At 40.0% G+C, this 232501-nt stretch overlaps 2 protein-coding genes across 2 annotated transcripts; both read right to left on the reverse strand.

Moving 5' to 3' along the window:
• Positions 1–52480: 52480 nt before the first annotated feature.
• BCKDHB (branched chain keto acid dehydrogenase E1 subunit beta) lies at positions 52481–185972 on the reverse strand. Its single transcript, XM_064447743.1, has 11 exons — positions 185743–185972; positions 183063–183140; positions 180462–180530; positions 159017–159150; positions 158180–158335; positions 153974–154082; positions 144850–144947; positions 142105–142215; positions 107703–107789; positions 57885–58037; positions 52481–52821 (listed from the first exon to the last, which is right to left on the reverse strand). Exons 1-10 carry the CDS (start codon positions 185927–185929, stop codon positions 57897–57899), a joined length of 1170 nt encoding a protein of 389 aa, XP_064303813.1. The 5' UTR covers positions 185930–185972; the 3' UTR covers positions 52481–52821; positions 57885–57896.
• Positions 185973–203232: 17260 nt separating this feature from the next.
• LOC104046931 (nuclear receptor subfamily 0 group B member 2-like) lies at positions 203233–208429 on the reverse strand. The gene is made up of 2 exons (XM_009507171.2): positions 207822–208429; positions 203233–203584 (listed from the first exon to the last, which is right to left on the reverse strand). The coding sequence occupies exons 1-2, from the start codon at positions 208387–208389 to the stop codon at positions 203331–203333; spliced, it is 822 nt and encodes a 273-aa protein (XP_009505466.2). The 5' UTR covers positions 208390–208429; the 3' UTR covers positions 203233–203330.
• Positions 208430–232501: the final 24072 nt, after the last annotated feature.

The following is a 232501-nucleotide window of genomic DNA, read 5'->3' on the forward strand; positions in this document are numbered from 1 at the left end:
TAGTAACAACACAACTGAAGTTGACACAGGAAGAGATGGGCAGAAATACTGCTCTTACCACAACACATTATTGATGTTTCTGCACCAACTGTGATTCTTGGCAATCCAGTCTAGCCTTTCCCAGCTTTGGTCGATGAAGTCATACCCACGACATCAACAAAGAGAGATTCAACTTCTCACTCACATTAGGTGGGCTCTTCAATGTGCTCCTAAAAGAAGGTGATGCCTCCAGAAACCCTGTGAGAAACACCTTGAGATTATTTCCACGGTCGTTGCTAGCATCTGTGTGCCACGTGCTCCCTGAAGAGAAGGCAAATCATTGCTTGGGAACATGGGATCCCAAGGGTAAATGTGTTTTGCATTTCTCTAGTTCACTGAATGCCGCATGACTAGTGCCGATGGTTAGGTTTCTTGGGTAAGTGTGGGAAGCAGGGCTCAGTGCCTTTGTTACTTCCATCTGCTTTACCAGAAAAGCTAGGGGGGAGATGGCTGGGATTTCCATATTACAAGTTTGTCTTAAGCCTTTTAACACCTCAGTAAGTTTACTACAACAGCTGACGGTCATTGCAACACATAGCAAAGAAAAAAGTAATCACAAAATGTTCTTCTCTGTGTTTATTTTACATTCAACCTGCACGTACCGTCTGCATGTATGTTTGTCTGTCTGCTCAGGGACCCAGCAGCCCATTCTCCCCCCAGTCCAGTAGATTTGAAGCTGTTGAATGATATCAGTTAAATTTGACAGAAGACTGGAGGTCCCAACTCTCTCTCAAATGTTTCCGCAACACATAGGCTAAGCCCTGGTCCCTGGACCAAGTGGTACAGGATAACTCACATCTGCTCTTACTACAGGGCATGATCCTTAAGGCCACTTCCTCCCTTCAACATCTCAGTTTCTCCTACCCTCTTCATCCTGGACTGGATCCTGGTAGGTGGGTGCCCAGTTACTCAGTTCCTACCAGCTTCCCAGGAGGTGGAGAGCTGCAGCTGGTGTCCCCAGGGAGAGAAAGGCTGCAGGCAATCACACTTCTTCCTGTACCAGGGCACTCAGCTCTTCCAGCTCCAGGCTATCTGCTTCAGAGTCTATTCCTGTTGCCAGCTTCCCCTTACTTTCACTGATGGTCTCTGTCACTGTAAAATATTCATATGTATTCATTTCCCCTGCCTTTCTAAGACACACAGAAAAAAAGTGAGTCCCGCCTTAATGCTTTTTTAATGCTGTTGGGATTGTCACAGATCACAGCAGAACAACATTATGCTGTTATAGGTACGAACTTCCAGTGGTATTCAAAAAAAATTTTCACTCTTCCAGGAAAACCTGTATTTTTATCAAGTATGGAACATTTGGGAGTTGTGTTAACTTTGACAAGTTACAATGGGAGACAATAAAAATTAATAGTACCAACTTTTCTTTTCAGGTGTCAACAAAATTTATTTCATTACGGCAAAATTTTGCCTTTCAACAGTTTTTCCATTATTTCATTTTAACTTCTAGATCATAATTTTAGTATTATATTCTTATACATATTTCATTTTTTATATTGCAGTTTTGACATTATGCAAGTGAAATATTGCAATGGCTCTAAACATATCTTTTTCTAGAACAACAGGCTTATAACTCAGATTCTCTTTATAAACTACATTCTGTAGAGCTCAGCAAATAATAGAGTTTGTAGTCTGTGACTGAACCAAAAAAGTTAAAAAAGAAATTTCATTCAAGCCAAATTAAAACAGAAACTGACATTAAAAAAATAAATGAAAAATGGGGTAGGTTATTAGCAAAAATTAAGTTTTTTCTTTCCTTTTAAGATCATTAATGTCTCTGCCCTTAAATATCTTATTAGCCATTGATTTGCCATGTTCAGCCCAGGATTCAGCCCATAAATGGTTTCTGTCCATGTGAAACCTCATTTTTGGTGGGCATAATGGGAAGATACTTTCCTCACTCAGCTCTCTTCTCAGGAGAGGATTTGCCCTGTGCCTCCTTTACCAAGCAAGACCTTTGGTCTTCGGAGACAACCTAGCATGGGCTAAGATGCTCCTGGTTTTTGGGGTTTTTTTTTTAGATATTCCTCATGTTTAAAATTATCTGGGAGCACTGAGCAGCACCGGTTTCATGTAAGCTTCCAGCATGTGGCCACCTTCATTGCCAGCACCATCCTTGGCCAGAAAAGCCACATGTGCTTAACTTGAAATGACAGATTTTGTGAGTGGGAACACAAGGGGTGGTTATCACCCAACAGATCCTGTGAAAAAATAAGGTTTAGGAGCTCCCCATGTCCTAAAGCAACTTGCCCATCTCCAGAAATCCTTTTGGTCTCCGTAGAGATCAACATGGCAACTTGATCTAGTTACTAACATTGCTCTGACCAACTGAAGAGTGGGACTTGCTTTAAAACACAGTTCTGAAGGGAAGAATAAAAAACAGAGGCAAACATTAAAATGTAAAAGATTTGCCTTCACAGGACGATGTTGCCAGTACAACAAAAAGAACTAATTCCCTGGGCGCTGGTGCTAACAAACCCTAGTTTCCCATGTTCTTTTGTCTCAGGACTGAATTCTCTGGTGTCCCCCAAATTCTAAATGCCTCATTAAAATACTGTCCAGTTTGGGAGAGCTGTAATGCTACTTTCTTCTGTGGGACTCTGGTGTCTAATAAACACAGGGTGACAGGAATATCAAGGGCCCTTGCTCTCTTCTCCACCTGGCTGCTTATCTTTCAGAAGGTCACAGGAATCTTCCGGAGTTTCCATTACATTTTGTGAAACTAGCTAGGGAACTGAGCTAAAAACAGCAGCAGATACCAGAAGCCCTAATTCTGCCCTTTCCTCTGCTTCTATTGTTGGTTATGCTGCAACATAATACTAAGCAATACTAAGAAAGAGCTTGAACAACAACTGTCTGATTCAGGCAGCCCTTTTCTTGGTAGGTATGAAACCTAATCCTTTTGATGTTCTCCATTTCTGGCTTTTCTGGTTCAGATTCTCTGCTTTATACAGGATTGATCACCTTTCTTCCATTGACCTGCTCGCTGAGCTCCTCATAACTGAAAAGGCAGGCTTTCATATTTACCATTATCTTATGAGAGACTTTTGCTAAAACCAGGAAGAATTTGGTCTTTCCTGGGATGCTGAAATCAAGAGTTAGAGTCTATTTTTTGTAAGACATTTAGATTCAATTCAAATTTTCTTGAATACTCCCCTTTATCCTAAGACGCATCTGAACATTGCTCTGAAAAATACCTGCTTTAAACGGTCCTTAAAGTGAAAAAACAAGTTCACCATTGTGCTTCTCTAGCAACCAGGTTCTGCTCCCACCAAAATTATTGTAACTTTTTTTTGCTTATTTGACAATGCCCAGGAGGGAGCAAGGTGCTTTAAAACACAGATAAGAAAAGCCAGATTACTGCCTGCAGCAGTTTGCAAATGTGATGTGGTGTTGGGGATGACAATAGAATAGGGAAACTCAGTGGGAAGCAAAAATCAAATATGAATAGAGAGACTGTCTGCTGTTCCCTGAGATCTACTGTGCAGCATGAAGGGGTAGAAAATCAAGCACTTTTAAACAACTATGAAATATAGCACCCCATTTTCTTGGAAGCATCATCATAAAACCTTGATTTTTAAAGAAGTCTAAATAAAAAGAAAGCAAAGCTCTTGTCATCAGCTCAGAAAAGCATTTTGACTTACCATTTACTTCAGTGGCAGCTTGATCACATTAACTCTTTTACTTTTTTGCCAGAATGGGAATAAGTATGGAATAAAGTCTAAGCCAGTGACTACTCTGGAAATACTGACATCAGAAACATTTTATTTCTCAAGCATTTTGCCTTTTTGAAATTTAATTACAGCATTGAATTTCTAGAATGTGAATTAATTACTGAAGTTTTTCCTCCAATTAATTTTTATAAAGATATAATTTTCAAATGGAGCCATTGCTGCTTAGCGCACTGTGGACAGAACAAAATAAGAGCAACTTTTTGAAGAAAAATGTTGTGGTTTCAATAGATTTTAACATTATTCTACTAACAAAAGAAGTGTTTGACTGCAGAAGCTACTTTAGGCTGGTCATGCCCCTAGCTTGGCTTGGGAAAACAAATCTAGGAAGCTCTTTATTTTCATCTATTTTTCTAAGCGAAAACTGCACCATTGACTCCATAAGATTTAAAACTTGCTGTGGTGTGAGCCACAAGACTTTCTGCAGCTAGTTATAGTGTTATTTCAGTCTGAAACATCACCAAAAATAACTAGTATAAACTCATTATTTTTAAAGAAAACAAACTTATTTTTGTAGAAATTCAGAATACATACATTTTTGCTTGGACTTGTAATATCAGCTGAAGCCAGTGCTAAAAATTAAACATCCTTTAAAAATATATTCCTTATTCCTGTAAAGAACTTGATGAATCCATGCATCAAGCCAGCTTGGATTTCTCCAGAGAATAGCATTCTAATTGTTATTATTCATGTAGCAATAGCATCTAAATACTTCAATGATTTTCAAGCCTCAGGGTGTTAAGTAATGTGAAAGGGAGACAGACACTGCTCCAAAGCATTCATGTTTGAAATGAAAAAGCAGTACAAGGGATAGGTGGTGGGGAAAACAGAAGACAGAGGGAGAAGTGACCTACACAAGACATGTAACTGAGACAAAATGAAATTAAAATCCTAACCCTCACTGCAATCCCTTGTCCAAGCAGATGTACTGTCTGTATGGTGATGGCACAATAACAAGGCTGAAATCCTAGCCCAGTAAAATCAGTGGCAGAATTTCTCACCAGTTTCAAACTAAGAATTAAAATCTCTCATGAGACCACACCTGGAGTACTGCGTTCTGCTTTGGGGCCGACCCAGCATAAACAGGACACGGACCTGCTCAAACAGGTCCAGAGGAGGGCCATGAAGATGCTCAGGGGACTAGAGTACCTCCCCTATGAGGACAGGATGACAGAGTTAGGTTTGTTTAGCCTAGAGAAGGCTGTGGGGAGACCTTATTGAGGCCTTCCAGTACTTAAAGGGGGCCCACAGGAAAGATGGGGAGGGACTCTTTAACAGGGAGTGTAGTGATAGGACAAGGGCTAATAGTTTTAAAATGAAAAAGGGCAGATTTAGATGATATATTAGGAAAAAATTCTTTACTGTGAGGGTGGTGAGGCATTGGAACAGGTTGCCCAGAGAAGTTGTGAATGCCTCATCCCTGGAAGTGTTCAAGGCCAGCTTCGATGGGGCTTTGAGCAACCTGGTCTAGAGGAAGGTGTCCTTGACCATGGTGGGAGGGTTGGATGTAGATGATCTTTAAGGTCCCTTCCAACCCAAACCATTCTATGATTCTATGATTCTAAAAGGAATTTTAAGACTATGACACTTCATCCATCAAAGTCATTGTCAAAGTTCCTATTGACTGAGTGACTGAAGTCTTGTATTTCAACTCTATGCAGCATGCACCGGCTCCCAGCACTCATTTAATAACTCTTTTTGCAGTTTTTTTCTAAACAGTTACTGAAGAACTTTTATCAATACTCAGTGAGTCCCTCTAATCGCTCAAGCTTTCGGCATTTGGAGTTATTGAAATTTTTAAAAACAAAGGATGAAAGCTGATAAGATGTATACCTACGCAGGCTTTCCTAAATATTGAGTTCCTGTGAATTCAGCTTCTAAATTTATTACACACATTAGTGTGTACAATTATGTTTCACTATCCTAAACTGTTTATTCTATTCTGAAGTCTGTGAGATATATTATAAACACACCAACACAAATTTTCTAATTCTTTTTAGTGATGCACTCTTTGTGAATACAATATATAACAGAACCTAAACACAAGTTTAAAATCTCTTGGCAGAGACTGCCTTCAGATTCCATATTCAGGGAGATGGAGATTCCAGCAGAGCGAAAAGCTTGTTATAACCAGAAGTATGTTAAATTTTGACTGATTCAATTATTCATTTGAAATAATATTGATTGCATATGTAATTATTTCTTTTCACTTTGAACAGCTTATGGACTAATGGACTAGCTCATTATTAAATTGTTTTTTAATCATAAATATTCATAGCGTAATCAAGATAATCTTCAGATTCAGAATGTTCACCAGATGTTCACTCTGACCACTTTTCGTTGTTATTTGTGCTGTGTGATTGGCCACTCAAACCGTATGGGATTGTTTCTAATCCCTGAATCAATGACAAAGGCTTAAATCTGGATACTGATGAAAAACAAAAGTTCACTTCTATTATGAAGCTTCAAATGAAAAAATCATGTCCCAAAAAAATCTTTCCTTTTTCATGAGTTATGAATGTTTTCACCCACTCCATGCAGACATCCAAATAATGATGAATAACATAACACATAATCCTAGGGCATTGCTTTTTCTCACAGTTTGCACAGGCCAGTCTTCTCTCATTTGACAAGCTCTGACTTTTCCCCAGGGTCTAAATATTAATGACAGCTTTGGACTTTTGTTGCTATAATCATCATCATCATTATTATTAGCCTTTGAACTTGCATTTCTTCAATTAATTCAATGTATTGATTCAATCAACATATTTACTTTTCACAACATGCTTTCAAATAAATATTTCTGGGCAAGGCAGACATATTGGCTCTTTGCTTTAAAGAAAATAAATACCATTTTAGGAATATTAGGGGAAAGGACATATAAATTGGAACTTTTCTTAAAGATTTCTGCACATAGCAGCACATTTTTTCAGTTATATAAAAGTCAACTTTACTTGAACATTTCTGAGAAAACTAACAGTTTTCTTCAATATTTGGAAATGATTCCTACGTAAAACAGCACGTCTTAAACTTCCAAAGTTAAGACTATTAAAAACATTGTCCACATGGCATATTTCATAATGCTAGGGTATTCTATTCATACCCTTCCATCAGTCATCACCTTGGTATCTGAATGCACAAAGTTAAAAAATATGTTTTCCCTATTAAAAAAAATTTAAAACTGCCTTCTCAGAGATCACAGAAAGTTACTCCAGACAATGACCAAGAATTTGCTCTAGTCTCAGCTTTAATCTGTATCTTTAAATATGAACTGAGAGAAAACAGAAAAATATGGCTACTGTTTAAATTTATAATTTTGCTATCTGCAAAATAACAAATAATTTGGGGGACACAAGAGTTAGATCAATTTGGTTCAAAACACACTTTAACCCAGACAAATGAAGGTGATATGTGCAGGAAGAATGACACAATTCACAGTAATCAAATGAGAGCTGTTTCCCTGAAAATCAGTGACAGGTAGGGTCTTAGGGTATATGACATGGAAGAGCTGATTAATGGTCATGGTTGTCCCTTGTTTACATAAAATTCTGTGAAGCTGCAAAATGCAGGAGATCCAGTCTGTACACCAAACAGCAACAAAATCTGGAGCTTGACCAGCCCTTTTGCAGGCGGTAGATTTCTGACATTATTCATTCATCAAAAGCTCAGCCTTTTTCTTCCATCATTCCAGTGTTTCATCACCAAGATGACATTTCGTCATGAGTAACATTTCTGAACAGAAATAGTATAAGGGAGTCCTGCCCTTCAGCAGTATTTTTCCTTCTTGAATTGAATTAAGACCTTGATACTATGCTGTAGTCATGTATTTAGAAGGGTTGCATTAGCTACAGTAACTGAGGACTACCTCAGGAATTATCTGCTGTGACTGACAAATCTCAGACCATGTTTTGCATGCATGGCCTCTAGAAAATAAAGCAGGCAGTTTCACATCCTTCTGTTCCGTGTTTTCCAGGATCATGAAGAATATCATACCACTTAATTAGGTTTCTATTATATCACTAAGTGGTGCATTTGTGTAACAACTATGCACAGGCAGTCTGACATATCCCACCTAAACTGGATTTACTGGGCATGAACAATACATGCTGACCCATGCGTGCATTATGAATCTAACTATGGTTTCTACATATACAGCAGCCAGGCTGGAGCTACTTTACCTGCACAGCAGTATCCAACCTGCTAGAAGCTACCAAACATCCAGAGGATCCTAGGCAAGAGTAAAGTATCTTCAAAATTCACTTAGAACTTCTGAGTGGAAAAAAAGGATTCAGCTAGGAAAAACAGACATATAGTACCTCTAATGTAGAATGCATATTTTGCTGAATTAAGGCCTTCATGCCTTTAAGAGAAGTGATTCATTCCTAAGAGAAGAAAGAGAATACAGCTCCCATTCTTCCTCTGCTTGTGGGAACAACATTTTAATCATGCATTAGTTTAAGTGTGGAAACAACAACTGGAAGAATAATGTAGAGATGCCCCCTGCTCCACGTGGTTATTCACATATAACAGGAAACACCTCAGGCAAGAAAGGAAATTATTGAGTTCTGGGCAAGGTGGTCCCTGCTAACTTCTGTGAAGAAAAGGTATAGAAAGGGATCTGATTTGGGCCTCTGAGGCAGCTGGAGGTATTTCCTTAGCACATCCTTTTGAAAGCTCAGCTCTTTCATCAGCTTCAGCCAGCTCTTCACCGGCTATGAACAGTCCTACACTCAACCGTGGACATTTGGGATCATGTTTACTCTTCTCAGTGGTTTCTCTCAAACATTGGATAGGGAGTCTTAATTCCTCGCTGGCAGTCCTGAATTTGACTCCAAGGATCAGCTCCCCATGAGTTATGCAAAGTTAATGCAATCTCTGCATGCCTCCTCTCCCCCCAGCCCCAAAAATATTGCAAATATATAGGATTGGGCACCTTAATGTATAGGAGACACTGATACTCTGACCTTTCAGAAAACTTTCTAGTCTGCCAAATTTCAGAAAACTTTCTAGTCTGCCAACATTAAGGAGAAAAAAAAGAAAAGAAATTAAATCCTAGTCCTGCATCATAAAACAGAATGGGTGAAAATGGATGATGACATTGTTCATTTGGAAGAACTGTTTCTCATTAGATCCCAGAGCATTTCTCCTACCACTTCCAATGCTGATTCAACCTGGTCATTTCACTCTGGAGAGAACCATATGTTTCAGATAAAAATCTGCAGTGGTCTTACTGTGGTTTTCACCACTTCTGCAGTACTCCAGTTATTTGTTTGTGTTCTCATTTAACTGGTTTCATTCTTCTAGGCCCACTGAGTGCTGCTATAAACCTTTGTTGCATTTAAAATGTATTGAATACTTCAAATAAATGAAGAGACTGAGATGAGACAGTCCGACCTGTCTGTCAATAGTGTGAAATAAACTCAGTCCCACTTCTGGCTCTCTCCTTGTCTTCCATCTCTTCCAGCCTTTGAGCAGGATATTAATCATACACCTCCTGACTGATCACCATCCAAATTCAGCCCTTGTGGAAACTCAAGTTTTTATGAAATTGCACCAGAGGATGAAGCTGGCCTGCTGTGCAGAGAGCATAGAACGAATGAAGCCAAGAAAAAAACTGGTAAAGAAATGTAATGTAAGAAAAAATTCCTTGGTGTATACAGTAACATCCACAACTTCATTTCCTATTAGGGTAACGGACATATATACTACAGAAGGATAGTTATTCTCCATTTCTATCAACAGCAATTTTCATGCTACTACATTTGCAGTGGCACCAGCTATAACCAGACAGGAGAATATTCAGGTCTCATAGCGACAGCCAGGAGGAAGAGCCAGGGGATGTACATACATATGTATCTGCACAATTGAACTAAAGTAAGCAATGGTACAGGAGGCCTAGATGGGTTATTAGGAATACTAGATATGAATACTCTGCTGAAGATGAAAGGTGGTATTTTTAATTCCAAACCTGATGATTCCTAATGACATGCCTCATTCTTAGATGAAGCTGGAGGGCTTCTGTATATGATCTGAATTTCACCCACAAGATCTGTTTTAAACTAAGAGAGTAGAAGGGATATACTTTTCTTATTTTATGTGTGCCTCTAAACTCAGCTTTAGATGGGAACGAAAATACTCATAAATAAATAACTGTAATTTATTTGAATTTGTGTTGCATCATAGAGTTTTTTAGGAATCACTATCTCATCACTATCTAGTTATACAGATTTCTAAGAGAGGAAACTTCTTAGACCAAGGCAACCTACATTCCAGGTTGGAGGGAGGCAGGGGGTGGGGGGTCAGGCAGAGTTGACATCCTCATCTATTAGAAAATTCTTTAATTTGTAGAAAGATCTCTAAATAATATTTTATGAAATATTGTTGGTTTTTAAAAGGTTTTTTATTATTTTAATGGTAATCCATTTATTGATTGGTTTTATTTTCTGCAGGGCTCCATGTCAATGACTGGACACAACAAGAAAAATACACCAACACAGCTACACAAATTTCAGGCAGATAGCTAGAAATGCCTTAAAACCATTTTAGAGGTTTGACTTCATTTCTATCCTTTGGGATTCTCAGCTACCATTGTACATTTTGATAAATCAAATTAGCAACTGGAACCCAGCCCTTCCATCTCTGTTTATACACTTCAAAAAACAAGAGCAACAAAATTTGAAAAGGATGGAGAGGGAAAAGGAAAATTACATAAATGAGACCGAAGGGAATAACAAAACAAAATCAAACATATCAGAAAAAATGAAGAGCAGAAGGCCAAGCTTATGTCTTCAGCTTTGCAAAGGATTATTTCCTAATGCATATTTTCCCACAGAGGTGATTTAGAAAAATAAAAATACCCAGGGTAGTCATTCAGTTCTGTAATGTAATATTAAAAAGCCACCATGTGTTTCTATCTTTACAAGATAAAGAATTTTCTATTTGTTGAAGGTGCAAACCAAAAAATTTGAAACTCTGAAAAGTTTCAAGTGAAAATAATTATTTCTTGCAGCCTTTTTTAAAACAGATGTCAGCTTGAAACAAGGTTCAGTTTACTTGTCTCTTCTTCAAAGGTCTCACTGTTTTGTTGCCAGAAAACATCTTCTCATTTTTATTTTGCGGCCATTCATAATGAAGAATTCCACCCTAACACACTTCGATGGCATATCATAGAAAAGGTGTAAGCTGGTCCATACCAACAACCAACAACAGCACAACAGCAGCAAAACGCCTGGCTGGCAGTAACAAGGAACTTGAAGACAACTTGAAGACATTGGGAGATGTTGTCCCTATGGGGCAGGCTCAGGCAGACTCACAGAACAGCAATGAGACTCCCTATGTCCATCAGTCAGCATGCAAGCCAACCCTGAACATAAGAAGACAGGACTGGTAATCCAGATTATAACATTTATTCTGATCGAAGGGAGAAGATATGTTCCTCCCATCTGTTTACATTATGCAGGACAAAGCTGTACTGACTGCTCTGGGGTGGTTTCAGTTCAGAAAGAAAGCTCATGTTGCACCCAAACTAAGGCAATCTCCACAGTCTCACAACATGTCTTTCTTAAAAGACAATATCCTTTGAATATTTGTGACAGTTAAAAGTAAGTTTTCCTTCTTAAAAATGAACTCATGGAATACCTGTATTCAACATGTGCACAAATGCAGAGACACGGACAGTCTCATACCTACAACACTGTGCCTGGTACACAGCAAGGTTTGCTGCAGGGCACTGTTATTTTTTCCACTAAATTACCGAAGCACAACTAGTTTTGTGACAGTTTGGTAAACTTGGTGATGTGGGATATTTAGGCAAGACTTGGAATTTTCTGTTGGACATTTCATACTGTATTGCTATTATTGGCATATTTGGTGTTTAGACATTTTTTACAGCCTTCTGTAAACCAGTAAGTCTAAATAATTTAATTTTCTGCTGGAATTTTATTTCCAGTGAAAATGACCCATGTGTACTCCATCTGATTAAAAAAAAAAAATAAACCAACAACAACAAACAACAACCCACAAGTTTTTAACAAAAATGAAGCACCCGACTTAAAAGAGGAGAAAAATTGCTGGCTGTTTTCCTGCTTTGAGGTCTAGTCTGTCTCATGCAAACCCCTTTTCTTCCTTCCTTTTCTGCCTTCCCCACCAAAGAAAGATTTGGACTTTTTTTCCCCTTTGAATTCTTCTTAAGTACTTGGAGATTATTCATTGGAAAACTATCCTGAGAAGTGGACTGCCTTATCTTCCTCTCACACTTTTCACAGCATGTAACCCCTGAGAACAGACTCAGTGACCTGGGAAACAGAGCAGAGCTCAGGGTCTAACCCCAATCCATTACAGTCAACAAGCTATGAGCCTGGTCAAAACCCAGATTACTACAGAATCAGTCATCAACCACTGCATAAGTGAAAGACAGACCAGTTTTTATCAAAAACCGGTCCTCTTAAGTCAGGAATCCCTCTGCTGAAACACTGATTGCTAACCACAATGTCTGGAACACAGTCTCTGATTTTAGGAAAGCTCTGGGCAAAACAAAGACATTTGCCTTCCAGACACCGGACAACCCAAACCACTAGAATGAAGCAGTACTGTGGTTTCATGTTGCATGCTTGTAATTAGAGCTCAGATTGATAGTTACTTCATTATCATCCTTCAAATCCTTCCTTAAGCTGTCTTTTGTCAAGACAAAAAGAAGTGGCAATGCTATTATGACTGCTTATAAAGCTAAGGCATATCTTCTCATTCCTGCTCAGTCTGTATCCATCTATTGCCTCATACTTAGAAGCTCTTTATTCTATATTTGTAAAGTGCCTATTAAAATGGGATCCAGTCCCATGACTGGCTATCCTGAGCATCACAACAAGATGAAGACAAGTCAGCATTGGGCTTCCCAGGCTCAAAAGGATTATAATCTGAATGCATTTTTTAAGTTTATCTTAAGAAGTAACCCAACTGAGCTTACAAAATAAGTGGTTTTACATTCTCATGGAATAAAGAGTGTGTCATCCACTGTATTGTTTTTGATGCACTCAGCAAACCAAATTCATTATCGCAAATGTGTGATACAGTGTCATCATCCATGTCAGGGCTGTCTGTGTTAGCAGGTTCTGCCATACATATGTTCCCCCTCTTTGCTAGTACTACCACACCTGTGATGAAAGCAGGCAGTCGGAGTACCTCAGGTGGCCATCAGCTGGGACAAGGTAACGGCAGTCAGTGGAACAAGACCTTCTCAGGTCTGCAACAAAAGTGGCCCTGAAAACCTCCAGATAGACCACCACCATTTTCCCTGTCAGCAGCATTTTACCCACATCAGGAGGAGGAAGAAGAACCTGAGCCCAGGTTTTGCCCATATAATTAGCAAAAATTGAGGCAAATTTGCTGAAGTAAAGGATTTAGTGCCCAAGCAGTGCTAAGGAGGCTCATGGGATGATTTTCTGTGATTTTTGTTAATAGGAAAAAGTTTATCAGTAATGCTATTAGGAGTAGGAAAGCCTACCCTATGCTGCTGGTAGTCATCCTAAGTTTGCCTTTCACACCCACTGGAGGTAAAAGAGGATGCTCTGGACCTGGTGCCACTGACACATCATTATTAGCCCTTCCCGATAGGAAGCAAGCCTTTAGCAATGTCTGAAAGTGGGAATGCTCTGCGTTATTATACTGTGCTTCCCTAACAAACATACTGCTCTGAGAAACTAATTTTCCTCAGTCTCCACAGCTTTCTTCTCCCTGGGACACGTGGATTTGTGACTGGCCACAGGAGGAGCTATTGCGGTCAGTGGAACGCCATGTTCCCAAGGTCCAGACCAGCATAACTCAGTGAAAAACAACCCAGTGCCTGGGAAGGGTCTTCCTCTTTCTTCCAGTGCTGGCTCTTCATTCCATTTGATTCTTTTCTTGAAACCACGGTCTCTCATATATTTTTAAGTCCCAGGGAAAACCAATCCAGCTTGTTCCTGAAATAACTTGAGCTCTATTATGGCAAGGCAAGAAGTCAGGGATTTGTTTTTCTTTCTCTCCTGGTTTAGTGTTTAGTGCTTTTTATGAGACATGCAGGTGGCAAACATTAAATTAAAATATAATCAGTCTTGACACTACATTGAGAATGAAGACAACGCTTTCCTTCATACTCATTTGAAAAGTGCTTATGTCTATAACAATATATGTCTGTCACCTCACTGCATGCAGATCCACATGCACTGTGTTTTAAAATGTACAGGGAAGGGAATAAAACACTTGTGATCAAGCTTAGTTTCCTCCAAAACTGAAAAATAACATTGGAACAGATGTAACTGTGTATTCAGATGCAGATGTATACAATTAAGCACTAAAAGAATATTTTAATGAAAAAAGTTGTGGTTGAATCCAACAACAAAAATTTGGAAAACAGTGAGGTCACTCATAACGGATTTATTGGAAATGGTATCTATACCTGAATTACTCTGCAAAAATTTACTCCTTTGTTGAAAAGTTCAAGCTTTGCCTCCCATCCTTGTATCAAAGGCTTGAAATTTGGTGGAAAGACTGCACTAACATTGGGCAGGAATGTTATGCCTGAGAAAAGCTGCCCAAATCTGGCTAAGGTTCTGAAGAAAAAAAAATTAAAATTCAAATATTTGTTAGCGTTTGGCAGCAAATCTATCCCAAAATGTATTTTACTGAGCATGCTCCACTGTGGATTGATGGGGCTTGGTCAGGACTTTACCCGTAATTGCTTTTACCTCTTGCTGGAGGCCACCATGGGAACAGACACAAGGAATGACCAGAGGGAGTTTGCTCCCTCCTGTTTTCTCTCTGGACACTTATTTTTCCCCTCATCATGCCATTCAGATTTGTTCAATAAACTAAAACATCCAAATAACCTGAGCTCTGTTCCACCCTACAAGAGCCTTAGCTTTCCAGCAAGTAGAAGAAACTTCTATTGACTATATTCTGGTAAGAACATGGTTTCAAGTAACCTAACCCCAAATGACAAAGATATTACCTCTACAACCCATTCTTCTAACAGAAATTTTATTTGGCTAATGACTCACTGTAAAACCCTCTTTATTTACAAAACACATTCCTGAAGTAAGAATATCATTTTGCACTCCTTGAAACACAAAACATGACTTTTAGGGAGGTTTTGTCCATGGTATAAAAGATTAAAAAAAAAAGTTATGGTGTTCTGAATCCTTCAAAATTTGACTTTAGCATAGAAAGTCTGGAAAGATAACTTGCACAAATTAATTTAGCTTTCATTTAAATACTTTTACCTTCTTTTTTTTGTTTTTTGATGCTAGCTAAATGAAAGCTTGCACAGTGCAAACAGTAAAGATACATATTTGCTTTACCTCTTGAAATAGCAAGGGAAATTTCTATTTCTTGAAGATGGTAGCCAAGCTGAGAAATGGCATTTCCTAAGAGCTGATCTGCCGCTGAAGACCAGAGCTACGCTCTGTTCTGGTTCGAGGAAGGATGAGATTGGAATCAGAGCAAATATGTTAGAGCTTTTTTGGACTTTCTTAGTCAGAGCAAGTACCTGGCAAGATTATTCATTTTATTTCAATTTATTATTAAAAACACTCTTTAATTTTTCAAGATTCTATGAGGCAATTTCAACTCATCCAGGGCAGATGGAATATTATTGATAAGGAGATGAAGGGGAATGTATGCCAAGCTTCTTCACATAAGCTGGTCCCCAGTTATTTTTCCCAGTAAAGATGAGTCAGTTATTTTATATTAAAGGCAGAGAAAATTATGCACAGGTGCTATACTGCAGATGACATGCACTGAAATCCCACATTGTCATACCCCAGGGTAATGCACCTGTAATCCCAAAACTCACATACACAAGAGCCTCCTGAGCTGTGTGGGTTGCTGCAGTTCAGGGAAAGCCCCCAGAAGAACAATAACTGACCAGAGACAAATTTCTGTCTCTTCTTCTTCCTTCCTTTGCAGCCTGTAGGAACGTGTTTGTTTTCCTTGCCCCAGGCACCTACATTTCCTTAAACCAGCTCCCCTGGATGACAGAGAGTAATCCAAATGGCAACGCTAAAGAATAAGCATTCCTGTTACCAACTGATGAAAACATCTGTGTAGGAAGTTAATAATGAAACCAGAATAATAGAAGCATACTGTGTTAAATCTGAAGTGCCCCCACCTTTGGATTTCTTAAGATGCTGCCAAACACAGCTGGGCAGCATTTATTAGCTGATGAGAGATTAGCCAGTGCAGCTTCAGATGGTTTCAGAAGTGAAATTGATTGTCCTAATTATTTTTTTAGCCACACAGTACCTATCAATATTTATAAGTGGCAGGAAAGTAAAGCCGACTTACTTTTAAATAAATTAGAGAAGCACTAATCTAGAGCAGTTACATAATTCAGAAATAACCTGCTTAACCTTTACTTACATTTCCCAAACCACTTCCCCAGAGTGAGTAGCCTCTACAAAGAAAGGAAAAGAGGCAGACCTGTAGTACAGTGTACTTTTCCATTACACGTAAGTAATATAATATAAAATACTAGTTTAAACTGAACAAAAGAGTGTAACCCATATGAGCTCATGGTCATTTCATATAATAAATTAACTTGAGTCCAAAATGCAATCTAAATTGCTGTGTCTTATACCCCCTTTGCACACAGTACATTTCAGCAGGAGATGTGATGAAGCAGGGTGAAAGGATCAAACAACAGCCAAGTTTGCTGCCCGCAGACCCCCAGCCCGTAGGCACACTGGGTGAGGTTCAACAGACACTGACTGTAAACAAAATAACTGAGACGTGTCTGTGGTGGAAATCATCTCAATGACTTCTTGACATCTGAACATTCTTAAGATGCCCTCATGCTTCTGGGAAGGTTGCTGAAACTAATATTATTATCAAAAAGTTAGTACAACAGAATGTTAACAACTCTTTTACGTTTAAACCTTCTCAATAGTTGCTGATTATTCTTTACACACTTGATAAATTTTTCACCATCTCTTCCTATACATGAACTGAGGAACATCAGATGAGAGGAGAAAGGGGCAGGCTGAAGCTAAAGAAAAGAAAATATTTCTTTGCAAAACAGGTTATTCAGCTGCAGAAGTCCCTTCTGCAATAATGTTGAGCATGCTGAAGCGCATGTGAGCTTGACCATGCTGGGCCAGACCAAGGGTCTATATGGTGCAGTACCCTGTCTTCAGCCTTAGAAAGGAGTCAGACCCAATATGGCTGTTCTTACCTTGTTACACAACCCTTCCCTGCTGGCCTGAATCCTTTTAGGTGGACGCTTTCATTGAAAATATCTCCAAAGGAGACTTCAGTATGATCTTCTCTATATGCATCAGGCAGACAGCAAAGCCAACAGGATTTGCTGCACAGTCTCAGGGGATTCATGAATCCTGCCTGGCAGCCAGACCTTGGTACTCTGGGGAAACATACAATAGAACAAGAAAACAAAAAACGTCAACAAAGAGAGAACATGTCAACACAGACAGAGCTTCTTGGAGAAAGGCTCTTCTTTAACCTGTTTAAGAAGACCTAAAACTGCAACTTTTCTCCTCAGCACTATCGAAGTTTGACCTGTGAAACAGTTTTTGCTTGACCACCTGCAATAAACGGCTCCAAACATTATGACCACAGACATGTCACATTTCTGAAACCAAGGAAAACCCTCTCTCACCCTGGATTACATACTCAAGACTTGTTATCATTCTCCAGCAAAAGCCAACGTAACAGACTTTTTAATATTTGTCCGATTTAAACTTTGCACAACATATGCTCAATCCTTCAGTCCTAACAGATGGTGGGAAAGGAATATTCCAGATGCTATGGTTTAAGCCCCATTGAACCAAGAAAAAATCACCTTTTGTTTATTTTTTGGGACCTGGCTTGGAAACTTGGTTATGTTAAATCAATGCAAACACTGCCTTTGACTTGAGAGAAGTTAGCATCTATGAATATAATATTCAAAGCTGGAGTTGGGGAAAAAATCTGTAAAACACAGGCAGCAAGTGGCTCTTCAGTATAACTGGACCTGGTCCTCCTAGAGAAAACAAGTACATATTCCACAGCCTCATAGGATCCATGAGACCAGAGTTCACCAAAGTGCTTAGGCCTTGCTCCTTACTGCAGCCCGGAGCCAGATCTCAGTCCTCCTCCTCCCAGCCCCTGGCTGTCTCTTGCCCTTCCTGTACCATCTCTCACCCAGCCTGTACCACTGCCACCATCCCAAAAGGTACAGCCCTCATTCAAGGGAAAGGGCACAACATTTCACCCCCCACATCCCACTGGTAAATAAGTATATTTTCCTCTAGCTTCCTTCCTGGAAAAAATTGCCCGGGAATCATGTCAAATTGCTGAAATTTCCAGTTCTTCCTTCAACTTCCTGTAAAAACAGACAAAGAGAAAAACCCCAAACCAAAAAGCTTGAGGTCAATGCCCAGGATGGCAAATTTCAGACCAAATGGTTAAAATCTATAAAAACTATTGGTGCCCAAGAATAGGACCTTGTAAGAGAGAGTACTAAGGAGCCTCACACACCACTGAAGTGTGTCCAGGTTTGAGCTGCACTGGAAAAGTCGTTTTGAATTGCCAGTACTATGCAAAGGCTTGTAAAGCAAAGGAAGAAAGATGTGAAACTGCCCTATTGGGATTAGCCTCTGTTTGGCAGGGGACAGCCATGAAACGCCTGACCTTGCCAGAAATGTGGTGACATAACTGGAGCCAGGTTCAAACACTCTTCCAGGAGACAAGGGGAATATCAGCTGCGTAAGGGACCTTGGCTTGGATCAAGCTTTTATTGACCAATCATCAAAAAGTCCTGCTGAGATTTACAGAGGCTGCTGAATTGATTCATTGCCGGCTGGGCAGGAGTATGACACTCTTCAATCTGGCAACCACCTTCAGCACTTCAGCACTTCGGCACTTCAGCACACTGACTTGTGTGATTGGTGGTATTTTGGCATAATTTGGGAGGCAACTGGTATCTGGGCAAAGACCTGAGCAGTTTTCACACCTGCTAGTGGTCAATGATGGCTTTTCTCCATACCTCTTGCCTTGACACACACATGCAGAGAAAGAGTACTTGGTTTCACCTGTGTGTCTTTTATACTGTTATCTGCACTTTAAAACACATTCAAGTGAAAGAAATAATGCAAAGCCCACATAAGACACTACACAATACATCTCCTGTGTAACAAATGCATCCAGACCGCATAAAATATCTTCTGCCATCAAGCCTTTTCAGTGTTCTTAGAAATTTTAAAAAGGCATCTGTGCAACAGTAGAATAACAAATACAGCCCATTTTATTACATAGCAGAAAATAACAAACTTCCAGACACACATAAGTCAGGAGCACAGAGGATTTTTCTTTTTAAAGAAGGACATTTTCACTTTAAAATTCAGGATAAAAAAGTTCTTCAGAGCATCAACATAATACAGCTTTCTTATCTCAGATTAAGAAAAATATTATCTTCTGGGCAATTATTGATAAATATGCATTTTGGCACCCACTTCTGCAGCTACCAAGCCTACCTAGATAGCTTAGAATCATAGAATCATAGAATCATTAAGGTTGGAAAAGATCTCTAGGATCATCAAGTCCAACCATCAACCCAACACTACCATGTCTCCTAAACCATGCCCTGAAGTGCACGTTTACACGTCTTTTAAATACCTCCATGGATGGCAACTCTACCACCTCGCTGGGCAGCCTGTTCCAATGCCTGACCACTCTTTCAGTAAAGACATTTTTCCTAATATCCAACCTAAACCTCCCCTGAGGCAGCTTGAAGCCATTTCCTCTCATTCTATTGCTAGTGACCTGGGAGAAGAGACCAACACCCACCTCACTGCAACCTCCTTTCAGATAGTTGTAGAGAGCAATGAGGTCTCCCCTCAGCCTCCTCTTCTACAGACTAAACAACTCCAGCTACCTCAACCTATCCTCAGAAGACCTGCTCTCCAGACCCTTCACCAACTTTGTTGCCCTTCTCTGGACACGCTCCAGCACCTCAATGTCTGCCTTGTAGTGAGGGGCCCAAAACTGAGCACAGGATTCAAGCTGCAGCCTCACCAGTGCTGAGTACAGGGGCACGATCACCTCCCTACTCCTGCTGGCCACACTATTTCTGATACAAGCCAGGATGCTGTTGGCCTTCTTGGCCACCTGGGCACACTGCTGGCTCACGTTCAGCTGGCTGTCAACCAACACCCCCAGATCCTTCTCCACCGGGCAGCTTTCCAGCCACTCTCCCCAAGCCCGTAACATTGCATGGGGTTTTTGTGACCCAAGTGCAGGACCCAGCACTTGGCCTTGTTGAAGCTCATACAATTGACCTTGGCCCATCGATCCAGCCTGTCCAAGTCCCTCTGTAGAGCCTTCCTACCCTTGAGCAGATCAACACTCCCACCCAACGTGGTGTCAACTGCAAACTAACTAAGGATGCACTCGATCCCCTCATCCAGATCACTGATAAAGATATTGAACAAGACTGGCCCCAACACTGAGGCCTGGGGAACACCGCTCATGACCAGCTGCCAACTGGATTTAGCTCCGTTCACCACAAGTCTCTGGTCCCAGCCATCCAGACAGTTTTTTACCCAATGAAGAGTACACCCATCCAAGCCATGAGCCGCCAGCTTCTCTAGAAAGATAATGTGGGAGACAGTATCAACGGCTTTACTAAAGTCCAGGTAGATAACATCCACAGCCTTTCCCTCATCCACTAGGCAGGTCACCCTGTCATAAAAGGAGATCAGGTTGGTCAGGCAGGACCTGTCTTTCATGAAGCCATGCTGGCTGTCCTGCACATGCCTGGTGACGTCACTCAAAATGAACTACTCCATAACCTTCCCCAGCATCAAGGTCAGGCTGACTGGCCTGTAGTTCCCAGGACCCTCCTTCCAACCCTTCTTGTAGATGGGCAGCACAATGGCAAGCATCCAGTCATGTGGGACCTCCCCTGTTAACCAGGACTGCTGGTAAATGATGGAGAGTGGCTTGGCAAGCTCCTCTGCCAGCTCCCTTAGTACTCTTGGGTGGATTCCATCCGGCCCCATAGACTTGTGAGTGTCCAGGGGGCACAGCAGGTCATAAACTGCTTTCTCCTGGATTATGGGGGGTTTATTCTGTCATCTGTCCCTGCCTTCCAGCTCAGGGGGTGAATACCCTTGGGGTAACTGGTCTGAGTGTTAAAGGCTGAGGCAAAGAAGGCATTTAGTACCTCAGCCTTTTCCTCATCCTCAGTTGCAATGTTCCCCATCACATCCAATAGAGGATGGAGATTCTCTTTGATTCTCTTTTTGTTGTTAATATATTTGTAAAAACAATATTTGTTATCCCTTACAGCAGTGGCCAGGTTGAGTTCTAGCTGGGCTTTTGCTTGCCTAATTTTCTCCCTGCAAGACCTTACGAGGTCTCTGTACTCTTCATGTGTTACCTGCCCCTTCTTCCGGAAGCGCTAGACTCTCCTTTTTTTCCTGAGTGTCAGCAGAAGCTCCCTGTTCAGCCAGGCAGGTCGTCTTCCCCGTCAGTGTATCTTGCAGCACTTGGGGACAGCCTGCTCCTGTGCCTTCAAGACTTCCTTCTGGAAGAAAGCCCAGCCTTCCTGGACTTCTTTTCCCTTCAGGACTTCCTTCCAAGGGACTCTCCAAACCAGTGCCCTGGACAGGACAAAGTCTGCCCTCCAGAAGTCCATGGTAGTGGTTCTGCTGACCCCTCTTTTTACTTCGCCAAGAATCGAGAACTCAATTATATCATAGTCGCTAAGTCCAAGACGGCCTCCGACCACCACATCTCCCACTTGTCTTTCTCTGTTTGTGAACAGGAGGTCAAATAAGGCATCTACCCTGGTAGGTTCACTTACCAGCTGTGTGAGGAAGTTATCTTCCACACACTCCAGGAACCTCCTAGACTGTTTCTTCTCTGCTGTGTTGTATTTCCAGCAGACATCTGGTAAATTGAAGTCCCCCGTGAGAACAAGGGCAACTGATTGTGATACTTCCACCAGCTGTTTGTAGAACACTTCATCTACCTCTTCATCCTGGTTAGGTGGTCTATAACAGACCCCCTGCAGGATATCTGCCTTGTTGGCCTTCCCCCTCATCCTTACCCATAAACACTTGACCTTATCATCAAAGTCACTAAGCTCTACATAATCAAAGCACTCCCTAACACACAGAGTCACCCCACCACCTCTCCTTCCTTGCCTATCCCTTCTGAAGAGCTTATAGCCATCCATTGCAGCACTCAAGTCATAAAAGTCATCCCACCACGTCTCTGTGATGGCAACTAAGACATAGATATCCTGCTGCACAATGGCTTCCAGCTCCTCCTGTTTGTTGCCCATGCTGCATGCATTGGCATAGACGCACTTGAGCTGGGCTGTTGGTTTCACCTCCAACCCTGGCATGCCACCCCTAGGCTCTTCTCTGGTGGGCCTGGCTACATCCCCTTCCCCCTTCAAACCTAGTTTAAAGCCCTCTTGATGAGCCCTGCCAACTCATTTGTAAGAATCCTTTTCCTCCTTTGAGACAGGTGAACTCCATCTGCCACCAGCAGACTTGGTGCCACATAAACCTTCCCACGATCAAAAAAACCAAAATTCCACCAATGGCACCAGCCTCTGAGCCACGTGTTAATCAGATGAGTCTTCCTGTTCCTTTCAGTATTGTTTTTCCCTGCCACTGACAGGATTGAGGAAAACACTACCTGCCCTCCCGATCCTTCAACCAGTCACCCCAGTACCCTGAAGTCCTTTTTGATTGCTCTTGGGCTTCTCTCCATAACCTCATCACTGCCCACCTGCACAATCAATAGCAGGTAGTAATCAGAGGGCCATATCAGACCAGGGAATTTCCTAGTAACATCTCTGACCCAAGCCCCAGGGAGGCAGCAGACTTCCCTGTGGGATGGGTCTGGTTGGCATACTGGGCCCTCTGTACCCCTCAGAAGGGAATCGCTTACAACCATTACCTTCCTTTTCATCTTAACAAAGGTGGTCATAATGCATGGGGCTGACCAACTCTCCCTAGGCAACTCCCCGGATCGACCTTCACCTACATCCTCATCTGCCTGACCCTCAAGATCCAGAGCCCTGTACCTGTTGTGTAGGGGCAGCTGGGAAGGTAAGGGAGGCTGGGAGGGGATTTGCTTGCTGCCCCAAGCAGGGACCTGTTTCCATTCCCCCCCATCTTTTAGGTTCCATCCTTCTGCTTCTGATGGTGGAAAGGGCTTGTTTCCACATGGAAATGTCTCTTGCTCATTCCAGACATGAGTCAGAGGTTGAACTATGAGCCAGTTTGAGCACCCCAATTCCTGGCAGCCCAGACGAAAAGTGAGGATGTAAAGGACTCGGAGACAAACCATGATCCTATCTTGGTCATGATTTGCTCAGATCAGTCAGACGTGAAACCAAGTTCAGTGCACAAGTGACTTCTCCAATGTGACCAGTTGTGCCCTCAGAGGTCTCAGACACATTGAGGCCCAGCTTTGCTTGTAGCACTTTTCTTTTCCAGTGTGTCCTCCTCCTCTTCCCTGGCTCTGGGATGCCAGAACTTACCTCCTCAGAATAGGAGAGCAAGGATAGACAGGGAGAGGAGTGGTGGGGCACCACAACCAAGGCCTGTGCTGGAAGGACAGCTTTGGTGAGCATTGCACCCAAAGGGAAAAGCCTGGGCTTCAAGGGGCAGGGAAGCTCTGTTTGCTGGTGCTGTCACCCCCTGCCCCTGCTGGAGCTGGAGCTGGGATGGGGGTAGAGGCAGTGAACGCTGTCTGGAAGTATTTTAATTTGCTGTCAGACAGCAACAAGCCAGCTGCTGCTGAGGATAGAACATCATCTGCCACTTGGAAAGAATTAATGTGCAGTAAGACGCGGGCTCTGGACGCAAACCTGCGGTGCCTGACCTCAAGCCAAGGCAGAGCCTGGGCTTCATCGGTTATAGGCATGTCTGTGTGGACAGAACAACGATAGGTGAGCCGCTGGCTGCAGTCAGTGCAGCAGTCCCTATGGCCCTGTGTTTTCCTAGCTAATATTTAGTTGAGAGGCCTCCAAGGAAAACCCATGGGATGCTGGTGCTGGTGATTCAATAAGTGTCATTCTTCCCTCTGACTCAGTGCGCAACCATTTCCCATAAACAGGGTTAACAAGTAGTCGATGGCCAGAGTTGTCTTTTCGGCCAGACATAAAAAACAGAAGTCCTGAACAGTAGTGTGAAAAACATTTGTAACTACAGCAAACTAAAGGGATTTTCCTAGCTCAGTATAAACAAATGGGTTCACTTCTGCACATTTTGTTATAGTAGGATAAGGCCCATTTTCCACTGGGGGCATGCCAGCTTTAGAGCAAAGCTAGTCCTGGTTTAGGGTGAAAATTACTTTTTTATTATGTATGAACAAGGTGATATTTTTGTCTGGGTTTTGTCCTGCTGTGAGGGATGTAAGGTCAGGCAGCAAAGAGGAGCTGCTGCACCCAGAGCATGAAGGAAGTGATGGAGAGCAGGAAGGATCATGGTGGTGGAGCTCCATCCAGCAGGGTGCCTTAGCCTGGCGTTTACCAGGCAGATGTTTGAAATGATGCCCTGATAAATGCCACTGGTGCCTTCATCCATCGCCAAGCTGAGCAGTGGTGCTGAGCCAGTGTGCTGATGTTCCTGGCGGCCGGGGACATGCACAGCTGCACCAGGCTGCCCCTGCAGAGCTGTGCGTTGCTGGCAATAATCAGAGCTCACATGCAGCCCTGGAGTTTCCTATTCTTACATATGCAGATTCTTCCTTCTGGCAAAAAATATATATAGTTATAAGGCAGGGTTTAGTTACAAAAAAAAGAGTAATTTGGGTTATATGGGATGCAGAGAAGGCAGAGTTACTGAATGCCTTCTTTGCTTCAGTGTTTACTGCTCAGGCTGGCCCTCAGGCATCCCAGCCCCCAGAGGAGAGAGGAAAACTGGAGAAAAGAACGTTTCCCCTTGGTTGGGGGGGATTGGGTTAGAGATCATTTAGGCAAAATGGATCCTCACAAATCCATGGGCCCCAATAGGATGCACCCGGGAGTGCTGAGGGAGCTGGTGGATGCTTTCGCTAAGCCACTCTCCATCATCTTTGAAAGGTCATGGAGGACAGGAGAGGTGCCTGAGGACTGGAGGGTAGCCAGTGCCACTTCAGTCTTCAAGAAGGGCAAGAAGGAGGACCCAGGAAACTACAGACCAGTCAGCCTCACCTCTATCCCTGGAAAGGTGATGGAGCAGTTAATTCTGGAGGTCATCTCCAGGCATGTAGAGGAAAAGAAGGTTATCAGTTGTCAACATGGATTCACCAAGGGAAGATCATGCTTGACCAACCTGATAGCCTTCTATGATGGCATGACTGGTTGGGTAGGTGAAGGGAGAGCAGTGGATGCTGCTTACCCTGACTTCAGCAAGGCTTTTGTCACTGTCTCCCATAACATCCTCACAGGCAAGCTTAGGAAGTCTGGGTAGATGAGTGGGCAGTGAGGTGGATGGAGAACTGGCAGAAGGGCAGAGCTCAGAGGGCTGTGATCAAGGGCGCAGAGTCAGGATGGAGGCCTGTCACTAGTGGTGTTCCCCAGGGGTCTGTGCTGGGTCCAGTCCTGTTCAATATATTCATCAATGACCTGGACGAAGGGACAGAGCGTACCCTCAGCAAGTTTGCTGATGATACCCAGCTGGGAGGAGTGGCTGGTACACCAGAAAGCCATGCTGCCATCCATCGAGACCTGGACAGGCTGGAGAGCTGGGCTGAGGGGAACCTCATGGAATTCAACAAAAGCAAGTGCAAGGTCCTGCACCTGGGGAGGAACAACCCCATGCACCTGTACAGGCTGGGGGCTGAACTACTGGAAAACAGCTCTGCTGAGAAGGACCTGGGAGTGCTGGTGGGCAACAAGCTGACCATGAGCCAGCAATGTGTCCTTGTGGCCAAGAAGGCCAGTAGTATCCTGGGGTGCATTAAAAGGAGTGTGGCCAGCAGGTCGAAGGAGGTTATCCTCCCCCTCTATTCTACCCTAGTGAGACCTCATCTGGAGTACTGTGTCCGGTTCTGGGCTCCCCAGGTCAAGGAAGACAGGGAGCTACTGGAGGCAGTCCAGTGGAGAGCTACCAAGATGATCAGGGGACTGGAGCATTTCTTACGAGGAAAGGCTGAGAGACCTGTGTTTGTTTAACATGGAAAAGACTGAGGGGGGGATCTTGTCAATGCTTATAAATATCTGAAGGTTGGGTGTCAAGAGGATGGGGCCAGATGCTTTTCAGTGGTGCCCAATGACAGGACAAGGGGCAATGGCCACAAGTTGGAACACAGGAAGTTCCACCTAAATATGAGAAAAAACTTCCTTCCAGTGAGGGCAACAGAGCAGTGGCACAGGCTGCCCAGTGAGGCTGTGGAGTCTCCTTCCCTAGAAACTTTCAAAACATGCCTGGACACAGTTTTGTGCAGCCTGTTCTAGGTGTACCTGCTCAAGCAGCAGGGTTGGACAAGATGATCTCCAGAGGTCCCTCCAAACCCCTACCATACTGCCATTCTGTGATTCTGTATCTAGATCAGAAAGCTATAGTGAAGACATCTCATAAAAAACAAGTTAAAGGCAGGTACAAGCTGTGTTGTGCAGTGCTGGCCAGGACTCAGGCACTCACCACATCGCACATGGGGGAACAGTCATTTACATCGTCTCCAGTACTCAGGCCACATAGGTGAAATGGATACCTTGCATGGCACAAAACTACAAAGCCAGGAGGTGTGGAAGTTCCTGAAGGCGGTACAAGGTGCTGTGTGGAGGAGGGCTGTCGGCCATGAGCAACGGAGGAGATCTCCACTGAAGGGGTTAATCACAGTAGCATTCACTGCTGCCAGGAGTGGAGGGACAAGGACACTCTCCACACCTGCCCAAACCAAGTAACTCATCCTTCCCTGCTGTTTCTCTGCTCTTCCGTGTGCCATGTGCAATTTCAGTATAAGGTCTTCAAAAACACAGCTCATCATTTCACTTTTATTGGCATGGGTGGCTATGGCTATTACTGTATGTTTAAGGATCTTAAACATGCAATGATTAGAAAATGGACAGCTAATGCATATCTATCATAAGCCAGAACTTGTCCCAGTCCCACATGATGTCATGCTCAGCACATAAAGCTGGGGGAAGAAGAAGGAAGGGGGTGTTGTTTGGAGTGATGGCGTTTGTCTTCTCAAATAACTGTTAGATGTGATGGAGCCCTACTTTCCTGGAGGTGGCTGAACACCTGCCTGTCAATGAGAAGCAGTGAATGAATTCCTTGTTTTGCTTTGCTTGTGTGCACGGCTTTTGCTTTACCTGTTAAACCGTCTTTATCTCAACCCACGAGTCTTCTCACTTTTACTCTTCCGATTCTCTCCCCCATCCCACCAAGGAGGGGAGTGAGCGAGCAGCTGGGTGGTGCTTAGTTGCTGGCTGGTGTTAAACCACAACATAATTACCATCTAGTAATCTGCTAGCAGGCTATGCAAAAACATGACTGTTATCCACTATCCACTGGACTTCACATGGCACAGAAACAACAGCTCTGGAGAGAGGCAAACTCTCCATCCACGTGTGGCTTCAGTCAAAATCAGTGCAAGTGCCCAGTGCTGCTGGAAAGCCAGTACTTTGTTTTCTCCTTGCAACCTGAAAGCCACCATTCCCATCTTCTAATCTCATGTTGTGTATCAGTTTAGGAACCCCCACTGGCTTTTTTCAAAACGTTTAGAGGTTCTTTATTTCTGTTCTCACTTCTCGTGAAGGGAGCCTTGGACAGACACACTGTTGGAAAGGAACTTGTCTGCTCAGGGAGGTTAAATTACTTGGTTACAGGCAGTCATTAGAAGTCAATCATCACGATTATTTCTTCCTGTTGGGCTTTATTTAATTGGTATTTTATTTCACCCCTGGGTGAGCTCAAAGGTGTTTTAAAGGGACTGGGAAAAAAGTCTCATTTGCAAGAAGCCATTGTTTCTCCTACAGAGAATACTTAGGCCTGGATGCAATTCAAGGTTAAGACACCTAAATTTAAGTGCCTCCTTGTGAAGTAGGTGCCTGAAATCCAGTTAGAGATGGAGCTTGGAGGGTGACTCAGCTTACTGTGAACATCCTGCAACTGCGCAGCTGAATCACTGCGCAGCCTCTGCCAACACTTAGAACAGGGTACAGAGCGTAGTTTTTTGGTGCTTTGGCATTTCCCCTTTGCCCACTTGCTGCTCCTGAAGAGATGATCGCCTGCCCTGCACACTGAGCATGACTGGTGGGACTGCAGGAAGCAAGGAGGGGAGACCTGTCCCCAGGCACCCACATCTCCACCCGTGTACCCTGGTTCCTGGGCCTTGCTGCCATAAAACTGCCTTCACCATTCAGTAGCAGTACTTTTGGCACCAGCTTTTGGAAAGCCCAGAGTTTATCATCTGAGACCTGTAAAAGCATCTGACACTTTCAGATACCAATGATTTACTATTTTTATTATTTATGCACAGATAACCATGACTTATTATTTTCAGATATGAGCTCTTTACCATTTTGTCAAGAAAATGTTCCCATTGATGCATTTTGTTTCTCTCTTTCCCTTTTTGTGTGGTGACACAGCCACCCCTTTGCTCTGCCATCCATTAGCACCTCATTGGAGCACTGATGGGACTGGGTGTGTGGGACAACACATTTTTGATTTGCTTGCCGCTTCCAAATGGGAGCTCATTTCCTAGTTTAACCAGTGCTGTACAGAGGGGTTTTGTTGATCTTAGGGCAATTGGGAGGTTAAGTTTACTCAGCGCTACAGCCTTTTGCACATATTTCACAGCTACCTAAGCGCTGTTTCTGTTCTTTCCCACTTCTGCCTGTGCTGATGGCTGCGGCCCCTCGGGTACAGCCACACGATGCACACACACAAACTGTGTTGCAATCCCCATGTGTTTTTAGGAAAGGCGGTTTTCGCTGAAGGCATAAATGCTTCACCGGGTAATGCAGATTGCTTCTGAACAACAGACATACTAATGAGGAGCTGCTGATAGGTCTCCCCCTTCCATGCCTGGTGTTTCTCTTCCAACAAAACTATGAAAGCCATCAAAGGTGAATGTCTGATGTCTCTGGGAAGGAGTGAACAACAGCCCACATCCAAACATTCACACTAATAAGCACGTTCTCAGAATTTCCTGATTAAAACTTTTTTTTTTCCCCTTAATTACGTGCTCAAAATGCTTCAGGCTGAAATTGAAAATATAGCAGGGATCCAAATGAGAGAGATGGCAAGGCCATGGAAGCACATTGGAAATAAGCAGCTTGAGAGAGGGCAATGCCAAGAGCCATCCTCCCTCCTGTTTTGCTGAACTCCGCCTTTCCCATTACACTGTGGAGCAGGTCTGCTCCGCAATGGCAGCCCTGTGCTGAGTCTCATGAGACTGGCTCCACCTTGGAGCCACAAGCAGGCATGCTGGGAAGGTGTCCCTGCATCCTTCGGCACTGGGCAATTGTTATAAAAGCCCTTTGTCCCAGGTGGGCTTCATCCATCCCTCCACCCCTCCCCAAAGTGCAGCCCACAGCAGCCCCAGGGACAGGGGCACAGTCAGCCTTTCCGCAGATGGAGATTTTTAATATCAGGTGACTCTCTGGACTGTGTTCGTAAATGTACATTCATACATCCAAAACCATTTCATTAGATTCCAGGCTCATCAGACCTAGAATTAAAGCTTAGTTTTATAAGAATGTTTCATTGTTACACATTTAACTAAGCAGTAATAGTACCTACAGTTGAAGACTACTGAAATCAGAGGTGCCAGCGAGAAGCATAAGCACAAAGAAATCATCAGGGGAAAGAAAGGATATTTCTGCGGTATCACTCTGACAGCAGTAAAATGTCCATAAATGTAATTGAAGTTTAGCAGGCTACTGTTTCCCAGATCTTACACACAAATGCCACCGAAGCTCGCAGTCTACAGTTAGGCTTTATACCCATTCCTCCCAGCTGTGGCAAAGCAGAGCCCCAGAAACTCCAATCCAATAAAGTAACCCCACATGCGTCGCACACAGGGGCTCACTTTCAGCCAGCCTCATAAACAACAGGCAGAGGAACGTATTTATGAGCAAGAGGAACATATGAAAAGTGCTACAGCAGCTGAGTGCATGTAGATAAAACAGTGACAACCATGTAAATAGCCATTACCTTTGACATTTGGCTCCATAAAGACCTTCCTAAATAGCCAGTAGCTCCGCTTTAACTAAAAACAGCAAACAAGGCTGCGTGCTGATGATATCTGTCCATAAAGGATATTTATTTAGTTCATGCCTCAGGTAACTTGCAGAACATCCCTCATTTTAATCTAGCAAATAAGCCAGCACAGTTAAAACATTTCCATTTTGCAACACCATAGTCATGATTGTTTAATAGGAAGCAATGGGATATTTTGCTTTGCAACACAACATAGCCAGCACTGATTTTATAACACACTTACTTCAGGTATTCTTTTCTTGTTTAGAGAAGGGGAAAAAAAAAGACTGAATCTAGCTTGAAGTCTGCATTAGCTCCTTGACTTGGAAAAATGCCTAAGAGAAACTCAGCAGAGATTACCAGTCCATTGCCATTTGTGGCACTATACAAACATGGTTCTCAATCCAGATCTGACAATCTCACAGTTATCACTGAAACGCTGACAGTCTGCCCTGGGGCTAGGCGTTCAGCCCAGGGTGACAATGCTATCATGGTAATCACAGTGACGCATGCATACAATACTTTGCCATGTCCTCTTTTCATCCTGAAAAATACTTGGACTTGCAGCAGCTCCTTAGAGCACCAGCGCAGCCAGATGTTTTGATTTAACCCTCAGTGCCCAAAACAGTGCCAACTCCACAAAAGGTCTACTGACTTCAACAAGCTCCTTTTACTTAAAAACAGAAATGAAACAAAAGTTAAATGGTTAATTACCTACACTATCCCTTATCAAAATGAAATACAGTAAATAGTCCCCCAATTTCAGAAAGCCCACTAGGGTAAGGAGTCTACGTCCTAACTCATGAAGACAGGGTGTGTAAATGTGCAAGGAATTCGGCTGTGATAAACGCCTCCCAAAAAGGCACCTCTGGAAATGACACTTGCAGCATCCCTTCCACTGACAGGCAGGCTCCTGGGGAATGAGGGACAGGGATTGGGGACAGCGGATGAAACATGCTCCTCTTCCATCGTACCAGAAGCATTTAAATCCACAGGGACATCTCCCACAACAAACCTACCTTTTATTGACCATATTCACTAAGGGTAGGGTTAGAAAAATCAGTAAGTTAATAAGATGACATATTTCTCTGATGGCAACGACAGTACTAAGGCATCACTGGAGCTGATCGGACTCTGTGACTGTTCAGCACATACTGAAACCACACTAAACTTCCTTAAATCATCAGGCACCCAAGCTCCACTGCTGTTGAGTTTCCTGTTGATGCAGAAGTTATAGATCTCTCTTGCTGCCTACAGTAACTGTAACTTTCTCTTTTAAGCATGCAGAAAAGAGAGTCATAACTCTTTTTGTGAAATCATCTCAGTTACAGCGCTTACAATGCTGCTACAACCTTTAGCATAATTTATGTAACATCATCATGAAGCCTGACGGATAGATAGCGGACAACTCTGGAAAAGAAAAGGTAACCAGGATACCGATCATGACATGTTTAAAACATATACTTGATGTGTCGTCAACAACTTGAAGCTGGAGCTGAAAGTCATAAATGTGTCGTGGGGTACCTCAAGTCAGCATTATTTTCTGATGATATCTGTAAACGAAAGATAAAGTATGTTTTATTACCACGTGAGTACAATCTTTTAAAATGCCCCAGTTCAATAATAAATTATGAATTATATTTGTAGGTAAAGAATTGCATGAACATGTAGAAATCTCAGGGGAAAAAATGTTTCCATAATAAATAATGTTTTGCAGCTCTTCATTTAGCTATAGAATGTTTTCCAATTTTTAAAAAATTAAAATCATGTCTAAACTACATTTTTAGACAATACAAGTTATACACCACTGTTCCTACAGAGTTAATTCAAAAACGTAGATTTTAATTATTTGAAAAAATATATGCCTTTCTTTTAGCTACACCTGCAAGAAATAAAATATTGACCAATTTTTTTTTATTATTTTATAGTTTTTGGGGGGAGCTTCAGCAGGAGAAACTGTACTTACATTATGAGTAAAGTAATTTAGTGATTTTTCTATTGGCAAAAACAATAAGGAACAAGCCAATTAGTGCATCATTAAAATTTCATGGAGGAAATCATGCTATGTCACAAGTTACTTTGCAAAAGAAAAGCTAAGAAATGCCACGTAAGCTCTGTGACCCGTATGGCTACACCCAGTGCAATGTATGATGACCCCAGTTCATTAGAGAACAGAAGCGGATGGTAAAGTCCTTCCACTTAAAGAAGAATTTAGCACATGTGTAAAATCCCGGAATCATAAGGGTCATATGGATAAGGGTCATATCAAACATGCTGAGGTCATGCTTATTACCTCGGCACGTTTCACAGAATAGGACTTGTCAGCAGCTTCACTTCCAGCGGGGGTAGGTAGGTGCTGGCGGTGCACGAGAAATGTGGGTGGCCGTGGAGAGGTCAAGTCCTGGGAACCGCTTTTGTTTTGTTTTCAGCAGAGCTGTTTGGGCCTCGTGACTCACTTAAGGACTATTTTACATCGTGATGCTTTTCCACATTTCTTAAGTAAATTCTACATTAAACGTGAACTAAAACAGACAGAGAAGCAACTTACCATAGAAATGGTGAGGGCTGCAAGCTGAAAGTAGAAGAGAAGTATTATTTTTAATCATTCCAAATCCTGCCTACAGCTCTGGAGTTTACCTGAGTTCAAGCTAAAATGAGGCTCGCAAACCACCGCTGAGGAATAAAAAACATTACAGGAAAAAAAGCCTTCTACATGGACTTTTTTAACATTTCCACAGGGACAGGTTTCTTAGGTGTTAATTCGGGGCCTGGGAAGGGGCCAGAGCAACAGTCCCTTACAAACGAAATTGTGGGAAGGGTTTAGATAGGCACCAGAAGCTCTGGGGAGAGAGATGAGAAGGCAGAAGCAGGAATCTCGGGTAAGGAGGAGATGCCCATGAGGGCAGGAACACGTTGGGCAACCAGGAGCCAGGCAGGGTGGGGATGTGCTCAGAAATCTTTGGCTGGGCTGGTTTCATCGCGAGGGCACTGTGTACTGTCACGTCAGACTGAGATGAAATGAGACTTAATTAACAGCCCTACAAAACCACAGTTTCATTGAAACATGCATCAAAAGGTGAGATTAATGTTTCTTATAGCTAAAATCAGTGCTGTTGCTTGCCTTGGTTTTTTTTTCACACAGTTTAGGAAAAGCTAGAGAGCATGGTCTCCAGAAAAGAGATTAGGGACAATCACTGGACAACTAGCTGTTTAAACATGGTTTTATATCATATTGCGTTTTTATACATTCTTTAAGCATTTCTTCACCATGCTGATCAATGCGCTACCATGATGTATTGGTTACAAAAATCATATCCACCAATATGACTATGACACAATAACCAAGACAACAAGATACAGTTACAGTTAGCTTTGAGTCTCATAACTAATTAAAAATAATTAATCAGGCACTATCGACATTCTGACTTAAAAAGAAAACAAAAAACAACTTTGTTATCCTTGCCATCCAGTTCAGAGGGTCCCAGAAGCTGATGAAGGGAATGAAGTACAACCTACTAGTTGTCTCCTCCAAATATTAGTCCAAAGTGCCCTCAAAAGGAAGCAAAAAGGTCTTGGGCTGTTGAATGCCCTGGGACGGGAAGAAGCCAGAGCTGCCTGAGAACAGCTTGTATCTTCTGCAGGACATTTGTTGCAGCCCCATGTGACTTGCTCTCTGGGTATTCATAAACTGCTCATTTTATCTAGTTTTATTCAAATATGAGCCTGTGGCTCCTTCTCAGGGAACCAATTGTTTTGCTGTTTCTGAGGCTCTATCAGGAATGAAATCTGACCACTGGTCTCCGTCATCCAGACTGTGAGACCGTGTTACATCCAATGCGACTGCAATGAAAAAGCGCGGCAGAGTTGTGGGATCTGAGTTACAGCTTTGGGAGAGGTGTGTGTCATTGTGGGGGAGTAAGGGAGGCTCTTATATTTCCCAGCAGATAACTGGGGTCCATGGGGCAAGAGGGCAATTTGTTCTTGCATTTGAAAGCCCTCATCAGGGAGTAATGGCATGTGGTTGATGTGTGCGCAAATAAATACACATTTTACATTGCTGTTGTGATCCCAGGAAATGAGGGAAAGGTGAATCCTGCAGCTGATGTGTTCTTTGCTCATGTCCAAGACAAAGTGAATGGGAGTTTAATCTACAGATTCTCTTAGAAGTGATCAAGGAAGTAATTGAATTGAGCAGACAAACAGCAACAACAATCCCCTAAGCCCAAACCTGATCGAAGAGCAAGTGCTGATAATGCATGAGCTGTGATAAAACTGATTAGGCTGCTGACTGGGAAAAATTGGTCTTTTTTTGTTGCTGTTATATTGACCAGATCCTCTATTAATTCCTTAAAGCTGTGCTTGGGTAACACTTAGAGCACCACAGAACCTATTCTTTGAGAAATAACCTCAGTAAAGCCACAGATGCAACACACGCAGAGATAAATGAAACAGGAATCAGAGCTACACAAGTGGGCTATGATTCTTTTATCAAAAGGGAGGTAAAAATCATTAACTAGTTCTCAGAGAGAAACTTAAACAGAAAGCCCAAGGGGGTGGGTAGGGAAAGCGGTGTTCTTTCTAGGCTCGTTCACTCATATCCAGAGATAAGAGAGAGTTTCAGATGGCTGAAGACCCATCCTAGATAGTTTGCTCTGTTTTTCATTTGGGAATGATTTAGTTTTCATCTTTTGCTTTCCTTTTCTGGTGTTTCCAGAACCACCACCGAATATGAGTTGCAATCAGTGTAATCTCCACATAGGTGTTTGACAGAAACATGCAGGTTACATCCTGAAGATTGTCACCAGATTGAAGCAATCATTATCCCACTCCTGCCCACCTGTAGTTCTTTAGTAGTCCTCAGGAGTTCTGCAAACAATATCCAAACTACACAAATGCCGTGTCACTTTTCCTTCCTGTTTACATAAAAGTATACATTTGTACAGATAAACTTAGACCAGCTGATTACTGTGGGCTGACCTCCAGCCAGAGGGAGGGAACATCTGGAGGATAATAATTTTAGCCTCAGCTGCTTTCGCTGGGCATGGGAAGAGGCTTTAATGCACTCTTCCAAAAGGCAGAGGACAGAAAGTAGCTTTGTTTTGCACACATCAGCTTTCTAAGCAGCGTGCACTGCAAGCAGCTCTGCAAGACCATGGGCAAATGAAAATCTGAGCAGAAGTGGTTGGATGATGAAGGGCAGATCAAGGGTTTTTAGTATACAGCAGACCAATGTAGAAATGTGGGAGAACAGCTCAGTGCAGGCTAACCACAGGCCAGGTACTGTATCCCCTACTATCTTCTTCCAGCTAAACTTGCAGAGGAGCAGTTGCAAAAAAACGGGTTTTCTTTGCCATTAGAGTGAAGGATTTTCAAAAGTTCCCCAGGGATTCAGGTACAGAGCTGTCACTGGCTTTCAGCAGAATTTCCTCCAAGCTTTTGAAATCCCAGCCTGCTTGCCTCCTGTACTCACATGACCTTCATGACTGCTGCATCTGGGCACCTCACCATCTTTCACGCGTTAATCTTCCCAGCACCTCTGCTAGGCAGCCCAGCTGTAACAGCTCTGGTTTATAGCAAGCGGTGAATGGCAGTACAGAGACCAAAGGTTAGAGCCACAAAAAGACTCCTTGCCCAGCACTATGAAGTGTAGTATGGGTCTGGCAGTGCGTACAGCCCGAGGCCAAGTGCTTTTACAGGATACAGAGAGGTTCAGGGGTGCTCAGGGACAAGCAACTGCCCGTCCAGTGCCCCACAGGGACTGCAATCCATGGGGCAGCAGGAGGCACAGTCACTGCACCAGCAGAGCTCAAGGACATCTGAGGGCGTGAAGGCTCATCCCCAGTGTCACGCAAACCTTTCCATACACACAGCGAGGTCCTTCTGAAACCATCTCAACTCACTGCTCCGTTTTGTTAGAAAGTTCCTTCCAGATGCTCTTTCTTGGGCAACCGGATAATTTCTGAACTAATTTTCTTCATCATCAATTTTTTTCTACTGTCAGCATTGCCATTTAACATAAATAGTTCTTTTCTCTCCCTATGATTTCACATCATAATTTTTTAATAAAGGTCCTGCTTTCTTCGTATCATTAAACGAAACAAGTCACTCTCAGTCTCCACATGGAAGACAGAGTTCCCATTGCCTTGATCACCCTTAGAGCCTTCCACCACATCTGTTCCAGTTTATCTTTTTTTAAAACACAGCTGACCAGGGACGGAAACAGTTTTCTAAACAAAATCATACATAAAGCCTTGCACAGCAGTGCTAATGCTTCCAATTTCTACTGGGATGATGTTGCCTGTCTCATCCTAAAACTTGACTAGATTGGTTTAGCCCACATTTTGTCTGCAGCTGGTAACTCTCCTCCAGCTGGGCTCAGCTGCAGTGGCTGCTTGAGAGGAACAAGGAGTCCAGCCCGCCTCACACCTCGCTTCATGTTGTGTGTTCAGCAGCCCTGTGATGAGCACCTACTTCATACTTAACTTTTGGGGCGTTACCACTGGGGTCTTTTGTGAAAAGTGTCCATGGGCACTATGGGAAGCAAATGGAGGGAAAGCCACCCTCTCTTTTTTGGCTATTTCGCCCATCACCGAGATCCCAAAATAGTGAAGAGGCTCAAACCTGACTCCCCCAAGTCAGAAGCTTTTGCTTGCAGGCACTTTTCCTTTCCAAAGGCACAAAAGATTTTCTGAAGTCTCAGGGACATCAGAGCTACGTTGCTGCTCCATGAGACCCCATCCCCTCTCCCCTGTCCTCACTTGGTAAGGAAGGTGCTGGGAGGGAATATGTGCTTGGCCTTTCTGATTCACCGGACCATGGTGCTGAAACTAGTGCCTCTCCATATTTTGGGCAGGTTCCACTGAAGGAGGCAAGACAGCCAAGACAGCCAGCCGCATTTGCTTTTTTTTTTCTTAACCAGTGTTATCAGAGCTTTCTGACTAATTAGCAAATAGCAAAGGACAGTCTTGGGCTTTTGAAATGCATATGGTCTGACGCTCAGAGCAATTTCTAGGGCGTAGAGGCAATAAAAAACAGCTCCCCAGAGCTCCCCGTTGCCTGCTGCATCCACCTGGCTGGGTACTTAGTCTCTTTTTTCATTAATATCATTCTCTATAGGAGCCCATAATCAGTTTTAAATACCTGCCATAACCTTCTGGAATATGTACCCAAACACTTTATGAAACTTAAAAAAACTAAGAAAAGGGCTGCATTACAACAGGAATACTGAAGCTGCTGTGGTGCCTGATGCCAGCCTTCCCGTGCTTCTGAGGTTAAAAGAAAATGAACAAAAAGTAAACACAGCAGAGAGAGCACAAAGTAAAAATTAATGAACATACTGAGGTACAGTTTGATAGAGGTATCAAGCAAGGACGCTGTAATTGTTTGGCTTAGTTCTTAATGCAAGAATCTTCTAACACTGAGAGGTGTCTTTGATCTGAACAAGGGAACTAGTGTCTTTGATATAGCGAAAAATAAGTGTGCTTGGAGAGAGACATATCCTGTGCCTCTTGCATAATTACGAAAATGTAACCGTTCGCTTTGGTGAGCTACAGGCATCTTTGATGGGATTTGCACAAGGAAGTGACTGGACAGACTCTGGGAAGTTGTGGGTTGGGAGCTTACTGCACATGTGAAGAGATGTACTGTGGTCTCCAAAATGTGGCCATTTTTGGGGGGGGTGGGGGTGGTGGAATTAAAAAAAGGTCTAGGTCTAAGTAGAGATGTTTATGCAGAAAACACATTTAGAACTTATTTTGAAGTCAGTCCAATTTTTATATCATAGCATTTCTCAACCACATTCCTAGCATTGCTTTGGAATGACAAATGAAAAGGAAACTACCTTTTCTAGTGAAAAGCCAAACTTCTGTTCAGTTGAACTATTTGAAATGACCTGTGAAGGAGCCACGTGCCTTATATTTCGGGGACTGCAGTAACCAGGAACATCCCATGACCAACTGCATCAAAGTTTCATTCAGGATAAAAAAGATCTGACCTCTTCCTATAGGTAAAAGATGTTCTGACAAGACTTTCAGTTCTGTCTGCTGGGTGAAATCCTGAATTTGTCAACTAGAGCTGTAGAAACTGAGCCCAGGTAGATCACCATTACAGTTTCTTCTTCCACTGGTCTTCCTATGTGTACCCTAAGCTTACTGTGGTTGTTGCTGTTATTAGAAATTACAATCACAAGATGTGATATGCCACTATTTACACAAACAGGAGGAAAACACTAGCACATCACAGACTTTCCCGTTTAAGTCAGTGAGCATCAGGACCAATGGAAGACACCAGATCTATCAGTCAGACTGGCGTCCCTATCCACTAGGCACCACGAGGCTGTTAGTGACTGAGAAAGAGTCAGTGTCACATACATAAACTACTTCCATCCCACTCTGTTACAGATACAGATGCAGCCATACACACACATCTGGCCATGAGTGCGTGACACCTGTCGCCTCTCCAGCTATTGCCCTGGGACAGAAAGCTCTGCACCGCAGCGTGCATGAGTCAGTGGCTTCATGGGAAAGGAAAGTAGCGGGAGCTATAAGGCCGTGGGATCCAGCAAAAGCAATCTGGTGTTGTAATGCTCATCACCACTTCCAGTGTTGCACCATAAACATAGTAAATAGATGAAATGAAAGCAAGGGAACAGCCTGAGGTTCCCATGTACACTTAAAATCGCTGGCCACCAGATTCACAGGAGCAGCGATACAAGTGGTATGAATTAAGCTCACAAGCGTTACTAATTTTTCTGGGTGTAAAAGGTCCTATTTTTTAAATTCAGATAAGGAGGGAATCAGCAATACAGTACATGCAAAATAAATTAGTCGTTCATCTGCAGGCCCAGCAGGTCATAACTGGGACTGCCCATTTCTTGTTCCTATCTGGTTTTGGTCTCCATGACTCATAAACCCAGCAGATGATTTCTCCAAAACCGCAGCCATTGGCCCTTTCATCGTCTTCTTTCCAGCTGATCTTCAGCTCATTTAGGTCTTCATTAATGTTTTGTTGACACAATGCTCTTGGTCATCCATGGCCTCTCTTCCCAAACATTTTCTGGACACGTGTTGGCCACAGGACCCTGCCAGCTTTCCACTTCACTATGTGCCTGACCTCACCAATGTTGCTATCATAGCTTACTGGCCACGGCCAGCTATCTCAGGCATTTCCAGACCCATAACTCAGCATGTTCTCTCAGCTCTTATCCTCTGTCAACATTATGAGACAAAGTGAACAGTTTTAACTCTTACCATCCATATTTATTTCCACCAGAAAGCACAGTGTTGGTACTTCACTGCTTCAATGTTTTACCTGTTGAAGGGTTTTCACCAGCTTCTCTCCCTGACCTTTCCTTTGGCTTTTCCATTGCTGCTGTACCAGTACAGGGGCACCAAGGAAACAAAATTCCTCAGCACTACTGACCTTTACTGCCTTTTGTTGAGCTGCATCTGCTGTTCTCCTCCAGTGAAAAGCAAACAAATCTTATCCAGGCCTCCTTCCTGTGTCAGACACTGCTTGGTACTTTTGCTTCCATGCTAGGAGTAGGTGCTGCAAGGCATCTGCTCACCTGCACAGCCAGGGCTCCTGCCATCAGCCGACACCACCCCAGCATTGCTACCTGAGGCATCTCTTAGCCCGCCTGAAAAGGAAGATGCAATTTTCATCACCTTTGCCCAATTTCTGTCGTTACCTTAAACCAACCTGCTGGTTTGGGGATGGGGTTTTGCATGACGTTCACTGTTGGTGTAGAGTTGCAATTTTGTTTTTCTATTTCTTCTGACATCTCCCAGGTGCTACAACCTTCCCTGGGCTCTTTCCAAACCACCACACCTATGAGAAGACCATTGCCAAGGCAATACGGCTCGTGGTTGGCCCTGGCTCTCCAGTTCATTTTCTGGAGTCTCTGCCAGCGCCTATGTTTGCTCTGTACATGACGTCCCATCTCTGAAGCCTTCTCATCTACCCCTATTGGCAGCCACCGTCTCTTCCTATAGAACTAAGCTTGTCTTGCTGGTGGGAGATCTCACTGGAATTAAGCATGTAACCAAGGCATTCCCAGTTATTATTATTGCAGTTAGCACATGTGCCCCTGGCCTGGGCAAGCCACACTGCCCTCCACCGCCGAAGACACCCCTCTGGGACCAACTATTGTTCTCTTGTTAACTTGCGCCACATTCCCACGAACACTATTTTGCCCATAGGAGGCCTCAAGAGCAAAAGCTGGTATGTTTTGTACAGGACAGCTCACCTCGACAAACATTTGCGGTGAGGATCACGCCTGGAGCACCAGTTTGTATCAAAATGTGAAGCGGGATTGTGGGAGAACATGGTGAAAAATAATACTTCAAAAAAATATCAGCCTGAAAAGGTTGCTACATGTTTCTGGCACAGGGATCTGAATTAGAAAACTTTAAATATGTAAAACAACCCCAAAATGCTACACAAGATCAGTCCAATCATATCTGCCACATGACTGACTTTATTATAACTGGAAGCCATACAGGTACCGAACTTGGAATTTTTTAATACTTTGAGATATTTTGTGAGCTTCAGAATGGAATGCTTGGCATAAATATTGCTTGCAAAAGGGCTTTTCAGCAAATGTATTAATCTTATGGGATCTGTCAAAGTGAAAAATCCATCTATTTTTCCATGGATTTCCTGTATCTTTTGGCATGTGTATGGATTGGAAAAAATTTGGGGTTTTTTAATTATGATTATTATTTTGGAAGCTCATTAGTGCTCTTGAGACTTTAATCCTGGTAGCCGAACTGTGCAGCGTAACTACTGACCTGTGTACTAGTTGAAAACTAGAAAACTTATAAAGGGCTTGATAAAAGTTATTTCTCTCTGCAAACCCCTAAAGGTGCCAGTAGGTTTGGGTCCAGGTGCCAGCCCACGGCTTCCCCTTGAGGACATGGAAAACAAGGAACCAGCTCTGATTTTCACACTGGGACCCCTGCTGCGCCGGGAGCCACAGTCGGGGCAGCGGCGGGCTGAGACTCCCTCGGCATCAAGCGAGGGGCAAGCTCCCCTGCGTCGAGCATTCCTGTAGGATCCCATCCCATCCCCACCACTGCTTCCAGAGCCCACACGGTGCAAACCCCCTTGGCTGGTCTCATGGCACTGGTTTCCTCTGGTGTGCGAGAGGCGACGTCTGAAGCTTTGTTTCTCAGCAGGCCCCGCTCAGTTCAGTGGTAATAACATGTTTGCTGCTGGATGTAAAAATAGAAATGTATGGATATGGTAATCCCTCCCTGAAAGCCCGGCCAGTGTTGCTTAGGGAAGGGCTAAATGTGCAAGCTAAGCCCCATCACAGTCTCTTGCATGTTCTTCATCGTCTTTAGCTGTACGTATGCTGCAGGCTGAGGGTGGCCAAACCTGAGAGGCAGTGGCAAGAAAAAAAATAAATCAAGGACTTTGTTTAAACAGGCTTTTCTGTTAAAGAAAGTGTGTCAATATGGAAATCTTACATCCACATGAAAGTACTTTTAGCTGTCACTGCTACTAGCCCTGCCTTAAGTCTCTGGAGCTAAAACCAGATCCCAGCAAACAAACCAAAGTGTAATCCTTCTCTTCCAATGCACTTACCTGGGTGAATCTCTGGCATTTGGCACGCTGGCAGAAACTCAGCACTTTTCTCTCAGGTGTATTTTCTTCATGCAAGTAAAAGGAAGAGAACAACAAAAAAAACCATTTACAAAAGCAAAAAGGAAAAAACCCTGATGGTGAAAAAAATGGTTTGGGGTGTTCAGGCTGATATAGGAGGACTTAAACCAACTTCATTCTTTTAAACACACATCTGGGTGTCAAGTTCACATCAAAGAATTAATTTAGTTCATTGCTGGCCAGATTTTTAGATGTTCTCCACATAAATCACTGGAGAAGTCTCTTGGTCATTTTTTCGCTTCCAACAATGACATAACAAGGAAGGAAAGGGGAAGCAAAGGAATTAAGCTGAACCTTGGTAATACATGCAGACTCCAACCGGGCAAAAAAATACAGTGAGTCGGCTAGTATATACCAGGCTGAGTATATATAATATGGACACATATCAGCACACAATGTTTACTGACAATACCATGGTAAGCTTGAACTAGAAATGCAAGTGATGAGGTAGTTTTTAAGGTGATCATGCTGACAGCACTGAGGGAGAAGCTCCTTAGCTCTTCCCTGATGTACCTGTGCCTCCCCCTGTGACAGACGCTGGCTGTGAGGGTCGGTGAGGATCTCATCCTGCTCACTCCATGTTCTGCAACGTTTCCAGTGGCCTTGCATAAGTAACAGCAAGTATCACAGGGACTGAAGTTTGGGCTGGATAACGTCTTTTTGTTCCCAGCCCTGTGGCAGAGCAGGGCTGCTGCCTGCTTTTGGCACTGCGGCACAGCGTTGCCTGCCCTGCCCGTCAGCCATGCAAACAAGACCTGCTGCAGGCACCGGCATGTCCATGTCACCCTTCCCAAAACATGCTCCCTGTGTGCCAGCAACACTCTGGGCAAGCTGACAGTGCCTTGGTCACAGCCCTCCGTATCCCCGAGCACCCCACCACCGCCCTCGGGGAGGTTTGTGCTCTTTCATGGGCTGGCAGCTCTGCTGGGGTGCGTGTGGGAACTGGGGTCCCTGTGCCCCTGTGGCATGCTCATGGCCAGTTTATTTCCATGTTTAACAACCCAGCCCTGTGAGGTCCTACACCAAACCCCAACATTTCTCCAGTCCAGGAGAAGCCAGACACACAGCCCCATGGTCCGTCTGTCTATCTCATGGCTGCCATCACCGGGGTCCCCCTGGTTTGCAGATAACAGCCAGGACAACAAAAAAGGGTTTCCAGGACTTTCTCCTCCTGTTTATACTGCTTGGATCAACGTTTTTCTCATAGAAATGTGACACTGCCAGACCTCAGCAGTCAAAAGGCAGAGCTGCAGTTACGCTGGGGGCAAGAGGAGCAAAACAAAGAGGAAAACAGAGCAGCCTTGAAAACAGGAGCCCAGAAGGAAGACGGGGCACCGGGCAGGTGGCAGCTTGCTCAGGGATCTTCCCCCACGCGCCTGCATCCGCTGCGCTGCGAATGCCTCCCTGCCTGGGGTTGGCTCTGACGGCACTCAGACAGGCAACGGAGGGAGCCGTGACTGGCACTTTGGAGTAGGATAATTATAATCTGGGCTCTGCAAGTGTGGGTTAGCTTTCACTGAAATAAACTGCTCAAATCTATGATGAATATCAACATTGTAGGCACAAGGGGCAAGGCAGTAAATTGTAGTAGGATGAAATACCTACATTTAATTATGTCAAATTATATAGAATTTGAGAGAGTTTTTCTGATGCATGCTATTTAAAGTTACGCCTAAGTGCACTTCCTTGCCTGAATAAAGCAGCTCTTGTTGCAAGATGTGGGCTTGCTTTGTAGTTTATGATTTATAGTCTTCACCACATTTTGTCACTTTCTTGTTTCTTGACTGAGATGTTTCTGAACATCTCATTTCAGATAATGGGATGCAGCTAGAGTGGTGTACTATATACAGCCTCTTAAAAATGTATGAGCAGTGTTTTGGTTTTTTTCTTTTTTTTTCTCCAAGATACTCAAGTATCTTGAGTATGCTCTTCACCAGAGTGTATATACAACACTTGCACATGCAGCCAGTAGTTATTGCTTCACCAGCCTAAAATTGACGCGTTTCTACAGCAGCTGGATGGGAACAGCACCACCAATCTCCATCGCTGACAATTTTTGATCAAGTCGATCAGGAGAGTATAAATGGCCCCAGACCAGACCAGCTGAGCTCACCCTTCGGCTCCACATCACTAGCAGCCTTCAGGGTCGAGCGCTGCTTTGGGATGTGCCTTGGGAGCCCTGTGCCCTGTGGCTGGGCTTGGCCCACTCCTGTCATTGTGGGACTGGCAAATTACAAAGCAAAGAGCGTCCGTCTCAGGGCAGAGGGACACCTAATCGTTTCCACTGTGGGCAGAGGAAACGACCAGCTGGTGAAGCCGAAAGGGTTGCCACCCACACAGTTCAATGGCCCTGGAAAGAAAAGAGGGTTTATGTACAAATGAGAGCCTGAAATCTTCCTGCCCGACGGGCTCGGCGTGCAGGACCATGCAGAGAGCGAGCCTGCAGCTGTGTGCTGCACGGCCATGTTGGCAGAGCACCTGAAATTTTGTTCAGCCTTGGTAAGCACAACATTTAGCTGGCGGTGATGGCCCGGACCTGAACCACTTATTCGCATGCAAACATGCATGGGAACATTTCTGATTTGGTGCTCCTGCCAGCACGTAGCCCTTGGCACCCTCCCCGAGCCAGAGGGATGCGCTGAGGGGTGGCCGGTCCTGCACAAGCCTTGTCGCTGTCTCAGCTGGCACAGCCGGGGCCTGGTGATGGTGTTTTCCATCTAATGTTTTCCAGGTGTACAGGACCCAGGACAATAAAGTCATGGCTTTATTTCTCAGACACAGTGTCAGGTCTCTAAGTTCCCTGGCAGTGAACGGGGAGTGTTTGTTTGCAGCCATAACTCTCCTCGGTGCAAGGGACTGTGGTGAGGCCTGCCTAGCAGATTTCTCAGCATAGCATCAGAGCTAATGAAAGGATTAGAGAGCTTCATAAATAAGTAATAAAATAATAAAGCCTACATGAATTTAACTATTTCCCCTGGTTGAAAAGTAAGCAAATAAATCCAAAGAACCTGCTTAGAAAATGGCCCCATATTTCATACCTAGATGAAGGACCATAAGGTTTCATCTATGGATATGGACAGATGTTACCAACACAGTGGAAGGAAATGACTTAAAGCCAAGGATTGTTCATCCTTAAAAATAAAATTAATCAAACTTGTTGGGAAAAATACTTTAAACTTCAGCCTCAGGGAGCCAAATTCATTCAAGAGCAGCCTCACCCATTTCCCTGAGTGTGTCTAGATACAGACACACACAAATATCAGTTTGCTTTTGCAGCTATGCTCCACCGAGATCATTTTAACCATATCAATAATGTGAACAACCTTCTCCGCAAAACAGCAGGCTGAACACAGGCAGTTCCTGTGCTGCCACAAAACGGCTTTGCAAGAGCAGAGGTAGCATCAACCTGAGGAGAATGAGCAACAGCAGAAACCCAGACAGATTTGCCCCGGGTTTCCCTTAACCCCGCACTATGGTAACTAAGGGCTCCGTTAGCGAAGCCGACAGCAAAACACTCGGCAATTTCACTGCTCATAACACAAGATGAATCACAGGTTCTCTGCTGAGAGCTGATTAGGTAAAGCGCCATCTCCCAAAGGCTCATGCTGTGCGTATGACAACACCCCTATCACAGCCCGAGTGGGTGTTTCAGCCTCTTGATGGTCCTGAGCAGTGAATAGCTGTAAGTCACCAAAACTGCCTCCACCGGGGGAGGAGGAACAAGACCGAATGACAAGGGGTGGGAGGTGGTAGCAGGTAGCACACTGCAGTATCTAACAGCTGCACAGTCCACGATGGCCAAGCTGGTTCCCTCTCCTGAAGGGTGGGGGCTGAGATTGGCAGCAGAGGGGAAGCCTGGGGAAGCTGGGATCACTGGCTGGAGGTGGGCAGGGCTCTGACCCTGCTACAACATGTTAGTGCCCACCTCGCACCTCTTTGCCCTCTCACTGTCATTGCCCGGCAACGATGGTACCCACTCCACTGCCTCCCCCAGCCCAGCCCTGGCCCCCGCCTGGGGCAGCAAATTCTCCCCACACCTAGGGAAGCTGTGGGTTGTTTGTGGCATGGGGCAAAGCCAGGAAGGAAAGGACTGAGGGAGAAGGCAAGGGCTTCAGACCATCTCTGCTCCGCAAGGCAGTTCAACACCCACTTGCCATTGCTTCAGCCACCTCTAACTCAAGGGTAACAAACACCAAATGAGGAACAGCTCAGTAATACTTTGGTTTTATTACAAGCAAGACAAAAGTCACTTTAAAAGTTTAAAAGTGTTGTAGCTGAAAAAGTAGTTAGGTTGTTGGCAAAAAGGCAGGGGGAAAACTTCACTCAAGAGATGGGGGTGTTTCAAGAAAAAAATCATCGGAAAGGAACAAGTTATGGTTACTCTAACCTTGTCCTTACTTCTTTTTGTTCTCCATGTATTAACATGTGGATGGCAACCTGTTCACACTTTCCTTCCCAAGTTGAATTCTGTTTTGTGAATAAAACACAGGACCAGTGGGTTACAACATGAGATGCCATGAAGCCATTGGAGCTGCACTGGAACTGCACTGGAACAAGGCTACGCTTTGCTCCTCCAGTGCCTCACTGCTCTCTCAAGAGGCATCTTTGAAAATCCCTGAGGTCAAGCCAGTAGGCATTAGAGCTTTATCGTCACAGCAGACATGATCTGCCTGGTTTTTTTATGAGATAAATAATTACCCAAACCCACTCTAATAAGTGACACATACCTCTCAAGCATCATCTGCTTTGACTTGAGGCACTGCCCTGCACCAGGCGGGGTGGTAGAGGAAAGCCTACAGTTGCGGCTGTGGGTCCTGCTGGAGGCATATTCCCCCCGTCTTCTGCACAAACCAGCCCAAAATTTTGAATGTATCTAGGTTGGCTCCTTCCTGCAAAACCCTGGATTAGCAAATAAAGAGTGTGAGAGAGCTGAGCTACCCGAGCAGAAAGCTGAGGTGCTACACTGCAAATGCAAATACAAAGGCAAAAGCAAATGTAAATATAAATGCAAATGCAACTCCAAAGTCACACAGTGCCTGTCGGGTCCCGGGTCAGGTCCCAGGTTGTCAGCAAACAACAATCTCTCTCTAATGTCTCTTCTGTGCAACTCCACTGAGACCTACTGCCTGGATCTGCTGCTCTACCTCAGCCAGACCCAGTCCTCCACATTGCAGGGATGAGCCGGCTCATCCATTTGTCTCCTGTCATGGCTTATTTCCTACCTGTCAGGTACCAAACTGCTCTGACTCAGCTGCTGGAGGGAGGCACCGCGGGGTCTGCGTGGTGGCTGCTGTCTGCGTTGCCATGTCTGCCCTCGCACAGGTTGCTTCTGCAACCCCTTGAAGGTCACAGTCCCTGCGTTGCCCACGCGGTCCCGCTGCTGCAGCTCAGACAGAGGCAGCGTTCGTGCGAGCACTCCTGCCCTCGCCTCAGGCCAAACCAAAGGTACTTGGGATCCTGGCATTGCTCCACACAACCCTGGTGTCCTCCACCAGTCGCACCTTGGCAAGGGCTGCCTCAAGGTCCTCAGCACAGCCTAAACTTGCAGGGCAGCAGAGGGGAAGCGGTGTATCAGCTTTACTAGCCGTGTGGCTTACGCCAGAGCCTGGGGAAGACAAGCAAACCGTGTTTGTATGCAGGGGGCTCTCACTGACCCACACGTGTGGGGGTGGAGGCGGCAGCAGGGACTGCTCTCCCTGCCAGCCCCCCGCCAGCCACTGGAGCAGCCCTGCACCTCCATCATCTCCCTTGCCCTCCAGGTTTCCACCTGGAAAAAGCAGGACAAGTCCAGGTCAGGCATGAGTGGCCCAAATTCAGAGTGGGAGCCAACCAGAGAGTCTTTGTCCAGAGGGGAAACAACTGTGCTCGTCTGCGCTGCTTCATTGCCCAGGCTAAGGCGGGTGCCAGCAAGGGCTGTGGTGGAAAGACTGAAAAGAAACCATCTGCCTGCAGCCTGGGTCACTTACCTCAAAACTGCCCAAGACCACACAAAACTGGAACCAGCAGCGGCTCAGGCATGGCAGAGCTCACAAACACTGCAAGGAAAGTGCAGCCACAAGCATCATAAATTTAGACAATTTCTGTTTTCAGCAAGTACTCAGCTGCAAGTAAACAGAGTGCAAGTAAACAGGAATTATTTAATTATCATATAAAAGTAATTAAGTAGATGCAGGAATCAACAGGGAGTCCTCTCAAACACTGGTGGCACATCGCTGTCAGCAGTAGGATAGTTATCCACAGACCTACATGAGCAAGAACAGACACTAGTTTCTACTCTTAATGTAGTACAATTATTTTGGCTTTTTTTTCCCCCTCTAAGACAGACAAAAATAGGCTTTAAAAATGTAACCAAAGGCCATAAAACAATTTCAAAGCAAGTAACATAAACCCAAAGCTGGGGTTGATTCAGTGTTGCACTTGTAATGTGAAATAGGTTAATGATCAAGTTAATCAGTATTGTTAATCAGGAGCCTTAGAGGGCTGGGGACAACTATCGTGATGTTAAGTACCAGTTAGGCCATTGCTGTTTGTAGTGGCTGGACTGAGGGACAGACCATCTTCCCCCAACTTCTTGCACCAGTTGGTGTGTAGCCCCAGCATCCACCTAAGACTTTGTCTGCTGCTTCTCCGCTCTCTTTCCCTTCTGTCAAGAGCATGGAATGGGCGATTTCATCCGAAGTTAAGCATCTAACATCCGCATTTGGGCTGTGATCCCATGGCAGCCACGGCCACTGAGAATCAGAACCTGTTGCCCACACAAGCATTTAGCAATGATGCCCGATATGACTTAGGGCATGAACTAGCAGGTATGACTGAGGACTGATGGGAGATCCAAGCACTTCAAGACTAGCCACCAAAGGGCAGGCAGGATACCTTACAGTATCTCTGTGGCACTATGCATAGACAACCGAGGCAGGCAGTTCAGCCCACAGAATGACTGCCTAAAGGCACTTGATAGCTAGCCCAACTGCTCTGCTCGGGCATACACACCTGTACCTCGACACTTAAATTTAGGTGGCTTAACCCTGAGTTGAATCCCACACAGAGCTCCTGCAGGAAGCAGGGGGACCGCAGCTCCCTCATCTCCCATTAACTCACCCCTCTTGCTCATGGCTTTGCTGAACTTGAACCAGGTCCTGTCCATGTTATCTTCAGATACTCATCAGAAACCTTGTGAGTTACGGCAACCGACTCCAGCAAGGGGACATTTATAAGGCTGGGAATTTGCTCTAAGTTAATTCACCTCAATGAACTAACTGCCCAGTGCAATATCAGCCCGTCACCCAGGAGACAATCTTTTCTTTAACACGCACAACACGTCATGTATCCCACCTTAAGTACTTACTGGGGTTTTGAGCAATTTATTTTGAAAATTGAGGCACGCACCAATCTCAGTGCTAGCTTTTTATGCAAGCTCACAGAAAAATAGTCAGACATCAGCCATCCAAGCCCCAGAAAACAAAGGGCTCCATTTAGATGCCTGAACGCAGGCATCTAGTGCCACTTGAGATGCCCAAAGGCACCCAAGATACACACGGGGTTGGCAGATATCACATAGGACCTATGGAAGCAGCAGCTGGAGACATGGAGACCGTGCAGGGTACCCCAGGGTGTCTCAAAGGGTACTTGATGCCAAAGCATAAGCGACCAAACAAAGTTCTAAAAATCTTGTTTATACTGAAGTCAGATGTACATCTCCCACACCTAACAAACACGTACCTTGCAGAGCAGCTAAGCAGCAAGAGAGCTACAAAAGAATTGCATCCTTATTTCAGGTCTACTGAAATCTGGCAGAGCTTGCAGGCTGTGTCAGCTTATTTTGTTATGAATATATAATGCTCACTGAACCCCATGAGCTGCTGTGATAACAATCTCTGCCAGCTTGCTGAATGGATTCCTTTCAGTTGCTGCCTCTGAAGTTCTATGGCTAGAGCAGAGCTTCTGCAACATACCAGTGCATCAGGAACGCTGTTTTTTAGCTATGGGAGCAAGAGAGCTGTCTCAAGAGATTCATGAGCTCAGAACTGATTATCAGACTGTAGGAGTGGAAGGTCACGGTGTCAAGGCTCCTGGCTACTGCAGTGAGAACGTACTACTGGCTAATCCTCTTATAAACACATGCACTTCCATGAGGGAGAATACTTCTAATGATTTAAATCCAATTTTTATTAATGGCACTGTTTATTACGATGAGATTCTTATGGCACTACAGTCCTAACTGAGCTAGGTGACAGAAGAAGACTATACAAGTCTTTCATTTGCAGTTAATAAATGTGGAATCTCAGGAAGGCTGTGTACGTCTTTCTTGAATTCCAGTCTCAGGATCCAGCATTAAACTATGTACCATAAGTATTTCCAGCAATTAGAGTTAAATGAGCATGACTAGGTAAGATTACTAGTTTTCTGGACTATCAGCAAGGAGTACTGACACAGTTTTTGCTTTAGAAAGAGTGAGTTAGAGTGAAACAGTCACTGCCCAGGGTAAATCTGAGAATATTCCTCCACACATTTTTTGCATTATCTGATTAATCTAATTAAGGACCTAAGTTGTTAAAAACCAGAAAATATGACTTGTCTTTCGATTTTATTATTAAAGAACTTAATGTGAAACAGTTACTTGTATGTAACACCATACACCTTCCTGTCCAATTTAGAACTATATGTCATTTTCCGTAACACGCACTTTAAACAGCTGCCGTCCTTGAGCACAGGTTGCATGAGTGGATACTGCCATCTAGGCAGGCTTTTGGGAGCAGCACCTATTTTAGAACATTAATTGTCTTAGCCAGGGAAAAATACTCTATTATCCAAAATGGGGAGAAAGGAACAGCCTTTACACTATGAAAAAATGACACATCACCACTCACTGAAAATACAAAACCTGCCCCTCAAACAGATTGTAGTAGTCCACATTAAGAGCAAATATTTTCTATGTATTTATTAAGAAATACATTATTCTGTATTTCCATACACGCAACTTGAACTTAAGCTCTGCACTAAATTACAAACTGCTTTTATCTACAAAAACCGCAAATACAAAGTATATAGTATTGAGGCTATTAATTATGAAAGCATTTTTTACTATGGCAGTACCATAATTGTATCTATTTTATATGCTTTGAAATAAAGTATCAGTACATATTTAGAAGACAGTTACTAAAATATCTATTGATTTTCTACAAAGAGAGAAATAATTTTTAAAACTGTTTTTCTTCATAAAAAGAAAACAATTCCCGTCCAGCACAAAAAATATAAAATACATAATGCATCTATCTTATTTAAAACAATAAACTAACTTTATACATGGCATTTACAGGAGACTTACAGACAGAAGACTTAACTAATAATGTGATTTTCATTAGAAACATTAAATACCTTCATCATCAGTTGTGAGATTCTGTAGGGAATGTATGAACGCAGAACCTTACAAAAAATGGTAGCAGGATCTGAAAAGATCATCATTTAGCACCTTCCATTTGTACAAGTCCTTTGAACGTGGCTTTTTTAATTGATTTCTACAGGAGGGCAAGCATCACCCCACGTTGCAAACCAGGAACCACGCTACAAGCTTGCTCCTGAGGTTTGGGACAGTGAGGTGAGGGTTGCCTAAGAGCCCTGAGAAGCACATCACTTCGAGATGCGGGTGCATAATCAAGGACGTTGCCTCAAAGGCCAGCTTTCCCTCGGATTTCAGTGGATCTGCTCGATTAACAACCTCCCAGATCATCTGAATGGGTGACAGAGGGGCATGGCAGGGAATATCCACTGACGTTCAGAGTGAACTTACCCTCCTGAGCTTCCTCCCCGGCATGTTTCAGCCGCCACCTTGAGGACTGCCCTGAGCAGGTTTGTGTACAAAGGTATTCTTCTTTGTCCCTGAAAGATCCCCCTGAATAATAATGGAAATGTGGTTATCTGGCTACTGGCACATATCTTCCCAACCCCCCCTCTCCTTCCCCATATAATAAGAAGTAACACAGCATGAGATTGATTCGTACAGAGAGCAAAGCAACCAAAAAGACTAGGAACTGTTGAATTCACACTTCATTTACGTGGTGGAAAAATGAGCAGACCGGGTACCAAAGGAATTCAGTAATAAGCTTTGAAACTACTGTGCTGGAAGAAGATCTGCTGCCCTTTGAGCAGTCCCGGAATGTAGGACAAGAGAGGATAATTCTCAACATCTTTGCTGTGTCCTTGGCTTGCCATATGGAAAAGGGCATTATTAAAAATTAAGCAAACCTCCACTGAGCTCAGAAGCTCTCAGTCTGAAAGGCTGGACTCCTTTTTGCACTGAGGGATGTTTAGTGCCCTTTGTATTAGCACAGGAAAAACAAACATTCAAGTTTAATTTTGTAGTAAAATCTTTTTGGCAGTTTCATATTTCTGTGTCCTCACCACCAGAAAATGGTACGTGCTGCCTCTTCCCCCACCAGTGGCATGAATATGTCAGGGTGCTGTTACTTTTTCTCAACAAATTGGCACATTTTGCACAACTGCTTAGAAGCAGACACATTCCGTATCTAGAGGAAAACTAATGAAACAAAGATATAGCAGCAAAGATGTACCAATGGAGCCTCTCATTTATAGCAACAAAGCAAAAAATCTCTCCTCCCTTCTCAAGAAAAATGGGGTTTTCATCTCCCTTGCAGAAAGGAAAATCAGTATTTGGGACTATTTCACATGAAGTCACCCAACTGAAAGACAGCTCATGACACTGGTTAAAGGAGGTCTCCATCAGACCGGACAAATGAGCTGGTCTGGCTGTCTAAGGTTTTTTTGGTTAAAAATACAGTCACATTCAAATAACCTCTTTGTGTTTTCCCAAAACAATAATAAAACCAAGAGACAACATGTGCATAATATGTTTTATTGAATAAAATCCTGCTTCTAATATTTACACAGTGAAGTTTAAAGATGTAACCTAGTGAAGCATGGCGACGTGTAACATTCGTATGACATCTGGAATATCTTTAAAGACATCTGAAACTACTTATTATAGCAATCACCTGCCCATCACTGATTTCATAATTAGGGAAGATTTGAACTTTCTGAAGAATAGCCAAGATGAATATCAAGGATAGCTGAGTTTAGAGAAAACAGTCTGCTCTGTGAGTTCCAAACCCGAAAGCTCTGAGTAAAGTGTCGAGAGTTTTGAAGGCAGCTTCTACATTTCCCTGTTGTTGTTCTCATCTCTGCGGAAGAAGATGACAAAATAAATTACAAATCTTAAGGCTGAAATTAATGTCCACAACTTGAACACACAGCACCCTCCATGGTAATCTTACTTTTTAAATTTCTGATGTTGTCTTAACATCAAGGTGTGTAAAATATAACAAAATACTTATTATGTCTACAAAGATTATATTAATTTTTTTAAGCTGCCAAGGTAGACGTGCAGAAATTGCAAACGTTGCAACTGATATCTAGTGTCAGGACAACACTAATTACCACCAAAAAGTAAAATAAAAAAAGGTTTATGCAAAAACTTTATGATTAGATGTCTTCCATCCCACTCCAGCATGTTAAGCAAAGTGTTAATGTGTTGTTTTTTTAAAGCCCATCTAGTAAGAAGTACTATCGTTCTGCCATTACAATGAAGAAAGGTCTTGTAAAAAGCCTATAGTCAATACCTTTCCTATTTATAGGTTTTTTGAAAGATAATTTCATTATTCCTGATCTTGCACGAATTCTCAGCAAGGTCTGAATGCAAGTATAGACTTGCAACAGCCGTACTAACAGACTAACTCATAGCACTAGGAGACTGCTATTTTATATTTGGACTACTCACTGGTTGTGAATAAGACATGATTCACTAGCCATTTGCATGATTTTTGCCATCCAGCAGGAAAACATTATCAGCCAGGAATGTTGCATCCTACTCAAGCCTCTGGAGGTTGTTTATTCTATCAGGTTACAGACAGCGCATTATAAAAGGCAGGCAGTCTAGCCTGCCACATTTGGGATTCTCTGTTGAAAAGAACCTGGTAGTTAGGTTAAAAAGAAATGATTATGCACTGTCTCTCATATTTTATTTACCAAACAGAGAGAGGAATTATATTTTTTCCTGTGCTTCAGGTTAACCTGTAGGAAGCACTGCCTAGTAACTGGGAGGGCAAAGGACAGACAATTACTAACCACAATATCTACCAGGTCTCTTCCTCTTTCCCAGCACAACTTACTGGTTGAGAAAGGGAAAGCACTGCTGTCATTTGCAACTCTCTCCCAACTGGAGCACTGGTTCTGAGCAAACAGTATTCAGTGTTGAAATACAACTTCAAATACATGCTTAGAAAGAAAAATAAATTTAAATCAATGCCCCCATCATCCCCTCACCTCACCTTTAAGCACCAAGATTAAACTTTCCATAAAACAGTTCCATAATGAAGTTCAGTGTGATAACTTTGTATTGTTATAGACTAGATTTGTAACAGTAACGGTGTCTCTACATACACACACTCCCACTCTCATGGAGGGAAGCTGTCACCTGTCAGGGACAGCTTAAAATTCAGAATTTGACAAGAAAACAGAATATGCAGATGTGGTAGAAGAAGCTGCAAAAGGTAACAGAAAAGCACTTGGATATTTGCCACTTCTATGCTACAGCCACCTCTCCATATATTTGTGTATCGCAAGAGTATATTTTATAAAATTTGTGGCTGTTTTCTTCTGTTTCTTCTTCTATTTTTTCCCCCTCCCCAAATGAACCGCCAGACCCAGTTCCATCTATGCAGGAAATTATATCTACCCTAATCTCACTGCTTCTTTTCTCTTTCTTTTTTCCAACTACAAAGAGTTATCTGGAACACAGCTGCCTACCTGGAAGCTATTTCTCTTATAGCTAACAAACCTATAAATTTTAATAACTAAGAAGCTGCTGAAGGATACAGATTTTGCTCTTGCCTGTCTCATTGGTAAGGTATACAGTATGCATTGTCAAACGCTCTCTTTGAGCAGGTAAACCATCTGTACTGTCAATCTCAAGACAAGCCACTATGCATGTGAGATACTGTCAACACAGACTGAATAAAATCAAATGTACATTAAGCTAATAAGCCTAAGTTTAGAAATGATTGACTGTAGCATCCAGCTTGAGACCCCGCGTTAGCCTCAGACACAAAGTAGTAAGTTAATTCAGGCGCCTGAGAGGAACCTTTCTGGGTGTAAGGTACATTTGTACACATAGCCAAACATATTTCAGAGAGGGGTTTGTTTCTTTTTTTTAAAGAAGATGCAGATTTATTCTTTAAGTGAGAAATACTTGCTTGGTGAATAAGGACAGAAAGATTTTGACACCCCATAACGTAAAGAAAAGTATACTGTAACTGGTAAAAATAAGTTTGGAGTTAGCAAAACCATGCTTTAACATAGAACCTCTTTCCAGGTCTGAAGAGGACTTTTAAACAGTGGTAGACCATGAAACATTATACAACTTGGTGTTACCCAGCAACTAGGAGAGGGAACCGTATTGCTGCAGACTTTATGAAATGAAGTTGCAGGTAGCTTCTCACTCAAACTACAGAGCTTTCAGGCCATGTTAGAAAGGACAATCTGATATACACCATTGATATATTTGATAATTACCTTTTTTTTTCCCCACAGCCTGCCTGAAAGCAACAGATGAAGCAACTTCTAGTAAGTTATTGATTAGGAGGGGAAAAGAAGGTGGTAGCCAGCCATGCCACCAGGCAGTATCTAACAGAAATTACTTGAAACATAAGCCAAGCAACAATTTATCCAGCTTGGCCATTTCTGTAACTCAGTAGCCAACCCTACATCCCTCTTCACCACACGGAACAGCTAGCTCCTCTGTCTCTCCAGCAGCAGGACAAGAAGGGGCTCAAATTTTCTAACATCCAGAAGACTATGGCTGTGCTTGAATCCATACAAACCGTAACACCATTTCTTAGAAAAGATATCCCTGTTTGCCTACACGTGAGGTGGTTTGGAGCACATTAAGCTCATCAGTCCAGACTGATGGCAAGCCACTACTAAATGTTACACTGAGTACAAAAAGAAGCAGATGTAAAGCAATCCTTCCATTTCTCAGAAACATAAGCATGCTACCTTATATGCAAACTCTGAGGTACTCCAGGAGGCAGGCTGGAGATCTACTATAACTGCTGTCAAGCACATAAGACCAACTACCTACTACAGCACACAGTAAAATAAGGGAATACTCCCCTGAAGTGTGCCCTAAACAAGGCACGTTAAGGTTCTCTCTCAGAGAACCTCTGAGCAGCTCATTCTGTAACACTAATAGCTAGTCACACCAACCAAACGATGTGGTGTTATGAACCCCACCATCCGGATGTTTTCCTAGACAAACCAGAAAGCAGAGTTTTCTGTGTCTTTACACTGTTTTCCAGACAGCCCCTAATAAACCTGCTTCTTGATACACTAAATCCACGTTTTCAGCTGACCAATAACCTCCTCTGATATTTGTGTGTGGTGCAGCCCACAGGATAAATGTAAATATGAATGCAGATAACTTTTTCCACATTTTAGTCCTTATTACCTTCACAGAAAGATTTAGTGTGGACTTCCAATGTGGAAACTGGATTGTGTGCAAATTCAATACAATCTCAGAACTCACTTTATCATCCTATGGAGGAATGGGGCTTAAACTAAGTCTCTGAATCACCAAATGTCCTCGGTTTTTCTCCCTTTCCTTACACAGATATAAGAATCATTGGTCCTTTGGTTTCCTTTGCAAAGGAACAGATTAGAGGCTACCTAGCATGGCCCAGTAACTTGCCTCAAAAAGCAGATACAACCCATTCTCTTTAGGAGAGCTTCACTGACTTCATTACAGAGGCGCCAAACAAACAAGAATGTAAGTCTTTAATAAGTCTACTTCAACTCAGATAAAAGGAAAGGACAACTGTCATAAAAAAGTGAGCATTTACCACGTACTCTACAAAAAAGATCACAACATTCTTCAGTTTTAATACTAAGGAAATGCTCTAGTATGTCAATAACAGGTGATTTTGGAGAAATATTATAAGTGGAACTACATTATTTTTTGGATACACTGCCTCACTGGTAGTGTTCCCATTTCACATAGAGGCCCTCCACTATCAGCTACCGAGGAAAACAAAGGCAGTGAAATGCAGAAAGTCATCCTGAAAGTATGCATATAAACGAGATTAACATTAACGTATTGACAACCTTCTGTCCCTGGCCCTAAATTTAATTCACAGCTTAACATACAGGCAAGCTGGACACAAGAGGGCGCCCCTAATATAGGGCCCACCTTGGCCCTTCCATTTGTGGTGTCAACAGCTAAAATTCCCCTGACTGCCTATTACGGGGTCTCCTTACTCCAAAGGAAAACAGGCCTGTTGGTTTCTTCTTTTCTTTTTAGTTCAGACGTACAAGACCCATCAAGACTCAATATCAAACACTAGGCTACTTGATTCACTTAATTAAAGGAAGTAGAGAATACAATGTGTTGATGCATTTCCAAACTATTAAACTTTGGTCATTAAACACCAGATCTCCCACAGCAATGCACAACACTAAGTCCCGGTTGACCACTGCACAGTCTAATGCTGCTTAGTACTATATTACAATGAAACAAAGACAAAAGATGTTTCAGACTGTGATTAATAGACATGTAATAGAAATATACATTACTTCACTGACTTGGTGCCTGAAGGGCTCTGCATACAGAAATCTTCAAGCATGATCAAATTACATAAATGTTAGAAAGAAAAATTATTCTTAGAATAAATACTAAATATATGCCTTATAATTATATTTGAACAGAACCACAAGATACTAAAGATACTTCATATATTTTCAATGCTCTGTGTATGTTTGCAATGCAGCGCCTATATTCAGTGTAAACTGGGCCTTATTAGTACCTCACAGGATTACAGGCCACCCCAAAGAATGAAAAATTTTAAAATTTAACACTATGGTTTGCCTCTGAAATAACTGTAAGTCTTCTAATATAGGTGAAAATATACTCTGTGCATTACTATTGCTTTCACCTTTCACATTATATTCTTTTAACTTCCCGGGATACAAGACATTTAATTTTCAGTTTGATTAAGCAAGGTAATTAATTTTAAACACTGACTTCAATGGCACTACTTAAAAATATTCAGAAGCCCTTAAGACTGGAGACCCAAAGCCGTAAGAGGCAATTTTTAACTAACTAACTAAAGAGTAGTACTTTATCCCCAAACCTTGCAATCACTCTGTCAGAATCCTTGCAGGCAAACTGTCAGTATAAGACATTCTTTCTCACCTGTACTACTGCTCAGTAGTTAATCATTTTTCGAAGAGCATCATAGCATTTCCACTTGTCTGGGATGTAGAAAGGCTCAAAGATGTGAGGGAACGGAGTGTCATAGCCACATACTCTTGAAATAGGAGCTTCTAAATTCAAAAAGCATTCCTCCTATTAACAGAAATACAGAATAAATGTTAGTGAGGCCATTATTTTTAGGAGTCTTGCATCACAAATTGAGGTCGAATGAACTTTGCCAGACTGACAGTCCTGGAAACTCAAACCTTCTATTTATATCACAGCAGAAGTAGTCCAGACCAGAACAGTGCTTCCTTTTGCCCAAAGGTCCATATAAAAATAACAGCTTGTATTAATGTTATTTTCATTTTCTACATGTGTGCTGCATTAAATCATAGGCAGGTTATATTTAGTATGTCTGCTATACATCCAGACAAGTGCTGCCAAGAAACAAATATTTTAGGAACAAAGGAGTAAGAGTTTGTTTCCTGTGCCACTTTTAAATGTATAAAAAAAATTACATAATCTAAGGGTGTGTATTATTTGTTGCATAAATGAACATCACACTCTTAACTTCTCTGAACACTTAGAATATTAAGACTCTGAGTACACAGTTATGGAAATTATTAATTTGAACTCAAGTAGATTTGCATATCTCCAACCCTTGAGTCAAATCCACGCTCTGCACAAAACCCCACAACTAGTGTTCTATTTGGAGATCAGATTTGGCAGGGCAGTGACTGTGAGAATTTCGTTACTCAACCTAGTAGGGCACAAAATATTACATATACACCATATTAATCTGTAAGGAACCTGTGGAAATATGTATAACATTACCAGCTGTAATAACCAAATAAATAAAATAAATAAATAAATAAACAGGGGCTTTCCAATATTGCTACTCTCAAGTACCAGAGTGATGGCATGGCCCATTAAAATCTGCAAGAAGTAGATGCAGAAATAACTTTGCCAGATCACACTGATGCTGATGCTAATTATCAGTTCCCTTTCTCCCCATATCTTTAGCATATGCATTTGCTTTCCAGAGCAGACAAATTGAGAGACAAAACATGTCTCCTCCTGGCCTCTCCTTTATGGACTGCAGCAACTGAGACATCCTGGCCAACTTCCCCTGTACTTGGCTCAGCAAAATGGAAGGTGAAGGATTATCTACCAGTCCTTTTCCACCAGGCCCACAAGGAAAACAGTCAAAGACCTATGCTATTCTGCAGCGAAGTGCTAAGTATTTTCTCAGACTGATGAACTGTTTTGAACGCACACTGCCTTGCAGACCATGGCAGCCTAACTCTAACTTACTGTGCTTTCTACACATCACAATATTTGGCAGCATAGAAGGTACTCACAACACACTGAGATTATAGCCTTTTGCTCCATCTACCACTTCAGTGCATTGTGAAGCAGCATATTTTTGGAAGATAGATGGAAGTAAAAGTCCAAGAGGTGGTGTGATTGCATACAGTGTCATTACATTTAATAATGAACTAATTCACCTAGAAAACGCCAGAGTCTAAATAGGTCTGAGGTAAAAATATATGCAAACAATATGAAGACTTTTTTAGCTCTGTTTTCAGGCACTCTTTTGCTTTTCTCTGTGAAGTGAAAGATTCACATTAGTACAAAATGTGCCGGGAAGTAGACTGTATTAAACCCTTTACCCGTCCATGAGGTAGAACATGATGTCCTACCCTAACCTGCTGGCAAGGATATTTTTGATACTGATCAGTCCTTGGCTCCCATGTTGTGACTGCCCAATAAGATGAAGCAAAAGCTTTCAGACCATCCCAAAATTGACTGCCCAGACCACCTGTGAAATCACATTACACCAAAACATACAAGTATATTCTAGACCTACAGCCTTCTAGTCCTGCATTGCTGTTTCAGAGTACCCGACACAGGACCACTACCTAGGAGAGACCCTTGGTTTACATCATAACCAACTCCGTGATAACATCCCAAACAAAGCTTGGAGAGAAAGTTCATTAGTTTCACTGAAAATATTTACTGCAATATTCTCCGTATATTGGGCACCCACGCAGAGAGCAGCACTGCACCTTCAGAGAAATGTTAGCTGCAACTGGCAGGCAGGGTGCTATACTCCCCTGAATGAGTCCCCAGGCTTGGCTGTAAATATAAATCTCAGCTGGTACGGCCCAAGCCATATAGAACAGTTGCAAGCATGCATATTTATTAATGCTTATTGCTATTATATTTAATTCAGAATAAAAATTAAGTCATAACACTCTCCAAAACTCCACTTAATTTTTTTTTCCTCAGGGAGAACGCAAAACAGATGTTACAAGCACCCGCCCTGGGGTTTTAAAATTCAGCAACTGCTTTCAGTTTGAGCATACATCCATTGCTTTGAAACTTGTACAGCTTCCAGAAAGTCACGTGGATTCCCTTGCTGCAGTGAGGGATTCAGAGAGTGAAGCTGAGATGAGCAGAATGTTGTACCGTCAAATACAATCCAAGAATGACAATCCAAGAAAGGTGAAGAAGTCTTTAGCCTGAGCTACTCCCTGCGTCTATGTGTATATACAAAATTGCTACTATTTTTCTGGAAGTAAGGGTGTGTGCAGATTCTTAACTAAGTTATTGCACTCTATGAGTAAAATACTTCAGAGGCATTAAAAGCAGACCCCAGCCACCAGTCAAATCCATGAGGGAAACTCTCTGCTTACACATTATCTGACTGAAGTCAACATGCTTTTTACAAAGGTTCACACTCAAGTGGCTCTGACTGTAACAGTGTCACACACAGAATTTCACATTTTAACAGTATATCATGGAAAAATTAATTTTCCTAGAAAACCGATAACATTTGTATAATGATACAGTAAATAAACTGCTTACAGTTTTAGAGTATCATCATAGAATCATCGAACGGTTTGGGTTGGAAGGGAACACCAAAGATCATGTAGTCTACACACCCCCCATTGTAAGATCATTTTTACAACGTATTTTTCACCTTACCGGCCATACCCAAAGTCACAGGTAAATCCAGTACACATGTATGTGTTATTAAGCAGAAGATTGTTAGATTATTGACACATACGTTTTACAGATGCTGGTTTGGGTCAGGTGATGTGTTGGTTATGGAACTGACTGGAATAAGTCTCTCAATGTGAATGACCACAGTAAGAACAGAAATGCAGCAGACCTAGCAAAATGAAGATGATTCAGCTGACATTACTCAATTTGCAGATTTACTGACAATATTTGCAAGAATACTGATAAGAGCAGATTGCAAAGAATAAAAGCTTTTAAGGGTTTTTTTTTAATAGAGTGGAAATAAAATCATAACCCAGAAGGCAGACTATGAAGTTATCAAGAGAAGAAGGTATTTGAAAACAATCAAGAAAATGCACTTTTACTTTACAATTTAGAAGTATTGTAAAGAGACAAGAGTCTTGATCTTGCTAAGAGTTTGGCAAACACTTGACCTTGGCATCATGATTCTCATTCAAAACATAATAAAGCTAATGTTTTTATGACTTTCACCAGGCTCACAGTAGGATAGCTAGATTTACTTACAGAATCACAGTGATGCCCCTGCCATATGCTAAGTATTTAGTCCTCAAAAAGAAAAATTCACAAATCCACACATTTTACACATAAGCAGTCATGGAAAACAAGCTTAAGGAAATATCTCAATAAGATGATTTAGAGGGAAACCATATCTTTTCTTTTTACAAACATGTAAGGTGGTTAGATAGAAGATACTACTACTTTACCAGCTGTGCTTTGGATACATCTAGGTACGCGGCAAGTCTTTTGTAGGAATGAGGTCTTTGCTTATAATGAAGTATAGTTTTGGAGACAGTTTTGCTTAAAATACAATTAATAAAGTTTATCAGCTCATGGGGTTTTGATTTATCTCTGGAATCAGTTCTAATTTATGGGAAAATATATTCAGTTATGTTCTTTAAATCAAAATCAAACCAAACTCTCTCACCAAGTTACAGAATATGAAACTTCCTGCTTGATGGAATTAACTGCATTGCGAGCAAATTACATTCTTCATTAGATGACATTACACTTTGGAAAAAATCATAGTGTTAGAAGATCTATATCCTAATATAAAAAACTATATATAGTCTATGGACGTATTTCTAACTCATCTTCCCTTTTGAGCCTGAAGAGCGCTTAACTCGAGTGATCAGTCCATCAAACAGCCTATCTTATCTGGATTCTTGTTCACACCTGCCACAAGTTAGACTGTAGGAGAAACAAGAGTCCACCTCATCCTGAATATGATACTGACACATCTGCTGTACATATTGCTGTGCCAGAGGTTTTGCACCTCTGCAGCCACATTGCAGAGAAACTGACAGAGCATAATAAAATCACAAAGTCCAGCTCCTTTTAATTAGCAGGCATCCATTGTGCAAGCCCATCAGAAAAAGTCTACCACAGTATTTGAAAGAGTGATAGAAGATCAAAATTTTAAATTAAGTGGATTTACTCCATACTACTTGGACATATAAGGCCTGGCACTGGCCCAAAGTGCTCTTGCACAATAGGGGAATGAAAGCTTACAGCCTTCAGTAAGTCCCTGCATATTTCAAAGAGACTGTTTAAACAGTCTGACATCTTTCAAGGGAAGACCTTAGGAAAAATCTTAAAAATTAAATGGTTTTGGAAGTAAAGTAGTAGGCATGGAATTTCTGATTCACTGCAAAAATCTTTTAGATTCAGTTTTCAAAAACAGTATGAAAAAGTCATACTTACTTAGTAGAATATCCACTAACTTCCAAAATTCAACTGAGGTAAAAAATTATTACGTTAGGAAAAAAAATGCTTATAAGGGAACAGATATATTTCTTAGTCTAATATATCCAAATTGTCTTAATTTGACAAAAAACCAAAAATCAGACAAAACATTAAATGTCCTCAGTTATTCAATACGACCTTTGCCAATTACCTTAATTTTCCTGAATTTCACTCAAAGCCTCCTGGGAAATACATTATTATAAAAGCATTTTAATTGGTCACATTATTTCATCTCAACATTTGATGTTTAATACTCATTTAGGAAGACTTTTCAAAATAGCTTAAGAGCACAGGTCCCACTAAAAATTCATTCTTGAAATTCATAGAAGTCAGTCACATGTATCACACACACCACTTCAAAACAATCTTATGCCTTGATTTTTAGAATAGATGCTAAAAACAAGAACCTGCTACATGTTGCATGACCATACCTGAAATGCATCCTCTGGTACTGGGTACACTCCTCCTATTTCCCCAGATTATAATATTCTAGTATGCTAATATGGAAAACTTTATCAAATTTATTTTAGCTTTATTTAAGTATATATTTTACTCTTATCAGAGATTCAGGTCCTCATTGCTAAATCAGGGTTCTGAGTGTAAAACTCAAAAACACATAGAACTGAGGATTGCAGGCATTTATAGAGCTCTACAATCGTACAGAAAGGACAAAATAAGAAAACAAATCCCTTATTGGGCATTGCTGAAAGAAAACACTACTCATCCTTCTGCAACATATAGAAAAATAAAGCAATCTGGTCCACAGTTTAGGGGAAGTGCTTTTTGGCATCTGGCCAATAAGGCAATAGTTAAAGGGTTTATTGCTCCAGACCTTCCTTCCTCTGAAGGGAATCCCTATTATTCTGTATTCACAGTACACAAACCTCCATATGCAAACACTTCGGTAAGTACCAGTAAATGAGACTATTTAATGCGTAGCTAGCAAGACAGACAATTCTGAACTGATACTTTTCCCCTTAATTATCCTACTTTGGTCTTATTCTCTTTACTTCCATATATTTTGGATTTATTTAACTCTTCCCCTCTGACTGACATGGATTAAAATCAGTAAAAAGGAAGCAATTTTTTTTTATTTTTAAATTCTACTACCCTGCAGAATACTCCCTAAGCCTCCCCTAAAAATCAATTATTTCCAAAACATTTTATGTCCCAGGGGTCTCTCACATGCTATTCTTATTTGCAACACTACAGGTACTCAAAAAACTTAAGAGCTACAAGAATATCACATGACTACACAGCTACTATATGAGAACACTGATTTTACAACTCCTTTTTCCAATACAGGAATTTACTTTCTTTAGGATGACAAACAAAAAGTCAATTTTAAAGACTATTATGAATGGGCAGAGTTTGAGAGAAATTTTAACATTTCTTTTGGTTTTATAGCTATTATAATACAACCAAGACTAAACATAAGGTTAAGGTCTATTGCACAGGCAAACTGTAGGAACATTTTTCATGCAAGACTACTTATTTTTCTGCTGACAATAACTAAAAAATTTAGACCCAGGAACTCAGTGTCTATTTGCAAAGGTTTAATTCAATTGTGGTTTCTGTCAGTTAGAACTCTGAATTTTGCCATCTCATCTATAGACTATAAAATTTAAAACACACATATATATTCAAATAACTTTTCAGCGAGAAAATTCTTATCACATTAGAGTTTCTGTTCTGATATTCTTTTTCTGATTTATTTACGCTTTTGTTATAAATTAAAAAATTAAGAAAACTTATTCCATATCACTTTGTAGAAGACTGTTACATTATCTATTATTTCCCCATATGGCTTTTCAACTGTAAATTACCTACTATTGTAAGAATGAGATGAATCCTACTATAGGTTAATAATGAGCATGATGAGCTCATTTACAACAAAAACTATTTTTTACATCAAAGCTTAGCTAAAGATTTTCAAAAGCTTTCCAAAGAGGTAGTTGATCAAATCCCATTTTATAAAAGGGGGATTTCATGCAATAAAGCTGACACTAAATATAGATTAAAGGTCTTTCTTTGGTTTCTGCTTTAAAAAAAAGTCCAATTTGAACCGTTTACTTTCAATAACAGAAAAATCAAGCTTCTGCAATTTTTGTGTCTCAATTGTAGCACAGTACTTTCTTTGACAGCTGCAAGCACCAAATACTACAAATTTTAAACAGCATTTGCTTTGACAACACATATATGTTACATTCTTATGAAGTCACTTCTGTGAGCTACATAAGTACTATACACCCATGAAATATTTTCAAGTTGAGATATATATACATACATATATTTCTTTTTTTGAGGGAGCATTTTTTCCAACAACTTAGCCATATTTGTCCTAAAATACTGTTATAAATCTCCTCCTGAGTTCTCAGAACTCTGCAGTTATATGTTGTAAACATTTACCTTCTATCAAAGAGTTTTCTCCCTTTTAAGATCACTTTAAAACAATCCTTTTATAGCTTAGCACAGCTTGTAATGATTGTTACCAAGTCTTTGAATCCACATAATATCTTGTCAAATACAGAGAAAAAGTTCACTGCTAAAATTATTTATCTTATGATTGCCAAACAGATAATATTTTTACTTACAAAATACATCAGCAATTAAAAACTAACACAGCACTTAGGGAAAAAAAAGTCTGTTCTGTGTAATTCTTCAGCTTATTACCATTAAAAAGCAATTAATGGTAAATACTGTCTTTGTAGAACTCAATCACATAAAAAAATATTTATACAGGAAGTCAAATTTACTATATAAAAGGTAAAGTATTGTAACATCAAATGAACAAAATTATTTCAAAATAATTCACATCCCTCTTAAATCCATCATGCTAAAGTAATAATTTACTTCAGCTACTTTTAATAATGAGCATTGACTCTATTAGCAGTTAATATACTTCTGAACACAGCACTTCTAGAATCCAGACTCTGCTGGTTTTGGTTGGGATAGAGTTAATTTTCTTCACAGTAGCTAGGATGGGGCTGTGTTTTGGATCTGTGCTGGAAACAGTGTGGATAATACAGGGATGTTTTCATTACTGCTGAGCAGCGCTTACACAGAGTCAAGGCCTTTTCTGCTTCTCACCCCACCCCACCAGCGAGGAGGCTGGGGGTGCACAAGGAGGTGGGAGGGGACACAGCTGGGACAGCTGAGCCCAACTGACCAAAGGGATGTCCCACACCATATGACGTCACGCGTAGTATGTAAAACCGGGGGAAGAACCAGGAAAGGGGGCACATTTGGAGTGATGGCATTTGTCTTCCCAAGTAACTGTTACATGTGATGGAGCCCTGCTTTCCTGGAGATGGCTGAACATCTGCCTGCTGATGAGAAGCAGTGAATGAATTCCTTGTTTTACTTTGCTTGTGGGCACGGCTTTTGCTTTATCTATTAAACTTTCTTTATCTCAACCCATGACTTTTCCCACTTCTACCCTTCTGATTCTCTCCCCCACCCCACCAAAGGGGGAGTGAGCCAGCAGCTCGGTAGTACTCAGTTGCCTCAGTTAACTGGGGTTAAACTATGACAGAGACATACACAACATAATGCCACATTTTAATAGTAATACTCCATACTGTTTTAATAAATACTTTATTACTTAAACCTTTTAAAAATTATCTATGAGATATTGCATTATGATACCTCAAAAAAAAGTTCGATATATGAATTCTCTCTATTAATACTTTTACTAGAAAAGAAAGGGAGTGTGTGTGTGCTTTAAATATTGTCTTCATCAAAAGAAACACATAGGATTGGGTGGGGAGGATGGCGACAGTTAATATAAATTCTTTCTATATGACATGCATACACTTTTAGAAAACATATTTCTATTATATACCATAGACTTAAAAGGTTTCCCAATAAATGTTCAAGGGATTTGAGCAAAAAGATATGCAAATTGCAAGCAACGTAAAATGAAAATAATACAACCCAGACAGTAAGAATCAACCATTCCTAGGTACTAAATAAAGTATTTTTTGAAGCTGCTTTCTTCAGGCAGGATAGAATTTTTTATGCTATGGCCATAACTGCAATCCTATAGGATGATGTTAGGTCACTATAGCAACTATGGGGTGGATCCACACCAGCAGCAGTTTTGCAAGACAATGCTGTTAATACGGGCTCTCTTTCTGTCATGTGGAAGTAAAGAATCCGTAAGTTGACTGAAATATCAAATGCACTTTTTTTCCCTGAAAAATCAGTATCTAGAGCATCCCATATGTTATTTTTCTGTAATCCTGGATACTCAGTTGATTTCCATTGCAGAGATGTGTTTGTGGGTTTTGCTCCTGGCACATCATTAGCTGATGAAACTAATGACACTGAAAGGATGTTTTAATTCAAGTCACTGAAAAATGTTTATGTTGCATACTTTTCCAGACCACTTGCAATTTCTTTATATTAAAAAATAACCAATTTACTCTGTTAAGCTCATTACTTCCATTTCACAGAAAAGAATGTGCATAATTAGACAAGTAAAACAAATGAGGATAATGTTGTCTTTGTTGTCACTTGTACCTCTGGGAGCTGTAAACACACTTTCTGAAAGAGGATTTGACCAGAAATTCAGAACAGACTCCTTGCAATGAGCTAGATTTGATTTTTAAAACCCATATGCATTATTTTTGCGGAGTTATTCTTTTTGTACCTCACTTACACTGCAACAAACTGCTTACAGGTAGAATAACGTTACTGCTTATGAAACATTCATTGTGAATTTAAAAGGTTCGGCAATTTCCAAGAGGGAGAACTGAAACTAACTTCTGTAGCTTCAATATTTTGCTGCTGACAGGAAACACCAAGTGACATGTTTATCTATACTAGATTGTACAGAGTGCCTCATCACTATTCATTTACATAACATAACCCTGTTATACATCAAGACTTTTATATGGACTCAAGGGTATTCTATTTCTTACTTATTTTACATCTCTTTGGAGCTTCATTATTTGCATTGCTTAAGACAGCACCAGCTATTTTAGCACAGGCTGCCTGGTGCAGTTAAGTTCTCATTCATACACTGGTTTGAAGATTGCTTTCAAATTTCATTTTGGCTAGCTTCACAAATGAACTGGAACAATCTTTAATAACCCAATGCAAGACTGATACTCTTTGTTATCTTTATCAAGTTTACAACACAACCACTCCAACAAACATTCACGGTAACAGCATTAACTTGAAGCTGCTGGGATTAGAGCCTTGGACAGTGGCTTAGCTGTCTTCGCGGTAGAACTGCACGAAAAAAATCAGCACCACATTCCCAAGGTATTTACAAATCAAAAAAACCCTACAAAAACAAACAAAAACCCCCTTCTATTTATGTCAAACAGTTTATCCTTCCCACAAGAGGAGGCAAATGAATAAAAAGTAATTTTCATTTCTTCCCATCCCATTCTATGTTTTATACAAAAAGGTTAAGACCTTCCATGAAAATTTTACACAATTAAAATCCAACCTGGTGGAGTCTAGGACTAGAATTGAAATACATTCAATTCATAATGACACACTGACAGAAATTATGTTCTTGTCAGTACATTTATAATCTGCATTGTTTAGGGCACAAGGTTTAGCAGCCAGCATGATTTTTCTCCACAAAACAAATGGCACAAGACAAATGCGCTCGAGATGATGTAACAGGACTTCCAGGCTGCTAGAATATGCTACTGCCTTAAATGAACCACAACAATGCTCTTTGGCAAGTAGATTTTTTTGATATTTAATTGTAATCCACTAGATGATCACTTTCCATCTTTTCACTACAAGAACTATATATACTATTTTTTCCTAGGCAATTATTGTTACTCCATATCTGAAACATTCTAAGGTCTTTCCTACAAATTACATATGTTATACAGTATATACCCAAAATATGACAAAATTAATCAAATAGAAGTTATTTATTCTGCAGAGCAGCAAACAACCTTAGAGCGCATTCGCTACAAATTATGTTATTCTATAGGATATTCCAAATTTACTGTGTACCTTCTTGAAGTGGCAGTTATGAATATTCGCACCAGGACCCAAGTATTTTCTAAAAGCATGCCATATAAGCCCCCAGACAGTTAGAATGACTTCCCAGGCCCATGTGTATCTTTAGGTACTTGCTTTATTTAGTCACTTGGCATTACTAAGTCATCTGTTCAATGATCCTACAAATTTAACACAGGTGAATAACCCAAGTGAAAATAATGGAGCTAAAATGTCTGCATAAAATTATTAATATGTGAGAATGTTTGCAGATCACAAGTCATTTTTCCACATGAATGAGCAATATAATAAACATTTGTTAAGCTTTTAAAGTGAAGTTCATCCTTCTTCTAATTACTCCCTACAACTTTTAATCACAAAGTTACAAATATCCTAATAATATAATCAGATTTTATACTGCTAGAACATCACTTATCACCTACCATTCTAATTACTTATGTAAGTATTTTGCAAAAACATCTCCTGGTTAATTTCACCATGCCAGAAGTCACTGGAAGGATTTGCTGCTAAGTTTTAATAGCCAGTGAGCGGTACTTTTATTTTTACAGCTGTTTAGGCAGCTAAGAGATTCTTGTCAATCTACGTATCTGGCACAGTAAAATCCTCACAGAAGTACTTCACTCAACACACGCTAATGAAATTCAATGGAAATGCAATTTCAACTGCTGTTATTAAATAATTTAAAACAGCATATATCTAATTTTATACCAAAGCATTTGCATTTTGGGACAGCACAATGAGAACGATGCTGACACTCTGACTGACCATCACCGAAAACTTCTCCAGTCCAAACCCAGAGCTTGGCCAGGCAACCAGGGAGAGGCAAATACAAAGGAAATATCTCATCCACCCGTGAAAAGGTTGGGACTTACCTAGTACTTTTCCACAGTGTTTTTTGACATACCATCTTTGTAAAATGAACTTGGAGCAGGGAGGAAATATTAGATTACTTGAAACAGATGTATAAGGAATTTTATAGCGTATTCTTTAAACCAAGCTCCCATTTTACTTATGTGTTTAATTTATGGGAAGCTGCTCGATGATTCAAACACACAGGTAGAAGTAGTACAGTACCAAGCTTCAACTCATATATTAAATATCCTCTCATATAATGGCAAAAGTAATTGTTAGGAAGGCTTACTGGTAAGTATAGAAAGGTAATTTTTATTCTACAGAAAAAGTGTAAAAAATTGAATGGAGTGAAATTCAATGAGGTTTTACAGAAAGTCTAAAGGTTTATGCAGAAAAATACTCAGAAGCACTGAATGAACCATACTGGAGACTCAGCCTTTGGGTGCAGGCTGATTTATAAAGCATGAAAGAATTATTTTATCATACAAACTTCAAATTTGATTACCAAGTTATGCCCAACTTTCTTACAATAATTAGCTTTTCTTCTTTCCTAGAGAGATGCATTTTTTTTATATAGTTTTGATCGTTTTTTACTACATTTCCTGAATTACTCTTCACATAAACATGTTACATTGCTATTCTACTGTAAAGAAAAATTGGTATTACTCTCCTTGGTCCAGCCAATAAAACAAACAAACAAACAAAAACCCCAAAAAACCACAAAATAAACCAAACCCTCTAAGAAAATAAGAAAATAATACTTTATTAATTTTTCCAGCTATAAAAGCTTAATGTAACTCAGTTATAAAAGACCAAGAAATGTGTTGCAAGTTAAATACTTTAATTTTAAAATATTTAATAAAACTACTAAAACAGTTAGCATCACATCTCTTAATTTAAAAACTGGTCTAAAAATGAAGACCAGGAATAATATATTTCAGACCCTATGAAATTTTAGTTTAGCTTTATCCCAGAATTAACAGTTTAAAACTATTGACCTGATTTTGAAGTGCCAACGAACTGAATGTATAAAAACAAATGCATGGGACCTATGAAATATCCAGCAACATTTAAGAACAGAAATACAGATAATGGAATTAATTCTTTTTATACAATAGAAAAACATAATGGTAGAGGTTAACTGTATATTCTAGGAGCCTCGCTGAAGGTTTCATTGGATTAGCCCAAGTATTTAACTTGGTCTGTTGTAGAACTGTCTGTTTAAATAAATTTCAGAATTATCACATGAACTTTCCTTATATTTAAATCAATTATGAAACTTTAATTTTCACTCTATTAATGAACTTTCTGCTTTACAGCCAAAACTATAAAACTTTTATGTAACCTAATCTCTCTCTTCCACCAACAATGTTATCAATTGGACAGCAAATTTCTTAATGAAGAAATAAGACTAAAAAGTAGAATATGTTAAATCAGGATCATTTGAGAATTAAAGGTCTCTATGTCCACTGATTTTTTCAATATTTAACATATTTTTTGAAGCACATTGGACTTCTTGTTTTGCCCTGTACTCAGTACTGTAATTATACAGTAGCATAAACTCTAGACACTTGCAATCACAGAGACTGTGATATGTGATATATAGAAGGAAGCATAAAGAGAGAAACCAAAAAGCAGAATTCTGTGGAAGTCTGAGGTTTTTATTTAGGTCCATTTCCCTTGCTGATGGCTAAACCCACCGTTGTTCAGATCAGATTTCCTGTCACATAAAGTCACTTCTGATGGCAGAAGGCAGGGGTTAGGTGCACTGACACTGATGTGCTCTTCCAGCTGTGCAACCACAAAACCAAACACGTTTTTAAACAACAGTTATCCAGTTGGGAAAATTCCTGCACCCACCAGGCCATGTGTCTGATTTCCTCTTGATAAATTAGACCACCAGGTCATGCCCAGCTAAAGCTTTTTTCCTGAACTTCTGAGAAAGCATAAGGATACAAGACTTGACAAGGTCTCAGAATCGAAGTCTAGCCTCTGCCATCACAGAAGGCCAAAGTTTCTATCACAAATTGATCATTTTTGACTGTGTTGTACTGTACTGTGGTGATACTACCAATTTCTCAGGTTTTTTCATCTGCACTCCTACATGACAAGTGATCTTAAAACCCATTTTCTTACATCAAGCAATTAATTTTAAATTAATTCATATGTTATTTTTCCCCAGAAGTCCTTAGTAAAAATAGGTGCTTCTCTGCTGTTTATCTTTGCTCACTTCTCCAGTAAATTTATAAACGTGACTTACAGTCCTGTAGCCTTCATAATGAGAGTTGGAAGAAGGCAAGCACTGTTAAGCTATTTTCACACAGTGAGCTCTCCACAGCTTCTGATTCCGCTAGCAGCTCCTCACTCACATAATCTGGTTTCAATGCTTTTCTTTTTTTTCTTAAAACTAGTTGACCACACATATATACAATATTCCACAAGAGATCCTACCGCTATCTTCTACAACAAAATAAGTACTTACTATTTCTACAGTAAGGGCCTCTCCAAACATAAGTGTCTTGTTTATTCAATTGCATGATGTTGGTGGTACACAACTGAGTGGAGGGTAACTGATACATGAGCTCTTCCTCTTTTGCCAAACTAATACGCTATAAGCTTATGTAATAAAAAGTTATTAGTTCCTAGCTATGTAACCACATACTTTACCCGACTAGATGGTATTGTGTTTCTACTTCTGAGACCCTCAATATCAACAAGTTCATTATAGGATTCTAATTTTTACTATTTTACCAATAGACCGACTTTATGACTTACAAATTCTATTTTTTGAAACTAAGAAACTAAAGAGAGTGTTAAGATCCAACTGAGTCCTAAGATATGCTACTAGTAGCCTCTTACAACCCTGGCAATATTTCTGAGAGCCCGATGTAATACAGTCTCTTCATCACATACCTTGCAGTTCTCGTACTGTCAAGATTTTGTAATGTCAGGATCTAATCTGTCAGGTTAATCTGGCACAACATACTCTTGTTATATAAAGCCCAGCATATTCAGTAACCAATTAAGTTTCAGAAAACATCAGCCTGACAAAAAAATTTATCAGAATACAATAACTGAAGAAAATTAGTACTTTATGCTTTTAGGAGGGAATTCAGAGCTATGAAGATGGAAAACCAGTGTTGAGAAAAACACAGCTAGTACAGAAGTTATGGGGCTTTTCTCCCTGTATTTGGTGACTACATTCATTCTGGATTTTTCACGTGTCAGCCAGTAGAAATACAGTCAACCAATTATGCTAAAAACTAAGAAAGAACCCTGCAGAAACTGCAGGCATGGGTTTATACCACTGAAGATCCAGCTTTAAGTGTTTGATACTGTACTTTGTCTTGATCAAGACAAGAAACATGCTCTCAAATGTTTTCTTTTGTGGTTGGTTAAAAAAAAAAGCCACAGAAATAAAGCTCACATGTATTTTCATGGTTTTCATTATTTTCATGGTTTGTATCTGCTATGAATTCAGGGATACTCCAGAAATTATGGGGTTTGCTGGCTGCATAGTTTCCTATCCATCTAAAAATCAATATTATTTTGAATGCTCTACAAAAACAGAGGTTTAAGCAGCTTTCTCTGAACAGTATATAATTTTTCAAGATATTCTACTTATTTTAGTGGTCACCACAAATTATATAGAGAAAGAAAAGCTTAGCTTTTAGTGGTTAATAAACAACTTCAGCCTAGAAGACCCTCTGACCAAACAAAGGCTGAAGTTTACTGTAGCATGGTGACCAAAGCCTGCTGACCAAAGCACGCTGAAACTCAAGTTGCTGCTTTGCAGTTTTCTTATTGCATACAATGGTTTCTAATAGCGAAACATCTTTTGAAGGAGTTCTTCCTTATTTGATATAACTTTTCTAAATGACTACCATGTACCTTGAAACAGCTTTTTTCAAGACTTCTTCTGCTTTATTTCCTCCTAAGTTAAGAATATAAAACATGTATCTGAATTTCTGAGCTCTTCAAACCAGTGTTTGTTCAGATACTCTTCTCTGTGCTGTTACATGTCACATTGTTTGTCAGCTTCTTTAAGAACAGAAACAAAACTATTAGGGTTTTTTCCTTTACTCTGGGATTTTCCTTTGGGATGGGTCACTTCAGAAGGTGTGAGGGGTTTAATTAAGTAAACTGCAGAATATTATTATGGTAACAACACCTAATACATCTGAAAACAGGAGGAAAAAAGCTATAAGCTGTTTAAAATTAAAAAGTAAATACTCTTGCAGGTGAAAACTAAAGGAAACAAAATATTTCATACTAAAACCAAAAGCAAATCAAAACTTCAATACTATTGTTAAAAAATACATAAAACCTATGGTGCTTTAGAATACAGTTTGCAAGACAATTACAATTTACCTTGCAGATAGACTGCTAACACTGCAAAGCACCTGAGCAGCTTTAAGGTGGATATCCTCAATTACAATATATCTGCATTGACAAATTAGAGGCTGGATGTCTAATGCTATTTATGCTCTTGTAAGAGAAACAGTTATTTTAGGAGACTTTAAACAGGATCTTTAATTCTGAGTTGCTGTTGAAAAGTTTCAGATCTTTCCACAGGGAGATTTACTCTGAAATGTGCCACCCTTTGAAGTCGTTTACTCTTACTGACTAGAAAGGAGGCCTGGACTAAATGGATTAGGGATGCAATTCTTTTATTAATCCTACCTGAGTAATTATGAAGAAAAATTCAAACCCAAGCCATCTCACAGCAGTGGTTGTCTTTACACAGATAGTTGCAGAGATGCAGTTAGAAGGAATTTTTGTGGAAGCCATTTAATACCAAACCAGACCAATACAAAAATCTATTTTACCTAGTGAGAGTATCCATCGATAACAGTAAAAGAGGCAATGTCACTTTAAAAATCCATCTATATTTCCCTCTCTTTTTCAGTCTTTATCAACTGACAAAGGTGATAAAATCTTTATGGACATAAAATACAGGACAACATTTTTGTATGTTGTCAGTACACAGACAGTGAAAGGTCTTCAGATCTTGCAAGTTTATTGACTATCTTCTGGTATTCAAAGTCGGTGCAATATTCAGCTTTAAAGGTCATTGAAGATTGCAGGTAATCAAACAAATTATAGAAGTCAACAAAAGCCATTCATTAGGTGACTTGATAACTTCTAAAGTTGTTCCTATAAATTAATTTCAGCATGTTTTAGGTTAGCCAATTGGCTTCTCAAATGAGGCTGGTAATGGAAATTACCATTTCCTAATAACAGAATCCAGTCAGGTAATATTTCTTAACCTTATACAAGTAATGAATGTATGCAAATATATAAACTGATAAGGAAAGCTGTTTAACAGAATACACAGATCCACACGCAAAACACTGCACCTCTAAGCCTATAGGTAATATTACATGTAGTACTTAGAAACAGATGTTTCCCTCTGGTAGCTCAAGACTCCATATGAAAATGGGAGAAGTTCAGATTTTCCTACTCAAAGCTAAATCAGAGAACTTAAGAACTGTAAAGGATTCTTTATAACTTTTGCAAAGATTATAACATCCACATTTAGTCACTTAATCCTGTCACACTTATCTATATGAGAAATCCTTTTCTTAGTATTCTGAATTAAGACGGTGATTAAATACATAAAAATTAGAGGATTTTGCCTCAAAGGAAATTAGATTTCTAAATTTTGGTTTAACCAAGGAGGATTCCTCTGAAGGGAAGCTGTTAAAATGGTCTTGAAAATGCAACATTGACGATGTAATTTCAGTTTTCAATAACACCAGATTGCTTCTTCTGTATTACTTACCAGGTTCCTTGCTCATCTGAAGCATTCTCAATACATTCTGAAGATAAATTGCTTATCTGAAGCACTCTGAATAAATGGCAACAATTTGTTGACTCAACACATAGCAATATATGGTGTTACAGCTGCTATTTTCGGAGACATTTTCGCTCTTTTCACTTCTGCCCTTTGAGACTGAATACAGCAAAATCCCATCAATATATTTATTAGCACATAATCACGTTAATTCCATCAACATCAATATATATTGCAGTTGACTCAGAGATATGCGCATACTGCAGACTTGATCTTGACACCTACAGTATACATAAGAATATTCACTGTTAGCTTTTTGTTTTCAATATTTCTTATTCTCAGCCAAATAGGATTCATAAATTCATAAACCCGATCGCAGCAGAACAGAGGAATAGATTAGGTCACAACAAGATGCAGCAGCTGCACAGCACATATCTAGGCACATTTTTCGGGATTCTTGCTAAGATGACACTGAAGTCTTGCATCACTATGCTAGTGAACAGAGTATCCGTCTGCAACATATCCTTTGCAAAGATTTTTGTTTACTTTTAACTTCCCAGTGGTAGTAACATATAGACTTGGTGACATATTACTGAATGTTTTTTTTGTGAATCTGTTGCAGGAAAAAATCCATATCAGTATAGTTTTGTAGACAACAGTTCTGTTTTGCTCTATAAGGGATACTTCTCGCATCACAAAAAAAGGAAATACAACTCATGGGTTTCTTAGTGACTTAAAGGCTTAAATATAGTACCACCAAGTTTTATACATAAAATTAGAAATGCTCTTAACTCCAAGGTATGACAGAGGTGACAGGCAACCATGCCCAAGGACCGTGGCGTCCAGTACTGAAGTCCAGCAACTGTGAGTGGTGGGACAGCAGCAGCGAGCCTGACTTTTGGCCTGAGGATGCCAGGCCAGCTGAGACCTTCCTGCTGGAATTGAGAGCAAGTGAATGCAGCACTGCAGCAAGGAAGGGAGGACAAGCAAGTGATGTGTGAGATATTTGATATTCAGATCTCCTTCGTTGTTATAAAAGCCCCAGTACCCAGATCCGCTACGGGTGGTTGTTTACTCTGGCCACCTCCTTATGGATTTTTCCTTCCCTTCCTGCAGCAGAAACACAGTGAGTCAGAGCAACAGCATGAGTGAAGGACCTCCTGAAAGTTAACCTCATCCTCATACTTCCACAGTGAGTTTAAAACCAGAATTATAATGGTAGATAATGCAAAATCAAACACACATTTCAGCTACACTCTGTTTTACCATCAGAGTGCTCCAAAGACACTTTCTTCAGTCTGTAAGGTGACAAACCTATTAATTTCTGATCCAGAAACAGAAGCCTCAGGGACAAACAGAAGAACAAACCAGACCAAGAACAAAACCAAAAGTCCTGAATTCTGGAAACCCAGGTTCAAAAAGGTCTCAGGATCCTTAGGGAAATATTGCACAGATTCCCCATCCCCAGAGCACCCGGCATGTCTGACGTGCCTGCATGTTGCCTGCATTACTGGTTGTGCAGTAACTGAAAGCTCTGCTTCTCTGCGGTCAAAGAACCATTCGCATTTTAGCAGCACTCTCCCTGTCCCACACCTGATCCTGCTCAGAACCCACAACCTAAATGCTCTGCAGCCCAAATCTGACAGGGAGTTGTGCTCTGGGTAAGGCCAGTGAATGCCATTGCATTAACACCAGAAAGTAGCTCACAGACACCTTTGTCCAAGGTTGCTTGGCAGTGGCCAGGCCAGTGAGAATCGTGACAGTTGGACCCTAATCCCCAGGCAGGGTAGCTGCAGCTATTCTGCAACAAACAAATAAAAAATAAACAATCAAGAAAGACCACCTTGTTCACTACAGATATACTAATTTTTCAAGTACTCACATGAATACAGAACCACCCTAATAACTAGCTACAGAGGGGTAGAATTGGAAAGAGAAGCATTCTCCTTGTGGCACTCCAGAAGCTACAGTGACACCAAACAGCAAAGAAGGGAGCACAAGTATGATGCTTCTGACCCATGGCCAGGGTGCTCTCGCCTCGGGGACGGCAGCTCCTGAATTCTTGTTCCACCTAATACATACATTTTATCCAATGCCTGCAAACGCAAAACAGAGAAACAGCCCAGGGAACAAACTCATGCTTTCAATAAATAGTATCAAGTTTGTCAGAAATTCCTCCTGGACGGACAGAACTACTCCCTGACAAACTGCCTGGCAAAGCTGCAAAAAGATTTGACACTGGCATTTTCTGACATAACAATATTTTGTCAAAAAATCCACAGCCAGTCCTAAAATAGAGGCACTTTATGTTTTTTACTAAAGGATGAAAGCACTGCATGTAATTAGCTTCCTGCCTGATTGAAATAATAGGTTTGCAGGGACTAAATACTAGCAGCCCCAAAACAGTGGAACTGGACGGTCATTCCCCCTCCTGGTCCTCAGTGATTTTCGTCTGTCTTCTTCCTTCCCTACCGTTATTGCCTCAGATCTAGCCATGACTTACAGACACACTCAAATATAAGAGTCTGCACATCTTTTACAGTTCGTCTTAAAGAAAAATACTGAAACTATGTTAGGCAAAGAGACAGATACATTATATTTCTATTTGAGTATTTCATAAATGAAATGTGATGCTTGTTTCTCTTGAATAACACCAGTCAATGCTAGCCACCCAAGGGGCCTTCCAGGATTTAATTACCGAAACTTGGGCTTGCAGATAACTTCTTTTCTGTGACAATGCTGAACAGTAAAAAGTTTGACTGTATTCAGAGCAGCAGCCAATCTTAAAATACTTCAGGATTCATCCGTCTCAGCTGTCCAACAAAAGCATGGAGCTTTCACATCATAATGCAGATTTAAGGAGTGGGTTTTTCTGCTGTTTTTTTTTTCCCCCCTTAAGTTTTTGCAGGAACACCACGTGAGTTGTCTTTGGACTCATAAACGCAAAAGCTGTTTCTTGTATGCTTTTTGGATTTCAATGTTACCAGTATTTCTGCCTCCCTGACGGAACATCTTAGGTCTGAGGTTTCATGATTCAAAGCAATTATGTTATAAAATTGAATGTTAAAACAATTCATTTACACATATGTTTATATTGCTCCAAAGATTTTATACACTGAGATCACATTATAAAGCACATGGCACCACACTTGTGTTTCAGTTTCAGCTAACAGACGATTCACATTCAGTAAATTGTTTCAAAATAAGATGACTGCACTTCATTTCACAGTTTGTGTATTTTTATAATTATAATATTATACCCTAATGTATTTTTTGTACTGAATTAATTACATTATTTGGCATAAGTACAAATGTAGCCCCATGATATTTCCATCGTATTATTCAAAACTGTTCTTGACTGTAAAACCTATGAACAGCTGTAGTAAGGAAAATTTTTACTTTAGTTGTTAAAGAAAAAAAAATTAAACATACAGAGTTCCAGATACAATACCATAATTAATATAATAATTTTTACATATGGAAAACTTAGGTTTCAGATTTATATTTTTTTTTAATAAAAAAATATGGTTTTTTCCTGAACAGCTAATACTAATAATTTGTTCAACTTTTTTTGATCTTTAGAATTAATAATCTGTTAAAAAGTGATAAATTATAAACAGATCAATTTAGAATAGAAAGAATGTATTTAAAATTACAGTCCTGTATTTAAGTTTGGTATTTATGTTCCATAATCTACCGTAAAAATCTCATGCTATGAAATAGGCATGAGAATGGCTTTCAGATTTCAAAGCTGTAGGGCTACTACAAACCAGAGCACATGGAAGCAATTAACTCAAATTGCAATCATCTTATGCTGTGTTTATAGAAAATAAAGCTTTAAAAATACTTATTTTAAATGGTGATATTTTGCAAATATGCTTGTTGTATATATAATGAGAATTAAAGGTAATTTATTATCTTTTAGTGTCAAGCAATGCAAAGAAATATACTGAGGTTATAACAAAACCATACATTTTCTCTAGAGTATATTTCATAATTGTTACTAATATTGATATAGACAGACACCATAAATTCTTTCATTCTTACTTTCACTAATTACAATTCTGAATTCTTTCTAGTCTGTAAACAAAAGGGCTGGCTCAAAATTGTCAGAAAACGTTAACATTGCATGGAGATTAACAGCTCCAGCCTTGTGAGCTGTGAAATGCTTTCCATGTTTAGTGAAAACTGTCACACCTCAGTGAGACATGACAGCAATAAACAACACAAAGGATTAGGTCTGAATTTTTTTGTGAAGGAAATGGTACAAAGCATGTTAATGCACCAAACTGTCTTATTTTTACTTATTTTACTGATCGAACATGTTACAGCCCACTAAACTGTGGATTTAAAGCAAGAAACATTTCATCTGTAAAACAACTCTCCGGTTTGGTTTTTGTGTCTTGGGGCAGGACTCCAGTTCAGCTCCATGGGTATTGTGGCTACATAAAATAGGCATCCACACTGTCAAATATTCGTATTTCTGTAATATCTGGTCAAAAACTGCAAAAGCTAAGACAACCGATTTTGCTTTACACTTATTGCAATTCAATGGATTTGAATATAGCGACCAGTCTTTTTCGACTGCTGCTTGCGTAGTAAGCCCCTCAGAAAAGCAACGGCAGCATGTTCAATTAATCATATTTGCTCCAAAAAAACCAATTTTGCATGCCCTCTTCATTTCTGAATACATTTATTTCTGAATTCAAGTGGCAAACACCTTCTACAAATTCTCGAGGCCAGCTACTTCCCTACCCAAAATTTCCACCTCGCTCAGGATGCGTTTCAAGAACAAAGCACACCACCGCGGTGACGGGTAAAGCTCCCCAGTGTGGGGCCCCCCCAACTAAGGGGGATTCCCACCTCTCCGAGGGGACAGACCCCTCCTCTCCTGCTAGGTAAGGGTGGCACAGCGACCACCCTCCAACCTTTGGCGGCAAAATTCAATCCCCGAAGTTGCAAAGCAAACACTGCACCCCAGTTTGGCAGGTTTAACACACCTAAAAGCAGTTTTTGTTACTCAGAAGCCACTGAATAAATTTGTGTTCCTGTATTACCCAGAGGGAAATGGCAGCAACCGCAGCTGAGTATTACCTGAAAGAATTTCAAAATGCATTTTGGACTAAAATATTTAATTTAAAACTGTTTCGTCAACAAAATGTCTGAAATTGGTCCATCAGAGCGGGCAGTTTCTAACCTCAGTTGGCTATTTTAGAGCCAGCATATGGTTTAAGCCAGTTGTCTGAAACCTCCTCACAATTTGAGGGAGAAGACAGGCCCCCCCGCAGGGGCAAGTCAGTCCCCGGGAGCTTTGCAAGACCAAGACTTCTGCTTTGTGACTGCAGAGGGATCTTATGGCAACAAAACTTCCCAGCCCTTTTGCTTAATCTGGCCCAAGCAAGTGTCAAGTCCAGCAAAAATTAAATAAAAAATTAAGTCCCATTTTTATAAAAAATTATCAACGCCAAATTTAAGTTATTCAAGCCATTAGAACATGACAGAACTACATAGAGAACTACATACAGCATGTACAAAACTACCATGAGACCTGGTCATCCCGATGGTTGCTTACATAGTGAAGTGATCTCTATTTTTCATACGGCACAATAAATCAATACATGCTGGTAGATGTCACTGCAGAGCGTGTCTTAAATCAAGAGAGCCACTGAGGAACAGCTGAAAAACTGTCCAGTGAAAGAACTGCAAAGAACCAGCACTAAAAACTCCCATATGCAAAAAAGCGCTACAGCATAAAAGGAAAGTATAAAAATACTTTTGTGGTATTGAAATGTTCAACAGTTTATACCGCTGTAACACACTTGACTATCAGCATGCTTATCTGCCCGGCAGTGTCTTTAACTAATTTGGTTTTTACTGCAGATCAAATCTTTTTCCACTTCTCTAGTGTCAGCCACTGGCTCCAGCATTTCATCATTTTATTGCATCGCTCAGTGCCTGGATGAAATAAGTGAGTCTATCTTGGATTAACGGCTCTGGCCTCGCTCAGTTTAAAACATAAAGACCCACGTTTTGCAGCTGAAAATCCTAGTTTTCAACTCTCTTGCTATAAATATTTAGCACTCCTGAGCTGAGAAGAAATTTCCTTTCCTTAATACTCGAGGGTGAAGACTCACAGGAGAAACATGAGTAATGGGTCGCTCACCATTTCCCAGCTACGGAATCGAAACCGTCAGCGGTTCCAACCAGCTCGAACGTTCTGCTTTGCTAAGTCTGCATTAGTTTTTCCAGCGAACCGAGTAGTTAGAGGCTACAGTACATGATTAAATCAAAGCACCAACAGCATTTGCAGAGCAAATTATTGCATATATCTTGATTTTCAAAAATTCAGATAAGACTGTTGAATACTTCTCACTTGTAAGATCTGGCACACATGTAGCAATTTTGATTGTATTATCCTGAGCAAAAAATTACTAGCAACTTTTATACTTTTAGTCAAGTATGTTTTATTCTTTATCTTATTCTCCAGAAATTGTTTCTCAATGAAGAAAAAAAAACTGGAAAGTTCAGAAAAGTGTCAACATAATTAAACAATTATAAGCATATGAAACAACTCTCCATAACAAAATATCTGTGAAAATGCCTGACTGACATGAAAGATTATCTCTCAACAATAGAATATATTTTCCTGATATAGCCCTGTTCCATTGAATACAATCTGTGAATATTTTTATGTACATACTCCTCTCAGTCTACACAATCACTAAAGGTAGTAAGTCAATGGCAGAGCCTGTTTTTTATTTATTTTATTTTATTTATTTGTTGTGCTTCATACGCTTGTCCTCCAGAATTAATGTAATCTGTCCTTCTCAAGACTATCATCTTGATTGTGCACCCCCTCCTTTCCTCCTTATGAATTCTGAGTTTTGCAAACTTTCCTGAGTTCCCCTGAACTCAGTTCTCCTTTTGGACTCCATTCTCAACTCCAGTACTATTTCTCTGCAGCAATATTAGTGACAGAATTAAATTGCTTTGCACAGAAATTCAGATTTCTAAGACACTGTTTCAGGATATCTAAAAACTCAGGCATCTGGCAAATGTACCAGACTGATCAAGATTATGTTGTTAATGTATTTCTTACTAATATTTAAAGATTTCAAGAAGTAGCTGCTTACTTTAATTGGTAAAGTGTCATTTTGTCTATAGCATTACACTAAACCAGTCAAATTTTTATGGACCTATTTCAACTCTTTGTATTATATGTTCTGAGAGAATTATTATTTAATTCCTTTTAAAAAACTTAATCCCCACACTTCTCAGCTGCATTGTGTAAAACATTACTGCTTATTCTTCACGAATCATTTCAAAACTGTCATTCATCCAGCAAGTAATATTTGAAAGGGTACTATGCCTTCTGTGAGAATAATTCAATGTTGGGACTTGAAACTTTAGTTGGATTTCACTTACAAACTTCCCACTGAGTATTTGGTATTACAGGGTAAGGGGCTCTTTTTGCAGTTGTATTCAGAAAATAAGTTTATCTTTAGCCTTTAATTCCTCCTTTTCACAGACACGATTGCAAGGTGCTCCTACAAGCCAGTGAGTTGTAAGCATATAAAACTAAGGTTTCTAGATACTTAGGAAACTATATCTTGCTAGATCATGCAGGAGGTAACTTTGTTGAATACGCTACAGTAGACCAAATAGTAGTTTTGATTGGGTTTTGGTCCCATGAATACCTATTTACACCCTAATCATAGGTGAGAGCATCCTCCCTCACTGAGATTTACAACTGTGAGTCCTTATTTCATAGTAACCTAGAGGTACGTAGACATATTCAAAGGTATAAATATTTAAAGGGTAGCTGCTTCTTTTGCTTCATTTGCATTTTATTAATAAGTTCCTCACGTTACAGCACATATCATACTACTATTAGATATTGCCCTCAGTGCAAAATTCTTAATTGCCTCTACATTTTAAAGCTAACCTCCTCCACACCTGCCCTTCAGAGATAAGCATGTTAACCTCGGTTCTAAATGCATTCTTTACCATATTAAAAATATTGAGTACCCTAAGTATACAACTGTCTGTTGAAATAGTGCAATAGCCCCCCATTATTTGGCAACAAATGTCTACTCTGGAGATAAATTGTTTGACTAATTCAGCAAACCTGAGTGTCTCCACGTGCTGACAACAAATAATTTACTATCACCATGTCTCCTTTCAACAATAAAGCTGAGAAAAATACTTCTGAGAACAAAGTGCTGAACTTCGAATGTTTGTGAATTGTCTGAATAGATTACACGAGTACTTCTTACTCAGAATTAGAGATTTTCAGCACATAATTCTTACCAGACACAGAATTAATAAATCGTCTTCTGTGAATCATGTGGTTTGTTCTCTGCTGATTCTTTACCTCAGCTGTCTGTTATTTCTCCCCTCTAAAGGTGGAACTTCTCCATAACTTCAGCTTAAGTCAGGCACCTTAACTAACCTAGCATCAAAGATCTTTAGACAGGAAATATAAGACACAGCAGAGATCATACACCATCTGCCTATGTCAATCTATTTTAGAAAAGGGTCAGCTATTTTCCATGAGTCTGTTTCATCTGCTATTTAAAAAAAAATTAGATGGGACAAATCGGACCTTGATTGATTAAAACTCTGACAAAACAGTTTGTATTAAGAAACTGACTATCCACAACACAACACTAAACTATTGGCTAATATTCAATTACATAAGCAGCTCATTTGCCTTTGGAGAACATTCACCTTCAAGCATAGATATATGCAGCCTATGAATATAAAATATTCACAACTGTAATCAAGTCAGCATTTGCTGTGAATGTTTTAAACAATTTTATTTTCATTTTTTGAGTAATGCAAAATGAGCAATATACCAATCACATCAACACATCTCTGAGCTGAACTATATAGATCATGTTTTTATCACTTGTAAGTGAATTTAGCAAGCTTTGTACAACAGCTGAAAGTTTAAAGAACTAATTTTCAACTGTTGACATATTTATTGATTACATCGATGCCGAGTGGAGGTAAATTACATGAGTAGTGGAGCTCAGTTAAACAGTAATTCAATAAAATGACACAATAATTGTTGATGAGCACGCACCCAAAGCAGCAGGCTCAGCAAGATCAATTAGCTGCTTGCTGATACTGCCAAGGTTTAGGGCCATAGCCTGCATTCTAAGTCACAGCACCCCTGTGACTTCCAGAAACATTTTGTGCTGAGTTCTGCAAAATCCTTTACAGAGTGCAGTTGCTTACTCTGCAATCCATCTTAAGACAACAACAGGTTTACTTGCAACTTCAAAACGCTTCTCTAATTTTTTTATGGCCTGAGTTAAAAACAAATCAGTTTGCCATTATAAGTTTTCCTTAGATCATTTTAAAATATTTTCTTGTAAATGAGACCATATGATTGCTTCCCTTCCAAGAATATTTGAAAGAGCTGCTAAAATAAGTGAATAGTGTTGAATTTGGGAAGAGGCAAAAACGAAATCAAGAAACAACGAAATGAAACGAAACTAAATAAGAAACATTAAAAACAAAGAGTAAGGAGACAAAAGAAAAGCAAATTTTTTTAATTATGTAACATGGGCATTTAACTTAATTGTGTGGAGATCTGAAGGGTTCTTCAGAATATCTAGGCCATTGCCCCATAAAGCACAAGCAACTGTGTTTCACCCAGACAGCTCCCAGTAAACCCAAATATAAAATGGATTCAAACATTAAAACTCAGCAGAAGCTATTTGACACCGAAAAGCAAGAGACAAAGTGAAAGCTGTTTGTCAACAGCAGCCAAGGCTCATCCAGCACCAAGGAACTGATAAGGTGAAACACGTGCAAGTAATCCCAGGTAACAGATGAACACCCAGGCTGCAACGCTGCACTGTCAATGCTAATTACTCCCACACAAGCACATCACGGGCTTCCAAACTTTCCAAAATGAAGTTCAGTTTTATCTAAATCAGCAAACAATATATAAAACAGGAATCCAGGAGAGAAAACTTTCCAAGTTTTCTTCAGAGAAGTGTTCTATTTGTCCACTTCCTGAGGCCAATTCCAGCTGTTGCAAATGAATGTTATGCAAAAAACCTACAGAGAAATCTGATGCTGAAGACCTTGCATCCCTTCAGGATACGAAGCCCAACGGAATTCCAAAATAAACACCTTCCTTCTCTCAAAAACAATAAAATATTCATTTACCTTATCTTTTCCACATATCTCAAAGCATCACTGCTTGAACATTAAAGACAGGTAAGTCAGGAGAATGTTCAAACAAAACCCAAATTGACCTGTTTGATGATGACTGGGCTTGACAGACCAGATGAGAGGTAATTTAGGCAGTGAGAGATGTTAACGCAATATGTAGCAAAAGCATTCCAGTCTCACACGGTCACTGCAGCTTTCATATTGACACAATAACCGCTAGGCTCTAGGGTTTTTTTGCAGAAATGCTATCATTAGTTTTCCTTTCTTTCCACCATAATTGCCTAAATTAATTAGGAAAATTCATTATGTAAGAACCGACTAGCCAATGCAATTCTGCCAATCCATTCCATGCAGGCCACTGGGTACTGCATAAACAAAACTCAGCATGACCTTTAAACTAAATCGGGTGGCTGGTACAGTGTTGATTTCTTTGCTTAGAGGGACTCTCCGGTTCTAGAGAAGGATTTATAATAGCTGGTTCCTTCCTCAAATGCAGTATAAATGCAGGAACAAGACAAAATGGGGTTGTGACCTGCAGGGCAACATAATTAATTCATATTTTTATGCAGGGCAAGAGGACCATCTACAAAACTGTGATTCTGCAACTGTAAGCCAGTCAGCCTAACATCAAGTTCCTAGAAAGATGGAGCATGCCATCCTTGATGCTGTGTCCAAGAACAGCAAGGACCACAGTTGTTTGGGAACAGCCAACATGAATTTAACAAGGGCAAATCTTGCCTGATCAACCTGACTGCCTTCTAAGATGAGACGTCATATTTAATGGACACAGGGAGAACAGCAGATATTGTTTTACCAGGACTTCAGCATGGCTATCGCCAGCCTCCCGTAGTCTCCCTTTAGCCAAGCTGGTGAAACATGGGTTAAAAGAACGAGCATGGGTGGAAAACTGGCTGGGACAATCAGGCTGAAAGGGTGGTGATCAGCAGAACAAGATCCAGTTGGCAGCTGGTTACTAGACACGTTCTTCTGGGATCAACATTCATCAACATCTTTATTAACAATCTTGACGATGCGATGCAGCGCACTCTCAGCAAGACTGCAGGTGACACCAAACTAGGGGGAAAGGACTGATAAGCTGGAACACGGAGCAGCTATTCAGTGGCACCTCGGCAGCCAGAGAAACGGACTGACAAGCACCTCAATACGCACGATAAGTCCTGCACCCAGGCACCAATCACCCCGTGCACCAGTACAAGCTGGGTGCAGCCAGCCAGAATGCAGCTCTACAGAAAAGAAGCCAGGAATCCCGCTGGGCAGCGAGCTGCGTGTCAGGCAGCAGCAGCCAGCAAAGGCAGCAAATGGCATACTGGGCTGGGTTAGTAACTCCAAGATCAGCCTGGTTTTGAAGACTTTGCTTTCAATGTCTGTCTTTCATGGTTTTGTAAACTGTATTCCTTACATGACTCAAATGTAATCCTCATGGGTTAATACTACTACTGGTAGTAGTTTTCAGCTAACAACTTGTTCATCAGCTCTCACTGTCATTTCTTTCATACATGTAAACTTTTCATGGATTTTAATTTTAAAAGTAAGTAAAAGAGGTTGGAAAAGAGAATGGATACACCATAGTCTGACAGATACATTTCTGTCTGAATTATTTTTGCTTCGAAGGAACACTCTTGTGCTAAAGAGTCATAACACATAAACCCTGTTCATACTATATTAGTTCAAAAGAATAAAAGCCAAAAATAATTGGCATCAGCAAGGATTTCAGATTTAAAAAGAGTGACCACAATACATTCCTTGTGTTATTCCTCTGTACTGTACTAGGAACTCTGTAATATTCCATCATTACACAATGTGCTTGTGAAAGAATATAAAAATAGGCAAACAAAATAAAGACCAAGACACTCAAGCTCAGAACACACAGTGCACAAAGTACATTCCCATTGTATTTACCCAGTCATTAGCTATCTGTTTGCATTGTATATGGGGAAGTGCAAAGTAAACTAGAAAGCCTGCTTGCGTAGTCGCTGACATCAGTATTGTGGGGTTATTAGACACTGGACAACCTTTTGCAAAAAGCTTTTACGATTTGAGATCTTTCTAAAATAACAGATATGGATTTACTGGGAGAACTGAGATAGTTATAAGCCCTCGTTGCCCTGCTTTCCCTAATTAACACTCCTCGCTATGGTGGGCACGGTCCCTGGCATTGCATGGCAGAGGTAGCAAACATTCATGCTTCTGCTAACGTTAACACCCTTGAATTTCAATGTATGATAATTTAAAACACATAAACACAGAATACAAGATGATGCATTTCTCTGTTAATAAAGAGCCATTATTTGCCTCCCATGTCAATCCCAAGGCATGGAAAATGGAAGGAAGAGTGGCCACAGCTACGAAAATATCCCCGAAACCTGTTAATGGTCTTCTAGAGAGCTGCAGGTCACGCTGCCAAGCGTGGATGAGAAAGTGGAGAAAATGGTTCAATGGGCGATGAACCCAGTAGCGTGAACACACCCTTCTCAGCCCCAAAGAAACTATACAGGAATAATTCAGTATGATCTTTAGCACCGAACGCAGACATGACTGTGTAGCAGAACAGCTACACTAAACCTGCGGTTTTTGCAAGCATTGTAATAAGATAACAGTATGAAGGCAGCATGCTTCTTCCAAAGAAAAATTAGTTTCTCCTATTATTTCTTGTTATCTAAAAGTTTGTCAAAGTGTACAGGGGGAAAAAGATCACTTATATGTAGCTTAATGCAACAACTGTCATGATTTTCCATGGTCAATGGATACCAGCAGTTCAGCACCACTTACATGACTTAAACCTGAAACCTTGGGAAGAACAAAACCTTCCCCCCCCAAAAAAAAGGAAGCTTTTTACAGCTAAAAAAAAATTAAGAGGAGTTCTTCCATTTTGGAAGTACATCAAAACAGTATTTATTTCACTGTTTATTTTCAAACTTGAAAATTGCCAGTAAAATCTGCAGCCATACTTCTCCATTCTTTTTCCTGCAATTTGTGTACCCTAAGGTTCCAGAAAGCATAAAAATTGCCGCTTCATACAGAGGAGAAAAAAGGCATAGTGCAATGCAATTGCTTTTAATCACTTCAGCTGTAAAGCCAAAATTAATAGTAATTTGAAAACTCTCTATATCAGCTATCTTCCTCAACTGCTTTGTGTTTTTAATATACTTACTGCTAATAAATTATGGCAAAATGAAAAGTGAACACAGATTAGAAAAACTTGCAGCTGATGGGGGAAAGCAATGATGACTGTGTAAGACTCCTAAGCAGTGGGGCTGCCTGGAACGCAGCCAGGAATTGGCCCTTATGCCTTTGCATAAACTGTCAGTTACAAGGAATAAAGCTATTGTCCAAATGCAGCCATTTCCAAGGAAATTGTTACAGCTCCAGCATTTGAAGTGGGTGTAAATGACAGTTCTTAAAGAAAACCAAGGGGTTTCATTCTCAGCCTCAACAGATATCAAAAGCAGGGGAGGGAGAAAATAGCACCTTTGGGTTTTGTACAAAATGATGCTGTTCTGCTCAAGTTAACACATTTGTAAGCTTAATATCCAGCATGACTCCTTTCTAGCCAATGGATTTGTACCAGAGATTTTTAGTTCTGACTGAAGGGTTTGGGGTGTTTTGGTACTTTGAACAACCTTTTTTGTCCTGTCATTTGCAGCTGTTCAGGTTGTACTTTCCCCTCCCAGGAAGCAGATGCTTCATATCATTCCCTATGGAGATATTACACACGGACTGAATAAACTTACCGCTATTTGAAGAGGCTTTCCTCCCCTTGCTTGGGATGGCAGGGGCAGTAAAGGAAACATATGTGTGTTTAACTCTGCCACCACAACTCAATAGCTTGCCACAAGCAAAACAATCTGTACACCCAGAAAACCATGAAACAGCCTTTCCTAATGTTACCCCACACTTTCAGAGCTTTTCAGTCATTCTTCCTGTTTGTTTCAGAGCAACGTTTTAAGAGCTTACTTTCACCACAATCATGGCTGTGGTATTAGCGTTGTCACATCCAGTCTAGAATAGAAGTAACCTATACATTGTCCTTTATGTATTTAACAATTTACTTCAGTCTTGTTTTGAAACACCGCAATCACCGGCACTATTTCTGTGTCTCTCAGTGCTACCCAACCTAATGGCAGAAGCAGGACCAAATTAAGATTCACACTAGGCAAAATCTGATAATTAGCCCTCATTCTGCTGACTTTTTAAAGCGCCAGACAACTCATAAGGCAGTGAGGGCTGGGCTCTCAACTAAAGCCGACAGAATGCCTGTTAGCTTGCAAACAGAGGACTGGGACTGCAGACTTGGAGTAAGTTTTTAAATATTGCAAAGGTCTTTTCAAGTCAGATAAAGCTGAATTACTTCCACAGGTCTAAGTGATCTTCATTATATTTTTAGCAGAACTCCCAGCTAATGACTCAGAGCAGGAATAACAGTACAAAGAACCACATCCCACTGTAAAACACTGGAACATACGCAACCAAACAGGTTTTTTTTTTTCCCCAGAAAAATATTTTAAAATGTCAGTGAGGAGGACTTTTTTTTAATAGTAAAAAATATAGACATAATTAATATTTTAAGGGCTGATTAAAGAAAAACTACCTATGTAATTAAAAAACTGTGTAGCCTGCCAACTTCAATAACAAACCAAACCTCCATTTTCTTTAGCACTGTAAAGCTGTTTTGTTTAAGATATGCTGCAATTTTATTTAACTACCATGCAGCGGTCAGATTAATTAAGAGATTTCTTTTTGCAATACATGTTTGTATGCTTAGAAATACATTTTATTCTGATCATAGTGTCAGTTGCTAGCACTGGAATGCAATTTTCAATAGCAGATTTTTCTTCCTCCTTTAATTCAAATAGTAGCATATGCTACTGCAACTTAGACCAGAAATCCACTTTTGTAATGTGAAGTCGCTTGTCTGCAAGGGTTTCAACAGTTTTCACAGTACAACTCTATATGCAGCACTATAATTCTGTATTCCACTTTAAAACCTATATGTGGTATTTTCCTTGAAATTACTAGCAGCTAATTTTATTATGCCATCTAGGGTGTATTTAGCCACAGTGTTCAGAAGAAGCAATAATGAATAATAGCCTCACCATGGGCTCAGAGTGGAGCTTTAATTATTTCTGCTTATTAGACTGTTCGCACATATTAAAGACAAAATATATGATCAGTTTAACAGAAAAAGCATTATTTTACCATAGTGGATATTCAACTGTCCAAAAACGTTATGTGCATAGTACAGATTATTATGCCCGCATCTCGATCAGATCTGCAAATCAATTCCTGAAAAAGCAATGTTTTTACCCACAGGAGGCCAAAATTACATACTCACATAATCACAGAAGTCAGACAACCTTCTATAAGTTAAGTTCTTAAAAGGTGAACATCCCTGACAGATGAAAACCCAATTTAGTATGGAAAGATGCCTGAAACAGAGGCAAAATTCTCAGCTACCCTTTTTTGCAAGCCATCCCACCTATTAATAGTGCTTGCTCTAGGGCAAGTTCAGCCCATGGATGAGGAAATAAATGAGGGAGAAGGAAATGAAAGTTATTTTTTTCTTCCAAATGTTAATTTTATTCTTATTTCAAAAGAAATTCTTGATATATTAGCATAATAGATTTCAGTACACATTAACATAATACACATGCAAGCCAAGTATCAACCCCTGCCCCTGGGAAGCCAAACTTGAACATTTAATTTTTAAACCATGAGCCCTTCAGCACAAGGAGGACATGGAACTGTTGGGAGACGGTCCAGAGGAGGGCCACAAAAATGATCCAAGGGCTGGAACACCTCTCCTGTGAAGAAAGGCTGAGAGAGTTGGGGTTGTTCAGCCTGGAGAAGAGAAGGCTGCGGGGAGACCTTGTTGTGGCCTTCCAGTACTTACAGGGGGACTACAGGAAAGATGGGGGCAACCTGTTTAGCAAGGCCTGTTGTGACAGGACAAGGAGTAATGGCTTTAAACTAAACGGGGTACATATAGACTGGATATAAGCTAAAATTTTTTTAGTATGAGGGTGGTGAAACACTGGAACAGGTTGTCCAGCGAAGCTGTGAATGCCACATCCCTGGAAGGTTCAAGGTCAGGTTGGACGGGACTCTGAGCAACCTGATCTCGTGGAATGTGTCCCTGCTCACTGCAGGGGGGTTGGATTAGATGGCCTGTAAAGGTGCCTTCCAACCCAAGCCATTCTATGATTCTATGAAACACACCACTGTTAAATGTGAAAGTGCTGCTGTCTCAGAAGAAATAAGATACTCCCAAAAATACAATCGATATTAAGAGAATCTTTTAAACAACACAATTTCTTATATTCTTATTTTTAAAGCACTCTAAAGTTGTTCTCAAACCAGTAAATAACTGGGCATATATGCACACAAAAGTAGCTTCTTTTCAGTCAAACAGTTTTGATTATAAAGCTGCTAAAAATGTGATGTCTTTCAAAAGGTACCTTGCTAAAGAATTCAGATAGTCTAGGAAACCTTCTTTATAGAGTTTTGAAATGCTGGCTCTCCCAAAGTTCACTAATGACTTGTTGATCTCTGTAGGTCAATTACCCTTGAACAGAAAACTTCAACACAGATTGATTAATACCAGTTACTAATGTCATTGGCATTAAGTCATGATGCTTCTTTCTTTTTTCCCCCAGCACTTTCCTATGAAAAAGTATTGCTGTGATTATGTCCTTTTTATCTTATTTCTTAAGCAGATGATTTATGGAATATAAACTTTAAAAGTAAGAACTGGGAGATACTTAGATTACCTTTTTCATATACCCAGATGATCACTCTTTTTCATATATCCAGATGATCACTCTTTTTCAAGAATGAGAAGTTCTCAGAGAAAGAAGCTGTCAGGAATGTTTCAGTAAGCTTCAGGACAGATGTGGGTTTTTTAAGTCATGCCATGTATTTAGATAACCAAATACAGACTTCTTAGTCTAACTACATGTACCATATAAAGAAACAGAGCCCTTTAAAAAGAATGCCATGTAGGAGAAGGACTGAAAAAAGGAAAACTGTATAGTCTCTCAAATGACTTAAGATCAAATGTTAAAAAACAAAATGACCTTTTCTGATTCTCCTTGACTGACCCACCATAACTGTGGCCTGTTTTTCAGAGGGTTGTGTGATATCTGTAAATGCATTGTGTTGCCCTGCATAACTTTCAGCATGCAAGGCACACTTCTAAGAGTTAACCTGCATTTTGGAAGGACTAATGGAGGAGTATCCTACTTTCTGCATGTAATTCAGAATGAGGATTCCTTTTTTACTGCTACTTTTACCTTTTGAAGTGGCATGGGTGAAATTTTGAACTGAATCATTGCGTTGAGGGAACATGAGTCCTCTCAAAAAATGCACAATGTTTTGACTAATTTAGCGTAAGATTTATCTCTCCTAATATACAATAAGCTCTGGTTATTCATCTAATATAAAGTACAAAGCCATATAAGATTCTGTTACAATATTGCTGAAACCAACAAAACCAGAGAGAGCAAAACCACGAGACATTTGCTTTCTAGAAGACCCTGTGATATTCATTCTTTTTGTAATGTATCCATAATATTATTTGTAACACATTAGTACTTTCTTGGCATTTTCTTTGCCCAAAGCCACTGCACTTTTCAGAGTTTTAGTTATCGCAAGATCATTCATCAGTGTGCAGTACGACTAATGTTATTGGTTAAACAGCAGAAGGTACAAAAATGCAAAGCACTGTAGTTTTTGCTGTTAAGAGGTCGAGCTTTCCAATTCTACACATGTGCAATCAGTTATAGAAAAAAATTAACAGGTGACACTTGGGGCCAACCATCCCTTCCACGCACTGACTTGTAAAAGAAATGGAGTACTTAAAAAAAAAAAGTATTCAGAATGAAATCTTAATTCCACTGACTTCATCGCCTGGGCCTACGTTTTCACCCTTGGGGACTTAGAGCCAGACCCACAGTGCCAGAGACATGTGGGGAGGGAGAGGATACAGTATCTAGATAATGGCTCTAAAATCTCAGCAGCTTATATTTCCTACCACCTCCCTGCCTAAGAGTTAGGTATTTTTTAATGCTACCTTTAATAGAGAGCCACATTTACTCTATATTACTTGCTAGTCTGCAATCTAGGAGAGCACTTTCTTTAAAATGTACAAGAGGAATGGTACTTTTTCACCAAGTGATGGGAGAGAACAACACAGTTCTGCCCCCCACTTCTGACTTCCATCCAAGAGGATACTTACACTCCTCAGACGTCAAAGTTACTGCACTGCTCGTCATTTGTTCATGCTTAGTGCTTCAGCAAAACACAGTTGGGTGGCCAGAACTCCACTTGCCATAACACGGACAAAAGGCACTTATTCAGTGATGACAGGGAGCAAAATATTATTTCCAAGCCAATGTATCTTGGGAACAATTCCAACTACACGGATCAACTTTTCCAGAGTCAGAAACTTTCATATATAGATTAATAAAAGATGTTTTTGGCTCTTTGTAGAGAAACTTTTTCAGCTTTGAAGGGCGTTTTATAAAATGACTGCTTCAACGTTTGGTACAGTGGAAGGAGACCTTCCTTCCTGACTCAGTCACGTCTACCATTAAATCCTCATCGATTTTTGCTCCTTGTGAGATAAGTGTCTGTAGAAGTATTTGTACTATATGTACCTATAACTTTGTTTCCTGCTTAGAGGTTCACGGTTAAGCATGGTAGCAGTAACAAACATTTCCAGTGGGAGGTAGCCAGACACCTGTACTGCTATTGCTCTTTCAATAAAGCTGCCTTTCAAAATCCCACTATGATAGCAAACACAGCACAACTACATAAAGCATCATAGGCACTGCCTATATACAGCATATGAGTCATATCTACAACTAGGATAGTAACTCATGTTCATTCTCTTATGCTGGTGTTACAGTATGTCATATAACTTTAGCAGTCTAAAGCATCACCACAGATAAGGCCATAGGAACACAGAGGCATGCAGGGCTCTCTCCCAACGTTGTTATTCTTCTCATGTTACTGACTGAAATCAGCAATTTTCTTTTTCTCGGGAACTAATTCTGGGTTTACATCTGCTACTCAGGAATTCTTAATCACTTTTAATTGCTTTTGTAGCTTTTTAATTGTGGCTTTTTAACTGCTACATCCCTACATGATAGCAAGGAACATGTGCCCACTTACATTCAAAAGGATGACTGGACAAAAAAGACTATTCCAGAATTCCTTCTTCTGTGCTTATCTAAACTATCACACGGAAACTCAGCACTGTCCTAACTTACCCTACAATCTTATGTCCAGATTTAAGACCTTAAGCCAATGTGACACTTGGCCACTGACAAGCTGTGTCTGTCCCCAGGGAGAGGAGGCAGTTCCCTTCTCAAGGATGCAGCAGAAGCTGCTAGACTAGTTTTTTTAGGCAGTAAAACTTCAGCCTCTTCTGTATTAAAGACCTTAAGGTAGCCAACAGCAACAGTATAAAATTCACGACACTCTGGAAGGGCACAGAAGCGCAGAATAGTTCAAGAGGCTCTTTTTAGATCCTCTCCTATGAATACATTCAGCTCAGAACGGAAATAATTTGATCTTGTCTGCGTACATAAAACATCAATAGATACACACTGTTTTACAGGCCTTTTATGTATTAATTAAACCTGTAAGAAAAGAAAAAAAAATAAGCTATGTTCCTTACATATATTATTTTAAAAACTCCAGTGAGCTATTAATATGCAAGCATTGATTTTTCTGGTTTGTACTATATTTTTTTCTCCATTCTGCACAGATTTTTTTTTGTATGCTGTGGACCATTCTTCTCCAGTCACGCTACTATGAATTATGTCAAACTGGTGATCTAGGCAGACCATTTCTAGGGCCATACCAAAATATGAAAGGGCCAGGAAAAAACAGAACAATACGCTTTCATGACACCTTTCAACCCCAAACCAGCCCACTAAAGTAAATTTTTAAGTAAATAAGAAGCTACTGAGTGTCTGTTCCAAAGAAGTAAACCTGACATGCAGTGCAACTAAAAAAACTCCACATATTCTCTACCCTACCTTGCCAGGGTGCCTTAGTATGTATTAAGTTGCTATACCTGTGGCTAATAAAGGATTTTAGCATCCCATTTAAGTGTTTTGAGAAATGATGCTAAAGGTTGAGTGACTTCAACCACCCAAGAAGTTTTTTATAGCTCTAAAGCACTGAAAATTGGAAAAAAAGTCATTACCACACTTTTATGGGGGACTCCTGGGCACACCATCGCAAATTGCTGTTCAAAGCTCTACTTGGAGTTCTAAAGCAACTCATAACTCATTCGGAAGAAAAGATAATGCCAAACAAAATAAAGCAAGTTAAACACAGCATTGTTAGGTTTTCAAGCAGAGTAGAAGTTAAATATCGAGTCAGTAATTACTTTGCAGAGTTGCCTTAATCTAGAGTCCTGCCACAGATCATCTTTATCAGACTAGAGTCAGAGTTTCAAAGCACTGTAAAGCCTATTAAAACAGGAAGGATTTTCGTATAATAATTTGAATTAAGCAACAAGTTGGAGATTTCACATGGTGTAATATTAAAGGCCTGCTCAGTAACAGCTTTAACATTTACCCAAAGTTGCTATAGGAAAGTTCATAGTTTTGATGTCCTCCTAAATCATCATTAGTTATGTTTACATACCAATTAAAAATGCTGACGTTACCTGACTGTAATATGGTATTAGAGATAAACATGGAAAAGTATCACCGCATCACAGCCCAGAAAACATAGGATATGCAGTCCATAGAAGGTTTTTTGCCCTCCTCACTATTTGGAGCAAAACCTTCTAATTTCCATCAGCTCCATGGGCTCTCAGAAGTGTAATGTTAGAATCACATTCTCTAAGATTCTAATCAAAGCAGTTCGAATTCAAATTGTATTTCTGAAAAATGCAAACTGTACCTTAGAGTAAGTATAAATACAAACTATTTCCCTCCCCTAGGACAACAATTTCTAACAGCTAGACATATGAAGATGCAAACAGGAGTTGAGTGCACAGCAGAGAAAGTTTTAATTCTGCCTCAGTGCCCATACTTTTGGTCTTTTTCAGAATTAGTGTATGGAAGGCCAAACACATTGTTCAAAGTTATAAATCACAATGAATGAACACAGATGCATCAGCAGGACAACGATGCTGGAGCTCAGCCTCAGGCATATGAACATTTGGATGCCAAATTAAATATCAGAATGTGGAAAAAAATGTCCTCAGTAAATACACTAAGAGCATACCTAACACTACACACTCGACTGATTAAGGTGAATCCAACACTAAACTTGTTCAGCAGCCAAAACTTTTGATTTCACTGAACCACAATGACTCTCAGTGTATTCTGCAACTTTACCACTTTTTATTGTCCTGGGATAAACTCCTTGGTCCTCTTCAAGAATCTGAATATGAAACAAAAAAGTACTCAGCTGCATACTTGCATACCCCACTCATACAGGAAAACCAGTTCAGACAGGAGAAAACAAATGAGGTTTGATGAATCTGGAAGAAATGGTGCCCCCTGCCGAACAGACAGCACAGCTGAAAATGGACAGGAGGGGCCTATTTTGCTTCAGTGCATTTATTCAATACGTTACTTGAAAATAAGTAACTCTACATAGAAAGCGTACAAGTTAATGTCAAGCTTCAAAAATTATTTTCTTGGCTGAATGCTTCCCTAAAAAGTACCTGGTCTTGCCTGGTACCTCCTACCACAAATACCTGTCTGGAGAGGCAGGCAGTCTCAAGTTGCCTGCTGTCTTGATGTTTCCCTACTCATCCATGGCGAGCTGTTTACTGGCACACACCTGTCACCCTACCCACCCTTTCCATCTGTGAACTCTGATCCCATAGCAGGACAGCTGGCCTGTGTAGCATAATCCAAGAGGGCAGGTGTTTATTCTCATACACTGGGAATAGCCCCTCAAAACCTTACTGGTGGCTTCGTTCCCTCACTTATTGAAGACTCCTAATGAGTTAGCACTTACTGTCCCTCTCCTTTCAGTACCTATGGAAACTGCCAAGCTCCTGTCACATTCTTGTCTCTTCCTCTCTGAAGAAAAAAGAAGGAACGGCTTTAGCTCCTGCCAGCAGTAGGGACACTCCCATGGTGCGAGGGAAAAAGCTTACTCCGACCCGTCATTTTTAGACACCACAGATCCAAACCTGAGTAGTCAGGGCACACTCTCATTGTGTAGAAACCCATGTCCAAATCAGCGCCAGTGGGATTCAAGCTTGGGTTAATCATTTGCCATCAGAAGGATGTGTCACAAGTGGCTGGTTGGAACACGGCCTGCAGGCAGGGCATTGGTTTGTGTTCCCTCTCATGCAGGGGATGAGACTGTCCCCAAAAACAAGAGGAGCAAGAGTGCATGAGCAACCTCACAGCTGGGACATCTCTTGGCATGTGTGCCCACTCCTGCGTGGACCTCTTCATGAAGTGTTTCACAGAAGCTGAAGAGACTTCAAGCTGAACTGCAGATGAATAAGACATTTTTGATTTTTGTTGTGTCTAGAGACTGGACTAACTGGACATGTAAACACTCTGTGTTTACAACTTCAAAGAGTGTGTTTTGGGGCAGAATTTATAAAAATCCACCACAACCTTTGAGCACTTCATTTTCCAACTTGAATGTTATTTCAGGATTTGGGGGTTGTTTACTTATTTTAGGAAATGTATTTGGGAGTTTTACACAGTACAGACAGATGACTGTGTGTCCTATTTAATATTTGGCTATATTCAATTCATTAAACCATTTTTTCTCTCCTCAGTACTGAATTTATTCCAGCCGTGTTGAAATCTGTTCCAGCACAACACTCCCTTGTAGCCTGAACTGATAACACAGGCCCCTATTATGATGATTTTTTGGTTTGCACTTTAGAGATATTTGTTCCTCACTGTGTCCACCAAAAATACAATAAGCATGAAGCCTCATGAGTAAATTGGACTTTATGACATGATACACCAAAGAAAGCTTCTTAGAAGTCCATTAATCTTTTGCTGCATTTCTTGAAGTTATGACCCATACAGAAGCCTTGTTTCACAGGTACCAGAACATGAAACAAGATTAAAATTAACATATTTCCACAGAGTGAGTCAGACTGTATGCTAAGAAACTTCGGTGTAACATCCAGAACAATTTTGGCATCAAAAAGTTAGCATGGAGAAAATACAGGCAGTACCCTGAGAACATTCATTGCTTGTTGGATTTTGATTCCCTTTTGAAAGTGATACACATTCAGAAAAATACCACCTCTGCCAGACAAACACAACCACCAAATCCCTACAGCTGGGCTCCCAAGCCCCGGGTACTGTGCAGGCACTGTAGCATGGAATCTCACAAGCAACGAGGGGCCAAGGTCTAGAAGGGGGCACACAGTGGAGTGCAAGGCACAAAATTTCTTTTTCTCTTTACAAAAGAAAACAGAAAGTCTCAAATGTGTATTGCTGTACCCAAGCTCTTCAGAAAGCTCTTTGAAGATACAGAATAACTCTTAGTATAAAAGATTCACATTAAATACATAAGTCTAATTCCTAATACGAAAGGTCATTTTTTTGTACTGATTTTACCCAACTTTCCAGTGTCACTGGTGAATCTTACTTTAAGATTTTTTGTAGTTTATAAGCTTCAGTTTTTATTGATGAACAATACCGCTTTATTTCCTTTGAGAAAGCTTGATTTTGTAATATTGCCTATTCACTTTTATTTTCTACATTGCTTACCAAGATATGCAATGACATTCAATACTACCCAAGACTTCAGACTTGCATAGCAAAAATTGCTTCTAGTTCATGCTGCCTCATAAACTGGGGGTTTGCTGAACTGCCTTTATTCATGTTTTATAAACACAAGGAACATCTTCATGCACCTTTCACACACACCTTTGACTCAGGTCACTGAATGGCAGCTTTATGTTGGTATTTCCCTCACTACTCCAGACTCCTTACTTAGGAAAAAACATTTTTCTTCTCCACTATTCTGGCTTATTTGTAAATGTTTTTCTTTTCTTTTCCTTCAAATCACTGCTCTTTTTCTATGGTATTATTATACATTTTATGCCCATCTTGAATTTACTTCCCTGTGTTTATTCCAGTTTTTCTTTATAATCTCTGCCAGCATTTCCTAGATCATACTCCTGGTTACAGAACCAGGCTTTTATAGCTTGTGATTCCTATTAGATGGGCTAAAAGAGTGAAAGTGGCAAAGTTAGAGGACAGTAAATTAATTACTACATTGTGTCAATCTTTCATCTCTTCCAACTTTACTGCCTATTGTGACTGTGTCAAAGCAAAGTTAAAAAACATGAAATCAGATTTAATAATTTTCTTATGTCAGCTGAATGACTGTACTCCACTACCTGCATGTTTTAGCACGCTTTTTTTTTTAGGTATCCGTGTTACATTTAGCCCAGAGCCTCTCTGTTTAGCCATTCTATGAAATGGTACTCAACAGTGAAAAAAAAGCCTGTCCCCTATGAAAAGCTGTCCAGGTTGGCATGTGCTCAATCATCTTTATAATCAACTTGGAAAAACATGTTTGAGTCTTCATTTCTTATTTCTCCAACTGCATAGAAAATTATTTCAAATTTCCTTCATTTCTAAAATTAAGTAGTTCTAACAACTTGTACCTCAGATTCCTCCAACTTCTTAAGACATACACATTCCATTATATCTCAATGGTCAGTTCAAAAGGCAATTTGCTTCAACACATATTGTAAGAATGAGATAATTTAAATATAAATTAAGAACAATTACACTGGAAGCATTGCTTTCAATAAAGACAGACTTTAATACAGGTTTCCAGCCTGTTCATTAAAATTAGATTTTAAGTGGCACCAGCACAAGATTTTATGTTAACTCACCAGAATTTCAAATAAACCCCACAGACCACTGCAGGTTATTAATTGGTTCATATTGCACTAAGTACAGACACAGATGGATAATCTGAAACTCAAACCTGGTCGCACAAATATTTTGGAGTACTGCATTGCAAACACTCCCTCAAAGCACCACAAAGAGCCATGGAGAACTGTCAAAGCTTCATTGGGAAAAACTTCAGCTCATGTGAAAACTGGAATAATAGGACTGTTTGGAATATCTCAACATCCCAAATTCTAAAGACACATAATGCAATAGTATGAAAAATTATTTAGGTCAAACACTCTGAAAGCATTTTGTTGGAAAAGTGAAATTTTTTAATTAGGACTCTAAAATAATAGTTATTTAAGACATTTCCAGTCCAATATCAGACCTAGAGCTATTTTACTTTCGATCTTCAGACTGCTGAAATGATTGAAATTTTTTTGTTGTTGTTGTTCAAGATACTTTTTTGTTTTGGCAAATTCTTTCTATGGTAACTTGCTTTAGAATAAAATTGCTCTGAAACTCTTACATTTTCGAAAAGCATTCCGAGACATATCCACTTTTCTTTTTCCTGAAATGCTTCTCACGAAAATAGCTCATCTAATCGTTTCTCCTAATGTCACACACTAGCAGGAAATTACACCACTTACCGGAGATTAGGCCTTTTTTTTTGCAGCAGGAGGAAATCTAAAGCACCACCAGTCCAAATAGACAAAGGTTATTATATCCAATTTTTAGATACAGAACTGAAGAACTGAAAAAATAAGATCATGTAACTCAATCCTCAGAAACAGGTTATTTCATTGACTTTGCTGGGACCTATCCCCTGACTAATGTCAATCTTTTGTAAGACTGAAACTTCTGTGCAACTCTGAGAAACACACCAAGTCCTCTGGAAGGACTCCTGAGGACTGAGCTCTGTTCACCTGTACATTTCTTTGGTAGCTGAGCCAATATCCCCTGTTCCCCAGATCCTCACAAGGCATAGCCAGATGCCCAGGGACAATGTAGTCACCAGGCAATAAAAAAAATAAACTGCAATGTAAGACAGAAAACCACAATTGGTCTGTCCTTGCAAGAATGAAGAAAATATGTTCCTTTTTACATCTGTGCAATCCTTTACAAAAACTACTGTGCTGATTTGTTATTTTATAGACAACAATGATCCTTACTAGGACAGCTAACACCTTTCTTTCATGTCATGTGCATTTCTTGTGTTTTAATAACAGCATGTATTTTCATGGTGTATGCGGCTGTAATGTTACTGATGTACACAAAGATCAAAAATCCTAAATGAAGTTTTAAATTCCTTAAATGAAAACATTCAAATTTAGTATTTTCTATTTTTCAGGAACTTAACCATTATTTGTAGAGAATAGGTAGAAACCACCAAGACCTTCCTATGACATAAATTTTCTGTATTTGCAAGATCAGTGTCAGATGGTATACCCTAATTCCCTACATTTATTTCAGTCCTATCAGAAAATAGTAACCACAATACTATTGTAACCATAATACAACCTTCCCACAACCAGTCCCATAGAAAGCAGGAATGGCACAACACATTTGATGTACAAGCCCCAAAAATCAAGCCACTAGTCAGTACATGCATCCTAATCCTTTCCCAATAGTCACACATCTTCAACAACAACCTACAAATTTCCCCAGCGACCTTAAACCTCTTCTCCTCAATTTCCAATTTCTAAATATATTCTCCTCCAAACCACTTTCACTTCTCAGAACAGTAGTATAGATTTAAGAGAGTTTGGATAAAGAAGGACACGAAAGGTGACTTGAATAACGAGAAAGAACATTATATATTGTACTATGCCAATTCAGTGCTGACAGTCTTGTGGTCAAGCAGTTGCCATTGATTGGACCCAAATGTGCCAGAAATCAAGCAGAACAGCCTCTAATGTTCAAAACATGTGCACATTCTATCACACACAGAAGCTACCTAAAACCAGCAAACAGCAAGAACTGCATATTGTATTAGTGACTATTAAAAATTCTATTTTAAAAACAAAAGTTATTTGTTTCAGGTTTACATGGAATTTCTCTCAGAATTGTATAATCCAAAATGCTTTTAATGAAATAGCAGACAGCATTCTTCAGACTGCCAGGAAATTATCAGCTATATCCAAATTTCAAAGAGTGTCTTCTAATACATTATGTACCACAAAAAAAAAAAGTGTTTGAGATTTCATATTGAAAGGCCACCTACTTTTAGAGGAAATAAAGGAAGTTTCATTTAACTCCTTCCTAAAACAGAATCCGAGAATTCTCTTCAAATCTGATTTGTTGCTTAGACCAGAATAAGATTCAGAAGACCTTCAGTGGAAGTTTAGCTTTCTAATGTATTACATCCTTAAGTAAAAGATAAATAATTTTGAAATCATACAAAAAGATGATGGTAATGACTTCTTAAAAGAAAAAAAAAAAATCACCTTTGAGTTAGTTCTAGATGAGCTTTTCAACAACTACTCATTGTTGAAACCAAACCTTTACTATCTGAAGTACTCTTTCAAATTACAATGGTCAGTTACTGCAGCTTTACATTTGGATTCCTTACCCTCTTTACACTGCAAGCTCAACAGGAGTGCTCCGTTCAGAAGTAACTCATCTTTCTACAAAGAGATCAATACAGCTATGCTCAAAAGCTCATCCCAGTAAAAGCAACCTAGAATAATAGTCCCTTCATTTGCAAGAAAAAAGCAACACATCACAACTTAAATTGGAACGCTGATGACACAGTACAGTAGCAGCTACAAATAAAGAGATCTGATAAAAGGGTTATCAACCCTTGCGAGCATGAAAGACTTCTAAAATCCTGGATTAGTTTAAAAATTAGATTTAAAAAGGATTAGTTCTTCATGCAACTGAGTTCATCTTCCCTTGTAGAACCTATTGTTTCATAGTCCCCTACTAAGAAGTCTTGCACTTCTTTCTGAAATTGTGTCCACAGTCATCTTCATTTTGTTGATAAGACAAGAATGATAAGGAGGAAGTGGGATTGCAAACTGCTGGTCTGTAAAGCAGCTTTTTACCACAGGGGCACTACTGACAGACAGACCTGGATTAGAGTTTAACCTAATCCCAGAAACATTGCTTTAATTAGAGAAACATGCATATACGTTGGACAACCTCACCTATAAGTAGCTCTGGAACAGCAGACACTTAAAAGGTGAAATATTACAAATTAAGGTAAAGCAATTATAGGATTAACAAAAGTAAAAGGTAGACTAATACAACATGCACTTACACTACCCTGATATAAATTCCTAAACCCAAGATCCTTATCCTTGGTCCTTGCAGTTGCTGGCAGCTGCACACACAAGCGCCTACTCACAGTCCCACTCCAGCTGCTGGGACAGACATCCACCCCAACTTACACATCACCACAGAGACACACATGCTGCAGATCCCTGCAGTAACTGGGCTTCGACACCACAGTCTGTCTAGTAGCCTGCCCTGGATCCTCGATCTCCCTTGCTGTCTCACTGCCAGACACACACCAATGGGTCTCTCAGTTGACACCAGATCCCCTGGTCTCTCCAGTAGCTGGCTTCGACACGCTGGCTCCTCCAGCAGCCAACCCCTCCAGCTGACTCACTCTCAGAGACATAGATATATCTATGTATACACACACACGTACACATATATATACACACACCTGCCTCACTTAACCTCCCTCTAGCTTGGTATTTGCTAGTGACAGACACCAACACACTTGGCCTCTGCTAGTCTGGTAGTCCCAGGCCCACTGGTCCCAACGACCCATGCTCGTACTGCAGTGGCTGGCACTTAGGCCTCCATACACACACATGCACACTGAATAGAAAGAGTCTCACCCAGGAAAATAGTTAGAAATGGAGTTTAATGAGAAGATGGGACACATCATGCTGATCAAGCTCCAGGGCATGGCCACTCATATCAACTGGCCTGTTTATTGGCCTGTTTATATACGGCCAGTCCTTTTTATCCCCTTATCTCTCAATTTCCCCATATCTATTCTTCCCCACACCACCTTGGTCCCCACCTCTCCCCACCTTTGGTTCATCCTCTAAACATCCCATAAGTCTTGTATGATTCCAAAATGCTCCTCCCTGCGTCCCTTAAGTCCCAAATGTTGGCAGGCAGCAACCCCCCTCAGCCTGCAGAGCATCCCTGACTCCTGGTGCTGGGTGTCCCATCCTGGCCCATGGGCCTGAGGCTGGGGACAGCCCTGGCAGGAGCTGAGTTGGGTGCTCCGTTTCCTGAACTGGATTATTGGGGTTCCCCTGTCTGCCGCTGTGCCACTGGGCTCCTTTGAATGCATGCGTATGTATGGAGATAAGCCTTCTATCACACAACATAATCTGCTCCTGTTTCCCTTTTTCCTCCCTCTCATCCCTCTTTGAAAACATTCTGTTTCTCTCTCCCTCTCTCTTTTTTTACAGGGACACAAATACTGGATTTAGATTTTTTTTATATTACAAGTGATTAATATACTGATGATTTCCACACCCGATGCTTCATTATTTTGGAAGTGATGTCTCAATGGGCCCTTCTCCAAGGCTTCTCAAACTGTGCTCCAACTGTATGCCTTAAGCAAAAGTTTAGTGCCCTCTCTGATGATCATGACAGTTTTGCAAGCTTTTATCCCAAACATAACAGATATGAAGTATTAAAACTGTACCTGTATTGAATTTATCCTATCATGTGCTGCTCACTTCAGAATACCCATTAAGATCGCATATGAAACAGTACAAAGGGCAAAGTCACATCACAAAGACTTTTAACTACACCATCTCATCCTGTTCTTAGTTTTGTGTTTGAGAAATCAGAGTAAATGACTAGTTAATGCCATAATGTGCCCCTTTAAAATACTCTATTTGACATAGAACAAATCTTATTTAACATCCTCTCTGAATGCTGCTTTTAATCTCTCACATGCAAAAAGTAAACTCTTCAATATAGTTTTCTCCTGTAGTACATCATTTCCATTCATACTCTTTTCCTTGAAGTGTGCATCACCATGAAGTGTTTGTGACAGTTAACTTTTAAAACAACCTATGTACTTTTATTCACCTTATTGCTATGATGAGAGACCTCACAGCAAGGATGGAATAACAATATGGAAACTAACCATCTAATCCAACTGGACACACTTTATTGAAGTCTTATTACTTCCATGTGTAAGAGGAAACTAAAGCCAACTGCAATCCCCAATTTTTGGCATTCTCAGTATGCATTGTATCCAGCAAAAGAGAATTTCACTTTTCATTTTTATTTTTACAGCATAGTGATACTAGACGTATGGATTTAACTTGATCGTTTAGAGATCAAGTGTTTAACTGAATAAAAAAAAGCAAGGCCTTTATTTTGCCTAAAGCAATACTGTTCTTTAAAAAGTTGTAAAGCTTCGTAAATATTATTCTAATCTCTTTTGCAGTATGAATATCCTTAAATTTAACTGGTATCAAAATTTTAGTACGGATGATAAAATCTTCAAGGATGGATATAAAGAGTAATGACAATAGGGTTATAACATGGATTCAAGTCAACCAATTTATGTAAAAGAAACTCGCCATGGATAAATTCAATGCCAAAGAGTTTATTCCAATTAATTCTGAGGTAGATGTGTGATAAATTAACTGATATTTCTCAAAATACAAATACTACTTTCCTAAAAAATGTTAATATAAAATTATAAGCTATTATAATGAAACAAATAATTGCTTTCAATGTTTACAGAAATAAATACAACCTTCAATAAAGCATTTTAAACTGTGTTCTAAATAAGCTATATTTGTCAAGATACATCTCTCATATGAAAAACAACCCCAAGATGGATCAATCAGGTAAGTACCTTTCCTAGTGGAAGTCTGAGGAGATCGAAAACTCATTTTGTACCTTCAGTAATATATCGAGCAACCCATGTTCTTCTAATAATATTTTCTGATAAGCTTTTTTTCTTTTCAACTCACTTTTTTCTCCAATACATATGCTCTTCCTTTTTTATGCCAGTAAATTATGAGATTGCTGCACGGCTTAGAATAGTTTTCTCCTCAGTGTTAACAATAACCCAAGACACTAAAAGACAGGCTCTTTTACTTGAGTTTATTTCATATTTTTATAATAATTTAAGAAAAATCATCACTTTCAACACTTACAGTTGGCAGCACATTATGGCTTTACTAGACCTATTTCAATCAGAGGGGCTACCTATGAAAGAGGGGAGGTAAAATACTAATTACTTAGAAGGATGATAATTTGGTTCTTAATGGAGAAAAAATTTTGATAGAAAAAAAAATGAAAAAATCTTCATATAATTGTATTAAAATTAACACAGTTACTCTTAAAAGAAATAGTATCACAAAGATCAAGAAACAGTTTTCTGACACCTTATGGATATTTAATTCAAAATTATATCCCCAGAACAATTAACTCTATTCCTTCCTACAAAAAGGCTAATTCCCAAGTTTTAACTACTGCCCGTACGATTTATATTTTGTGAATTTTAGAATCCCAGCTCTCTCTAGTCCTATAATTTAACTACTCTAATAGAATAGAATAATCAGAAAACAGTAACCAGACAGTGATGGACACAATTAGTTTAGATGTTTCTATAAACCAGTATCACTGACGTGCAGAGGAAAAAAATCAAGGTAAGGGGAAAATCTGTATGTAAGTACAGATAAAAAACACGTCAGAAAGCTCAAAAGGACTTCCAAAATAGTTAAAGCCTAATACTCCAGACAACTGATACTGATGTACATCTCAACCCATCAAAGCTGTTCTGTGCACAGCAGCTCTACATGTGTGTGAGTGTCACTACAACTAGACATAAAACACTTCCACAGACTGCCTTCCTAATGATGCCTCTGACACTACGTCTAACACCACATTACACTGTACTGGACCTGGGTGCTTTTTCTGTGTCCAATTTCAACATTCCTAGAATGTACTTTTAAGAAGCTTTGGGGAGAAAAATATGAGAAAGGTAAAAAAGGTACATTAAAAACAGACTATACATAAAGACTTTTTTCTTTGCATCTGACAGCACATCCTCCCTACTTTTCAGCGAAAGTTAAATTTTCTAGCCTAGCAGATGCTATGCAGAGTGCCCAGTAGGTACATGGTTTCTCAGCTGTTCAGATAGAGTAAGACAAGCATCCACAAAACTGAAATTAAATAAAAATGTAAAAGAGAATAACTTAAAATATGAAAAACTCAACTTTTAATGTAGTAATAAATATTATTTCCATAGGTAAATATATGCAGCCACACAAAACACTTAAATACAAATAACCTGTGTACCTGAACTGTGGAACTGATTTCAGATGCAAATCCTCCTGTCAAAGGAGCCTCATGGCTAATCAGCAATCGTCCAGTCTTCACCACTGACTGAAAAGGAAAAACAAATACCAAAATGTAATCAAAATACAGCTCTTGTGATTTCTTACTTGTACTACTTGTGGAATATACAAAATATATGACATTGTTAGCAGTGTTAGAACGTAGCTAGCTTTCCCTTCTTCATTTTCATGGAAAGATAAATCATCCTAAAAGTCTAAATTGAGTAATTAATAGGATGTTTCTATATTTACTAAAAAAGTGTTTACATCTTCCATTCCCTTTTAAGCAAATATCAAGAATAAAAATTGATTCCATTGAATATGAATTTACCCTATCAATGCAAACTGTAACATTTTTGAAGAATACCGATTTCAACAAGAAGTCAGTAAAAACTTGGATCGTGAAAATACTAAGACACACAGGTAAAGAAATCCTTCACTAACACATATCTCATATGCAACCAGATCCTAAGTCATGAATCATAGCTATTCTGAAAGTAAAACTGTTAAATAAAAATTTTAGCAAGAAAACAATCATGTGGATTAATGCTGCTTACTTAAGTTTTACGTGACAAGTAGAAGCAACTTTTTCTAACTTCAAATCTCACTTTGTGCAGTTCTTATGTGATCTACTTTATAAATAATTACATAGCAGAATATATACAGAAGGTGATCTAAGCATCTTTTAATCAAAAAAACAAACTGGGTTCATTGTGAAACATAACAAAGCAAAATATTTGTAATGTGATGGGAGTATAAAGCTTCACCACACCTAAATATCTTGAAGTTTATTGCAACTACATGCTAAATTGCCTAGAATCAAACAATATCAGATACCTTCAGGCAGAAATATGGCAAAAACTCACTTTTCATAATACACATTTTGTATTTTCATACAGTGCATAAAAATTTTCATGAACGTCTAGAGATGTACATCAGAAAATAAAAATCAGAATAATATGCATGTAAACCTTTCAAGAACAGTTACAGCCTGATTTTTAAGATAAGTACACAATGTATTGCTGGTGTACTACTAGTCATCAAGAGAAAAGCCCAAAACAGTGCTAGCTATCAGGTCAGACTTGCTTAATACTGTGATCTTCAATTTTTTGTCTACACCAGCACATTCTCCAGTTGGGCAGCTCTGTGTTTACTACATAATAGAATACATAAATGCAATGCCTTAATTATACACCACTTCTGATTCAAGTACTTTTCTAATTCTTTTGCTTTTCTAGCAATGACTCAGTCAATGGCTTTAAGTAGCTCAGCCACAGATGTACTGGCAAGTAAAAGGCTTATAAACAAGATGATCAATATACCGTGCTATGAAATGGTTTGACAACATTCAGAGCTAAACAAGACAGGAAAACGCATTTCAACGGTTAGAAAGTAATCCACAGTTACATAGGCTGATTTCTTCAGTTTCTTTTGCCAGCACTGAAAATTCACATCTAAAGAGCAGAGTCACCGACTGCACTATAAATCTGTCCGATACATCAAAATGACAGTTCAACAAACAAAATGTACACTCCAGCTTTACATCGATAGGATAAAACTGATACAATCAGTTTTAAGTTGCTATGGTGAATCTGATATAATGCATCAATTTTAAAGTTTTTTTTGAGAATCTACTTACTTTTATTTTAAACAAAGATTCTTTTCCATATTTTTGTTCTGAGAAACTCACACTTTGAAACACTGAAAGCTATAGTTAAAGTTACAGATTTGGTTTCTCAGAATTTAATCGTATGAAACAGACACTGTTGGAATGCATATAAGAAAATCCACATGGGATCAGACCAATAATCTGGCAGTCCACTATCCTGTCTCCACAACAGAGATAATATGATGTTTAGGGAAGAGTAAGAATAGGGCCTTTAATGCGTTGTTCACTATTTCTCAACCTCCAACTATTTTTGCATCACGGGTTTCCTGAGTTCAATACAGTTTCTTGCTCTAAGTAACCAATAACTTCTCTTGCATTAATTTATCTGTTCTCACATGGAACCCATGTAAACAATAAAGACAAAAAATTCTCATTTTGGAAACCTGCTTTTCCTATATGAGAAATCCTTATTTTTACATGTGATTCCCAAGGGCTTCAAGGATTCCTTGCCTGTAGGACCTTGTTAAGAGCGAGCTAGCAGCTCTGACCACCAAGCACTGCATACAAGCATCCCAGCCCTGCTATAAAAAGCACCATATATCGCTCCTGATGGGAAACCATGCTAGCAGAGCTTTGGTGCTTTTAGTACCCATCCTAGCTTGTTCAGGGTCAGCATGGATACCTGCGCCACATTGTGCCATGTAGAAATACCTTAAAAATTCTCCTAACAGTTAAACCAGAATCCAAACGAGCAGAAATTAACCACTACACTGCACTGCAAGTAGAGTCCTGGACTTTAAGGATGGATGCGAATATTGCGGTTCCTGAATATTACAGGTTCCCCTGCATCAATTTCTACTTCATATTTAGCACTTCTTGCTAAGCTACAGTGAGTCTTTCAGAAAGACATGCAATCTCGATTATTATTTTTTATTATTACTTTTTTTTTTTCCCAGTGCTTGCAAATGCATCAGCTACTGGTGTTAACTGCCTTCCCTGTCAAAATTTTGCACCTTCTTTCCAAACTAATTTGGCTGCACCTTCAAGCTGTTGGTTCTTATTTTACTTCTGTTTGCTAGATGGAGAAACTATTTATTATCACATTTCTGCTCCCCACAGAAATATGTTCAGATTGTGATCAAATGATCTCTTAACCACGCTTCTGCTTAACTAAGCAAACTGAACTCTAAATCTTTCACCATACAACACACTTCCAATTCCTTCATCATTCTTACAACCTTGCCCTAAATCATCTCCCGTTTTCAATGCCCTTCTTGAAGAACACCCATCTGGAACCAGCATTCCAGCCTTTTTCAGAACAACAGCAAAGGTGGAGATAACATATCCTTGATACTGCAGTTCTTGGATATATGAGGCCTTTTGGCCAAAGCATAACAACACAAGTCCAGTTTCAACTGATGACTGCGACTCCCTGTTCTTGGGAAAGAGGGTCTTGTCATTAAAGGATAACTGCTTCTTGGAATAAAGATGGAAATGTAGTATGCATTTATTTCAAGATACAAAATCATATTTTGATATGCTGAAAAATATATTGTGTGCCTGAACCCATCTCAGTTAATGAACCTATCTTTTCTTTATCAGTGACTAAGTCTCTATTTTATCTATTTCTCCAGCTGTTAGTTACCTCTAACTTACCAGTAACAGTTTAAAATGTTTTCCATATCTTTAACAGAAATATTTTAAAAACTAGTTAAAAATCAGACTCTGCAGAATCTCACTGACTTTACTATTTCCATTCACTAGCACTGCCTTTACACAACATACAGTTTAAATCAATGCAGCACTAATGCCTTACTTCTCAACTATGTTAACTTGGTTTCTGAGCACCTAATTATGAATTGTTGAACACTTATTTCTGAGTTATTTCTCCCTACTTGCTTCTTCCTTGCTAATTTAATAGTTTTATAGATTATTCCTTCTAACTGATTTGGGACACTGTTTTGGGGGAGTTTGGGGGGCATGTGTGTTTGCTTGGGTTTTTTTGTGGAAAAAACACTATAAGGTATCAGATTAATAAATTACTGGTAGAAAGATTCTTTGGTCCATTAAGCATATTGGGTGTCTGTATGCCCTCTTCATTTCAATTATTATATTGTTTCCTCTATCTTACAGATGACAGTACTCTACAGTAATAACAGCAGCCAATAACAACCAATGTGATTTTCTTAAATTTTTAAATACATATTACATGTAAAAATGTTTCAGACCCTATAGATCAGAAGAAAGACATAGCCCATGAAGAAGCAGCCCAACCTCTTCCTACATTGATAGGGTTCTAGAATGGCTAATTTATTTAATTTCTAGATCTTCATATGGAAATTTCATCTTATTTCCTGGAAGTAAGATGGTTAATCAGTTAAAAGGGAAAATTTCAGAAGTCACTGCTCTACAATCTACAGGGCACAGTGGACATTTTAAATGATTATTTTCAGATATCAATGCTCTTCTATAAAAATTAACTTCATTTTTATACTATAAAACATTAGTCCCTGCCAAATCAAATGAGGCAAGCATTCAACCTCCAGGATAACCAAAGCCCGACATTCAGAAGAGCATTTACAGTCCAAATAAATGCAGCACAGTAGCATCCAGTAATGGGGTTCTCACCCTTCACACTTAATGGGAAATACCACTGGCATAAAACTAGAGAAGACAGTGGTTAAATCAGGACAGTGTAACAAATTAGCCAGCATAGAATCCTGCCATTTTATCACCTTTTAAAGAGGTAGATAATTGGAGTGGGTTTTTTTTTAATTTGGATTAACTGAAGAAAAGGATGGCCTTTCAAGGAATGATCTATTCTGTCCCTTGAACCAGAGACTTCCTGCATTTCTATAAGAGCTTGATTCTCTCCCATTTCCCCAACATCCCCACTCTATCTTCCAACACTCCAGTCTTTACACTTCTACTTACCTCAGCAAGAGATTAAAATTTTAAGATGCATGCACATTCTGTAGCTCATATAGAGTACTTTTAAAAATGCATCTTCAAAAAATATGCTGTGGCTCAGGAGAATGGCACTGATAAAAATGTTCCTTCTTTACATCCACAACCAGAAGTTGCTGTTTGCTGATACTTAAAGACCAGAGAGACTTCTGAGGGTGCTAAGAGTTTCTGTAGATATCACCTATCTCAAATTAAATGAAGATGGCAACTCTTTTACCATCTTTAGTAACAGACCATAGAGGAAAGTCAGAAGCAACATCCAGGCATTTAGAGAGCATGGCTCCTTTTGTGTCATGATCACTCTGCACTACCACAGCTGAGCTCAGCTGATACAACCCTGGTTTCTCCCAAAAGGGAGAGGTCCTACCCTACCCAGAACCTCCTGTTCCTAGCCCATCCCTGGCATCTCCTCAAGCACTGGATGGGACAGTTGAAGGAGATAAACTGGTTTATCTGACAGCAGTGCACAGTTAGCACAAAGCAGCAAACACCACCCCAGAGCCAGGTTCAGAGATCAGCAGCAGATCAGGATTTGCTCACAGAAAGCTTCAGCAGTGCCCCCTCCCTCAGAGGGCAGCTGAGACCCAGGTCATGGCATACCACTGTCACCTGTGCTTTATCCAGTCCTTAGAGAAAAGGCTCTAGGGCATTCAACTACTAAACCCAAAACAAAACTAGAAACCACTATTGACTATACTTTCCCACCTAAATTTCGTTGTCAGGGCTGTTTTACTTTGGTGTCATCCACATGGATGACAAATGACATTGTGTCAGAGCAAAAGGGTAGCAGCACAAACACCCTAAAAATGAAATGTAAAAAAACCACCCTAATGCCTTTGCAAGACTAACACTTTCAGATTGCACTCTGAAGGTTTTCTGAACTGCAGCCCAGTGTTTCTGCAGTGAAGCAGCTGAGCAAATTATTTTCAAACTCCCTGACCACCCTCTTTATCCAACAGTTTCTGTAATCACTTTCTGTTCAACTCTCAATTCATCATGTTGGCCACTTTCTCCTCTCCTACAGGCACTGATGACAGAAGAAAACAACAGAAGTCTAGCGCTTCCAAGCAATTTGAGATCTAAGTGCCAACACTACCAGTAACATACTATGCCCTTACTTAGGAAAGAGCAGACTTAAACCAAAATGAGTTTGATGGTCAACTGCATGTTATGCCCATACTCTACACACATAGCAACAGCGCTACTTCCAGAGTAACCAGCTGCTTCACTAGCAGAGCAACTGCCTTTAAAGAAATGATCAAAGTCAGAATTAGATTATAAATGTCTGTTATTGTGCCACAATGGCAAGTTGCCTATTTTCTTTAAAAAGAAAATCTTGTTCTCAGAATAAAAATATTTTCCATCTCTTACAGAAAAGGAATTATTATTATGTTCACTTTCACATTTAAAGTTTTTCGTACTTTCAATCATGTTCTTTACAGGCTATAAAAAAAATCCTGCATAACTGAAGAAATAGCTTTTCAAAGTAATTTTAAGGAAGCTGGCACAAGTACTGAAATTGTATTTGTATTATATCTCATTTCACACTAAGCATGTATGCAATCAATTATAAAACTGTATAACAATGAACATTAACAGATATGTGCCTTCACTGAAAACCAGTCCGAATATGGAAGCTTAAATAAAAAAAAAACAACCAACTTGGTAAAGTTTCAATAAATGCCTTGAAAAAAACCAGGTTTTTGTTTTTCATTTTTAGATTAGCTTTAATGAATTTGTGCTTGGAAATTGTAAAACCTGAGGGAGGCTACTTTCCCCAACCCATTAGTTCTACTTTCCTTTTAATGTTTCAATAAGAAATGAAATTGCACAGCAGCATTCTTGGTACTTAATATCATAAGCACAGGGATAGAAATAAGATCCCAGATTTTTATTCAGCATTTCCCACAGAGAAATGTCTAACATAACCTGCCACATGAATCACTGAGCATCAGATTTACTATGCATGTGCAGATCCATAGCATTACACATTAGGTCCAACATACCCAGATACAATGAACTGTTTGTGCATGTGATACGCTGACAATCTTAAATGCATTTACTATGTCCCCAATTTCCAGACATCCCAGAGTTGGCAAGTTGACATTATGGAATCTGTGGTATACCAAATAGAACTCAAAGCACTTTTTATTGGTTTTTTTTTTTTTTACCAGGGTGCAAAGAGAAGGAATAGAAGGGAAGAGGAATAGGATGTGTCCTAAGAGCCTGGAAACACAAAAACCTTGTAACTGCCTGATGATGATGATCTAGTTTGCAAAACATAAGTACCAGTTGCATAGAACAACCACCTTCTCCTGGAAGCCATAAAAGCTTGGAATAGTATGAACTCTTTAAAGATCCAACACAGCGGAAAAAATAATTCTTAACATTAAAGAAAAAATATTAAATCATTACCCTGAATTAGAAGAAAAGAAAATATTTCGGTGTGTTTTTCAACAGTATTAAATTCCCAGAGAAGCAAAATGAGAGAGCGCCGTCAAATCTACTATATCATGACTATGCCACACTCCAAAGTTTACTGAAATTCATTTATCAGTAAAATCAAGACACAAAGGCAAACAAATGACATGACACACCATTATTTCATCGCACACAGCTCAACAGTCCAAAGTATGAATAAGATTTCTCAATTACTGGTAATGAGGCAGCCAGCTTTACACTCATTCTGTTAAGATTCATAAGACTGGTGTAACTATAATAAATTTTTCAGAGTATTGCAATAATATCCCAGAGAATCCTAGCTGAGCACTGGCAACAGTGTACGTAGATCAAAGTTAAAACTACTTAGAAAGGAAAAAACATCATTCTTATTCAATCACTTAGGAAGGCCACTGGAGAAAAATCTTGAACAATGCTTTTCAAACAATGAAATGAAAAACACAGGCAGTTCTGTAATAGACAGGTATGGTGACTAACAGCAGGGAATGAAAAAGAAAATGTACTTTCTTTTTAACTTGACACAAATAGCTAAAATGTTGCCAATCATTTTAACTGATCCACATTAGCAGAGCACAAATCTTTGTCTTCCTGCTAGTAGTTAACCAAAACAGAGGCTTTTAATCCATTATTGCCTGCTTGTTCAGCTGATGCAGCTGAGGTTTGTGCTTTCTGACCTACAAGCCTGGAATTCATTGGCAGCAGATGCACAGCCCCAGGCCGCTGCGACAGGCTGTGGCCGGGACAGAGCTTCCCCAAAGAAAAAGCATCTGTGATGTGTAATTTACACAGTGAGGACAAGCAGATTCTTTAGGGCTCCCGATTGCAAAGAGCACAAAGATGAACAGGCACGGATTCTCATTTTGCACAAAGAATCAAAACATGGTTCTTGGAAGAAGACAACAGTAACAGAAAACAGCGACTAGTGAAGGAACAGAGGACAGCCCTCCACTACTGTTCAACACAGCATGATGTGACCTTAGCACGTCAGGGCGCAGAAGCTGTTCCCAGGAAGAATTATGGTCCTTACACCTCAAATACCACTGCACTAAACAGTTGAGGCTTTACTGCCTCTCACCTCAAGTGAGGTTCACGCAGTGAGTTAGGGGGATGTCAGGCTGAACACCTATATGGAAGTACCTACATTTTCCAAGCAACAGATCTGATTAAGCATCTCCTTTTAATAGAAAGGATTACAAATAAAATTATCAGCATTGGTGTAAAGTTTGCCTGCCCCATTTATTTACCTAACCATTTATACCCTTTAGACTGTGCCCATCTACCTAAGAGCAAGGGCTCCAGCCCTCAACCATCCTGATGACCTTATCAATATCTTTCTTTTATTGGGGGCCCAAGCCTTGAGTATCGAGTGGAGGGAGACAATTGCTGCCTTTGATCACCAAGGCCACACTTCAGCTGACACAGCTCAGGATGATGGTGGCCCTTGCTGCTGCCAGAGCCACTGCAGGCTCACGTTCAGCTCACTGCCCATCAGGGTCCCCAAGGGCTTTGCCTACAGAGCTGCTCCCCAGCCAAGCACTCCTGGTCTCTACTATCAAACTCTTCCTTCCCAGGTAAAGGACCTGCCATTTGACTTTGCTGAATTTCATAAAGTCATTGTCAGCCCATTCCTCCAGCTTGTCTATGTTCCTCCAGTTGGCAGCCCTGCCCTCAAGCATATCACTTGTTTCCCCCTCCCCAGAGTTTGGTCTCGTCTGTTAAGCTTGATGGGGGTGCACTCCACCTCCTCCACATATTGATAATGATGTTTGAACAGGACAGGTCCCAGTAGAGACTCCCTGAGGTACTCACTTATCACTGGCCTCTAGGTAGAATACTGTACTCTACCCATTAGCCATGACGCTCTAGGCCCAATCATGCAAACAGCATTTTACCTATCCAGCTGTCCATCTCATCAGAGCATAACATCCTAACTTGAATACAGGAATATTTTCAGGTGTAGTATCAAAAGCCTTGCCGAAGCCAAGGGAAGTGTCATCCATTGCTCACCCCTTGTCCATAGATCCAGACTCTTCGATCACAGAAGGCAATCACATTGGTCAAGCATGAGTTAGCCTTAGCAAGACCACGCTTACTTTTCCTCATTGTCTCCATAATTTGTTCAGAATTTATGGGAAACTTTCAGTCTGTGTGAAGAACATCAGTTTCAGTGATTAAAAACACCACCAAAGAATTTACTGATAATTCCTTTATGAAATACACAACACTGTCCTGAATTTGGTCACAAAAAGGCAACCAAGTGCTCACTGAAGCAGGAGACGTGCATCTGCACGCAGTCTGTGTGCTGTCAGTGCGGTGACCCACAGCAGGGAGCATCCCAGCAATCTCAGTACACATTTGCAGAACTGCATTCTAAATCATGATTTAGGAAATATGATTGCAGTTTTCTTTTCAGGCAACTCTTCAGTCACTTCTAGATGACGGGATACCCTCAGCAAAGTTGCAGATGACAAAACTGGGAGGAGTGGCTGATAGGCCAGAGGGTTGTGCTGCCATTTGGAGGGACCTGGAGAGGCTGGAGAAATGAGCTGACAGGAACATCATGAACTTCAAAAAGGGAAGTGCAAAGTCCTGCCCCTGGGAAGGAACAACCCCATGCACCAGTATATGCTGGGCGCCGCACAGCTGGAAAGTGGCTTGGCAGGAAAGGGACGCAGGCATCCTGGTGGACACCACGTTGACCACGAGCCAGAAATGTGCCCCTGCAGCAAAGAAGGTTATCCCAGGTTGCATTAGGAGGAGTGTTGCCAGCTGGTCAAGGGAGGAGGGAGGTGATCCTTCCCCTCTACTCAGCATTGGTAAGGCCACACCTGGAGTGCTGTGTCCTGTTCTGGGCTCCTCAGTATAAGGGACATGGACATACGGGAGAGAGGCCAACAAAGGGCCACAAAGATGATTAAGAGACTAGGACTAAGGGATCTCATCAATGTATACACACACCTGAAGGGAGGATGCAAACAAGACAGAGCCAGGCTCTTTTGGTGGTGCCCAGTGGCAGGACTGCATGGTTTATGCTATTATGCTGAAGTTGCATTACGCACTGATTAAACCTTACCACTTTGAAATCCACATCAGGATGGATCTTTTCCCCAGTTTAAAATGTATGTCTGGCAGGAACAGTTCATAAAGAACTAATGTGACCACAGCTGGGATGCACATATGAAACAACTTGCAGAGAAATGTTAGCGCAACCATAAAACTTACTGCCTCGACACACCAGGATTTTATTATTCCAATATGTATCATTTTACACTATAAATGCCAAAAATAATTCTGAAAGACTATCATGGCTTCTTCCTGCATAGCATGGAAAACATAATGCTGTGTGAAGATAGTGGTGAAGAGATAATGAGAAATGAAAACAAGCACAGAAGTAATGCAAAGTAACCTGGAAAATTTTTAAAATTGCAATAAAACCAAAAGGGTTGGCTACAGGACTAGGCAGAACATCCTAAGTAGCAATGAAGAAAGCGGATAATAAAACAGTTTTGGCCTTTACATCCTACACAACATTGTCAGAGTATGGCTGAGATGTTCAACTGAGAGATTTATAAGCTTCCTGCAAAGCCAAGAACCAAGGGCCGGTTCCCAACGTGTTAGGCACCATAAAAATAGAGTAGCAGATAATTCCTCTCCAAAACAACTTTCAATTTAAATAGCTGAGACTGTGAAAAGAGAAAAGAGATACGACACACAGCAGGGAGCATCTCAACACAGTTTGGGCTGCTTGATATGGTTTTTAATAGAAGAGTGCTAAACTAGAGTAAAAGGACTGATAATCTATCAACCAGTGACTAACTTTCTAATGCCTTTCAGTAAAGTTACTCTTGTAAAACAAAGCTGCTACAAACCCTCTTGTAATTCATTCATAACACCATCCTACATGCCCTAAAGCAGTTAATTGCTAAGAAGACGGTAGCTGCTAATAATGGTCATAGGATGTGGAGACAATGGAGAAAAGTTACATCATGTGCAGACGGATACACTTGCTTAATCTAAAAATATTTAGGAACAAATTAACCAACTTCAGTAAGAGATAGGCAAAGAAAAATTACTTCTGGAATTCCATAGTCTGACCTTCTGATATCCTTAAAATAAATTGCTATATACACACTGGAATCAATTGTTTAGGAAGAAACAACTGATTCAGAAGTCAAAAGTAAATCTGCAAATAAAACCCACCTGGCTTATTCTTATCACTTCATATACACTATACTGATTCTATTGCATTCTTGTGCTCTACCTCTTCACATCTCATTTGTTTTCTGATACTGGAATCTCTCCTTAACAGTGGCAGTTAATATTTTTAATATACGTTTGGTGCAAGGAGTCCCTGTTTACTTCTGAGGACCCCATATACAACCTGGATAACACTACTGATGCAAGATGACTATAAAAAAAAGCTTCTTTTGACCAAATGCCTCTAAATCTCCCATTCTAGTAATTACTATGAACGGATTCTTTAAATAGTCTTTTTAAGTATAAAGGCAACTGAACTAATGGAAAATATTCATGAATCCGCTGGACTGGTAACTAATAATTCCTCAATACTTTGAACTATATTTGTCTATTTAACCACAATTAAATACATCTATTCAAGCAATCTTTCTGAGAGTGTAGCCTAAAACGTAAAGCTTCATAGCAATGGTTTCAGAAAACAAGAACTTCAGCAGCAGCCTCCAAACTTCACCAGTATGACCAGTAGTTAATAACGCACCATGGACAAATTTGTCCTTCCTTCCTCTACTAGACTACTTTTTAATTTCCTGTTTATGGAAGCAAAATTAGGAAGTCTCAGCAGATTCAGACAGACAATGCTGCACACCAAAGAGATCCTTCTCACTAAAGAGGTCCTTTTCATCCCAGAAATCTTCAAGGACACATTATAAGACCCTCTTCAAATTTTGTGTAGCTTCACTGCATTCAGCTGATGTTCCAAAGACAAAAGTCCTTTTCTAAGCCTTTTTATTCCCTTATCATTTTAATTGCCCTGTTAATCATGCAAAAGTCTTCACAAACTAACTTGCTGCTTCAGTTTTTTCTATACTTATGCTGAAAACTAACATTTAAAGGTCTCCGAAGTTATAAGCCTACTAATAAATTAATACTTAGCCCTGACATTAGTTAGCCCTCCTTTTACCTTTCAGCAATTACGTGCATATTGCTTACTAACAGTTGCAGGAGTTGAAAATTTCAGTTGCCCCACAAACTCCTGGAATAGTCAGTCTGTGATAATACAAATCCTTTTCACTATAATACTTTTTTATTAAAAAAAATCCAAGGTTTTAAGTTTGAGTGGTTTTTGAGGTTCCTCCAAGCCAACTTTTAAGGAAAGGCTGCAGTCTTCTACACCCAAAAAGGCAGGGAAAACACCTACATTGCACAGGATGTAAGTACTAAACTCTTAGAGGTGCCTACCTCAGGACTACCAAGGTACCTAAACTCCTGAGACACTAAGAGGATCTAGCTAGTTTTATTTATCCCCTTCCCCATAACCACCACCTTTGCCTTTTCAGCACCAGGTGCTTTAACTCTCATTTAGAGCCATATGGAAAACTCAGACAGCAAAGCTGTTAAGTCCACTGCCGAGTCATAAAACACTGAGGATGAACAGTGGCTCAGCTAGATTTCCACACACAATTTATTCTTTTATTCTTGAAAGACAGATGGGATCTTGGCCAGTTCTGAAAGGGTGCCCATGGACAATCCAGCTATTTGTAAGATCTATAAATCTCCTGTTAGTCCAAATGTTGTACTACACTTTCTGTTCAGAACACCAGATAAACAACCTCTCCAGGTATTTTGGAGGGTCGAAGAATGGGCCAGCTAATTCACTACCATACTCACACCCCAGTACACACACAATAACACTGCACGGAACAAATTTTAGCAGTATTCATCCACAAGCAAAACACTGTGCTGCCAGATATGACCCACATATCCTCCGAATAATTTTATTGACACTAACTATAGGTTTGGAGAACTTGGAAAAAAGCAAACAATTATTCTTAAAAGAAAAAAAAAAAGGAGCATCAGGTCACCAAGAAAATAAGTAAAACAGTCTGAAATTTTATCGCTGAACCCACCATAATAATTTAATTTTCTCCCATAAAATTCTCAGTAGCTTCTAACCCGATTCAAATAACCATGTAGGACAGAAAATAGTTAGCATCCCAGCAAAAATCCTGCTTTGATCAACCCATGACACAACATTAAAAGACGTACAGAAACTATCTGAACATCACCTCCACATTAAAACTGTTATGAAAAAAACTAACAAAATATATGGCAAGTTACACACACCTCCTAATACAAAGGCTATCAGTCAGTAAGAAGGTGCAGCACGTGACAAAGCCAGTAGGTAGAACAACAGGAGACAGCCTGCAATTGACATTTATGACCTGGGCACCCTTTCTATTTTCCAAATAGAAAGATCAAAATGAAACTGATGTTTCAGAACTAGACAAAGGGGTTTGGTTTTTTGACCAAAAACAAGAACAGGGAAATTCTGTTCTACTCCATACCAAGAAATTGGCATAGCATTAAAATAATTCTCCTTGATCAGGACTTTCTATGCTTAAAAACACTTTTGTCCTGAGTCAGATTTCACCTAAATCCCTCAGCAGGGAACAACATTCCTAAGTTGATTCCCATTCCCTGGATCTACTTATCTAACCATAGATGGTCCATGCTCTTGAGGATCTCACAAACAACCCGGATATCATATCAGTTCCCCTTACAATGTACACAAATAGCAAGTGAAAGTTAAAAGGAGATTTCTCAACCCAAGACTAATATGCAGCCTTCTAAAAAAAGAGACATAGATGTTTAAAAAGCTTGCTCTAGTTCTTCAAACTTTCATAGATCCAAAGTTTGGCTAAAATCATTAACTCAGCCAAAATCAGTGTTCTCTAGTTGCCATGTGTTCACAAAACATTTAAGACACAGAAGAAGGGAACATCAATAGGTGTGTAGCCTTCAACAAACACCCATGAAGATGTCTTCCACATGGCTGGTGGGGGCAGGGAGAGCCACTTTGCTGACATTCATGATATCAGCAACTGTCTTTTTAAAGTAATACTGAAAGAATCACATCAAGGAAGACCAGAGAATGTATGCTAAATCTGAAAGCTAGTGCATTTTATATTCTGAATAACAATTCTGAAAAGCTACACTACACTGCTAAAAAAAATTTTCACTAAAACTCCACAAGAAGTGGGAGCTTTGGTATCTATGCATCCAGCATCTGCTTCATTTCTATTTCCTGAACTTAACTCCAGTTCTGATCGCACAAATTTGTACAGCTCATCACAAGACAGATGAATCCATTTCACTGCAGCTGTTGAACCTACTTGTGCCTAGGATTGATTTGACTTAGCATCTAAATTACTCACGCGGATTACATGGGAAAGCATGAGGCAATACAATGCAGAGATCTGAGCAAAATAATCACTAAATAATTTAAGAATATGAAGTAGACCAAGACGGTCAAGTACATGTCTGAAAATGAGACCTGTGACATCTCTGACCCATTTCAAACATGAGCATTAGCAGATGTCTAATGGATGTGATAACTATTTGAATGATACAGATTGTTTACAGAATTTTGTGCCAAATATCTTGCAAACTTACATTTTAAAAATTACTGTATCCCTTGTTTACATTATTCTGAAAACATTTTTTCTGTATTACTTCCCATTTAAATTAATTTTTCTAGAGCAACAACCAATTCCTCTTCTCTTTTCATTCTTTTACTGCTATATTTTTTCCTATCCTCCCTTCTATTTTTTTGTGCCCTCTTCATCAAAACCATCTAAGCAATCTTCATCACATTTCTTCTTTGATCTCCACTCTTTTCTATCAGTTACACACTCTCCATAACTGACCTACTTCAGCATATAGAGAAATGAACAGTCATTTTCAAGGGATATATTAATTTTCAGCCTGTTTTCTGTCCATGGCCTGTTAGCCAAGGAAACAAGGGTTCTGTGACCTGATCTTGTTTTTCTGTCCATTTGTCAGCCAAATGCAAGACTTAATATATTTTAAGTTCCTGCAAGCTTGGTAAAAATCAGTCTGTCTGGGTGAGGGAGAAGTTACTCCTACTAACTTAGTAACCCAATAAAAGACAAGCTGCATTTAACACTATCTTTCCCACAGCTCTTCAGCAACCAGTAAGCACCAATGAATTGTCTTTATTGCTACTTTTTGTCTAGCCAGCCATTTATAAAGGCACTGAGGATTCTAATGTAGGTAAACAGAGAATACATGGAATGGTGGAATGTAGGAAATATGTAACATAAATCCATAGAAAATAAAGTGACCTTTAGTTTGATCTTTTTGATGCATCTCACTCAATCCAGTAATATGGATTTAACTTTTTTCCCCTGAAGAGTGACTACAGTTGCAATGCCTGGGATAAGGGCAAAACATTACCTCTCAGTAGCAATCAATCAAGATTACATCATACAGCTTCAGACTTTTTGTCACATACAATTGGTCCAGAAAACAGGAAAAGTAAAAACTGCAAATTTATATAGACTGAGTCATCATGTAAACAGAGGTTGAGATTCAACAATCTTTCCTTTATAGATAAACTTGAGTTTTATAATCTATTACTCTATTTTCTGGCAAATGCCACTATCAAAATCTTCCAGCATGTTCCATCAACATCTGTCTTGCATATCCAAGCTAAAACTAATAAAACGATTAGACTACACTAAAAGAACTTCTCCCAGTGCTCAAAGACATTAAAAAGGTTAGCCATGTGCCTTTCAGTTTTGTTTGTACTCAAATTCATTCTCCATTTCCATTAAGTTTAATGGTCTTTGTGCACAAGCGACATGCTACTTAGAGCTATAGTAAGCCACTGACATTTGATGGCATAGCATAGGCCAATAGAACAGTAACATACAAAGTGACCTAGAAACTGTCACAAAACGTACGCATTTTTTATTGACGTCAATGGAAGTCTCTTCAAGGACAAATACCAAATCAAGCCTCACGTTTGACACAGACATTTCTTGACACACAATAGAGCTACATTTAATTGCTACATTGAATCTTTTAACGCAAGTGTTAGCTCCAGTATCACTACTTATAGAGACTTTAAAATGTACACAAAAGAAAGTCTATCTATAGAGAAATAAATACATTTTACTTTTAAATAGCCTCTCCTGATAAGCTGGAAAAAATCATGAAAGTAACATGGGAAAAACAGCCTGCTTCCAGTAACTGATATAAATTTTTCCATTGTACTGATCACCATAGCACCAAAATGAGTCAGCAGCACGAACAAATTATCAGCATTAAGAGTTTATAAATATTCCATATCTATTTAGTGTATACTCCTCAAAGAACCAACTCTTTGGTTCCTTGTATTGAACATGATACACAGACTCTAGCATTTTTCACTTAGATCAACAGCTTAAAAGACACACTGAACCCTTTACATGCTTATCAACTAAGACAGCAGCCATCCGTGTACATGAAAAAAATAATCAAAGCCTGTAAATCATTCACTTCAGAGTTCTGAATATTGCTGAATAATAAAGCCTTTGTTCCCCCCTTTGTGTTTAATCACGTATTACTAACATATCTGAGACACAGTGTTTACTCTAAATACTTTGAAATGTGATAGTCTTCGACTAAGTGTCACATGAAGATTTTTCTCCCAAATTACTAAGGCAGTTTTTATGGTCAACGGCAGATATGATGCAGACGGAAAACCACGAAGTTGGCATAAGAACCATATAAGGCACAAATGAGCCCTTCTCGTCTGAGACTGTAATTTCCTAATGTAATGCTATTGAGTAACACTCATTCAGAAATTAATTCTGCATCATTATAATCATTGGAATGTCTGTAGAGATCTCCTCATTTACATCCTCTATATATGCAAGGACCAGAGAGAGAAAACATTAAATACGGATGCCTAGAAATATCTCAGAGCGTGACAACGAAAGCAGCATAACCAAACTTGTCAAATGAGCAAAACCATACTGACCAGAATGTCAATTCATTCTTGGAGAGCAATAATTAGCAGAGCTGTAGATCTGTTATGGATCTTTATAAAACTTGGTTTGGTAGTGGAAAGGCCAAAGGGAAAACCAATAACCTAGCATTGCAGGTAGTAAACAAAATGGGGTTGTTTGCTAGTTCTCACCATTTTCCTACTCTGAGAAACATTGTCATTTGCTTACAGAAAACCACTGTCCACTCCCTTTCACAGAAGCTCAAAAATTTGTTACTGCTCAGTAACAAAATCTGTATTCTCTGATATTCTTTGGAACTCTTTTTGCAGAAAAATTTTCACGAGCAGGTTTATCACAGTTTCTAGATTTCTCCGCTAAAATTTTCTGGAGTAAAATGTAATCATTTTAGAGAAAGACTGTTGTTTAGCCTTCGTTGTCACTTATTTTCTCGAAACGGGAATTGGTAAAGCACATACTAAACAGCCTGCATGCAGAATTCAGAAAACTGGAAAAAGGGACTAAGTGGTTGTATTGTAGTGCCTTGAAGAAAATTAGATGAAAGATCTAAATCTTTAAGAGCTACTGGAAGCCCAAAACTATGACCGTATTTACATTAGACAATACAGGGAAAAGGAGATACCAATACATATTTTATAAATGGCAAACCCATGGCATAAAGAAATCAAGTAACTTGCCAAATATCCTAAGTAGTATGCGGCAGAAAGGCCTCGTAAGTAAGGCACTTGACTAATGTAAATCACAATCTCTTCCTCTATAGTCCTGCATTTCTAATGACGTTTAGTTACTAAAGCATTGAGCCTCTCAATTATGTAATTTTAGATTGTTCAGAGTCTTGATCAGCATTTCTGTATTACCACGAAATATCTTATTTCTTTAGAAGTTTGCCGAGGTATACAAGATTCATAACATTTTAACACTTGTGGTGAAGGCTTAGAACTTCATCACTAACGCGATTTCCTCAGCACTTTGCTGAATCAACAGCTTGCTCAATCATGTCGGTTCTGACATTAATTTAGGTGATAATGGAATAAAGATGAAATTAATAAAGAATACGGGAGGGAGGGAGGATATAAGTCTTGACTTCTACTTTACAGTGACCTTTATTTTGATCTTTTCCCAACACTGGGAAAAAAACTGGTATTTTATTATAGTGCGATACAGGCCAGAAAACTACTTAACACTATGATGCTTTAAGTAAAACAAGTTACAATCTTACTGGTTGACAATTATTGAAGTCACAGGAGAAAATTGATAGCTAAATTGATCTTTCGTAATAAGCAAATTGCAATGTGAGACTAAGTCATTTCTGAAACACGAAAGGTTCCATATATTAGCTTTTCCATTACTCCAAGTAATTGCCCCAAGAAAATCTCTACATTTTGCAACATTTCAAAATGCAAGCAAATGTAATTAAGTAAAACAACCAAGATCTTAATGGTTTAACTTCAAAACAGCTAAATCATTCATGATGATAGTTTTTAAATCTAGACACATACATACCCAACAACATATGCATCAACTATTGTATATACATTTTGATTGTACAGTAGAAGGGACAATTTACACATGACAAGGTAGACAGATTACTTTGGTAGATTCACCTTCTTTCACAGGAAAATAAAACTATAAAACTACATTAACAAAAACTGCTGACAGTATTTTAAGATCTAAAACTCACGTTTTCCTCTAGTCAATCCATGATTTAAAACATCATTAAGCTCTAAGCCAAAAACAATGATAGCATAAAGAGATTTCTCTAACATCAACAAAACACTGCAGCTGGTAATTATAAATTAATTGTTTCCACAGGCTTTTTAAAGCACAACATTTGTTGCCATCATATTGCAAATAGTTCAACAGTAACAAATGGAAAAATGAAGTCACATTGCTGTGCTTAATAATCCAAATTTCTTTTTTTCCTCCTCGGCTCTAACTCCATTTTCCCTGTAGGGAGAAGCAGCCAGAAAAGAATCACACCTTCTAAATTTTGTAAAGAAATTGGAATTTCTAAGAGAAATCTTTCAAAGCTTTAAAAAACCTAATTAATTCAATTTTTGCTTTTAGTGTTAAAATAATGAACCAGTTTACTGGCAAAGGATAAAGACATGCCACTTACTCTTTAAATTCAAATAGAATCAATCCCCTTTTGCAGTAAAACCATTTAAGCCCTTTTTCCTTAAGAAACTTGTAATTTTCCAAACACAGCACTACTGTGAACTTCAAAGTTTAGATGACATGTCAATAAATGCACCACTAATGCAAGAGAAGATAATATAGTATAGATTAGTACTTAGTGGTAATGTTTTACCACATGCCAAAACAGTGGGTTTAGTTTTGTCATTTGCAGACCAAGTAACGTAATAAAACTTGCAATATGTTCTTTTTTTTTTTAGCTGGATGGAGAAATCGTAATGCACACTTACAGCACGAGCATTATACTGTAACCAAGTGGTTATAAATTACCACTTACTGTTTTCCTCATCTGGAAAGTTTGGTTAGCATTCTCTGTAAACAACTGCAAGCCTTAAGCTACAATAAACCAAAGTACAGTTCCAACTTACAGCACACTGCACTGCTGATCCAAGTAATGTGACTACTATTTAAACAGAATATTGCTCAGGCAAGTGGATAAATACCTCACATACAGTTCAAATGGAACAAAGAATGAATTGCATGATCTTAAAATTATACCACTGTAAGCATTTATAAAGCTGGCAACCCCTTATCTTCATGAAATTTAGGCCGAATGAACAATTCCCCTCACATCACCTGATTTTAAAAAATTATAAAGATTATTCTAACGTTTAACACGGTTATTTTAGATTGCTTCAGATTAAGATCTTCCAGTACTTTGCTAATGCAATTTCTGCTGCTTTTCTTCTTACATGTTATCTTTCACATTCTGTCTTCAAAAAGAAGAGAAAACAGCCTGAACTAATTCCTCCTAAAGACTTCTTTGTTGCAATTAGAGTTTATAAATAAAAATCTTACCTTTTTTTGAATCAAATAAACTCACAAGAGAACCCTGTAACACCAGCACCTCTAGTTCAAAAGCTACAACGTTGATCAATGATAAAAGCATTTGCAGGGTAATAACACGAGCAGAAAAGTATGGGTGGAAGAACGGTGTGAATGAAAAGAATACAGGAAACATTTTTTTACTAACATTTACCGAAAGCAAAGAGCACCTGACTGCCCTGCATGCTTCGCACTGTAGTGAGATTCATTATGCAATAAGTAAAATCACACTTCAAAAACTATACAGATGGGTAGTTGTTAGTCAAGTCAAGGGCAGAATAGGAGAACATGAATCAAGAATATGATGACATTCTAGCACTGTCAACTGAATCTCCTGCTTCTTCTCAGATGCCACTGATCCATTCTGCTTATCCTACCACTGTGGCCCAACTTGTGTTCTTCTCAAAGTAACAATGGCATATGCCATAGCTCAGAACACTTCCCTTCATTTGACTCCTTTTGTCCAGCATTTACTGCTTTAACTAGATTGTACTTCAAGTACAAGGGCTAGTAATTAATATAACACATCCCTGAAAATGGATACCTGAAAGAAAAGAGCAACAAAAGCAGTAACAAATGTTGCAACAGTAATTCTTCCTGCTCTTTGTGTTTGGAAGAGACAAAGACAAACACTGGAGTCAAAGACTATTACTTTTTTTCTTTCTTTTTTTCTCAGTGCCTAGGAGAAGGATCAAGTTGAACAACAGCAAAGCTTTCCTCTTTTTCAGCACAAAGAACAGAATGCAATCACTTGCCAATAACAAACAGGCACAAAGATATTAAAGGACTGATATTAAAGGTAAATTAGCTGAGCATCTTCCATAAGATGAAGTCGCATGGGTGTAACAGCATCATTAATCAGCTGCTCTATCCATTTTCTTCAATTTAAAGCAACCGCAACATGAAACTTATCCCAGAATATTTTAAAATATTACATAGAAAAAGATAAGTTATTTTAAAAAATATTTTCAAGTACTCTTTAATACAAGAATAAAATAGGCTCTTATGACTTTGCCACCTTAAGTTACAATTAGCAATAAAGTACATTACACAAAACCTTATTGTTTCCAACAACATCACAGAATCACAGAATGGTAGGGGTTGGAAGGGACCTCTGGAGATCATCTCGCCCAACCCCCCTGCTTGAGCAGGCACACCTAGAGCAGGGGGCACAGGAACACATCCAGGTGGGTTTTGAATGTCCCCAGAGAAGAAGGCTCCACAGCCTCTCTGGGCAGCCTGTGCCACTGCTCTGTCGCCCTCACAGGAAAGCAGTTTTTCCTCATGTTTAGGTGGAACTTCCTGTGTTCCAGCTTGTGCCCATTGCCCCTTGGCCTGTCATTGGGCACCACTGAAATGAGTCTGGCCCCATCCTCTTGACACCCAACCTTCATGGTGGGTGTCACGTCACCCAGAAACTCATGGTCCCTTTCAGGTAAGATTTCTGTTACACACCCAGGAAACAAACTTAAACTAAAATTAAATGCTCTAGTTGATTATAAAATCTGCGAGGAATATGAAGAGCTCTCCTAAGACATTTCATACTCTCAGTCATTGTAGGGAACTATTAGAACACTGAGTTTAAGCTGAATCTAAGAGCCATAACAGGTGAGTACAGATGTTATATAGCAATGACACCTATAAAAGCTACACTGCCACCTAGGTAAAGTTGAGGTGGGCTTAATAAAAGCTGCTAGGTGAAACATTCAAAGTGAAAAGGGAAGGAAGGTGACTGGTATGCTGTTAAATGTGCTGCTATATAATTAAAAATGCTAGTGCATAGTTCTCTTGCTGTAACTACAGAGAAGTCTATTAAACCCTTTACATAATACAAGCCTACATTTCCTATACAATGTTACACAATTCATCTACAGACAGATGTCTGCATAAAATGAAGCAGTAGTATCACCTTCAACTGTAATTTCACTGCATGAGGAAACATAGCACAAGCCTGTAACACACATTCTTCTCCATTTTGGAACCACTTTTTGCCATATCCCTAAATTCCTTCCACAAGTTTTTCCTCCAGGTACTGGATGACATCATCTTCTTTCTTCTCCATCCTTAATTTCACTTTTCACACAGCTTTGCTTCAATACACTCCCAACCTTGCCTTAGCTTCACTTTTTTCAGCATAGGTAGAAATGCCCTAAATAAATGCAGAGGACTCTATAGGTATTTTATTATAATTGCAGGTTCCAGCAATGCCAGTCACAGTCATTATATCCCACCAAAAAATAATATAATGCAATCATTGACTTCCCAACCACAAAGCTAACAATTCTCCACCCAGTAAATCAAACTTGTACAAGTGGTATCCAAAATCCAAGAGCACCCACTGAAGTAGTTAAGCGAACCTATTCAGTCTTGCTGTTCTATCACAATTTGTTATGATTGATATGGGCAAGATAACGAACAGGTCAGCAAGCAGATTAGACTGTGCTTTGAGATATGGATGAATAATTCTAGCAAATACAACCCCGCAAGCAAAATCTTCACAAAGAACAAATTAAAAAAATGAACTTTAGGTTGACACCCAAAAGCCTAAGCAATTAATGTCTGGAAAATTTATATGGAACTAAGTTTTCCATAGGTCTTTTAGACAGTTTTAAGTACAGACAGAGCTACTACATTCCCTTTTAATTAAAAAGCTATATGCAACTGAGCTGGGAGCAAAATTTCAAGCAGAACAGATTAAGAGCAAAAGGTAAGATCTGTCCCTTGAAGTTCTGTCTGGTACTACCTGCAAAAGGATATTCTGCACAACAGGCAGCTTCTTGGTTCTGTAGGGTTAGTTCTATACAACAATTGAAATTAAATCAGAGACAAGGGGCGGTGGTAATTGCTAAAATACCCTGCTGGAATGTAGTACCATATTTTTTTTTTATTATTATTTGCTTTTATGTTAAAAAAGTCTTCAGGACGTTCTGAAATATACACATCAGTTTAAGATTCTCAAAATGCACATCAAAAAAACATCTGAATATTAGTAGTAACAGTTTTAAAAACCAAAAACAGTTTGCAAACTTAAAGAACTAGAAAAAAAATAGTCTGATCTGTCTTGGGGCAGGGGTGGCGGGGTGGGTGTGGAAAAAACCCAGACTTGTTTTTCCCATGTGTTAAAATGCTATATATTAATGCAATAATTCAAGTCCATGCATCTCATTCTACAACATTTTTCATGACATTACAGGACAGTAATTTCCCCCCCTCCCATATCCACTTGGAAAAGTAAAATGTCCACCAAACCCATGCAAATTCAGTCATAATCATATTAAGTGAAATGTTATCAGAAATTTTAGGACAGTGCAAGTTACATAAAAAGATCAAATAAGCAAACTGCATGGTTTTCAGCTTAGTTCAATCTCCATCTGATAAATTAATAGAAAACTTATTAACACATATCCAGAAAATCAAACATTTCAACATGATAAAGGTCTTAATGTGTGTTAGAGCCTTCAAAAAGTACATAACAAGAAAATACAATGCAGGATAATATACAAGAAAATAACTGGTTTCTATCATAATGAGTCAATTAGGTAACCAAACATTCAGGATTACATGCATTAGTTCAGCTCACCAGATTTACACGGGGGAAATAGTCAAAGCAGGCTAAAAAGTTTCAAGAGGCTTGGGGGATTTTAGGTGTACTCCACAGTAGCTTAAAAGAAAAAGTTACCATAGAATATACTGGATTTAGAACAAACCCTTCTATTTTCATCAGCATTGTTGTGCGGCAGACCAAAAGTGAAAGCACTGCGTAAGTACAGGCTCCTTAGCACAAAACAAAGATAGGTGGGAAGGTAAATGGTTTGTCCAGTCCCACATAAGCAGCACTGGAAAAGGTAACACCATAATGAAAACTAAGTCTAATCAGTATATCTATCAGGTCAGCGTTTAGCCTCTCGTCTTACCAGGTACAGCTCTAAGACCTTGGTAAATATTGTAGTGAGTAAAGATCTTAATGAAAAACAAAGATCTTATGATTTAAAAAAAAATTAAAATCAAATCAAACAACTTTTAAATTTGGAAATCTTTTCAGCCTGCATAGTTTATGCAGTCTGTTTGTATTACAAGCATTTCAGATTGCCTTCTCAGGAAGCTGTGAAAAGAAAAATACTTACTATAAGCCAAATACAATCCATTATGCTATTAATAAATGCATATGCTATTACATAATAATTGAGTAAAAAGCAGATTAAATCTTAGCATCACAAATTTCAACATTATCTTAAAAATTACTAGATTATTGCAGAAATACTTAAAAATTCATTCCTTTGGGGTAAAGGTTAATAATGCACAAATAATAAGAATCTATAGCATCTGAAACCTAAAAAAAAAGTTTAAAAAAGTAGCTGGCTCAACTAAGTGACAATAGCAGGATAAACAGCTACAGACATTTAAAGAAAGGCAATACTGTAGAGAAGTAATAATTATCTATATGGAAGAATGATTCATTTAAGATTACCATCGTGGAACTTCATCCCAACTTCCATTAGAATTCAGTCAGCACCGGTTGCAATGGAAAAAAAACAAAACCACATATTGGAGCTATAAAATAGCTTCTAACTATAGACTACGCACCACTACTCATTTATTTGCATAAGTGCCTTTAAATCTGAAGCTTGTAATATGGAATGTGGGCAAAAGGGAAAAGGGTTTATGAGGAATTCATGGACCATAACATCAGCACTATGTTCATAAATGTTAACAGAAACTACACACGAATGCCTTTTCTCTATTTAATCAAGGTTTTCAATAGTCCGAGTCTTTCTCAAGTACCATTTATCAATACATATGTGAAAACCAGACAGAAATTGAAAGACTGAGAACTATTTTAGTACTTGGAGGAAGAAAGGAGAAAACAGAACTATACATACACAAACACCTCAGCACTGAGGTACTTCCCTGAAACAATAAGATGCATAGGAACAAACAAGAAGGCTTCCATTCAAAGCTTTCTTGAAATATAGAAGAGCAAAAGGCGTGAATAACTGGTTTCTAAAATGGTCATATATTATCATAACTTTTAAATGACTGCCTGCAAGCATGGTTCCAGTGTTCTGCTTCTGGAAGCCAAGCAACAGCCTAGAGCATGCTCCAGCAACCTGAAACTACAAAAGACACAAGTTTCTTATGGAAACAGTGACAAAGTTAACTGTCATCACACAAGCAGTACAACTTTAATCACATTTTATAGGTACGAGATCCACTCAGTAAGAAATCCAAAGAGCAACATGTAAAATGGCAAAAGATCAAGAACACATAGCCAAGAAACATAAAACTGATCCCAGGATACCTGCATTGCAGTTGTGCCGTTCAATGCCTGGTGAGTTCAGCTAATGTATAAAAAAAACCCACATCAGGCTCACTGATCTTGATTTTCCTTTATTCACAGTCCAATTGGATGAAGTAAACTTAAAGTAATGGGAACAACAAACTGATAGACTAATAGGTCTGCCAGGACATGCTGCCTATGAAGTACAGGACACCAAGGATCTACCGACAATTATTCAATCACTTTGATGACAACAGCTGACAAAAACGCCACCTGGGCATTAAGGAGAAAGTTTAGTACACAGTGTAGAAATGGCTCCCATCAAATAGCCTCGATGGAAGACAGGCAGATTTTGCCCTAATCTGCTCCCCAGTGCTGTATTACCCACTGTGGCTGCTTTCTCTTTTGCTCAGATTTGCTCTTTCCAATGAGAGGGCAGATGTTTTTTCAGCCTGCCGAGCATTTATGTTGGCCTCCATGGGGAGGTCTGCAGAGCCTTTCCTACAGAAGAGCAAAGCAACCCCAAGCACCCAGAGAATACACCTCTTCACTTGTCCATAACAGTGTCCTAAAGAAGCAAATTCAGAATTACTATCATTGATAAAGACAATCCATCGGCTATGTTTCTGTGAAGACACCACTATATTTTACAAAATTCACAGTTATCCCAGCTCACAGTAACTCACAAGCCCTTAATACCACAGTTCAGTTTACAGTGCTTTTACTATTAAGTCATGAAGCAATAATTTTCAGCATTTCTTTGCACCACAGCAGCAACAGTTCAGAGAACGTCAGGATGACTAATCAGGTAATAGATGCAAATCTTCATCATTATGCAGGGCAAATACTTGCCTTCTAAATGATACAAAAGCTCAAAAATGTATATTTGCAAATTTTCATTTGCAAAACTGAAAATGGCAGATTGATACTAATCAATTTGAAGTTTAAATAACATGCTCAGCTCAATTCAGCGTGAATAAAATACACTAATTTGCCCAATCCCTCAACAGTACTTAATCCTGAGCTAGATTTCCCACTTCCAGTAACACGCGCATTTCAATATAAAAAAACACTACAACCACAGAATTTTACCCTGAATGTGACCAGTGAAGCACTGGGAAGTGTGCCATTGGCTTCTTAATCAATACCACACCACCCAACAGTTCATAGACAGGAAAATCCACACAGCCTAGTCTCTCCAAAACTTTCAAGCAAATCTTTTAAGTATGAAGAAGGGGGGAAAAGTTTTGTCTGAAAACTTTATTTCTGAAAGGGAGAAGAACTACCTTTAGTTTAGTTAAAACAGTTTTGCGGGTTATAGAGTAACAAATTTTATAGATATTTCATTTACATCTCATGTTTCAGTTTCTTGAGCAGCACCATTCATGAGAGCTTAGCCTTCCAATAATAGCACAGCTGATCAATCAAGTAGTAGGAAAGTGTTACCTGCCTGGATAGGACCTGACATCTCTGCAGTGGCTGCAGTAAATGCACGTGTCTGCATGCACATGCAACAGCTGGGGAGTCAGCAGAACATGGTCAAGGCAGATGTTCGGTTATCAGCAGTGTATGTTGAGAACATTAATTCCATGTGTTCGTGTTTACAGCTGAAGGTAAAAAGAGGAGAAATCACTCCTGATCTCAGCTCCCTCATACATGAATAAAGCAAACAGCTGTAGAATGCTGATGTTAGAGCAAGCACAGGGAATGCACTCTCTTCCTCAAAAAAATCCAAAACAGTAATCTACTCTATGGACAGCTAACACCTCTCTCTGAATCATAACCGCTGTTATGACTCTTCTCCAGCCCTAGAGACTAAAGCAAGAGCTTTAGTCAGAAATCACTGAAGACTGTCAAAGTAAACAAGAGTCTTACCAAATTTTTCACTGGCCCATGAAATGACATAGCGCTTTGAGAATGTATATACAGACAAGAGGCTCAGTAATCTAAAGACAACCCTTCACCGCTGCTTCCTTAGGAAATGTAACAAAGGCAGCACATACTCTTTAAACAAGCTTGTGTCACTTTTGTAACACAACACCACAACTTTCTATGCTGACCTGTTCAGCTACATATTGGGAGCTGATGTTGGGTTCACTTTTAAATCTTCTAGAGGTAAAGCACAAAGAGTTGCATCGTGTCTCATTCACGATGAGAAGCACTATACTGGAGCTCTATGTATGTACAATCTGTACAATCTATCCCTTTTTTCTTGGGAATCACTTTAGAAAGATTACAGACCAGTGTGTGTTTCAGTGTATATAAAACTCTATGCTCAGTAGAAGTAAACTGCTGATGGACTTGCCTTGCAAAAGGCTTGCTCCCATCTCTGTAAGGGAAATCTTCAACTTCTATCATGAAAATGGCATTATAAATAAAAACATTTCTCTTCCTTTAGGAAACAGGTCTACAAGTCAGGACAGCTGTATGACACTACTGAGATCTTGCATTTCTTCCATATGGCTAAACGAAGTGGCTATGGTGACTGAGCAAAAAGGTCCTTAAAAAAAGCCTTAAAAACTTACTCAAGTCAACAACCTAAAATAACTACATGTAACCGTCCCAGTGTCTCACAGTACATCACGTGTTAGGCAGAGAGAGCAAAAAGCAACCTGACACAGGCACAAAAGCAGATCACAAAGTCAGGAGGTTAGGACACTTGTTGCAACAAGTCTACAGTGGATCCAGGCTTCTCAACTAAGGCATGATGAAAGGTTTACTTAAGAGCCTAAACACACAGCTCATACATATACCCCTTTAGGATCCACTGCCTAAGCAACCACAACAAATTATATCCTTCAGAGACTGAAGTGTGCTTAGAGCATGCTGATAATCTGCTAACACTGAACTGACAGCAAAATATCATGGCCCTGGGGACAAATGCTTATGAGCTACTCAGCTCTTCAATTAGAGATGGTCGTATGGGCACACATTCAAGAGGAGCAAGACCTGGATTCAACGCCTTGTCAGCACATGGATTCTCCAATGCCATCTTCCATCTCCCTGGGGTGTGATCTTGTCAAATTATAGGATAAAATAGGATATCACCGTGTTCATATTCTATTGTTATTATTACCCTGAATTGCACAGAATAAGCCTGAAACAACAGTAAGAGAGGGGGGAAAAAAAAAGGGAATGTGATCATTCCTGTAAGGAGGGCACTCTCAAAAAGAAAAGGTCCTGGGTTCCCACCTTCGTCTTCAGAATGCTGCGTATTAATTATTAAAAGGCTCTACAGTGCAAAAGGCATCAAAAGCTGGCAGATTCAACAAGTGACACTTTCAGTGTGATCTGGATCTTTTAAGAGCAGTCCAAGTTTAAGTGATCATGACATACAAGCATGCTAGCTCAAACCTAAGCATATAACCAGAAAACAAGTGATATATTAAAAACAGTCCTTGCTACCATCAAAAGAAAACAAAGTCATGTTTTTTAAAAAAAAAAAGTTTCTCTGGTACAAACACTTAATATAATTCAGAAAAATAATCACTTCAGAAGTTAGTTTTCTAAGCCCATGAAAAATCAGATATAAAACTCAGAGGAGGTGTCACATCAAGATTTCACAGCATTGAGCCTATCAAACAACATATGCACAGAAGTCACAATTTCAGCAGTTTGAAATATGTTCAAAATACAAATTCTGATTAAATATAGACAACTAAGGAATATACTACATTTTCCGTAGTTTAACTTTTTTACCTGTCTGGATTTCTGTGAAAAGCAACAAAGTATAAAATACAGGTCTAAACTAACTTAGGTGACTTAAAATATTTCCTGTATGTCTTTTTAAGCTGTCGGACTCTACAATCAATGATTCCTCTTGATCCAGGACAGGAGTGCTATTTTTTAAAAAATGCTAGAGGATCTTGAAACAGGCTAGATCAATTTTCAGGGGCAAGGAAATATTTGGTCTATTGCCTTTAAAGTAAGGAAGGACATCTTTCTTCCACAAGAAGCTTTCCCAAGTTAAATAGTGATGAAGCCATATGAAAATATATATATTTTTATATAAATACACACATACATCTTAGCTTTTATTCTAGCAAAGAGATGTAAGATTTTTTTTTAAACAGGACAACTACTTATGTTCTTTCTGTCAGCAGTAGGTGTCATCTCTCAGCTATACAAGGGTGCAATTTATCTCACCTAACATTTCACTACACTCATCAATCAGGGCTCCCTTAACTTTTTTAAAAAAAAAACAAAACTTTTAAACCAATACATTTCCAGAGGCCAATATATCTCATCCCAAAATAGGCTGCTGAAACAGCTGGGATGAACAACCCTCAGGAGATATCCTTTCTCAAGAATAGCTCTATGAGCTGCTGTAACTAGCTCAAACTTGAATACTCATTCTTAGTCATCTGAAGACTGACAAAACAAAAATCTAGCCACTGTTTGCATGTTTACCCATCCCGAGGGTTCACCCATACCCATCCCTTAGGTACATCTTAGGAATTGTACCTAAGAGAAGGTTTCAGTTACTGCTGGGATCCATTCAAAGCCCATGGCAGCTTGCTCCAGGCAGGTGCACCCTCATCTCCTCCTCATGCAGATGACAAATTCTAACCTATTTCAAAACTGAAAATAACCTCAAAATCTTAAAAATGCAAAGACAATATCAGTAAAGTTAAGCAGCAATTTTAATTTGTGTTCACTATATTTATGATTTATGTTCATTTATGTTTCACTCAGAGCTATATATTCATAAACATGCTTACAGGAGCAATGCAAAGTCAAAGCAGCTGCTTAGATTGGCTAAAAAGAGGCCTCTGGTGGCAGTTGTAAAGTATAACTTCTCATAGTTTCCTGAAATACATATTTTCATGATAAAAACAGCTACAGAAAGCAGACTAAGCAGTTAGATTTGAAGTGAAAATGTTGACATATGACCGCTCATCTCCACAGCAGTAACCGTTTCAACCCTTCCTTCTTCATGCCTACACCACAGTTGTCAAATTAGTCTTAAAGTTCCATGCATATCTAGTCAAGTAAAGCATCTCATTTTAAATAGCTGCATTGAAAACTTCAGCATTAATGTTATTTCATTTCTAAAGATAGCAACAATTAAGACTGAGGACTGTTCTTTCCCCGACACCAACCATGAAGGCTCCTTGATTTTGTTTAAAAATTACATAGACTGATAAGGAAAATTCACAGAAATATTTATATATAAAAATGCAGCATTTCTTGGATAAGCATAGGAATAAAATAAGCCTGCACAGTAAAACAGATTAGACTGGCAAATGCATGTAAAATTCAGTTTCTTTATTAAATTTTCATGACACTGACCCACATGGAACATAGGGAAAACAAGCATTAGGCACATGATTAGGAACAATCACACAGCCTACAAGAAAGTACATAAGGCTCCCTGCCTTCTAGAAAGAGCCAGCAGACAGGAAAATCGTAATAACATGGAGAATTGTAACAGCTATGCTAAGGTTGGTATGAAAGGCGTGAATGGAGATGTGCACGTGCCAGGACTGAACGCAGCAGCAGGCCAAGGACTAAAATAACAGCCTGTACTGATCACAAAGGACACCACTCCCAACAGTAAAACTGATAGATGTGTTTTTACATCAAAACCCAAAGTTCTCCGATTAGATCACAGCACAGGACGACCACACATCCCAGCACCAGCAGAACAACAATAAAGTTGCAGCGTATCACATGCACCATCCTTCTCCTCTACATCCAACAAGACCAGATGACAGGCATATTTCAAACACATATGTAAAACAAGGGAAAACATAAAAACTTGGCCTGAGGTTTATGGAGGCTGACAAAAGTAATAGCCTGAGGCAAAGGGCAGCCTCTAACAGCTGATGATTTGCTTATTGGTTGTACTGGAGTAAAAGCAATCCCATTATCATTTAAGAGCCCGCAAAGAGGACAAAGCAGACCAATGGACAGCTGAGGACTTTTCTGCCACTCTCTTGGTCCTTGACACTGGCATCTCAGGAAGGGAATTAACAAGTCCCATCATGAGAACTGACCCTGTAAGGCACCGTCATCTGCAACAGCTGCACTAAGCAGTTCCTCTTGGGACGACGCTACAGTAAGCGGCTACAACTATCATTTCCATCCTTTTATTTGTGTTAGCAATCACCTTAAGAGGTGTCCAGGATGCAAATTAAGTTTAAAAGTTTCAGTATTGCATGGTACCAAATGCAAATCACCAATTATTTTCAGCTGAGCAAAACAGCTGAGATCTACAGAAGATAATTTAACATCTCTCCCATCAGACTGGCATACCTGCAGCCATACTAACATAACATGTTTTAGTAAGGCTAAAAACATTTACTATTTGTTACTTATAATAAATAGCTGAACTGCCTAGCCAACATGCATTGTATTTTTCTTGAAATAACTCTTTTAATTCTTAATAGTAAATTCATTAACAGATTCAAAGCAACAGGTCTGTCTGTTCCATCTTTTTATTTGTGCTACAGTTACCTTAGATGTTCATGATGAAACATAAGCTGAAAATTTTCATGGAATTTCTATTTTTAAAGTACAGATTTGCAAAACATTGTACAACTAAAGCTCTGCACTTCCTAGGCACAGCTGCATTTTTTCCTGATGGTGTTTCAGTGCAGGTCCAATCCAATGAAACAGACTTAACTGCTCTTTGAGAGATGCTTTGTTTTCATAGAATGACAGCTCAAATCTTTATAGGAGGAAAAATATTAGCTAAATAAAAAGGAATAATTGTACTTGTCCAGAAGGGATTGTAAAGGATTTATTACTGCCAAAGTTTCTCTTCATATTGATGACAACTCAACACGTTTCATTCTTAGGAGATAGAAAGTACATCCAAGTAACACGAAATATACTGCAAACAAACACTGAAAACACTTCAGCAGAGAAGATCACATTTTTATGAAGCAACACATAGCTATGCACGCAAGTACGCAACTTGTTACACATCCACAACTGGACAACAGGACGCTGCCAATAGCGGATGCCCAACATGGATCTTTCCTCCCATAATCTGCTCCAGCCAGTCCCAGTGGCAATCCCTCAGACAAACATAACAGTAAAATTCATACTGCAGAGAAACAGAAGCTTTGCTGCAGAGAAGCAGACCAATGGCTCATCTTTCCCTTTATCACACTTAATTTGTTAATATTTTACCTGACCAAGAGGAAGCCCCCTACTGAGCAACTTCAGAACATCAAAACACTTCTCTACATAATTAAGATACTCCAAATATATAGAGAGAGTCAGATAAGAGGGTGTGCCTGATCTGCCCTATTTAAACATCTGTACAATCTGACTTAGCTGTAGATATGACATCATGGTGTCTTAAATCAGAAACTGCAGGCAGAGAAGGTACCTGATGGAATCACACACCTTTTTCAAGCCCATGGATCTAGGCCTGAGTTAACTAAGCTGCAGACAATTCTCAAGTTTCAGTGTGATTTGATCAGCAGCATAAAATGAGCTACCGTACAGAGATCGAGCTGTTAGCCGCAGTCCTGCAGGACTGTGGATTTGACAGCTTAAGGAAGCTTGCAGCTCTTAGTAGAAGCAGCAAGCATTCTGCTAACCCACACAGCTTGTCCAAGCTTAAATCAAGGGCACCACAACCATAAAGCGAGGGGTAAAACTCTGGCTATGCTTTAATTGCTAATGATGCATATAATGCATAGACAAAAACACCTGCAGAACCTTTCCGAGCACTGCAGCCCAAAAGCATGTTCACCAGCATTTGTACACTGGATGGCATCAGGTAGCAGCTCTTCTCTCATAGTTCTCAAGTAGCTTGACAAAAAATGGTTTCATGGAAGAGACTTCAGACTAGTTTTCATGAGGTAGCTATGGAAAAGACCTGTCTATAGGATTCCAAAGCAACAATACTAACATCTATTTTGCAGAATCTAAGTTTATTCATGTATTTATAATGTTAAAAGTACCTCATCAAATGGGTATGTGAAAAATAAGGGGAGGGGGGTGGAGATTACAGGCACTGTAAATAATGCACACAAAAATTGATACTTCAGGACAACAGGGAAAAAGTAAGGTAATAACCAGGAGGGGGGAAATCAAATTTTCCAGATACAAGGTTTTCCTTTAATAACCTCCAGTTTGTTTGGTGTTTGGGTTTGTTTTTTTTTCCAAACTTCCCAAATGGCACTTTTAAAAAGCGTACCTTGGGATTCTTATTTACACTTACAAACACTTTTGGGAAATACTCCCCCTTCCATTTCCTTTAAGGTCTTTCCTCCCAATAGCTTTTAGCTGCCGAAGAGAAAGTACAGGGGGGAAAAAAAGGGTAAGCAGACCAAGGTATATGTAAGTACAATAACCACTTCCCATGGTTTCTCAGTATATGGAAATTCAAATTCCAGTTTCAGCTGCCCAGTGCTTTGAAAGAAACTCTTTGTAGAATCAATGACTTCCATAAAGCAGACGAGGACTTTACAGTACCTATGAATTTCAAACCAAAGAGTCTGAGAATAGTAAATGCTGCCTTCTCTTCCCAACACAAGAATTCATATACCTTAAATCAAAACATTTATTTCTAGAAATATGGATAAACAAAACTAAGGCACATTACTGCAGACCTACAACTAGATAAGATCTTGGTGTAACACAGCAGCAAAAAAAAAAAAAAACCAAACCATTTCACTTGATCTTTTCAGACCCAAAGACTGAAAAGATGATAAAAAGAGCCAGAAATCAGGGAAACACAGTTTTCAAGCACAGGTCTGATTAAATCCTGCCCCCCTGCTTCAACGCAGAAAACATGTATTCTAACTTTATTTTGAACCCTGAAACATAACTCTCTTCAAATGCTAAAGCAAATGCTTGGTCCATATAATGTGCATTTACTCTTCGTATATGGTACAGAACAAAAAATACAGAACAATACATTCAGTACATATCGAAAATGTAGGCATTTAAAAAAAACTTAAAGAACAAAGTCATCATTAATTACATTTAAGTTGTTGTTACTAGTGCTGGTTTTTTGTTTGTTGTGTTTTTAATTTAACATGCATCATTTTCTTACCTTGCAAACAGTCTCTGTATCCCAGGGTAAGATGGTCCTCAGATCAATAACTTCACAGGACACACCAAGCTTTTCTTGAGCCATTGCTGCCACTTCTTTGATCACATGTACCTGAAAAGGCAATGTATTATCACCAAGTAAATATTTAATTTCTGTTTAAGATGTTCTAAATTACGCATACTGAATAGAAGCAGTGATTTAACACATTACCTGCATGTTTAGCAGAAACCTTTTTATTCAGTAATCTAATAAGCGTTTATTACTCAGTTGATTTTTGTTATTTACTACTCGCATTATTCCTAGTATTTTAGCACCACTTCAAAAACTAACTGCAATGAAGAATCACTGAAAAGAAAACTGTTGCTTTCTAGGAAAGTATCTTTCAGTGAACAGTATCAGGCCTCACTAGTTTATATCTGTAGTCAGTTGGAGTTTAGGATAACATTTTTTAGGACTGTAACTAAGCTAAGACCCAACTATACCAGAGTAATGTATTTTGATGTAGCAGTCACATGAAATCCTGCAAGAAGCATTATGTACACTCAAAAATAGCCCTAGTAACTACACTTACTATGATTTATTGAAAGTGTAATAGATTACCAAGTGGTCATCTCCAAAGCATTATCTTATGAACAGTTAAGAGATAGTAAGTACCACATAAAAAATTAACTGTAAACATCCAGTCCTGACCCCCACAATCAAAGCGTATCAGCACTAATATGACAACATGACCATTCACTGGTCTTCCAACACAGCTAATACCAATGTTACAAGTATTGCATTATCTGATTATTGTAATTACCATTTTACTAAAACAAAAAAATACTCCCCTCTAGCAAGAGGCTTGTACTGACTTAGAACACATTATTCACTCTCCTCCAACCACAGAATGTATTTAGCAGCACGTGTAAGTGCACCAAAGTAGATGTAAAACAATCCACATCTAATAACATCCTTTCCATAAGGCATGTTACAATATGAACAGAAAAGAAAGCAATGCTACATACATTCATAACTGTATCTTGACAGTATGTCATACAACACTTTTAAGCAAAACATATTGTAAGCAGTGGCTTCCCTAACACAAACATTAGCAAGCAAATGCTTCAACACAGAAAATAACAACTGTTATGACAACAGCTCACATTATCTTCCACAAATATCCCAGCTCAAAGTGTTTGCTCATGAGATATGAGGGTAAAAATGAACTTCGATATGATGTTGTCAATAAACTCTGATGATTCCCTCATTGCTAGAACATTTAGTAACACAGGTTTGGACTGAGCCAGATGACCCCCATCGAGCAACTTCTAGGCATAGGTCAGGGTTGGAGGCCAAGGACCATCCCCAATAAGCAATTCAGATTAGGTCATCTTGGTCTGGAAGGCAACAGAATTTAACAATATGGACACAGTCAAGCAGTGTCAATTTCCTGAGGGGCAGAGAGCAGTATTAAACTCTACATAGAGCAAAAATCTATGCTGAAACGAGATGATTAAGGGTTTAAACCTGCATCTACATAATGCAAATATAAATAGCTAAACACCAAAGGACTATTTTAAAAGGTAAATCAATACAAGTATTATAATAATAAAAAGAAAATATAGCTTGCAGTGTTTTTATTTAAACTTCCAATACATCTGTGCTGTAATAAGAGGGTTTGAGAATTTTCAACACAACACACAGGATGGATGTTTTTGACATTTCTCTGATGTACAAGTGAGAATGTTCATCTAGTTCACAGGGGGTAAGGATTAGTTAATGACCATGAAACACCAAGCACGACTGTAAAGGAACTAAAAGCCTTCACCACCCCTCACTAGTACCACCCAGGAAAGCAAGCATCAGCAACGCCACCAGAGCAGCAGCTGCCACGCAACTACCTAACGTCCAAACTCATACAAGAAGTAACCACTAAGTACGTGCAAAGTACTCTGCCTATTGACAATGAACTCCGGATTGGTTGCACATTTAGCAATCAAGTTCCAAGTTTATGTACACAGCCTGCAAACACCCTCAGCACAAACTTACTGAACATATTTGATCTGACACATCCAGAACACGCTGGATTTTCTGCATATGTGCTAAACATCTGTCCCCATGCTGTATTATACAGCCACACCCGTGGTTTGGTCAGCTCCTAAATTTGGATTAGGGCTACACATCTGTCCTATTATGATTCACATCAAAAGAACTGCCTGTATTAACACTTGGCCTACATATCCCAAGCTCCAAAGCAGAGTTTTTTTGAAGGATGTAATTCCAAGTCCTCTCTGCACTACTGCCTACTGGGTAAACCCAGGATATTATTACATCTCCATAGCCAGCTTTAAAGTCATTACTTTATCAATTCCCTTTTGGCGAATATGATGAACACTAAGATTTCGTCCAAATGGAGCAAAAATTTGCATTTCCAAAAGGGAACACGGAGAACCATAGAAACTGCGTTCTGCTGGAAAAACGAGTACAAGTAAAGATACTGAAGGAGTCCATAATTTAATACCAGTGCAAAGTTATAAAAGACTAGTAGGAATAACCATATATATAAAAGGAGATCAAGTAGTGTGAGGACAAGGAATCAATCACAGAAAAGCACTGAAGATTACAGTTTTCAAACAAAAACAAAAAAAACCCCCACACCTCACCAGGAGGCACAACCCCAGATATCAATTCAATACTCTTGTGATGAAAGTTATAACACATGCCTTTGCTGGATGACAAATAGCTTGTAAGAGCCTTACTGACCTGAGTGCCCCAAGCAACCAGTGTCACATCACTGCCCGTCTGCAGGACCTCAGCTTGAGACAGTGGAATGTTGTAAGGCTCCACAGGAACTTGTTCCACTGAATAAATAAAAAAGGGAAAAATAAGCATTAGATTCCTTTGCTATTCAATATTATTGCATAAAAATATACACTGAAAATTTTCTTCAATGTTAGTTCCATCTAAAACAATCAACCAAAAATCACATTAGCTTTTATTTCAAAGGTTTAGCTGTAATTAAAAATACTTTAAAATGTAATATTATAAACACATTCAGTGTAGCGTTTCATTTATATTACATACCACAGCAATACAATATACATATACACAACAATGATAGTAATAAGTCCTGGTGTACCCCAAGTCAAAATATCAGCATCAAATTTGGAGATGGACACTGCTCTAATTGATAAAAAAAAGTCTCAGGTAAGTGCTGCAGTTAATTCTAATACAGCATCAAGAAGAGTCTTGGAATTATACATTAACACTAAGATGAGAAGGAAAAGCTGTGCCAGCGGCCTCCTGACATCTGCCAAGAATGATGCTCCACAGTTTTATGTCCAAACAGAGGGAAAAGGTTTTCAGAACCTACACAGAAAGTATCAGCAAGAACTTGTGATTATAGCAGTTTTAAATTAGTCCAAGTATTTTTGCTTTGAAGACAAATGTTTTCTATCCACCAAAAACACATCACAATTCGAGAGAGTAGACAAAAATTAAGCATCTTGTCTTCTCTAAGACATTTAAGGTGGTTCCACTCAGCTTAAAACCCATTTACTAGTTTTCAGATGGAAACTCATTAGGTCAGTTGTGCTAGTTTTGAATCAATGCTCCAATGCACGATACATTGACTGGTTTAATGATTTAAACTGTGATAAGACATCCATACATCATATTTTTAAAGAAATATTGTTTTCATCTGAAGGTGAACTTGTCTATGCACCAGCAAGTCAAATAATACTTCTTAAAATAAATTCCAGTGATAAGTGGGAGGAAAAAAGAAAAATCTTACTCAACTCTCTCTAAATACACAAAACCAATTTATAATGAAGGTGCTCTACTTTTGCTCTTAACATATTTCATAGTTCATAAAATAGTTATTGAGTTCCTGCTGAACAAAATTGTTTCCTGAAGTTATGGTAAAGAATCCTACCGAGTAATACCAGCATGAGAAGTTAAGTGTTTTGTAGTTTTTCTTCATCGGTATAGCAGATCCAATACAAGTAGAATAACCTAGGTTTTTTCCTGGCTTACATTATAAACATAGCTTTTCAATAAATCAAGTGATAAATGTTTTTTTTACATTACAGCAGATGATTTTTTTTTCCCCCCAGTAATGATTCATCAATACTACAAAATTCACAGAATCACAGAATGGCTGAGGTAGGAAGCAACCTCTGGAGATCACCTAGTCCAAGCCCCCCTGCTCAGATCAAGGTCACCTACAGCTGGTCATTCAGGGCCGTGTCCAATTGGGTTTTAAGCACTTTCATGGTCAGAGACTCCACAACCTCTCTGGGCAACCTGTTCCGGTGTTTAACCACCCTTCACAGTAAAAAAGTTTTTGCCTATCCTTATGTTAGAGATATCTCACTTCATCTGAATGGGCACAGAGGAGACATACATATTAACTAAATCATTCTTCCTAAAAACAGAACAGGAAATTTTTTTTCAGCATAATTCAAGAACACATGCCCATTCAATCAAGGAAAAAAAAAATTTTACACACAAGGTTCTTTTAAACATAGCATATAATCAGATCACTTTGCAAACCATTATTTTTAATTTATTAAAATGTCAGTGTCTTCCTGTAATAATTTCTTTGAATAACAAGTGGTTAAAGGAATATAGTGTGGGGAAATAAAGAGGGGAAAGGCACATCCAGCCCTTGCTTACTGCACATTACTGGTTGAGAGTAAAGCAATCCAGGCTTCTGTGGATTTTGCACCTCGTAAAAACCTGAGGCAAAAGAAAGGAGAGATCCCGAAAGATAATGAAACCCACACCTACACTAACTGGCACTGCATAACTGTCTTTTTCATGGGATTGTCATCTACAGGAAACCTGGAGAACAAGAACCTTACAGAGATGCCACCAGACCTTTGAGTGGAAACCTGGGCAACTGACATGAATGAGAAGGTTTTGAAGTAACAGTGGGATGAACTGGAAGGTGTACGTGACACAAAGAGAGCTCCTTCTCTGTGTATTGTTTTTTTAAATCCACTTAGGGAAATTAAATATACAGTTACACAAATTAACTAGTTTATTATTATAGCTAAACCATTCTGCAACGAGATGTCCATTAGATGAGCTTATCTAGAATTCCTGACACAAATGCAAAATTCAGCTTGACAAATATTTATAGGGAAGTCCAGATTTGGCAGGATTTTATTCAAATGCTTTTTCAAAAACTCCTCCCTCAACTAACAATGATTAAAAGCAGCATATGAAGTTATTCTGTGCATATTCTTCCATAATAATTAACCAAACCAGGACAACAATGCTGATACAAAGCAGCCAATTCATCTGTTACTGAAGATATAAATAAAATATTTTAAATAAAATATTTCAAATACAGATTTCAAATAATTACAACTTTTTGTTAATTGCTTTATCAGAGAAAAAGGGCCATCACAAGTTAATTTTAAGACACTGCACCATCTGCTGCTTTTTCTAAAAGAGCAATCTGAACAGCAGAAGGAAAACACGTGTTTTCTCATCTTACCTGTCTTGTCTCTATAACAACCACTGATGCAAGTCGTATTTATTTCTACACCACCAATGTCATATATAGTACAATTAAATGAAACTGAAAAGGTCAAAAAACATCAGAGTAGGTTCTCCACAAGATGTCTAAACCTGATAATGTCAAGGTGACTCATCATCTCCTTTGATTCATAATCATTATGTGCTCTTGACACTGCACAGGCTGTTAACTACTTTTTATAAATCAAAGCCTCATTTTTTCTTTTTAATTCAGTTATTTTCTTAGTATCTCTGACATTTAGGGAGACGTCACCACGGCACTCTCAATAACATTAAATTCTCATAAGTTAACCAGCAACGGAATTCTCTCTATATATGTGTACTTGTATATTTAACCCTGGACTTTTACCCAGAAAGGCTTGTTTCTTTGCTCCTTTCTAATTTTATACAAGGCAAATTAACACACACAAAACTTCTGATGGCCACTGTAAGGTTATGTGGAAGGAGAGAGCATCTGCTCCCTTAAGGGGTGTCTGGACAAGGATCCTTTCAATGCAAATGGGGGATAATAGGAAGAGGGAGAAGCCATAAGCTAAAACACACAGGGACACAAACCAACCAACAAACAGTGAGGGAGGCACTAACAAGAACCAAACTTGCTCAGTCCCACTTATTGATAATGGTATGGGGAATGTTGGAGTGTTTCTTTCAGTAGTATTATCTGATGTAGGACCCTGTCAAATGGGATGATAAAGAAACTATAAACAAAATATACAGAGACACAAACCTGAAGACAAACGTAACAAAGACAAGAAACAAACCTGGTCAGGCACACAGAGTGAAACTATGGGTAGAATAGGAGTTTACAACTGCTATAAGCATGCAAACTTGAGGGCCCAGAGTGTTGGCATGGGGGTGCATGGAACTACACCAGCTGATGAAGGCATGTGAAGGTAAAGGGGGCTGGGGAGGAAACAAGGTGGGGAACAAGACACTGGGCCAGCAACGGGAGTCAAGCCAGGGAGTAGACACCCTGGGCCTGTGGTGTGAGCTACAGGAACAAGTGGGGGTCTTGGCCACCAGCTGCTGGGAGGGACTGGAGTGAGGCAAGTAAAAGACTGTTCTATCTCCTGTGGGAACCATGCAGGGCTGCTAGACTGGCAAAGATCCTCCACTCAAAGAGTTTTGAAAGGAAGAAAGCTGTCCAGGGGGAGAAACACTGTCATTCCCCACTCCACATACGTACAACCAAGCTGGTGGTGACACCGCCATGACTGTCCAAGCAAGTAAACAAGGAGTGAGGGTGAGCACTCCAGAGATCCCAGGCACACTGAGGAACAGCAAGTCCTCTGCTAAACAAACTTCTAGTAAAGGGGGTGACTGTGCAAGAGAAAGAGGCAGTCTTGCCTGTGGGCTTAGCCACAGATGCAGCACTGTACTTGCAGCACTTGCTTCACAAGTGGGAAGAAGAAATATGCAATTACTAGCTACAACTATGCATGCTAAGTATACAACTACTTTTCCGATCTAGCTACTGCTTTGTGATATATGTCCTACATACATATCTATATACACATATATATGCACATATGTAACATGTTATACATACATAAACACATATCTGTATATAGGGACTATTTCCAACTGTTTACACATCACAGCTAATGGAGAATATGAAACTTATCAATGGTATTTCATTCAACCAAAATAGATAGTTCTCTTCCGTAACTTTCAAAACTTACTAGTAACAGACACCCAGGCAAAGTTTAAGATCTTAGCTTCAAGTCCACTCCCTCCTCTTGGTGTTACTAGGGCTCTTGACTAAGGTGTGAGTTACTTTTTGAATAAACTGGGAAAGGTTTTCAAAACATTCTTGCAAAGCTGTTCTTGACTTTGGAAGTTGCCTTTTCTCCTCAGTTCATCACAGTGTGAGTGTGGTGAACTTAAGGCAATGTTACTTCAATATCCACCTTTCTCCCATGGATGACCAAGGTTAGGATTTAAGGCCTAATTTTATTCTTGTATCTTGTGTGGGCAAAGGCACGTTTGGATAGCAAGTATTCATATAGAAATGAATGTTCATTTAATATAACATGGTGAGTTTTACCTCATGTCTGAATAAGCATAAAGCATATTTGAATTAAAAAAAATCTGTGTTCATTTGAGAAGACATCCAGCTAAATTCATTATTCAAAAAAAACAGCATGAAATCACAATATCCGTGTGTCAGTCATACTGAAATGTTTTGTGCTACAGCTCTGATTTACCTTGGAGACTAGACTTACGTTTCAAAACACTTATAAAGATTATTCTTTTTTTTTTTTTGTATAATGTTGTCATGGTTTAGCCAGCAACTCAGCCCTACCCAGCTGCTCACTCACTCCCCCAACAGCAGGATGGAGGGGAGAATCAGAAGGGTAAAGCTCGTGGGTTGAGATAAAACAGTTTAATAATTAAAATATAACAATAAAAACATCAGCAACAATAATGCAATGGAGAGGAAAACAATGAGAAAGGTGTGAAACCCAAGGCGGGGGGGGGGGAATGAAAAACCCAAAACAAACAACCCACTGACCTGACACCACCAGTCCCTGAGCCACAACCCAACCCCACCCACGCACCAACTGCCCCCATTAATATACTGGTCGTGGTGTCACATGGTATGGAAGGAACATCCCATTGGCCAGTTGGGGTCAGCTGACTTGGCTGTGGCCCCGCCCCTCCCAGCCTCCTGCCCACGTGGCAGAGCATGGGAGGCTGGAAAGGTCCCTGACTACTACAGGTGCTACTTGGCAACACTGAGCTGCTGCTTAACAGCAACTAAAGCATCAATGTGCCATTGGCACTTTACCAGCTACAGTGAAGAGAATTAACTCTCTCCCAGCCAAAACCAGCACAAATGTCTTTAATGTTATGAAAAAAATCTATGCTGGAAGGTTGGGAAAAAAAAAACACAACCCAAAAAACAACCAGAAAAACTCCCCACCAACCCTGAAAGCAATTGGTGGGCCTATATAGCTCCTTGGAGGTGTGCATCAGATGCAAAATCACAAGGTTGACTCTACACAAGAGCTTCCATAAAACACCAATGACCTGGCACCCTGCTTAACATTCTCAAAAAGCAACTTCAGGTTATACATCCTAAACTGGATGTATATTACCTTCCATCACTAGCATCCAACATCTAATTTCAACAACAACAGCAACACCTGGGGGGAGACGCAGAGAGTATAGTCTTCTGTCTGGTTGCGGTGCAGTGGGTGTGGGATTTTGTCATTTTTTCTTTGGTTTTTTGTTTTAAACAAAGCATTATTAGTAGCTTCAACCCACATGAACAAGGACAGATATCCTGTGTTTTAAAGACTATCCCATCTACAGTGTATTTTAATCTGAAATTTTAAATATATTAACAGTTCTGAACAAAATATCACGGATATCTATTTAGAGGTCTCATAGGGAGAAATAAAATTCCTTTAGAGGAGAATGATGAAGCTCATATGCCTACATTAATTTTACAGATAGAAAATACTACTTCCCATTATTGTCTCTGACAACTGTCTCTGTAACATCAGTCATTAAGTTCTCTGCAACAAACATGTTTATTCACGTGAAGCTAAAACAAAAAACAAATTATGGTAGGGGCAATATAATTTCATTATTTAATGCCTTAGCCATCATCATGGAAATAAAGAAATTTTTTTTTTTTTTGTCTGGAACAATGAGGTCCCAAGTCTTAGGTGGGGTTTTATACCACATTATACTATTAATAACCTGTCTTTCTCCTAAAAATGTATCACTGTCAAAGTGGAAGTTTCTGGGAGAAATCAATAACTCCTCCCATCCTGCCCCCCAAAAAAGAAAAAAAAAAGATAGATAAATAAAGCAACAGAGAATATCTGATACTATTTTGTCCTCTTGTTTTGGAAAGCCTGCATGTTCCCAGCCTTGGGATGACCCTGTAGTATTCTGGAACACTAACTGGTTTAGTGGTGAACTTGGCAGTGCAAGGTGAACAGTTAGACTTGATGATCTTAAAGGTCTTTTCCAACCTAAACAATTCTATGATGCTAAGAAATAAATATATAGTTCAAGTTTACTGTGTAAGCAAATTTCTGAATCTTTACCATCCTCTTTCTCCTGCCGGAATCAACATACTCATACGGGATATTATAACAATTTGCTCTACTCAAAACTCAAGACAGTTCCATTTTTAAAATCCCTCTTTCCACCATTTATCCTGTTCTTGTTCATCTGGCTTGTGTATGAATAGCACTCTGGACAAAACAAACAATCATGATAACCTTGGTCCATTTCTGAATTCACCAGGTCACTTCATCTCTGTGGTGGAATTACAAGAAACCTTGACCACAGCCAGCAGCAAAAGAATCTCTAGAAGAGATTAATTTTCTAGGAGAAACTCCCAGACACCACTCTTCTTCCAGTTCAAGCTGACCCAAACCACAAAGGACAGCTGAACAGTTAAGAAGATGAACAATGCCAGAGGGAAAGGTTTCCAATGAATAGAGAAGGAACATTGAAACCCTTCCACATAATAAAATATTCTGCCCTATATAGCAGAAATAATAAAAAGTCCACTCAAAATTGTCTCAAAACAGAAGAAGTTACCTGTCACAATCATCCCCATCACATTTTGACTCAAATGTACTATAAATTTCAGCCTAGATCACTGCTGTTCTTAGAAATTTTAAGACAAAAATATAGCTACAGTCTCTGAAAATCAGGCCATCAGAATACAGGAAGAAATCCCAGTCTTTCAGAAACTACCAACATCATCTTGCAGCAATGCTGTGGTTGGTTATTGACCGGCACATAAACCACATTAACCACTATTTCAGCATGTCTTTACTCAAGATTTCAATCACAAGGCTGATTTATGTTCACTAGACAATCCAGTAATTGCTTTACAAGCCATTTCCTCAAACACAAAAACCTCCCTATATTCTCAAAAGCTGTGTGACATTGATGTCAGCCATTCATTCCACTGTGAAAGCAAGTATTTTATTAACCCTACAGTCTGTATCTGTGACTTGTAAATACTGACAAAAAAAAAAAAGAGGGTTGTTTTAAAGATCCAGGAATTTTAAACTTTTTTTTTTTCTTTGTTTAACAGGACTCTAAGACTCAGGTTCATTTTCCAAACTACTTCATCTAAATGAAGGGTCAGAGGTCTTCATTGCTAAATTTCAGTAAGCTCTCAAAACGCACTGAACTTAAGGAATGCAATACCCTTTGGCTACATCACACCACACTGCACTAAAACAGCTGCACTTTTAAAGATACATTGCTAACAGGAATTCTGGGTATCTTTTGAAAATACAAAAGCAAATAAGCAGTTTCCTCAGTAAATATCCTATTTGCTCCTGAGTTATTCTGCTATATTTTTGTAGATTTTATGCCTGCCTTCTAAATCTTTCCCTTGTTATTCTGTGGTTCTCTTCTCTAGAAAGAGGATAAATTTACTAACAAAATGTATGGACTGATGGAAAAGTTCTGTTAAAAGGACCAAAGTAAAATACAAACATTTTGTACCTTGCTCAACTTCAGTCCACACAGAGTCAACTTATAAATTAGATTGACAGATTCAAGCATAACTGGTTTATAAAACTATATGCCATAGACACGCTGATGGTTAAGTGATGGCTTGAGTTCTATTTTATCACTTTGCCTGTCTCCACGTGCAAAATTTGTTTTCATCCATTACCTACTCTTAGTCCAGTTTCTCTAGTCCAAAGAAGCAGCTGATTTTTACAACTCAAGCACTGTCATCTTCAAATTACTCTGTTCTTATATGTTACACATAATGATAGCTGTAAAAACTTCCTTGAACCAAAAAGTTCCCTATGACTAAAACAAATTTCAGAAGTAATGGCAATCGCACTTCCCTCCACATAAGACAAACCCAAGGGGGCAAATTTTCAAGATTTTTAGAAATTAAGCACTTCAAAGAAATCTGAACTTTGGGAAAATGGTGATGGTGATGTTCAGTTCTTTCAGAAAAATAAAAACTGATCTGGAAACATTTTAGTATCTAGAGTTATCAAGGAAAAAGCAGTTTAACTTTTGTCAAATTTCTATTGCAATTTGATAAAGGATAATGCCTCTTAGTTCTCTTTCTTTTTTTCTAATCCAAGCCTATACCAATTACTCCACTTCCAGAGTTAACTGAGAATGAATTAGACTGTAAATGTTCATTTATCTTTGCAGCCAAATTTAAAGATCTTACTCAGTTTTCACAATTCCTCTAAAAACACAACCCCCGAACATAGCTAGAGACAAAGCAAGTCAAGATGTCTGCTTTGGTATTGGTTTAGCTGTGACTATCAACATCTATGGGGGGGAAGTGTTGCTTTATTGGAAAATACAGCATATAAATCTTTACCTGCAGCTCTGTAGAGTATTTTAGGTTCAAAGAATATGCATGGATTTTTGTCCTCTATGCACGACAGCAGCAGTCCTTTGGCCTGAAGAGGACTCCTTGGAATAACAATCTGTAAAAATATTTTTAAATAGTTCATTTTAAACTGCAATTTTGCTACAAGCTTCCTCAATTAATATTTAAAACCCAGCAATTATTTGATTTAAATAAACCTATGGACAGATTGAGCAGTTCTTACAAAGTGAATTAACATCAGTGCTACGTTACTAACACACTCCAAATTCTGAATTTTATTTTGTTCATTGATGAGGCTTGCATAGTTCCCCTCTAAAGCCTCTAGTGTTTTAAATACTAACGGACTCCCCTGCGATAAGATAGACCCAACATCCTAACAATAACATTTTGAGGTAGAAGGAACAGAATAAAGTCAGTCAGATTAAATATATATATATAAAAGTTAATTTAGTAAAGTGAATGTAGATGTATGACAAAAAAGAAATCAGCTGAGTGATCCTCAGTTGCTTGGGTAAAGATTCATCAGAGCAAGTCTGGAAGGTATTCAGACTTTGCCCAGTAGGTTTTGAAGTCTAAAAAAGGAAATAGCTACTTAAAGTTAACTTAAAGACATAATTCCTTTTCTTATGGTGGGACCCTGAAATTTGCTTATTTTGGAAATGAACAAATACCAAAAAATACCTGAAACTATTATCAAGCAAAGAGAAAAATAAGCATAGCCTCCAGATGTAGTCTGAATACTTGGAAGGAAAAAGTATAATTGATTTGCCAACAGAAGTGTTAATTTTGGATGATCTAAGAGAATGTGTATTATGAACATAGAATTACCAAATTATCACAGTTTAAGTGAAAATGGAATGTAACAGCTCAATTCCCTCAAATCAGAATGACCGGCTAATTTACATCCCAGAGATCTCAAAGAGCTGACACATTCAGCATGAAGGCTACAAGCAAACATTTTTATAGCTGTGAAGTTAGAAGTGGCCCTCTCTGACTGAAAACATTAATTGTAGCACTCGCTTAAAGAAAATTTTAAAAATCCACGTAACTACAGACTTGTTAACATACTGCCTCCAGAAGTTTCCAAGGCTTCAAAATATTTTTTGAGAGTAAGAACATTTAATTATATAGAAGTAATAGAAAAGAGTCAAAACACAAGCTAAATCTGCTATCACATTAAATTAACTTGATAAGTGATTTTTCTAAATAAGGGAGAAGCAGTCTGTTAATGTTTCACCAAGGCGTTTGGTGAAAGACACATGGGAAATTATCCAGCTGATGGAAGTTACTAGTGCAGCTCCTTAGGGATCATTTTTAGGGCAGACTTTATTTACTTTATTCATTTGTGATGTCAAGTCAGAACATGGTAATGAAAACTATTCAAAAGCTGAGAGTGACTACCGCTACAGAGGATGATACCAAAAAGATCCAGTTCACAATTAGGACATGACTGACAAAAGCAAAAGCAAACTGAACAGTACATACTGAAAAGTCACACATTTAAGGACTACATTTTTCTTATAAATTTAGAACTCAGCAGTAGAAACTCAGATCTGAATTTATTATCTGCTCAAATGGATGACACTATGCAGTACAGCCATTAAAAAGCATAATAATATAAGCAAGGAAATGTTAGTGCTATTGCAAAAAATCACTGCTAGAAACTCAGCTGGAATACTTCATCGCTATATCAACTGTTTTGAAAGAAAATGAATGAAACAGGTGTCAAAAGAGCTTCAGAAATTGCTAACATCTCTTTGGTAGTTTGATTTGTTTAGTCTAACAAAACAAAGACTAAAGGGAAAACAATGTACTACTATATGGAAGGTAAATGAAGGACAGGTAAGTTAAATATACAAGTTAGTCAGAAACACATGTAGGCTGGAAATGAAAACAAAGCTTCTAGACATGACAGCAAATATTCTGGAGCAGTCCTACAATGGAATGGAAAGAGTCAATACAATAATTCTGGAAGACATTCTGATCCATTAAGACATACATCCTCACAACAGTAGACAAAAGATACAACCATCTAGCAATGTCCTCATGACCCCAGCCAGCCTTGTCTTAAGTACTAATGATTACAGTCCTTCCGCTGAACAGCCGAAGTGGTACAACCTCCCTTTTGCTTAGGAATTCCAAAACTCACCTTTCACTTAATAAAACCACAAAATAAAAATCTTAAGTCAGGAACCTGCTGCTGAGTTTAATAAGAAGGCAGTTTTGAAAAACCACTCTCCCTAAAGATCAGTCCTTCCCTTCCCAGCTTGTAATACACAGCCTTTCCTCCTGTATTTTGGAGGAAAATATGCATAGATATGGGACTTTTGCAAATGCATCTGAACCACTAGTTCCTTTGCATTTCTGGATTCATTCATTAAGGGCCAGGTTTGGGTTCATTCAAAAGACAACTTGCAACCTTGAAGATAAAGCCTTAAACATTATTAACTGCATGAATGAACACCTTTGCAAAAAGTATTAAAGAAACAACATTGTTTTCACAAAAATAAAAAATTCAAAAGATAGATTCTAAAATACTTTTCTGTGCATCAAAAACTAGTACATTGGTCCATCAGTTCCACAGAATTTAAAGTGCCCTTTAACTGAGATGACAGCTGTCAGTGGCAGTAATCTATTTTAGCACTTTACCCCAGGAAATGTGAAAGTGAAAAAAAACAAGAAGAAAGATCAGAGATGAGAGAAAAGAAATAAAATTACTTGGAGTGATTAAATAAAAATCTGACTTACTAACTTATTCAGAAGACTAAGCACAGCAGTACTAGGTTGCTACAAATTAGAAAGTTTTAATCACCAGAGTGGACCGCTAAATCTCAGCACTTGGTTCAGCATATTAGGATCTGAGACTGACCAACAAGATCAGTGTAAATTAGCTAGTCCTGGCATCAGTATCTCAATCATACAAGTTACCTTGTGCCTCCATATGATAATAAACTACTCTAGTTTTTAAACAAGCTCAAGAAGCCATTTGATTCAATTACCTGGCAAAAGACTTTGTAGATTGCTTTTGTCTATATCAGGAAATATTTTCAAGTTAAGAATAGGAACACTTCAAAGATCATAAAGCACACCCAAAACCAAAAATGCATTCCATTTCTGAAATACCATTAAATAAAATGTGAATAATAGAAGACTTTTAAGCACAGAGAAACGGCTATGGCCTCCCTATAAATGAGTAATATCTGAAGTTTTGAAACACCAAAATCATATATAGACAGTAGTTTAAACAATAGATGAACAACAAACGTGTCTTCGGCATACAAATACTCGGTTTGCTTAAGTCTTCCACATTAATCAAGGTACAAGTAATTTCTCAATGGACTGGATGCCAGTTAACCCAGAAGTACAAGTCCATAGACAAAAATTTACTCAGAAAAAAATGGAGAGCTGGCAAATGGTGCTCTCAATCTGAGATTACTAGATCCCACCCATCCCTATTCTCCAGGAAAGTTATCCAAGCACTAGGAATCTTAGCTTCAAGGGATGCCACCACCTCATGCAGAAAGCTTGTCGGAAATTATCACTCAGAGAGTGGCAGAACAGCTGAGGCTGGCAGGGACTTCCAGAGGTCACCTGATCCAATGGCCCTGCTCAAGCAGAGCCACCTAGAGCTGGTTGCCCAGGACTGTGTGCAGACAACTTCTGAATCTCTCCAAGGATGGAGACTCCACAACCTCTCTGGGAAACTTGTTCCAAGTGCTTCCTTATGTTCAGATGGAAACTCTTGTGTTTCAGCTTGTACCCATTGCTTCTCACTGTCATTCATATAAATCAATTTGATAATGCACTTAAGAAGGCAGATGCAGAAAGAAAGAAAGAAAGAAAAGTACTATTTATTAGTGTTAGCTTTTAGTTTCTGTACTACACTGGACACAAACGAATGTCAAATGTATGCTTTTAGAGCAAAAAGCACACAAATGCAAAATGCTGTGTCTATTAAAGATTGATTCAATGATGGCTATATATTCTCAAACTCTTCATACAGTTTAAGTTCTAGAACTTGAAAACTACTATTAGAGTTTAATTAACATATTCAGATTGTGTGTTGTGGATTTTGACTCCCATTCTTCTTCCCCTGCTTGCATCCAGACTCACTGTTAATCAGGTTCATTAAAAAACAAACAAAAACAAGCAAGCAAATAAAAATTAGTCTTCATAAAACAAGAGTTACTGTACCTTTATTCCTGGACAGTGAGCAAAAAAAGCTTCTGGACTTTGAGAGTGATACAGTGCACCGTGACCCACACAGCCCCAGGGGGCTCTAATGGTGAGGCTTCCACAATTAAAGAGATCTCCGGAGCGGTAACGATATTTTGCTGCTTCATTAACAATCTGGAAAGATTTATATACAAAAGTAACATTCAGCCCAATACCTTTAGTTACGCATCATTAAGCCTCTACAATACATGAAATGTATCTACGTCATCTGCTCCATGCATGGAATTCAGAGGATGAAATTAGAAGCAAAGGAACCCTGTAAGTCAGTGGAAAGAAAAATATTTTCCAAGGCAAATAAGGCAATAATTTAGTGTGTTCAAGTTACATGCCTAGGCCTCGGGGGTAGCCACACAGCCCAGTTGTTTCCCCATTCCCGTACTGTCAACCAACCCAGCTGAAATCTGTAGTTTTGTCCCTACAAATTGTAGGACCAATTTGTAGTCCAAATTTGTAGTTTGGACACATGGCTGGCTGCAGAAACAGAGAAGTGAGAGACGGCATTGGGAAGACACGGCTGCAAAATTTAAGGCTGCTGAAACAAACACAGCCACAAAACTGAAAATAAAAACAGAGACATTTGCCTCAAACCACATCTTTAATTTCCATTATTTAATCAGCCTTCAAACCACCCTTGGTATCTTCCTGTTTACTTAAAGCCTGCATAAATATTAGTAATACAGCTGTGGATATGTTTGAAAAAATAACACATTCAAACCAAGTATTGATGATAACAGAAGAGTAATTTAAACAAACATAAGATTTCTTTTTACTTCTCTCTAATTTATTAGTACTGACCTGATCAAATGCTGGAAAAATGTAATCTGCAAACTGAATTTCCGCAATGGCTGTAGCACCTGCAACAGCAGCTCCAATACCAAAGCCAACAATTCCTTGTTCGCACAAGGGGGTGTTGAAAACTCTATCTTTACCTATTTATAAAAACAAAACAAAAAAAACCACAGTTCCTTTAACACACCAGCTTGAAGTGGAAAACTCAGCCCCAGAAATATTCAAGTCAAACAAATTACCTGCAATTAAGCATATGGCTCTTTAGATGGGCTTTTTTAGGTATAGCAACACTAAACATCAATAACAGGTAAAAATACTTTAATTTGTCACAGCTCAGTGGAAGACAAGGAGAAACAAAATTAAAGATAAGAACAGTTTCTGTAACTTTCTTTTTTGATGAATATATAGATTAACATGCATACTCCCATGCTTATTACAGGAGAAGAATATTTACAAGTATTAAAACAAGCTTACAATAAAGAAAAGTATTGTTACTGCGATTTTTTTCAGGCAGTCAAAACTAACTGTCCATACTCAAAGGCAGATGGTTCTACAACAGCATCTGTATGAAAGTATGCTGTATCTTTCTCACACTCCCCTTAAGCACTATCCAGTCTTACCTGTCTTCTTTCATAAGATAAGGCTGTGCTTCCTAAAGAATTTGGTTTGTCTCCAAGGCAAAAGAAAAAAAAAAACCTGTTCCTGCTGTTGGAGGCCCAAGACTGGAAATCAAATATTTTGGGGTTTGTATCTTCCCCGTAGGAATGCAAAAGGTCATTTTAGCCCTGACATATTTCTGTGTCAAAGTAATTTTAGATTCCAAATATGCATCAATCTAACAGATGGCTGAAGACAAAATTGTTCAGTTAATTAAATTAAAAACAAGGAGGGGGAAGGAAGATGAAACACCACTACAATCCTCTGTAAGACATATTTACAATATTTGCCAACAATACTGTACTCCCTTGGAAGATCAACAGAAGAACCTAGTTATGCTATTAAATTTTCCCTTTAGAATACTGGAAAACAGACAGTAAGTTTCTATAGGAGTCCATCATGCATAACTATGCCAAGACTTCAAATTGGATGGGGAAAAAAGTGAGCACAATGCACACCAGTGGCTATGAAACAAATCAAACAATAACTAAATAACCGCCAAATAAAGAACTAAAAAGACTAAACTAATCAATTAATAATTAGGAAAGTTGTTACTCTGGAGACTCGTAATTTCAATAGCTGCAAGTTAACAAACTAGAGAAAGGGAAGCTAACAAAAGGTTTTAGAAAGGGTTGATAAGAGAACCACTGCCCAAAGCGTATTTACGATACACTAAAGGGAGCCGTGTTTTACAAACCTTTCAAGTACATGTCTTTTTTCTTCACACATCACCCAGCACAACACTGTCACTGCTTGTACCCTGTCCACGTGCTTCACCTGGTGTTTTGAGTTTCATACTTCAAGGTTTACTTTGGTTTGGATTTTTATTGTTTTTGTTGGTTGGTTTTAGTAAATTTTTTTTTGATACATCAGCAATTAGTTTTTGGCTCTCCCTCTGTCTTCCTCTCTTTTCCCTCCACCAGGAACATGACTAAGACACCATTCATTCAAGGCAAGTAAAAAAAATGCCACCAAATGATACTAGAACGTTGGTATTGTCAGTGAAGCTACATAAGCCAACACAAGTCTACTGCAAGTGCAGGACACTCCACAATTTGGCATACAAGACAGAGGCAACATTTTCAAGCACCTTAAAGATCATCCTTTTGAAGGGAAACACCATTTTCTGAAATTAGTCATTCCAAATTTCTATGACTTCAACTCATTTCTTATAAATCATTGTTTGAAACAAAAATTCCCTGTGACTTAGAGTATTTTTAAGATACATGCACACTGGGTTGCTTCTTGTTTAGAAATACATTTCTAAGAAAGTTTTTTAATTCTTATGACTTGGCCTGCAATTGCTGCTGGAGATCAAAATGTTACCACAGCTAGCTCAGAAATTAAAACTGAATTCCAGATTAACAAAATTATTGCATAGCTTTTAGAAGAGAGTAGGGCCTTGTTGTCTGGATGTCAAACACACTCAATATTACCCTGACCAACTCAGAAACACAGCAAAGTACCTTAGAGATCAGAAAACATTTTACAAGTACAAAAACCTGCTCCCTCTCATTTCCAAGGTATATGAGCAAGCTGATCTCAGTAATTTCCAGATGTGGGACATCTGTGCTTTGTTTCATACCTCCTGGAAGAAAAATAATCTCTACAGGTACCGTGTTCAAAAGTTGTTCAGACTAAAAATGGCATGGGAAGTGAGAGTGGCAGCAACTTCATACTGCTGCCATTTATTCTTGCTGGGCATTTATTTCACCAGTGTGCTGCTGTAATGCCACTAGTCTGCATATTTCTATTCTTTCTTTACTAGTGCTACCAATGTGTCTGGTAACGCCACAGCATAAAAACAGCCCCAGTCCTGAAAGCTTTTTTCATTACAAGCAGCAGAAAGACAGAATGCTCTGGGAAACCCAGAACTGGGGAAGATATTTATAGAAGATGTAATTTGTTTTTATTGTCCTCATAATTAAGTTATACTCACTTCTGACAGACCTCAATTATGTCTTGGCTTTACTGCCAAGAGTTAACAAAAATCAGTTCAGAAAGCTTCACACAGGAATCATCTCTCCCCTTAAGAGCTGACAAAAGGGGAAGATTCTGGTCACACCAGTACCATGCCTCTCCCACGCAGAATAAGAAACTGCTTTCAAGGCTACTTAGTCCCATTTCTACAGCATAAATATATCAGTAAACTAATACATAGGATGGAGAAGGAAAATAATGCCATGGAAAGATGAAAGAACTTCTGCAAGGATAACACAAAATTATTTTTTAACCTAAAGAGAGTGTATGCTGTGTAAATTGTTCTCATTCCTTAAGGATGGCTGTAATCTCAGTTCCCAAGCTACACAGCATCCTCTGGCTCACTCCCTCCAGTGATGGGCATCATGGTCAAGGAAAGAGTAATATAAGCCACCTACACAAATGTGTAGCTGCCCCAGGTCTTACCACCATCTGTGAAGGTGGGGAAGCCCCTGTTTCAGATGCAATCAAAAGAGTTGTCCCTGTACCTGTATCCATCTGTAAAACTATAAACAGTTGGCAAACTTCTCCTTCCCTCGTTTTTATTTAATCTAGGGTGCCATGAATTAGACATCAGACTGAGGGGTTAGAAAACAAAAAAAGGTGAAATTCATAGCATTATTATATTGGAATCAAAATATTCAATTGGCCTTCTTTTCTTCATGTAATTTCTATTCCATTTTAACACATACTGATTTACTGAAATACAGTTAAATCTGGTTTAAAACTACCACACAGCCTACATAGGCTAATGTCTGAGCAGAATAAAAAACCAGATCATTGAGAAGTACCGAGAAGTCAGATCATACTAAGCTTACCTAGCCCTATTCTTTATTAACATATTTTTCCGAGTACACTGAAACTGCCTTATACATTAGTTCTATAAATATCACCACACAAAAATTGAAATGTATTTGAATAATCCTGTAAAATGAGCTTTCAACTTATAAAAACTTCAAATTTAATTGTTTAATATCAATTTGTAATAGGTGAATTAATTTAGAAGCATGTTAGATCCAGCACACTAGCTTGCCCGTCTATGATTCAGCATATAAAAGACATCCTAACAAAACTGCTGAAATACTATTGAGATATTAAGTTAGAGGCAGTATGCTGCTATCAGTGGAGGACGATGAAATAAATTGAGAACCAATAAAAGTAAATGTGAAATACAACATGACAGTTATAACATGTCCAGCTTGAAGCACCTAATTTGGACTTCGAGAATTAAAGGCATAATCCTGAAGTACTATGGCTTGAAACAGTGAAGAAAGCCACGTAATGGTCACTGAGCGAGATTCATTACTCAGGAATGGTTTTGATTTTACATGTACAACAATAATAGTGATCCCTTCTTCAAAGCAAAACCTAAAGCACCTTGCTATTCATTAGATGGGAAAATGAGCCTTTGACAGTTTCAAGGGTTGGGTTGTTTGGGTTTAATAAAATCTAGCCTTTTAAGACAAAAAGATACAAATGTCATTAGGATAAAATAGATTTATTCATTTCCCAAAACATTAAAAATTGTATGGCATGGCTTTAACCTCCTACCTTTGTTTATACAATATGAAAATCATTATGAAAACAAATAGAAATTATTTAAACACTGAAAATTTAAAGTCATTAAGCCTATGTATTTTTACCTATTTTATTTCATTTTTTTCCACATTTTTTTCAAAATGTGAAAAGGAAGTCTATTTTGATAAAACAGCCATTCACATCACCCTTTGCAAACCATTCACCCAGCTGAAATCTGACTCAAGCAGACAAGTAACCCAGAGATACTTTCTTTTTCCACATTTCATTTCTGTTCCAACAAAGAAACATTTCCTAAAATGTACTCTTCTATTATTTGCGTCAGCCACGCAGCTCAAAATTAGCTAACGCAAACTCTACAAGCTGACTTGTCACTCCAGGTGAAAGTAGTACCTCTATGTTACCTGAAACCAGGTGCGTCAGCTTCTGAAGAAAGATGTTATGCTGGTGTCCATTTCAATTAACCTGCCCAGCTTTACAAACATCCCTCATTTCAGCCATCTGAACACGTTGGTGCCCTTTTCCAAGTGGTGAGGGAAGCAATACGGCAAACAGGGTAATGTGAAAAAAGATTATTCTTCTCATCTCTCCATCCCAATAACTCAGGAGGAAGACTAGATTAAGCAAGTGAATAAATATACTAGAAGTGTTGCCTAATAACTTAAAACTGAAAAGATGAAAAACCTTTATGAAAAAGCAGTATTTGTTCAAAAGCCATTTTTAAATGGTTACTTCATCCTCCCTTGATTTCTTTTTACTTAAATAAAAAGATTGATCTTTGTGCTTTCCAAAATGAAGAGTTAAGTACCCCACAAGCATTCTAATTACCACGGACCCTCTGTCTAAGGGGCAACAGCTTTAAGGAAGTGTTACAGTCATCTTCTCGTCCTCCAAGAATAAAAAGTTTCATAGCAACCTAACAGAACATGTTTACAGACATATGCAGTCGATTATTGTGCATTAATGTTTTGGCCTGCTTCAACTTTATTTGTTCCAAGCCGTCAGGAAAAAAGTATTTCAGATTTCAGTATCTGCAATGGAAACACGTTCCTGTCTTAACTTCAAAAATGAGATATTCAAACAATAGCAAATCTCCTATAATATTAACACACCACCCAAGGCTCCAGCTCTGAGTAATTTCATATCACTCTGTAAGAGCCTACGTTGGACCATCTGAGTGGTTTTAGGAGTACTGCTGGTGATTTAGTCAAAGAAGGGTGTTTTCTTTTGTTTTTAAAGTACTACACCACTTGCAGTAAGAAAAGGCATCTTAAAAGATGTCAGTACTAAGCAGTATTAACAATACATCTGGGCAGCATTTTATTTGTCCCCATTATCTCACTAACTTCCATTCGAAACATCCATTAGAAGTCAAATAGAAGAGTCCAACAAGATAAACATATTGTGTCCTCAAATTCATCATGGATGCATGTGGAGAAACAGAGGATCAGAAAGAAAAGGAAGTCCCAGCAGATGAGCTTCTTTGTTACTCTCTGGGACTTTGTGCAGAAAATTCAAGTAGAAATGGCTGACTTCAAATCAGTCCTGCATTTAAAGACTTGTTCTAATCCTAGAATATCTAGGATTTTTCATAACGTACATCTACATAAGTCTACTAATTCTATTCCTTATTATAATTCAACACAATCTATCCAGCATTCAGACTTTCTCGGTCCCACAATCCCTTTTAAGCTCTGTTTTACAACTTGTGACACTTGTTATCTTCCATTTCTCTGATACTATGTAAGAGGGCAGGCATCACAGCACGTAGTTTGGTAAATTCATACTCAGCTCTTTTAGAGCTCCTGGTTGAACAAAAAACAGTTCTAGTCATTTCTTATTAATTTTAATCAATTTGTTCTACCACTTCTGTTGATATCCTAGTCACAGTTCGTCAGCTTTAAAAAAGTGTGTGCAACGACACTCTCCATACTGAATACCGGTAAAAACACATTAGCTTTTCAGCCGAATATGCAAAACTTCAAGACTTCTTGTCCAAAGCAGGGCTTCAGTTTCACAGACACAGAAATGGCTTACCTCTCAATCTTTAATCCTTGCACACTGATGTGCCATGCCATTTAAAAAGCTGCTTTTTCCAGAGCTGCCCATGTTAAAATAGATCATTTCACCTACCTAACAGATGAAAAGTAATTATATGCAGTTAAAAGGATTTCATATGCAAGTAGCTTATAACTTCTGATGATGAAGTTTACCTACTGTGTGTAGAATAACACAATTTACAGAACTGAGCTTTGTTCTTCCCCACTTCTGTATCCTACAAGAGTTGCACAGAATGAGCAAAGAACATTTGTGTGTGCCCAGACATCCCCAACAGGCTTCAAGGACTCAGCCATACCTCTGGCACAGCTCAGGCAACTACCCAGCTGAGCGGCCAGCCTCAGCCCCCATTTAAGTCACTCCAAAGACTCAAATGCAATGAGTTGGGGTCTGTTACAGGAGAAATACATATATCCACACACACAAAAATCACTGTGAATACACAACCTATGCTTTCGTAAGAAGTTTAGCATTTAGTTACTTTGAACAAAACATTCATTCAAATTTTTATTAATTAGCATTAATTATTAATTAAATTAATTATTAAAATTAATTATTAATTAGCAACTAATTCCACAGCAGATTGCTATCACTTTTTCCTTAAATATTCCAAAAAGTCATGTTATGGCAATAAGATACATAAATTAGTCAAAAAAAAAATGTACTTCAGAAATCCATGAGCAACTGAGAACAGGATCAGAATGGAGATTTGCATGCACTGAACTAAATTAGCTGCTTCCTCTTCTGCTGCTGCAAAATCTGCTGTCATACTCTACTCTGCAATGAAGGACCCGACTTCTTATTCTAGTCAGAAGTTTTAAAGGCCAAATGACAGGTAAGTCTGTCTTACTCGGTTTCACTTGTTTACAGGAGGCTTGATTAAGCTTCATCTGGAAAAAAAATCACTTTAGGCAAAAAAAAGAATCCTTCTGAAGCACTAATCACCACAGTATTGCACAAAGAAAAGGACACCTGTTCTGACAGGTAACTGGTAAGAACAGGAATTCCTCACAGGTTTATCATTTATTCCACTGACATGACCAACATTTCTGAAAAATACTTCAAGTAAATCAGAAATTAAAAACAGCTGAAAGGTAAGTTCTCCTTTTAAGTCTCCCCCAGTTACTAATTCCAATGCATTCATACATTTGAATAGACACAGTAGGTAAAATTGTAGCTAAAAGTTCTAGTTCTAGCTCAAAGCATTCTCAACACATCATTCTCTTACTCAGGACAGCACATTTGTTTTCCTAGAGCTCCACAGAGCCAAACTGCAGCTTCACCTCCTCTCCCCCAAGATGCCCTTATGAGAAAAGCATGTTTCATTTAATCCTCACTCTCAAAGACCCTAAACAATATCAGAGTCAGGAGAACTGCTGAAGTACAAAGAAAATGTTACCATGGATGGGGAGCAACCTCCTCAATTATCTACAAATTCTTACAATCTGCACCATTACTGAATTGCAGGTTTGGAAGGAAAAGAAACTTGCTTTCTAGTAAAACTTAGTAAATTCTTAAAGTTGTTCACAGCATGAACATAACATTAAGCATTTACTCAAGTGTCAGGCTTATAAGCCCTCTGGATGAAGGAGGACCCAGGAAAGTTGATAAACAAACAGCTCTGCCTTCCTAAAGCAAATAGGGAAAACTTGCTTTTCTGGCCCTCTCCCCCACTTCAGATTTCCTGTCATTTGTGACAAACTAGCATCCCACCAAAAGCTGGAACAAGCTGCCCAGAGAGGTTGTAGAAGCTCCTTCCTTGGATATATCCAACACCCACCTGAACAAGACCACAAACAAACTAAACTGGCTCTATGCTGAATCATAGAATGGAATCATAGAATCATGGAATCATTAAAGTTGGAAGAGACCTCTAGGATCAAGTCTAACAGTCAACCCAACACTACCATGTCTCCTAAACCATGCCCTAAAGTGCCACATCTACATGTCTTTTAAATACCTCCAGGGATGGCGAGTGCTGGTTTGGACCAGATGACCTTCAAGGTCTTTTCCTTCCAACCCTTATTCTGTGATTCATTAGCAGCCCCAAGCAGGGTTACATGCTGACTGCCCAAACTTTTTATGTCTGTACCTCTCCTGCTGATGGAAGCATCTCACAACGTTGATAAAATAGTACTGATTCAGCTCCACACAGTTAGAAAAATATCAAGTAGCTGACATCAAAGTGGCATATTTGCTCGCCAGAATTTCTTTTTACTGGTGACTATGCAGGTAGCCCATTCCACACTGAATTCCTTCTGATCATCTGGTTCATATACCCAGTTGTATCAGCCTAAAGAAAAAAAAAACACGATGCCTAACTGCACCAAGGCATTCAAGTGTTCCTCGAGCTATGATTAATAACATTCCTTTCTCAACCACAAAAAATTTTGCTGTGTGAGAAGTACACTTGCAGAAAAGCATAACTGACTGTAAAGATAGATGTGCGAAGCTATACCAGATGACAGAACGCACACTTGCAAAAGTACACTCTAAAACTGACATCTACCAAACACGTAAGTGGGGTTTAACCAAGGGATAATATATCACCTTTATTTAAGAGGCTTCAGTCAGTTCCATGAATTTTCAGACTACCTGCAACATTACATGACACGACAAAAGACCCAACAGGGAAATACACAACAGCTACCAAAGCTAGGTATTACTACCTGTTAATAAAAATTCTGCTGTAACAGGCTGGGTACACTACCTGGATGACAAACCAAGGAATAAGCAAAACTGTGTCAAGTACAAGGCACTCTCTCTCACACTCCTCAGTATCAGTAGTGCAGAAATACTTCACAGTACATTTGAAAGCATGCTGGATCTACCCTAAATCATGAAGCAACTATCCTCAACACTACAGCAAGGATTTAATGCTGCTCAGGACCAAAGAAGTGCTCAGGAACAAAGTGCTGAATGACTAGTAACCTGCAGTAATGAAAAACATCTTATGAATCTCACTTGTAACCATGCCAGTCCCTTGATAACACAAAGCACGTGCATTAGAAAAATCAATAAATTGATCTGTACTTGGTGCTTCCATAGAAGTGTGAAAACTCCTTGCCAGGTTTTGAGGATTTAATGTTTGTACAAATCAAAAAGGAAGGAGATCTTTTATAATAAATGACTAGCATGTTCTGTCAGGCTGGTCACTGCAAGATGGCTCTGAATCAAGTTAAATTAAGATTAACCTGCTCCTCAAAGTGCTTCTGTTGCAAAACAGCTTAGACAATTGACTGAACTGGGGTGGTAGTCTTGACCTTTTTCACCCGTCTAGGCTTCTAGCAAATTACTTCCAAGAAAACTGAGTGGTTTACTCCCTGTAATAAAGTCTGCAGCATCTTCTTAAACTGAGGTGGTGATAATTACCACACTCTTATCACCAACCTCAGAGGCAGAAAAACCAGCAGACATACTAAATTAGTCCCACTTGATGAGGAAGCAGAGAGCATACTGATCACAGGACTGACCAAGGAAATTGAGAACCATTAATTCCACCTAAGGAATAGTAAAGGCATAAACACTGACATCTAAAATAAGGTATACGAACTGTGCTTGCAGACCTGGTATTAATACAGACTGTGAATGTTATGTTTATCGATTCCAACTTCTGTCTTTAATACATCATGTTTCATCCTCTTTGACACTATATTACTAAAATATTACTTTTAAATGTTTCACTGCAAGTAGTTTCTGAAGTGGAAAATTCCATTTTTATGAAGTTCAGCAGCACATACTTTTTTGACCAGCAATGTATCTTTAAAATGTGTCAGAACAGCTTTCTTAAGCTCCATATCGAGTATCAAGTTCTACATTAAAAAGTATATCCCTTGCCTTTCACTCAAACAGGTTGTTTACACCATATAGAAAAAAAAACTTAATAAATATTAGTAAGTCCCAAAGAAATACTGTTTTCACACCAGACACACTATCATAAAAATTTAAAAAAATAAAAACTTAAATAAACTCTATTTAGCTCTGACAGAGACTGATTTATATCAATATCCTACAGACACAGCGTAAAAGAACATACTACATTGTATCAAGTTCTCAATTTTTTCTAACTGTAAATCTTAAGAAAAGAATTGGCTATTTAAGATGAAAATGAACAAAATGTACTATTGTGTAACAAGTCTGGAACACATTCTCCAGATGTTACTGTTCAAAGACATTTATATAAATCAGAACAAAATCCAGATCTTGCCAAACTGCTCTGGAAGAACAAAGCAAGAAAGCTGCAGAATTATCTGCTTAAAATCCATCCACAAAGAAACAAGGATAACCAAACTCCAGGCTATATAGCTTTTACTCAATCTATACACTACAACTAGTTATTTTTAACTCTGAATAAAAAGTTCCACCCTCAGCTTAAGTCCACCATGTCAAAAATTCTGAACTACTATGTTCTACCACATGCAATATATTAGGAAGGACCAGCACCTATATAAAAGCAGCAGCACAGCGCTTCTTCAACAAGCTTGCAGTCTGCTTCTGAAGCATCAAGCTAACATTTTCTGTCTGTTTATACAATAAACCCCTAACACTTATTTCTTATGATACTTCAGGCTGAGTTTTTCTCCTCCCTATAATAGCATGTTGCTAAGTTCCTAAAGCATGCAAAAGGCCAGACTATTGATACAAAAAATTCACAGAAAAACCCCAGTGTGTCTCCCCACCTGTTGAAGTAATACCCAACCACTAGTAGCTTCTGGGAGACAGAAAACACTACCTGCATTACAGGCCCCAACCAGCCCATCCAAATTCTTGTACTTCCCGCCCTTGCACTGTAACGCTTGGCACCATGAGAACAGACCCAGAACCTCCAACAACAGATCTCTGCTCCCTGGCCAGGAACATGCTGTGAAGTCTCCACAATAAACAATTTCCTGAAATCACTAACAAAAAAGCTTTATAATAGAAACGTTTTAAAGTATCTTAGGGATTTTGGAGGCAAATTATTGGATTTTTTTAAAAAAACAGTGTTTCTACCTCAATTAACTCAGCTTCAAAAGGCTCTCCCATTATTTCATGCTACTAGTAGCTGTCAGGATGTTAAGCAATTTTTGTAAGGCTGCCATTTTTTATTAAGGCTCATTAAATAATATTTCGTCAAGTAAATACTTTTTGTCAAAGAATGACTACCACAATTTTAGAAAGGCTGGTGTCCCTTGGGCATGGCTAGGTACAGCATTCTCCTGGCCAAATAAACAAAAATTCCTGAATTATTTTACTAGACTATAAACAAAAGACTCATTTACTGAGAATGAAGTGTTCCCTGAAAATTCACACAGGTGTTTACACCTTAGACACAAGGTCTACAGAATAACTAGCAGGGATTACTGTGGATCAGACACTGGAAATAAATATTATTGCTGTGAGAAAAGCTAGCATTATCATGAGACATATCAACAGAAAGCTGTATGCAACCAGGTTTTCCTCAGTAAGACCCAGAGTAATGAATCCAGTTTTGATGGCTCATATCCTTCAGTTGCAGCAACTAGAGCCTAGAGAAAACTGATCAATAAGAAAAAGCTTCAAACCATAAGAATAATCCTGCACTGGGACCACGTGTGCAGGGAAGCCAGGGAATCTCCATCACTAAAGGCTAGGAACAGCTTTTGCCAGCTGATCTGTCCCAAAACATAGCCTGTGCTTCAGAGACCTAATTCTGTAAGGCAGGCAGAAAGTAGAGGAAAATAAATATGCAAGTGATAAATAATTTTTAAAGGATCCAGCTGATTGTTAATGTGGCTAGGTCGTCCTTACATAAGGATGTTATTTTCTTGCTATAACTGTGGTTTCATATGCAGTTCAGTCACTTGCTTCTGATGTGTTTGAAATTTTCCACAAGGGAAATCTTTGATTCAATTCCCTCCACCCTCATGAGATTCAATACAAGTGTTATTTCTTCTCTTGATTTTTCCTTTTCTTCTGTGATTTTCCAATTTGCAACAAAATATCCTGGACTGATTGAACAGACACTAATTACTGTTTACAATCTGTTCCCCATCCATTTCACACTTTTTTTTTTAATATGGTTTGGAAGAAAAAGAAAAAAAAATCCTACCAATTTTATCTACGCTTCTAGCTGCATCAAAGTAATAAAACATAGGAAGGATTATTTACAAAACAAGCCTATATGCTTGAACAGAGTAGGGCAAGGAAAGAATTAAATCTTAAGTTATGTGTGCGTACTTATTGTACCATTTATACTCCAGGCGAGGAAATCTATTTTAGCTATGAAAAATGAGGACAAAAACTGAAGCTGCTTATTCCTCCTTTACTACTGTCTGCATGTATGAATGTCTCTAGCCATGTATGTAATTCAGAATTGTCTGAAAAGAAATTATATGAGATTGATTTTATTTTATCCTACATATAGGAGTGACACATAGTTGTTCTTACCATTCATTTTATCAAGTCATCTACCCAGAAAAGAAGCAATTACTGGCTGCCTAGAAGTACAATGGAAGGGCCTTAGGCATTAAAGCATACCACAAACTGACAGTCAACACCACACTGCTAATAAAGGCAGCAAACATCACTCCAGAATACATTACCAGTTACACAAAAATCTTACGAAAAGCATTTTGTTCTAATTGACTTTGTAGAAGAGCACCATTAGCTGCTGTGGGCAGTACACCTCTGTAAGCACTGACAAAGAAGAGAGCAATAACAGGGACCAAACACAACAGCTAAAAGAAACCAGAACAGACAAAAATAAAAGCCATGAGTCGAAGACCCTCCAACCAGTGATAAAACATTAATCCAGAAAGCAGAAAACCTATATTCTTGTTCACCCTGCTACCACACCGAGGATCCCAAACAGTGACAAACTAATCACATGAGCAAAAGAAATTTATTCCAAAAAGTTTCAAAAGAACAACTGCTGAAAATACCATTTTTGCTGCATCTCCGCTGAGATCAGCTTTGATATCTCAGTCAACTCTTCCGGGAGCAAGTTCAGAACTCCTGAGGAACAGAACTGAGGCCAAGTTTCTTCTATTCTGGGCAAACACTCATTTCTGGTAGAAGACACCACAGTGGCATCCTCCAGGAACTGAGAGAATCTTTGAAATAAAAATTCCCATTCAAAGTATACACATTCTACCCACATTTCCAAATAGCTGTAAGTGAACTAAAATGGCATTATTCAAGAATTCCCTACTGAAAAGTAAAAAAAAAAAACCTCATTTACACTACTCTTTCAATAAAAAAAAAATTTACAATAGCTCAAAAACTTAGAAATTAATCTAATCAGGCATCCAAATATTAGGAATCTAACTTCAGCAGTCACCTAGACTCCCTTGGTGGGAAACAGATATGCCATGAAAGAGAAATACAGACTGCTGTGTGACAGAAGGCTGAGTGCACCCTCGCTAAGTTTGCAACTGACACCAAGCTGGGCAGGAGTGTTGATCTACTCAAGGGTAGGAAGGCTCTGCAGAGGGATCTGGACAGGCTGGATCGATGGGCCAAGATCAATTCTATGAGCTTCATCAAGGCCAAGCACCGAGTCCTGCACTTGGGTCACAATAACCCCACTCAACACTACAGGCCTGGGGAAGAGTGGCTGGAAAGCTGCCCAGTGGAAAAGGATCTCGGGGTCTTGGATAACAGCCAGCTGAACATGAGCCAGCAGTGTGCCCAGGTGGCCAAGGCGGCCAACAGCATCCTGGCTTGTATCAGAAATAGTGTGGCCAGCAGGAGTAGGGAAGTGATCGTCGCCCTGTATTCGGCACTGGTGGAAACTGCAACTTGAATCCTGTGCTCGGTTTTGGGCCCCTCACTACAAGAAAGATATTGATGTGCTGGAGCATGGACAAAGAGTAACAAAGCTGGTGAAGGGTCTAGAGCACAAGCCTTCTGAGGAGCAGCTGAGGGAACTGGGGTTGTTTAGCCTGGAGAAAAGGAAGCTTAGGGGAGACCTTATCGCTCTCTCTAACTACCTGAAAGGGGGCTGTTGTGAGGTGGGTGTTGGTCTCTTCTCCCAAGTAACAAGCAATAGGACAAGAGGAAATGGCATCAGGTTGTGCCGGGGCAGGTTTAGACAGGATATTAGTTAAAATTTCTTCACCAAAAGGGTCGTCAAGCATTGGAACAGGCAACTGGTTGAGTCACTATCCCTGGAGGTATTTAAAAGATGTGTAGATGTGGTGCTTAGGGACATGGTTTAGTGGTGGCCTTCGCAGTGGTAGGTTAACAGTTGGACTCTATGATCTTAAAGGTCTTTTCCAATCTAAATGATTCCGTGGTTCTATGATTCTATGTTCATAGTCTTAAACACACTTGTATAGGCAGCACAAATTACGTGCTAGAATTAATATGGAACGTGGAGGAAACCTGAACTTCTTGCTTATATCAGATCCAGCTTTCAAATGGTGCATTTGCCAAGATGTATCCTACACACAATATTTAGACTAAAACTTCCTTTACTAAGGACCATGGTTTTTTCCAATTTCATATTAAAAATCTATTTTTGTTGGGTACCAACACATGGATTCACTGCATCCATACCCAACTCATAGCTGGCTTTGCAGAATACTGATGATACTACTAGACACCTTTCTAATGTCTTTAAAGACTTCTTCCAAAAATATCACAGTATCACAGAAGTCATCTTTGAACTTTTAAAATCCTCCAGCACCCTTTGCCTCATGCAACTTCTGGAACTGTAAAAGCTTTAGCAAGTGTCTATCATTTCTATAATTCACCATTAACTTGCTTAATGCTGAGTTTATTTATATGTGAAGGTGTTTCACATTTTTGTTTCAGAATTCCACTAGCTACCTGTTCTCAGGCAATCACATTGGAATTACCTTATTCTCTAGAGGTCAGTGATCACCAATACTTCCATTTTTATTCTAATCAGTGAGAGCACTCTCTACAAGCAAGCTCTCATTCCTCTAAATAGAACCTCTTTCCTGTCCAATAACTATCTCTCTCCTACACAAATTCACCGTTCACAAAAAGTTCCATCTTACAGGCACTGGTCTAATGCTCCTTTCTTGCCTCACACAACTCCAGAAACATATTTTCTCTTCCCAACATCCTCCTTTTGTTCAAGCATTGATAAAATGTGATTGCACTTAACCTGCTAGCTCTTGAAGTTGCTGCGACCCTCTGCAAGTTCGTCATGAGGAGAAAGCGATTTTTCACTTTTTCACCTGCTGACCATCCTTCTTCCAACTCCCTTAACCTCTGTTAGGTGGATAATTCAAGATTATTTTCAGAAGACTACACTCAAAATTATTTTTTCAGTCCAGGTTTTCAGATACGTTAACAGGAACATGAAAAACTTTAATGAGCTCTAATTAGGCATCACACATACCAACGAAGGCAGTCCCTAAAATGAACTGCAATCTGATTAGTTAGAGAGTCATAAGGCTCAAACACTACTCCTGTTCTCAAAGGAAACTGCTAGTTCCCTGGCTATCCAAATTTGCATGAAATCTTAACAACATGAAAAAGTAAATTCTGCTCTTTCACATTTCTTTACTATGTCAACTTTTCTCTCTATAGTGCAAACATTCTGGCAAGCGTAATAACTTCCTAACTTTTGTGTGAAACGTAACTTCACTGAAACATATTATCCAAACACATACATACAAATGTGTGCATCTTGGTGAGACATCCACATGTAACTGATAAGACCTGCAAGCAGCTGTAGTATTGGAAAGCCTGTACATAAATATTTGTTAGCACAGAGACATGAATTACTAAAGATGTATATTACTTTTTGAGATGACAACAAACATGGGCAATAGCTCGATGTAAGATTCAAATTTTTTACATGTATTCAGTTCTTACAATTCTTCTGGGTTTGGTTTCTACCACCTACCCAAATCTCATCTACAAAAGTGAACACATGAACCAAAAAAACTCAGTCTTTCCAAAGCACCGCTATGGAGAAAGACCTGCCAAGCCAGCATTACTTCTGTCGGATTCTCAGAATTCTGAGCAAGGACTGATCCTATTCCACATTCTCAGAATATCAAGCTTTGACATAGTCAGAAGGCTCTTGATCCTTACCCTCTCTAAGGATAGACTTCTGACGTGGCAGTAAGTGCATATTAGAGCCTCCCTTCAAGCGTAGACCAGAATGGTATTAAAGACAAATCTCTACTGAGGCCGATGACTACATAGAGGCACTTCTAGATAAGGAAGCCCTCAAGCTTTAAGTGTTTGGAGGATAGCAGAGAGAGTATTCAAGAAAAGTATTATATATACTTGACTTCCTTTGTTTATATCATCTCAATCTTCATTTTTGGCCACAGTAGGCTAGACGGGTCTTTTTTTTGAGTTATCAAAAAAAAAAACCTGCTCTGGCATTCTTCTGAGCAGCCTCACTTGTCAATCACTATTTTTGCTATTCTTGTTTGTCAGTCTTTACTTTTGTCCACTTTCTCCATTTTTACCTTATCTGTTTTTTCCTCCCATTTCTCACCCTCCTGTCATCTAATCCCTACCTCTGATCTCCTCTGTATTTTTGTCATGTGTATGATACTGATCTTTACATGCTGCAACTTTATTTCACACTTGAGGCATAGCATTAGAACACATGTATTCACACTCTAAGGTCGTTGTTTCAAATCCATCTGCAGACTCAGACAAATTTACACTTATTTCATTCAGATAGCATTTTCTTCAAAAGATAATAACGTACTTCCCTTTTTAAAATACATAAATGTCTGCACACATTACCTAGGCTACAAAAATACAGTAGTCACAAAAGCAGGCTATCAATCACGCAATTTACATCTGTGCTTTAGAGACAGGAAACTCCTCCAGGCAGCAGGACTATGGAACAGCAGACATTCATTACTTCAATAAAGATACTCTACAGGTTAGGGTACACAACCTCTGCAAAATGGTGACAATCAAAAACCTGGCAGGGGGTGATGGGGAAGGAGACAAGAAATAAAACAAGAATATGTCTTCCAGTGTGCAAGAGCAGAGAGAAGGGATGAAGTTAAAAAAAAACTGTACAAGACTTATTTCCCTTCCCTTTTTCTGAAAGGAACTCTTCACATAAAAATTTCAGGAAGTCTACTCGTCTTCAGGATGGAGGATTATACAGCAACAGATTTCTAAGCATTCAGTTCATGCAAAGTGTACTAACACCAATAAAAGGATCATAAGCAGCAAAAGCAATGCCAGGAAACTGGAACTGCATATTTCACATGTCAACATAAGATGTATAGGAACAACCATACTATCCTAAGTCACAGCTATGGTGGAAAAGAAACTTCCACATACTGACCTGTTTACATACCATTCCTCAGTTAAACATTTTCAAACAAAATTCTTTGTAGCATGTCAAAAATTTATCTGATCAAAAATTAGGATTTACTTCCTTATGAAGTCAATGAGCTTGACTTCTTTCACTTACTAGCATAGGCCTCTAGCTGTGTTCATGTTACAACATTACTCTACTCTCCGGCTTAAATGGATTTCCTGGCAAAAAAAATAAAAAAGTTTTGATCTGATGACAGATTTATTCCAAAAGCAAATTTCTTCTCTTCTCATCTCTCCAGAGAAACTTCAGTAACAGTCTGGATAGCAACCAACATCTGTACAGTACTACTACCAAGTACTAATACACTAAATTCTCCCTACTATAATATTAGGTGATATTTAGACCTTGACCTCTATAAAAGTGCTTAAAAAGGAACTATCAATTTGTATCAGAATACCTACTTACAGGCATAGACTGCCACCTAGTGATTTTGATTATCTACAAAAAAAAAAAACCACCAAACAAAAAACTGAACAACCTCCCTCTTCTAGGAGAGAAGAAAAAGATCGCTCATTCCTTCATATTTTACATCAACATATAGAAACAACCTCATATTATATCACTTGTGTCTCCTATTATTATGTTGATAGTAAATGCAGGAGGGGAATGGAGAAAGAAGAGGTAGTAAGTGTATGTAATCTTCCTTGTACAGGTAAGATCCATGAGATTGCTTGTTCATCAATTCTGTCTGGAATTCCTCCTTACTTTACACGGACTCTAGCCTTTGCATAAAACCAGCACTGCATCCATAATTTGTTTAATCTCTAAGACTACACTGATAGAGAGCCATACCCCCTCAAAATTTTGGACTCCTTCAATTTTTGCACTTTCAGTCCTTCCTGGTTCTCTTCCACACTGTAACTATATTTTCAGTACATCCTCTTGCTCATCTTTGCCATTCCCTCTTCAGCCACTCCCTCTTTTCTGCAAGATTTCACTATTAGTGAAGAAAGAAGCCAAAAGTTACCTGTGTCATTTTATCTGCCTTACAAAGTTAAATTATCATTATGTGAATGACTCCTAAATTTACCTTTTATCTTCTGACTTCTCTTTCTGTCCAAACTTGTATTTCAGATATTGCCTTCATTTACTTATGGGCACCTTAACAGCAGCATAAAGAACTCATTCATTTTTCCCCATCAAGCCTTCTCCACCCCCTTCTCTCAATCACTATCATCTTCAGTTCACTCCTCATCTAGACCTAAAGCTCAGAATCTGCAAGACAAATGTATCTGTAAGACAAACTTGGGTGGTTTTTGTGTGTTTGGTTTTTTTGTTTGGTTGGTTTGGTTTTTGTGTTTGTTTGGTTTGGTTTTGTGTTTTGTGGTTTTTTTTCTGAGTAGGAAAACAGCAACAAACTTTTCAAATTTCTCCTTCTCTTCTAGCTAACACACTTTTCCTCCAGTAAATACAATCTTTGCAATGCTCTGAATCAATGTGAAGAGATAGTTGCTGACCTTGTTAAATTGATCTCACTAGCACTTTATGTACCCGTGCATTTTATTTTACAACCACATGAAACAAGAGCATTACTTAGTTTTTCCTTATCAAATCTGTCCTCTTATTCACCATAAAGAGGTCAGTACCCTCTATGATCAAATAGCAATACTAGCTTTCATTAGCTTTTGTTCCATGTTCATATACGTACTTCCATAATTTCTCATGTTGCCTCTCATGTTTGAAAAGAGCTCTTTTAAAGTATTCCCAAAGTTACGTCGTATCTTCCTCAAAAATATAATTTAAAAATCTTTGTTGTTATACCCGTAAAATAAGTCTGATTCTAGCTAGGCTGCTGATGTGATACTGACTAACACAGAGTAAGTAGTTCTTTGCACTCCCTCAGCAGTACACATCTCAACAGCACCCCTGCACTCCAGCGCAGGGGCTATCACAGAGTCGTTGAACAGCACTGGCACTTCCGAATACACCATCAATAAAATGCTACTACAAGAATTAAATAATGTCCTTCCTCCACTCCAATATTGTAAGACTTTCTTACTTCAAAGAAAACCAACAAATGACCTTCAAAGCAATACCCTAACAATATAAAGTTTGTTCCTTTTGTCTTTTAAACTGGATATGTTCACTAAAAAACAAGAAGGTTGCTTATGGAGCCATCTGCTCCTGTTGCTTATTTACCAAATTAAGTCTTCTGTTGCCCATGTTTCCAGCAACCAATTGCTGTCTCAGAGGCTTCATGTTCACATGAAGGCTAGTAAACAGAGTTAACATATCACACCAGAGTTACAGAACTATAACTCAATCGCAATATGAAGCACTAAGACCACTGCTAATAAAAGTCCTACCCAAACTATTTGAACGTTAACGTATAAACCAGAGAGTGAGAAAACACCCACATAATTGAAGCAGAGAAACAAAAACAACAAAATATGGTTATGTTTCTAAAACTTCCTAAAAGTATAGTCTTCCTCCTCTCCCTTTTTTGTTCACTCCAAAAAAGTGTATCTTGGTGATCTCCAAGAAGGCAGTTACTAACCTCCTCCAGATGAGGAGAATTAAATAGATTCAATCATTGGCTGCAAGTGGTCCACATCACCTTTGTGCCTTGAAGGAAGGAAGCTGCTGAAACTTAACATTTCATAACCTCTTCTTCTGTTTAATAGCTCAGTGAGGCAGACAGAGACGGCCAAATTAAAAGCTATCAGGTTACTGTATTCACAGCCAGTTTCCAAGACCCGTAAACTGCTATGTAGTGCCTAGCATGCCATACATGAAACATTGATTCTTTTTTTAGCATTCCAGTAAGAGTACTTCTCTCAGCAAAATGGGTACTTAATTAAACCACACCAAATGGATAACCAAAGAAGAAACTTGATTGGAAGAGCAGTGAAGGACTTTGAAAAGTGCTCCGGATTTGCCAATCAGGTATCACTGACTAGGTAGTTAAATTCTATCCATCAAGAACTGTGAACATGATACTTAAATGCTTGTGCAACAACATATGGTCTGAAAGTCTCTTCCTTCTCCCAACCTTTCTTAGAAACCAGCTGTAGATAGCCAGCTTTCTTAGATACTCAGCTGCAGGAGACTGTCCCCCAGAAATAGCAGAACTAAGTTTCTTCCAAAATGGACACAATATATGGATTAATTTAAATCACAGATTACACAAGAGATTTTTAAAAGCTCCTGCGAGTTTTAAAGAAATTCCCAATTTAAGACTTACTTTAAAAATATGTTTTCAACAGAAATTAAAAAGTTCCTGCAAGTAACTATTTCTCCTCTGCCACTGAACTCATCTCAACTGAAGTATGAGATGATTAAGTACCATCTTATTTTTCATATACTTTTGCAAACCTGTTTTTCCTACCTAGTGATAAAGGCTACTTCTAAGATTCTTTGAGACAAAGGTTGTACCATTTCTGTGAATGCCTTCACATGAGCCTCCCAAACAAGTAAACCAATCACGTTCTAGATGAAGCACAAGCATAGCCATAACACATCATTTCTGTATTGGCTTTCCAGGCCATGCTAAAAAATCCTGTATTTTATAAAGAGTTTAAATCCATTTTAATGTAATTCCTTCACAGTTCTTGACAGATAGGACCAAAAAGCATCACCATTTGATGCCTTCATTTGATTATAGTAATTAAATGGGGCCACAATGATGACTATCTGGTCCAACTGCAGTTTAAAAAAAATGAAGTTATATTGATAAAGTTAGTTGAAGAAACAGAAGACTCCTAAAATTATGTCAGCAAGTTTCCATGGCTTTGGAGGCTTACATAAATGGTAACACATCCAAAACTTTTTCTGTTTCCAAGGGCAGAAAGGAAAACAGAAGTCCATTTACAAGACCTTTCTCCTGCATGTTCTTGTCATCTCCCACAAACCACAGAGGGGTACAAAAGAACAGAGATGCTAATAAGAAAATAATGTCAGATTTAAAAGTTAACTTACCATATTTGTCTCGCAAGCCAACAGTACACCTGAAGACTCCACCAAAGGCCACATCTTCACCAAATATTACTGAAAAATAAGAACAGTAGAGGATGCTAATGTTATTCCAATGCACCCTATTTTTAATGAATGTGTTTCAAAGGCTTTTATACGACACACTAATACAAGCAGCACCTAACATTTCATTTTACTTCCAGATTCATCTAGACGTAAGCATTTCTCAAGCACAGCCTAGCTATAACAAATAAAGAACCAAGGTTAATGAAGAATCAGTACAACATAGCTATGTCTCAAAACAGAATTCATGAAACTGATTCAGCTGTGCTTTCAGTAAACCATCTATTTATTTTTCTGAAATATTCTATAATATCCAATGAATAAAAGCAATTCCAAGAAACAATTACATTCAATCACTGAAGAGTTACTGAAGTTATGTGTTCTGCTTCAACTGGTAACCATCTGCATTCTTCATCCATGGATGTCAATAAATGCAGTGTTTTAAAAAATGTCAAACTGAAGTCTTCTTCAAAATACCAATACAACATGAAATTTGAAACCTTCTCCAAACATACTTGCCAGATCCCTGAAGAGGGACTTCAGAGGAACTCCTCTACAGAAAAGATGGATATCTAATAACCAGGACAATTCTCATTATTCACCACTACTATCCTTATAGTGTGGGTGATGTAGCCAATAAAGTTTTATCACTAAAAGTAATTGCCTTTAAAATGTAGCTTCATATCAACCAATCTGGGGTTTTTTTCTTTGAATTTATAGAATTATGATGTGTAATTTTTCTTAAAACAGTTTTGTTATTTCAATTCACAGAAATAGGTATTGCCTATTTCAGTTTTTTTGGGCGTGTAAAAGCTGTGCAGCAGTATCACCAATAGTGGCTTGCATAAACTGGGGTCAGTTCTGATAACTCCCAAATTCCTCAATACTCTACATATTCTAAATGATAAAATAATAAGTTAGCCTCTTGCCTTTCAAATATTATTTTTATTTAAATAAAATACATTTCTGATTGGAAGCACTAAAAGGGATTAACACACTTCTGTCAATCATATTAATGGCACCACTTAAAGAAAAATAACATGTATGATGATGTAAAACCAATGCAGTCATGGAGATTGAAGTAAGTGCCCCAGTCACCTCTCTAATTCATTTTTACTATTAATTTCTCTGCTTTTTTATGTACTTAAAATTTTTGTAAGGCCTTCCCATTACCATATGGCTACTCACTATTGAGCCAAATCAGCATTAAAAACTCTCATTTAATGCTGGTCTCAGCAAACTTGCGTGGATTTACTCATTCTGTTCAGCCACTGAAAATATTTTCCTGGACAGATGCTAATTCTCATCAACAAAAGTATGATGATTTCCACTAGTTAAACAACAGTTGCTCAATTCCCATACAACTAAAAACATATGAAGCACATGCTTTCTATTGAAATAAGTACTAATTAATTCAGTAAGTAGGGTGATACTGACAACTCACACGTCTGGACTGTAGAACTCCAACATCATCTTTCACAGAGCTTTGCAAAGATCCAGCCCTGCAAAGCTGAGGAGCAAGACTGGAACCTTAGAGTGACTAAAAGGCTGAAGATGATAGATCAGTTTAGAGTCCTGCTGTACTAACATTCTACTTATTTTTATATGTCTGATTCCACAGAAATTCTGTTCTTGGCACTAGTTTACCCTCAGTTGTCTGTAGGCTGAGAGGGAATGTATAGAGGCATAGTACTAGACAGACAACATGAAATTTGTCCTAACAGATTAGACAATTACTCAGACTTCAAGTTGAGCAGCGATTCAAGCAGTGCCAGAAAGAGTTACTAACACACCAAAATGAAAAACCAAAATTACACAAGACCATACAGCTTTTGCAGCTATGTTCATGACATTAAACAGCGCACTCAGATATCTGGCCATCATCACACCTTTGTTGTGACAACAGAAGCAAGAGACCTCCTGTTATGTACAACAGTTACAAGTGGAGTAAATAGTTTTGTGCAAAAGAGTTTAAGATGACACTTTTAAATCAAGCTATGATGAACTAGCTTCTTCAAAGTTATAGGTTACCCAGACGGCAAAAGCCTAGAAAATCTTAAATTGCCTATCACAACGATGAACAAAAATCAGTAAAGCTGGAAGGGGATTTTGGAGGGCAGAGAAGGAGAGACGGGAAAATGGACAGAGCAGGGAATATATAGTCTCTAAAAAATATATCACTTTTTGAGCAGAGAGTTGAAGGAATTAAAAACTTAAGATTTACATTTTAAGAACTCCTTTACTTACTGGTGGGATTCATCCTGCCCTTACGTACACTTCACATTGGTAACACCAGAAGCATGTTCAGCAATTTATCTTTCTGTTCCAACTTTCAAGCGAAATACACCCAGCTAATACAGAAGACAACTGCATCTTAGATTACATAATCCATACAACATATTTAAGGTTTTTTTGAGATCAAAGTGTAGGAATAGCTTATTAGAACACTTCAAAGGTCACAAGACATACATTTAATACTGCACACAAAGAGACAAAACAAAATGCAATTTATACAAAGCAAAACATGCTAACAGTATAGTATACCTGCAGTCGGATCTTTGGCTAAAGCGTTGTCCAAGGCACTTGTTATAGATTGGAAGAGATTCATCTTCTGAGTTTGCCCTGTGTGAAAGTGATTATTTAGCCATTTAATTTGATTCAAAACACAAAGTACTTTAGAAAACACTGGTGCAAAACATGCAAGATCCCTGTTAGGAGTACCCAAGACTCATTTGCTCAGTAAACTTAAATTATGGGATAGGTGGGACTGAGCACGGTGTACTTCGCAGTCCCAAGGACTATAATTCTACTACCCTGCATTCAACATTTTTTCAAAAGCCATGCTCTTAGCTAAGGCAAATTCAGCTTTGCAATGCTTAGTCAAACACTAGGAACAATGACTAATACAACAGTTTTTCAAAGGAAGAAACAATAGTAAAGCATTATTGTTTCGAGGACTGGGATCCCTTCTGCTAAGATTCACCAGATCTCATTAGGCTTACTTCATCATTCTTTAATTATTTTTTTAAAAGCTCCAGCATTTCCTGTTCACAGACTCCTATTATTACCAGAAGTTTCCTAGACCACCAGCCTGCTCTCTGGACTGCAGTTAGACTGTGTCAGAGCATTAAATTCACACTCCAAAAAGAGAACTTGATGCTGAACAGATATAGTTAAAATAGGTAAAGAAAATGCACCAGACTGCTGTATTTAAATCTTCTGCAGCATGGAGTGAAAGAAAACCTTCAAAACCAAGAAAGGCTACCTGGGTGCCTTTCTTCATTCCAGCTCTGCAAGGAAAAACAAACAGGCCTGAAAGCAAAGATGGAACAAAACAATAGCCCAGGCCCCACTACCATGACCAACTCATATTCTTCAAGCAAATAAAATCAGAAACTGAGTGAATAAGAAATTGCCTGGCTGACATTTAGTAGCTTTTTAACCAGCAAAACTTTTAAGTCATGACTAGGAGCCACAGCCCAGAAGAACACTACCTACCAGCACACACTGCATGATGGTTAGGTGAACACCCCAAACAAATATGAGAATGGGTGTTAGAAATCAGAAGGGAGAACTACACTGTTTCCAGTAGCTACAGTATCTTTCAAAAACCATTCAGCTTCCCATCCTCCTGAACTGTAATTAACATTAGCATTTTTTGCTAAAGACTCGTGTCATGCCACACCAAAGCTGAGTAGCTGCATTCCTACACTTTCCTGTGCTTAGTAGCTTTGCTTGGTACATTTGACATGGCCCTTTACAAAGAGGAAACTGTAAAAAAAATTGTTATGGGAACTGCTCAAATTATATGAAAGCTACAAATAATCAATTTACAAATTCAAGGGAAGGAAAGCTGAGGAACAGCAGTTGTTTCTCTCTCTCTAGTCATCCACCTTAGCATCTAGGTTATCTTTTCCACAAGATACAATCCTTCCAGTATCGGATACAAATAAATTCCTATTTTTTAAGCAACTGTGAGAAACTCCTCACACTGACTGCTCTGACCTGCTGCTCTCACTTATCATAAAGGCCTTGTATCAGCCCACACAGGAAAGGGGAAACTAACTGTGCCCTTCAGACTTGAACTGTGGAGTCGGAGAAGCATTATCATAATATCAGGATTGGTATTGGCATAACTTTATTTTACTTTCACTGTTTTTCACAGAATTTCAAAGCATATTTTAAAACAAAGGGAAGTAGTTTTCTATTAACAAACAGCAACAAAAACTGTCCTGCCCCACTACTGCTTCTTCAATCTGATCTCAAGCAGGGAGCTGCTGCACACAGGCTTTACCCCGCAACATCCCAGATGCCTACACACCCTGACAGCCAACCGAAATGGCCAAGGGTTTTCTCAGACTTAATGACCAAGCTGGAACACCAAAGTACCCAATGAAGTAACACCTTTCTAGAAAACAATGTGGTTCATATGAAAGACACAGCTACCCTGCAGCAGGCAGGCTTCTTTCAGGAGAACTCAGCACTAGTCTTTTGCAGGGATGCATCTTGGAAATAAAGTCAAAATGCTAACTCTCATCTGAGCTGCTCATTTCCAACAGAGCTGTGTTTGCTCTCAATCAGGGATCATGGGGATTACCTCAGACCTTTCACTGGATAACAGTCTTGATTAATGATTTAATGACAGGTTTATTGCCACATTAATGACTTAAGCATGCAGTAAAAAACCAGGGATGGATGCAAGTCATGAAGTTACTGCTAAAAGCAGTACTGAAGCAAGAGAGTGGCAGGCGGAGGGCTCGCAGGTCACAGCAGGTGGTCGATGGGCCTAGTGTAACTATTGCACCGACTGCCCAAAATCACTTCACCCCCCGCCCGACACCGGTGAGGCGCGGAAGAGGCCTGAAGCACCACCGCCCCCCTCCGCCCCCCCGCCCGCCCCGCCCTTCCCACCCAAGTTTTTCCGCGAAAAACCCGCAAGTGGAAGCGCTACGGACGCAGCGGGGAAAAAGCAGCCGGGAGAGGCGGCGGCCGCCGCCTGGGGTCTCGCCCCAGCGCAACGGGGCCTCGGCGGGGCCGGGCGGCCCGGGGCAGCGGTGGGAAGCGTCCCCCCTTCCCTTCCCTCCCTCCCTGCCCCTCCGCCCCACCCCGGCCGGGCGGGTGGGGGTCTCCCTCGAGAAGGCGGCGGCGGCAGGGCGGACCCGGCAGCAAGAGCGACGGTGAGCCCGGCCCTCGGGGTTGGACCCCGGCCCGGCCCCGCTCTCACCGTACGCGCTGGGCGCCGGGTCCGGTTGGAAAGCGAAGTGCGCCGCCGACCGGCGTGGCGAGGCCGGCAGCAGGGTTAGGCGGCTCCAGAGCCCGCACCCGCCCCTGCCTCGGCGGCGCCCCGCCATCGCCCCGGAGGCGAGAGCACCGCGCAGCGCCAGCCGCGCCCCCGCCGCCGCTGCCGCCATGGCCGCCGCTGTCAGGGGCCGCCGCAACCGCCGCGCGTGTTCTAAAGAGGCGGGGTCCTGGGCGGGCTTCCTGACTGGCTAGCGGCGGGTGGAGGGCGGGCCAATCAGAAGCCGCCCTGCGGTGGGTGGAGGGGTGGGAGGGGAGAGAAAGGGTTTAGTGCGCCTGCGCGGAAGGCGGGGTGTTGGGGGCGGGGCCGGGGTGGGGTGAGGCGGTGCGCCCTGAGGGCGGGAGCGGGAGTTGCGCGTGCGCGGTAATGGCCGGGGCTGCCGCCGTTAGGGCCCGCCGTTGCCTGCGGGCGGTCGCGGCAGCGGTTGGGGCGGATCAGCTGCTGTGTGCTTGGGCTGGGCCGGTGGGTGCTTTCACCCTTGTAGCTGTTGCTGGTTACGTTGTGCAGGGAGTGCCAAACTGGACCTCACCTCTCCATCAGTGCTGCCACAACTGTGTCTGACACAAGTCTTCACCTTTTCCCTTGAACATTTTTCTTTCTCATATTGCCATCCTAGCTAGCACCGAGAAAAACATAATAAATGTCTGGAATCCTCGAATTGTACCCCAGCAGGTGGCCCAGAAGGATAAGAATTAATACACCTGCAGGTGTTACCTGTTCCCTGTGTCTGTCAAACCCCATCTCAACTGCACATCCAAACTCTGAGTCAGGCTGCCTTTTAATTCTTGTCCAAGGTCTTTTTTTCCAAACACTCTTGCTCATACCTGCATTATATTTTTTTAACTGTTGAAATGAGCGTGTTTCATATGCATTTTTCTTGTTAGGTTTTATAAAATGTTCTTCCTAATGTTGTTATCAAAGTGACCACCTCACATTCCTTCTCCATGTGCTTCTGTCACCCAGGTGAATCTTCTTCTACTTTTGCAGCCTTTCTTCTTCCATATGGCCATTGTTGCCACTTCTCAGTTGCCTCTGCATCAATCCTTACCCTTTGTCATGGTTTAGCCCCAGCCAGCGACCGAGCACCACCCAGCCACCCACCCACTCCCCCACAGTGGGATGGGGGAGAGAATCAGAAGAGTAAAAGTGAGAAAACTCGTGGGTTGAAATAAAGACAGTTTAATAGGTAAAGCAAACGCCATGCACACAAGAAAAGCAAACTAAGGAATTAATTCACTGCTTCCCATGGGCAGGCAGGTGTTCAGCCATCTCCAGGAAAGCAGGGCTCCATCACGCGTAATGGTTACTTGGGAAGACAAACGCCATCACTTCCAACATCCCCCTCCTTCCTTCTTCTTCCCCCAGCTTTATATGCTGAGCATGACATCATACAGTGTGGCATATCCCTTGGGTCAGTTGGGCTCAGCTGTCCCCGCTGTGTCCCCTCCCAATTCCTTGTGCACGCGGCAGAGGGTGGGAAGCTGAAAGAGTTCTTGACTAGTAAGCACTACTTAGCAACAACTAAAATATCTGCACATTATCACCACTGTTTTCAGCACAAATCCAAAACACAGCCCCATACTAGCTACTACAAAGAAAAATTAGCTCTATCCCAGCTGAAACCAGGATATCCTTTAACCAGTGCTTCACGTCTCCTCTATACTCATGCCTCTCCATCAACCCCTTTCATGCAGCCTCCAACACATGTGACAAGACCCTTCAAGTTGTTCTTCTTTGTCTGTGTTGATATTATCCGTAAGACTGACCATATTGGATAGCATTTTTACTCTGCTCCAAGAAACTCCAAAACCTTGCCTCAGAGAAAAAGACTAGGAACTTGCGTGATGTATATATGGCATCATCTCTTACAATTGAAGGGGCACATGTGTAACCACATCTGAATAAAGCCTTGTTTTAAACACTGGAATATTAGATTTCATATCTAGTATGAAGTATATATCACTATTATTATTAGATACTGGTTTTTTTCTGCCTCAATTCCAAGCCATTACTGAATATCCCTGTTAATGACCACAGGGCCATTTCAGTGAAGACCATTTTTTCATTATGTATTGTGCAGAAAAATATTTTTTCATGTTGATTTTTAATTTCTTAATCATTGGAATTTATGCAAGATAAAAGGCTTAATCCTATGGCTAACTGGGGAGACCAGTCGCTTGCTCTTTACCATGCCCTTTAATCTCAGAGACTCTGACAACTCACTCGAGATCATGGGATCAAACAAGTTCTTCTAACGTATCCCAGTATATCCCATGGAAGCAAAACACTGATTAGTATGTAAAGGGGGTGAGAATTTCCATAAACAATAGAAAATAATTTCTGCAATGAAAGAGGAGTATAAATGTCAAATGTTGAGTTTGCTTCCAGCTCCACTGGAAGGCAAAATGTAATTATTTCAAAAAGTTTAGAACATAGCCAACATTGTAAACACCAAATTATATATGGCCTATTATTTGTATGGATAATAATCTAAGAGTTTACAATTATCCAAGTTCATTATTCAAATAATTGTATTTCTTTCAGTAAGCAATGTATTCAGTAAGGGAACAGCAGGAAGATGTGCCAGGGGAGGTTTAGGTTGGATATTAGGAGAAGGTTCTTCACCCAGAGGGTGATGGAGCACTGGAACAGGCTCCCCAGGGAGACAGTCACCGCACCAAGCCTGACTGTTCAAGAAGCACTTGGACAACGCCTTCAGAGACATGGTGTGAATTCGGGGTTGTCCTGTGCAGGGACAGGAGTTGGACTTGATGATCCCTTGTGGGTCCAACTCAGGACATTCTATGATTCGAGTAGGAGGAATTTAGCTATATTGCACATTGTTGTGGCCAGATCTGCAAAACTTACAAATGGAGAACACATAGTATAGAAAGCTATTACTTGTAAATCTGTCATCTATTATTAGTACGTCAGTTGTTGGACCTGTGAATTGCTGAACTCAAACTATAAACTATGGGATATATTTGGTTTGTGTACAGTTAGTATTTGTCATGCTTTATTATTTGTAAAAAGTGGCAATAACCTTGGTCATATATTCCAGGAGATGCTTCAGTTTAAACACTGGTGGATAAAGGATACTCCTTGCAGTCTTAGTTCAGTGGCTATTGTCTCCTACATCTGGTGATATAGGGAACTTTAAAAGAACAGTCATGTAGCCCAGTATCTTACAGAGGAAATGATGGCATTTGTGATGGAAGGGTGGAGGGAAGAAATACCTTCAGTAAGACCTGTTCACCTGCTCTTCAGACTTAGGTGACAGCAAAAAAAAAGTGGCTGGAGATGAGGCTTGCTACTTAAATTATTATTGCCTTTTGAGTACAAAGGTAGTTTGTCCACATGGTCCTGGGGATTTGCACTGGTACTAAAAAGGGAAATGGGTGATCAAAGAGGTTTATCCAAATGTTCTTTGGCTGACCAATATGTTAGTGGAGGTGAGTCCTAGCATTCATGTCTTTCCAGCTCTGATGGGGTAATAATTATATCCCCATTGTCCCTGGTATATGGTATGATATTCCAGCACCTTCAGTTATGTTTTGAAGACAGCTCTCTCATTTGGAAGTTGTTCAGTCACTTAGGGCCACTTCTGTTAAATCTATACACCAGATGAAATTTTAAGAGCTGAAGTCAGCTACATTCCCCATCTGTGTCTATTGGTCATTAGGTGCATCCCTAGTGTTATCGACAACCATTAAAAACTCTGGCGGTCATTACTATTATTTCTGAATAACCATGCAGAGCAATTAATGAGGATCTGATGATGGCTGCAGACCCTACTGGCATGGACCAGATTATGCCCATGGTTATGCCGGCATCAATCAGATGTAACTCCTTTGAAGTCCATGTTTTTTACCTCGATTGACGTGGATCTAATTGTGAACAAATTGCAAGTATGGGACTCTGATGTGAGCATGTGGCTCCATGCCTACTATTCTACTCCAAAAGCTCTCAAAATTTGGACATAGCTTGCAGCTGAACCTTAGGCTCCTCCTGAGCTTGTCACATTTCCCAGTAGGTATTGCTTTATTTAAATTACCCCTCTGTAGATGATGAGGCATTCAGGTGATTTCTCTTGCGTGCCTTCAAGCATAGTTTCACTGTTTTCTTGTCAATTCTGTCTGTCATGCTGTATTGTTGCTGTAAGTTTTCCGCGCCGCTCTGTGGTTCATTGAAGAAATTTTGTAGCATGTTCTCCACCCAAAGAGTTGATTAGCTGATCCACCCCCTCTTACAGGAGCTGCTAGTAAGCACTCTTGACATGCTATTATTCTTGGCACTACAACTGTTTTCTTCCTCCCTTTGCTGTCTTCCTCATACCCTAATTATGACCAGCTTCATCGTTCTTTTTCTGTCATTTATTGGTACTTTGGGGCTGTTTTCTCCCCTGTCCTGAGTTCCTCACTCACATGAAGGGGGTTATTTTGCTGGTTAGGGACAGTCTCTCTTTCCTGGGTATGTGTAACTGTGGAACTGTTTCCTGAAGTGTGGTGTGGAAAGGAGAAGATGTAGCTTTTGGCTTGGCTGTCTTTATTATCAGTCCTGTACAGATTAGATGTGTGAACAGAAAGGGTAGCCTTAACCCCTAGGAACAAGTAAGACAAACTGAACAACAGCAGAACAGCAATGGTTTTGAGCAAAGGGACTTAGAAGTGCATGGTTTCATCTTAGGTAGCATAATGCCAGGGACCATTTTGCAGTTTAGCAGAGAAGTTTTTATTTTAGACTTCGATAAAAGGCAGACCAGGGGCACTGTACCTGGAACCAGCCAAGTTGTAGTCTGGCAGAGAGCAAGAAGAAAATGGAAAAGCAGCTTTAATGGAGTAGTTTTGAACTCATTTGCATGTAGGGTCAGAAATCATCCATTTACGTCTGCTGTATCACCCACCTCTGTGTTAAGACAGTATTTCCCACTCAGTCTAGAATAGTAACTGCGGCTTTTGTTCCCAGCTGCTTTTTAGATTTTTAAACACTTCACCAGAATTATCATGCTCAAATTAAAGACAATCCTATTTTTAATTTTTATGAGTAATTCCTAACATTAAGTGAAGCAATGCTAGGAACAGTGGTGTCTATCCACAGAGACATTATTCAGCTTTTTTATAAGATGTTTCGGTGTTTCATAATTATGGGAAGAGAATCCCACTCTCCTCTGTTTAATTCAATCAGTTTTAATTGCTTTGAAACCACAGAGCATACTTAACCCTATTTGCTACTGTGACTCAGTCTAGAAATGCCTGTACAGGGAAATGATTTCTAATAGTTGACAGCTCATAATTCTAATGCAAAAAAGTCATAATGAAATCCAGTTTGTACAAGGAATAAGGACCACATTTTTATCTTGAGGATAATTAAATGTAGAAACAATTTACCTGAGAACATGCTGGATTCACATCACTTTATTGTTCAAATAATAACTAGATTTCTTTGTAGAAGATGTACTACATCTCAGACAAAGTTATGATCTTGGTACCAAAACTACTGGGTGAGGTCATACTGAAATAATCATATTATTACCTTCCAGTTCTAAAATATCTGTTGTTGTTCACTAATAAGTGAGAATTGCTATTTGACCAATCAGGGAAGTATGCCAAAAAATCTCAGTCAATGAGATTTGGAAATGAGTGGAAAGATGGATTCTTTATATATGTATACACACACACAACTGACATTATAAGCAGTGTCCAAAAAGCAAATATAAAAAAAGTCTTGTATTCAGAATTCTTGGGATAAAACATATCCATCCAGCAGATCATAAATAAAACATGCTGGAATGCCTCTCTGTTATTTTGATAATATAGTACAGTATACTGGTCAGTTTTGATGCCTGCTTGTAGTATGGTTGTGTTCAGTGGAAGTTAAAAATGGGAGAGTAAAAAGGTGTGATGGATCAACTTGTGCCAGTAACCCACTGAGCCAAAGCCTCGCTGTTTCCCCGTAGTTAGTCATTCCCCCAGAGCACAGTGCAGTTCCCACGTCTGTTTGAATGAGCTGCCATTATGGAGCATTTTGCCCCTTATGGGTAAGTCTCAAACATAATTCTGTATTTTTGCTATTATTTTTATTAGAGGACTATCCACTTATTTTATTCAGACTGATAGTGTTAGCTCTGATTTAAAAAATAATAAACTGTAAACTTATCACGTGTACAGGTAGAAGTGTGTTACAAAAGGAGGTAGAAAGGAAAATCCACTGTCCATGAATTATCTTTTGTCAGCTGAGATGGTTTTATTCGGTTCAGTTAGCTTTAAGTAATGGTCATGTGACCTTAAAAAGTCACCTTTGGATCACATGAGTTCCCTACAGGTTTCCACAGCATTCTGCCTGCCATGGGCAGGTACTGCTCTAGAGATAACCGTGTACCAAGCAACATGTTCCACGGGTTTAAATAAGTGTTTGAGATTCTGTTCGCCTTGCCCCAGACTGACCTTGCGCTGCTGATCAGAGTGGGAGCTGTGGTCAGTTACAAAAATAGTAAATCCCATGCCATAATGTTAATGGAAATTTCAGTAAATTAAACATACAGAATTTGTACTCTACCAGCAAGTGAACAAGTAAGACTCATACTCCTGCCGTACAATTGTAAAATTTAGACTTTTAAGTATGGAGACATCAATTTCTATGCATCAGTTGTCGGTTTGTTGAACTAGTGTCAATAGCCGGAGGGGCAATATTGCGTAAGTCAGTGCAGTATCCAGGCCCACATTTCATTGCTCTCAAATGTGAGAAGATTGAAAAGAACTGTGGTCAGGGTGTGAATAATCAAAGCTACCCAAAAATAGATCATACTCTAGGGACACCTGTGGTACTAATTTTATAAAAGCAAACCCCCACATTCAGCTGACAGATCTCCTAAATTTAATCCAAACGGCATATTTTTTTCCTTTTACATACCTCTCCCTTTTAGTTTGACCATCTTTGCAATTAGAGAGTGTTCTAGATATTTTTTCCCTCAGCTAATTTGCAAAGGTTTTGGATATTGGATCGTATTCCGATTCTAATGCTGCAGTCAGCGTGGCACTGGTGTCTGCACCAATGCAGTCACCCACCTGCAGCCATCTTTAAATAAGGTAGCTGGTTGGGGTATTTATTATTATTTCTTTTTTCCTTCACCCAATCCATTTTCTTCATGCCAGCCAAAAATGCGTAGGTGCATTTTTAATTTTAATATAAAGAGAGTGTATCTTTCCATATGCTCTTTTGACTAAAGATTTTTGTCACCACAGAGTACCTGCAAATTCTCTTGGTTAACATGCAAAGCAGGAGTGCTTAACACTTGTGCAGTCCATATGGCTCTGGGGAAATATAAGATTGGTTCAACATTTTTGTCCCTCATTCAAGAAAACAACTAGGTTGTGGCAATGCGGTACACTGATTCTTCCTAATTTTTATATAAAGACTTTTTTCAAGTGCGTATATGACAAATTTCTGCCTAAGCTTATTTTAGAGGAACAAAAGATCTTGTAGAAGGTTTTCAGAGGCACCCATAGGCAGCACAGGCATCCCCTAGGCAGCACAGGCATTTCATGTAGAAATACAGCTTCACAAACACCCAGAATTTAGACTAAATTAGGCAGCCTGGATCTCACTGAAAGCAAGTAATAGTAATAGAAATAGGAATAGGAATTCATATTTTTACCCATAACCTTGATCTTTCTTTATATTTAAATAAGTTTATTGAAGTCTACTAGAAATAGCATGGCTTGAGAATTGTCTTACTGATTTGTGATTTTTCACATACACCATTAGGTGGCAGGGAACAATAAAGATTTACTTGATGAAATGTCATACATATGTTGAAATACAGATGTGTCAGATTGTTCTCTCCACCCTTTTTGAATCAGAATTATTTCCTACTGTGAACTGTCAAGAGCTTTGTCTAGTTAATTATTAAATGACTTACCAGCAGGGCTCACTGCTTTCATCAAGACTGTTTCAGATTTCATTTCTGTGCAATCATTTTGTCAAATGAGATAGAAACAAAGCATATTCATCCTACTGGGAATTCTCTAAAAACTAAATCTCACCACAGTTGTGTCTCTACTTCTAACCTTTACGTCTGCTTCTGGTCAGGCTAAATCTGACTGCTGGAAACAGGCCCTGGGCCAGGCTAATTCCAGCAGGCCTTAGTGGGAGGCAAGAAACTTTATTATTTTTGGGGGAGTCTTGGTTCTAAACTGGTTGTAAGGGCTGGGCTTTTGTCTGTGTCCAGCTATAAATAAGGATCTTTTACATAGCATAGGTACAAGAAGATTGAAGCGATGGGGTTTAGATACCCAGGCTGACAGACGGGTGAATGTAAAAAGACAGGGAATTTATACTGCCAGCAAGATTTGTTTCTCTAAATCTGGACAGCTGCTGGTTTGAGGACTGCAGTGGATGTCACGGATGAGAGGGTAGGTGGCAGGAAGCACAGAGCAAGACTTGTCTGCTTGATAACTCATTCGATGATTGATGTATGGGAAGTTAATTCCGCTACTAGCGACTCTGTAGGAGTTAAGGATGCCTATGCTCAGCATTTCCCAGAGATGTAGAATTAAGTCCCTGGCAGGAGCAGCCCCTAAGAGATTTATTCTTATTCCCCTGAACTCCTCTAGCGCTGTTGGTAGGAACTGTGCCACAGATATTGTCACATGTGCTTAACTGGAAAGTCCCAGTGCAGATTTTTCCAAATGTTTTGTGTAGTAATCTCATGTCAAAGAAAGAAGTAATAATTCCAGAAAATATGATACAGCTGCAGTTTGCCATACCCGTTTGTAAGCTAACACTTGTGAGGAGGAAAAGCACAGGAGGGTTATTTTTTTTGATTTGTTACTGACTAGTCTGATGTGCAGAGAAATTCAGCTCAATGCAGCTTTAACATGACTGAGTGAGTGACAGTAGAGAGACTGAAATCTATTCTTCACAATAAAGTGTGTGTTAGCAACGCACAGAACTGCTACAGTGCGTCTGTTTTGTCCCAGGCAATAGCGTCTGGAAGCAGGGAGTCCTTTGTTCCCACAGCTCTGCCCCAGTGTTGCCCAAGAACACTGACAGTAAGCACACAAGCTGTAAGCTCATTCTTTGAGAGGTCTGCACGTCTGCTTGGATTTGGGTTCAGTATTTTTCATCTTAGTCCCTGAGTTTCAGTCACCATGTTGTATCTGCCCAATCCAGACGTAGGCAATCCTGTGGGAAACTATGTCCAAACAGGAATCTTCAATAGTTCAAAATCCCAAACCCAATAATAATGATGGTACTACAAGGTGACTTAAGCAACAGATTCTATTAACTTGGATTGCAGAAAATCTGATTCCTTCAAAATAGAAATACTTACTGCTTGCGCACATCACAGTGCCTTGGCCACCATGGCTGTTGGCATAAACGGTGGGTCATCTGCAACAGCCATTTTTTTTCCTTCACAAATAACTCACAGATACAGATTTCAGAAAGCTGTTGAACAGGACTGAAGCTATTTCATTGTGCTATCAGCCTTAGCATCTGACAGCAGTCTTGGTACTCCAAATGGATTAGTCTTGCAGTCAATCCATAGATCACCCTACCCTATTTCTACCTTGTAACTCTGTAGATTATGGATATGGATATCCCAGGAAAGATGCAGCAGAGTCCTGGAGATCATGGGAAAGAAGCTGCAGTGGGTAAGGAGACTGAACTCAGACCCTGTGTGAAACCAAAGAAGCAATGTTTTTTGTAGTGCATTGTGAGCCATTCAATAGTCAAGCTGCTGTCTTTGCAAGACTTGATGAAAAACAGGAGTCACTAAGTGAGTGTGTCTCGCTGAGGGGATTGTGTTCAGTGGGGCTGTGCAGGCCCTCTGAAGGAGAGGCTGCTGGGAACAGGTAGGTGTCATGCAATGCAATAACCAATGCGAGCTGTGTGCATGTTGTAATTTGCCCCTGGAGCCCGCAGCACACTGTGGCCCCTGGCTTGGATTTCACATGAAGTGATCTCTGCTTGTAAATACTAATGATGCTACTATGCTCTCACTAGGTTGGTGCCTAACAGGACATTGGTTAATGCGGTTGACTGGGTCTGGGGCAGAGGTAATCTCCTTATCTTTGTGGAACAGGGAGGAACAATCATAAAGATCAAGCTGATCACTTATTGTGCCTTTTGTTTTTAAAACCACGGATAAGTAGTATGAAATATTTGGATCTCCAGAAAGAAAAGGTCTTTTCAGTCTGCATGACTCACACGTGGGTTACCATATGCCTGCAGCTAGGGAAAACTGTTTATCTGTTATCAGACCATTTTCCATATGATGTTCTTCCCAGTTGTTTCAGGAATGTCAAGAGCTGCTTACTCAGCTGGGCCCAAATCCTGAAAATTTCCATTTGTGCTTTTGGTCCTTTCATTGTTTTACAATCAGATGTGAAAGTCTGCCCCAGAAGAGGATAAACATGTTCTGAGATATTGTCATATTTTGGGAATGCGAGGACCTAAACCAGAGTCAGTCTCACTGGATCCTCCTTAGAAGTTATAGTGGTTTGCAAGAGTGGTCACAAACACTTTTTTGATTTCTCCTGAGCTGCGTCCAAGAGGACGAAGTTCAGATCCCTTTGCAGAATTTTGTATCTGCCATCTGCTTTCTGAGGTCGATGTAATAAAGATGAGAACGTGACAAATTATCTGCTTCAGCACAAAAACCCACATCATTAACTTTTATTGCAATTCTCCCTCATCTCCTTTTACAGACAGCATTGAACAGCTTGGTTTTGTTTTTCTTGAACTGCCTAGATAATAAACTGTAAATTTATACTTTCTAGTACTTTCTTTTGAGGAGCCCCCACTGAACTAAAACATATTTCAGGATGCAAAGAAGGGATAACATTTCACTGTAAGGTAAGAGGAAAACCGTTGGTCTGAACTAACTCTAATTAATGAATGAAAGAATTTCCTTTGAAAGAGGGATCTCAGGCAGGACTAATAGAAGCAGGTTAGCTGGAGAAATAAAAAAATTCAGGAAAGCAGCAGGACAAAGTGTATTTCCTAGGCTTTTGGTGACCCTGTGAAGACTCATGCTCTATAACATATTGCTCTGTCTTCTCTGCTAGGCTTCTCACATCACCTAGAAATGAGATTAGTGGAAAGAAGGAAGTGTGCTTTTCTTAGCATGCAGAGAAGATGATAACAAGAAGTAGGATAAGACAGAAAACAGGAATAGTTTTGTTCAGGTCTGCAAGATACGGGAATGATTTGCATTGCAGTAGATGAATGCCTAGGGTTGTTTTCCTTCAAATGTGCCAGGAGGTGGTACAAGACCTGGTGATGGTTTCATATGTACTGTCAAAGCTACTGCCTACGACTGCTCACATTCAGCTTCTTGTGAAAGGCTGTTACAGACAAGACCAAATGAAAAACCGCTCTTGCAAGCAATACCCTACCTGCCCAAAACAACAGCAAGGGTGGTTTATGTAGCAATTTGTAGGAGGAGGTCTGAGGATTTTCATCCTTTCTTTAAGGCTTGGATCTAGGAAAAGAACCTGAAGGGTAAGAGAGGAGGAAGGATGCAGTTGCAAAACAACAAAAAAGACTAACTGATGGAGAAGGATAAGTTGAGAAATGAATTTGCAGTAATGGAAAGGGATGTGGAAAAGCAGGCAGTTGGTGGAATGGCAAAAGAGTTGCAACAGGGGAGAGGAAGATATGATTGAGATAGCTGAGAGGTGGAGCCTAAGACAGAGCAATGAGGCCGTATGTGAGACAATGACATAGAACAGGAAGCAAAGTGACCTCCAGGTGAAGGAGAGAACAGATGGGGGCAAATCTGGGATTCACCTCTGCACCAGAGAGATTCATCCTCTGACTCAAGCAGGTCAGGTGAACATAATGTTAGGCCATCAGTCAAAAACAAGAGAATGAGATATGGACCAGAAGTTGAAAACTACCAGAGTAGGGATGGCAGGAGGGGCTGCCAGAGGCAGATGGCTAGGGGACACAACTGTTGTCTATAAATGTCTTCAATGAACACCTTGGAGTGAGAAAAGCCTATTTGAATTGAATGCCAATATTGGTACAACAAAGAATGTGCATATATTAGTTGTTCATAAGCTAGAATTGGAATTAGAAAGTTCCTAATTTTCTAATCAGATCAAGAGGCTCTGGGTGCTGTCCCGTGAGGAAAAGAACAAGCAAACACATCCTAGATTATCTCCAGGTGGAGCTCGATAAGTTTGGGGATGTAATCATATACAAGATCGATATCCACAATGAGAGAGACCAGATTGGATGTTGTAGGAGGACCTTCCTAGTCCCTGCCCTAATCTTCCTTTCCTAATAATGATGCTGTTGACTCATATATATTGACCAGGACAGGTGCAGACAGACATGTATTTGCCTGACTCGCTTTCCAAGCCAACTGGATGCCACCCACCTCTGGAATCTGTGTAGCTGGAGTGGCCCAGGGCTGTACCCAAGTTGTTAAATCTGTGCGAATACATGACTTTCAGATCTGAACTGGCTTGCTTTTGCCTAACTTGGAGTGTGGGCGAGGGAGTCCACACCTATCCATACACCCTCAGAGGGCTGTGCAGGGCTCACATGTTTGGTCCCTTAGAGGAGTGTGAAAGCTACTTAGATTAGGGGCACAGGGACTGCACAAGCTGGTGTAGCAGAACTGAGGGGACTCAAGATCCCAGAAGAAATGTAGTAACATCTGCTAATCCAGGGTATCATACCGGCACGCTCAGGAGCCATGTGCAACATCTCTCTGGTCACTTTTGTATGACGGTGTGATGTTTGGTGGCAGACTAGAAGTGTGATTCACCAACATTGTGCATGACATGTCACCAGTAACGACAACTGACTCTTACACCTTTGATTGCCCTCCCAGTTGTGCTGAGTTCCTAGACAACACTGCGCAGTGGAGATGATGCCACTGTTCCTCCTAGTAAAAGCATCCCTTCCTTGTCTGTCATCATACTTTGCATCAGGTTCCCAGAAGTTTCATTGTTCCTCAACAAACGTACAACCCTCTGCTCATGCTGCAGTCACCACAGCCATCTACTGCATCAAGTTATGTTCCAATGTACCGACTGATATTTGTGTTTGGAAGCAAATGTTTGTATATTATAGGCATATGACAGATTGTTTTTAACTGCTGATAAGATCCTTGTGGGGAAAGACTGTTAGACCCTTCACCACGTGGTCATTGCGTAAACAAGACCTTTATTTTGCAAATTCCTCTCCTGACATCCTGACTGCTGTCTCAACAGCACTAAATTTCCATTTTCCCCTCCCAGTGAAGATCTATGCTGCTGTCAGTGTGTGTGGCTCACACTGTTTCTGCTGTGACTGAAATAGGACCATTCCCACGCTACTTGAAAGTCTTGCATTCTTAGTTCCCAAGATTACCTGCTAGCAGATAGCTGTGGCCATGTCTTCCTTTGATGAAGTTCTTTTCTTAGGTGAGCTGTGGAGTGCTCATCTTGCAAGATTTCTTCTACTCCCCATGGGCAGAGAGAGAGGGAGAGCGCACAGGAAGAATGACAACTTGTCCTTTCAAAATCACAGCCTCACCTAGGACAACAGTTAATAATAAGCCCAAGCAAAACTGAACTACTGACTCACCCTCCCCTCTCCTGGGCCACTGGAAAAAATTGAGGATTCCTTTACAATTAGTAACACTGGCTTCAGTGAGATCCTTTTTTGTCATTAAAAGAATTGGAGCTTCTTTAGCTTATGCCTTTATTATAGAAACTTGTCTCCAGTTATTCTTCCCTGAGTTAGGCTGCTTTTATCAGTGGACCTGTGATGGAAATAAGTGGCATATATTTTCTTGTGTGACTGTATTAATATGAAGGGCAGCACTGCATTTTTTCACATACCTGTACCCTACAATAGTTGGCTGAGCTGCAAATAAAATTATATCTAAGACTGAGATTACGACTTGCAAGTGCTTTCCAGCAAAAGTGAAATTTTAGGTTTTGAAAGACATACCTTTGTTTCTACAAAAGAGGTAGTAAAGGCATTCCACAGAAGAAAAAAACATAGAAATATTGATATAGATAAGGACACAGAGGTATGAGTGTGATGTCTCATGTGTCTTTGAGATCTGCTATTACTTAAACAAAATACATTAATGTTTTCTCAGAGAATAGTGTGTCTTCTTAGTCTGTTCTAGGCAGGTTAATAAAATCACTGAGTTATCTTTGTTTCCAAGCCTGTATCAGGTATCTGTTGTTTATTAGAAATTACACATTTAGCTGGAAGCATAAGTCTAAAACCTACTGTTTAAAGAAGATCAGGACTGCAAAGCCAAGCCTGCTAACATTAGAAGATGTTAAAAGTTAATATTGCATGTGCAAACTGCATCCAGGCTGCTTCTGTATATGTTGTAGAGGTGGGATTAATCTCACTTTTACCATCCAGTTACTCTCAGATAGTAAGGTAGGCTCCTTAGCTGTATCAATAGGCAGAGGTAAAGCACTTCATAGTGTTATTCATCCAAACCTGAAAGAGGTGCCTAAGAGAAGGGAGGCATACCTCCCTCGGAGCATGCTCATCTCTATGTGTTCTAGGGAGAGTGCAAGTGACTCGCTTGCAAGGTGCATCCCACCATAGCAAATGCCAGGTTATTTTTGCCACAGGATCACTGCCTTACTCAATGCTTACTCAATCTTACTCTTCAGTATCTTCTCTCTTTATCCTTTCCCTGTAATGTACAGTTCTCTGCATTATTTTACTGTGTGCTATTGAATATAGAATAGAACACAGAATTATTCATTTTCAGTGGGACTTTCTAAGGTGCTCAGGTATAGCATTTGTTAGCTCTTTACAAACACTTGTGAATAGCTTCAAAGATCTGTCACGAAAAGAGGCAATATTATTATGACTTCTTTTTTACAAAGGAGGAACAAAAGCAGCATGATTAGAGCCATTTGAAAGCAGCCCTGGACTTTGGGTGTGCAGAGACTGATTTTTCAGTGCTTACAGCACTATGGATCATTTTGGAAGTGTGAGATGCAGTTTGTTGTGACCTGGATTGCAGCTGTGAGAGCCTACTGACCTCTGCAAACAATGCTTCCCCAGGCCCCATGTTTGCCACCGTGAAAAATGAGAAACTTTTTTTCCAGTTAACACTGTTAGTAGCAGCTTTACTGAGGGGGACATACCACTCTGGAGTACTTGGAATAATGCCACTTGAGTTTACGTGGTTGCCCCACAGTCTGTAAGGTGTCATTCATCCAGTTTAACTGTAAGAGCATTGTTTCTGTCACTGCAGACCCATTTTAATCCAGGTCTGCAATGTTGGTGCTGCAACAAAAGCAGCTGAGCCTTTAGCAGAGAGCAGCCGCCTCCACTGCACAGTCATAACAAATTCCCACAGCACAGGCCATTCTTTGCCCCACGTAAGGTAGGGAGTCCCGAGGGGAAACCACGGGAGTTTGTAATCAGGCCATTAAAAGAGCTTATGATAATATTCAGAAGGAGAAGGATAATATTCAGGAGGCTGGAATAAGGTTTCACAAGCAAATTGAATTTACGTTTTCATTCTTGATTTTGAAAATGTAGGTTTCTTCTAACTTTGAAAATATTGTCATACAGTATTTTGACAAAGTCAGCAACTGGGAAAGGAGAGCTGTCTGAGTGAAAGCTCTGCCTGGGTCGTCAACACTAGGTACTTTATTTGGCAGGACTCCATCAGCTAAGCTCACCTTCTGGGTGGTGGCAATACTGTCATCTCCTGGGCACTAGAGGGGGATGGATACACATACTTTGCTGGTGGATTTCACAGCTGGAGAAACAGTGCTTCTGCTTCTGGTTTCAGTTCCAGAAGTTAAAGGAAACGGTGACAAACCTTTCTCTTCTCGTTGTTTTTTTCTCTTTTTTTTTTTTTGGGGGGGGGGGCGGGGTTTGGGGGGAAGGAATTTTCCCTTATCTTCCTCTTGCCTTCTGTTCATTTCTGTCTCTGCTTCTCCATTCCAATATGTTATTTCCCTTGACTTCTAAAGGCTGTCTTGTGCTGTGCCTTTCCTCCTTCCAGAGGGAGCTTCTGCTTTTGCTCTTAACCTCTGCTCATGATCCCTCACCTCTCCTGTTCATGCCTGCCTCTTGTACATGCAAAGCCTCCACCTTCATATGCAGCCAATTAAATTAGATACAGATTCTTACTCTGTCCTCAGCAAGAAAATAGTATCTCAGCCCCTTTGAACAGGATATCAAGCAGATGATTATTAACATCCATGCTCTCTCTGTGATCAGGTCTGTGAGATGGGGAATGTTTGGTTACATAGAGCTTTAGCTCAAGGTTGTTCAGTTTTTTAGTTGCATACATACTAAAGAAGATGTGTTTTGTTAAAGAAGGATTGGACCCTCCACTGAAAAAACTCAGAAATTAATTCCTCTAAGTTTCATGGAAATTACGGAGAGAAGAACAGGACAGGAAAGATACAAATAGCGTCCCTTACTGCAGCCAAAGTATAAGCTCAAAGCTTTTTTTATCCTGACGTATGGCCAGTCAGCACACTCATAGCTTGGCGCCAACCCCGACACGTGCTGCCTCTTCTCCAGCCAGACAGATAGGAGACAGCGAGACGTTGTGGGGCATGCCATAGCACACTTGGAGGTGGAGACATGGAACTCTTGCAGTGAGAGATGGAGGAACAGTTTGTACACATCTGTAGGAAACCATATTTCAGCATTTCTGCTGTCCAAGGGACATCTGCCATCTGTTTGGAGGGATGTGAGGGTAATTATAAAAGGGTGGAGGGATGGCTAAAGGGAAAAGATCTTAAATATGTAGGAAGCTGGCCTACATCAGTTCTGCAGAACACAGTAGCTTTCAGCTTTTGTCATTCCCATCCTGGAAACAATCCTGAATAATGGCTTTTGTTTAGTCGACAATTTTTTTAATCATATTATTCAGTTTCTTAGTCAGGGAAGGACTTTGTGAATAATGGGAGAGGAATTTAATGCCCACAGTTTACTGCAAGACTTAGAAAAGGAACCTATAAGAAAGCAGTTAATAAGGGGGAGCTCCACCAAGCAATTAGAGCCAGGGACTGGAGTTCTCAGTGGAACAGAAAAGGGGCTGGGATCAGGGCATGACATCCCAGGAAAAAAGAAAGATTTATCCTGATTTTACCATTGATCAGTCTTTTATGTATCTCTTCATCTTCAGTTGGTGATGCACTGAATAAAATTTGCCACCACCCCTTTTCCTGAAAGCAAAAACTTCTAGAAATCCAAAACCATATAGTATCATTTTTTGAACAACGATAAAAATGCTCACTAGATATAATACAGTTGAACCTAGCACAACTGGAAAGTATGCTGGTGCTTCTACACAGTCTTTGAATATGTTAGACTAAAGGTTTTTGAAAGCACACAGAATCATGAAATGCTTAGATTTCTCTGCTTTTAATTCTAAAATGTGACAAAAAGTATTTTTTTACAGGTTTACAAAGATGCATCGATGATTTGTTTGAAATGTGTTTAGCTCATAAAATCCTCTCATCTCTTCAAAAACAGGTATTTGAGAGCACTGTCATCTGTTTTCAAAGCCAGTCTGGCTTGATATGTAGGGTTTCCAGAAGTAATACATTTAGGGTGCCCTCTCCTAGGATGGGCCTGAAGAAGAGCTCTTCAATAGCATCTGCATCAATGTCTTGAAGAGAGGCAATTAGCTGAAGAATCCAAGCAAACCTGCCTAGGTTTCTGTGGAACATTGTTGAGATAAACTCCATCAAGGCTTGCTGAGCTTCCTGCTGCAGTGTTTGTACATAGGGGAGCCATTTTAGGACATGGCATCCTGTCAAAACAAAAAGTAAAATAATAAATCTTGAGTAAACACTTTCATTCTGTGCCCTTCATGATAGGTGTCTTCCTTTCTAGTTTATAGTACTACTTTCTCTAGAAAACAATAAAAACTTTCTAAACATACCTTTTAGAAAAAGAAGATATGTGTAGTTTGATAATTTGGAGGTAATTTGATAATAATGAAGGAACATTGAGCAGCATTGTAAGCACATTAGAATCTAGCCTGTTACATTAAGTCCTTTGAATCCTTACAGCTTTGAAGTGGTAACAGGAGGTAACTTTGACTCAGTACAGATGGAGGAGGTGCTTTATAGTGTTGTCTACCCACCAAAAGATGCTGAGACCATAGTCTGCGTAGGTGGAAACATTCCAGCTCTAAACTAAAATAGGTAGGTAACATCAGGAAGATGGAGGCAGTGGTTTGGAGCAGTGAGCAGGCTGGCAGCCTGAAGACATAGGTTTCCAGTCTACCCAGCCCTATCTCCTCCCTGTTGTTGCCTCTGCTTGCTAGACTAAGCTGGGGCATTATGGTTCACCATGCTATCTAGGTAGCTCCATTTACAGTCTAGAAAGAGCAAAACCTTCTCTGTGAGGTGTATCATGACCCAGAGGAGTAGGATAGATAATTGTATTTCCTGGTTTTGTACTCGCTTTCCTCAGCCATTTGTGAAGAGGGAGAGGTCTCTGCCCTATAGGGTTGCGGTCTTGAGCCTCAATCACATACTTCCCATAGCACGTGACTTCAAACCTCTTGGCTCACTGAGGGTCTTTGTGGGTGCCAGGGCTCATTTCAAAGGACACCCCATGTTTATCCTTTGCCTCTAGTGGGACGCTTTGCCATGTAGCTCTCAGCAACCTGTTGCCTCGTGTCCTCACCACCTCAGGATAACACCATCTTTTCTTTCCTAGAATTGCTGCAGCCTGGACAGGGGTACCATGAATCCCCAAGTTTTGACTTCTGCCTTTCCTGCCTCCCACATCTTATTTTAACCCATCTCCCAGCCTATTTAACATCTTCTACAGTGACTGACTCTGTAGCCCCTGGGATGGGATCTGAATAGTTTAGACCAGGGAGTGTTTCACACAGCATCATTCATTTGTGTGGGAGGTTCTGCCTTCTTGCCTAATGCCTTGTTCTAGGGCAAAACCAACCTAGTTGGGTTTTTTTTAGTCTGTGGCTGGCTGCCCTTTGTCAGTCTTCAGCAGTTCTCTTCTTCCTGGATGTCACTGCCAGAGGAGAAGAAGCCTCAGCAAAGCCTGCAACCAGGCTAGACAGAAATGAAGGGTTTGGAAAAGTCATCTTCTCCCCCAGGATTACCATGAGCTGCAAGCTGTGAGGAGGGTTCCAAGTGTTAGATTTTTCAGCGAAAGGAAGTTGTCAGGATTTTGTATATTCAGGATGACATTTCAATTGCTTATATCCCTTCAAATTTGCTTCATTTCCCCATTTGGTCTTCTTTTATATGTAATCAAACACTGGTTTTAATTTATGAATGATGAGAAACATCTTGTTCTGAGATCTGTTTTAATAATATTCAGTCAAACACATGTCTCCAGCTGAACTGTAAACCTCTTAAGAGTGCTTTTTTTAACAGAAGTTCTGTTGCAGCCTTGTTGGAGTTATATACACGTATATTTATATAACTCCATAAATATATATATGGCACTGATACAATAACAGCACTGTATTTCACAATCCCCATCTCTTCACTGTGCGGTTCCCATTGCTTTTCAGACAATTGTCAAAAGCAGCAAGAGCAGTTTCACCTCACTCTCTGCTGTTCATGCATGATGTGACAGTCCTACCTGCTCCTTCCTTTGACATATTGCCTGGGTCCTAGAGAAGGCCTCACATCTGGACCCTTCACCTATACACACTTCGACCTCTCCAAAGCCAAAGCACCCCTGTGAAGAGCAGGGCTGGCAATATGTTCTGGAGAGCCTGGATTCGGTTGATGCAAGGCTGCCTATTTCCCCTCAGGGACTGAGTGAGCACTTTCTCCTTCACAGGTGCTTGCTGGCCCAGATGTGGTCAGTCAGTAACCCAGCCAGAGCCTCCGCGCAGAAGTACTACGCAGGTTGTGCTTTAGTGGGAGGACCTGCACTCCACGCTGCCTGCCACCCTGTCCCCATAGGGGTCTTTTTATGAGAGCAAGCACAATCTCTATGCCACAAGAGATCATTTGGGGCACAGGCAAAGCTCTGCCATATTTGTCATGTTTCTTGCCCAAGCACTGGCCTAGCTGTGCTGCTACAGCTGCATTGCTGAGCACCCTGTTGAACTCCAGCTCACAACCCAGCTCTGGAGTGCTCCATGCCTCGTCCTTCCCCTTTGCCTAGCCAGTTTTGGTAGCACTAACAGGAATAAAACGTTCAGGGTGGGAGCCCACATGAGGTACTCCGTGATCCAAGAGAGGCTTTATCGTTGTTGCTGGTGGTGGCTGCCTGAAATCCTCTTAGGTCTGAGGCCTGCAAAATATTAAAATTTGGCCAAACATTAAGCCAAAAGTGAGAGGGCAGCTGAAAATGTGCTGCATGTATGTAGAAAACATTTTCTGACCTTGGTGGAAAGTGTTCAAAAACTATTAAAAATAGTAATTGTGAAATGACAGCTATACAGCTTTGTTTGCAGCAAAACCGGTAAAGGGAGGACAGTTTGGACTATGTATAAGCCTTGAGTACCTGTTTCAGCCCAGAGTTAGACTGTGACTCTGTTTCATCTGGAGTCAATCTAGGCTTAACTGAATTCCTCCCAGCCGCCTTCTGCAGCCCATGGAGAAAGGCACCTCCAGAGAATAGGGTCATCCCACCAGAGAAGTAGGGAGTCCCCCTGAAACTCAGGATTGTGCCTGCAGACAGCATGAAGGGCTGCTGGGCCTCTCATATGGCACCCCAGGGAAGCAGCAGGCGTTAGAAAGCACAGAGCCAGAACATAACCCTGCTTCTGCTGCATTATCCTTAAGTGAAAATCACATTTTATCCACACAGATAATAAAAATGCCTGCTAGTTAAACAGCATGAGCCGCTGCACATAAGGGATTTCTCCTCTTATCATCACCTTGGATATAACTGGTGGTTTCTTTCAGCCTGATTTTATTGTGAAAAACTGAGAAAATAACTTGCACTGAAACAAACTCCACTGGTTTGATGCTGTGGTATAGACACATAAGACAATACCAAACATCTGGATAACATTACTCAAGAATCAGAATTTGAATCCTAGTGGAAACAAATATAAAGTCACTACAGCCTTTGAGGAGCCTATAAACCATTCACCACAAGAAATATCATGGAATAACTGAAGCGTTCAAGTATCCTTTTGGTGCAGTCCCAAGTATAGCACACTGCTGACAGTGCAGCCAACAGCAGCGATTGCTGTGGAAGGAGTCGGGGATCTGAGCCAGAGCAGGCTGGAGTCAATAAGTCTTTCCATTTACTTTAGGGGACTTAGGGCTCAGCTTTTAATGACTCACACACTCTGTGGTGCTGACCTAGGCAACCTTCCTTCCTAAAGAGGCTGAACTTGGCACCAGAAGTGAGAGGATGCAATCACTAGTCTGAGTTTGCCCTGCGACTGCTGTCCCAGGCTTTGAATGTAGAGATACTAAAGGATGGATGGATAGATAGATAGATAGATAGATAGATAGATAGATAGATAGATAGATGGATAGATAGATAGGTAGGTAGGTAGGTAGGTAGGTAGGTAGGTAGGTAGGTAGGTAGGTAGGTAGGTAGGTAGGTAGGTAGATAAATAAAAACAGTGTAACCTCAACACAATAACCTTTTGCCTCATTGGTGAAAATCAGATGATATAGATTATTTCATCTTCTCCAGTGTTCTTACTACAGAGGAAGCCTCTTTTAAAATACTTTTAATACTCACATCACATACCCGTGTACCACCTCTCCATTGCTGTACTACAGGTGAAGTTGCTGTATTACCTTTGAACTAGAAATCTGTTCAAAGTGACACGGTTAATTCTTTATGACCTAAAATTTGCCTAGTAGAAGCTGTTTTGGCTTACAGTGGGTGACCTACTGCACACATCCAAGGAACCTAAATAAACTACTTCAGGCGGAAAATCATTAAATTGTGGAATATAGATTTTTGAGAACATTTAGCTATATTTATAGAAAAGAGTAAAACTAAACATTTGTCTATACACAAATGAAAATGCCAAATGTCATTCTAGGCACATAATCATCTGTGTAATTTCCAGAGGGACTTACCAGAATTAAAAAGGGTAATTCCTTTAAGATAGGCATATTCTTTTGCACTTATGTCCAGGTCCCAGAATTTCCACAATAAATTCTTTATCTTCTGAACTTCTGCTAAAGACGCTTCCAGCGAGCTGCCCAGTTCATTGGTAGCTGTCAAAGGCTGATTGAGGAGGACTTTTTTCAATAAACTAGGGGCTGAAATCTCTCTCAGTTCAAAATCCACCCTTTCTTGTGCCATGCCCAGGACAAAAAGAGGGGTCCAGTTCTGCTGTATGAGAACAAGCTGATCGTCCCAAGGCATGTGATAAAAAGAAGGCAAGTTTCTAATAAAAGTTAAAGTCTTCAAGAGCACTTCAGAAGCTCTTCTGCACGTGGCTTCAGGCGTTTTCAGGACAACTCTTCTGTCCATACAAGAGCAGCCCTTGCTTCCCTTGGAGCGGTGGGCACTGCCATACTGCTGTTGCCACTTGGTCTCCCTTCCATCCTCTTTGTTAAGGATCTGGTACAGGATGCTTGTAGCGTGGTGTGTCTCACACTGACATTTCCTAAATTTCTCCGCTGGGATCTTGGTAGCCATAGAGCCAGAGTTCCCTGTGGCAGGAAACAGTGCACGTGGAGCTACGCATCGACAGCAGGGCAGAGCACTTCTGCCACACAGAGAGGCATTGTGTGCATTTTATATACACAGGTGGTTGAAAAGTAATATGACCCTGATCTGTAAAGTTACCTTGAACTTTATTTGCACCAGTCTCTTTTGAACAAGGCAGGGCTGCAGGCGTCGCACAGGGCTGCCGTAGCCCCGGGGGAGCGGGAGGGCTGGTGCCCGCCAGCAGCACGGGTGCTGCTTACCACTGTGAGGCTGTGCCTGGCCTTCTGCCACCGTCCCAGCAGCTCTGTGCTGCTGCCACCAGCTACATAACACGTCCAGCCCCTGAGGGGAAGCCCAGTGAAAACTATGATACCACAAGTGAAGAAGGAACAAACTGTCTGTATTTTAATAGACAGACACTGACCTTGCCCACTAGCTAATGCTCCGGAGTGCACAGAAATACACTTGTACTTGTGAATGGTGCTGTGGTAGCAGTGCCTTGAATAGACGCTTTTATTTCTTGTTAAAAGGAGCCACCTGAAGACGCTGTGGATGTCCACCATTACTTTTACTACAGTAATTTTTTTATTTTTTAGTTTTACTATTACAGAGCACTTAATGTTGTTTGTACTTTACACTGTAGCTAATAGGATGTGACGCCTATGTCAAGGAACTCACAGGTGAAAGCCCTGGAGATGGACATCCCATGTGTAGGAATTGTTTCACATTCCTGGGAGATTTGAGAGAAACTTCAGAGAAAGTGAGCTGCTTTCTCTGACTCATGACAATGTTATCTGTGCATTTCACATAGGATAATTTCAAACACAGAACATGCAGACTTCTCCCAGACTTGCTGTGTAATTAAATATCCTTCATACAAGCTGTGGCAATAAAACTGATGAAGAAATGGCAATTCATACTGTTGTATATTTGAACTTTTGTAGCAGAGCAAGAGCTGAATGATAGAATTGTCAAGACTCTTCAGTTGACATCAGGAAGCATTAAGTAGCAGGAATGCAAGGAACTCAGCCTTAATAAGAAGAAATTGATACTTCAAGTTTTTGTTACTTCGCACTCTCTTGCTTGCTTTTGTATAGGGGAAGAGGTACTAAGTTTTTTCACCAACCATAACGTTTATGCATTCCTACCATCTGGGCTCTTAGCATGTCTTAAGAAAAATGAGCATTAAAAACAACAGCTCCAAGAGCTACTTCTGTTAGGTCTCCAAGCCTTGGGTGTGTAAAGGCTAAACCATCAGATGCATAGCTGCAAATTTGTCCTTTGCTACATACAATTGTTTGGTTTTTCCATGCTGGGCCATTTTAAAATTTCCCTTTATTTACCTCTCCATGATATTTATGTTGCAAAATTCTCCCCTTCTGAGGAGAGAAAAAGTGGAGGAAGAGACGACTGCTCCAAAGTTGAGCAATCTAGGAGTGTGCTGCTGAGGTGCAACTACCGCTAACTGCAGTGGGTGGTCAAGGGGGCCCAGAGCACTGAACACCTGATGGGATTTGCTTGTTCACCTCTCCATCCATTCAACAGCTCTCTACTGTTCTCCTTTGCTGGGGTATCAAAGAGCTTTTTAGGTTAAATGGCACAGCAACAGAAAAGTCCCCACAAAGTCCTGTTCTTATTCTTACTGTAAGATTCTAGCTGGGCTGAGGTTCAGTGGAATGAACCTCATTAGGAATAGTTGCAGGGCTAATGCCATCTGAGATTCTGCATGAGTTACATAGATTGTAACTAGAAAGAGATACTGAGCGTGCTAAAACCATTCTTACACAGAGTTTGATTGTGAAAAGAAGTTCTGTCTCCTAATTGCTGGTGAGCATGGTGGTGTTTCTGTCATCTAGGTAGGAGAGTGGGCTCTGATAAACCCCAACTCCTCCACTCCAAGGAAAAAAACCTTTTACTTCAGCTGAAATTAGCACCATTTCACAGTTAACCATCATTTCACCCTCATGGTTCATGTCATCGCTTCACAGTTCCTATTAATTGTGCTTATTAGAGTTCTACTCCAGATTAAATTGGTTCCTTTCCTACTTTTTTTTTTTCTGAGATCTGCATCAGTCATATGCAGAGAGTCTTGCTGTCAGTAACATATGGTATTGGATACCATTTCTATTTATCATAACTGATTTCCTTTGGTTGTGTATAGTTCTAAGAGGCAGAAGCAAATGACATAGGCAAACGCTCATGTTCTGAAACTTTGAAGGCACTGCTCATTCAACACTGTGAACTGTTTAAAAGACTATCATAATTTAACTATGGGGCAGAAAACCTGGTGTTGTCCTCGCAGTAGAGTGTCTATATATATACACACAAGTACATGTATGTTGGACTGTATGTATTGGTGCACAATGCGTATAGTAACTGATTTATTACTAAGCAGTGATGTGAGCTACTTTCCTAAAAGGTGAGACTGGAGGCAGATGCATTTCTAGAGAAGAAGAATCTTCCACTATTATTTCATGTGGGCTACAAGAAGGAAGCACCTTCCTAGGAAGCTGTCAGCAGCCTTTTTAAGGTCATCTTGTCACACCAGTCTGGTTCATGCACGTACTCAGTGATCTGTTATCTCTCTGGTCTCCCATACAAACATTTAATTGGCCTATAAAAATCTATATGACTTTAGAACAGGATTTTCCCTAGCACATTTATACATTTATACATTTTGTTTTCTGGGAGGAGTGGGGTGAATCTCGTGTCACTGGTACTTTTGAGGACACCTGACTTCACAAACAGCCTTAATGATGACAAAAGGAGCCAGTAATAAAACCAATATCTTTTCTAGAAGGGTCCCATCTCCTCCTTGTCCCATGGTGCACATCATGTTTCTTGAGCAATAGAAGTATTTGTTTCTCGACTAGAGGGACCTAGAGCTACCATTCAGACTGCCTACTTTGGCTAGGCAGATAGTGGGAAGTACCATCCCCAAGTTAAAGCCTGCTCATTTTTGAAACAAGCTCTGAAACAGTGCTTATGCTCCAACAGATAATGCTGTGGCAAACTAGGATTTAGCCCTTATATCTGAAGCAGGGGTACATAAATTATAAATCCAGTTAATTTAAACATGTTTAGCTTATCTTGAAGGTCAGTGGGTGAACTTCTCAAGTGACTGAAGTTAAGCATAAGCATAAGCTTAAAATACTTTGCTTGATTAGGTCTGGTAAAATCAGCATCTTTTTGATGATAGTCATTTGAATAGAAGTAGCAAATTAATAAAGAGGCAGCTGCCCTGGGAGACCCTGCAGTGAAATGTTGTCTATCACTGAAACTAGGCATGTTTTAAACTTGCTTCTGGTGACTGAGTTAGAGAAAATGCAACTGCCTCTAAACTTCTGCCCCACATCTTGATGTGAAGTAGGAGTTCTGAGAAGCCCCCTTCCTCAAAGCCTACCCTAGGCATCTACGTTTAACGCATGTTCTGCTGTTCTTTGTCTCCAAACCCACTGGAGTAGCATTTAAAGTTACTTTTGGCAGGTGCTGGTCGCTGGCTGAAGAAGGGAGAGTGTTTGCCTTCATTTTAGGTTGAAGACATTTTGTCAGAGACTTTATGCTGCCTGACCATACTTCAGCTGTTATGCATGCAAACATGTTCCATCTGGAGCTATAACCAAATCTGAGACTAAAGTATTAGTACAGAAAGTAAATAATCAGCTCGATGATGCTCCTCAGGCAGAAGATGGGGTGACACAGGCACGCATTTCTTTACTCTTCAGCTTCTTATGAATCTGAAGCAACAATGGATTTCCATATATGCAAATGCATAAATAAACTCAAAAGGGCTTTCATGGTTGTTTAAAACAAGCAAATAAACAAACAAAAAAAAAAAACCCAGCTGGACAAGTAAACTTTTCCCATGATTTTTGAACAGCTTTATCCTGCCTTGGTAACATGGGATCAGAGCCACCTTCATGTAAAAACCTGAGCAGTCATCTCTCTGCAGTTGCAGCAGAGCTGTGCATGCCATAGCAGACATGCTGCTACTGGGCCATTTTATCCCTTGGTTAAAGGTAAGGGTTTGTTTTAAGCAGCATATGGAAAGGGGCGTGAATCTGGAGGCATGAGTAGGTTTTAAGCTGCCCAACATCAATCATTTGCTTTCTTCATACTAGAAAAATTGGTGATTTTTTATGAGGGTAAATTGGCAGAATTTTATAAGGGCACACCTTGGGGGGGCAGGGTGGTAGTCATTATAAAATAAACCAGAAATTATCTTGTACCAGATTGTGCCATTTTTCTACAGCTCCCCCACTAAGGAGACAATGTTTGTACAGTCACCCTTATCAGCACTGGGACAGGCACCATCTGTCATATTAAATATAGATAGATATACCATTTATTATTGCTCAGCAAGTGGAAAATGCTGGAAAGCAAAGTAGAAAATGGGCAAAGTTTTCAAAAATCAATGATAGAAAATGCTCCTGCCTAGCAATTCATCTCCAGAGTGGCACTGAAAAGGTCACTCTTCCCTTCAGCCCCCTCCCCTGCTGAGAAGAGTGTTTGAGATGATAAACATTTTAACATAGTATGGAGCCCACTTTCCTATTAAACTTAAGTCTGTCTTATTTCATTGACGATAAATGCCTAATCTAGCGATTAGCTCTCTATAAATACCACAGATTAGCAAGTGAAGGTTAGATGGCAGATCAGATATGTGGTGTATATCTTCAGATTTGTCTTTACACATTTTATTTATGATAAAATGAGCAGGGTCTTAACAAATAATCTGTGGTCAAAAAAACTAAGCCCCAAACACTTCCATTTTATTTTGAAATATGAGGGACAAGTAACTTCTACCAGAGGTATAGGTTGCATTGAGATTTCCCCATGACAAAATTAACATGCCCAAAGTTCCCTGTTTGCCATAGTATAACTTGTCTATCAATAACCCTTAAACTAAGATCTATCTATTCAGATTGGGGGGAAAAAAGGAAGAAAACAATCTCAAAATTTGGATTTTCTTAGCGCTCAGACTACTTAAAAACTGATAGAAAAATCTACATAATTTGGGTTTGATTCCTCATAACAAGTTACTGATTATGACTCATGGAGCCTGTATATACAAGCCTCCAAGTGTTCACCCAACCCTAGAGAGATTCTTCATCAGCTATTTCCTCACCACAGTTTACCCAGAAGAGCCTCATTTCTTCTATCTGTCTTTGACCATCTACCCACCTTGACTGCTGCGACTCTCATCTACCACACCCCTGCCAAGGAGATACCCGCTCTGTTCTCTCGGAGCTGGTTTCCCATCGGATTTGAAGTAAGGCTGGGAAGAGTTCAGACACAGCTGTGGTAGGATCCTACTGAAGATCTATTTCCTTACTATTTTCCTACCATTTCTCAAAAGGGCAGGGACAGAGCAGTTCACAAACCCACTGTATCCGCAGACTAGGACATCAGGGGATCCCTGGAACTGAGAGGACTGACAAAACCCAGCCCACTTTTGGAGCTTAAACATCTTTGCAAAAGCTGTACATCCAAGTCTAAGCACATCCTCGATTGCATGAGCTTGAATTCCTTCAGATATTAGAGATTCTCTGGTATTACATACAACTTATACTCAATCTGTTAAACATTTACCTAGCTGGCACCACTGAAGACCAAGGGTCTGCCAATCTCTAGGCAGTTATTCCTTTAGGAATAGGTTGGTCTGACAAAACTGGGAAGGAAGAAAAGATACTGAGTTATATACATGTTGGAAATTGTAAAGGAAATCATTCTATCTCCATGTGTGAGGCTCTATTGTCCAGATACTTTGTGGAAAGAGCCAGTTTTCTGGTAACCGTAGGGTCCAGCAGGAGTGAAGAAGAAAGGCTGTGAAACCTTGCCAAAGAACAGTACGGTTGTGAGCAAACAGGATTTGGAAACTAAGGCTAAGAAAATTAATTTCAAGTGCTCAAACCCAGAGTAAGATAGTCACAGTGCCTCTGTGTAGGAAGAACCAGGATGCTGAGAGAGTAGAAGATCCCAAAACTTTTAAACAGTACAGGCCAAAACCTGTAGGGAAAGGAGGAAAAGGTAAACCTGAGCACATTTAATAAGAGCAGATTATGTCAGGATAAACGCTATTTGAAAATATGAACATTTGAGTTGCCCACGGAGTCAAAGGTGACCAGAAGACACAGGCACTTCCATGTCATTCACTGGTAGTTTGAAAGACATTCAGACCTTTCTTCTGGACCTATTTCTATATGCAGTAAATGAATGCTTTGCTCATTCAGTATTGACATTTCAGCGTTGTGTGATCAACTGCTGCTTACTCTGGCATTTATGTTATTCCTGTCGCTCTGAAAAACAGCTCTGAGATTTTTAGAAGCAACCACATTTGCAAAAATCATATTTTTGAAAGAGAAGTCTGGCTCCATTTGTCTCATGAAACTCTGCACTTACCCACTTTAAAAAAAAACCCAAACTATTATTTTAAGGTCAGTGGAAACTCCGTTAAAGTGTTTCAGGAAATCGCCAGATCATTAGAGCAATGGAAATTGAAATGTATGCAATGTTCTGATTTCAAAAACGTTATAAAACAGTGGGCAAGAAATCAAGTGTGTTCTCTAGTCTTAGTGTAACGTTCTCCTTCAGGACCCACAGAATTTGGGAGTGATTTTATCACGCTATATGCCAGTGACTGCTCCTAGCTTGCAGTGGCTACCAAAAGGTATTTTTCCTTTAGAGGTGCCTGCACTGTCATTTCTCAGACTGGCCTTTGAAACCAAGTGGAGACATACCCTTTTCTCCTTTAGCTGCTCTAGGAAACACATGTGTGAGGAGCATTGTCCTAGAGAGAGTGTCTGATACCTAGAACTACCACCCTGAAGGGAACAGATGCTGTAGAGTCCAGCCAAGTACTTGAAATCGTGTTCAGAAAGGCAAGATTCATCTGAAAGCAATGAGCCTGGTGGAGAATCCAGATCAGTCAGTAGAGCTGCAAGACTTGTGTGAACACGTAAAGAGAAAAAAAAAAAAAGACCAAGAGAAGCAAATGTCTGCAGAGCATTTAGGTTAGTGCTCAACAATCCTTTCTCTCTCCCTGATTCCTGTGACAAGATGGTAAGAGCTTCATGGCAGCCCTGTAGGAGGGTACAGCCAAACTCAGTTGGGCCGAGTCATTTATACCTTCAGGACCTGCTTCCCTTTATAGCTCAGATCCAACAGTGGGCGTCATTCTAGTCCAAACCTCTCCCTCTTTTCCTCCCTCCTCTTGCCCCACATACTTGTTCATTAGGTCAAGCAGGAAAGGCTCTAGCACTTCCTTCCATTAGGCCAGTACCTGATACCATCTGTTGTGGAGATGGGAGATGTGAATCTCCCTTGGCCAGGGCTGTAGAGTTTGTCTTCGCTCAGGCAAGTCACAGCTATTCCCATAACTGGCCAAGACCTTTACCAAGCTCTGAGCTCATTGTGAAGTAGAGCTGAGCTGGGAAATGCCCAAATCCCAGGGTATAAATGTTTTGTCTTAAACCTCCTATTCTGTACCCACACCATGTACCCTGCTAATCGTGTTTTACACAATCTCCTAAGTGTGAACAAATGACACAGCTCATTACTCAATCTTATTCAAGACTGAGTTGATGGCAACCACACACATGGAGGTGACAGTATTTTGGGGGCTACCTCAACCCAGTTCCCAGCTCAGTGTTTGGACAGGCTGCTGGGACAAGATCTACTAAGCTGTCCTGACAGGTCCCATCCTGTGGTAAAAGGCCACCCCTCAGAGCTCTGTGCTCCTGCTGGGTCCTGCACACTTCTGCACCCACCAAACTCCTCAGAGTGTCTTATCTGCTCTGGAAAGCAGGAGGAAAGTCATCTGCAGAGAGAAGAAAATTACCTTGAGCTGGTTCATTGGTGGAAAAGGACAGCAGAGCTGGTCTGAGGGATGGGCAAAACCCTTATGTCTGGTTCAGCAGAAGACGACTCTCACCAGCTCGAGTGACACTCTTACCAGGACCTTTGTAGGAGGGCTCCCTCCAACACTTCGGGTTATGTCAGACATGGAAATGATGACTGTGCCCAGCACAGGTATTTTAGCAAAGACAGATAACTCCTTTTACTGCATTTTTCCAGGCATGAGAAATAATGATCCACAGCAACAGTCATGACAGTAATTATGACTTTTTGTTGCACGTTAACCGGATGAATAAGGCCCTGCGTACATTTACATGTGTCAGGACCTGCAGGAGGTGGCTGGGAGGGAAGACCCTGCTGCAGCTTCCCCATCTGCTCCGGCTCACTCAGGCAGCAGCATTTCCCATCCTGGGGCATCCACCAGTGATTTTGATTGCCAGGCAGTTGTGACGAGCATGGGAGCCAGGGTCTGCAACCCGTTCAGTGACAAAAGCAGCATTTGGAAGGACAGCATTCACATTTGCTCTGTTTGCTATCATGCATGCTAATGTTACTTTACCAATAAACTATGAACTATGGCAAAGAATAGATTTGTTTTCCAGGCCAAATATAAGACTGGAACACACAGTAGAAAACAAACCTGTGAAAATTTTAATTTCACACACATTTTCTCTGCAGCAGCTATCAACATGAGATGTTTGGTTTATTGTGACTCCAAGTGTCACTTTTAAACCCCCAAAATCTGGAGCAAAAATGAGGTCAAAACAAATGGGGAGAAAAATAATTCTGTTTTTATTTTAAATGTCAAAACAAGATGTAACTTTAAGCACTTTTAAAGTTAAAACAAATATTACAGAATATATTAAAAGTGACGTGCACGTTAGCTACAAATACTTATTTTTGCAAGCACTTTTCCCCCCCCTAAATTCATGCGCCCACAGCAAGCTGTATCGTTTGAAAAAACACTAAGCAGGGGTGTCACTCTTTCATTAGCCAGCCTTCCTCACCTTCTGTTTGAATTTGTGTTTCAGTGTGCACGGAGGGTTAGCAGATTGTTGATAAAGCATTAAAAACCACACAGCTAGATGCACAATGTCAGGCAGCAAGAGAACAGAGAAAATGAGTAGAACATAGAAAATCCCACCCCACTAAATAATCATAACAGGAGAGGAAGAGGTCTCTGGAAGGTCAAACTTTCTTCTGGAAAATATTCCTGAGGACATGTTGGCAAAAGAGTAGGTGCACAAATATTGATGTCATCAAAGTGAATGACTTCACCAGTGCAGTAGCACCGAAGTGCTCCAGTTCCTGTTTTATTACACCTCTGCTGTTTGCAGTAAACCCATGAAAATGATGCAGATGCCACATGGTCACGCAACCACTTTGGTGCTGAAAAGGATAAGGGCGAGAGTAAGAGCGAGGTCTTTGTGCATTCTGTTGCATATTAAATCCCGACACCGAAATCTCAACAGATGGAGGCGTCTGGAAGAAGAGAACAACTAAGGAAGCAAACTGAACAAGCAAATAAAAGAAAATTATTGGAAAAAAATATTATTACTGGGTTTTTTTTCATTGTTATTGTTTATTAAGAAAGTAACACTTCACTGTCTTCTAAGATAGGAGTTTTCTTTGAAAGTTTTCACCTCATAGAAGATAAAAACAGGGAATGCAGGAAGATTTTTCACTTTAGCAAAATAATTTTTCCCTGCAAATAAAGCATTTCTAGCACTGATGCCCACAAGAAACCACACAACAAATGGTTGGGTTTGGATGTGCCTTAGCTGCACGTAACTGATACTATGATACAAAAATACTAAAAGAAACAATGGCATGTGAAGATACATCAAAATGTGCATTAACTTCCTTTATAATCAAATGTTTTCTGCTAGCCCTTTCTTTCCCGCCTTCTGGTTTGTGTGCTTGTCACCGGGTGTTTGTAGAGCAGGTAAAACAACTGGACTTTGACCTTCTTTGGAGTCACCACAAAAAAAATTAATATAAGAAGTAACCATGCCCGAGCAACTTACAGGTGCATCCTAGCTCGTTCCTCTCAAAAAACTCAGAACTTTTCCAAAAGTGAAAGTAAAGATGGAAGGCAGGTGAGCCCTGATTACCATATATCATTATTTCTAAGATACTTGCTGGGATATACCCTCATGTATGTATATCGCATGTAACAGGTGCTATTAACGGTAGTACAGATAGCAGGAGCAGCAGTGGTGGAAAAATACTCCCCTGTTTATAGGGTATTATGAAGCTTTGCTCGGTCACTCTGCTTCCAAGACTTCTTTTTTCTCACTCCATCATTTGACAAATCCAGATACACTTCTGAGTCCCCGAACGTGCAGATGGATTAGCTACAAACAGGATGATGACCACACACCTGGTACTTCTATGCATGAACCAAGAGACTTCTGATCTGACAATGATGTCCATGAGTCTATAATTTATTTTCACTCTAACCACCTTAAAGGTAAACCAGACTACCCAGATGTAATTGCAAAATCCAAGGACAAGAGAATTATAGGCAGGTTGACTTCACAGATGGAAAACAACTGATAAGAGACCAATATGACAGCTGACTGTAGTTAACCTTTAATTGGGATCCAGCAGCAGTACGTGCTTGCTAAATGTGCTGTTTCAAAAGCAAAAATACACATAATCCTATGTTGTTTATGCAACAAGTAAAATTAATGGAAAATGTTAATCTCTGGTCTGACACGAACATGTTTACGTTAGAAAGCCACAATGGAGTGAGTACCATTTGACACCAAGCCTCAGGTAGGACTGCCTTGATTTCATCTTTACCTCATGCTGTGAAACCAGTGCTTTAACGTCAGCTTTGCAAAGACACCAAAGTTGTTTTTTCTTTCTAAATAAAATTAACATTTACATGTATTTAAGCACAAGCAAGCCTCTTTAATCAGGTTTTTGCCTATGCTTTGCTGTGTTTTAGAACAGTCCAAGAGAAAGCCCAGGGGCAGCTTTCCCCAGCTAACATCATTTATGACTGATCCCTTCTTGCTGCACCTCTCTCCGGTGATGTAATTCTAATACTAATTTCCCAGTTTATATTCACAAGAGACATGGGGCAGAAAAGAAAGAAAAAAAAAGAAAGGCAAGCTGTCTATCCCCACCTAAATTTATTGACAAAGTCCTTCACACCTTCATCCCTATGTTCCACTGCATGTCGGTATTTCAGTCAGTTTGAATGAATCGGATTTCCACGTGAGATGAAAAGGGGGGGTGAAGGTTATTTTGGGCAGTGCTGCCATATAAGATAGAGCAATAAATACAGAGCAGGTGTGCAATGGGCACTCTGTGGTGGCACAGATGGAACCTGTATCTCACCACATCAGAGACGGTGGCCAGGAGGACCACCTGCAATAAAGTAAGAATTTGTATGAAAAACATGCACTGGAGAAGATGAGGCGTAAAGGTACTAGAGGCTACCAAGCCAATGGATTTATGTGAAAGAAAACAAGGAGTGAGAGGGATTTGCAGGTAACCACTCCTCGTGGCATGGATGGAGCAATTGGGCAGGAAGGGAAAGGAGATGAAGGCTGAGAAGCAGAGCTGAGCTACCCAGTGCCTCAGAGGGAGTGCGCAGAGTTCATAGACAACCAGAGGAAAGCCTACAGGCCTCTGAAGGTGGTAGAAACACCTCACAAAAGCATACAGTCAAGCCTATTTCTTAATGCCTTTTTGAACTGAGCAGGTGCCTGTTACATAGCCATCTCTCAGATGCTGGTGAACAGGAACCATATTCTTTTGACATCTATACCAAACTGCTTTAAAAGGCTGACTCAGAAATATTCCTGGAGTCAATGCTCACAGTTAATAGTTCTGACTACAGAAAATCGGTTAGTTAGCTGGCCTGACAGAGGAAGGGGGTAACGGACACAACGACTTGTGCAGTTGATGTCTGGGCTTTCAAGCAACACATTGACTCAGGCTATGTGAAGCAAGACACATTCCAGGTACCACGGGCTGACTGGGATGGTGGGACACCCTTATGCAGCTCTCCCACTGCAACAGCTCTATGAGAGGGAGACATCTGGGTTCTTCCTGTGGAAAGCCAGGGAATTATTTCTATTGATATTCCTCCTCCAAACAGTTCATAAAAATCAGCTGTTGTCCGATTTGCAGCCTCTGTGGAGAGCGTGGGCTGCACCTCACCCCCAGCTGGCACAAGCTCACCAGAATGACTGGCAGTCCCAGATCTCACAGCCTGATCGCCTGCCTCATTCGGCAAAGCTCAAATCTCAGAGAGATAAATATTTGGCGAGCAATCAGCTGACCCAGCGAGAAGAGGTGTTTGTCTTTCCCAGCCCTTAGACCAACACCAGCCTACCAAAAGCTTTTTCTTTGATCCAGGTGAAATTTCATCTGTTGCAGAGGAGCTCTGGAAGGGATGAGTCACTGAGAAAGATAAGGTCCCCAACGAGGCCATAAATAATAAAAACAAATCTAGACAGCAATGTCACCTTTACGTTTTAGGCCACTGAATTTGAGCATAATTAAGTGCAGCGTGCAGCTAGTGAAGTTGCAGCTCAGAGAGGCCACACAGTTTGTCGCACAACCCCGGTGGTACATTTGAGACTCAAAACCATTTTTCCTGATTCTTTGCCTGATGCCCTGCCAGCCACAGCCCTTTGGAGTCCCGGGCCGAGCGCCAGATTAAATCTACTCATGTTCTTTCTCCCTTTGTAGGACAGATCTCTCCTACTGAAGCTTTGTGCATTTGGGAGCCTGTTCTTGTGCTGACAAGCCTGAAGTGGCCCAGCCTCTGAAATAGAAACACTTTTGGGGCACAACTCCAAGGCCTGCAGCACTTGCCAGAGAAACACACACCTCCTCCTTTGTATTCCTCTGAGGTAATAAGCTTAAATTCAAAGTACCTCTCGGGAGGTTTCCCCAGGCAGCCCTCTGCAATGCTTTGAAGCACTCCTGTGTGACTAGCAACTGTCCCTAGCCGGAGAAGACCACCCATTTGTCCTTTCCAGTTTAGTCAGACCCTCAGTCAACCCTCCCTGCCAAAATTCAGAACCAACCTAAAACGAGCAAGTAACCATCTACCATCAGCATCACCCTCCTTCGAGTGACAAAGCCAAGACGCTGCATCTTTGAGTGGATGCAGGGCGACTCAAGGCCGCTTGGGTCCTGGGGCTTGCTCAGCCTCTGCCGCTGTCAGGAGCTGTGCGATACTGGGCAGACCCGCTCAGCCACATGAAGGTGACCTTGTTTAAGGGACTGCCTTTGCTGAGTGAATGCAGCTGCACTCAAATCTGGACTTGCCCCTGCCTGCAGGGGATGTTGCAGAGGGTAATAAAAAACACGACTGCATTAGCCTGGTTGCAGCTGGAAATGTTGGAGGCTGAGATTAAAGCAGTGTGTGAAGGGAGAGGAAGGATGGGAAACAGGCACTGGAGATGGAAGGGAAGGAAGCAGCAGTTCAGCATCTCAGTCGGAGGAGGCATTGCCTGCTGGAGCGATGGTGTGGGGGGCTGCATGCCTGGCCCCACCACGATGCCGGGCACAGTAGCTGCCTTCAGCTTTCAGGCTCTTTGCAAATAAATGAGTTGTCACTGCGCTGGCTCTCCAAGCAAAGGTCGTATCTCACAAGAGCTCAGAGCTAAATTACTCCTTGTTTTCTCTCCATTTGAGTCTGTTCACCCACAAAGCTCATCTCCCTGTTTGGAGTTACTGGAAAGGGTTGATATAAGATGTGTACAGCAACAGGGGGTCTTTTGTGCTAGGGCAAGATGCCCATAATCCAAGAGAAGATAAAACAGATCAGAAATAGGCATTCTTACAAGAGGGTGGTGGTTTTAAATAAATTAAGCAATTGCTTTTTTTCTAAAAGATTCCTTTAAAATGCAGGGAAGAGTCCACCACGCAGTTAACAGAAACTCTGCTTTCAGCAATACTGTGGTGCCCTCAAGTGGATGCAAAACTCAGAAACGTGCTACAGTCTGCATCCTCCTCTTGAGCGTGGTCCCTGCGCTCTGGTTTGCAACCCCAGACCGCAAACACAGTGCATGGCCACCCTAAGAGCCCTTTGCAATGCCAGAGGAATAAATGCGCTTTAGCGTTAAAAGAATGCCAGACCAAGTTTCTCACTTTTAGCTAAGAGAAATTTATTTTTTCAATGAAATATTTGACGGGGGGGGAAGCCACTTTGGTTGCAGCATTTCCCTCCTGATGTTTCCAAGGGGTAAGCAGAAAATCAAGGGCCTTTTGGCCCCAGCCACAGACGAAATGCCATTGATCTTAATTCCCTTCCTGGATGCAGTATTGTTTACCTTCCTCTGGAAATCAGCAGTTGATGCTGAATTGCCTGACACCAGCCCTTGCCAATGTGCCCTCCAGCCACCTCGCTGTGCCAGCAGCTGTGAAATACTGTTTTGCCCTCTACTGCTTCACCAGTGGGGCAAACTACCCACCAGAAGTTTTGCCTGAGCCGACTACTGCCTTCCCAACAAATTCAAAGAACAGCCCAAGCCCAGGAGAGGCAGTCTGGGTCAGATGACCCTAGTCTGGGAGAGAAGTGAGTTCAGGTGTGTGGATGTGAGCCACGCAGTGCCCTGGCCCTCAGGAACCGGGAAGGGGCCCGGGTCTGCTCTACCTACCAGAGCAGACACAGCCACTGAGGCAGAGGGAAAGATCCTCCTCTGGGAGGTCTGTGTCACATAATAAGGGTGAAGGTGCAATCTGGGCACCGCACGAAGCAGGTTTGTGAAACCAGCAGGAGTCCTGAGCCAGGCGTGATGCTAGTCACCAAGAGATACTGTGACATTTAACTGGAAACCAATGCCAAAATCACCCCTCTCTACAGTAATGTCATTGTCACAGCAGAAGACAGACAGAAAGCAGCAATAAAGACATTGCCATAAAGATTATCAGCACTGAACTGGACATATAGGTTAACAGCACATTAGAAAAGACACAGCCCCCATTTATGGCTTCCTCCTTCCCACGTTTGTTACAAATGTACCGTGCTTTCTGTCGTATCAGAAAGATATAGGGGCAGCACAGGCTCCAACAGACACCCTTAAAGAAGGCAGGGAAAATCCTGAGAAGCTGGAGTGGAAATAAAAAGACCCTGACACCCAGTTCACATAATTTTTAAAAATCCCTCATCTTTAAGACTATACAATGAGCCTGGCTGAGCTTACTGCTCAGAGGTCACAGGGCAAGTCATGCTACTACTAGAGAGGAGTTAATCACGGTGGGTGATGTAAAACTTAAATTAGCTAAGTATAGGTGTTAAATTACCTCAGCTAAGCACTCCATGGGCAGAGATCTGTTAGAAGAGCAAGGCAGGTGCTGATGCACAATCACGCACATGCTCAGCTCGCTGCCTGTCATGGCCTTTTCTGCAGAGCTGCTCCCCAGCCAGGCACTCCCAGCCTGTCCTGGTGCCCACGGTTCTTCCTCCACAGGGCAGGGCTTGGCATTTGTCCTTGCTGAATTTTATGGGGTTGCTGTTGATCTGTTCCTCCAGCCTGCCCAGGAAAAGCAGCCCTGCCCTCCAAGCGTTTAGCATCTGCAAATTTGATGAGGGTGCATTGCATCACCTCCCCCAGGCCATTGATGAAGGTGTTGAACAGGACACGCCCCAGCAACAAGTAGAGAACTGCAGGGGTCTGTAAAGCACAACCCATTAGCCACTGCCCTCTGAGCTAGTCACCCAACCAGCGTTTCACCCATCTTATAACTGACGATCCATCCACCCAGTCCCTAATATCCTGCCTTGGATACAAGAGTATTGTGGGAGGCAGTGTCAAAAGCCTTGCTAAAGTCAAGGTAAATGTCATCCCTTGCTCTCCCCTCATGCCCAGATCCAGTCATTTCATCATAGAAGGCAATCAGGTTGGTTGAGCATGACTTAATCTTCTGAGCAGCTGTGGAAAAAACTGGGCAATATAAGACTAGGGCTACAGCAAACTGTATTTATTAGAAGGAGCATTCCTAGGGATATAGAGAAATAATGGTCAATAGGAGTCAATCAGAAACAGCTATCTAGCAGAGCAGGAAGGAATACAAACTTCCTTAAGACAGTAAACTAAGTTCAGAAAAAGGTACCTAATTTAGCTCCCCGAATCAGCTGCTTTAGAGCATTCCCATGCAGAAATACCCATCACACTGATACAAATCCTACTAAAGATTTAACTCTTGAAGGAGTTAAAAAGAACCTGATTACAGTAACTGTGAGGCATGGAGGGAGTACATGGGCATTGTACTCTGAAAACACCAGCAGCACGTGCTTCAGCCTGAGAGGCTGGTAGCATGCGGACCAGGCACCCAGAGACACTCAGTAACCAGTGTGGTTGAGCAGAAACAGCAGGTTTGGTGACAGTGTACAGTCATAACAAATTTTAGACCTGTTCATTGGCAGACCAGTGTTGTCTGACTCTGGTCAAAAAACCACTGCGATCAATGGCCTCAAGAAACACGCGTTTCAGACATTGCCAAAGGGCTCTCTGTGTTTGAAGTCAACACATGTAATTTGCAAATCAAATGCCAACCTGGGAGAGTGTCCCGGTTTCGGCTGGGATAGAGGTAATTTTATTCACAGCAGCTGGTATGGGGCTGTGCTTTGGATTTGTGCTGAAAACAGTGGTGATAACACAGGGATGTTTTAGTTGTTGCTAAGTAGTGCTTACACTAGTCAAGGACTTTTCCAGCTACCCATGCTCTGCTGGGTGCACGAGAAGTTGGGAGGGGACACAGCCAGGACAGCTGAGCCCAGCTGGCCAAAGGGAAAGTCCATACCGCATGATGTCATGCTCAGCATATAAAGCTGGGGGAAGAAGGGGGTGGGGCATTCAGAGTGATGGCGTTTGTCTTCCCAAGTAACCAGTACGCGTGATGGAGCCCTGCTGTCCTGGGGATGGCTGAACCCCTGCCTGCCCATGGGAAGCAGTCAATGAATTTCTTGGTTTGCTTCGCTTGTGTGTGCAGTTTTTGCTTTACCTATTAAACTGTCTTTATCTCAACCCATGAGTTTCCTCACTTTTACTCTTCTGATTCTCTCCCCCGTCCCACTGTGGGGGAGTGGGTGGTTGGCTGGGTGGTGCTTGGTCACTGGCTGGGGCTAAACCACAGCACAGAGATTTGGTGAGTGCAGAAATTTTCCCCTGAGAACCGTCAGAAGGGAGCTAAAATACAGACCAGAGCCAGTGGTGTGTCAGTGAAGTATTGTACAGCTCAGACAATTACAAGAGCTCAAACCAAGCTCAAACCAAACTCAAACCAAAACCATACTTAAAAAAGAAGATAGAACTATGAATACAAAAGATTATGAACAACCTCTTACTGGCATAAGAGAAAACTGTCAGTACAGGTAGAAACATGATTAAGGGCACCTAGACTGACTACTAAAATTATTTTATATATATAGATATAAAGCTCTAAGAAGAAGACGACGACTAAAAGAGATTTCATATTAGCTTGAAATGAATAGGTGGATTGAAGAAGATTGTCAAGACCTGCCAGTTTTATGCCAAAAGTACAGGCCCATGTAAAGAAGAGAAGGGACTGGTGACACAGGCATACCAGCTCTTATACCAATGCCGGTATCAATTTGACACGGGCTAGACAACGATGTATTGCTCTAGAACATCATCACTGATGACAACATACCCCAGGATGGTACCTGACAACAGTATGAAGAGAAAACCACCCCACACTGGCACCACTTTGTTGCATTGTCAAAGCAATTTGTCAATCAAAACTGGACGCTTTGGACAGTTGACTAACCACAAAGGAAGCAAACCTGCACTCCGGCTGCCGCTGGTACAGATCTGATTTTGACACAGTCACAACAGACATTAAAAGTTAGCCATCGTTAATGCAAGGACAACCAGGAAACAGCAGTTAGAGCAGAAAAGCAACATCAAGCAACTAAAAGGTGATGTTATGATCAGGGAAAATAGTTGAGCTCGGGGCGCAGAAGATGCAGCAGAACATCCTTCGGCTGACGAGTTCTCCTCGAGTCAGTTCCTCGGCACTGACCAAGCACCACTCCTGACCCCATCTGAAATCATCTTCCCAGGGCAGATCTGGCCACGCCATTCTGGCAGCATGAGGAGGGTACTGATTTATGTCTTGCCTCAGACTGAGCTCTTCAGGCTTCCGATTCCTTTCTGACCAGCAAATGTCATCTGTACCTGCCACCCTGGGTAGCACGACTGCTGTCCAGAGACCATAAGGGCTAAACCAGATATTAAATATTACCAGATGCTATACCCTTATGGGCGGTTGGCCTCCTCAAAAAATAGGAGAAAAAAACATGTTGTAGAGGCAACCTGGAGAACAACATTTCTCTTTACCAAATAGCCCCTAGATTTGTAAGAGCAAAAGCCAGTTGGTTTCCTTTTGTTAAGCAAGGAGGATAGAAGGGTTCCAGGATTTTCTTTTAGAAAAAACAAGCGGTCACAGATTAAAATTAAGTGGCAGGACAAACAAACAAAGGTAGGTCTAAGAAGGTGGCTCTTGATATTTAAAATCTGAAAAAGCATTAATAGAAAATTGCAAAACTTAAAAAAAAAGAAAAAACATCTCAAAAAATTATTTCTCATCTAAAAGTACAGCTAAGATTGACCTTACAAAGGATATTAAAACAAATAGGGTGTTCTGTCATATGTAAAAAGCAACAAGGAAAAATAAGGACAATATACAGATAACTGAATTTACACATAACCCCAAAAGAAACCAGTTCTCTGCCTTGGTTTCCAGTGAAGACCATAAAGTCTTCACGGAGCAAAGGCAGGACAACCACTGAAACCAAGCATGGTGTTGCACAAATCCATCACTTGGGAATTGGAAGGGCAACTTCATTTTTGCTCAAGGGAAGGCACTGATCACCATCTCAGAAGCATCACTGCCCATTTGCTCCAGGACGTTCTTTCCTTAGCATCCAGTATTGGTCAGTGACAAGATATTAGGCTATGCAGACCTTAATTCTAACTCCACCAGCTCCTCTTCTGTAATTCTGAAGGGACTGCCATAAGAAATTGCAGGTGAGGTAGACTCAGTTTAAAGTGAGAGTCACATGCTTCAGGGGAAGTTTGGTTGCATCAGGGGAGGTTTCAATTGGGTATTAGGAAAAATTTCCTTACTGGAAGAGTGGTCAGGCATTGGAACAGGCTGCCCAGAGAGGTGGTGGAGTCACCATCCCTGGAGGTGTTCAAAAAACATGTCGACGTGGCACTTCAGGGCATGGTTTAGGAGGCATGGTGGTGTTGGGTTGACGGTTGGACTTGATGATCCTAGAGGTCTTTTCCAACCTTAATGATTCTATGATTCTTGAAGATCATCAAGATTTTCAGAAAAGGCAAAAAGATGCTGATCTATGCAAGCCTTGTTAGCCTGATCTCAAAAGTATGCCTAGATTTAAGAAGAGAAGTGTGTAACAATAATATAGAAAGTGACACAAAATACAGCTCGGGTTTATTAATGGTAAATCAAACTATTCTAAACAATTTGTTTTCCCCTGACAGTCAGGAGGTCGGGATGTAATATGTACATCTTGACGTACAACTTTTGGCACAACAGCCTCTTACTGGTTGAAACAGGGAAAAAGCCAACCATTAAGACAGTACCAATGCTGGTCTTGCTCATCATGTGAATTTGGATGTCATTCTGCTGGTCAGAAAGAAATCAGAAGCCTGAGGAGCTCAGTGCAAAGCAAGACCAGTTTCAGCAGGCTGAAAAGAGGCTCTTAGAGCTCCTTCAAAGCTTAAGAATCACAGCTAATATTTTCATTAATGACAAAAACAGCATTCTAATGAAATTTACCATCATCTCTGCTTTTATCGTCCTCAGTTCAAGAGCAGTAATTCAGGTCTAGGTGGTTATCTTCATAGGTAGGGGTGAAAATGAGTTGCAGTAAACTCAATCATAAAAAGAGCAGGTCAAGCACCTAGAACCAAACCAAAGCATTTCACCTGCGTGCTGTGAGCTTAGCAGTCAGAGTTGAAGGGGGGGAGCAGGGGAAGAGTTCTGTATTAGTTACTTATTAGTTATCAATCACAACTGCTTGAGCCAACAAAGAAGATGCAGCCTACGGATCGTACTTAGAAAAGTACTCCTTGAAAAGACAAAGTAGTGTTAATATTCCTCTCTAAAAGCCACCTTGTAAGACTTCTGAAATAATTCCATTTTCACTTTGTCTTCTCTGCATGTGTCTAGCCGGGATGCGTAAAAGGGTAAAGACAGGTTACCAGGTCGGTCAGGAACACGCTCTACAGAAAAGCCTGATTCACTTAGCCAAGCAGAAGGAAGGCTGGGAAGAAGCAGGAGGACACCAGACAGTTTCTCACCCCACGAAGAGGCTCTTGACATCTCACAAGGCAGAACACTGGAGATGCAGTATCTGCCTCTTGCTGGTTGGGCTTGCTTGTTTTGTTGTGCATTGGGCTTCGGGTGGTTTTTTGTTGTTGTTAGCGATTTTTTTGTGGTGGTGGTGTGGGGGTTTTTTCTTTTGGTTTTTTTTTTTTTTTATTAGATTGGATCCATTAACACCAGGAACTACAGTATTTTTTTGCTGTAGAGGGAAGTGGATGCTTCACCTAGTCCTGTGCTAATATCTTCATCTTTCTTTTATGCTTGGCCTGCATTAGGGAAAGGAAATTCTTCATTATTAGGGTATGACGTTCTACGCAGTGCTCAAGATGAAAATCAATTAACCTCTGTGATAACTTGAGTCTATATTGAGATAAGGTATTATTATAATTGCAATAATTGATATTTTTGTATATAAGAATAAGCAAGTCTCCACTTGTAATGACTCCTATTTACTGTAAGCTGCTATGGAAAAATGTGCTTAGATGCACTAGCTTTGGATGCACAACTCGTGCATTAGCAACGTTTATGGGATTAACTCATCACACAACCAGTCGTTATGCACATCCCTCCTGGGAACATATCGGTTTCCAGACATAGTCAAAAGCAGGATGTCCGGTATCCAGGAAAGTTTATTCTTCGTTAGTCTTCCATGAGCCAGAATCTCCCTGAGTTCAAAAACATCCTTGACCAATGGCTAAAGGGGCAAGATTTACTGCTGATACAATGACAGACCACAAAGTGAACAGCAAATGCTGTAGGGCTCATTTTCCAGCAGGCTTACTCCAGATCCTGAAGGGACCTAAACTCCAGACCATGGAGGCCTTATGCTAGGAACTATGGCAGGAGCCTACCCAAGTGATACCGGGCACTTGCCAAAAGTGAAACCCAGAAGAATTTGAAAGGAACACTGTGAACTCCTTGAACTGGTATTTCCCCATGAAACCACCACTGGAGAGCTTCCAGCTATTGCCTTAAACCCGGGAATAAGGACATGCATATAGCAGTGTGAGGCAAGGTGCTGTGGGAAGGCTGAGCACAGGGGGAACTGTGCAAAGGAGGGGCTAGTTAAACAAGTTTTGCAGGACTGTTTATAGACCTGCCCATGTAGAAAAAAAGCCCACCAGCATGCCAAAGTAGTTACTGGAGCATCGCCACCTGCGCCGACCTAAGCCGCCAGCAGGAATTGCTGCCGGCATTATCGTCAGGCTACGTGCAAAATGTGACCTAGCGCCAACTATGTCAGTACGTGGTTACAAGCTGAGTTGAGAAAGTTATAGCGTACGCAGGACCTGAAGGTGAACCTGTAAGACCAATCCTGAAGACCAAACCTCTAACAAGCAGACCTGAACCCTGCTCCTACCACAAAGGGCTGTATGGATTACTCTGTTACTTGCTTTCCTGTAGCCTTGCTCCCAGCTTGCGTCCAGGCAAAAAGTCCATGATCCTAGCTTCCAGGTGCCCTTCTGAGGCACGGTGTATGATCTCAGCAGGGAAGCTGCAGGGAAGTTACAGCAAAGTTACAAAACCTGCATGACTACTTGAGACAGTGGCTCAGGTACAAGGCAAAGGTGGGATGCCAGGTAACTTTGCACAGATATGGTCAAGCCATTGCTGGTACACAAAATGCCTGCTAAAACATGATTGCTTTTCAGTTGACGCTGACGTATCTAATCAAATACATTTGAATGCTGCTTGCAAAAACTGTCATGTTGGCAGGCAGGGAGAATGAAATCAAGTAGCTAGTACCCAAGGAAACCCAACCACAGGGCTCCAGTTGAGGAATCTAACTGTTGTCACAGTGAGTCAGAGCAAGAGGCTGTGTGGTCTGACATCCTTTTCACCATGAACCCCTTCAGCAAGGTAAGCGATTCCATCTCTGGCAAAACATTCCAGACGCTCCAGATCAGAGGTTTAAAGGGAATTCCCAAGCCAGAGATTACATCCACACCACTTATACTCAGTGCCAATGATCATAGTAACCTCCTTGAATGTGTCTCACCTCTTTTTGAATGTGTTTATACCTTTGGCTTCCACAATATCTACCACTAGCCTCATTTTGAGCATAATTACCTTTTGCATACTAAACCCCAGTATCTTCATCTGTTTGAAAACTCTGACTGATCATTTCACCAGCTCCTAGCCCTACGCAATGCCGATTTCTCCCCTCCAGCAACCTGCCAGAGTGGTACAATTTCCTAAGTGAGTCATACAGCTTGCAGTCTTGTATGGAAGTTATTCCATCTCTTTGGAACACCTTCACTGGTCCTCTCACCGCTTCTCTAGTTTTAGTAGATCCTTTTCAAGGACTGCAGACAGCATTCAAACCACATTTATATTGCAGTGTATCAATATTTGTTTTGTTCTCTTCCTTTCCTAATAAATAATATTCTAATTGGCTCCTTCAGTACAAGGGTTGGGCAGATATTTTCAGACAACTATGCATAATGTGGAAAAAGTTTCCCCAAATACCACTCTGAAGCCCCTTGTGTTATATGCATATTAGGATACTTTCCTCCCATGCGAATTCCTTTGTGTTCTGTCAATGTAGGCTTTCCTCTGCTATTTCATCGATAATACGAGATTCTTCTACCTGTTTTCCCACAGGAAGCTCTATGTTTTATTTTTTCTGAATACTCCTGTATCAACAATCAATCTACTGTTTAACCCTAAGATCGCTTGGGAGCATGCATTACCACAGCTCCTTGGCCCACCTCACTGGTAATCTTCCTTAGGTGGGAAAGACCGACTACTTATTCCATAGCTTTCTCCCACGTGTTTACCCTTGAGATTTTTCTCATTTGTCTTGGCATATCAGCTTCTCTTAAGAGCTGTTGAAAGGCCTTGCACTAGTAGCTTTTGGAAAGATCCAAATATGCCGTATGAGTATCCTCCTCACGGACTTATTGGAAAGAACTAAGTAGATTTGTAAGCATTATTTCTCCACGAAAGACTCTCTCAGTAGTTTACATTCATTCATGAATCCCCTTATTCTGCTCTTCAATATATTTACTTCCTTCGATTTATTTATTATGGAAGTCATACTCGGTAGTCTAATTTACAAGCTCCAACATTCTCTAAGACCAGTATGACATATACTACCTTCCATTTCTGTGTTCCTAAGGGTAATTTAAAAATCACACAGTACAGTGTCTAGCACAGCTATTGCAAACTCCTTTAGACTCCTTCAGTCAATACCATCTGGGCCTGGAAAGCTCTTAGTGCTCATTTTATCAACTGCTACTGGCACATCAACTTCAAATAGTTCCTCAGACTAATCTCTTACAAAGCAAGGCTCCGATATGAACACTTCCAAATTCCTCTGCTCTGAACACCTATGCAGGTAACTAACTTTGCTTTTCTGCCACAATTGTGTCTTTCCAGAGAAGATGAGGAGCAAAAGCAGCAACGGGAGTATTCTCTAACTCAGGGCAAACAACGTGCTGAAAGCCAGGATTTATTTGAATCTTCATCTGCTCTCCCTAAAACCAATTCTTAATTCATATTCCCATTGTCCAGCACACATCACAGCAGTTAGGAAGTGTCTTCACCTTTGCAGTGTTGGACCTCTGCTAAGTCCCAAGATCAGCCTGAAAGATTTAGGCAGACACTCACTTTTGAGTCAGGTACCCCAGTCCTGCTCAAGACTCCTGCTTGTCTCATTACTGAGGTACCTTATTGTCTTTGGGTACTTTCACCTGTAAAAGCCACAGAAGCACCCCAGTGCCACCGCTGCCCATGCCGACAGGCAGCACTGGCTTGTCAGAAAGCAGCACCTGGCTGCCTTTTACCTAAACCGTTGTGAATTTGGAAACCCTGTCTCAGCAGCTCAGTTCCAGTTGGACTTGATGATCTTTGAGGTCTTTTCCAACCTTAATGATTCTACGATTCC

Source organism: Phalacrocorax carbo, chromosome 3, assembly GCF_963921805.1.
Source record: "Phalacrocorax carbo chromosome 3, bPhaCar2.1, whole genome shotgun sequence".
NCBI lineage: Eukaryota > Metazoa > Chordata > Aves > Suliformes > Phalacrocoracidae > Phalacrocorax > Phalacrocorax carbo.

Bases quoted from the DNA above. Each gene is read 5' to 3' on its own strand.
- BCKDHB (XM_064447743.1), bottom strand. From the start codon at position 185,929: ATGGCGGCAGCGGCGGCGGGGGCGCGGCTGGCGCTGCGCGGTGCTCTC. The intron at 183,141-185,742 runs GTGAGAGCGGGG...ACTTTCACACAG, and splicing joins CCCGGCGCCCAGCGCGTACG to GGCAAACTCAGAAGATGAAT. The intron at 144,948-153,973 runs GTAAAGATTTAT...TTATTTATTCAG, and splicing joins AATACTCTACAGAGCTGCAG to TGGAACAAGTTCCTGTGGAG.
- LOC104046931 (XM_009507171.2), bottom strand. From the start codon at position 208,389: ATGGCTACCAAGATCCCAGCGGAGAAATTTAGGAAATGTCAGTGTGAG. The intron at 203,585-207,821 runs GTAAGTCCCTCT...TTGTTTTGACAG, and splicing joins AATTACCCTTTTTAATTCTG to GATGCCATGTCCTAAAATGG.